Consider the following 288,358-nt stretch of genomic DNA (forward strand, 5'->3'; position numbering starts at 1 on the left):
ATAAAGGGGGATTTTCACATTTTATATAAAGAATCGATGTTTCTCTCAACGCATAAGATGTTAAATTAAATCTCTTAAATGAATTAATCTGTTCACACAGCTACTCGCCAAATGTGAAAAGCGGCAGGCTTGTAGCAAAAAAATGTCGCACACGCGATAAGATAAATCTCGATATATATTCTAGAAACCTTGAAGAGAAATATACTGCCTCACTTGATATTAGAGGCACTGACATGAAGTAAACATTAGGGGAGGGGCTGTAAGGTTCTAGTCATCCCGTAAATACGGGACACAAGTGCATACGTAAAATGGAGGAAGGTGCATTGCATTGTTTTTTCAGAAATTATTAGGGGAGCTCAGTCTCCTTTCATATTTTATTGGAGGGGGGCTCAAATGACCTCAGCCACGACCTCCTATATAACCTGAATGCATGGCCCCCACATCCTGGAGCAGGGCCCCTAGGCTGGAATCTTTTGCGGGCCCCCCGACCACACTTTCACGGGACCCTTTATGATGAATTTATAGCGTGAAAAACAAAAAAATTCTGAAAATCGTCCCGGGCCCCAGGGCTGGAGCCTTGTCAGCCCACCCCTTGTGGGGGCCATGCCTGAATGTTATATAGAAGGTCGTGCTCAGTCCTAGGTTCCGGCAATTATTTCAAAATGCTTCAACTCGCTTTTCATTAAAGCTGCATTAAGTAATGGTTTCTTGGAGTTAAGTTACCATTTAGAGAACATACCTTATTCGTCGTTGTATTGAATAGTAGCTTTAGGTACTACACCGTCTTTGTCCCAGAGTACGTGCATGACAGGTTTGGAGTGTCTGTAGACTGTTTGGAGAGATGTACTGCCAACCAGCTTGTCGTTAGGTGGGAGTGTCAGCTTGTTCACTAGACATGCCAAAAGTCATGTTGTATGTCTGTAAAGATTTTAGAGTCGCATACCTGCGTATAAGTATTTGTAGCCAGTTCCTGGGTGCAGCAGGTTGTGCTTTAGTTCGAGAGTTCCCCATGGCGATAAGTCCGTCCTGCGTCTTCGGTATATGTACGCAGGCGGCGAGCGGAGGCCTGTACCCCGATGGGCCCAGTACTGGATCCGTCGTCGGTAGAGTAATCTGCGTCTCCACATTCTTGTGATGTACAACTGCTATGTTCGGCATTAGTGTTCCTATACTTATAGGAATTATCGGAACATGTCCCACGATGGACTTCTTTCAAGCGGCTTTGCTTTTCATCGAAGTATACGATGTCATCACCGTACTGATGCCTCGGCTCATGCATTTTTTCGTCTAGCGAAGATTCTTTTCATGACTCTTCTGCCTCGGCTAATGAAAATTTTTTAGTTCAGGGGTTCTCAAACCTTTTCCACCCGTGGCACCCCTTGCCCCTATTCAATGCTTATCCGTGAGCTCCGTCGGCTCCCTAGAACTGTTTAACAAAGAATATTTCTGAATAACGTTTGTCAGGGTCATCGTTCTGCGGCGCCCCTAACAAAGATTGAAGGCGCACCAGGACGGACAATTTGAGAACCCGTTTTAGTTGATATATGGATTCTAAGCCTTTTTAAAACACGTTAACTGGTGAGGTTTTTACCCACCAGTAGAGAAAAAATGTTCACTTGTGGGCAGTGACTTATCGTTTTTCTGTCAATCATTATTACTTCCACTATATTGTTGGATGCCCTTTATTCAAAGTGACCCATTAGTTTTAATTTCTTATAAAATGGCCTGTAATGTGACTATATTTGAGAAAAAATACGGGGAATTGGGATAATTAAAATGACATCACTGATTTTTTTCGTCAAACATGTTGCCAAATGTCTCTTATAACCTTTGGCAAGAAATAGTTATACAGCAATTCTGCTAAAATGCATTTCATGGGGAAAAAGGAAACTTGGCAAACGTGTGTATTCATTGTAACTCAATTTATAAATTATGCAAATTACCTTTATTTCTGATTTCAGTAAAAATTAGAAATTAAAACAAGCTTCTTTGAAAAAACGGGACATTTTTATAAGAAAAAGTCGAGAAGGGGAAAGTACGGAAATGTTTCGTATAGTAGTCATGTCATGAAGTCGGAGCATCAAACATGTAATACAATTTTTTTTAATGTTAATGTCTATTAATATATAAATAGAACAATAGACAAACATTCCCTGGATATCAGCTCTATTCGTAGGAATTTCTGGGGAAAATGTCATTGAAACAATGACAAAAAATTTGTCATTATATCCAAGGTGGTGGCTTTTCATTAACATTATAAGTAAGGTTCATTAACATTCTCCATGGAAATCAATCCGGACCGCCAATTTTTGACGTTACAGTCAAGGTGTCATTACAACCGCAGTCATTATAATCGAGTTTGATTTCAAGTTTCAAATACATACAGTTTTACTAATGTGCCTCACAATCTTTATTTTTGTGAATTTTATCACTTGATTCCATTATTTTTGTTCATTTATGTTACTTGAACAAAAATTAGAAAAGTTACCAAGGTTACAAATTGCAATATGACAGAAATGTATCTCGCAATATCACTAGAGCCACAACCAGGGTAGGTCTTAGACTTAGTGGCGCCCGGTGCAAAAACAGTAGTCAGCGCCCCCCTCCCTCAGGCGAAAATCCAGAGTGATGTGTCTGAGGAGGCAATTTTTGCTAGTTATTACTGTCCCGTAAAATACGGGACAGATTCATTCTACCATCAGACTTTTAGTGTAGTGATCGTCCACATCCCCCCACACACCTCTTGGTTGGCTGTTAAGGCACGAAGAAGTCGGAAAAACCTTCTAGAATGGGGTTACTGCTATTTAACTTGTAAACAAGCAAAAAACCCCAACTTGTGCGATTTAATTAAGAGATTTAAAAACCTTAAAAAAGCAAAACGTCACACATTTATGCAGGATACTCATCGGATCTATCTTCTTCATACTTATTTTAATTGAGTTTCATGAGTTTCATGGTAAAATTCATGTAGTGCACGCATCACGTACGGGATAAGATGATAATAAAAGTGGTTAAATTAAAGTGATATTTCCGTATGATTTCTTTCATATTTATAAAACTCATGAACTTCATTTGAAATCATCCTTTTCAGACCCAGTACTAAAAAACAGAGGGGGCAGGCAAACACCAGCTAAAGCACCAGGCCCTGCAACTTGCGCAAGCCCGTAACTATTTTGAGGCAACTTGGGCAGCGGAACGAGCCGAATGGGGGGGGATGCTTTTAACTCCCTTTTCTGAGCATAACCATTTCAAGAGGACTCCAAGAAAAGACTGCGCTCGAGAAAGCACGCTAAGGCACTGGTGAAGGGGCGGGGCCGTTTTAAGAGCATCATGGGCCCCCCGGGCCGAGTGGTTTTTCTTGCGGCCCTACCTAGTAAATTCTAGAAAATTTTAACTAGATATCATTTCCGTGAGGCCCCTCTACTCTTGAGGCTCCCGGGTAGGCCCATGCGTTAAGGCGGCACTGGGAAGGGGGTTTTTTTTTCTCTCTGTAGATTTTTTTTAACCTCAGGGACTTCGGCTTTAATTTCAATAATATACAATTCTTGAAGTTTGGGCTGAACATCCCTGAGGTTAAAAAAAGAATATCTAAAGTGAAAAGAAGCAACCCGCTCGTTTGTGCATACAAGGTCTAAAAGAGATACATAATCCCCGGTAAAAGTGATAAATGTTGCGAAATTTATCAAACTTACCGAGACGATTGGTGATTATGCATTACCTATTCAACGCATTTATCGTAAGATACATTTAATTCTGTATTTCATGAGTTTAAAAAACCTCATTTCAAATATACGATACATATACATATCAGAAATATATCGATAAGATACATATCAGAAATATATCGATAAGATACATATCAGAAACATATCGATAAGATACATATCAGAAATATATCGATAAGATACATATCAGAAATGCATCGATAAGATACATATCAGAAATATATCGATAAGATACATATCAGAAATTTCTTATACGAAATGGATTTGCCGCTGCTCCCCCCTTCTTGTTTTGGATATGTAAGGTACACTACTTTATTTCCATATTTCCATGGAGATCCCAATTAACCTACCTATTCTACAGCGTATAGTCCGTAGATTATACGTTTAAAAAAAATTAGGTTGAAATAAAAACAAAACGTCGGAATTTCTTATTGTGGATCGAAGTTGCATGAGAAGAGTCTTTGAAGTGGCTTTAGTGCGGATAAATTACTGCGTCTTATCTACGGCTTTATTTTTTTTTCCGAGAGAGGTTTTATTAGTTATAATTACGCTAAAAATGTATTAACAAAACATATATTTCTTTTTAATATTTATAGATTGGATAGATGTCCGTACAAAAATTGACATTTTGTCTACAAATCAACATCCCCCACCTCCTCCTCGAGAGCGATTTTATACGTCGACTTACCTACAAAATGACTTTCTTCAAGATGATTGAAATTCTTACTAATCTTATAGAAAATTGATATGACAAAAATTAAAATCGAAAATTTCAACTAGGATCACCAGATTTTCATTTCGATCGAATTTATATTGAGGTTTTCGGCCCTTCTTGAAAGTCGGTTGGAAAAAAAATCAAATTGAATTTCCAACATACGTTCCTCATCAGTTTCTCTGAAAAAGATGTCTCCTAGACTCTGTCAAGGACTCCTAGACAGAGATGCTGTATAGGAGCCTAATAGGAGCCTTCACCGGGTATTTGGAACAAGATCCATGAAACTCCGAAAAGATGTTCAGTTGTGTATATGTACGGTTTGTTTAAATTTTCCACACAAACACATACGTTGCATTCAGGGGCGGCTCGAGACAAAATCTCTACCCGAGTGGGACCTATATTTGGGCCCCCTGACCTCCCCAATTAAAAAAAAAAAACTTTTGTTTTAATTGCTTCGTTTTTTGATGCGTTCAAAAGAAGAGCGATATTTTATGTCATAACTAGGCTGACCATATTTCCCCGAGAGAAATACGGGACATCAAGATTCCAAATATGAGGAAATACGGGACGTCGCCAAAAATGACGCCAAAACCAAACAAAGTTGCCAAATATTGTTGAAATTACAGAAAAATCAAAATGGCGGGAAATGAAGCATTACTGCAAATTGAAGTGGATTAAAATGAATTCCACGAAGAAAAACGTTCACCAAGACTAGGGTGACCATACGTCCCGTATTTCCCGGGACAGTCCCGGTATTTTCTGTTTTTTGGCCGTCCCGACTTTTTGGCAAAAGTGTCCCGGTTTTCCCCGTATTTTACACGAAGCCAACTTGAATTTTTATTCTTTATTGAAGTCAAAGATTGACATTATTTTTCAACTCATAAATTATTTTACGATAATTACAACTATATATGAGAATATTAATCTCCCACATTTGATTGAACGTTTGTCTTTCGTGGAATACATTGTAATCCACTGCAATTTGCGTCATTTCCCGCCATTGGGATTTTTCCGTAATTTCAACAATATTTGGCAACTTTGTTTGGTTTTGGCGTTGTTTTTGGCGATAATTAGCAATGTAAATTGCTATTATCGTATTTTCCCGTATTTGGAAACGCGATGTCCCGTATTTCTCTCGAAGAAATATGGTCAGCCTAACCAAGACGAATGTGGGAGATTAATATTCTCTTTAATAGTTGTAATTATCATAAAATAATTTATGAGTTGAAAAATAATGTCAATCTTTGACTTCAATAAAGAGTAAATATTCAAGTAGTATTCGTGTAAAATACGGGAAAAACCGGGACACTTTTGCCGAAAAGTTGGGACGACCAAAAAAATAGAAAATACTGGGACTGTCCCGGGAAATACGGGACATATCATGTCGAATTTCTTTTGGCCTTTTACCTTGGATTTGACGCTCCTCCTAGAGCGGACAGAGATCATTTCCCCTAACTTTTTTTCACCCTGTCTACCTCAGACTTGGCGCCCCTTCTACAGCGGGCACAAATAATTTTTCCAAATTTATTTTTTTTCCCTTTCACTTCGGATTTGACGCCCTTCTAGAGCGCACCCAGTGCCACCGAGCTGCCCCTAGTTGAACTAATTGAACTAATAAAAAAGTCTGGTGAGTCGGGAGACTGGCCAGTGATCGGGAGTGCCAAAGTGCATGGGTTTTCTCGTGTGAGCACATTTTTGTTTCTCCTCGTGTGGCAGGTAGGAACGAGGCCCAAGTGCAGATCCCTATTTAAAATGGTCAGCTAATCATAAGTTTTAATTCAGTCGTTTTTTTAATTTTTTTTTCCGAAATACTACTGTATTGGCGATTCGATTCTGCGTTTTTAATAAAAGTAATCCAAGTCGGGAAAAAAGAGGCATGAAAGGCCTCTGGCTCAAAATCTTTCCCACATCAGAAGACACCTTCAATTCGATCCTGCAATACTCCCACAACACAGGAAAACACTTTTGCTCTCGTTAGTAGAAAAATTGGGTGACCGAGGGTGATTCATTCCATTATTTTTATTTTTTACTGCACAACAAAAGAGAAAGAAATTGCGTCTCTCTCCTCCCCCCCCCCCCAAAATCCCCTGCAGGGGTAGACGAAAAGAGCTCGAGAGAGAGAGTATTTTTATCTGGCCAAAATCACTGCGTATATAGGTGCACTCATGGAGGAAAGAATAACAGGTGACATCAGGAACGAAAATTGAAGCCGTTGTGGCAACCCTATGGGCTGACGAGTAAGCCCAAACAAACCGCTCTTTTCCCTATACTTAACATGTGTTTTGCCGGATCGAATTCTTTTAAAATATTAATAACTAAATAAATTTAAGCACCATGACCATTTAATGCGTCTTCAGGTAATCTACATGATCTAATAAAGGGGAAAAATAAAATCTTATCCTTATAAAAGGGGTTGTTATATTTTTAATTTATTTTTGAAAAAGGGGAAGATCACTTTTCACTTTCGACTCGTCATAAGTTTTTAGTTCAGTGCTTCAATTTATTTTAAGAATTTGATGCATCACATTAATGTCTATGGGAATATGATTAATTAAAATAATATGAAGCTACAATAAAATGCAATTTCATAATTTTTTTCTTTTAACTGTTTATCTTGCCTTTTTGTTTCGTTCGTTCATCATTATGATGGATCGGGACATTTCGAAAGTGTTTCAGGCCCGTGGGCGCTCGTCTTAAGCTTTATATGAGGAATTTTGATTTCTGAATCAGTTCTGAGGTGCTCGAGCACCTTCTGACAGGGCCGTAGCTAGGATTTTTGCCACCCGGGCAAACATGATTCAGCCGTCCGGGCAAACAGCATTTTGCCGCCCCCGTGCCTCAAAGTACTGGAAGTGCTCGAACGTCGTCCGCCACTGTGTATTTATGGTTTTGCTGCCTGTAGGCTGTACAAATTTCGCCACCCTTCTTCCGTTCCACTCTCATATTCTTGAATACGTATTACTGAAATACGTATATGCCGCCCATCCGAACTTTCCGCTGTGTAGATGTATTGAGAAAAAGAATATTAAAAATAAAAAAAATTTTTTACGAGCCGCGATAAGTCATCTCTCTGGCCTATAGTATTTAGAAAAATAATCTGGGCTGTTTTTTTTCTCTTCTTTTTGTACCAATTACTTTGCTTTTAAACTGGTATGTGTACGAAAATTTGACAAAAAAGTTTCGAATTGAATTTGAAATCTAAAATTGTGCCTGTGTTCGAGTTTTTGCCTGGAATGGAGTAATATTTCTACAATATTTTAATATAAATAGCTGAAAGGCATTATATATGCTAATGTTTTGCATATATAATGTTTTTCACAAAAAAAGTCAGATTTTTTCAAACACCGTTTGTTCAAGTGTCTTTAAGCATTGTCTTTCTCTCAGCACTGAGGTGTTACATACTTTGGCATAATTTATTTAAAATTAAAATGCCGAGAAGAAATTTTGTTGCACGAGATATGGGTAAATTTTGGTTATTTTTGTAAAAGGTTCCATGTTGTTGAAGTTAATATTCGAAAACAAATAACAACTAAAATTGTAAAAGCTCTCGTTCAATTGTATAAATATATCCAAAGAATTTGAGGGGAAAAAATCGAGTTCCTAAAGTGAATAGTAAATTTTTAAATGATTTTTAAAAACGGGGATGTTTCTCATAGGAAAGCATGGGAAGCCACGGTTTGTTTGGGCTTACTTGGTCCCTTTAATAGAGCATACTGGCTCATCACTGGCTTCATCTGGCAACCCAGATTCCCCACGCTTTCTCAACGGAGGCGCTGGTCGCGTCACCTCCTGTTATTCTTTCCTCTATGAGGTGCACTGCCCATCGATTATTTTCTTTTCGAAAAATAACCGTGATATTATATACACTCAAACCTTTTTTTCTTTTAATTTCTCATCTCGGTCATTTTTCATGTATATTTTATAGTTTATAAATATAAATACATATCTTAAAGATATTTTTCTAGTAATGTATATTTAACGCGTTTCGGCGCCCGGTGCAATTGCACCGGTCGCACTGCCCTAACACCGCCCCTGCCAGTGATGGTAACTCGTGGGAAATTTCCCATATTCGTGGGGAAAATTGGCCAAAATTTGCCCATGTGGGAAATCAGGGCCGTCTTAAGAGTTATAGGCAGACTGGAATCCGGGCAAACACAACGTAGTATTGCGGACGCTGTTGGAGTCGCCAGAAGTGTTGTTGCAAGGCTGTGGAATCGATTCCAAGAAACAGGAAATGTTAGACGTCGACCAAGGCAAGGTCGGCCACGCGCCACTACAGCAACTGATGACCGGTATATATGGTTAACAGCCCGTCGAAACAGAACAGAGAATGCTACGCAGCTGCAAAGACGGTTGCTCTTGGCAACAGGACGAAGGGTGTCCAGCCAAACAGTACGTAATCGGCTTCATGAGGGAGGGCTCTATGCACGTAGGCCAATGGTCTGCATTCCGTTGACCCCACGCCACCGTGGGGCCCGAAGAAGATGGGCTGCTGAATATCGAGATTGGGAGCAACATGATTGGAGCCAAGTGCTGTTTACAGACGAGTCCCGATTCAGTCTGGAGTGTGACACCCGACGTATTCTGGTATGGAGGGACAGGGGCACTCGAAATAACCCCGCATTCGTTCGTGAAAGGTCACAATACAGACGAGCTGGTTGGATGGTATGGGGTGGAATCAGCATAGGCGGACGTACGGACCTGCATATCATTCGGAATGGCACTTTGACGGCCCGAAGGTATGCAGACGAGATACTGCAACCTCATGTCATCCCTTACGCTGGAGCCATTGGAGATTCCTTTGTTTTCCAGGATAATAATGCCCGACCGCATAGAGCTCGTCTGGTGGAGAACATGCTTGAAGCTGAAACAATACAGCGTATGGAATGGCCAGCGTGCTCTCCTGACCTCAATCCAATCGAGCATGTTTGGGACATGCTCAGACGACGCATTGCTGCGCGACCAAGGCCGCCTGTTACTGTCCGATACTTGCAGATTGCACTTCTTGAGGAGTGGAACAGTATTCCCTAAAGTCTGATCGATAACCTCATCGTATCCATGGCAAACAGGTGTGCAGCAGTCTTAGCTGTTCGAGGAGACCACACGCCCTATTAAAACTCATGCATCATGTCTAAACAGTACTTTTTTTTATCGTTTACATGTAACCAAATTGTTGCCCTAAATCATCTTTTCATGTTTTTTTCCATATTTTCAAAGAATTAAAGCTTAATTCCAAATTTTTTTACGTCTTTTTTCTGTATTGCGCATTGATACGCGTGTACTATCCATTGTATGCCAATACGTGGCTGTCTCGCACGGTTTCCTTCACTTTTTTTGCTTGCTCCCCTAATCGTTTTGAGCAGTGTACTTATCTATCGTAAAATACTTGATTACGTATTTTCCCCGCTAAGTGGCAGCACATTTTTCAGAATGCGTGGGGAAAATTAAGTCAAAAGGGGCCATTCAAGTATTACGTGAACATATTTTCAGCCATTTTTTACCCCCCCCCCCCTTGTCAGCAAAAGTCAGCAAAACACTGACCCCCCTCCCCCCCCGTCAGCAGCTTAGAATATTTCATATCTTCAAGAAGGGGTGGTTGATGACGTAAGCAACCTTCAAACCCCCCTTCCCCCCCCCCCTGTCATCAAAAGTCAGCAACTCCGAAACCCCCTTCCTCCCTTTATAAGTGAAAGCAAGCGAATTACGTTTGTCAAATTAATGAAAATGCAATTCACTCTCAATATTGTTTTTGATTATGATCCAAAATATTGATGCATTTCTAAAATAATGAAAAAAATGAGTGCAATAATTTACATTCTTTCTGAACAATTTTTCCCCCTTCAACATTTATGTTCATTAATTGAAAAGTTTGTGAGTTGGGGCAGAGCTGCCCTTAGGGGTGCACGACAGGTGCAGTCGCACCGGTCCCCGCACTCATGGTAATTGAAAAAGAAAATATGTTAATTAATTTGTTGATGGAATTGTTTTGTTCATCTCAATTCTAAAATTATTTCTTCCATTAATTTTGGAATTACATATATTTTTTCCAATTAGTTCTGGAATTATTTCTCTCAGTGTGTTCAGAAATTTTCATCAATATTCCGGAACTATTTTTTTCACTTATTCTGAAATCATTTCTTCCAATCACAGTTCTGGAATTATTTTCATTAATTTTAGAATTACTTATTTCTTTCAATTAGTGCCGAAATTATTTTTTATTAATTCTGAATTTTTTCAATTCTGGAACTATTTTTTTCATTTACTCTGGAATTAATTCTTCCAATTCGTTCTGGACAGAGCCGGACATGGGCAGGTGCGAAGAGTGCGGGCGCACCGGGCCACTAAATTTTAGGGCCGCAAAACGGGGTAAAAAATACTTTGATTACGTTTCGACTTAAACGTTTTTAAAAAAGCAAATAGCTTAAAATTCTGTCCAAGAACTCTAAAATTCAGACATTGAGCCCTATGGCCTAAGGTTTCCACAGAACCCCCTCCTCGCCAAGCTAACAGAAGGATGCAGATAGATTTAGTACCTCGGATGCCGGACCAGAGAGAGACGCTAAATTCTTTTAAAATTATTCAAAATTACACAAGGGAGGCATTATTCATGATTGCTACACTGAAAGCAGGGGCGTAGCCAGAAATTTCGTTCGGGGGGGGGGACCAAAGTGACAGAACAATGGATTTGGCCATCTTTTTCCCTTTTTTCGGTCATTTTCTCACATTTCGGGGGGGGGGGACCAGACCCCCAAGTCCCCCCCCCCCTGGCTACGCCCTTGACTGAAAGACTATCTAGTTGTGGCCCTGGGTAGATAATCGGTTCTCTAGCCTGACAGTCACAACCTTTAAGTGCCTGGGGCACACTTTAAAATTATTTTGCAGGGCAGTGAGCGCTATTTTTCAAATTTATTGTCGAATGGCTTTCCCAAATGTTTTTATGACCATGAGATAGTTTAATATTCATTATTGGGTGCAAATGTAAGCCAGGTGTGCACCATGGTTACTGGAGAGTTGCGAAATTTTATTTTAGAGGGCAGCAAAGCTGTTTTTGCACCAGGCCACAAAATACTTAAGCCCACCCCTGGTTCTGGAATTATTTTGTTCATTAATTTTGGAGTTATTTCTTCCTATTAGTTCCAAAATTTACTAATTCTGAATTTTCATCAGGTGCTGATATTATATATTTTCCATATTTTTAATTCATATCTATCTCACACACACACACAAGTAAATTTTCATTAGTTTTTAATTTTTTTTTCATTGGTTTCTAAATTTCATCAATTTTGGAATTATTTCTGGAATATATTCCAAAACTGTTTAGACGTAACTGCAATGGCCCTGCAATTATTTTCGCACCACCAGGCCTATTATGGGTAAAGATAGCCCTGAGTTGGGGAGAATGGTTGCCCCCACAAGGGTGAGACTGACAGGGCTCCAGCTCTGGGACAAAGGCTGATTCTCATCATTTTTTTTCCATGCTCTAAATTCATTATAGAAGGGCCCGTGAAAAGTCTGGCCCGGGGGCCTGCCAAATATCACAGCCTGGGAGGCCCTGCTCTAGGATGTGGGATCTATGTCGGGGAGTGACCCATATAAAAAATTTTGCACCGGGCGGTGAAATTTTTAATCCCAGTCAAGAGCAGAAGGAACCCCTTTCTTAAAAACCGATAGAAATCTTGTTTTTCCACTTTCCATTTTTATTTGTGAAAAAAGCCAATTCCTAATCCCAACGAGAAATGTTCTGTTAAGTCCTTTTTCATGATCAAACAGAACATTAGCTATTTTCCCACTGTGCTTCTTCCTGCCCAACTTCCATCTGTGCATGGCTGTCCTTTTGGTGCTCTTATTTGTGGGAACTTGCGTGCACACAGGGCCAGATCTAGACATTTTTCAAGTGTAAGCGAATGATATTTTGGTGCACTTCCCACCTCAATGATAATAAAAACGTAGGAAATTGTTGATGTACAAATATATTCTGTAAAATGTATCTTAACAATTACCTTTTCCTTCAATATCCCTAGGTTCCCTAAGAAAATTAAAGGCAGATGGCAAAACTATATAACTATTGATGAATATCGCAAACAAAGTTCTAATTTTATATAAATGTGAGCAATTTTTATTAAATATGCACCACTAACAAGGAAGATCTCCTGTCATCCGCTGAATTTAATAGAAATTAATAAGGTGTGAATGTATATCAAAAATTTTATTTTGATAATTGAAACAAACAAGTCGAAAAACTTCTTGTTTCTATTGTTACTACAACATTCATGTTATAAAAATACTTTTTTGACCTTCAGTTTGACAATATATATATCTCCCATATTATTGCATCTGTACCCGTTTCGTTGAGAATGTTTTTAATGGACCAGACTAGTCCATTCAATCGTTCTCGACTTATATAGTTGATCTTAAATAAGTCTTTATTAATTTTAAATTTGAAAAACTATGTTTGCCACTGGCATTGGAAGAGAGCAGTATTCTTACGCTTACGAAAATGTTCAGAAATAAATCCACATAGCCATTTTTTTGTGATGAAAGATAAGGCTTTGTCTAGAGAGGTACTGGAGGTCAATATATATACCGTATATACTCGTATATAAGCAGAGTTTTTTTGTGGAAAACTCCGTTTCTCAAGTGGGGGGGGGGGGGGTCGGCTTATACTCGGGTCAGTTTTTGATGAGAAAATACCTTCAATTCGTCGATTGCACAGCATCAACAAGCCTCTCAAAAACTATTTGAGGAATTTGTGGATCGAATGGTTGAGTTCAGATGATAAAGAGACTACAAAAAGTGATGCCTTGACGAAACCTGATATTGGCCTAGTGCGCCAATGGGTACATGAGGCGTGGAATTCTGTTTCCGCCGATCCTTCAAAAAAGTGTTACATCAGCAATGCGATGGACGGAACTGAAGATGATATCCTCTTTGAAAGTGACAATGGCAGCCTAGATGAGGATAAAAACGAAGATGCCGCACCTCCTCTGATGACCTGATGGATTGCGATTGGAGACTCAGAAGAAAGGGATTAAAAGTTTGAATCATTTTCTATTGCAAATTTTGGCAAGCTATTTATTTTGCATGAAAATATCAGATTTTTTTTTTCTCTAAAATGCACGGAGATATTTTGGGGTCGGCTTATACACGGGTTTTCAATTTATTGCGGTTTTGGTGGTCCTGAAGTGTGGGGGTCGGCTTATACACGAGTATATACGGTAGTTACAAATATTCTGAGTTCGTTGAAAGGAATCATTTCCATCAATACCACGTTCCTCTTCTTCACTCAACACAATTTCAAGATTACAACATGCTTCCGTCAAATCCTCTTTATACATATTGGCAGATTATCTATTTGATTTGGAAATTTGCAGCGGTTTTCCATAAACTGGAACCTTTCTTTCGGTGATGTGATTGTTTTATCAAGCACAACATAAAAAAAATTACTTTGAAAGATCTTTTCCCACCCCCAATAGGTTCATCCTCACTTTCATAAGAGAAATGCTCTTTTTTATTTTCCTTGGGTGTACTTCTTTGTCTGCAAGCACTGTTGTCTGTAATAACATCATTGACTCCATCATCAGACCTCATGTTTTCAAGAAACCCTTGGACAATTTTAATGATATTCATTGAACTTTGTAGATCATAGATGACTTTCTGTAACATTTTACTAACAGTGTTTATTTTGACTGAACACCAAAGGAACTTTAAACTCTGCAGTTATCGAAAAATTTCAAGCAATGCTTTTGCCAAGAGAGTCTTATTATCTTGGGAGGCTTCATACACAGCATCATAAATTTGTTCAGGATAATGAGGCTTGACTGTCTTTCCACAACTACATATCTACCTCTTTACTGTCAGAAATCTACAGAAGAATTTCTCATATATATACAGGGTGATAACTATAGACCACCCAATTACACACGTGATTCTTTGTAAAAAACTAATATGAAAAAGTGTTTTCTGTTTCAGGATCCGACGAATATTTAATGAGTCATGCTTTAAATTTGTGATGTGTCATTTTTCTAACGGTCAGTTATGCGCCAAATACCCAACGAAAGTAAATTGTTCCACCAGCAGAGGGTTGTCACTTCTTGAAAATGAACTGAAATATTCAATCCCATTAGAAGCCAAGTTCAGCCTTCTTTCATGATTGGCGCTTTTCTCTCAATATAGTGTGATAGTATAACCTTGTTGTTACGTGTTAGTTTCATCCATTATATTGGCAAATTTATCACCAGATTTGTAAAGTGTTAGCCAAATGAGATCTACTTGAAAATCTTTTTAACCAAATCAATACCTTTTTGCCAAAATATTGTAATTTGTTCTTTCACTATCAAATCAAATTTTCTGAGGGAATGTGCATACAGTGCGTTGTTTACACTACGCAATCCTTTTCATATGCTGTCGTTTTAATCAGATTACATGTTGATTAATGAAACGACAATATTTGAGTTATTTTAAAACTTCATTGAAGCAGTCATGTGTAAAAAACTTGAACGAAGATTGCAAAAATGGTAGCTTGACAAAGGCGACTTGTAAAAACAGTAAAATAACATTTAAGGCATTTTATGAATTGGCATACTCGAAATACTTTGAAATTTTTTCCAGCCTGCATGATTTGCACAGAACTTGGTAATTTTTTTCAGATGGTTTATTCTGGGGCATATTTATTGAATTGGATTATGTATTTTGTGGTGCAAGGACCAATTAGGTCAAACTGCACCAAAACAAATGGCCAATTAAAAATAATTGCTTGTCATGTCAGGAAAGGAGGCATGTTTATAAGGGGGCAGTTGCTCCGGGCCCCTTAACACAGACAGTCATCAAGATGTTGCCGCCCTAGGCACTACTAATTTTGCCGTCCCTTTGCTCTTATATGTGTGTATTTTGTTTAATTTTTTTTCCGAAAAATCATGCTTACACACACCCCCCCCCCTCTCAATTTTCGAAATGAAAGCCATGTCTTCACTGTCTGTTGTTCCAAATATGGTTTTGAGTAGGGGCCTGTTTCATACACACATTCATAACATTAATGAGATGCCGTAAAAATTGTTAGACATCATAGTGACAATTTGTAACTGATCGATTTCATTCATTATGCTTGTTGTGTTACTCAAGTTAATTGTGTTGCAGAATTACAATCGAAAGCTGTGATGCAACATGTAAATCTTCCAAAACTTCTGAATCAGAACTGGAAACAAAAATCTCATCTTAAAATTATTGGAGATACTTTATTCATTTAAGGGGCTTCATGACCCCTCAAGTCGATTTTTAAACATGACTTTAAAAAATATTTCATTCAATTGTAAAAATCAAATGCCAAAAATTTCGTGTGAATAGGGTGAGTTTTTTTTTTCAAAATAAAATTAAAAATTAATGAATTAGTTTAAACGTAAACAAGAAAAAATGCTTTGAACGCGATTTTCACGAATTGCAGTTTTTGAGCTCATCCATTTAAGATATGAAAAATCCTACTACACCAAAAATTCTGAAATTGTGTAAAAATATTTATACGGCATGATGATGATGAACCTCGAACTTTGATGTCTGATCATTCAGTTAGAATTTTATAAAGTTTGAAAAATCTGAGAATTCAGTATTTGTTTTAAAACATACTTGGGTTAATTTCTAAAGCTGAGGTTCATTTTACACATACGTGGCGAGTAACACATTTGAGCAAAATTTCAGATTTTTTAGGGCGGCAGTATTTTTTTTTAATCTTATGGATGAATTCAAAAAAACTGCAATCTTGGAAAATCGTAAAAATTAACCGCATAAAAATTTGGAAAGTGCACACACATACAACACAAGAGGAAAAAAACTGGTTTACTTTTTGATTTCTTAGGGTTGTATCATTGTTCAGTTTTAAAAAACGCCAAGTTAAACGTTTGGTGTTAGTTCGGTGAATTGGGTAGGATTTTGAAGTGACGTCATCAATTTTTAAAGCGTTGCAACTCATTAATTATGGGTCAAATCAAAAAATTGAAAACACTTATCCATATCAGTTTTTCACAAGGAATCACGTGTGTAATTATTGGGCGGTCGATAGTTACCACCCTGTATATGATTATAGATTTTTCTCAGTCTCATTCTTTTGTCAATAGTGTATTTAGAGTAAGTTTTTAGCCGATCTACCCATTTTTCTTTCTCTGATCCTTTCAGTCATTGTTTTTCCCCCCAGTACTTTCCTTAAAAAAAACCCTGTCTAGGCGCCATATAGATGATATGCAAGATATACATATCTTTGTAACAGCCTATAAACAGTGGACCCATGTGGACACACGGGACACTACTATAGGGGGGAATACTATATCAAATACAACGCCACAACAGGCAAATTGCCCAACGAGGTGGCTGACTTAAAAACATCATGTATCCCCGAGCCCTACCTACTACTGCTACACCACACATGCACCCCGCCCACAACCCCCCGCGGAACCCCCAACGAATCGGTACATGCGGGAATGTGCGTGTACGTGTAGTGAAACCTGACGTGAAGTTTTTTTGTTTCTCTGTAATGCTTGTTATGTGTAGTGCTGCCATCTGCCACCAGTTTTTCAAACTATGAGTGAAGTGTTATGATTGAATGATATTTCGTTGTAGGACTGTTGCTCTCTGTGGCGAGACTTTTTAACGGGGAGATCGGCTCGCATTTGCGCCTTGAAGTTGGGAACCACAGAAAACCAACTTCAGCCGACCACCACTGTGGGGTTCGAACCCGGATCCTCGCATCGCGAGTCCGTCACTATAACCACTCGACCACCACAGCATCAAGAGTATAGAGAAAAAATAATTGTAGAAAAGTTTATAAAAACATGTTTCATCTGTAAAACTCAAACTGTATTGGATTAATGACTGTGGAGAAAACTAATTTTCAATTTATTTTTATCCAGCTAGGAACACTATTTTTTTATTTTAATAACTATACAACCCCTCTCAAAATAAATGACATATCCGAGTACTAAGTGTTATTTGAATACATTTTGTAATTTCAAGTATGCCTCTAAGATCAACAGTTCACCAGTAAAATGTTATACTTCCCGTCACCTATGCACCCTGTATATGAAAAGTAGTTGTACATAATTTGTATAACTACTAATTATATTCATAAGTTGATATATAATTTGTAGTTGTAAAAATTATATATCAATTTACAATTACAAAAATGATTCAGGTGATGGTGACCATGATTAAAATAAAACAAAAGAAATATTGGTATGAAATATAGAACAAAAGATTTACAGTATCACAGTTCATGAAAATTAAAATCAAAATGAAAGTTCACAGATCCAAAATGTATCTTTAAAAAAATATAATTTATACAGAAAACAGAGTACCAAATGCAATATTTGGAAAATTTTTTATTTTCAAGTTTTTTTTTGAAACAATCCTTATGTATTGGAAGTCAAGATATACAGAGTTCTCTCAAGGAACATTCTTAAACCAATTCTAATGCACTTATCAATGAATGATTTTTTTGATGCGACAGAATATCCAGTTTTTATATGTATATGACTGTGTATATAACAAATTTTACACATTCTGCAGTGTAAAAACAAATAATAAATACTCTGCTAGATGCAATGGATCATTTAGATGTGGAAATTCAGTTCCTTAGGGTTTTAGATGACCATAATGTGTATGCTACAATATGGCAAATATATATTTGGCAAATACTAATAGCCTACTTTTAAGGACAATATTACAATATTGAAAGTTTTAAAAGTAGGCAAAGAGGTTGATTTAAAGGAAGTTCTCAAGTAATATGAAACACATGTATCTTTTTTTTTTATATAAAATTACATGCATATATATACTATTCAAACTTTAAATGGTTTCACAAAAAATGATAAAACTTTATTTTATTGCAACATTCTCCCTATGTAAAGATTATTTAAGATAAGAGTATTACTTAGATTTAACACTTTCTAGTGCTGAATTTTATACTTCATAATAAGCTTCTGATATTTTATGTGGTAGATGAATAACTTTTCAATATTGCATATAACCTGTGTTTTTCCAGGGGTACAGGTATTTCCAAAATTATGTTCATTGTTTGAACAAACATATTAATGAATTTAAAAAGAAAAGTTGAGAACAATAAGAAAAAAATTTCTGTTCACTGCTATAGTTTAGAATTAAGATTTTCATGTTTTAATTCTTCTATAACATTTCTGGTTTTAAAATCTAAAGAGATTTGTATATTGTGTTCAAATCCATAAGACATATTTTTAAATTTCTGCTACTTCTCAGCTTCCAGGTAAGAAAAAAAAATTTCAGACCTGAACTTTTTTCTTACTAAGTTATGAAACACCTGAAGAATATGCAGGCTTATAAAAAAAATGCTATCAATGAATATATAGACATAACTCGCATGTGTCTTCCAATAACTATTTCCTGAACTTTTAGTCTTAGAAGACTTACTTTCACTTACAAAAATTGGCTTCTAAGATGAGTGGCATTTAAACCTTTCAAGTTGGAAAAAAAACAATTTCTGTAAAAGTAACAATTTTTTTACAGTCTTCGGAAACTAAACTGAACCATGTTGAATAAAAAATTCCATAACCTTAAGAACAAAATTGAAAGTGTTATGAAAGGTTGAATTTTAAGCATATTCATTATCAGGAAACACATGCATCAAGCTTTAGGGGAAGAGGCATTTAAAAACTAATAACCAATATAATTTTCTTGATTAATATGCCTATATAGCAATTAATGGTTCTTTGGGTGCTGACTGAAGTGACCAATACTCTCTGAATAAGGTGCCATTTATTAACAAAAAAAAAGATTTATTGTGTTAAATTATTTTAAACATTTAAATTAGCTATAACTTGGTCAACTTTGGTTGTAGAGCAACATAGTGACGTTAACATTTTGGGCAATTCGGCCATCATGAATGACTTGGAAAAAAAACTTAGATTTTCACTCATTCATGAACGACCAAATAACCTGAAATCGAAAACATCTTATCAGTGCATAAGGAATTCTTTTACGAATTATAACTCATAAGGCCCCGGGGATTGGGTAAAAAAAATTACAGTTTGAAACTTTTTCAGAAATAATATTTTTGACCCAAATGGCTTTTATGGTGATGGGTGAAAACACATTTTTTTGTTTCTAATTGGAAGTTTCCTCTAAGGCTGCGCAGATACTGGGACGAAGAGGTACAAGAATTGTGACAAGGAAGAAAAAAAATCGCATAGAAGTGGAGGAAGAAATTTCCGCACAGTCAGGAGGAGGATAGAGGAAATGGCCAGAGAGGTTCTGAAGGGTAAGGGTGTGATGATCCCTCCGCAGAAAGCCTTATTTTTTTAAAAAAAAAGAACAATCAGCATATAGATGTTACAGGCAAAAACGAACTTGCTTGTTCAAGTCACACATCTAGTAGAGTTGCCTCTTTCTCTCGCTCCAAGTATGTGCAGTGTATAACAAAACAACTGTTTTCGTCACTAAATCTCTATTCTACATTCTCTTACCTCTTGGTCACCTCACTATGTGCACAGCCTAAGACTAATGGTTTAGGAATTAGCTATTGGACAAAAAGAGTGTGTGCTCACCCTATATAATCTTATTTATTAATGTTATTGTGTATGTGAAGAAATCCAGACAATGTATTAAAAAAATTCAATACTACATAAATATACAGTATTTCTGGTTAAAATGTATAATTTTGTAAAATCTAAATGGGTTGATGTTTTAATTGCAATATGAACACAAAAGGTTTTTTTTTCTATAGTGAAGGAAAAATGAAAAGAACTTATTATCCTGTAATACATTGAATATTCTTTTCAATCTAAAATAGCTACAATTAGTATTGAACTAACTCAACATTATGTGTAAAATGCATATTAAAAAAAATGTATTATTAAAAAAAATTCTACAAGCATCTTAAAACTAAATTAGAAATCAATGGCAGTACTACAAATGTTTTCATGATAAAATAACATTTTGTGAGCTTGTTTAACAAATGGTTTTGCTTTATTTGTATTTTTTAGTTTCTAAGAGTGAAAATATTGTGATAAATTGATTATAATTCATAAATTATTAAAAAGATGCAAGAAAACATATGTGTTTTACAATAAATAAGCTAAGATATAATAAGGTCTAGTAATTTTTTTTGAATACTTACTAATCAGTATATTACTGATAATTAATATTGTCTGATTTTAATGTAACTTGATAACTAAGTAGCTCTCAGTGCTCTGATTAATAAAAATTATCACATACTGCACAAATAATGAATTAACATTGGAATGTGGTATACCAAAGATGAAATGTGGAGTTGAGCATGATGGGCACAAGCTGGTATTTATAGATATTAATCAACTATGTATGCATATATGTATGGAATGTATGTTCAACAAGCTTATGCATATTTGATGTCCTAATCATGACATTTTTCCATGAGGCATATTTTCTACAATATTTGAGAGATGGCAATATATCTTTGGTTCAGTGAAATTAAAAAACAAGGATGACAAAAATATGTCACCAAATGACTAGTCAAAAAATTCAATACAACGACGTCAAGTTTTAACCTAACAGCGTCCATTGTCAATTTGAAAAATGAAGAAAAAAAAATTAAATTCAAGAGTCCAGCTCTTGAACTTAACAATCAGTTTAAAACTGAAAGCCAACTGGGTTGTCTCATGGACTAGATCCTCTCAATATAACATGTAATTATACACAAATTACAACATTTCCACAGTGTGTCATGATTCAACATGCAAAAACTATGATACAGTTAAAGATATCAAATAAATTAAATACAGAAAATGTACAAACAGGAAATATGACTATATACAAACACAATGTGGCAAACATTTCATGCTTGTGCATGGACATCAGTAAAAAGTCTCTGAATATTGCAACATTGAAATAAAAATTTATGTTATAACATTCAATTCTGAATCATATGAAGTCAAATTGCTTCAAATTAAATAACAGCTTCTTTTATAAAACATACCTATCTTTCAAGTTATATAATTATTTTATTTACATTTTTTAGTGAATCACAATGCGCTTATAAAACTTACCTTAGCCTAACTTGGGTTACACCACAAATTTTTTGATAGTCTGAATATCACATACAATATCCTGATAGACTCTGTATGAGAGATCACATATTTACTATTCAGACTTGAAGTCAATTGAGATATTAAGGCATAGAACCACGAAGAGCCTCTTGTTTCAGGACTGAATTCAAGATATTCTACGTAACAGATAAAGTTGAATACTTCGAATTACATTTTTTCTCATGTTATGTTATTACTTCTCGAATGAAAAAGTTTATATAAACTTCGTATTTTCCCTTTGTAAGAAAATAAGTAGCCACCGTAATGTTCTGTGGAATGAGATGAAATGTGACTGATGCCAAGTGTTGTTTCACTGAAATTATTACTAGAAGGAACAAATTCAAAAGAATGATTGCTTTGACTGGAAAGTTCAGGAAGAACAATATTATCATCAAGGCAAGAGGTATTAAAGGAACAGCAGAGACTCCCATCCTATAAGAACAATTTTTCGTTAGTAATTTTCATGATTTTACACATAAATTGTTCAAGTGATCATTAAAAAGACACAATGTATGTTGATACTTCAAGAGCCATGTCAGTCCCATACAGTAAAATGTAATAAAATAGTTTTCTAGTATTGTCTGAGGCTTTCATGATCAACGTTCAATGAGTTATAAACAGTTTCTGGGCTGTCAAGTCATGGTCTAAGGCAGTAGTGTACAAACTTTTCAGTCCACAGGCCAGATATGGGGTATTTATGTCACTTATAGGCCAGAAACTTGTATGTATAGTGTGACCATATATGACATGTATTTCACGAGACTTTTCCAAACATTCTAATTTTGAACACTCCAATATTTTTTTTAATTTTGCCGTTTTCTCTTTTATTTTCAATGAGGCTTACTTGAACTTTTGAAATCAAGAATTAAGATCTTTTTTCTTCACGACTAGGTCATAATTATAAAAAAATCATAATTAATTTTAATCATATGATATTCATCTCGCATATTTGTCAAATATATACGTTTTATATATTTGGTGAATTACACCTATTTTTACCCATTGCATCTTGTGGAAGCTCACTACTTCATGCCATTTTTCAGCAATTTTAGTAGTTGGGATGGTTGGCAACTTCATTTGCCTTTGACAATTTTTTTGGCAGTAATTAGCAACTTGGCTTACATTTGACAAATTTTTGGCGATAATTTGTATATAAGTATATATGGATCCCTATTTTTAAAATATGGTCAGCTTAGGAATTTATTGTGTTTGTGAATTGATACTTTTCTATTTGAACATTTTTGGCGAACTGGATGGAGCTCCTCAATAGGCTGCATCTGACTAACAGGCCATAGTTTGTCCATCACTAGTCTAAGAAATTTTGTTCCTGAAGTTTTGCCCACATCTGTGGCAGGCATCTTCTGAGGTTAAACACACGCAGATTTCTGCGACAAGCAAGAAACACAGCGTTTCTGGCTTGTCACAGAAACCTACGTGTGTTAACCTCAGAAGATGCCTGCCACGGATGTGGGTGAAACATCAGAAAGGAGATGTCTTACAATATGGCTTAACAGCCTGAAAGCATTTGTAACTCAAAATAGTTTTGAAACAGTTCTACATTCAACTTTCTTTTGCATAATAACCTTAGTAAGAAAGTTTTTCTTTCATGTTTATTGATTTTTTTATCCTATATATCTGAAAAAGTGAAAACATTGATTTAATTTTGGCTTTTAATGGTGCAAGGCCATGTTAGAGGGATTTTCTGCAGTGAGAAGCTAAAACTTATTCAGCAAAAACTGTTCAGTGCTCTGTGTTAATAAAAAGAAAAACCCGGAATGCTCATGAAACTAAATAATTGTATGTGCGAAAGACAATTCAAGGTGAAGTTTTTATTTGAATACAGTCATCCCTCCATATTCATGGGGGTTATGTTCCAGAGGTGACAGTGAACATGGAAAATTCGAGAGTAACCCAAACCCTAAAATTTTGCTCTTTAGGCATCTCATTTTTACAGTATCTGCTTTGTGTGGAAGAAGGGGGGGGGGTGTCCAGTGGTTTAAGGCAATGCCTTCTAGAAGGAATGTAATGTTCATTAGCCATTTCTTCTAAATTCCAGTTCGTTTGTTAGAGTATAGTAACAAGGCTTTCTTTATCAATATTACGTGAAAAACGTACTGCAATACATAACTGATATTTTTACTACACCCACAGAAAAGCAGCACTTTCTATATAAGAGAAATATGGATACAGGACTATATAGCAGTAGTTGAAGCTGCATAGCAATAGCTGATCAAATTTTAAGAACTATAAATGTATCATAACATTTGAGAAAAAGTCTTGATATATTTGATTATACTCATTGATGTATATATGTCAATATTTTGAATTTCCTCTCAAGTTCTTCACTTTTAGAAACAATTAAACAACATACTTGTATAAATATTTTCAGAAGCAAAAGAAAAACCTTCAGGGATAATTTTGAAATGTTTATTTAATGCATTCAACATATATTTTGTTGATACGAGAATTATTACCTCAACAGTGTTTCCCAAAAAAACTGGCAAAGAGACCATGAATACGAAAACCGTGAATATGAAATTTGCAAATACATAGGGCCGGCTACACTTTTTTATATACTTTGAATACAAGAAAAAAAAGGAATTTTTACCACTACAATATTTGTTTTTAAAAATGTAATATGTGACACTTGTGATGATGCAGTATATACATTAGTTTAAAATTCAGCAAAAAAATAAAAAACTTAAAAATATTAATGAACACTATCTTATTACTTTTGAATAATTTTCAACCGAATTGTAGTTTATACATTTTAAGTAACTCCTGAACATTAGTTAGATGGTAGAGAAGCAGCTTAAGATGAAAACTTTTCCTGTGACTATGAAAATGAAATCCAAAAGCTTAGGTGAAAGCTTACATTTTTCAATACTGATGTGGTCAACACTATATATCTGAAGTTGAATATTATTGTAAGTCTTAAAAACCCATTTAAGGTGATGCTGTTATAAAAAATTCACTTGTTCACTCGCCTAGCAATTTCAATGATTTCGACCAATGAGTGAAAATTGATTTTGTGCCTCTAAATAAAAGCAGCTAACTTCTTTTAATGAACCTGTGCAACTAAACATGACATTTGTTAGCACAGATTTGAAACAACACTGATTCTAATAAGGAACAGATTACAGCCATATTATTGATGAGAAAAATAATCTGAAGTTTAAAACAAAATACTTTCTGCATATTAATCCACAAAATTACCAAGTGCTAAGAACCTAAAAAGACTGGTTCCAATTTGAAAACAAAAATTTAACAAGCAGTAAAGCAGCTCAAAATATAAAAGTAGGATATTATACTTGAAAAAAGTTTGTGCAAACACTTGCTTTTTTTTTTTTTTACTTTCCCTATTATGTAGGCATACGAAAAAGGTGCAATTTATGTGAAAAGGCAGTAACAAAATTTCATTACCAATGAATACTATAACCAGTATTGCTCACAGAGTGTTGGCAGTATGGGACCTGTAATAGGATTATGTTTGTCAGTAGAGCAAATCAAATGCCATAGAATTAGTTACCAGAAGCTCAGAATGCCTTCTTATAGAAATACAGTTAACATATTAATTTATTAACACAAAAAGTCTGCATAAAACAATTGAATGGTAAATATCAAACATGCATGGTTATTAACATCAGAGAAAAGTTAGTATACAATTCTTATGAGATGTTTAAACAATATTTAGAAAGAGGTTGCATGTAAAACAAACATTGATATCAATATTTCAGCATGCAATTGACAAAGTATAGGAATATATGAGTACTCATACAAATTGAAAGAGTTATCAAATTATTTATATTGCATTATTTCGGAGTAAGAAAGCCTGATTTTAGTTAAGAAAACAGCCTTTTATATAAAAATGAAAAATCAAGCAAAATAAGCCATTTAATTCACTCTTATGCAATTATAGAATGATTTGTATATAATTTATAATTAAAATACTACCTGTGATATGTCATTAGAATTTAAGCTTGACCAAATATTTAAAATAAAATGTAGACCAACTTTATAAAACAAATTAGTGTGTAATCGAATATATTCTCTCTCAGACATGCACACATTTTTATTTACACAATTTTCTTTCAAGGAATTAATTCAATTTTAATTATTGCAAAACTTGTCATAAATTTTAGTCTTTAATTTATTTAATATGTGAATAACTTTTTATGTTGCTTTATACACACATGTTTAGTGTGTGACTTAACATGTCAGTCAGTGTGTTTGAGTCACTGGTAACCAGGGGCGTAGCCAGACATTTCTTTTGGGGGGGGGGCCAAAGTGATAGAACAATAGATTTGGCCACCTTTTTTTCGCTCATTTTCTCACATTTCGGGGGGGACCAGACCCCCCCCCCAAGTCCCCCCTTGCTACGCCCTTGCTGGTAACAATAATACAAAAAACACTAAGTATCAATTTTTTGCAATGCATGCTGTGTATGGGAAGTTGAAAAAAAGTGTTCAGCATTACAAAAATGAAATTAAACAATTAATTTCCTCTGTATATCATGAATTGGTAATGGATCAGTCCAAAATAAATAAATATTTTTTTTAATATCTCAGTGAATAAAATTATGAACTGTTTCCCAGATTGAAAAAAATTAGGACAACATTGTTTTGATTAAATATTTCACGCACACAGCTGTATGTTTTTATCCAATTTAAAATTTGACAAATCTCAAAAGGGTTTGACCATTCAAAAAAAATCTACGAGAAAGTTTTCATTCACAAATTCATCTGTGACAATTTTTATAGATGCCAGATACGAAGCAAATGCAGAGAGGTACAATACTCCCCACCCCCCAATGTAACACCTGTCAGTATACTGACACTACTCCGACCTATGTAGCACCTATTCTGGAGGATATATTCCATTGAAACTTGGTATATACACATTATGGTCCATGGGAAAGTAAGAAATTCAGTAAAAAAGTGCCACTTTTTCACCTGGTGGGTGAAAATTGAATTTATTTCATTTCATAAATTTTCTATGATCTGATTAAGACACCCTAAAAATTTGTCTTTATTTAGATAAGCAATTTTTGAGAAAAGCTACTCTGAGTATGGGAACTTTAATTATAATCACCCTGTATCATGATATATACACATAGGGGTCACAAATTTTTCTTCTGAAGAGGGGGTTAAATTATTTTCCCTGTAAAATAAGTCTCAACTCTGGGGTTAGAGCCCTCCCTTTTGCATATGTCAATGGATATATAACAACCTGTTTTCATAAATTTGATAAAATAACAAGGGACATAACAGACACGATATATCTGATTCAAAAACATTGAGGCTCCAATACAAATGTGCAGAAATGGAGGATGGATTTTCGTTGCAAATCCATTTTGAAAAATATATATACGAAAATAAACAACACTTCTCTTAACTGCTGTTTTTAGCTTAAATGGACAGTTGTACAAATTAAATTTTAGTTCTGAAAGTTTTAAAAAATTAAGCAAGTTATGATTGATATGACAGTTAATAAAACAGAAAAGGCATGTCAGATGAATAGACCCGAAAAGCTCATTATTAACGGCAAGATCCTTCAGATGTGTTTTGATATAAAACTTGTGCATGAAATTCAATAAAAAGATATCGAAAAGACTAAGAATTAAGGTGTGTGTGTTTATTTTTTTTAGACACAAAATATTTGATAAATGAAATCATGAGAAGTTTTATTCAAATCTTACTTGACATTTGCATGAAGAACAGGGATCTTGAACCAATGGAAATTTTTCTCCAGTTTGATATAAGTGACCAGCATAAGAACAGCCTTTAGGATCAATAGTACCATTATAAATGATACTGCATGGGTCATTTTTACACCTTGGACAACAGTCACCAGGATGTCGATGTGGTGACTCGCATGCTATTGGAGGACACTCCATTTCCCAGCAGTCAATTTCTCCATACTGAAAAAAGTTAAGTACTCAAGATAAAAAAAAACAGTGAACTACACTATCCGAAAAAACTATGCTTCAGTAAGGTCAAGGACTATATTCAGTACATCAGGAGCCTCATTTGAAACCAAGAAGAAAATTAATCAAAGTGATGTCCACAAGATGGGGCTATACCAGCATTGACAAACTAAGTGTATTCAAATTTTAATGGCTGAAAATTTTTGTTCTATGAAAAATCTTTTTTGTTATGAAGGACTGTGGGGTGGATGTAATTGAGACACTTTTTTTGATTTGAAAAGCAATACGAAGCTGAACAAGCCGAGTTTTACCGATTATCTTAGTGAATTCATCCTTCATTAAATAGACAGTTACAGGTTGCCAATTCATGTATTTATTGATTTTCATCATTCTATTTTTTTTTCTAATGGTATCATAAGTTTTTGGCTCAAAATGGAGTTTCTATTCATCCTTCAACATAACTATTTTGATAGAACCTGAAAACTGAGCTATAAAAATAAATATGAAAAACCACTTTCTATTCTTTCTATGAAGTAAAAATCTGCAGTGTAATACTCCATAACAGGGACGCCGGAAGATATTTGCTCGTGTTGCTTGAGCAATACCAATCACTTGAATGGTATTGCTGAGCAACACCAAATTCATCCAATAGATAATTTCTAATTTAAAGTGTCCTTCCAAATATGACTAAAAATTTTTAAAATTCTAAATATGGATCATAATTTATTTGGCATTTGTTTTACCCCCTGAAAAACATACTAACAAAAGTAAAAACCTGCTACTTTTGACTAGTATACTAGCCCGCAAAAAAACAATAGTTTCTCAATGAAAATCTTGCCTACCATTTCTATTCAAAAACTGCCACACAGTGTCTACTTATCTCCCTCTTTATCCCTAGTTCAAAGCCGCTCTTATGCAGCTTTGCCCTAGCACGTTTTTACGAGCAGGGATAACATCCCCACTTTGTGTTGTAGTTTTGTATCTTCTTTCCATTTCCTGAAACCACCCCCTTACCCCAATGTATCTCTGCGGTTATTCAAATTCTTTTTGAAGTAGAGCGCTTTCATTAGTTCAAACTAAAGCCAGAAAACACCTGACGTTGCCCTTCCAGTCATGGCAATAGCAATTAAGCGGCAGCCCCACTGCTTTGGAATGGCCATTGTCCAACATATAGTAATTCAAAACACAGATTGGGCTGTACACGAAAGGACCAGATTGGGGGAAAGAGGTGTCAACTCTCTTTGTAGAAAATATGAGAAAAAAAAACGAAATTGTTGTACTCTGAACACACATGCCCTCGCTGTTATAACTCACCATCATTTAGAACCCTAGAAATGTTGCCGTAAAAGACTCCTCCAAAACTAAACAATAAAAAGAAAGACAGGATAGATCTTGATCCAGGCCAGTCTTCCAAAGACCTTTTTATTCCATCAGCCTCTGAATTCGGTGGTGACCATATGGCGGGGAAAAACCAAAACAAAAAAAACAACTATAATTCAGAAATTACTTGTTAAACCCATGTTCGATAAATTTTAGCCTTCCTGATAATCCCCTCCCCCGAATTTTCTCTGTCCAATGACAAGCAGTTTTGAGATAAGGCGAACATAGTTTCACTTGCCTTTGCTTAAAATATGTGTTTTTCATGACCATACGATATATACATATTCACCGCCAGTGTTTATAATTGGTAATTGGCTACTATGGGAAGTTCTCACGCTGAGCAGAAAAGAAAAGAAAATGTTTTCTCAAAGAAATCGTATATCAATTCTTGATGAAGAGTAGATTTTATACTTCAGTGAAATTAATAACTAAAATTTTATTTTTGTTTAAAAAAAAAAATTTGCTTTTGTTAAAAATCTTGTTTTTGTTTTCTCTGAAATTAAGAACTAAAAAATAAAATTACGAAAAAAATTTTGTTTTCCATGAAAATTGGTACAGGGTGATTATTTTTCAATAGACAATTTTGAGCATCTTTAAAATTGGAACCATTTCTTTACGATGAACGCTTGATAAGATAAGGGCCAAGATAGGACTAAAAAGACACCCTGTACCAGCTGTAATTAACAAGAACAATTCATTGAAACTGTTTTCCAAATTTCTGTTTTCCAAATGTTATAAAACAGTAACTTTTTTTAGTTTAGTTTCTGAATTTATTAAAAAAAAGCAGCCACAAATAAAGGTTAATAGCAGCCGAAAAAAAATTGAATAATAAGTAAAAGAGTATAAAAATTATTAATAAAATTAATACCCATAATTAATGTAATTGATTGAAGAAAAAATAGAGAATAGAAAACATTATTCAAGGAGGTACAGGAAGAAAAGTCATATTGCACTTGGGGGTGCGTGATGGAAAAAAAGGGTAAAGGCCACTGCTCTTCAGCGATATATTTTCTTGGTCCACAGAGAACAAAAGGCTTAGATTTGCCGTACCAGTGGTTTGCAAATTGTGTTACGTGTCACCATGGCATTCTATCCATTCAGTAATTTAAAAAATTGTAGGATTTATTAAAACATTTCTTACGATAAACTGTACAACAGATTTCTTAAACCTTCTCACATCTGTGGACCGGTGAAAAATTTTGCAAATCGAAAGAAAATCAAAGAAATAAAATAAATTCACAGACCTTGGTGATGGCTAATGCAGAAATAAAACCCAGTATTGACAAATCTAGAATCAAGGAACTATAGAATGTTTGATTAGTACGGCATCCGGCTTTGTTGAAAAAGAAGTTTATATGCACTGACTGGGTGGCCAAAAAAAGAAAATGTCACAGTGTATCACAGGCTGGTGCAAGTCGCGGAGGAAGTATTATAGATTATTTTTTTCTGTTAGGCTGGACTGAGGCTGAATACAAATGGCACCGTGAACCAAAAATGTTTGGAAATAACTGGGCTACACTATATGTACAGTAGTACATAATGTTGTGTGTACAACCAGAGCCGCTCTTAGGGGGTGTGCGACAGGTGTGATTGCACCAGGACCCACGATTTAGGTGATTCCACACTTACTGTAATAAAATTGAAAAATATGTTTACAGAGTACATGCATCAAATATATATATGCACTCTATCCCGCTTATAACGTTTTCGAAAAACCGTCAAGAAAACGCTATAAAAGTGATATCCTATTGAGAATTAGTTAGGATCCAGAACACGAAAAGAAATCGTACTAAGAGGGAAAACTTTCTAAGTGGGATCGTTATAAGCGGGATCGACTGCATATCTTTTTTGGTAGTAAACAAGGTATCCAAGCTTCTACTGATTTGATTCTATAATTTTCATCAATTCTGGAATTATTTCTCTCATTAATTCTGAATTTTTATCAATTATAGGAGTTTTCCTCATTAATTCTGAATTTTCATGAATTTTGGGAGTTTTTCATCAATTCTGAGATTTTTCCCTTTCATTGATTCTAAATTTCAATCGATTCCGGTCCCCCCCCCCATTAATTTTGAATTTAAAATCCTGTGATTTTTCCTTTTGTTAATTCGAAATTTTCATCAATTCAAAATTTTAATTAATTTTTGCGTTGTTACAAATTTAAACGTTTTCATATTTTTTTCAGTATTCCTGAATACATATTCTGTGGTAACGCATGAATCTGAATGATCGATTTCCACATACCCCCAAAATACATAAAATCGGGGCTAAAGAACCCCCTGAAATAATTTTCGCACCAACCTTTGCGTCTGATAAAGGCAGCCCTGTGTATAGATAGCAGTGCGTTTATTAACCTTTTTCCCATATCTGTCAGTTCACTTGATCTCCTCCCCCCCTCCTGGTTAATAAGTAGTTTTGTGGGCTTATGAAGCATTACTCAAACTTTCCCCCCATGGTTCCCCTTGACTCCCTTAGAATAGTTTAAAAAAGACCACTTCAAAGTCAATGGGCACACATAAATAAAAAACTGGTCGCAAAGCCTCAGAAAGCTGTGACACATACTTTGAGAACTAGCAGGGCCGCAACTAAAAGTTTACTGCCCCCACAACTTCGAAATTCGATAATTTCATAACGGTGTTCTTTGTTACCTCACCTAAAACTGACGCCGCTTAAATTTTGCAGCCAGGGGCAGTTGTCCTCTGTCCCCTTTATTTCTGGCCCTGGCTTCAGTGCCATCCTTACACATGGCCCAAACGGGCACGGCTCGGGGACCTCAATTGCATAAGAGGGTCTCATTATAATTAGACCTGGCACAAAGATTTCCAAGACGAGTGTAAACTGTAAATCGGCACAAGTTCAGCCCCATACAAGAAACCTCTTTGAAAATGTCTCGTGCTTCTCTTGAGAGGCCTTAGGTACCTCAAAATCATAGCCATACGCAGAATTTTCTCAAGGGGGAGTTTCAATTTTTCTTCCTGGAGGGGGGGGGGGGGTAATGTTTTTTCCTGCAAAATAACACTATAATCTCGGTCTGAGAGGGGGGGGGGTTAGAATCCCAAACCTCCGCCTTTGTGTACGCCAATGCTCAAAATACATTCTGGTACTATTAAAATTGGTTTTCACCCTCATAGATAGCCAAGTACGTAACAATGATAGATTAGCAATTCAAAATGTATTTATTTCACAGTATACTAAAATGACCCACAATATTAGTCTGTGGTGGTTTTCAATTTAAATTTTAAATTTTGGAGGACATGGGCAAATCCAATGAACATACAATTTATTTGATCGGATAGGAAAAAAGTTCTAAAATGCATACTGCAATTATTCGATGTCAGATTACCTATTTCACCATGATGATTTAAATTTTGAAAGAATTGACGATTAAATGGCCATTACCTCCTCCTGAATAGATCATGGCCTACCACTGTGTCTCAACGAAGGTGCAGGTGATCGATGAAGACCAGGGCCATGCTGGAAAAAATGGCCCATACCATAACCAACCTTAGGGGTGTGTGACAGGTGCAGTCACAATAAAAATACAATCTATCTCCGCCAAACATTGCATACAAAGAATCCAATCTGAACTTACAATACATGCACAAAATATAGTCCGCAATTAGATACCTGGCCAATTTGTTGCCCCATTATATTCTACAGATTCTTCCAATGTTGATTCAGTGGCCAGAGAGTAAATTCATATCCCAACCGGTCCTGCACAACCACCTGGAGTATTACGGGACATTCTACTTGAAAGCAGAACGTATGGTCTCTGGTTAATTATTATATTCTATCTGGGAAAAAAATGTGTTATTATTTTGCAAAGCAAGCACACTTCGAGCAACACCAATCATTTTTGACTTCTGGCGTCCCTGCTCCATAACAAACATAAAACATTAGCCTTTTAGCTATAGTTTAGGCTAAGATTTTAGTCTAACTTCTACACAACAATCTTGATAATTTCGTTTTGTATTTCTTCTTGCTTTTTACTTGACAATTAATTATGATATAAGAAATATGAAATATTTTGAATGCATCAATGTCATTGTTTCCCATCTGGAAACTAAAATATTTTGGTTATTTAACAAATTTCAGTACAATTTTAAAATAGCTATTTGAAGAATTTGAAAGTTGTCAGCAATATAAATTACCAAACATTCACAAATTTGGCACTGGTAAATCCACTGTTCCCCATTATGAAAGATCAGTTCAGATTCTTGATGATGACATACAGAAGAATGATCACAATGTGGACAGCATTCATTGTTTGTGTTTGGATTTGAGCACTGGCACTCTGTAGGCTGACAAATAACAACACCAGCTATACAATGGCACTTTGTACATAGATCTGAGGACCAAATATCACCATGTTGATATTCTTCCCCATAATATAAACAACCTAAAACAGTCACATGAAAAAATTACTTATTTTACCATGTTGTTTGGCAAATAACAAAAATTAAAAAATTAAAATGAAACTTACTTGAAGAACAACTGCTATTATCTGCACATCTACATTGATAGGAACCATCTTCATTAATGCAAACAGCTGATGCATGGCAAGTATGACTACCACTAATGCATTCATCAATATCTACAAGGGAAAAAAAGAAATTTTGAGCATTGTTCAAGGAAACGAAGCTCAAACTACATAGTTCTATCGATCAAAAGTTTGAGCATTTTTATAATGTCAATATAGACCGGCCGACTTTTATGTATCATGCCCTTTGGAGGTGACTTTAAAGTATTATGTCATGCATCTCAGACATGTTTTTAAAATTTATAGCTATAGATTCATTAGACATTTTTTTTATAATCACACAGTTTTTCATAATCAGAGAATTTTTTTTTTTTATGAAAGCAAGATGTATATGAACAATTTATTTGTTGAACATTAAAAATTCAAAGTTGTATGTGTGTGAATATATGAATATTAAAAATTATATTTTAATTAAAAAATTAATGTAGCAAAATTTATAAACAAATTTACTTTATTTTTATATAAATAATTTCATTTTTTGCTTTTTTAGATGTGATAAGCTCCTGCATCGCTTAAATTCCTATCTCTTTTTTTTTTTGTCCAGAGCAAATTTAAAATTTAACTATTCTAACTTTAATTATTCTTTGTACTGGCTGAAACGTGTTTGGAAGTCTTTCAATGAGGCAAAAAAAAAACAAAAAAAACAACATGGGTTTTTTGCAAGTCTTTTAATCTTTTAACTGGTTTTCTTCGGACCTATTATATTACCTTTTAATTCAAAGTGAGAACTTTTTTCACATTTGTCTTCATATATCCCAATAGCCATCTTACATTAGACATTATGTGCATTTTACATTAAACTGAAGAGCCAAAAAAACTGGTACAGGCATGCGTATGCAAATAAAGAGATATAGAACCAATCAGAGTACGGCGCTGCGGTCGGCAATGCCTATATAACACAACAAGTGTCTGGCATAGTTGTTAGATCGGTTACTGCTGCTACAATGGCAGGTTATCAAGATTTAAGTGAGTTTGAATGTGGTGTTATAGTTGGTGCACGAGAAATGGGACATAACATCTCCGAGGTAGCGATGAAATTTGGATTTTCACGTAAGACCATTTCACGAGTGTACCGTGAATATCGGGAATCCGGTAAAAGATCACGCAAGAACGGGACCAACAACGACTGACGAGAATCATTAAACGTGACAGACGTGCAACCCTTTCGCAAATTGCTGCAGATTTCAATGCTGGGCCATCAACAAGTGTCAGCGAGCGAACGATTTAAAGAAACATCATCGATATGGGCTTTTGGAGCCGAAGGCCCACTCGTGTACCCTTGATGACTGCACGACACAAAGCTTTACGCCTCGCCTGGGCCCGACAACACCGACATTGGACTGTTGAGGACTGGAAATACATTGCCTGGTCTGACGAGTCTCTGTTCCAATTGCTTCGAGCTGATGGACGTGTACGGGTATGGAGACAACCTCATGAATCCATAGACCCTACATGTTAACAGGGGACTGTTCAAGCTGGTGGAGGCTCTGTGATGGTATGGGGCGTGTGCAGTTGGCATGATATGGGACCCCTGATACGTCTAGATATGACTGACAGGTGACAGGTACGTAAGCATCCTGCCTGATCACCTGCACCCATTCATGTCCATTGTGCATTCCGACTTACTTGAACAATTTCAGCAGGACAATGCGACACCCCACACGTCCAGAATTGCCACAAAGTGGCTCCAGAAACACTCTTCTGACTATAGACACTTCCGCTGGCCACCTAAATCCCCAGACACGAACATTATTGAACATATCTGGGATGCCTTGCAACGTGCTGTTCAGAAGAGATCTCCACCCCCTCTTACTCCTACGGATTTATGGACAGCCCTGCAGGATTCATGGTTTCAATTACCTCCAGCACTACTTCAGACATTAGTTGAGTCCATGCCACGTCATGTTGCGGCACTTCTGCGGGCTCGCGGGGGCCCTACACTATATTAGGCAGGTGAACCAGTTTTTTTGGCTCTTCAGTGTATATACAAAGTGAAAAAATCTGTAGCACTCCATAACAGACATGAAACATTAGCTAAAGTTTCTACTTCAAAAGTTCATGAACATCTTAAAATTCCAGAAAATAATGGTGTGATAAAAATAGGACACAAAATATTTTGTCAGTACAGAATGAAAATTTTTAGGATAGAATCATACAGGGAGGGGGAATTATAAAGTTTCTGCAGATATCACTGAAGTGGAAAAGTATAAAATATAAGCTTTTCTAACTCAATTTTCTGTCACCTCTTCTTGAATATTTTTTTGTTATAAGCCCATTCACAATGTCTTTTTTGTATTTCGATATTATGGTGTGCAAAGGGAAAAAAAAGTGCAAGAAATTTACTGCAGAAATAACAAAATGATTGTGCATATTCTTTTTGAGGTTCATGGTTCAAAAATAAGCAGTCACCAATGATTATGTATTACAGTAAAACCCTTCTTTTGCAGACAGAGTCTGGGACAAAAAAAATTGTCCATAAAAGAGCAATGACCATTACCACAAATGAGGGTATTATTATTAAAGAAATTCCAACAAAGCATAATTATTATTTGGTCATAAAAGAGAAGTGAACGCATCTGAAGAGTGACTGTTAAAAGGGGTTTCACTGTATATTCACCAATGTTTATTTATAGATAAGATATTTCAGAAGTTTGCACATAGGTGAACATAATTGCAAAAGCATAAAAAAATAAATGTCACCTGACACGTTTAAACCAGTAATTGTATGCGCTTGTGCACTTTCTCAATACCCAAAACTTGTCACTACTTCTTGCTTTCACCCTTCAAAGAGCAAATAATTTTGATTTTTTAAAGATGTTGGGTGAAGCACATATACACCCAAAATATTGAAGTTGAAAAACTTGTGTATCCCAGAATTTTCTGGAACAAAAAGCACCAAGAAGGGCAATATGAAATGTAAATTAGTATAACTTTTATGAATTTCTAAATGAAAATATAAAATTCTTCTTAAATAGCACACATCAGGAGACAATGAAAAACATGATATAGGCTAATATATAGAAAACGTTATCTAGGATCTTATGTTCAGGGGCACCCTTGTAAGAGGCAGAGCAGAAAATTTGCTATCACCTGAGGCAAATGTTTATTTCAATACCCCAATTTTGAATTAACAAAAGGTGACTTTGACACCCGGAACATCAAACAATTATGCCCTTGCCTAGTTCTGGTCCAGCAATAGTCTCTTCCACAAGACATGTTTGATTCCTAGTATCAATTTTAATATTTTCATACTTATAGCTCAGCCATCTTTTCTTATAACTGTTGCACCCTCTAGAAGGGGAAGGGAGGCTCTTTTAATGCTTAAGTTTTAACAGTAATTCTAATTAATGCCATAAAAAATCTAAATGTAATGAGGCCAAAATGCCGGAACATATGTGCTCAAGCAACACCAATCACTCCATGATATTGCTGAGCAACACCATTCAAATTCAACCAATAGATAATTTCTATTTTCAAGTGCCCTTCTAAATATGACTAAATTTTTTTTATATTCTATATATGCATCCTAATTTATTTGGAATTAGTTTTGCCCCTGAAGACGTACTAACAAAAAAACCTGCAAAAAACTGCTACTTTAGGCTGGTATAATGGCCTGCAAAAAGACGAGAAAATCTTAATACAGATCTTGCTCACTATATTTCTATTCAAAAACACACACAGCCAGTGTCTACTCTTCTCTCCCAGAAGGTTTTTCTCAGCAGGGATGACACTCCATTTTCCATTGTGGTTATGTGTAACTTCTTTCAATTTCCTGAAACCCCCCTTCCCCTAACATGTCGCTGCAATGGGTTGCTCAAATTCTTTTTAACCCTTTCAGGGACGCCGGAACATATCTGCTCGGGTTGCTAAAGCAATACCAATCACCATTTGAACATAGCTCAAATATATATATATATTGCACTGAAAGCGATTATTTTTTTTAAATTAAAGTTTTTGAAGACATATCCGTGGGACCCTTTCCTTGTAAGGAGTTGCATTGCTGTAGCTCTTTTTGTTTGCAAATCATTTCAGGTCCAAGGGACTTACCCATACACCCTATATGTCCATTAAGCATGAGAATAAAATGAGCATCATAGAATCTCAATACCACAACGGTAGTCATAGCAATAGACTGGAGACAGTACATTTCATCGTTGATTTCAGATGGATCTCAATCCTTTGAGTGGCATTAACAAGATATCTCGCCTCCTTATTTTAGCATTGGTAAGCCCAAATATTTTGTAAAGTTAAGTGGGACACTTTTCCCTATACCAATGGTTCACAAACTTTTGTCAACCACGACTTCCTTGCCTGATTCATGATTCGTCAGCGGCTCTTCAGGATAGATAAATAGATATTTTCCTGTATAAAAGAACTTCAAAGCATAAATAGGTGCACAAATAAATATCTCAAGCTTGCTACGACACCCCACATAAAGGTTGCCGATGTCCCTAGAAACAGCGACGTACACTTTGAAAACACTAATCTATACCCATTACTTTTTCATTACTTTATATACTCATTTACTGCTGAAAATCATAATGAAGCTTATTGCTATTATGCCGTGTAAAGGGTTAAAAGCAGGGTTTAAGCTATGGTTGCATTTTTTCAAAATGCGAAAGTAGTAGTAGCCACTTTTGCAAAAATGCATATGCATACAGGAGGTACGAAACGAGTAGACATCCAACCATCAATCATTACATTAGCATTGTAGCATTTTCAAACCACCATTTTCGCTTTTTTGTGAAAGGAATTTTTTTATCCAGCTTAAACACTGGTTAAAAGGCATCAATCGTCTCATTGATGTAGTTAAAAAGTACAAAAAAAGTGGCTGAGAAAATAAAACTTGTAAATTAAAGCAAAAAAAATAAAATAAATGCAATAATGGCATAGCTTTGTTATCTGAAGTTTAGAAAATAGAGCTGCTGATAGCATGCAATTAGTGTGCGGCTAAAATTCCCTGGCTGTTTCCTTGAATAGATACACAGTATACCTACCACATGAGGGGGGAAAAAATCGTTTCTGCTGTACAGCAATACGGATTCCTATGCTGAACTCAGGGCCATAACTAGATGCTTGGCCACCTGGGGCAAGCGCACATTTTGACGCCTCCTTGTAATGTTGAAGGTGAGGTTTCAGAATGAAATTTGCGCCCCCTCTGGGTCTAGCACGCGGGGCACGAAACCCGTCTGCTCCCCCTAGTTGTGGCCCTGACTAGACTTCCTATGGTGTGTAATTTTTTTTTTCCCCGCTCAATGTCTGTCGGATGACCAGCTGCATGTAGAGAATCGAACCATTCCTCGCCGTTCGTGTACTATTGTACGTTGAACTATTTATGTCAGATAGTAGTAATCACAAATTTGCTATATTGGAATAATGAAACACTCCTATGTGAGCAAAAAAAAAAAAAATGCTTAAGATTTGTTTTTTTCAAAGTTCAAAGGATTTCGTAATGACACATTGTGTGATGAATACTAGACTTCTACCACACGTAAGTTTGCTTTTATCTGAATATTTTTTTTTCTTTCTTTTGTGTAATTAACTGTAGAAAAACCATCCACTGTCGTTTAAACTGGGAATGTTGCCAATAACTGTCAAGTTCAGTCTTAAATTCCGTAAAATTATTGTGCAGATTTTGATGCCCGATATCCGTATGGTCAAGTTCGGCATTTGACCCCACAAGGGTAGGGCCGACATGGGAACACCTCTTTGGCCTGGGACAATTACCATAAATTTTTTGGGGTTTTTTTCAAGCTGTAAATTCACTACAGAAGAGCCCGTGAAAAGTTTTGCGTGGGGGGGGGGGGGAGCAGATGCAGATTAAAGTCAGTTGAGGCCCCAGACGCAAAAGAAAATACTGGACCCCTTAAATTAGAAAAAAGTAACATTTGGGTTGTACATGGACCTTCAGTGCTGAATTTTTGCCAGTTTTTGTGTTAATCTATTGAATTGTGTATTTAACATTTTCTGTATGGATATTTCACAGCATTCTTGTATATTTTGAAATAATGGATGATGATTTCTCAGAGGCGCAGCCAGAAATTTCGTTCGGGGGATCACTTTCATTTCGGGGGGGGAACCAGTTATAGAACAATAGATTTGGCCATCTTTTCCCTTTTTTCGGTCATTTTCTCATATTTCGGGAGGAGACCAGACCCTCAAGCCCCCCCCCCACTACGATCTTGCGATTCCTACCCCCAGATATATAAAATCGGGCAAATATTTTTCATGTCCGAAACTATTGAGACCCACCAGGCCCCTTAGGTAAGCGGTCATTCAAGAATTACGTCAGCATCGATGGGGGGTGAGGTTCCCGATTTGCTGACTTTTGATGACAACAGGGGAGGGGGTTCCTGCTTTGCTGACTTTTGATGATAACAGGGGAGGGGGTTTTGGATGATGCTTACGTCACCTACCACCCTTTATGAAACTATGAAATATTATTTGCATCTTACTCGGTCCGTCAAAAACAAAAAACCTTTGGATAGATTGTGGGCGCCTGAACTAACATTCTTCCTAATGATAAATTCCTTACAGAGCCTCTTCAGAGATCTCTAAATGTTTCACGGATCCTTAAAGTGCTCAGGAAATGTGTCCGGACTGCTTAAGTGCTCTGGAACTGTGCAAATGATCTGTAATTATGCCATGGATCGCTTAAGTAATCTGGGAATGTTCCGCGGGTAACTTGAGTGATGTAGAACCGCACTGAGGGGCCGCTTATGTGCTCTAAAACTGTGCCAAATATCACTCAAGGGATCTCTAAATGTGCCACGGATCGTTTAAATGTTCTGGAACTGTATCACAGGCTTACTTCAGTGATTCGAAAATGTTCCATGGGCCACGTAAATGCTCTGGAATTGTGCCACGGGTTATCTAAACGATCTGTAAATGTGCCGCTTAGTTCATTTTCACAAAATTGGGTTTGAGGGTAAGCCACATCAAATAACCTTGAGGTCCACATTTGGTCCGGGGTTTACCATATATGGCTTAAAGGGTGGGTCGCAATCAATTTCTGAAAGAGCAATTTTGAGTTCTTACCCTTCAGATAGCATTGAAATTAACAGAAATCGATTATAATAACACATATAAAGGTATTTTCTTTCAAAATTTTAATTTTTTAAAATGTTTTTTTACATTAAAAAAATATTTTTTTCATCTGGGGGCGCACCAGCCCCTATGGCCCTCCCTCCTGCGTACGTTTCTGATCCCAACAATACGCGTTAAGAGGTAGAGGGCGGTGCTGACGAAATTTTGCTGACAAGGGGGGGGGGAGGGGGTCAGAGTTTTGCTGACTTTCGCTGACAGGGGGGGGGGTCAAAAATGGCTAAAAATTTGCTGACGTAATCCTTGAACGGCCCAAAGGGCGGAAGTGCCGTCAAAAAGAATGGGCCAACCCAGGCACGGCTCGGGGGATCCAAGAGAAGAGAAGCCTCACAAAAATTAGATCTGGTTGAAACTTTCGATAATTTGCTTAATAGGGCCTCAGAAAAATCACTTGGCCTAGAGGCCCGTCAAAGATCCTAGTGCAGGCAGCGTTGGAGGATGTGTGGGGCCTCTTATACACTTATATGTCAGGGACTCTCAAACTTTTTGCATCCGCGGCACCCCAGAGCAGTTTAACAATCTCTTTGGAAAACCTTTGCAGGATGCCGCGGCACACAGTTCGAGAACTCCTGCATTATGTATTCGCATCACTTTCTGTTTTCAATGTAAGCTTCCCCAATATTGTGCAACACTATACTCAAATGACCCACAACATTACTGTGTGGTGATGGTTGTCAATTTAAATTATCGGAGAACTTGAAACACGAATTCAACTAAATTATCAACAATCCAATCCAAAATTATTGATTAAAAACTATGAAATACATACCACAGAACTATTCGATTTCAGAATACGCATTAGCATGGTTTTAAAGAATTTATGACCAAAACCATCATTGATTGATGATTAAACCCATTTTCCACCACTTTATCAGTTTATAATAGAATTTCACAGTTTTATGTGAATATTATGGAGGGGACTCAGCGCATCGGTCCCAGAGACATTTTGAATTCATTACCTTCAAAAAGCCTTTTAAATTAACAGAAATTGAAAAATATAGCACACATAAAAAGGTATTTTCTTCCAATATTTTAATTTATTCAAAAAATAATTTTTGATTGTCTCTTGGGCAGGACCGGCTTTAGAGCATCATGGGCCCCAGGGCTAAGCGATTTTTCTGAGATCCCCCTCGGCAAATTTTCGAAAATTTTAACTGGTTCTCATTTTTGTGAGACCCGCATTCTCTTGAGGCCCCCGGCCCATGCATTAAGATGGCACTGGTCTTGGGGCAGACATGGGACCCCTATACCCCCTCCTGCATAGGTTTGTTATATTTTACTGCAGTAAAAATCGTACCACTACTACAAAAGTAGATTGAAGAACGGGTCATCGCTAAAATCAAATAGATTTGAAAAAACGGGACACTACTCGAAAAACGGGACGCATTGTCAGGAAAAATATATGTAAATATTATTGCCTGTACAGAGATATGACTTGCATACTTTGAGCAACACCAATCATTTGTGACTTCCGGCATCCCTGAACCCTTTGAAGGGCGGTGGGAACCCCTTTATCACACCTTTTTCAAAAATTCATAACTTCCAAAAAAATAGGAATTTTTTGCTACAAATCGAATTAAAATGTAATTTATAATTCCAGAAGTTATCAGAAGATGCTTTAGTTGTCCACAATCTTTTATTCATATTACAAATGGTAGTTTTTTTCAACAAATATTTTTGCTGACACTAAAAAAAAAGTGATTGCAAATATTTACCAAATTTTGCCTCACCAACTGGGTGAAATGATACAAATTCAATGTATAGTATCATGAATTTTGTCTTCGCAAGTAATTTTTGAATCCACAAGTTTTTCAGAACGTATTAGCTGAAGAAAAAGGGTGGGATACATGTAGTCCTACTGCGCGTCTACAGCATAACTCCTACAGAGGGCAGCACCAATTTCCTCACCCTTGGGAAATCTTTGGAATGCGTGTTTTGTAACATGATACTGTTGCGTCTGGCAATTTAATTTATTTGTGTCTTTTCTGTACAGAGAATGGTCCCTTTATAAAGTAGAAGAAAATTCAAAATGCCTCGAAAAGGACTTACAGCTGCTGAAGCTCTTGCTTTGATTGAAGAAATACCATAGGATCCAGAATCCTCAATTGAACTTGATGATGAAGTGCAAGAACGGGAAGAATTTCGCGTATCAGGGATGAAGAATTGACTATCATAGACGAACCTATTGTTGATGAAACTTTGACTCCAGGACCATCAACAATAGATATAATAACTTGGAGTAAAACCCCACGACACAACACTGTTCCAGAATTCAGAAAGGACTGGGACAAGTGATGAGATTTTGGACCTGGAAGAACAATCTCCTATTGCAATTTTTTTGTGTTTGTTTTCATCAGCCCTGATGGAGCATATCGTTTTCCAAACAAATCTTTATGCAACCCAGGAAGGGAAGAGGTTTGATCCAGTTTCTAAAGACGAGTTTCTATGCTTTTTAGCCATAAATTTAGCTATGGGCATAAAAAACCTCTCGTCCATATTCCTCTGCGGAACCTCTAACGAATTGGTACATGTTGGAATGTGGGTGTATATGTATAGTGAACCTTCCGTGAAGTTTATTTCTGTGTAATGCTTATGTGCAGTGCTGCCATCTGCAATCAATTTTTTAAACTAAGTTTTTTCCCCTCAACTCATAGGGGAAAACTCAGTTTAAAAAATTGATTGCAGATGGCAGCACCGTGGCCCTCACAAGGGGTGGGCTGACAAGGCTCCAGCCCTGGGGCTGAGATGATTTTCACAATTTTTTTGCTTTTCCGCGCTACAAATTCATCATAAAGGGGCCCGTGAAAGATCCCAGCCTAGGGGCCCTGCTCCAGAATGTGGGAGCCATGGGCAGCACTACACAGAACAAGCATTACAGAACTGTTAGCTGTGATATATGGACTTGAACATTTAATTATTACACCTTTGGACGACCAGTAGTTGTTCAAACCGATCACAAGCGCCCCTTCTAGGGTTGAGTAAAAAGCAATATGATACAATCTCTCCCAGACTTCAGTGCATACTTTTGAGATTGAACAAATATGATGTTGAACTTATGTTCATACCTGGTAAAGAGCTAAAGATTGCAGATGCCTTGTCAAGAGCTCAAATGATAAATTTGAAGAGGATTACGAGCAAGAAACAGCTGTTTCGATCAATCTCCTTGAACGTACTACACCCAATAAGTGGCACGAATATGCTTCAATGACAGTAAGTGATGCAGAGCTGCAGGATGTGCTTCATCATGTTCAAAAGGGATGGCCAGAAAAGAACAGAACCAGAGCAGCAGCTCAGCCTCACCAGCACTGTAGAGATGAGCTATATTATTCTAAAGAAGGAATAATATGCAGAGGCTTGTTGTGCCACAAGTTGCAAGACCAGAAGTTTTGGAAAAACTGCATGTCTCTCATCAAGGTATAGTTGCATGCAAATTGAAAGCTAGAGAATATTTCTACTGGCCGAAAATAAATGACAATGTGGGAAACTACATCAATAGATGTAAAATCTGTCAGCAAAATCAGAGGGCAAATTCTAAAGAAGTTCTGTTCAAACAAATTCTGCCTGGAAGACCATGGGAAAAAGTGGCATGTGACATTTTCTACTTGAGAGGTCAACAGTACCCTTTGATGATCAATTATTTCTCAAAATACATAGAAGTTAAAACATGAAGAGTACTAATGCAAAGGCAGTAATAGAGGCGATGAAAAGCATCTTTACAAGGCATGGAATACCAGAAGAATTGGTGAGTGCTGGAGGGCCACCATTTAACGCAGAAAGTCTTTGAAAATTTTTCAGAGTGGAACATGACACAGTATTTACTTCACCTCACTTTCCCAGAAGCAACGGCGAAGTTGAGAGAGCTGTACAAACTTTGCAGAAGTCTCTCACAAAAGCTCTACAAGAAGGTAAAGATCTACATATGGTCTTACTGGATTATAGGATACAACCTACACAGGATCTTCCTTCTCCAGCTGAACTGCTGATGGGCAGACGATTAAGATCCTTTTTGACAACTCATCCTCATCAACTCAAGCCAAAGTTTTTTACAGCTGAAGCCAGTAAAATCTTGAAAACTAGACAAGCATATCAGAAGGAAAGATTTGACAAACATGCAACTCATCATCCTGAACTCAAACAAGGCTCAAGGGTTTGGTTCAAGAAAAGACCAAGTGAACCATGGCAACAAGGTGTCATAACCAAGACAGGACCGAAACCTCTTTTCTACATGGAGGGAAAAGACGAAGGTACATATCAAAGAAATAGACACCTATAAAAGACAGAACATCTAATGAGAAGATCGCCAGAACCAGAACAGTTGAAGATCTTTATCCTTTAACAGCTGTTAAAAAGATAATATCAACTTCAGATCCAATTTTAAAAGCTGATCAGATCCTGAGAAAGTCTCAGCTAGGACTATAGTTAAACCTATTCGCTACAGACAATCAAACTGACAATTCATACATTATCATGCAATAATCATAATAGAATTTAGAACTTTAATGTTTCTAAAAAAAATATAAAAAAAGGGCATGTAATATATATAATACCTAATACCATTAATAGATGGCAGCACCGTCCTGCCTTGTAGATTGTGACACTAATAATAAAGAACTTCAGTCATACTCTGGATGTCATGCTAACTAGCTGTAGTTTTCTACGACTCCTGCAATCTATGTCCATCGCGATAGTTAGTGGACCAAACAGTAAATAGCCAAGCAGCAATATATATCATATATATGCCTATGCCATCTGTATGTCATTTAAAGAATTTCATCTTGAAAGAAAAAATTGTAATCATCCAAGGATGATTGAGCACATGACTACGCTGATCATCCTTGGATGATGGGAGCATGCTGAGGGTAGTCACATTTTTAACAATTCTGACCCAAGTCCAGAAATGAAATCTAAAAATTCCAAACCGTTGAAAAAAAAATGAACTAAGTCTAAGCACTACGACTTTTCGGCTTCGGCCAGATTGTGAAGTTACAAAATTTTTAACACAGGAATCTATGACAGCAATTCATGTAAAACCTTTTCCTCAAAATGAGGATTAAGTTACTTATACCGCTCTGACTTTAACCCACTCATATGTCTAATCAATACATATGATTACAAAAAAAAAAGGCTACTGAAGTAAGGGGAAAAACCACCTACCTTGACAAAATGCCCCAAAATTGTCATCAGGATATGTTTCATAGCCTGGCCTGCATCTACAATAGTACCAACCAGGCATGTTGACACACTCGGAACTTGGATGGCAGATATGAAGACCTAAAGCACATTCATCTACATCTAAATCAAATCACAAACAACATATTAGTAGATTTTTAAAAGAATTTTCAACAAAAAACATCCTAAAAATTCAATAGAAATATACTTTTGGGCATTTTATTGTAAATGTTTCTTGAAACAAACATCTTCATAAAAAAACACTATAGATAATTTTAAAATGAAAGTACCAGCATATTGACTTGGTGAATATATGAATTCTTTTCAATACAAATATCCTCTTAATTTTCATAAAAATTACATCTTCAACATTTATCAACATCTATAGTATAACCAGGGGCGTAGCCAGAAATTTCGTTCGGGGGGGGACCACTTTCATTTCGGGGGGGGGGGGGGACCAAAGTGACAGAACAATGGATTTGGCCATCTTTTTCCCTTTTTTCGGTCATTTTCTCACATTTCGGGGGGGGGGGACGACCAGACCCCCCAAGTTCCCCCCCCCCCCTGGCTACGCCCTTGAGTATAACTAAGTACATTGTTAGTTTTATATTAGTAAATATATATTATACTTTTTCAACCAACTGCGTAAAAAAATCTCTAATTTCCAATAAATAAGTCACTTGAATGTATAAGCCACACTAAAATAAAATTTTCATAGAAACTATACAACTTTTAATGCATTGCAGCTACATATATATGTGTTGCAAGTAATTTTCATTAAAGAGCTAAAGAAAAAAAATGTGATATCAAAATGAAATTAAATAAGTAATGAAATAAATAGTAAATTGAACATGAAACTTTTAAAGTTTTCTTTGAGAATTTTATAACATATTGTGACACAAGATATTATTCCGAAATAAAAACTTGATTTTTTTTAACTTGATTAAAAAGAAATGCTCATAAGAATTGATTAAAATCTCTTGAAGTCAGAAAAAAATGTAATTGAGAAAGCCAGCAGCTTTGAATTAACCACAATAGCTAAAAATTGACTTTAAGCTGTGAGATACAGATTTAACAAGGTACATTTTGTCAAACCAAAATGCAATCAAAGTATATTGACATAAGATACCTATTTCACAACTTGGTCCAGAGTAACCATGTCGACATGAACAAATGTTCGGAGCTATACATTTACCTCCATTAATGCAGGATATTGAGCACATAGCTGAAAATAAGAAAAAGAAAAATGCATATTCTTCTGCTCTCAAAATGTGATTATATATCATCTTATTGATAGAAGAAAACAAGAATAACACATATAAATTTTGACTTTAAGATGATTTGAAATTTTGATAAAACATTGATATGTTGATAAAAATTGTTTTTTCGGGTTCGAAGACCGTCGTCCGTTTGAGTTTGTTCTCAACGTTTCCCCAACACTAGTGGTTGGCATCATCAGGAGAATAGATAAACTGGATCAAAGTCAAGTGTTACCGTTACCGTGACCAGTGGTATGAAGCACCGGCTTTCTTGTCACTGATATGTTGTCGTAATTATAGAGAATAAATTTACAAGATTAAAAACAAAAATTTAGTTGGAACGTTTGCCAACCAGACATGAAAATATATCATTTATATAAAAAAAATAAATTGACACTAGTGAAAACAAAAATTGCTTCTCTAATTTTATTTTCACCCGTACAAAACTGTTGTTACTCTGCATAGTATGAAATGTAAATTTAACCCTGTTTACATGTTCAAAAAGACACGAAACATTGTATATATTGAAAGTTATACAACAAACTTGATTTTAAATAAGAATGTACACCCCCCTTTCTTTCCTGCACAAACATTGAATGTTTTTATTTCATTTTCAAATTACGTTTAAATTTGAACTGAATAAGGTACAATAGGGTAAGTGGAACCACTGATGTCATAAGTGCAAATTCAATATAGTATTTACGCTGGAGATATCAATGAAACTTCATGAAAATATGGCAAGCAAGATAGTCAAATCATGTTTTTTTTAGGGCTAATGTTTGACACTTATTTCCCACATTGTCCCCTTTTCAAGATTTTCTTTTTAGTTGGCAATGGGTTCCACTTGCCTCAATGAGTAGGGCAAGTAGAATCCATAGCTAATTCTACTTCTTTTAAATCATTCACAAAATGTTGATCATTCATTTCTTGACAACAAATTTAATCATTAACAAAATGAATCATTTATTTTTTATTCATTCATTTATTCATGAATGATTCATTAAAAAATATTTTAATTTTTATAATGTGATCATCACATATTTCCAAGAGATCTATATGATCTATCCAGGGAATTTATTAGTGATAGTAGACATCCATGCCCGAACCGGGATTTGAACCCAGACCTGCATTGTCAGAGGCTAGTTCCCTAACCACTCAACTGTCAGGAGGCAGTTGAGAGTTGTTGGGAACAATTCCCAATTCCTTGAACAATAGGAATTGGGAGCACATGAATAGTTCATTAATTGATAAAATGTGAACATAAGGGAAAAAATTCCTCTGAACCATAAAAATACGAAACATTTTATTATTTTTGTATTAATCAACTAACCTAAAAATTTATAAAACTAACAACCCCCCCAACCTGTAAACTTTATAAAACATAACCCCCCCCCCATAAATACTAACCAACATTATATGAATCAAATATAAGGTGACTATACGTCCCATATTTCCCAGGCCAGTCCTGTTTTTTTTGTTTTTCTGGCTGTCCCGACTTTTCGGCAAATGTGCCCCGGTTTTTCCTATTTCTTACACGAAGCTTACTTGAATTTTTATTCTTTATTGAAGTCAAAGACTAAATTATTTTTCAACTCATAAATTATATTGTGATAATTAAAACTATAATCAAGATTATTAATCTCTTGCATGTCTTGGTGACATTTAATTTCATGGAATTCATTTTAATCTACTGCAATTTACAGTAATGCTTCATTTCCCACCATTGTGATTTTTTCATAATTTCAGCAACATTTGGCAACTTTGTTTACTTTTGGCATCATTTTTAGCAATAATTAGCAATGTCTCGTATTTGGTATTTGGAATCTTAATTTCCCAATCCGTATTTCTTTCAAGAAAATATGGTCAGCCTAAAAAAATATAAGGGAAATGTGAATTTATATCTGTCAAATTTGTGCAGGCATGGATCCAGAGAGGGCAACCATCTCTCCCAAGAGCCAAATAATATGAGAAAAATTGGTCTGATCTATAAAATACGGGATGATCCAAAAAACCAACACAATAAATTGTGCCTCCCAGCACACTGCCCTGGATCCACATTTAAATGTGTGAAGTGATAAAAATGTGGATAAGAATTGATGAACTTAAAATATTTTTAAACTTTTATAAAATGATCATCACCAAGGGCGTAGCCAGGGGGGGGACTTGGGGGTCTGGGTCCCCCCCCCCCCCCGAAATGTGAGAAAATGACCGAAAAAAGGGAAAAAGATGGCCAAATCCATTGTTCTGTCACTTTGGTCCCCCCCCCCTGAACGAAATTTCTGGCTACGCCCCTGATCATCACGTATTTCCAATTTCCAAGAGCTCTTTACGATCTGTCCAGGGAATTTGTTAGTGATAGCAGACATCCATGCCCGAACCGGGATTTGAACCCAGACCTGCAGTCAGAGGCTAGTTCCCTAACCACACAACTGCCAGGCAGTGGTTGAGTTGTTGGGAACAATAATTCCCAATTCCTTGAACAATAGGAATTGGGAGCTCAGCAGATGAGTGTGCTGTGAATAGGGTTCTTTATTCCATTGTGTGCTTTCAACTTGCTGAATACTTATGCAACATACAACCACACAGATGGTGTTGACAAAGGAATAATTTCGGCAGAATTATATGAGACTTTATGCCGGTAGGATTGGAATTTGGTTTTATTGCCACAAAGACCAATTGGGTCAAAATGCGGCAAAACAAATGACCATATAAAAATAAGAAAAAACTTGTTCGGACTTTATGCCAGTGCTCATGTATTAGCCTACACGCTTCAACCACGATTATGTGGTTTTTCAAACCATGGGTAGTAAATAAACTGTAGATACAGCAACCCTTATGTAATTAATTTCTTAAGATTTAAAACCACAGAAAAAGATAACATACGTTCACAAGTAAAACCATCGCCAGTGTAACCATCGAAACATTTACATGTGTAACTACCAGCTGTATTTGTACATTCTGCGTTAGAATGACAACCATGTTCACCTGTACTACATTCATCATGCTCTGAAAAATATTGAAATACGAGTTACATAAATATGGCAATAAAGTGACAAAACAAAAAATTACGTAACTCACAAATCAATATCAGGCCATGTCTTATTGATTGAAAATATCTCAGAGGACTGGAAATATGTAGATAAAATATGCCTAAACACAACTAACTTGAATTTTTGGCAATGAAGAAATGCCATTGCTGTTAGCAGGGCCGCCCTTACCAGTCATGGGGCATGGTGCAAAGATAATTGTAGTAGAACCCCTTAATACACAGGCCGACGCATCTGCCATTTTGGTCCTCTGTAACGTGCTGCTTAATGTTATCTTACCGTAGGATCCTTAGGACGTCTTCCTTTATTTAATGTTATTGGAGTGTTTTTGAATCATTTTTGTCAATTTTTTTCAAAATTACTCCAAAAATTCCATGATTTTTGGCTCTAGAATGTTAAAATTTGGATAAAAAAAATGATTTCCAGAGTTATAAAGACCAATGCAAGAATCGTGAACTGCATTAGAGTGCCAAGTTCCTCACAGGAAAACGGAGCTTCCCTATGCGAAGTGTGTGTGTGTATATATATATATAAAAATGAAATTTTATTATTTTTCGAATTGATTTTTTTTACAATCATATTTATGACACATATTTGTGATGTCATTAAATTTTAGAATTAAATGATATTAATGAAAGTAAAAAAATCATTGGAAAATAGCAGACGATATTTAGCACCATAATTTTGTGTTGTGTGTAGCATAAGAGTTAGTGATTTTAAAACGTGCAATATCATTTTCTGTTTTTCTATTCAGTTTGATTTTGGAGAAATGATGCGTAAGTAGGATTTTTAACTACAGTAAAACCTCGTTAAGTTGTCACCCTAATAAGTCGTCACTCCGGTTAAGTCGTCATTTTTCTTCAGGCCCTTCCAGCTCTCATAGACAACGTTATTAAACCCTCGTTTACTCGTCGCTAATTTTGGTTAACTCCTCACTATGAAAAATTTGGAGAAAGAGTAACAGACTATTATTATGGCTCCCATTAAAAAAAGAGCGTGTTAACAGCATTCCCATATGCTTAAAGTCACCATAAAATTTATATACCCAAACGGAACAGTTTAAGTAACGAAAGTTACGCTAGGGAGTTTATTTGCAGACTAAGGTTTTTACAACATTAGGGACTGTTCGAGCTAGTTCTCATTCCTACATGGGATCTACTAGAGAAACTGCGAGACACCCAGGCTTTGTCGCAAGAAACAACGTAAGCACTTCGGGCATCTCCTGCAAAACCAAAATTTATTGATACGTCAAAGATTACATATAGTGCAAGGCAATCAAAAATTATGTAAATCGAAAAATCAAATTAATCAAGTTAAAGTCAAAGTGCAACGGGCACGGATAATAAATAATCATAGAAAGCATGGGCTCTACTAATTTAGGGCTTGAAATTTAAACAAAATATCTTTGTTGAAAAAATTTGACATTCTTTCCCAAGTTGGTGTCTTCTGTTTGCTTTTCCCTGCCCAGGGCCCCTCCACCAAGTCAAAAGTGTTCGAGATTACTTTGTTGTTGTATCATGAACTACTGATGAAGAATTAAAACAAACATTAAATTTGATGTATATGTAAAATTAATGCGCTAGAGTTCTATTATGAAGAAAAGCTATTTATTCAAACAGTTGCTCTGTTAGTCTAAATTAAAAATTACTAGTATAAATCAAAGTGTACAGTACATTTAACCACAATAATTTAAGTAATAAGAGATAAAAAAGGAGGTAAAAAATTGTTATTTTTTATTCCTTCGCAATCTATAAATTTTATTAATATTGTTATTTTGATTCAAACTTTAATAAATGTCATATTACTTTAAATTTATATGATTTTCGCAACATTGCCCATTCAAACTGACGACACTCCGCTTAAGCCGTCATAATTTTTCGATAACTTTAGGTGACGACTTATCAAGGTTTTACTGTAGTTGAATCTTGAATTAATTATAAGTTACCCCTGAAACATTTCTGATTCCTAGTTTGGCAAGTTATCACTACTTAGTAATGATCTAACGCTGTTTCAGAGAAAGATTTGTAAGATATTTTATTATGTGTTTAAAGCAAATGACATGTTTAAATCGTAAATAGTTTATAAATTTTGAGATTTTTAATTAACAAAACAAGTCAAAATCGAATTAATTGAACGACAGCCCCGCAATCTTGCTTAATCACACAAGTGAGCTTTTTTTGATTTGGCAACTTATCGCTTGTACATTGAGCGTATTCTATGGGATTAAAAATAAATGTAATAGTAATAAATTTCTTCAATTTATTTTTTCATTTCTGTCCCTATTATTTTTTTTACAATAAGCAACAAAATTATGTGTTTGTTGGTAATCATTAATTAGTGTTACAGTACTAGGCAAATTTAAAGGACCAATTATCAAGATATTTTAAGGGCTGTGTAGCCAAATTAAATACAGTGCAGCCTTAATACGAGATGATTTTCAGGTCATTGTTATCAATCAATCTCCCAAACATAGTCCAGGAAAATAAATTAAAAGACACCCCTGTCAATGTTAGATAGGTATTACACCACAACTTTATTTTCAAGTTCTTTTTCACATATTTTTATAAATGTACAAAATGTTTCAAAGCTCATTCATTCTATTCTTAATCTTCACTTTGAGACAATGCTATAATTTGGGAAGGGTTAAAGTTTATGGTTTTTTTTTGTGTGGTGGTAATAGAGCAAAGGTGCTTGTATCACTTGTTAGATTACAGGTAAATATATGTTGTTTTGTGTGTATTTAATTTATTTATGTTAGTGTTCAATTAGAATTCAAATGTTTTATTCTAAAACAGCTTCAGACAATTTCTTATCACTTTTACTCAAAATAATAATTTGAAAATAACTTAAAACTTCTATTGGTGTCCATTGTTCAGAGGTAAGTTACCGAAATTCTTATTCCAAAGAACTGGGGCAGAGATATTTTTTGCATTTAAAAGAGACTTATCTTAAAAGGAGGTTTGGCTGTATTTCAGTTAATAAAGAGCTGTACAATAGGAATCAATTAGATATATTTGTCATAAAATTTACCATATAGTCTACTGTATATTTATTCGTACATATTAAGCGATATGAACTTTTTTGTTTGACATTATTTTAAATCAAGATTAAAAAAAACTCATTTTTTTATTCATTTTTTCAAATCAGGTACATTTTAAAGAAAGCCTATTTGAGCTCAAAAGGCAAAAATGACTGGAAGAAGTTGAAGCAAACTACTGTGCCCCATAGTTCCAGGTTCCCAATCCTCCAAAACCTCTCTCCTCAACAGAAAAAGAATATAGGTCTTGCAAAAGTTCTAAGCAGACAGAAAGACAGGACCACTGACAGCCCAGAGAGGCCATCTTGGGATGATTCACGCTCTTTCCCAAAGGAAAAAGTCCTGAGCAATGATTTTGTATGTAATGTGTTCAAATTGAGATTTGTCTAACTAATTTTTCTTCAACTAAATGAAATATGAATATAGAAGGGGTAAAAAAGACTACATTGCAAAATTTACTCTGGTTACGAGTTGGACACGGTGTTTAGAGTTTTTTTAGACGCTCTTGTGTTGCATATGATTGAAACACCCATGATCATTGTGGAATCATTCTGCATTCCTTCACCAAATAATTGGTGCGCTGAAGCAATTCTGTAGTAACACTTATGGAAGCTCAACACTGTGTCATGTATAGAATACTCTTGCGTTGCACATAATCCAAAACTCAACGAACACACTGGATTCTTTGATGTGAATAATTTTAATTTTTTTTCCAGATGAATTCCTGTTGGGTCACACAGTCTGGAGCAAAGAACTACATATCATTTATATTCATGTCAGTAACTTGTCAGCAATAAAATTCGAAATTTCCTGATCTGTTATTAAAGATTTTTCTGTAATTCAAAATTTACTGGTTAAATCCTCTAAAGTAGGGTGGTATTTCATTATATAGTGTAGAAACGTGTGTGGTGTTATGAATATGAAATTTGTAAAGTCTTGCTTTCATAAGTGATGTACATTAATTATGTGTGTGCATATTTTTTTTATTGAATAAATTTATTCACTCATTGTGCTCATCAATTGAAATTATTGAATCTGTGGGTGATATTCAGCATTTAAAGAAAATTCAAATGAAATGATAATCAAACATTCTTCTAAGATTTTTATGAATTTTGTAATAAACTTTATACAATATTCAGAGTCAGTAGTGTTTATTTATGAAATCCTTTTCTTCTGGGTGTTTAATGTTTCTGAATTTATTTCCTCTTTATGTAATCTTAATTGTCATTTCTATAAATAAGTTCCTTTTTTACCATGCCGACTTTAAAATTAAAAATCGGGGAATTAATTTCACCCCCCCCCCTTTTTAACCTTAAATATTTCCGCCAAAAAAATTTCAGTTAAAAAGTGAATATGAATATTATTGTTGTTGAATTAGTGTGTAATTGAATTTTACATCGCAATCGCGCACGAACTGTAATGAATTCCACTCGTGGCTATTAATAATTTCATGTATTTTATTTCTCACAGAAAATTTGATCACTGAAATTTATAATTTTTTCCCTTAAATCTAATTTTTCATACACATTTGTTTCCCCCCCCCCATTTTCAGCACGGGGGAATTCTGTTAGGTTGCCATGCCTAGCCTCCGCTCCGACGCGATCCTTTTTTTAAATCTGCTTGGCAGTCATTTCCGAAGTGATGATTAAGTGCAGCTATCCTGTAGGACCTCAGCGAGGACCAAAATGGCTGACGGTTCCGCTCGTATATGAAGCCGTATTAAATTGTAGGACCAGGGACATCTTGACAGTTCCGAGGGGGAGGGGACATACCGAAATTCATACATTGTTAAAAAATACAGTACACTCTCTGTAACTTAACACCCCAAAAGTATCGATAAACATGTCAACTTATAGGATGTCGAGTTAGCAGGGTTTCACTCTACATTTTTGTCTGATCGTTTTTGTGTACATAATTATATACATTCTAACAATTGTATTAAATAAAATGCTAATTTTAATTCGGGTTGTTTCGAAATAGAATCAAAACGTATAAAAAAATTTAACTCATGAAAAATAATTAAATACATTTGTTTTTTTTTCTTTCCGAAGAGAAGCCAAAAATTCTTCTACACTATTCAGTTTATACCGCGATTTTTCGGCTTTTTCCTGACTGTGTAGGAAGTGACGTATCACATTTAGAGTTTTTAGTGCATCATGGAGAGATGCAGATACTTCTTCATTGAACTTTGATTCCATTTCTTTGAAACATGAAGCACTTGTTTTGGTTGATTGATTCTAGAATATTTTTGTCTGCTAAAAGTCCTGAAGTTACAAGTTCAAAGTCAATACTCACAAATTCATCGTCAATACAATCACCCATAGCGCTATTTAAACTTTCTCCACACTTAATCTGGGAGGAACAATCGTTTTCCAAAGACTCAGCACAAAAACCAACATGATGGAAGCAGTTCCAAATCATGGCACTCGTGCCCGAGTTCCATGCAAAATCAATCATTTTAACTGCATCTAAAACAGCAATTTTTGCATCCATTCTAAAACAGCAATTTTGCGTCCATCTACAAATTTTTTGTCTGTAATTTTCTGTAAAAAGTTCATACTTAGGATAATTCCTAATTTCCTTGATTGAGATTTTTTGTGAAATCTTTTGCTTTCTCTTGAATTATTGATCCTGAAAATGTGATTGAGTGAGATCGAGGGATTTGAACCACAAAAGAGTTGCTTCCTCTGCGTTGCTGAATTCTGATTTCTTGTGTTTTCTGCTTGGTTCTTAAGATTCAAATGCTGAAAAAAATTTCCCTCATTTTTAACAAATGTTGAAATGGTGTTCCGTGCAACTCCATATTCTTCGGCGAGTTCACTCTGAGTTTTTCCAGATTCTAGTTTTTTGAAATCAAAATTTTTGATTTTGAAGTTCAATTTTGAAGTTCGTGTGGAGCCATTTCATTCACAGCTGTCGATACTCACAATGATAACGAAATGACATACTCAGCGTTTAACCAGGATTTAGCTCTTTTTCTTTTACTCGTTTTCCAAGAAATCATAAAACCGAGTTCTGCCAAAAACATTCTCCGCAACAGACAATAACAAAATTCACAATAGATAAGATTTTTATCTCTATTGGATGTTGAAATTGTCAAAATCCAATAAGGATCACACCACACTTTAGGGATCATCCACACTTCTTTTAACAATGAAAAGAATGAAAGACCTGTCCTGGAAACGCCACTAAAATGATAGGCCGGCCAAGAGGCTTCAAACATTCATTCTTCACATGCAAACCCCCCCCCCCTCACCCACAGCGCAAAAAAGGGACCCATCATATAGAACAAAGGATTATCAAAGCACCCATGGAAAACGTCAAAAACTCCTTAGAATGGTAACACACGGGCAATTGTAAAAACCAGTCTTAGGAAAGGGACAAAAATCGCAATGGAGTTAAGCCAAACATGTGTCGAATTAGAGAGTTCCCCTTCATTTGAAATTAGTATTGGGCCAACCAAGGGAATAATAGATGTTGAGTTATCTGGATAGTCTACTGTATATAGGAATGCTGAAAAATATCTTAAACAAAAAAATATAAACAATCAATTTCAATATAGTGTGTAATTATTACACAACACAAAAATTAATGAAAATTTTGAAATAAAATTCAGAATGAAAAAAATTTAAACTAATTAAAAAACATTCAAAACGATTAAAAAACATTCAAAACTATTAAAAAACATTCAAAACTATTAAAAAACATTCAAAACTATTAAAAAACATTCAAAACTATTAAAAAACATTCAAAACTACTAAAAAACATTCAAAACTATTAAAAATTAAGACCTAATGAAAGAAGTAATCTAAAAACTAATGAAAATTAGGATTTATGAATTTAAAAAAATAAATAAAAAGATTGAAAAAAATATACCAGCACATACAAAAATTCAGTATGGATGAAAGAAATAATTTTAAAATAATGAAAGAAAAAAATTGAAGAATTGATAAATTATTTCTTTTATTAATCCTGATTTTAGGAATTGATGAAAGCATTCAAAAATTCGCCCCCCCCCTTGTTTGATTTGGGGGGCTCTGGGTCCCTTTGTTCTACAACAAACAAAAAAGCATTTGAAAAGAGAAAGAAGGCTTTCATGGCCAGAGTTCATATTAAATTTCATACCTTTTGGGCTGTTATGCCATGTTCTAGGCTTCTTTAGAGCAGACGTTTTGTCCACTATTGTGGTGGATATCTTCAGTGTTGTTTTTGACAAGCGAGGAGACGAAACCGTCTCATTGGATGACAGTTGCCCACTGATGCTTTTGCTGGAGATGCAGAAGGATCCAACTCCTTGTTGTGACGTTGAGCTTATGACATGTCAATGTTGATGGGACGTAGCAGCTTCTGTTTGGATCCGGTCCTAAAAGGAGGTCATTTCATTTCTTTGCTTGTCAAAAACTGCACTGAAGATGTCCACTGCAGTAGTGGATGAAACGTCTACTTTAAAAAAAGCCTAGAACACTGCTTAACAGCCTAAAAAGGCATGAAATTTATTGACTCTGGGTGATGGAGTCCCCTTCGCGAGATAAATAAATTCTCTCTCTATAAATTGTATTTTTTATTTGAAGCTCTCAGACATCTTGTTTTATTCACTAAAAAAAATTTAATTGATATATTTTTCAGGCAGTGCAACTGTTTGGTACAGTTGAACCTGTCACACATCCCTAAGGCGGCTGTGGCTGTTTAGTATCGCAAAGAATTAAAGTTGATCGTCCTTATGAAAATTGGTCACTGTTATTGGGTGCTACAGAAGCTGAATAGCTGAGATTTTTGATGAAGTGATCGAAACCCAAACAATGCACTCATCATTAATATTATAATGAAAGAAATAGCATTGGGTTTAGAGCACTTGTTGTTATCATTGGGAAAAATAGTACTTGTTCACAAAATATCTAAATGTACATAGTAATGAGGAGAGGTTTAACCAGGGAATACTTTACTATATACAGTGAACACTCAATTTCACACTAGTAAAGAACGGTTCAGCAAAAATTATCATTAAATTGAGGATGCTCAAAAAATAACTGCACGTTTACTCCAAATGTGCATGTGATATTATTAGCATATTATACCGCATTCAAAGTCCTTGAGTAAATCTGCTTTAAACATGTTGATCATTATAATCATTGGCATAAGCAAAGTGGGGGTTCTAAAACTCCTCCTTGAGCCATGATTCTAGTGTTATTTTGGAGGAGAAAATGTAAACCCTTTCCCCCATAGAAGAAAAAATAATTTTAACCCTCCCCTCCCCAGAAAATCCTGCATACGTCTATAATCACAATGATAACTTTGCTAACACAGAGGAGATAAAAACTGATTGGTAAATGAGACATACATTGAAGGGTGAAAGTATAGATTTTTAGTGTCAAAATTTTCAAGTGTAACATTTCTTGATTTTCCTGTTCATTGTTACGTAAAGTCAAGTGAGATAGGCACATATTTGTTGAACCATGACAACTGATGATTCTCGACACAATTTCAAGCTAAAATTCATTAGGCTAATCTACCCCACTTCTAGCCATTTAAAAGCAACCAGGGAGAGTGTTGGCCCATTTTATTCACATATTCTGATTCTCCTTGACATGATGATCAAGAGGACATGACACTTCGCCTGAAAATATTATGTATTAGTTTCCACTCAATGTTATTCTAATATATCAGTTTTGCCCACTATAGTTTTCTTTTATGCTGTTTTAGCAACCGTGATTTCCTTGTCATTTATAGTGATTGAGCATCTGAATAAGGCTTCAAATTGTTCAAACACCAACAGGAAATTTTACTTCATTGCTAACTGACAAGTTATCCTATCATCACTGGGTGTCATTTTTCTTGAATATCTATCTATGGCATTAGTTTTTCTGTGTATAAGAGAATTACGGACAGCTGTTTGTAAAATACATGCAGAGACAGATTAAAGTTGGTTAAGCCACGGGCATAGAAGAAAATATTGAACGCCTTGAGTTAGAAAAAAATGTAAAGTTGGGGTTTTGCAGGGCCCCTTCAGAAGTTGGAGCCTGGTGCGCCCCGCGTTAAATCTGCCTCTGAATACATGTGTTTGATTATTTCAATTATTCATCTTTCAGATTTACTTCCACTTTTATGATAGAGAATTTTTCTCATCTTGGTTTTGGATCATGTTCCATCTCTAATCATTTGCAATTCTGTGTTAAGCAGATAAGCATGTTCTGTTTTGCAGTTAGCATGGCAACTCCTCCTTGTAGCATGATTTTTTGATAACAAATATAGTATATTTTGAATTCGATATGGGCTATATCTAATATTCATATAATTAAATATGCTTCATATACAAAGATCATATATGCAGTATATACAATAGTGCATTTTACCTGCACAGTTATATGCATCCACTCTTTTGTAACCTGGTAAGCATTCACATACATAATCACCAGGAAGGTTAACACAATTTGTATTGAAACGACAATGATGTCCTTCAAAACCACCCTCAGAAAGACATTCATTAATATCTGAAAAAAAATATTGTTCACATTAGTTTTAATAGTTAATATTAGGAATACAAAACATGCAATGAAAGAGTTTGATGATAGTTACCCTCACAATGCCTTCCATCACCTGTATAGCCTCTGTTACATTGACAGGCATATTGTGTTCTCAGATTGAGACATGTAGCATTGTAATGGCAATTATTTCCTAGCCCACAATAATCATTTCCTGTAAAATGCCATTAATGTGAAAATCGAACAATGAAAAATTTATGCAGAAACATTAAACCCATTGCTCATGTAAAAATTCATCTACCTGGACAAAAGCGGCAACATTCACCAGGAACATTAAATTGTTCCTCTTTATGACAGGTCAAAGGCGGACAAGATACTTCAGGGTCAATGCGACGGCAGTGCATACTTCCATTCTAGAAGAAAAAAAAAAAAAGAGAAAAAATATTTTTAGTTTTAAAAAAAATTAGTTCGTCTCCTTATCAATAACATGATACAAATCAGATATAAAAATTTCATGATTCCATAAAAGGTACTAGGGATAAACGATATGCAGTGAAACCTCCTATAACAACTACAGAAGAATTATCACATTTTAGTAGAACAGAATATATCACATTAGATTAACATTAAGGTTAATCTCTGAACAGGGATTTCCAAAACAAAGCCACTTTTTGACATGGAAATAAAAGAAAAATAATGTATATTTTCAGTGTGCATGCAAAATATTGCATGTCAAACTTCTAATTTTTTATGTCACTAAAAGCTTTATCCCATGTTATTAAAACACTTTTAATGTTCTGTAAAAATCTCACGTTTCTGACCAATAGAACACCAGCTATAGTATTATTATGAATTGTCCTATGCATTGAAGTCAGTCAGCTATTACTGCTTCTTTTTCCTTTCTCCTGAAAAGTGCAGTGTTTTACATACGACATATTTTCAGGCACACTGACAATATCATAAGAAAAATGTCTCACAATCCTTTAAGGAATTTTTTCCCCTTGAACTCTACAGATATAAGAATAAGTGCAATTTCTTACCCTAAGTCAGTAGTTTTACACATGCAGTCAGCATACGCTCAGGTTGATAAGAGATGTCTGCTATGGGGTGCATTGGTTGAGTTTCAATAGAACAAAACGAATTAAAGTGAAAATATGGTGAGCAATAGCCTGGAGGTTCTTGGTTGCTGTTTGGACCAGGAAGTAGGGGAGGGGGTCATTGGGTAAGCACTAATTAAAAACACTGCTCTAGGTAAAAAACCAACAGCTGCGTGTTTTCTCAGAGGGGAAGTTCAGTCACATATCTACTAGCTTTATCTACTGCCACTGTGCAGTCATCATGATGGGCACATGATCACATTACAAAGACCTAGTTTTGATCCATGCAGATGGCACAGTGGAAGTCAGGAGAAATTTTCTTCCCAAGTTTGAGCCGCTGTGGTGGTCGAGTGGTTATAGTGCCGGACTCGTGATGCGAGGATCCGGGTTCGAACCCCACAGTGGTGGTCGGCTGAAGTTGGTTTTCTGTGGTTCCCAACTTCAAGGCGCAAATGCGAGCCGATCTCCCCGTTAAAAAGTCTCGCCACAGAGAGCAACAGTCCTACAACGGTAAATCATTCAACCATAACACTTCACTCATAGTTAGTAAAACTGGGGGCAGATGACAGCACTACACATAACAAGCGTTACACAGAAACAAACTTTACGTCAGGTTGCACTACACGTACAGGCACATTCCCGCATGTACCGATTCGTTGGGGGGTTCCGCGGGGGGGGGGGGTGCATGTGTGGTGTAGCAGTAGTAGGTAGGGGCTCGGGGATCCATGATGTTCTTAAGTCAGCCACCTCGTTGGGCAATTTGCCTGTTGTGGCATTGTATTTGTATTTGAGGCACAAATGCAAACCAATCTTCTCTCCCAACAAATCCTACCACAGCAAAGAGCTTAATAGATATTACATCATTTGAAATACATACATAAAAATATTTGTAGAAATACACACATCATATAGTCTCTATGGTGATAGACCAGGGTTGTGTATCATTGGCAGATACATTTCATCTACTCACTCGAAGTTAAGAATTCAATAATGACATTGCATGAAAATTAGCTGAAACCTACTGACGCAGACGTAAGCAGGTAAACAAGATTTTAAATAGATAAGTTCTTAGCAGAAAAAGTATTGGAATCAGTAAACACGTAGAAGTGACATCCTTCTGAGGTGTTTTCCTCACCTTCAAGTCTAGAACAGAAGCAGTGAAAAGTGGCAATAAGAAATTGACAGCATATTCTTAGAATGAAATTTGTGTCCACCCAGTTTTTAAACAAATTTCCATTTAAAAATAAAAATTTTTTCATTTATGCAAAATAAATTACAACATAAAATATTACAACATAAAAATAAAAACACATTACACAAATAAGTATTAAAAAAAATGCTTCTTTCAATTAATTATAGTATAGATACATAATGCATGCAATCAAAAACTTATTAAAAGTATTGAACTGTTTAACTTCCCAATAACATATCATTCCCCCCCCCATACCAGAAGCACGAATGTGCAAATTTCCAAAACATGGGAAATGCCGTTTGAATGTTTACTCTACGAGTGTCATTTCCCTAAAATGCTTTGCAACATGCATTTTAATAGGGGTCAAACATTCATGTTTCTGGCAAAACTTAGGTAGCAAAATAAAAGATCCAATCAGCTGATAAACGAAAAAGTGAAAATTTGAACATTCATGCTTCTGGCATGAGGGGATGATATGTTCTTTTTAGTAGCCATTGTTAGGAGGTTTTGCTGTGTTTTATAATTATATTAGTGGAGTAATATTTGTGATACTATATGCTCATAAATACTTGAACTCTAACAGCATGCAGCATAGAATTAACTTTGTGGTGTGACTCAATATAATGGTTCACTTATTACACATAAGCTTCTTTATAAGTGGTCAATTAGTACGTTCAAATATCCTTTCTGAATTAATTTAATATAATAAACCCTTTTCTTATAAAATGATGAAATTATTTTGATCTTTGGTACTTGGCAAAAATACAAAATGCTGAATAGGGAATAATGTAAAGAGAATGAAGCTGAGGAAAGGGATGAATATGCCTGTGAATTTTTATGAAAATAATTCAGGAGATGTAGGATCTTAGTATTTAAACAGTCATTTGGCTACAGCAGCATATGCAACCGTGATGCCCACGCCGGCATATGACAATGCTGATTTTCCTCTATATTATGTGGATAATTAAATTTTGGAGCAGCTCTAATTCATCATAGAGCTGCTGCTACCTCCCAAGGCATCCTTCTATATTATTTGCTCACCTCACCAGTCAATTGTTGAGTTGAATAATCATATTTCAAGAAATATATTTCTTGCATTCATTTTGAACTTGAACAACACATGCTGGCATTGTTTGCAATTGAGAATTCAATATTTCTATTTTGAATACTTAATTACTTCAATTATTTATTTTTTTTAAAACAGCAAAGAACATGATAAACTCAGTTTTAATGTTTTCATAAAAAAATTCAATCAAAAAATATATTTCATTAGCTTTTAACTTCCAAAAAAAGGAAAAATGTGCACACATCTGCATAAAAAAGGACACAGTGGATAGCATACTGAGAAATTAACTGGCCAGATGACGGATTAAAAATTAAAAAAAATTAAATACAGTCAGACCTGATAAGAAAGTGCAAGTCACAAAAAATTTCGGATACACATAAAATTCAATACATACAAACCAACTATAAAAAATTGCTAATGATAGATAAAAAGGTGAAATTCATTTTAAAACTCATGTAGGCCTATTTGTTCTCAAAATCAGCACATATTTAAACTACAAAATACAAACTAAAAACTTAGTTAATTAAAATATTTACAAATTAGGCCAAATTATTCATGCATTACAGGGTGTTGAATTGAAGTGGAGACAAACTCAGAGAGGTGACATGAGGCATCAAGAGGAACAAAAATTGCCATAGAACGTGGCATCGCAAACCACGTTTAGTCTGTGCAAATCGCAAAAATACTTACAAAGGGTGTGACTTTGAGTAGGATAAAAAGACATTTATTATAGAAATTTTAAAAATTATTAGCATTTATAAATAGAAAAAAAACATTTATTTCACAGCATGATTACAATACAGCCTGTGCAGCACAGTTCAAATGTCCGAAAGTAGACAAAGAGAAATGATCATTTGATCATTTTTTTGTTGCACCACTGTCATTTTCTGCACACAAGGGCTAATTAGACCGGGACCTACAATTTATTGCCGATTCCGAATGGCAAGCTTGTTTTTTTTATACTCGTCGAGAGGTTGGTGTGTGCTAACCCCTCGATGGGGGACTCCCTGTGGTAGCAATTTTTTCTGTGGTCATGTCGCCATTTTTGTTATACCCGTGTCAGGAATATTTTCTGACAAGGACTAAATGGGCATCGAACTCGTGACACCTCTAAACATCCTTTGATACTTTAGGCAAGTATCTTATCGACCTGGGCTACCGCGCCCACAAAGATAAATTATTACAGTTGTTTGAAGTTGTAGCTGTGAAGGCCATTGCACATCTGACAGCTATGGAGTAATGATTGTCGGACAAGCTCAACAGAGGTGCAAGCGCTCCTCATCCATTTTGGAGCAGAAATTTTGAAAATGGATGGGAGTAATTTTTCTGTGAAATGCCAAACATTTTGCCAAAAAGCATTGGCAAATTATCCTGGATGGACACATTTTTTACTGTTCAAACAGACTTTAACACTGAACTCTCTTTTTCACTGTCTGCATTACCATGTGCTAAAGAGAAAAAAGCCTTCACCAAAACTGGTGAAATGTTAAACTTTGGGCTGCTTTCAAGGTTACGAAGTTTGAATATGTCTGCCCAATACCTATCTATTCTGTGAACCGATTTCACTCCTTGTAATTCTTTGCATTGTAGTGCAAAGCTTTTTCCACCCCTTCAACTCCATTTCACAACCCTCTTAGAATGGTGCCCAATATGGCCACTCAGTCCGCCCCTGCGTTGGTGGGGGAAGGGCATGCTCTTAACAATAGTCAAAGGAAGAAATTTGTACTAGGAGCATAACACCATTCATCACCCATAATTGATAGTTCTGTTGCTGATACAATGTTAAACAACATCCCAGCAATACGTGAAGGAGTAATGTACAAACGATCCCAGCAATGCACGAGAGGGAGTGCGAAAAATAAGAAGAAGGTGCAAACATTTCATTCTCTCCAACATGTTTTGGAAAGGTAGGACATTTATATATAATAGGCATCTCACAAAAGGTATGTAAAATGAGCATGCTCCTAATACAAATTCCTTCCTTTGACTATTGCTAAGAGCATGCCCCTCTCCCACCAATGCAGGGGCGGACCGCGCGGCCATATTGGGCGCCGCACAAGGAGGGTTGCCAAATGGAGTTAAAAGGGTGAAAAAAGCTTTGTCAACCAAAAAAAAAAAACGTGGTCAGTAGTGGATGGGTAAAATTTTTTTCCTCGAGTCGGCCCTGTTCACCAAATCCGGATTTTCGCGATGTAAAATTGTCGCGATCGGCAACCGCCGACGATAACCACATGACCGCATAGTGGCTAAACGACAGAACTATGGATACTTTAGCTGAAGTTTTTACAGATCTCGTTTTTTCCCAACGATCTCCGAAAAATTTCGGTAATTTAAACGAGTACATCAATTACCTTTTCGATTCTTCGGAAAGGCGCGTGTTCAATCTTGTGGAAAATAAAGCGAATTTACAGCGTAGATACGATGTCTTTGAACGCAGATTGGTAGCGGCGAAATTATCGTTATTTTCAGTATATAACCCCGCAAAAGAAAAAAACTCTCTCTGAAATCGGAAAAATCGGTACATTCATTCAGGGACGTTGATAGGCCGCAGGTTATACCAATAACGGTCCTGTACCGTTATTGGTACTACTTCAAAGTAGTACAACTACTTTCCAAGGTCACGAGATAACGCGATTGTGGTAGATGGTGGGAAGAGAAAAAAATTGAAGTTTCCCCCTCCGTATCTTTTTCCTTGTCTCAGAAAGAACCATCCCGTGAACAAAATTTTACGCTCCTTTTTCCTAAATTCCGGGTATTTGACGCACTACAGTGCATTAGCTCTACCTCCGCGAACCACAAACAAGAATTGGCACAAATGCGCAGGGATTCGACGCCTTGGCGCACGATGTAGCAACAGAACCGTTTCGGCGCAATTGGTGCAGCTCTTGCACCCCTGGCTCAAAGATACCCGGTGTGCTGGTGATGTCTGCTGATTTTCACTGACTAAACATGGTTTGCGATACCATGTTCTATGGCAATTTTTGTTCCTCTTGATGCTTAATACCACCCCTCTGAATATGTCCCCACTTTAAGGCAACACTTTACATATCAGGAATATAAGTTTAGTACTTAACCTTCCCTTTGGCAATTACGAGATATCTCGCCTAACTTGATGCTTTGTATTTCAACAATATATGTAACGTCAGAGATGCCACTGTACTCTAATTTACCTGGGTCCATGGGTATACAAAAAATCTGGGTCCCTTTTGAGTGAAAATATGTCCCTCTTGAAAAAAATATCTTGCAAAAAAAGTATGCCCCCTTCCTCGATAATTCACTGGTATCTCTATGAATTCTTTTTCCAGCATGCCCCAGGTCTTTGATCACCTGCCTATATCCCTTCCTTGAGATAGAATTGTGGGCCATGTTCTGGGTAGGAGAAGGTATCTGTGAATCAATTCATTTCTAAAAACATGTTCTATCCAAAGGTTCATTTACTGTTATTGTCTAGTAGTAGGAAAAGCTTGCAAAGAAGCCCATTAACACTGAGAATTTAACATGGAATGTAGCACATATAACAAATATAAACTAAATATACAGTTGATCCCGCTTATAACGTTCTCATTTAGAACATTTTTCCACTTAGTACAACTGATTTTCATGGTCCCAACTCTAAGTAATTCTTATTAAGATTTCCCGTGTGAAGTTTTTTCCTGCTTATGTTTTTTTATGACAGTTTTTTGAAAAACGTTATAAGCAGGACCCACTGTAATTAAAAGTTAAAGGCACACATTTATATATTTACTCATAAATCAATCTATAAATTCCCTTCTGATTGATTTTTCATTTCTTTAAAAAAATCTTAGTTCTTTCAATAATATCTTCTGATATAAATTTAAAGCAAATGAGATTCTCTCAGACATTTATCTTCCGATTCCCTATTCATACGAGCAAGAATTTGATATAAATCCTTGCGAAGTGATTTCCTGGTAGAATGATTTTATTTTCTCTCCCTGATGGTCTACTTTCTAATCTGATGTCGCCATTTAACTGCCACATATTTTCACACATGAATATTGGAGCTATGTCAGATTTATATTGGTGGAACTTGACAGTGCGCTTGTGTGTGCCCAGCATTTAGCATGTTTTGTGTTCAGTAGGTGGTGCCATCTATCTAGAGGCAACTAAATACTTTCTCAATTGGGGCAAACACACATTTTGGTAACAAGAGTAATGTAAAAGAACTTATAAAGGGTGATTTCTCTGTCTCCTTTAGTATAGAGCCTGGGGGGGGGGGGGGAAACTAGACCTGCCTGCTCTCTCCCCCCAGTTGCAGCCCTACATCTATCCTCCAAATTGGTAATGCATGGATTTGAAATTTAATGCAGACATATTTGTGTTGTAGGTTTGTGTGATTGTCGTGGCAACCAGAGCTTTTTTCAAAGGAATAGCTGACTCGAAATTGGAAAACCTTAGAAAATAGTGTTTTTAGCTGATTGCCACTGCGCTATCGCGGGTTCCACACCCCGATCTCCACCAAAGGCAAAATCAGTGTATGGGGGCCTATGCCCTCTCCCCCCCCCAAAAAATTTAAAATTAAAAATATTTTTGTAGAAAATTAAAATATTGGAAAAAATACAGTATTATACTGTTTTTGAGCATTAGTGATCCACAATTTCTGTGGAAGAAATCCTTCTGCCCCTCCAAAAGCAGATTCTGCATACACCAGTGATTTCTACGATGAGATGCAGTGACTACCACATAGCAGCTAGATGATAAAACTGGATATTCAAGGTAGAGTGTTTACAGATAAGTTTTTTTCCTGAACGATCTCGGAAAATGTTTTACACTTTGAACAGGCATTTCAAATCTTTCACGATTTTTCAAAAACTGCATTCCCAATCTTGTAAGAACAAGACAAATTTACGTCGTACAGACCGCTGTCTTTGAATGCTGGCAGATAGCCGCGAAAGTACCGTAATTTCAGATATGTAACTTAAGGGGAGAAAATTCAAAGGGGAGTAAAAAACTTTGAAATTCTCTTTGTAAATTCTGTACACGGCCCCTCATTAAAAGAAACTAAATATCTTCAACAACCAGCATGTATATCAATACAGTACAGTATATACAAAGTATTAAAACTTTTTCAAAGTCGCGCAATCATGATAGACCATGAAAAGAAGAAAGGTTTTTTCTCTCTACTTTTTTTGAACTAGGAATGAATTTCAAACTAGGAAGGAACGCATCCTGGAGGAAGCGTGAATCAAATTTTTATGTGTCTTTTTTTTTTAAATTTTGGGTATTTGATATTATAGCCACTATAGCGCGTCAATGGCATCTCTGAATGTGATATCTCGCCTCCTTTAAAGCCTCAAATTTAAGTATTTAAGGAAGTGAGTCCTGAGACCCAGAGACTTTTTTTGTAGCTTGAACATTCAGCACAGGTAATACTCTATATGAATTTATATTATGTGTGGTTTTTTTTAATCATAAACACTGGTGATTTTTTCCGAACTTAGTTACTAAACAATAAATTATATGCGATCTATCAAATTGAATTCTGACATGGGTTTTGGTATTCAGAAGATGTCGATTTTAAAAGTAGTACAAATTTTAAATATATTTCATCAATTGTGACTTGCACTTGAAAAATTAAGTTTAGCCAATGATAAAAACAAACAAACCATATTCAGGGATACCGAAGCTGTTGATTATCAAAATTGTATGACAATAGTACAAACCTTGCATTCACAGGTAACGCATTGTATTGGACTGACACTTTCTCCATGATCATAGGATATATTTTCTAAGAGACATTTCTCTGAAAAATTGACCATAAATTGGGAAATGAGTTCACTCAGTTTCATAGGTCTCCCAAAATACTTACAGTTCCTAAAAGCATTATAATAAATATTAAAAATTTCCAATGACAAATTTTTTATCAAAGATATTCAAGACATAAATCCCACAAATCATAATTTCAAAATGACGTTACTCAAATTTAGACTGGTGTTCTACAAATACTGCATGCCATAGGCGGAGATAGACTTGGAAGTCTGGGGGGGGGCAAGGTCATTATTGCTGGGGGGGGGGCACGATGTCAATTCATGTACACACATATACATTAGATCTGCCCACTCCACTTTTGACGCTGGGGGGCAATGCCTCCTCATGCCCCCAGTATCTCCGCCCATGCTACATGCAATAGGGCGCATTAGTGGTGATGTCACGATCGACAGCGCCAATTCCAAACAAACATGAGCTGGGCGACATTATAAAGGAAAACGCCATAGGACATAGATGAGCCACTGTTTAAATTATTTTTCTAAAAAAAATATGATCAAATAAGACTTGTGAGCTCTTGAAATGGAAACTTAAAACTCTTGTCAACATGCAGTGTTAAAAATATAATGATAGTTTCTCTCTAATTCGCTATGAAAGCTTTTTATTTCTCGCATGCTATCCGTTCACATGCATTTGGCTTAATTGTCTGAATATATTTATTTCATTAAATTTGAATCTTTAATGAAAGGAAATTATTTGAAAATAATTAACTCTTTTTGATTGATTATATCTTTTATTAAATCTGAAATTTGTCCCGATAATTCTGAAATTAATTTTTCAATTAACTTTAAATTTTCATCAATTATGAATTTATTTGTTTCAAAAACTCTTAATTTTTCCATAATTTATTACTTTTAGCAATTCTGAAATCACTATTGACAATTTCAAAATTATTTCTCAATAATTCTGATTTCTATCAGTAGTTTTGCAATTATTGCTTTTAGTAATTCTATATATGACTATTTTTTTCATTAATACTAAAATTATTTTTTTTAATAGTTCTAAAAATGATTTATTCCATTAAGGCATTTTTTATATATTCAGTAATTATATATATTTTTAGATGCAGAGTTTGACCTCTCGAAATACGTAGAATATATAGAATCATAGGGTCCCTCCGACAGCCTCCTTTAATGTTTCAAATACATTAATATTGATTCTGGAAAGCATCTCAGTTCTAACTACAGCAGTACAGATTTCAGCGTTCAGAGCTTTTTTTAAAACTATTATTTTTCTTGTTATCGGAATTTAATCTTTGTTCTATGTAAAGTAGCTAATTTCTAAAAATGGTCAGCGGACCTCTGCAAAAAGCTCAGAGGGCCACGGGTTGAAGACCCCTGGCCATGGACCCCCAAGGGTGGGGCTGACAGGGCTCTAGCCCTGGGACATTTCTCATCATTTTTTGGTTTTTCACGCTATAAATTAACCATAGAAGGGCCCATAAAAAGTGTGACAGAGGGCCCTGGCCCAAGCGAAGCTGCGATTAGTTTTCACTTTAGTATCTACAGTCGAATCCCATTTTAACGAATACTGTTATAGCGAAAAAAAAATCTCGTTTTAACGAACACTTTTCTAATCCCCAGATAAGTTAACATAAGAACAATGTATAAACCTGGTATTGCTTTATAACGAAATCTGGTTATAGTGAAGTGATTTTTTCGGTCTCTTGGAGTTTGTTTTAATGGGATTCGACTATATTTTTTGTTATCGGGTTTCTTCTCAAACATGGCTCGGAAAAATGTGATAAAGTTTCATAATTTATATACTTGATTCCTCCAAAGAACCTGAACTGATAGAAGAAAAAATGCAGTTGATTCCAATCATGTTAGATCCAGTCAAGATGAAGTCAAGTCAACTCGTGTTGACATTTTTTGTTCTCGAGCGCTATAATTTTAATTAATTCATATACTTTTTGCTGTTGTTTTTGTGCTTTCAGATTTGGTTTTTTTTTAGTTTGGAAGTAAATTGTGACATACTTCGAACTAATATGGTCTTTTTTATTTCACGAACATATGATACTGGGAGTAAATTGTTCTGTTTTTAGTTAAGCCTAGCTTGCAATTGCAGCGTAAAGTGGTGTTTAATATACATATACTGGAATAGTTAGTGGTCATTACCATATATTCAAACACACACCTGTGTTTTTAAACTCAACAACATTTAATTCTTTAAGAAGGGTGATTCAATAATGCGTCAATGAAATGACGAAGCTGTATGATAAAGTCTATATCATAGGAAATGAACGTTTTCAGTCGGAGGTTGCTATCACTGTGCCACTGCCTAGTAACCATGAAACTGCTAATATTTCAGAGATTATTGAGAGAAACTTTCAGAAGTTTGAGGAACGTTTTAGTAGATTAGAGGGCATTTGCCCAGATCATTCTCGGAATGCAGTCAGAGATAGCTAACTTGTCAAATGCTATGCATTCAAACGTGAACTTATCTGGAGCAAACAATTGTGAATCACTGCCAGAGCCTGTCGCTATTGCTTCATATGCCCAAATATTGACTGATACTTTGAATGGAAAGGAAAATTTGACAAATAACAACACGTTTTGGGCAGGCTACTTTCGCTCGAAAGTGGATGAAAATAATCAAGTACCACCTAACTGTTTTCAGCGATCCAATGTTGCAACTGGGACTGATTGGCGTAATGAATTCAGAGTGGGAATTTCCATGACATCGCAGATGCGAGAAGTGCCGACGGTTCGAAGACATCGGTTGCTGGTGAACAGATCTGCTCCAAAGACATCTATCTCGGACGTACGTCGCATACTGCAGAACACGCAACTCGAGTACGACTGTGTTAAGCTGAATACAAGGAACTCAAACAACTATGCATCTTTTGTACTAACCACTGTCGATAGTACTTGGGATTCATTGGGTGATCCATTCCACTGGCCATCTGATATACACATCAGAGAGTTTTTCAGTATTCCCAGATATCTTCTGGAGGATCTGGCTGGAGATTGTACTATAACAGAAGCATCAGCTGGTCAGAGGGACACCTCTAATCAACAATGACTGTATGGACAAGAGTCATCGTCAATTTCTTAAAAAAATGAACACGCATCCAATTTTAAATCAAGAGTTACAGGTGTATCCATAAACCCCAGAAATATTGTGAACAAAATTGACGATTTGCATTGCTGCATTCAGTCATACGAGGTCAACATTCTGTGTATAGCAGACACTTGGTTACATCAGTCAGTCTTGTCTTCCTTGATATGTCTACCAGGTTACAATATTTTCCGATACGACAGAGAAATTACTGCGGGAGAAGGTGTATGCATTATTATTAGAAGCAGCCTGAAACCTAAGCTGGTGAACGTACATAATGAAAATTAAGATGTTGAGGTAATATCAGTGGATATAAAAAGCAGAAATAGGAAGTGCAGGCTTATTACGGCATACGTTCCACCAAATAAAGCATGCAATTTAGATCATTGGTCTGAGTTTTGGAGAGAACTAAGGCATTACTGCTTCGGATGCTTTCTGGTGATTTTGGTCGGGGACTTCAACATGCAGGGAATTGATTGGATAAATGGGAGATTCTCGTCTGAATTGGAGTCACAGTTCATGTCAATATCAGCAGAACTAGACCTAGTTCAGTTGGTCGATTTTCCCATGAAAGGGGAAAACTTCTTAGATCTTCTGTTTGCTACCGATCCTTTGGTGGTCTATGATGTATATGCACTTCCACCCTTTTGCAACAGCCATAATCAACCGCACTTGCTGATACACTTCTCATTGCATATCACAACAGGATTAGATTGCCAATCAACACTAAACTATTACAGTGCAGACTATCCACGATTATCAACTATTGTAAAAGATCTGCAGAACCATGTACTAGCTGGAACTATTTCAGCTGCGGATGCTTTGCCAGCTCTATTTCTGCGGTCTTGTGAACATGTTCCCCGTCAAATGAGATTTACAAAAAAAAGACAAGGTTTTACGAATGCTAAATAATAGGAAATTGCATGCTTGGCGCCAATATAGATCAATACCTAGTCAAACCACTAAAGAACAATACAAGGTCATGGCTAGGAACTATGCAAATTATGTCCAAGAGAAAGTTTATATCTCTTTAATCTCTGTAAAAATCAAGATCAGAACTTCTTCCACAGATACCCGCAGCAGACTTCGTGAAACCCGGGACATACCAACGCTATCTGTGAATGGTACCACGATAATGGTAGATTATGAGAAAGCTAACGTTTTTTGTGGACATATTTTCTTGTTCATATAATTTCAGTTCCAGTTACAACCATCGTTATCATGGCCTTATGGATGATCATCCCTTCTTTCGTAGCATGTTCAACATTCAGACAATAAAGGCTATTATTGCTTCTCTTCCTGGTTGATCATCTCCGGGTCCTGATGGAATACCCAGTTGTTTCTGAAATAGTCTTTCAGACCCAATATCTTCTCTGCTTAGCTGCATCTTCACATCTTTCTATGACTACAGATCTATTCCCTGCTCTTGAAAAACAGCAGTTATTAGTCCAATTTATAAGAATAAAGGCTCCAGGCCAGATCGAAATAATTATCGCCCGGTATCATTAACAGATATATCCTGCAAAATTTTCAAGAGATGCATCGTCAATCAGTACTTCCATTTGCTGACGAGATGGGCTTAATCCCCTCAGTTCAGTTTGGCTTCATTCCTAGCCACTCCTTACCAGTGCAGCAGTTGATTTGTCATGATATATGGGAGAGTGCTATAGACTCTGGACAAGAGATTGATGTAATTTACGTCGATTTCCAAAAGGCATTTAATAAAGTAGACAGATTACTACTACTGAGGAAGCTAGCTTGCATGGAGGTTCCAGATGAAGTTGTGAGGATAATTCAAGAACTGCTGTCAGACAGAGTTCATCAGGTTCGCGTAGCCAGCCTCATGTCTAGAGAATGTTAGGTGCCAAGCGGAGTCGTCCAGGGATCAGTGTTAGGCCTGATCTTATCTATTTTGTACACTTACGATATTACTCAGGCTGTGTCACCAATCTCTCTACTGCAATTCACTAATTATGTGAAGTTATTCTCTCCAGTGGAAAACACTAGAGGCCTAAGAATTGCATGCCAACAACTTTTCCAGTGAAGTTGTCAGTATAAGCTATCTATTTCATCAAAAAGTGGATCAATGCATTTAGGTACACGCACCGATCCTGAATATTATCAACTAGGTAATGAAACGTTACAGCAATTGGATACATGCATGGATTTAGGTATTGCAATGAGCCGCATTCTGGATTTCACTGATCATTATTATGGCATAGTTGGCAAAGCTAATAGAATTTCATATATGTTATGTACGGCATACCGTAAGCGTGATTTGCATACGTTGTCATATGCTTTCTGTGTGTACGTTCGCCCGACTCTGGAGTTCTGGTCACAAGTATGGAGTTCGTACAAAATGAAGGACATAAAGCTCCTCCAAAAGCCACAGAGGTCATTTAACTAAACGAATACTAGACACATTAGTGGTCTATCTTATTGCCAGAGACTTCAATTTCTGGGTTTACACTCGCTGGAATGGCGTTGAATTGCTGCAGATCTGAAGATATGCTACAAACTAGTCCACCAAATTGCTTATCTACCATCAAGAGAACCTTTCTTTGAAATCATGGTCAGGCGAGTTAACCGACATAGGCATCGCTTCCAAATAAGAATACCAACGGCCAGAAGAGATTGCTTTTTCCACGGATATAGATGCTGTGTGGTGAGAATATGGAACAGTCTTCTATCAGAACTTGTATGTGCCTCCTACGCAAGATTTGCTTCCGCTATTGAGGATTTCAACCTGACTCTGTATGCGAAGTGCTTCCCGTTCTATTTTTTTTCCTTCCAGTATAAGTGCATTTCATGCCTTCTGAGGTTATTGTAAATAAATAAAATCCATTCACACTATATGATAGAGATAAAATTATCTCTGGCATTGTGAAAGTGTTTACAATCAGGCACAAAACACCATTTTTCATAGAGGGAAAAAAATTACCTGAAAACAATTTGTTCGATTCAATGATTGAAAGTGGATTCAAGTGATTCATGGATTTAATGCAGGAATCAAATGCATATCTACTAGGATAAATACGACTAAACAGATAGCATGCGAGAAATAAAAAGCATTCATAGCTAATTAGAGGAAAATTATTCATATATTTTTAACACTGCATGTTGACAAGAGTTTGAAGTTTCCATTTCAAGAGCTCACAAGTCTTATTTGATTATATTTTTTTTAGAAAAACAATTTAACAGACTCACCTACATCCTATGGCATTTTCCTTTATAATTTCGCCCAGCTACTGGTTTTTTTGGAATCAGCGCTGTCGGTCGTGACGTCACACTAATGCGCCCCATAATGATCATCAAAATCAGAATTGAAATTTAACATGTGCTCATTTCAAAATAATTTGTGACATTTTCATGATAAAAAATATTAACGCAAAATAAAGAGGAAACCAACAATAAAGTCAAATAACAAGGGAAAGCCCTGAATTCCCTACACGATTTGACACACTGTTTCATATTTAGAGGATAACCACACTATCATGCTCAACATAAATCCCAATTTCGTTAATTATCAGATTTTTATTTCTAGTTGCTCTGCCGAATAAAATTAATATCCAAGAATATGTGGTCAGAATGAAGTTGAATGCCTGCATGTGTAAATCAAAAGCAATTGTTTGATTGATTGTTTGCAAAGTTAAACTATTTGATAGGTCTATTCAAATCATCTTAAAATTCGTGCTCCAAATAAACCTAAGCCATCACAATGCAGTCTGAGTTGATTGATTACAGCTGTGTAATTGTGTGGGTCATAGTGATGGACTTGCATCGTGAGGACCCGAGTTCGAACCCCACTGGTGGCACAGTTGGTGGTTGACTGAGGTTGGTTTTCTATGTTACCCAACTTTGGTACTAAATGTGAACAGATCTCCCTGTTAAAAAATCTCGGCACAGAGAGCATCAAGCCCACAACGGTACAAATATTCAATCATTGCACTTCACTCATAGTTTGAAAAATAAATGACAGCACTAAAAATTTATGCACAACACTAGATATACAATCAATACAAGTACACATGCACACCTTCGGCACAACTCATTTGGTAGTAAGAGATAGACAGCTTTTTTCTCAGCCCAAGATATCAAGAAACAGATATTTTCTGGATATTATGCTGAGGTGAACTCAGAAAGAAAAGTCCTGGTGGAGACAAGATGGCTTTTCTTTCCAAGTTCACCTCAGCATGATATCCAGAAAATATTTGTTTCCTTCATTGAATAGTAAATTTCCCATAGCAATAGACCAGGGTTGTGCTTGGTATAAAAACGAGTATTGTTATATTGAGGTTTCACTGTATTTTTGAAAGTATGAATATATAAGCCTTCATAGGAATATAAGCCAGGGACTTCACTTTTTACAAAACTCTTTCTTCATTAAATTAAAATTTATGGATCTTTTGTAAGCAACATGAAGCAATAGTCAATTTGTCTGACCACAGCATCTGATTTAGTGAGTCAAATTTTCTTGCCTAAACAACTGGGAGTCAGAATTTGATAATCAACCATGATTTCAGATTGGTCCGATAGTGTAGTTATGTATAGGCCTATATCCTTTAAAGATGACACTCACTGTGTCAAAATGCATTGGGACTTTGCGGCTTTTCTGCATTATTTGGCTTTATCCCTTTGCAATCTAGAGGTTTTTGGCACTTCATTGGTACAGTTCATACTTCATAATGCCTCTGCAGCCATGAGAAAGACCATGGATGTTTGTTCCTTTGCAGATTTTGTATAGCCTTATAAGTTTTGCTAAGAAGCCAAATTCACACTGGGCCTTACTATTATCATAAGGGGTCATAGTAACACTGAAGTATCAATGTTTACAGATGCGGTCCTACGTATGTAAAGTCCGCCTCAACATAGGACTACTAGAGATTGTTTGTTTCTTTTTTATTAATATCAGGCAACAGATCTTCACTCCTCCAAAAATGTTTTGAAAAGATAAAAGAGGTATGTGATATTTTGGTGTTAATGAATATCTCTGTGGTTCTGAAACCATATAATGATTGCCTGTTCTAGAACAAGACCATCTCTATAAATACAAACTAGTGATTGTTTGATAGTGATAGAAAAAGTAAAGCTTCTCACAATGGGAAAATTAAACATTAACGTCAATGATTCAATCAATTTTGTTATACCATGGTTCATTGGGGTTAATCAGACTAGTATCCAGTCTAAAACAATTTCTGAATAGCTATGCCAAAGCTGCATTAAGAGAAAGCGTAATCAGTTCTATAGAGAAACTGATATCCAAGACTGGCATCAGTGCCCTCTCTGCTAAGGTGAGACTACTCCTACTGCTGGCCTGTGATTGGTTTGCTAATGTTGGGTGGGAAACAGTCTTTTTCCTACCACGGTGCTACTTTGTTTACTCGTGTGGGCGCTAGGTTAGGTCGGTTGCTCATGGTTTTTTAATGCTAATTGTTTATCTCTATAATTATCGAAAAGGTCCTTTTTAGGATTCTGCTTCAGAAAAAAGGTTTTTTTTCTGCACAGTTGGTGTTATATTAATTAGATATATATATCTCTAACTGAAATTTTATTGCAGGTATGATGTTTGCAAAATAAACATGAAAACAGGAATCCATACATACAGTTTTCTGAAAGATAAGGGCAATTTTCGACGTACCTGTTATTTCCTATATTTTATATTATTTTCAATAAAAACTTGAATATACTATCTTAGGATTATACGAGGATATTGATGGAAAGTTGGGGCAAAAATATATTTGTCCCCAATAGCTAGTACATCTGTGTGTTTTTCGGTTTTTTATGGCGATTTCATAATTTTTAATCCAAGACGGCGATTATGAAATGCAATTCAGCACAATTCTGTTACCACACAATTGGAATCGGAATACTGGTTAGTTCACTTATTTACATTTTCAACGTGATGCATAGAATAATTGATAATTTTTAATCATGATGTTTGAATAATTGATAGATTTTTCTTTTTTTATTTCATCATAAACGTCATTTGAAAAGCTTTCTTTGGTGATGAGTTAATTCTAAATACACCATTTTCATTTTTCATATTGTTCTAAAACAGGATATTTTTATTTTAAGCTAAAAACCTGATTTCATTATTATTATGCTAATATGAGAAGTTTTAATAGAACTGTCTAATGTATTTCACAAATTATGACAATTTTTCTGAATGTATGGTATGTTCCATCCATCCTATAATAAGGTCTTTTGGCCAAGTAACTGGAGATCTAGTCAACTGAAAGAAAATGACCAAGAACTCAAGGAAAAGGGGTTTTTATTTACATAAAATTTTTTCCACTATAGGCAGGCCATTGTAATAGTAGCTTCATCTGTTCATGGATTATAGCAGCTACTACTGCTTGAATAGGGCATTGCGAATCAACTACAGAATTTGTTATAAACAAGGGAGGGGTGCACCTTCTGACCTACATAGTTCATAGGGGATGATAATAACTTATGGGGGAAAAATAAACGATTCCATCTTAGCTGCAAAATGTACAAAAAAAACTTTCATAAAGAAAAAATTGATAACAAACCGAAATTCTGATAACTATGTAAACAAATTTTCTCCTATGTGATGACATTGGCTCTGTTTCATACTTTGTGAAAGTGATATCAATACCAAAATGATAACAGTATCTACATTTCTAATAAGCAACATTTTCACTGTATAGGCTATACACATTTGCATTGGGATAAAATGAAACACAGCTAACCTCAGGTTTTTACAACATCGCCAACATAATATCAATAAGTACAGATCCCCATAGAAAATTATGCCAATGAGCCTCCACAGCACCTAAACAGTTGTTGTTAAACTATCAGATGTTGAGTTATTTGGATGAGTGAGGGTGTGCACACACAATAACCAGGGTCAGGACACCCTCAAAAATACCAGTCAAGACGCGATTCTCTGAATTTTTTGTTTTCTGCCACCAAGAGACAGCCGGTACTATTGTTACAAGAATGAGCATGTGGTGCAGTGATAGAAATCTCAGCTACCACTGCGAGAGAAGCGTAAAAATCTACAAGCAGGGGTGTTGGAAGTAAAAATGATTAGTATTAAATGTAGTTCTAAGATGATTTAGTGCGACATAGCATACAAACTAAATTCTGGATAGTTCCTGAGACCCTCACAGTCAGTAGGAGTAAAACGATTTCAGCTTGGTAACACACTCAGTCTTAGAGTGCAGCTTCTTGAACTTTTGAGAAAACTGTTCAATCATATTGATTTCTCCAACAGGTCTAACCAAAAGAAAAAGCAATAGCTGTACATGGACTGAAAAACTTCTCTGGTTATTTTGATTTTGCATTAATGAGGTTTGACTGTATTAATATTTAGCCCATTAAATTCCTTACATAGGCTTAAGGGATCTTGTACCTTTCAACATGGTGAAAAACTATGCTTAGTAGAAAAATATCATTACAAATACTAATTAACCACCGATTTATTTTTTTACACATATTTTTGATTATATATACTATCTTATGTCAGTATAAAGTTTTATATATTTTAAATACTTAATTTTTTTGCAAATTTTCAAAAAATGCATTAAAAACAGCTTGCACACATGATAGCATGACAACAATGTAATTTTTACGCTTTTGTCAATTGCATAAAAATTAATTAAAATAATGAAAACTATTCAGTTCACGAAATGAAGCAAAAGATTGAGATTTCATTGAGGGCTCAATGTTATTTAAAATTCTATTTCAAATTTTAAGTTTTTTGATATTAAAAAAAAATTAATCACCAGAATACTGCTAAAACATTATATGCACATTTTTAGTGACACAGATGATGTGAAACTTGTATTGTAATTATTGCCATGTTATTTGTAACATGGATGTTAAAGAATGGACATAAGAATGGAAGTAAAATAGATGAAAGTAAAAAATAAAATTGCAACCACCTCTTTCAAATGCTTCAAGATGTTTGTGTCTAACAGCTTATTTTATTTTTTCAAAACAGTTCCAGACTTCTTGACCACCCATAATTTAATGAAAATTCAGATATGAAAAAATAAAAATCCACAAATTCAATTAAAAAGTTAAGTAGCAACTGCCCAACAGAAAACATCCATGTCATATAACATGGCAAGAAATGCTATATAGACTTGACATTCTCTATATCACTACAAGTACACATGTAGCAATTTTGTAGCAAGTAAAAAAACTCTTTCAAACATGTTTCAAATACTGTAAGCCGTTCGTCGCTATCTTTAATAGCTGTTTTTAAAATATTTTTTCAAAACAGGTCCAGACTTCTAGACAGCCGTGTATTTTTCCCATTTACAAATATATGAGATATATATCTTGTCCTTAAAGGATCAAACAGGCATTGCCTCATTTTCACTATTTTATATTGATATTTGCATGGAAGAAAAATATCACAACATGAAAACTTTAAAAAAAGGGAATAAAATTTATATATCAGCTTAAAAACGGTAAATAAGTTGAAAAGGTTGGCAACCATTAGCCACAACTAAGGGGGGGAGCAGGTGGTTCTGGTGTCCTGGGTGCAAGACAAAAATGGGGTGCAAATTTAAAACTTTATCCTCCCCTTCAGCATTACGAGGGGATCCCTAAATGAGTACTTGATCTGGCTGGCCAAGTATCTAGTTGCAGGCCTGTTGGTATAGATAGCCAATAGACTGAATTTTCATCAATAAAAATATTATGTTCCTAAGAAAAAATACCATGGACCATAGGAAAATGATCAATGATGAAATTAAAGAACAAGGAAAAACTTCGTCATTGCGTGCATGAGAATATTTTTTACTCAAAACTAATTGCTTCCTCTTCACTTGCATAAATACTCACTCAAACATACAGGACAACATTCTCCTGGCACTTGAACAGGATTTTTGCACTGAGTAGGTGAGCAAGTAACTGGTCTGCACTTTACTTGGCCATGCTGTTAATTAAAAAACATTGCATCAGAAAATCTTTTTTGAGAGAGATAGATTTTTACATATTGAAACAAAATATCTTTTTAAAAACTAATTTGAATTCTTAATCAAATCATGTGTGTGAAAAAACTAGGCAGATCCAGTTTTGACAAAAAAAACTGCCCATCACAAATTACATATCTCTAAAGAAATTAAGTTTTGCATGTGTTTTTTTATAAAACTCATTTTTGTTAATTAAAATAGGGATTGTAATCATCTTACATAAAATTAGCATTTTTATTTTTTAGAAATACTGAACTTCTTAACGATAACCTCTCAATCATGGCCATATTTCCACAGTTCATAAGTGGCCATTGTTGGAGGGCTTTACTGTATATTATTGCTATAGAGCAGATCGATCTCTTATGCAATAACTCCAACAACTTTGGCCATAAATCTTTTATGACAATACAGGAATCAATAACAAGAGAAGTGGAAATGTATGTTGGAACAGTATAGATTATGTCATTCATACCAAAGAAGCACACACAAACACAGTTCATCAGTGCATAAAAATAAACAATAAAGGTTTTGAATAGAGATTAAAGAAAACTAGAATTGCCTGAAAAACAATAAAAAATACTTGAAATGTTATCTTAAAGACAAGCAAAAAAAAAAGACGCTATATAAATGGGAATTTCCTGAACTTGAAGAAACTATTTCATTGTTTTGATAGTGTTTTTTAAAATCAAACACAAGCAAATCAATTCCACAAGCATAACATGATAGACATGGCTTCACCTTGTTCTATGTTTCGCAAAGTATTGTCAGATCTTTGCTATATGATTTTTTTTTTTAATTGGCAGAGATATTTTATTACTGTTCTCCCATTTTCCACCTCCTTTCAACTGCTTTTCCAATGATTGTATGTGAGCCACAAGTGAACAATGCAACTGTCTAAAATTATGAAGAAAACCATTGCTTACGCCTCTTTTCTAGCAGCCCACAAAGGTGAAAATGCTTTACATCCACTCAAAGGAGTGGAATATTTGGTTACAGTAATTAAACATTATAGGACTGGAGCTGTATCTAGTCCCTTTTAAACCAAAATTACTGTACTACAATAAATACTTGCATTCCTGGGGGGGGGGGAGGGTGCAGCACCATAGCATGCCTTCTCTAGACACTTTTTCTTAGGCCTTTTGAAAGAGTTATGTAAAATAACAGTATATTTATTTTGTGGGTCTCAATTCGGCCCTGGGGCAGTGCTTCAGTTGCCCCAGCATAGGGGCCTGGGGGGGGGGGGGAGAGGGAGAAATTAAAAAGTTCTCAAAATCTCAGATTATCTGGATCCTCAAACTTAAAGATAAACCTCTTTTCCTCCCAAAAAAACTAATAAATTAATTCAATGAATCCATAGCAACTGAATACAATGGAATAAGTACAAGAATGTTAAAAATAATTTGATTCATCAATGTCAAATTCGTCAAAAGCTATTTCTATGATGAATTGAAATATCCCCTTGTTCACTTAATCGAAAAAGGAAAGACAAACGAGCAGCGCAGTCTTAACGCATGAGCCCACCCGGGCCTCAAGAGAAGAGGGGCCTCACAAAACTGAAATCAGGTTGAATTTTTTTAGAATTTACAAGGTAGGGCCTCAGAAAAACCACTAGGCCCGGGGGCTTACGATGCTCTTAAGACAGCACTGCAAACGAGGCTTTTTGAATAACAATCTTTTCGGTCATATGTATGTGGGACATACAAACCATATCCAAGGTAACCAACATGGAAAACTTCCTCAGCAGGCCATGCAGGAAACAAATCTAGATTAAAGAAATATAGAAATGAACTGATTTCTTTTTTCCATGATGGGTGCTGGATATTTTGATTTTTGTAAGTCTAAAGTATCGATCTGTCTGCTTTTTCTGAAAAATGCCTCAATTAAATCTGCACAATTTCTACAGTGTAATTTTGTGAATGCTTATGGATCATTATGAATACTAAATAACCATAAAATATATGAATTGATGCAGTTTAATATCAAAACATTCATAGAGATGTATAAATTTTTATTTACATACCTGCTAAAATATAATTTTTTTTTTAAATTAATGTTGTTGCATGTATATCCGACTCAAAAATAGATTCAGTTTATTATTTTCTGAATAAATTTTCTCAGCTTTATATCTCTAAGCAAACTAAAAATTCAAAAAATTATGAATTCCATTCAGTTTTTTAAATTATTCACGTGGTAAAAAACAGGCCATTTTATAAGAAATTCAAGCCATTCAGCAATTCATGTGCCACTTTAAAGAAAGGGAATCCAGGAGTGTCGCGGAAGTCAATGATTGACAAAAAACATTACAAGTGAAAATTTCTCTTTACTGGTGGGCAAAACACCCCACTGAATTTATGCACTTCCACAGTGAAATAGTCACTTTTAACATTGATTTCTATCAGAAACCTTCACCTGACCCTCAAGGCAATGCTGAAGATGGTTATGACGTTTATGCAAAATGCCTCATAACATGACAAGATTTTGACAGATTTATACCTTTGGATTATTTATAAATCTCTAAAAAACTAATTGAATTTTTGAATGATAGAAACTATTAATTTAAAGCACAGAATTTGCTAACTATATAAAATTACAGAAGCAGCTATATTGAAAATTTAAAAGATTCAACTTCTGTCAAAAAGAAATCCCAAGGTTTGGATAGCATTTGAAATTTTTGGACACTGACAAAAATAAAGGACTTCAGGTTTGAAACTGACCAGTCAAAAAAAAAATTTATTGTGATGCTCATTAATGACAATGCACTTGGTTTGTAATAAATTTTAACTCACGGGTGAATGTTGCTCAGTGAAATTAAAAATTGTTTAACCCTAGATTCATAAACAAAAATGGGAGATACACTATTCAAAAACATTCGTCTCTCAGACGAACATATTATATTGATGATTTTTGTTTTATAGAATACAAGGAGCAATAAAACACACTTTAAATCTGAAAAGTTGTTTATTAATCATTAATTTTCTGAAATGAAAATGACATAATAGTTATTCTGAGCAATCGACACATAATAAACCGCGGTGATCGATACACATGAATTTTTTACATTGGGTACAACAGAACCTTGTCATTCGACATTTTTTTTATAATCGCAGAAGGCCCAATTTTTTTTTCTGAGATATACAGGGTTGTGTTTGATCAGCGGAAGAAGTTTCACGAAGAACTTCTGCAATTTTCCCCCATTCTACAATCGCAACACTATTCATAAACATTTGTCTGTGGGATGACCTACTCACTAACTCCATTAGCATAAGTGCACTGACATGTGACAGGCGCAATACTAATTATTGAATGATCTAGGAAGGTACTTTTAGAAGTTCATCTTTCTATCTCTTTCACTTTAAAAGTTACAAGGGTTTACATATTTTGTGCGGTCTGTGAGACGAATGTTTATGAATCTAGGGTTAATGTAATTAATACTCAGCAAATGACAATTTACTTAGTCTGCAACTCATACCCTAAATAAAATTTATTGAAAACTAATATCTTATATATAAATGTGAAAGTATGTGTGTTTGTTCTTTATACAAATCTAATTTTAGACTGATTGCCGCCAAATTTTGATTTTGCATATATACCAAACAGGACTGGGATTGAAACATAGGCTACTTTAAAAGTTTGTCAGAGCTGGGCAAATGGGCGAAAAACTGTCGGGCAACAATGGTTCCTGGGTCCCAACAATCACTTTTGGAATGTTTACTTCGGTTCCCTAACAATTTGTTTCAGACATACATGTGCCTTTACAATGGTTTGTCACTTCTTTGATGCTGCCAGTATTATGTATAACAGTTTATTATAATGGTTTGTCACTTTTTCAATTCTCCCAGCTATCAAAGAAACCCGGGAAGCGCCAGGTATTGTGGCTATATATAGTATCCAATAAAATTAAAAATTTTCTTAAATGGTTATCCTCAAAACTATAAATCACAAGAAAAAAAGAAATTCAATAAAGATAGAAATTAAATATAAATAGAAATTAAATATAGATAGAAATGGTCCATTAAGCTAGAAAATAATTTTGGTAAAATACACCACAGAAACAATCTGAAAAGATGTAATCAGAAACAGACATTTGTACAACGTGCTTTGTATGTGGCTGATATTTTGAAGTCTTTTTTTTCCTCAGAAACACAAATTCTATTGCTGAAGCAATAATACCATGTTACCAATAGGTAGCACTGTGATGGTCCACAATGGTAAATGTAACTTATTCTCACAATAAAATTTTCATAATTAAAAATAAAAGCTATTGTTTTTGTGAAAACTCCATGGTCTCCATGCTTTTTAAATTATTTAACTTTTACTTTTGGATCACTTGGTAGATGTAAATGCCAAACAAACATCTATCAAATCTGTCCAAACTGGTTACCAAGAAAGAGGATCCCCCCTTCCTACCAATTCTTTGATCAGCATGCAGAAGAAAGGGGATGTGACAAACATTACATAACTGGCAAGAAATATGGGACACCAAAAGTACAGGGAGTAAAATTCACAAAATTCTACCCGAAGACAGTATACACCACATGCTATGGTCAAAAAACATCAGCATCATCTTCACATAACATCAACCATTCCCGGCCTACCTAGCAATTAATCTTGAATCTTATGCTTCAAAATAGTAGTCTCTGCCTCTGCAAAAAAGTAGTAAACAATTTTCTTTTCATCTCAGAGTGCTCCAAGACCACAGAGTTCCCCTTCAAATTACTAGACCCGAACAAGCTGACACTCTGGAAACTGGATCATTAGAAGTTCCATGAATGCAAATCACATAATCACTCTTAAAACATCTTGAAATATGTAAAACTGAATTCAGATGCCTAATTAACTGGAATGACGATTCTAACAACTTGGAATATCCTGCTTCAGAACATAGGCTGAGAATTCCCAGCCAGAATCTAATGATCACAAGACTCGGGAGCAGAGAAAGATCTCGCCAGGCAGGCCTTCCTCCCTCAGAGATACTGTTGAAGTTTTATATTTTACTAGTTTACAGAATGGCAATGCTGCTTTATTGTTTATCTTCTATATATACAACAGTATTTAGCCTACTTTCCATATGAGTGGCAGCGCTCAGTCTTGTCTCTGCAGTCAGTAGTATCAGACCACCTCCGAAGATACCTACCACAGCTACGAGCAGAATGTCAGAAAGAAATAGAAGACCACAGTCTAACAGCCTGGTCAGTTTTTATTCTCAATTAGACACCAGTAGGGGAAAGCCTACGGCAATTCATAATACCCTGTGCATAGGTGCCGGAACCGAAGGGCTGAAGCCATTTGAGCCTCCACCAATAAAGTTTGTAAGAAGCTTCATGGGCAGAGTTACGGAGGGGGGGGGGCCCAGCATCAATGGTGGAGTCGACTTATCTAATGCATCAGTAAATATGAATTGACATCATGCCCCCAGACTTTCAAGTCTATCTCCGCTTATGAGAAGGCTGAGCCCCACCTCCACAATAATTTCTGAAAAAAATGCAATGCACCCCAACTCTCCTGCGTATTCCCTTGAGTCCTGTATACATAGAACCACCAGCAACTTTCAGCCCTCCCAATGCTTTTTTTTTCATGTCAATGCTGCTGACCCTGTGTATATTCTATAGATTTCATGCTCTACTTATCACACATTTCTATAAACACAAAAGAATCAATGATTTTGAGTTTTTTAAACTGGGACAATTAAATGACAGCAATGAATGAATTCTGAAATTATTCATTAGAAAAAGTAAATGAGCTTACAACACAAGAACAGATGTTACAGCCATTTTTCCATGTAGAACCATCTGGATGCATAGATTTATTTACAATGCAGCTTATCTGGCACTCGCATTCACTCAACCTTGAAATTTGTTGCTCTGCCAGAAAAAGCTGAAAAATTTATCAGACTACTTGAAAAAAAAGTGAAAAAAAATTTAAATTTCCAAGAAAATATTTTAATCAAATATGATTTAGTGAAAATTATTTACCCTTTCTGTTAATTCTTTAATGTGATTTTCTAGGTGCAATACAGAAACTTGAATTTGTTTGAACTGACCACAAGTAGGACAACCTAAAAAGAAATTCCAAGCACATAAAATTTTACAAAAATTTACAGAACTTCTTACAAGAACTTGAAGAAAATAAAATTAGAAAATATTGGTAATATCTGAAACCAGATGAACTGAACAGGACAGACCTATGAGAGACTTACCTCTCACATATATTTCTTACCAAAATCCACTGAGCTTCTCCTTTTGGGAGCATATGAAACAATTGATGTGAGAGACGCATTTAAACTACATGGATCCAGAGGTGGCTTAAGCAAAGGCACAAGGGGTGCGGTGCACCTGGATGGCAGGTTGTAAGGGGCGGCAGCTTGGGCTTTCAATGTGCACAAAATTTTAAAAAAGTTTTAACATTCACATGGCATTGCGCTTTTGAGCCATATTTTGACAACAGAGGTGTTGAGCAAACTTGAGAAAAAAGACAGCACCTCGGACCGTAATACCAGAAACAAGAATGTGCTCTATCATAAGGGACATAGTGTGCATTTTGGTGTTAACAAATAGCAGTTGATCCAGAACAGTCAAGCAAACCCAAAGTAAACAATTCAGCTTCTCACTTGTCCAAATCCTGGAGCACAAGAAACGTCTATAAAGTAAATTTATTAATAAAAATCTCATTACATGTAATTTTTATAAGATAAGTGTAAGTAATGATGGCTCATCAGTAAGTTTTCTTTTGTGACATAATCAAGAATGGCAAAATGATTCCGCACAGAAAAAAAAGACAACTCTGCTTTGAGAAAAAAAAACCTTTTTCTTTAAAAGTGGGACGTATGGTCATACTGATTTTTCTTGGTAAACAATGGTGCGCTTGAAGAAATACAATTTCTTCTAAAAATAAAATATATTTATCCCAAGGTCCCCTAGACTAGTCCTGCCAGCCTCCCACCATGGTTGTCTTTAGGGATATCACATGAGGCTTTGCAGCCAAGTGGCGGGTAAAAAAAAAAAGCTTGAGCCGCTCTTGCAGAGATCTTTTTCTTCTTTTCATGAGAATTGTTGCTGCAACATGGGAGGAGATATGGAGGGGGGTGCCACCCCCAGTGTCAATGGCAGAGCTGACTAATGTATATGCACATATATGAATTGACATCATTGTGCCCTCCCCCCAGACTTTCAAGTCTATCTCCACATATGTGCTGCTGAGAAGATCAACACCACGGCAAAAAAGACTATGGAAGGATGTGGCAGTCCTTCATTTGCCTGCGTAAGTCAAGAAACACCTTGGATACATAAACTTATCAACTTATCAAACTTATCAAAATAAACTTTGAGCAAATAATTTGAGTTATTCTCAGATACAAATTGAACTATGAAACTCATAAATTAGTCAAATTTTAAATAGTTGAAAAGGTTTTTGCAGCCATCATTTGATGAAAATTGTCTGTTCGGGTTCAACAAACATCATCTGCTTGAGTTAGTTCTCAAGTTTCTTCAACACTAGTGGTTGGTGTCTTCAGGAGAATTGATAAAACTGGAGCAAAAAGTCATGTTTGCTGTAGTTTTAGGTTATATTTATGCCCTTGAGTAGGTTAGCCTGCACTATTTTTTTCAAATTGGTCAATTGATCTTCCTGATTCTCCAGTGTCCTCGAGCATCCCGGCGCTCACCAAATTCATACTAGCATCCGAAAACGACTATTGTAACATATCCATAGACCACCAGCCTAAAGATCTGGTTCATTTTCATTTATTCATAATTTTTTTTAATTAAAGGTTTCATTCTGTTAGAAAATATAAATGTTTACCTTATTTGGTTCCGTTTGCGGTCGGATGCAATGATTGCAAATGAGCGATCGCGGCAGATTCATTTCGATTGTTGTCTATCACGATTATAGTTTTAATGTTTACATTTGATAGTACAATAAAACTTCAATTAACTGTCACCATCTGGACCAGGGTTGTGACGAATATCTGAATAGGGTTAACAGAAATCTCTTAAAACATATATGTACAGTAGTGATTTCACTGCAGGCTTGGGACAAAAATAGAAATAAAATTCTTTAAAAGTGAATAATACATACATATTGTATTAAATTTTACAAAACGATCAATATAAACTTCAATATAAGAGTAGTGATGAGTACAGAAATGTATTGCAATACTATAAACCTACATTAGTCAGTGTCATCTTAGGGCATGGCCCGGGGACCTCTAGAGATGAGGGGCCTCACAAAAATAAGAGATCTGGTTGAAATTTTCAAGAATTTGTCAGGTAGGGCCTCAGAAAAACCACTGGGCCCGGAGGCCCACGATGCTCTTAAGACAGCCCTGGTTACAGTATTTAAAATAATCTGTCATCTCCTCCTGTCTTTGAGGCTCGAGCTTTCTGCATGAACAATTTAAACAATTTTACAGAACAATAAAATCAAAGATTAGGCCTTACTTTTTTAGATCTAAATATAAGTGGCGAAATCAAAACAGCTTAAAAATACAGAACAGTAGCACTATCATAACGTTATGACAAAAAGTTAATCAGGGCGCTATGAACATTCATTTGAACACACAGGCTACTCTGTCACGACTGAGTAGCAGTACAGTAGCATACATACAGTACAGTCACTTCCAGCTCTATACAGTAAGGTGTAAAAGTAATATGTGGACAATTTTAAAGATGTCTGGTTGTTTGTTGATACTCATGCATTTTTCTTAGATGACAAATAAGAGAAACTGGCAGTTGAACGAGTGTAACTAGGGGGGCGGGCAACTTCCCCGGGTGGCAAAATTTAAGGGGCAGCAGTTTTAGGTGAGAACAAAGAACACCATAACAAAATTAATAAATTAAAGTTGTGGAGACGGAAAAATAATGTTTGCCCTCGGGCAGCAAAGATCCCAGTTACGGCCCTGTGAAGGACATTTGCTCCTCACTTGGGGGCCACGTTCTTGGAGCTTCACACATTTAGACAGGTGGCTTTGTTAAGATGAGATTCATCTGAATAAGTCAGATCTGGGAGGTTTACGATAGGCCCAGGTTTTTAACTCCCAGACCTCGTAGATGGGAATACGGATTGTTAATAATAATAGTATGGACGGGAATTACCCACATCTGACTTGGATGGCTTTTCAACTGAAACTAAATCACAGGGCAAATTAAAATGTGTACTAATAAATGTCAGGAGCTTGGGTAAAAAGAAAGAATTTTTAGAAACTATGATAGCTGTGAAGGCTTGGATCTTATAGCCATTACAGAATCTTGGCCAAACGATGGGGATGAATCTTTCTTACACATCTAAGGATACACTACTTTAAGAAATAGATCTGATAGGAAAGGGGGTGGAGCAGGGCTCCCGGTTAGACTTTTCAGGGATCCCTTCTGTAGTTTATAGTGTGAAAAAACAAAAAATGAGAACTGTCCCAGACCATCAGCCCCCCCCCCTTTGTGGGGGCATGGGGTGGAGTCTTGATATATATGTGAAATCCTGTTTGAAGGCTAAAGAGTGTAATGTGCAGAAAAGTGATATTGAAACTAAATGGGTTAAGCTCAGGGCTGGATTAACCATTAAGCAAAATAAACACATTCTTAGGGCTGGCTCAAGAGAGAAGGGACACCACAAAAAGTTGCCAAAAAATGTTTTTATTTTTTATGTACAATTTTTTTCCAGTCAGTTTTTGTAATGAGATTTCATGCAATTTCTATAAAGCTAGATTGAGCCATTTTAATAGAATTATGGAAGGTCCTTTGACAAACTAATTTTTCTTGCCTACCAATTTCCATACTAACTCTCAAAAATTGTAAAAAGATCTACGATCTACTTGTCATGAGGTCCTCGTGAAGATTTAAGAGTAAGTGAAGTTCTACAGAATAAGGATGTGAACTTAAAAACGTGTATGCAAGATTGTTAAATAAAATAAAACATGAAGACATCAGTATAAAATGTTTTAATCATTTCTAAAACTTCTTACAAAGCATGTTCAATGTGGCGTCCACAATTTTCTAAAAGCAAGTTAAATCACATTACTGCATTCTCAACAGTAGCTCTTAGTATACGAGGAGGAATGTTACGGACATGTCGGTGTATCACATTTTTCAATTCCGCCAAATTGTTTATGTTATCACCATAAGCAGTGGCTTTAAAGTAACCTCATAGCCAGAAATCACAGGGGTTGAGGTTTGGTGACCGGGGTGGTCAAGAAATAGGGAAGTGTCAGCTTATAAGCCGGCCATCCATGAAATGGTGCTGAAGTAACTGTGACATATGTACCAGTGTGAGGTGTAGCCCTGTCCTGCATATCATGGTGTCTAAAATTCCACGTTGCTGAAGTTCAGGTATCATGAAACGGCATCACATTGCCGTAAGCCATGTAGCTATTGCGATTTTGCATAACCCCAGTTTTGTTTTAGAAACTATTAAAAACATTTTAAACTGATGTTTTCATGTCTTATTTAGTTTAACAATATTGCATACAGTACCATTCCTCGCTGGTGGTGAGTTTTTGAACTATTTTTTTTACAGAAAATTGAATCCCATGACTTCCTGTAAACTATTACCAAATTTGATAACATTTTGTCCAGAAGTTTCCTTTTATGGCCATTTCGAAGTGGAACTTTAATTATAAAGACCCTGTATTTTGAAAAAAGTTTAAAAATTTAAGGTCTGTCTTTTTGGGAAATGTGAAAGAAAAATTCCAAAACTTTGAAAGATGTCCCAAAAATGAACAAAAATGATCCAAGAGATATTATCAGTGATTTGCAAGTTGAAAGTCTCTCTCTGCTCCCCTTTTTTTCTTTCTGTCTGTGCTTAAAAATATTCAAATCATAATTCTGCTTTAGATTAGTAATTTCTGAAACATAAAATTTCATTTGTTTCAGTCGAGGACAAGTTTTCTTCCAGTGATCGCGTCATTTTTTCTGTAACTTTTCTTCGAGTAAGGTTGATAATAAAATACTGGTTCCTTGTTTTTTGAGAACTTTTTTGAGAGAACGGTTAATGGAAGTTTTTGAAGACCGGTTGGAATCAGTCGAGGTGATAAGTCAGTGGGAATAATTTAGTACAAAACTGTCCAGTTTTGCACTACATCATACCCTTTCTTTGAAAAAAGCATGTTTGTACATCATGCTTCCTATGATTCACGGATAGCATGTGTAACCTTTATCTTGAAAAGAATAGAGCATTCACAGTATAAAAGTGGATGAGGTGACCTATCATTGTTTACGGATAAAAGATGAGTGTTGAAGAAAGCATTAAGGGATAGTAAAAAGGAGAAGTTGAATTTAGGTTGGCAGATAACATTAGCTCTGACCAAAAATCATTTTTAGGTATGTCAGTAATGGATGCAAGGGGACAGTTGGACCCTCTCGATAGGAGGGTCTAGGGTAGAGAGCAATGCAGGCATGTGTAGTGCTTTCAATGACTTTCACGTCGGTTTTTAATAGAGAAAATGATATTCAATGTACGGGTGTTGCGTGGGGTGATAAAATCCTCAACAATATTCAAGTCAAAGATGTGAAGGTCCTAAATCTTCTAAAAAAATGTGCAAGCAAAGCACCAGGAGATATCTATCCCAGGGTTGTCAGGGAATGTGCTAATGAATTATTGGGGCCAGTCGTACAGATTTACAAGAGTAATGTTGCTGAGAGTATCGTCCCAAGAGATTGGAAGCTTGCTAATGTTGTTCCGATATTTAAAAAGGGTAGTAAAGAGGCTATGTCCAATTATCGTCCGGTGAATTTGACGAGCAACCTCTCAAAAAATTTGAAAATTATCAAAAGACAATTGGTGAAGTGGATAGATGAGAATAATGTATTGTTGGATAATCAGCATGGGTTCAGGAAAGGGAAGTCATGTATAACTAACCTCTTTTGTTTCTACGATCATGTGACGCAGGCTTTGGGAAATGGCAAAACCGTTGACGAGTTTACCTTGATTTCCAGAAGGCATTCGATCAGGTCCAACATGGTAAACTTTTGAGGTGTTCACACGAGATTGGGATTGGGGGCAACTTGCTGAATTGAATAGAATCGTAGTTAGGAGATAGGAAGATACAACGAGTTATGGCGAAAAGGAAATTTTTTAGTTGGACAAGCATCACAAGTGGAGTTCCTCAAAAAAGTGTTCTTGACCCCATATTTTTTTCCCTTTTTATCGATAAACTTGATCAGGGTATTGATGGCATTGCCAGCAAATTCACAGATGACATGAAGCTAATGGGGGTAGTCTGGGATCAAAGTGATAGGGAACTGCTCCAGACCAACTCAAACAGGATTGGAGCATGACGTTTAGTGTTAATCATTTGATAATTTTTTTTTATCACACCACGGTCATTTTCTGCACACAAGGGCTAATTACCCCCCGGGACCCACAATTTATTGCAGATTCCGAACAGCAGGCTTTTTTTTATACTCATCAACAGGTTGGTGTGCTAACCCCTCGATGGGGGACTCCCTGCGGTAGCAATTTTTTCTATAGTCATGTCGCCGTTTCTGTTGTACCCCTGTGTCAGGAAAGTTTTCTGACAAGGACAAACCAGGTATCAAACTCGTGACACCTCTAAACATCCTTTGGGACTGACAAGTGCATGGTTGCTCATTTTTGGTTTGAACAACCCACGTTTCTCTTGCGAATTGAATGGTGTCACTATCTTGGATACAACTAGGGTCACCAATTTGGGAATTCTCATTGACGAGCAGCTTAGGTTCTCTGAACATTGTTCAGTGGTAGTCAAAAAAGCATATAGAATGCTTGGTTTCATTTTCAAAAGTCTGTTCTTCTAATCATTCTTCCACTTTTCTGAGGCTTAGTTCTTCCTGGACTGGAGTATGCTGCAAGGTTCTGGAGACCATACCTACAGAGGGACATAGACTTGGTTGAAGGAGTGCAGAGAAGAGCCACATGTGACCTTATTGGCACATGGGGTTTGAGTTAGGAAGAAAGACTTCATTTTTTGAACATGTTTAATTGGATGAACGCAGGTTTCGAGGAGATATGATGGAAGTGTTCAAAATTTTCAATGGGATGGACCATGAATTATTAGTACACCGTCAATCTACTGCTTTTACAAGGGGACACCAGTATCAATTGGTAAGGGACATTTCTAGGTTATGGTGTAGCAGGGAATTTTTCTGTAATATGGTTGTTAATAAATGGAATAGCTAACCTCCAGAAGTAGTAAATTATAACACAATTGGCACGTTTAAAAAAGAAATATGGTAACATGTTGGGGTAAATCGAGAAGCTATTCATACTTAGAATAAGACAAACATAAATATTCTTTATAGGCATTGTATAATATTTTATGTATATATATTGTTTGTAATTGCATTTTTAATTGGGTTGTTGCATTTTTGAAATATATGAAACCTATATTTGTTATGGGCATCTTTTTCTTGGCCACCTCGTTGGGCATTTTGCCTGTTGTGTTGTATTTGTATGAAAGAGGGGGTACAACTGCTCAGTGCAGAAAAGTTTAAGGGGGCAACAGTTTTAGATGGAAACAAAAAACCAAGATATGAAATTATTGAATTTTATAGTGGGGGCGAAAAAATTATGTTTGCCCTGAGCAGCAAAATTCCTAGTTATGACCCTGGTATCAATAAACTATTATAAAACTTTTGTTTTCCATCTCTCTGCCTATTTTATGGGGAAAATATCCAATGACACAAGCATTGAATGAAAAATTCATTAAGTTGATTCAAGATTTATTTCTCTAAATTAGCCATTTAAAATAAATGAAATAGTGTTCAAATATTTTTTTTTTACTTGTAATCAATGAACTGTTGAAAAGCTATGGCAAATACAGAGAACTGTAATAATATTTTGTAGAAGATTTATTTATATTTTTTTACCTGTGTCTAACTGTGGACACTGAAGAATGTAGCCATGAGAATGACCAACAATTTTTACATCCTGTAAGTAACCCTAGATGGACATAAAATAATAATTCTGAAAAGGCAGGAAAGAGAAGGAAACTAAGAAACATGTAATTTATAAAAATATTATATATTTATATATTTTGGTTTGTGAACAGGAAACAAATGTAAAACAATAAAACTCTAAATACAACACATTCAGTTTAAAATTATATCGAACTATACTCAATGTTTTTCCAGTGTGTACAATTTTAAACTGAAAGTACTACACAATTGAGATTCTTACAGATATGCAGAATGAATAACTTTCAGAATAGAATGAGTTTGATATCAACATTATACTTATATTAAATAAAACTGTATTCTTATCACAATAGCTAGAAGTTCAGCTGCATATAAAATGAATTTTTTTCTAAAAATGAATTCTTAAAACACTACCTTTACAGCTTTAATGCAGATTGATGTAAAAATAATTGATTGAAAACACCAAGAATATTTAAAATCACTGTTTTTGTACATACACCGGCAGAAATGAAATTGCAACACCATGAAGGAATGACAAGAATGATGCATGTAAAAATGATTGTTTATCAAATTAAAAAATAATAAACCAATGTGCCAGCTCAAGAAATGTAATGACACCATGAAGTTTAGTTACTCACAGCGAGTTTTTTCACAGCTCAAGTAGTTTAATTACTCACATTCACTTAAATATGAGCCATTCTTCCCTACCAAAAAAATCTAGCCACAGTGAGTTAGACTTTACAGCATTTAAATTCCAATCACAAGAATATTTATTCATTGCCAGTTTTATGTATAGTAGATAGAAGGCAGCACCCAAAACACATACATGCATAAAACTTAATTTTGGAATCAACTGTTCATTTATTTAATTAGAATAAGACACTTTCTTCTGAGGTAAAATGGCCATAAATTGACTGTGGTGATAGACCAGGGCTATGCATGGTTCGTGAAGTGGTTCTCAAGCTAAGACTGCCATCAATAGATGGTATCCCCGTGAAGTCCCCCTGATTACAAAAAATGTGATTCATAGTCATTCAGGGCCAGATTAACCATTAAGCATCATCCATTAGGACATCAGCAGAAAAGGGACCCCACAAAAAATGACAAAAGCAGAGAAACTAAGTTAATTGCGAACAACTCATGTTAATGCTCAGTTTTTATATCAAGATTTCACTGAATTTCTATAAAGTAAACCCAGAGCCATCTCAACAGCATCAAGGCCCCTTGATGCTGTTTTCTGAGGGCCCCCCATCTAGTTGAATACTTGCCTACAAAGTTGCAAGCTTACATTCACCAAATTTTAACCATATAAAATTGTTATGAGACTTCACCGGCACTTGCAACTCCCAAGCCGTGGCATCCTAGGACACAAGCAAAATGATTTTTCTGAACTCTTCCCCCATTTAAAAATACCTGCTTACCAACTTACATAGTTATTCTCGAAAATTGTAAACAGATCTAATAATTGTCATAAGGCCCCTGGTCATGCATCAAGGTCAAAAGCAAAGGGGACGGGGCACCAAAGCTTTGAGTGCTTAGGAACTTTGTATGGGTTAATATCGAGCCCCGAAGTCATTACTTTGATCATGTAGATGAAGTTAAACTTGACATAACATGTGTCAACCCATTTGGTTGGTTAAAGTTGATTTGCTGCTGTTACCAACCTCAAGTCCAAATACGAGTAGATTTTCCCTTTAAAAAAGTCTTGCCATCGCAAACATCAAACCCACAACACAAGTATATATTCATATACACACCATGATAATTCAAATGATTTATGACAGCACCTGCAGAACACATGAAAAATGCACAGTGCTCTGTGCCAGATTTCCCTATAGGCTAGACAGGATGCAGCTTAGGGTCCCAAGGTCTACAGAGGTCTTCAAAAATCTTAAACTGTTATTTTTTGGAAAAATTGTACAAAGACCAAATCTTAATACATTGAAGTAGGAAGCTTAGAATTTTTTTACTTCACATTACGATGTTTAAAATGCTTTAGATACGTATGTATTTTTAGGTCCATAAATTACCATATATATTTGACACGAAAAACAGACAATTTGTCATAGACAAAAAGACAGCTGGTGTTGAAAATATAACAGACCCCATTACCTTCAATAGTCTAGGGGCCCCCCCATCAAACATAAATCCAGCCCTGACAGTGCTACGCACAATCAATGGTGTACGTACACCAACACAATTCTGACACGTCACATGACAATTCTGACACATGTCACATGTCAATTCTGCAAGGCTGGCAAAGTGGGCTCAGCCCCACAGCATTTTCACTACAAATGATTTGTTTAGCAAAGTTTGTCTATTTTTGCCAAAATTCGTCAGCAAACAAATTCCACTAACATTTATCATTGGAAAAACTTTACTTTCTCAGTTTTAGCTGTTTCTTTTATTTTTATTGGACCTTAATATAAAGGCCTGTATACATTAGTATACTGATCTTGCAATGCATGACCCCCTGTAGCAGTTCTAATCCGTTCATGGGTACACAAACTTCTTTTATGTTCCTTTTCTTCCCTGTGTTCGTTGAAAAAAAATCAATTCCAGGTGGGTCCAGCTCAAACAGTTAAAGAATACTTCACAACACTGTACAAATTACTGAACTAATTGTGAATGCTGTCATTGCATGATCCACAATAAGGTATACACTAGGGTGGGTCACCATTCTATGTAATTTTTTTTTAAATTTCTATCTAGCACAGCATGAAAAGGGTGCCAAATTATGTCTTTAGCTCACATATGAATTCTTTTAAGAATGGGTTATCCTCTTCTGCCTCCAGATTGACTTTAAAGAATACATATTTTGAAAAAAAAAACTTTTTGATGAGTTGTTACAGTAAGGTTTTTTTAAAAAAAAAAACTAATGTGTAAAATTATTAATACAACAAATACAAATTGCATGAGTAACATTTATTTATTGCAAGAAAAATTTTACAAAAATGGCATTTATATTATCATATTTCAAAATAGCACAAAAATACTCATCCTTCTTACTATTGAATTTCGGCACAGTGTTTTGAGACTGATTTTTTATATGAAGCTTATTTCTCAGATTTTTTGCACAATGTGGCTGAAGTTTCTGTAACAGTATTGATAGCCTTTTCAACAGTTTGTGTGTGACATGGCAGGCATAGTAAAAGCAGTTCTCCTGATTTTTGGATGACAAACTGTTCGATACAAGATTCATTGAAAGACTGGTTATTTGTGGAGATGAAGATTACAAGGAAGAAAATTTATCATTGCCCCCCACGGGGACTCGAACCCCGGTCTCTTGCTTGCCGGATGAGTGCTCTACCATCTAAGCTATGGAAGCAGATAGAATATTTCAACCTTGCAGTGTGTATATATGTTGAAAGGCACCGTACATGGACGGCGTCAACAATCAACTAATAGCTCGTGAATGACATAGGCCAACCAGATATGGCTCTTCATCTCCACAAATAACCAGTCTTTCCATGAATCTTGTATTGACAAGTGGAGAGGACATTTCTATATGCATGTGGCCATCTGATTGGCCTATGTCATTCACAAGCTATTAGTTGATTGTTGACGCTGTCCATGTACGGTGCCTTTCAATATATATACACGCTCCAAGGTTGAAATATTCTATCTGCTTCCATAGCTTAGATGGTAGAGCACTCGTCCGGCAAGTGAGAGACCGGGGTTCGTGTCCCCATGGGGGCAGTGATGAATTTTCTTCCTTGTAATCTTCATCTCCACAAATAACCAGTCTTTCAATGAATCTTGTATTGACAAGTGGAGAGGACATTTCCATATGCAAACTATTAGATGTCTTCGTCAGGTATGGATTTCAATACTAGTGGATCAGATATATTCTACTTCTGCCAGTCAATGAGCTCAATGTAAGATAAATCAAATTTAACAATAGGAAGTTGAAACAGTCGGAGTATATTTTTCTGAATGCTGTGGGCTGCTAGTTCATGGATGTGTGGTTCAGAGTCGGTCAGCATTGTGATCAATTAATTTTCAGGGTATGCGAAGTAAGTGTTTCTTTGAAATAAATTACGGGATATATTTTCCCTTTCAGTTCTGCGGGCAAATACCTAGTTGCAGCAATGAGCTTGAACAGGTGCTGTGTTCCATCTTTACAGGAAGGGTGAGTTTTGATAGAAAACCAAGTTGGAGCGTAAACTTGACACAACATACGCTGCTAGAATTATTAAATTTTCAGAAGGAGATTCCATCCAAATGTACAAACGCAGAATTTTATTAGCACGAGTTAGCCATTGGGCACGAGACATTTTGCCTGGCATTTTGTTTGCTAAATCCTTAGGCCTTTTGAAACTGCTGAGACTTATTCTGTACAAATATGTTTAGTCTGTGCTAACACCTTGAATAGAAAACTTGGGTAACTGTTGAAATAACTTGAAACGAAACGAAACACTTTTTTTATCACATATTTCTATATCTTTGCAGATTCTCCCTGAAAATGTTTTGGATCCCGATTTGCTGCCGTCAATATGTAGAAACAAGTGTCGGAAGGGGAATTCATTCATATGCAGTAAACAGATAATCCACAGCAATGGCTTATCTAACCTTTTTTCAAGCAGACGTATGACACCTCCATATTTACCAACGTTCACATTAGTTCCACGTTACACCCAACTGCAACTAAAGACTCCATAAATATTGCTGATTCCAAGGAGAAATCTAAGATTGCTTGTTCTATGCATTCAGATATGCCAGAAGCTGGTGCTTCGATGCTGGTTCCATTATCAATGGAATATTTGCTTTTCAAGAATGCTCTGTCTATACATTTTTCCATCCTTTTCTGATATACGTAATTAAAGTTTTATCCTTCCGTGTGTCCGTCAAAGAATAAAGCAGTTATTTGTAGGACTGGTCGCTCGTTGGTCGATTAGGAAGATTTTCACTGACAGGTATTTTTTTTGTATTTGGGGCGAATGCACTCTTCGATGTTTCTTACACTTGCAGGATGAAATAAATGTCGAACAATAATTTGCGGCAAATCTCTTCTAATTGCTTCTTCGGTATTTTATGGTGCGATTTTAAAAGATTTTTGTATTTCATACATGATACGCCTTATACATCATTTTCAATCGTTTACTTTGGACAGAAAGAATGGAGAAGCTCTTGACCATATTTCTTTAATTTTTGCCACGACAATGTCCTCTAGTTCTTTATACATATGTGTGTGTGGGCTCTTTATTATTTTCATTGTCCCGTTTTATCTTATGACGGTTCCACTCATAGAACTTCATAACATCTTAGTAGGTAGGCCTAGGTAACATATTGCATTTAATGATACTTTAATCACAAAGTTACGGACATTTCCACTTTGAACGAGTACGATCCATGATGAAAATGACACAAATGAGTGCAACACAACCTCGCCTTATTTCCACCAGAGTTATACTCTTGCGATTTCTACAGACGCAAGGTGTAGCAGAGTTGGCAACGGAGTTTGCAAAGTAATACGGAGTACTTCATACTTAATTATTTTAATTAATAGTAACCTGAAACAAAAAAAAACCAAATGTAACAGGATGCTTAGCACATACGCAATACACAACTCAGTCTCCGCAAGTACAGATCTCGACTAATGACGAACGAACTGACTTGGCGGTACTACATATTTCGGTCGCCGAGTCACCGCCAAAGTTGGCGAGATATCGTAATTCAACAGGAAAACATGGGCGTCGCATGCGCACGCGTAGAGTCTTCCTAGAGTTCCCCCCCCCATCACCTACGTGACGAATTGTCTATGTTTGTAGAAAGTTGTCTTTAGCAAAACAACCTTATCTTTTTAATAAAAATTAATAGAGTGAAAATCATTTCAGGCTTTTTGTATAGGCATCATAATCTTCATCAGCATCACTCAGAGGGATAAGCCACAATGACTCAACTTAAGGCTAACAAAGACAGAGATTATGTGACTTTTTCTGATCCTCGGACATGGCGACTATGGGTTTGTTTGATGACACATTCTGCCTGATGCGCTGGGGATGAACATAGGAAATGTATTTATATTTGTAGGGAATATATTCCCTAGGTTGGATGGGTAAAGTCACATGATCTCCAGCTTCATTGGCCTTGTGTTGAGTCGACTGTGGATAAGCACAGGATGATCATAGAAATTAATGTAAAAAGTGATTATTTCACAGAGGAAATATGAAAGTTGTCAGCCACATCAGTTATTGAATTGCCAGTTTTAAGAAAGGTATAAATCCAAATATCTAGTTTTTGAGGAATTGAAACAAAAACAGTACGAGTGGTACACATTAACTTTTTAAACCATGTTTTTTTTCAAGGTCCTATATCTGTCTCTAGGGACTGATTTTTGTTTTTTTCCTTACTCATCATGTGTAGATCAGAGCTTGAAGATACTTTAGAGTAAAAAATGTAATTATGCCATTTTTGGTCTTTGTCTTAAAACTGACGATTCAATTTTAAATATTTAATCAAATTATTTGTTTTCAAAACATTGAATTTACTTAGGGATAAGAAATTGAGAAAAATAAATATAAAATATGCTGGAGAGCTATTTTTAAATTGAATATCTGTGTGCATTAACATTGATTTCAAATTTTATTTATATTTTATCAGGTCTGAAAATAAAAATTTATGTTTGAAAAATTTAAAACATTTTTTACTCTAAAACAGAGATTGGTAGGAGATAGAGATCGATCCTACTCTTGTACTTTAAAAAAGCCTTTCCAATATCTAGCATCAATCATGAAGGAAAAAAATCTATTCAAACATTTTATAGATCGAATTTGCTTACTAAATGAGTGTCCAAGGAAATCACTATTAGTTACCTTGAATATAGTTTGTATGTGACTCAAACCTTTCGTTGTAGGAGGAAAATATCATGTGATCCAGAAAGCCTCATATAATGATAATCACCTATATATAACGATACTACTCACTGGTCCCAATGCACTTTCCAGTGTTAATCTATAATTATATGCTTCTCCAGTCCCTTGAGTATCATTACACAGAGCTCACTGTATTATATATACAAGCTAAACACAATTTTTTTGCATAGGAAAAGAGAATGTTATAATGTATACAAGTACAGAAAAGCTAAGGAAGTACAGAAAAGCGAAATAAGTACAGAAAAGCTAAGGAATGTTTTTAAAAAATTAACAGATTTATATAGTATTATTATACTGTATATATATTTAAAATAGCTCAATCTCACAAATATTAATTTATTAGATTTTAATTAACATGATATTAGAATATTAATTAGGTAAGATACATCTAATTAAATTAGATGTATACAAACTATTTTTATACTTATTAGTTAGCATATACAAGCAGCACAGGTAACAGGGTGTATGGCATTTTACTGGCGAACTATTGATCCTAGGGGCATACTTTCAATTAGAAAAAGTATTTAAATAATGTGTAGTACTAAGATATGTCATTCATGTTGCAAAAAGGTTAAATAGTTATTAAAATAAAAAAAATTAACTTTTTATCCAATCCCTGCATGCCTAAAAAACCGAATTAGAAAGTTGTTGCCCTTTCCCCCCTGATGCCAACAAAATAAAAAAAATTTCATCATCAAACCATGATTTTACTTGAGATTGAAAATCAAGGTCTAAGTCAATCTAAGAAAATGTTTCAAGGGAAAGAGGTGAAAATACGCAGATTTAGTAAAGTAAATGCATGAGGATTTTTTCCTTCTTAGAAATAAGGAGTTTTGAATTAGAGGTGTTTAACTGTACACATTAAGACAGGGTTAGAAAAATCTAAAAAATTATGAGCCAGCCTAATTTCTTAAAAGCCATGCTTTTTTAAAGAAAAATGTTCGACAATAATGTTCTTGCTTTTCCAGGACTTGATAGTAGTAACTTCTATGTTGGTAGATATGCTGACATAGGTTCCATAGACCACTCAAAAAATTTTAGGTGTAAATAACCTTTTTTTGGTGATCTGGCACCTATGATTTGTCAAGCTCTTCAGCAAGTTCTCTATACAATAAATTTCTATGTTCCAAAATTTTACCGGAATGCTCACATTTTTTTAAAATTTGCATTATAAACTATACATTATAAACTGTTACATGGAGACTCAAGTCTATTTTAATTTTTGCGTCATTCATGTATCACAAAATTTAAATATAAACTTATGCTGTTGAAATGACTACATATACAAAGATCTTGATTTCTGCCAGAAATAGTAATAATTTTCATATTCAAAACAGATTTTTAATGGAAATGTCACCCTGAGTTCTTGAGGGTTTAATTTCATTTGTTGGCATATAGTCCTGGCATATAAATAGTTTCAAATTTGGTGAAAAAAGAAACAATTATTAGAACTTTGACTAGAAACTTACTTTAAAAAGAAAATGTCTGGAATTCCTTTGGCCAAGCCAAAGGGAGAGATTTTTTGATGAAAATTCTTTATCTAAATCATAAACCATGCGTTTGTAAATTTGAATACAATCCACAAATAAATACACTGTGTTGCCACTGATAGTAACAGCAATTTGATGCCAGCTGTTGTCTGCTAAATGATAGGGGAATGTTTCAACGCAAGAATTGTTTTTATGCCAGTAATGAAGTCTAACTTCATCTTTTCTTCCACTGCTTTGCAATTCCAAATACCTGAAAAAACAAAATCAAATTTTCAGTTCTCCTATGGAGGAAAAAAACCCATCAAATGATCTTGTTATGACCCTAATGTACTTTCAGACAGAGATCAGATGATACGAGGGTCATTAAGAGAATAGCACATAACATATACACAGGGAAAATTAATGTTTTTCAGCATACCTTGGCTCATGACGATAACTAGGCTGGGGCAACTGAGTATTTTCCCAGGGCCTTAAGCTGAATGGGATCCCCACAAAATATGTACACTTATTTTGCATAATAACCCTTTCAAGGGGACTTCAAAGAAAAAGTCTGCTCTGGGGCTTTAAGAGGACATGCTACAGTCCTGCTTTGGTTGACACTGACCATGATTATTCAATTTTTTTCTCGTGTTCTTTTGTCATTGCTATGCCAAGTCTGGTTTGAGTAACAAGAGTTTACAATGACAAACAGCAATTCAGAATCCCACTAATTGCAAACTATGCTCTGTCACAAGTTTCCTCAAATGTAAGCACCCAGCGGATATTCACAAAGAAATTCTTTTATGAGAATCGAATCGACAAAATGTAACAATGTGGTGCTGTGAATTCTCTAGAAACAGATATCCACGAATCCAAGCAATAACCATCAGCAATGGTGCCATACACTTTCATCAAAAACCAAGAAACTCAAAATCTTCATTTCAGTATAAAAAAAAATTCTAGAAAGTTGTTTTCTGAGAAAGAGAAGTCTTTCTAATTGATGCCATACCTCCAAGCATAATAATTAATGCTGATGCCCAGCCAGCAATGCCTTCAACAGGCTATTCAAAACAAACAGAAGGGAATGTTAACACACAAGAGATGTCCATCTGCTCAGGCTCACATATAGCAAATGTCACCAATACATTTCTCAAAAAGATTCAAGTGGCAGGTTTTGATCATCCCCCATACAGTCCAAACCTTCTGTCCTGTGACTTTCATTTGTTTCTTAATACCTTATTCTTAACATACAGGCTTTTGGCAACAAATTTGGACAATGCGCAGTTTGACTAGCAAAGACAAATATCAAAAATTGGTATTATTGTTAATACATAGGAAGTGAACGAAAATAGAATTTTTCGAGAAGAGCAGGTTTTTCATTCTCTTCCCTTTTTCCCATCTTGCATGTAATACTATATTTTTTACTCATCAAACCGCAGCGAGCGAGAAAAGAAAATGCTGAGATAAAAAAGAATGGTTTTCATTTATAGGGTTACCAATGAAAAGTCTCGAAAGCTTTACCTGGCCTCTTCTGCAAGATATTGAAGCGTAAAGGCTGCTACACACTACTCTGATGTGATGTAGGACCATTTCATGTCAGTATTGTGCAGCGGTCTTAAGTCTAAATACTGAAACAGTTGGTTTGTGCTAGCTGAAATTGGACATGACTTTTGATTTTGATTATATTGTGTGAATACGGGTCTAATGAACATTTGATGCGCTTGGAAATTTCATGACCTTGTACTTGGAAATCTCACAATCAAAGCGCGAATTTGATGTCAGTGATTGAGACCAAATTTATTGGAATCAAGCAGGGATGATGGAAGTCAAAAATGTTTGGTATTGTTCGAGTAATGAACACATGTTCACTTGGATATGTATGAAGACCATACGTCCCACGTTTAACAGAAATGTCCTGTTTTTGGTAAATCACCTGAACTGAGGGTGAATGAGCTATATTTGAATGATGATTGGTGTTGCTTTAACAACAAATACAACGCCACAACAGGCAAATTGCCCAACGAGGTGGCTGACTTGAGAACATCATGGATCCCCGAGCCATTTTTTGGAGGCCCTACCTACTACTGCTACACCACACATGCACCCCGCCCGCGGAACCCCCAACGAATCGGTACATGCGGGAATGTGCGTGTACGTGTAGTGAAACCTGACGTGAAGTTTTTTGTTTCTCTGTAATGCTTGTTATGTGTAGTGCTGCCATCTGCCCCCAGTTTTTCTAACTATGAGTGAAGTGTTATGATTGAATGATTTATCGTTGTAGGACTGCTGCTCTCTGTGGCGAGACTTTTTAACGGGGAGATCGGCTCACATTTGCGCCTTGAAGTTGGGAACCACAGAAAACCAACTTCAGCCGACCACCATGGTGGGGTTCGAACCCGGATACTCGCATCGCGAGTCCGTCACTATAACCACTCGACCACCACAGCGGCAACAACATGACCACATATGTTCCAGCGTCTATGGGATCAAGAGGTTTTAGAAGTTTTATATGAACCCATGAAATACTCCGCTTGAGCTTAATTTAAGGGAATTTTGGTTTTTTCTGAGTAAATCTTAAGGGGTGATCAGAACTATGTTGCAAAATACCATAGGTGCTTGAGCATCCATTGTGCTGTGGCAGCTTAAGCAAGGGTGCATCCAGGCGGCAGCCTAAGCTTTTTTTTATAGATACATATTTTTAAAAATTTGGGGTAATGAAAATTAAGAGACACCAAGCGCTGTCACTCTTTTGAGCCATTCCTTGAGGAACAGACAGGGCCTGAAGCCGCAATACCAGAAACAAGAATGAACTTACACGGGGCGAGAAAGTCTGCATTTTGGCTCGACCATGGCGCCCCCCCCCCACATCCTGCAGCAGGGTCCCCTAGGGTGAGATTTTTAACATGTTCCCAAGTCAGATTTTTCATGGGGCTCTTTATAGTGGGCAAAAATGATGAGAATCATCCTGAGCTGGAACCCTATCAGCCCCATCCAGTAATTTTTCAGGAGCAGTCAACTAAAGGCAAAGAAAGAATTTAAAGTTCTCACTTGTCCAGGGTCTGAAGCACCAGAAACCTTCACACACTCCCCTAATTTCCTCCTTGAGAAGCTTGGAGTAAGTATTTTGGTAGGGTCGCAGCGTGCCTTCTTGGGACCCCTTGAAAAGATTGTGAAATAAGTTTTTTTGTGAGGAGGTCCATTTGTCTGGAGGCCACAGTTGCCCCAGCATAGTTACAAGCCTGTGTTTTGATGCTAATAAGGTTAAACTGCATTAAAAAAAATTTAGAATTAGAAAAATCAATCCTAAAAAGGAAGGAAAATATGAAGGTTCACCAACAAGAGCAGGATGTGAAAAAATTATGTGGCATAATTAAGAACAGAAAAATAATTATGGACCAAAAAACAAGACTGTTTCTTTAAAAGTGGGATGCATGATCAAATACATTTTTGGTTAAACATTGGTGTACGGCGTCTGACAGGGGAAAAAACGAGAAAAAAAAAAATCTGGTTTATACCAGAGTCCCCCTTTGCTAAAGCCCCTTCAGCCTCCCACCACAGACATTTTATGGGAGGCACATGAGCTAGAGCCCATAGGCAGAGATAGACTTGGAAGTCTGGGTCATTATTGCTGGGGGGCACGATGTCAATTTATATATACAATTATACATTAGATCAGTCGACTCCACCTTTGATGCTGGGGGGGGGGGGACAATGCCACACGCCCCCCATATCTCCGCCCATGCTAGAGCCACCCCTGCACTCCACCCATGTTTGAACGCCACTGTTGGGATTGTTGTGTTTGGCCCAGGGCACTGAATCAAATGGGGGGGGGGACGACAAAATTATAGAAATCTTTATTTATTCTGAATTTTCATTAACCCTGAAGAACTCATTAACATTTGATTGTTTTATTCCTTAATTTTGGCTTCAATTTTTTCATAAATTTTGAATTTTTATAAATTTAAAACTACTTGTTCTGGAGTCATTTCTTAACTCAATTTCCACATTTATCATACATCTTTATTTGTGTTTTTAGTGAAATTTTTTATCTAGATATTCTTCACAAATACGCTACCTGGTGACGTGTAATTTCATTATATCACCACTGAACAGAACTCCTGAAAACATCAGGCTGACATCCATGTTTGTGCGAAGTGTGACGTCAATATTATCACTACAGCCAATAGTAGTTCTATAGTTTTTTAAATGATTAGACGTGTCTTAATTGAAAACTGATTTTTACACTCAGTTGTTGATGAAGGACAATGAACTAGCTGAAATGAGATATAAACCTTTTTATTTCAAACATTTTAAATATCACATGAAAGGGGTTGAACATGCATCATAGCACTTAGAAATCTCAAATTTTTTGTAACAGTGCAAAACTCAGAGGCGGAGATAGAGTTGAAAGTCTGGGGAGGGGGTTGTGCCATGATGTTAATTTATATATACAGATATAGATTATCTCAGTGAGCTCCCCTTTTGACACTGGGGACACACACACAATGCACCTTCATGCCCCCTATATCTCCACTCTTGGTACAACTTCAATCCCCTTCCCTCATTGGAAATCAGATAGTTTGAGTTCTGTTCGGTCCAGGTTTTTGAGTTGTGAAATGATGCAAGTCAAAATATGATTTTGACATCACCACTCAGATCAAAATAATAGGTGCCCTTGTGTTAAATATAGGACCATGAAATTATTGAAAGTTCTCAATATTTTTGAAATTAATGAAAATCCGAATTCATGAAAAAGACAATTATATACAAAGTTACTTTTCTCCTTAATTTTCAATTATTTTATTAACTATTATAGAATTATATTGTTACTACAAACATTTGTAGTAACAATATAATTCTATAATATTCTTCTATATTGCTAATTACATTAACTAGTCAAGTGTACAATTAATTTCTTTTCCTAAAGATTAAAACTTTTTACGAATACATTTAAACTGACTTCATGTTCTTAACTGTTTTTTAAAACCATCAATAAAAAAAATAATTGAAACAATTACTAATTAGTCTTCAAAAATTGAAATAATTAGATTAAAAATTAGTGCGATGGCACATGCATAGTTAAATTAATTTATTCATTGATTTTGGAAAATTGATGTGAAGAATTATAAATCCAATATTTATTGTTTTCAATCATTCAAAATTTTCAATAGTTTTAAAGTTATTTCTTAAAATTAATTTCATATTTTTATTAATTTGTTTCGTTCATTAATTTTTTGTGGCCACAGTATTTTACAGATCGTGCTTACAACGATAGAACCTTCACAACAACCAAACTATGTTTTCTTCAAACTATGTTTTCTTCAAACCACACAATCCGAGCTCCATAGATATACCCACCCCCACCAACTGGTTTTTTTGAGACAGGATTGTCATTTCAGTTTCATTTTTTGTGATGTGGATTTGAAAATTTGCTTCCCTTGCTAAAGAAGTTTTACTTACAAAATTTCTTATACCACAATGGGAAAAAAATACAAATAAAAGTAGTCTCAAAAGATTATAGAATAAAATACACTAATTTCTAACATACATATGAGAATTGATAACTGATTATTTTTCCATTACTTTGAATGACATCAAACAAGTACTTTCATTCAAACAACTAAACTTTATCAGAGCTATGGGTTCAAATTGTATATTTCGTTTTTATAGCACATTTCAAGGCATTCGGAGTTGAACCATCACCCATTGAAGTATATGCTATGATCATTATGTTCTAGACACAGAACAGATCCCGGGAGGAAGCAGGGTGGAGGGGAGAAATGGTATTATCCCTCCAAAGGCGTACAAAGAATTTTCTTGGACTGGGGGGTTAAAAAATTCTCTGCTGAAGAAGGGGCCTTACCCTTTTTTTTTTGCAAAATAACACTATGATTTCAGCTTAGGGGGGGGGGGGAATTGGAATCTGAAACTCTCCCCCTGCATACACCAATGTATTCCTTCCCAGAGCAGAATAAATATGGGAAAAATTAGTCTGTCTTGTGAAATAAAGGGCAATATAATGAACCTACACAATAAGTTGCCCATCCTGACAAATCAACTTATATCGATGCCCGTTATACTCTTCACATTTTTATTGAATTTTGAATGAGATCAGCACTCGTCAGTGCAGTAGAATAGTTCAAATAGTTTTTTTATAGCATTGGGCATATAGCATGGCAATTTATGATGCAAAAAAATGCCAATTCTGGGTCACCCCTTAAAATTTCACCCAAAAGGAACGAGACTATTTTCCAGTGTAATCCTGTCTCTCAAGGAATGCCAAAAATGTCTATCGAATGTGAAGGCAGCCCATAACATTACAGAATGCAATGTCTTTGAACTTATGTCTGTTGAAATATGAGAGAACGTGGCTATTTTTTTCAAATGATGCTAATACTTTGTATATTATCTGGACCATCTTAGTTCCATTTCTTTTCATGTTACTGATATCAGCACTAATCTATATCTCCATAAGCTATGTTGTTTTGAGTACACTCTAACTCTCCACATCTATGTGGTGCTGGGTATTTCATATTTACTAGATATTTACACATAAACCATAAAAACTTAATTCTACGAATCAACATTACCCGGGTAGTGTTATAATAGAAGCCATACTTTTTATCAACCTATCATTATGTGAAGTTGTGCACCAAGGTCTTCCTCAATACGCTTCTGAATGGTAAAGTAACAGGCTAAAACATAATAACTTAGTTTTTGCACAGATTTCAAGCCTTCAAAAATTTTCAAATATGCTTGCCTTGCAATTTCAAAATTTTATTAATCTCATCCACAGAAAGCTGCACCACTTTTACCATTTTCTACCACCTCATTCCCAGGGCTTGATTTCCACATGGGCATTTGCCCAGGGCCACAAATTTATATAATAGTGTATATTTTACTAAAATTTTTATAAATTTCATTTGGTAAAATTTTCCCTAAATCATATCATACTATGTATTCTCAGTAGTAGCATACCTTATTAATTATCAATTTTAATATTATAACAATCAGTAATAGATTTCACACAGCATGTACAATGCACCTAGTGCAATATTAACGCCACGACAAAAATATGTTTCAATGTATATCAGTCTTTTGTTCAATTACTCACACACACAATTTCACATCTTTTTGACTATAAAATGATTTATGAAACAATGACAAGAAAGTTTCGTGAAGATTCTGTACATTTACAATGCAAAACCACCTTTACACCACCATTGTGTGTTAAATTAGCATATATTCACTAGTTTTCATAAAATTTTGAGAAAATATTTTAACAGATTAAAAATTATATTCAACATTTGTATAATGACATTTATCACTGAACAGAAACTTGAAGTTATATTGGAAGGTGGTTGTTGAAGGTATTAATGTACCATCATTATTATTATAACGAGTCGCGGAATGGCAACAGTATGGCATTTGAATGTCGTTTCGGTTGTTATGGCAACATATGTCTAGGCCGGATGTTTATTATTAAAGTGTCAGTTATGTTCTCGTTCGTAATCGATGTAGTCGCATCACTAAACATGGGGGCAGCAGTGTTGTAACTCCATCTCAGAGCAAGGAAGAAGCCGAATTGCCGCAGCATGAACGAAGTAGCACAGCGTGAAACCATCAGCCGACTGGCCTACTACTACTCGAGCTGAAATGAAGAAAAAAATACATGCCGGGCATCAAGGCATAAATGCATGTCTCAGACGAGCGAGAGAAGTTGTCTTCTGGCCGAACATGTCAGGAGATATTCGGCAGTATGTCGAGTCATATGGCACATGCACTGCCTTCGCTCCAGCCCAGTCAACTCCAACGATGATAGCTCATGATATTCCTCCGGGCCCATGGCTTAAACTGGGTGCTGATATTTTTCAGATGAAAGAGCGAAATTATTTGGTCCTGGTGGATTACTTCAGCAAGTTCATAGAAGTAGACTTCTTCCAAAATACTCTAGCACAGTAATCCACAAATTGAAGCATCATTTTGCTCGGCACGGAATTCCTTGCACGCTCATCACAGACGGTGGTCCGCAATTCAAGAACAAACAGTTCCTAGATTTTGCCAATGGCTGGGGCTTCCGTCATCTCATGTCGATCCCAAGGAACAGCCGCTCCAATGGACAGGCGGAATCTGCTGTTAAAATTGTGAAATCTATCTTCAAAAAGTGTGCTTGCTCAGGAGAGGTCCCATACCTGGGCTTATTAGCTCAACGTAACACGCCAGATGATCAACTGAGGTGCAGTCCAGTGCAAAGGATCTTTGGAAGACCTACACGGACGAGCCTGCCAACCAGTAGCCAGCGTCTACAATTCACTCTACCGCAGGTTCCTGAAGTCCATGCAAAGTTGCTAGAAAGGCAAAATGAGATGGCTCAGCGACATAATAGAGCATCACAAGACCTTGCGCCATTGCATCCTGGAGCTTCAGTGTGGCACCGGAACCCTTTACACCAGAGACTGATTTGGGAAGAAGCCTGCGTAACAAAACAGGTCAGTCCTAAGGGCTCTGCAGAGCACCGGTTGAGAACTGCTGGCCTAAAGGGATCTTGATCCCATTCACCTCAGATCATTTCAGTATGACACAGGGGTCAGGTAAATAACTCACCCTAGAAGTGTTTCACAACAAAATCTGAAAACCACGTCAAAACAATTTTTGGCATACCCTGAATACCTATTGCTGCAAATAGTGATATAAAAGTGATTATAATTGGTTGAACAACTTATCAAATGTGACAGGACACATGTCAAAATGTGTGGAAATGGCTTTTTTTCAGCCATCCTATCCTTGCCACCAAATATGAAATAGTCGAATCCTGTTTCAACACAAATACCGTGTTATAGCGAGAATCTCATTTTAACAAACATTTTTCTAATCCCCCAGATAAGTTTACATAGGAACAATGCCAAAACCTGGAATTCTTTAATAACAAAATTTTGTTATAAAGAAGTGATTTCTCCGGTCTCTTGGAGTTTGTTATAATGGGATTCGACTGTATATACAGATATAAAGGCCACAAAAAGCAAAATACCCAACGAAGTGGTTAAAAAAAAAATGCTCATAAAAAATATGAATGTCAAAGATAACTAAAATATAGCAACCCAAAATAAGAACAATTATCACGAGAAAACAAATGCACACTAAAATAAAATGTGTTTTATTAAACTATAAGATACATTAATTCAACATATTATAATACAAAATAAACCCTGTTCTTATTCTACAAACACTTGAAGATCTGGACAGTACGTCTGTTCTTGTTGTTTGTTCTGTCACCATCTTCCACATCTTTTATTATCTTCAGTTGCCAGATACACTAAAATCGAGGTTTACCGTATCAGACTAAATTAAAAATCTTTTCCCTGAATTTTTGGGATGAAACTGGTCTATCATACAGTTTATATTTATTTTTCTGATTTTTTCATTTTCAATAAACAAGGCAACGCCACTGTCTTTCTTCATTTCTCATTGAACTTCTGAGACAATTTTTTTATTGGCTTTGATTTGGCACAGTAACTGTAACAGCTAAAAACAAACAGTGCTGTATACACATTTGGGAAACTTGAACCTGTTAAACATTTGTTAAGTGCTTCACCTTTTCTCAGGAGGAAGATCTACCTGAAAGGCACTGTGATGAAAATAAAGTGAAAAGGTCTTTCGGAAATTGCACGGAAAGTTCTTTAGAGCATGAGAAAGGGTTTATCCTTCCAAGGACTTTGTGAAGAACTGTGGGTGTGGTTGCAAAACTTTGTATAGATCTATACTTATAACACTCTTCATTCCTTTAAGACAATTCTTCAATTGTGCTATAAAGGTTAGTCTATCAATCATTAGATACAATATCATGACTTCGAAAAAGTTTCACGCGAATCCGAACAAGTCTCGTCTTCTTAGAAGTGTGAAGAAAAATGTCTGATCCAAATATAGTTTTATTCTCTTTTTGTTCCAGTTTTCTTATTCTTTTGTACCACGACTAACCAGTGAGAGATTATTCATTTCACGCTTACTTTAGATACTATGATTGTCCGTCAAAATTTTCTCCAATATCCTTCATCTTCTCATCGTACTTATGTTAGGGTATTTCCCAGAAATTACAATTAAAGCTTTGAAAAAATTGAACTAGTTTTGAAATGAGGCTAATCCTTTTACAACCAATTAGCCTACTTAGAGTCCCCCTGCAGCTCTGCATGCTGGGGCAATGCTGCTGGCTCTGATGCACATAAAGTCATGATCTCATAAAATTAAACTATTGATATATTTAGGGGAAATAAAGAATGAAATATTTTCTTGCCTGTCATTTCCATTTGAAAAAGAAAAAAGAGCTCCAGTGTTCTTCTCATCTTGCTTCAAAGTGGCAAGAAATGTTAGTTCATTACTATCTGAAAGAACTTCAGAAATTTTCTCATACATATCCATTGGCATTTGCAAATGTCTTACATCTCCTGCAATTTAAAAGAATTTATGAAGCCTAATAAGGACAAGAAAAAAATTAACATGAAGTTAAAACATGGATGTTACCAGAAGTAAATGCAGAAAAAAGAGAAAGCATACTATAGACTGCCTGAGCATCACACGGAATGTCCACCATCTTTCATTAAAGTATGAAACACAGTATAAGTCTGTTATAACGACAGCTTATATAATGTAAAATACTGTCATTACAATGGACTTACAAATGAAATAGAATTTTTTTCCTCTGAATGATAATAAATTAATGCCCCACTCTCAATGGATCCAAGATGATTTTGTCAATACTATTGTAGTTCTGGCAATGAATACACACATTGTGTTCCAAAAGTAAAATATTTACTCTTTCAAGTCAATTGAGACTATTCAGTGCAAATAATTACATCAAACTTAATCAGAAAGAAATGCTTTCACATCCTTACTCTGAGGGAAAGGGGGTCTTTCTTTGACCCCTTTACACGCACAAAAGGGACAGATTCTCCCTCTCTCTCTAGGGTTGCCAAAGCAACTTCCTTTCAAAAGTTGAGTGGTAGAGCATCTTTTTTTTGACATTTCATTGTGATTCAGCTTAGATCATAATTTATTGTGACCCCCTCTTTTTAAGCAGTCCCCACATCCAGAAGCAAGACCTTTTCTACTCATTACGAGTGAATTTATAAAACACAAAAATTCTATGAATAAGGTTGGGATCAGTGTTGCCAACAGTCAAAAAATTTTCCAACTAAATTCTTCATTTAAAACTAGAAACTGGGCTTAAACCACCAGATTTAATTTTAGTTGTTATTCACACCCAGGATATTCCCATATTTTTATGTAATTTAATAATTTAGTACACAAGAAATATTTTTTTTTGAGAAAGGCTAGCAAAACTAGATGGGTATTTTTTCCAATTAAATGACTAAAAAAAGAAAAGATCTAGTTGGAAAATAACTAAGTTGGCAACACTGGTAGGGATAATCCCTGTACTCTGGGGGCTAGTCATCTTTAACCCTATATAATACAGTGTATATTTAAATAGACAGTGAAACCTCGATATGATACTCTCTGGACCACAAAAATATTGAAGAGGGATTATTGTTACATCAAGAGGCAGCAGTTTAATATTAGACTAAAGGGATTTACAAACATGACATGAAAAATATCATTTTAGACGAATTTATCATTGCATCGAACATTGTTGTAACAGGGTTTTACTGTACATGGTTAAAAAAAACCTGTTATACAAATTTCTTTTCTCCATTTTTTTTTGTATTTTAGAAAGTACATCTTTTGGTATCATTTCACTACAAAAAGTTCTAAAAATATATTTTTTTATCTAGAAAGAGTCGATTCCTTAGTGTAATTTTTTGAAAGCTGATGAACTTTTACATGTTCAATGATTTATTAAAATCGCAGGGATTGATTTTATAAATAAATTGAGGGGATTGGAAATAAAATTCAAGGTAAAACTACTCAACTTTGCTAAGCAAGATTTTATTTGCAGAGAATGGCGTCCTCTCCCTTGTAAATACAAGATATATGGAAAACTGGCTTAGTGAAGCGATATTGTTTTACTTTCCTGAAAAATCAGTAAAGTAATCCCTTTGCTAAGCCAGTTTTCCATATATCTCATAAGATTTTATTTGTTAATAGATAATATTAAAATCGAGGCAAACTGTATATTTTACTCTTAACTATTTTAGCTATTTTTGTAAGTGTACTATAACATATATGTGTATAACTTCTATTGATCTAATCTGAAATTTCTAAACATCACCAATGTACACTGTCTTTATTACTTATTTTGCTGATTGGATGTAATATAGTGAAACCTATATGAAATGAAATGTCAAGTGACTGAAATAATATTCCATTTTAGACAAATTTCCATTTTATAAAAGTGCAAATCAAAGCACTAATCCAGACTATATTTTGATTCCATTTAAGACAGGTTTCCATCTCATACAGTGTCCGTCTTAAGGTTTGGACACACGTATCCACACTGGGCTAGGACCCTAGCTCAGTCGTCAGTTTGCCATGACTCTGATTGCCTCCTTTGAAACCACACTTTTCCATGTCGTTGCTGTATGCTGGCTGCTAACTTAACAGAGCTGTGTCCGCTGCATCAAGATTTTAAAGCAGCCTATTAAGTGTAATGCAGGCCACATTTGGCCCACAGGACATGGGTTGAGCATTTATGGCTTAACATGTTACGTGATTTGATTTAAGTACCAACTTTAAAATATCTCCTATAAGATAATAAATATCTTAATCCTTAAATATCTCATTTAAGATTTAAAAAAAAATTGAACCATTTTTTATCACGTGTGTTTAAACCAAAACAATGATTCATTTATGGAGCATTGGAAATTAAACACAATTGGTTTTCCATGTTTGAATTATTATTTTAACAAAACTCTTCCTATCAATATTTTGTTGTACGCTATGGAACGTAGTTTTAAACTTATCGTTTGCCACGAAGTTGTGAAAATGCTTTTCCACGTTTTCTTTATATACATAAAAAATGTGTAGGACACCCCCCTTCTATTTGCAAAATTTCGTATTTTGTAGGGAAGGGGAATCGGTATACGAATAAGAGTGCTAAGAAATATTCATACAAAAAAATTAAATACACAAATGTTAATTAACACAAAAATTGATGGAGGTAATTTTAAACTTTTTTTTGAATGTCAGAAACATTAAAAAAATAATGAAAACTTTAGAATCGATGGATTAAAAATAATTGAAAGAAATATATTGAAAGAAATATTTCCAGTACCAATGAAAATTCATAATTAATAAAAGAAATAATTCTGGATTCGATGAAAATTTCAAATTAATGGAAGAAATATTTCCACTTATTGAAAATTCAGAATTAATGAAAATTGAGAAGCAAAATAAATGAGATTTCATAAAAGATACATAATGCATATCTGCTCTCTCTCTCTCTGAAGACAGTACTGCTACTACTTCACCAAACACCAACTCTGGCCATATCGCTATATTGCAATTTACTGCCATTAATGAGATGGGCTGGAAAAGAAGGTGCTGTCTATCAGTGGTCGCCTGAGACAGCACTGTAAAAAATAAACTAAATGGCTCAGAGACTTATTGCGGTGACAGTGCTTGGCCCCGATGCAGAGATATGTGAATGGTTGCACTGATTAGTATGGTGCAATTCATTTACCGAGTGATGACCTACACTCGGCACACACATCTTTCGGGCAAGGTGCCGATATGCGTGTCCAGACCTTTAGACAGGCTTCACTGTATGAGAGTTCCAGCCTATACTAATAAACTGAAACTACTTTAGCTAATTAAATTGCTGTGTTGGTGCATCAATTAAAAATATGCTAACAGCGGATTTACATCCATTATATTGGAAATTTTTTTTCAATACATTTTTATGGGAAGTGAACCATAGGTTGATCTAGGGTTGATCCCTCTATGCGGATCTCAGTACATGGTATGTCACAGGCTGCAGGCCTCATTTGCAGATCATATGCTATACATCTCGCTCTACTCTCTATGTCAAGAGATTTTTCCCGCTGCACCATCATGCTTTTTGAATATCTATGGCTAGCCTTGACTTCTTAGAAGATGAGTCATCATAATCATTTGCTTTGACTACATTTCTGAACCAGCTTGAAGGATTAAATTGTCATAGGCCTCACACAGAGGCGAATGTAGGAGAGAGCACTGGTGTGATCATGTAAAGGCGGTGCTCCATATTCTTGTGATCATTTGCAGGTGGTTAAATAAAAAATTATCCTTCCTTAATCTCCTGGGTTTTAGTCAAGGGCAGCTTCTGAAGAGGGCAAAAAAGACACAGACCTCCTGGAAAACTTCAAGTCATTAATTTATTTATTTCAATGGGATCGATACCAACTTGATGAAAGGAATTTTTTTCACATGAATTAATAAAATTAAAGAAATATTTTCAAAAGCGCTAATTAAAAAAAAAAAGGGGAGCTGTTGTTTTTTCTTTAACACTTTGTTAGCCGAGTGGATAACACATGGGTATTTATTTTGATGAGTATTTATTATTACGTTGGACTTAGATAGATTACATATATATATATATGTATAGGAAGAATTTATAAAGTGGAAAGAGCAGAACATTTAGACATCTTGTCTACTTAATGTCCGAGGTGGAACTCACTAGTTCCCCTTACACAACACTAGGTGGCGTTGTATGTTCTTATCCCTTTAGTTCTTTTTGTCATTTCTTATAAGGACACCACATTCTTCCCTGCTAATTTAAAGATCCAACCGGACAGGAGCTTTCCTGGTTTGTTGGGAACGTCGCAAAGGAACGGAAGTACTGGACATCGCTGGTGCCTTAGCTGGTGTTGGTAGATCGCTGCTGATCTCTGCCTGAGTTTTCTGTTCTGGAGCAATCTGTACCTCAGAGTTAGAAGCGACAGGAGTTGATGAAAGTTTGCCTGAAACTCTAGGTACCACCAAGGTTGGCTGAACTTGATTGCCAGCTGCTCTCATCTGGTCGATGTGACGTCGGAAGAGAGTTCCATTTACATCTACAGTGTAGTGTAGAACTCAGTCTTTGTTGAGAACAGTTCCGAACTTCCATTTGTTACTGGCGGATCTGTACGTAGGATCGAGCAATTGCTTTCATTTTAACAATGCCCAGATGGCCTTGATGGAGTTCATCAAGAATTTGATTTCTAAATTTCTTCGGAATAAAAACTCTTTGGCCATGCATTATACATCCGTCCTGCAAGGTGTACTCTGCTTCCTTCCCTCCCAAAGGTTCACAGAATTTCAATTTCCTCAGCAATGGACCCAACTCATCATTTTGTGTCTCTTTTGCTAAATGTTGAGCTTTCACTGGTAGTGTTTAGATTTGATTCAACTGGAAGAGTTCTATGTCATCCTTGACAACTAAGTCTTCCAGCCTAAAAGGTAATCTTAAGAAACAAGTCAGAAATGTTTGAAAAATTCAAAGCATTTCAAACATTTGTAGAAAGGCAAACTGGCAAAGTAATCAGTTTTGCACTCTGTGATAATGGTACTGAATATGTGAACTCTAAAATGGAAGAGTACTTAGCTTCAAAGGGTATTTTACATCAGAAATCAATCCCTTATACACCTGAACAGATGGGTGTTGCAGAACGTACCAACAGAACCCTAGTTGAAAGAGCACGATCAATGTTGGTGGATGCCCACCTCGATCCTATTTATTGGGCTGAAGCAATTCAAACAGCAAATCACTGTAAAAACATCTCTCCTACTATAGCAGTTTCAGACATGATTCTATATGAAAGTTTTATGGTGAGAAACCAAATTTAGAGTACTTGAGAGTGTTTGGATGTCGAGCATTTGCTCATATCCCAAAACAAAAATGTTCAAAATAGGAAGACAAGGCAGAAGAAATAATGTTTGTTGGCTATTTCCATGAAAGAAAGGGATATAGATTGATTGATCCTGTAACTAAGAAAATAACTAATGCACGGGATGTCCATTTTTTGGAAAATGAAATTTATCATAAAGTGATAGGTGAGAAACCTCAGTTCCATGATAATTCTTTATTCAGTGGGAGAATGGTTAGGGAAACCAGTTCTTTAGATAGTGAGGATAACAGAACTGATCCTGTAGATAGCGAGATGAAACAATTAAAGTATGTAGTAGTTAGCGAGAACGTTTTCAAAAGACACTGAAAATGACCATATTGAAAGTGCACACACTGATCATGACAGTAGCACTTCAATGGATAGTGTAAATAATGCTCCACCTGTATTGATTCGCCCACATAGAGAAATAAGACTCCCAAATTGTTACCAAGAATATAATACTGATGGTATGCCAGATTTGAATCGTGCTTGCATAGGCAAAGCATTAGCAACAGATTGTTTCCCAAATGAGCCAAAAACCATTGATGAGGCTCTAAATGGCACTGATGCAGATCACTGGAAACATTCAATATCTGAAACCATTGCAGGTCACATTAAAAATTATACTTGGAAAATTGTTGATTGGCCTAAAGATAAAAATATCGTAGATTGCAAATGAATCTTCAAAATCAAGTACAATGCTAATGGTGAGATAGAAAGATATAAAACTCATCCAGTAGCTAAGGGCTTCTCTCAAGTTGAAGGGATAGACTATAATGAAACATTTTCACCAGTTGTACGTTATGTGACATTAAGAGTTTTGCTAGCATATGCAGCTATATATGATTGGGAAATCGATCAAATGGATGCTGTTATGGCTTTTGTGCAAGGAACCTTAAATGAGGAAATCATGAAAATTCCAGAGGGTTTAAGTGAATACTATCTGGAAAATTTGAAAGGAAAAGCACTTAAACTTAATAAAGCTTTAGATGGTTTAAAGCAAAGTGGTAGGCTTTGGTATCAATTGCTAGAAAAAGGTTTAGTTGAGATGGGATTTAGGCAAAGTTCTTTTGATAGTTGTGCATACATTAAAACTGAGGAAATTAACAAAGTAGTAATTGTTACCATATATGTAGATGACTTATTTTTAGTAATTGTGTAGAAATTACAAATTGGGCTAAAACACAACTAAAGCGCTATGAAATGAAAGATTTAGGAAGGGCTAGTTATTGCTTAGGTATTAAAATTGAAAGAGATAGGAAAATAAGGTCCATTAGCCTGAATCAAACTCATTATGTGGAGAGTATGCTACACAAATATAACATGCATGAGTCACATCCTGTGACAACACCATTAGACCCGAGCAAAGTGATGTCAAAAATTCAATCACCTTCTAATGATGCAGAAAAGGAGCAGAAGATGTCTACTGTCCCATACCAAGCAGTTGTTGGAAGCCTGCTTTATGCAGCGCAAACAACAAGGCCAGACATCAGTCATGCTGTAAATCTTGTGTGCCAGTTTTGCAACAATCCTGGGAAACCACACTGGACTGGTGTAAAAAGAATTATGCGATACCTTCGAGGATCTGCAAACACGACCTTAACATACTCCAAGGATTATGCTGTGGAAGTGATTGGCTTCTGTGATGCCAATTTTGGAGATGACGTGAGTGATCGTCGGTCAACTACTGGATATGCTTTCGTTATCGCCGGAAAAGCAGTGTCATGGTGCAGTAAACGTCAGCCAACCATTGCGACCAGTACAACAGAAGCAGAGTACATGGCTCTGTCTGCCGCAACTAAAGAAGCTATATGGATTAACAAGATAGTAAAAGAACTTGCTGTCTTCTGTGAAACCAGTTCCACTCTACTGTGATAATAATGGGGCCATAAATTTGACAAAAAATAGTGTATACCATGGAAGAACAAAGCATATAGATATTCATCATTTTGTGCGTGAAGCTGTGAACCTTGGCCATATCATTGTCAGAAATATAGACACTTCGAATACGATAGACTATTTGACAAAAACTGTCCACAGATCAAAACATGAAATGTGCGCTCAAGTAATGGGCTTGAAATGAACCAACTGTGTTATTTTCATGATTGCATTTGTTTTTCTGAGAAGATTCTTTTTTCATTATTGTGTCCAATGATGTGTTATTTCACTGTTGTGTGTATTTTTTGATTTTATTTAATCAAGCGATTTTGATTTCTGTGGTTATTACAATTATTTTGATTGTTTATGGTTTATTTATTCGAAACTTAAGTGGGAGTATTGAAAATGTTAAGTTCCGAATTTATCCACTAGATGTCGCCACCAGGCAGTTATGTACACCCGTATATCTTTAATTTGTATTCTCTTAATAAATATTCAGGCTCCTACTACCATAGAGGTATGTTGTGTGTTTATTAGCTCTCTCCTCCTTAATGAGTCCTCCCTTTAATTGTCTAGATTTCAATTTACAGTTCCAGTCTCAAAGAAGTTGGAAATCACTGGCCTATATGATACTGACTAAGCATTGCTTTTGGAATAAGTCATGTTTAATTTAAAATGACATCACACTTCTTCATTAAGTAAAACCAAAAAATATCAAATTCTGTTACAGAATTAGCAGTTTCGACGACAGCTCAGTGGCAATTTCAGAAACATTGCCAGTGGGCCTTGGCCGCAAATATAAAATATTCTCCAATATACCAGTCATTTCAAGTGTTTATTGTATTTGAAAAGGAAACTGATTTTACAATTAAATAATCAGCTACGCTGTAACTTTTCACTATTTAATTACTGACAATATTTTAAACAGACTCGTTCCCAGAATGTTATTGGCACCTCTCATTGCCACCTTCACACAACATAATAACTACGTTTTCTGGTGTTGCCAGATACATAACAATTCTCCCATACTAAATTAAGAGATGATTAATAATACAATAGAAAATTATACACAAAAATTAACATTTAGTAATGAACAGTCACAAGTTCAATCTTTGAACTGGTTTTCTGATGTGTGTTGAGTGTCTCAGTTGAGTAGTCTGAGCTGAAGGAAAAACATTTATTGATGATCGAGAAGTTGCACCTGAAGTTTGCTCTGTTTCAGTAGAGACATCTACCCTAAATGAAGTCTTGTATTAACAAACTGCAGGAATCTCTCGTTGACTTACATGATCACTAAAAGTGACTGATTTCTTCCGAGGGAAGTGTCTTGTAGGAATAGGAGATTCTCAATAGGAGTTGGAGAAGACTGTCGGTCGACTTTACACCGTCGAAGCTGTTCAAAATCTCTCTTGATGTGTATCTGTAATGTGATGATATATGTGTCATCGATTTCAACTAGATAATGAACATGACCCAATCGTTGAATAGTTCCATACTTCCATAGGCTTGAATATGTGTAATTCCTTGACTGTACTCTATCTCCTTCTTTGAAAAATTTGCCGAAAACTGGCTGTGTTGCTTTGTTCTTGTATGTCTCTTGAGTTGTAGGTTTGAGGAGATCTAGCTTCGTTCTAAGATTCTCTCTCAACAATAATCCTGCTGGTGTCTTTCCACGTGGAAGAAGTGCAGTTCTGCACCGAAAGAGTAGCTTACATAATTTCTCGTGGGGTGTTCCTCGTTCAAATTCTATGCATTTCAGTTTTGTCTTCAGAGTTAGACAAAAACGTTCTGCTTGTCCATTTGTTGAGGGATGATCAGGAGCTATCATTCTTTGTTGAATACCATTTCGTTTGCAGAAGTCTATGAATTCTCGTGATTTGAAAACTGAAGCATTGTCACTAACGGAAATTTCTGGCAGTCCATGCTGACTGAATATTTCGCATAGGAAATGAATTGTAATAGCAGAATCTGGAGCTTTCTTCATGTAGCAGATTTCTGGCCATTTAGACTTCGCATCAATGACAAGAAGAAATGTCATATGAAGGGTCCCTGCATAGTCCATGTGAACACACTGCCAATTTCTTGTTGGACTTTCCCAATTGTGCAAATACATAACAAAGTGAAACTCCGTTAGTTGGTAATCAATACTTGACAACTTATGGGGAAAAATAGAGATGTCCCGTTTTCATTTTGAAGAAATATGGTCACGAAATCCATTTGCATTCTTCCTCAAAATCAGTTGTTTTCTGTCTGCAGGCCATATAGGCCTATACTATTCAGGGTGTTCTGTTAATGAACCAACAAACTCAGTGTTGTTAGTGGACATCAAAAGCATAGGCGTAAACTTCTATATGGCCCATGGGCCCGAGCCCCCCCAACATTTTTGAAGACGCGGCTCAGCCCCCCCAAAAATTCGTATGAATATGGCTTATTCATTTTCCAATGATGAAAAATTTTTTTTAACCAAAAGTTGTCCTAATTATGAATTAGTTAATTGAAACAATCTGCTCAAAATTTTAGTTCTTTTAAAAAATCTGGATGGTCTTTGGCTTTCTTGTTCCATGACAATACGTTTATCTCATTTCTTCCCTGCCGTTCAATTCCCAATTGCACCCTCCATCGGTTCCAATCCTTACTGCCAGAAGGCACGGCTGAGAGGAAGATTCTTTGAAGTGTTGAGGGGGCTCTTTCTTCTTTGCCTGTGGCAAAAACTGAGTGTCTCTTCTTTTGTTCACTGCGACCGGAGGACGGCCATGGTGCCGACATGAAAATAAGCCCAAAGATGCATGGTGGGGGGAGGGGGGAGGTTGAAAATTGGGAAGCAATGATATTGAAACCGAAATAAATTACACTTTATAAAGAATAGGTGCCAGAACCTAGAGGCTGAGGCCATTTGAGCCCCCCGCCGCAATAAATTTTGTAAGGGGACTGAGCCTCCCCAGTAATTACTGAAAAAAACCATTGTGCAATGCATTCTCCCTCTCCTTCGTACACGCTTGAGTCCCGTATATGCGGGAGGACCAATAACTTTTAGGCCCCGCCCCCCAATGTTTTTTTGAAAAATATTGGGGAAAAAAGCACATTCTAAATGCCCATTCATAACAGATCTTGAGGACCGATGCCGAAACATTTTTCAAGCCCCTTTACAACAAAATTTGACTGGGGGTGGGGGTAGAACATAGAATCTAATAAACAAGTGAATATAATATTGATATAATATTGATTTTAAAAAGGAAATGAAAAATAAATGATAATTTTTCAAAGGTCCAAGACCAATCCCTCGACCGGGATTTATTGGCCCATTCGTTAAGTCACCACTACATTTTAACAATTAATACAAAATATTATCTTTATAACTATGGGATTCCTGAACTATTTACGTTCGCAGCACTCATGGAAATTTTAAATGTTGCCCAACACCTCAGCCAACGTCTTCCTAAAGAGTGTAGTCAACACCATAACCCTTGTTTTGTGGAACAGATTTGCACCCTCCACTAATATAATTTGACTGGCTCTTCGTTTTCGTAAGAATGCTCATTTAGGAAAGAAAATTAGAATTTTTTTTTGAATTTTTGAGTAGGAAAACTGAACATCCTAATCTAAATTGTGCATGTGTATCAATAAAAATTGTACAAACTGTATAATTTTTATTGATGAGGTGACTGAAAAGGCAGTGACAGCAACGCCAATGCGGTATGTGATATCCCCGTCCCCCCAACGTTTTCTCCCCATCTGGTTGGGAATTTCGAAGATGAGAAACGAAACTAAAACTAATTCAATAAAAAGTTATCAATTAGGTCATTGCAAAGATGGCCTACTACACATTATCGGTGAGGGGGGGGGGGAGGGAGATAGCCTACAAGTTGGCTACAAGACTCATTCATTCATAAGAAAAATATCGCTCACAAATTGAAAAGAATTTCTTCAATTTAAAAAGTAAAAATTAATCTTCAATCACCTAAGGAAGCAGGTTGGCCACCCCTTTATAAATAGTGAAATGCATGCACAATATCGGTATGTAAGTGCCGCAAAATGTATGTATTTAAAATTCAATAAATCATAAATAGTCAGTCCTCGGTATAACGTCACTCGGGGACCAAATAAAAATGACCGGAAGCTGCGATAACTTGATAACGAGTAATCCCATTTCACTAATTTTGTTGGCAAGGACTATAAAAGAGATGTTATAGGCATCCCCTATCCTGCATCAGGGCCTCAGGCTGGGGCCTTTGGTGGATATAGTGAATTTTTCGTGTGAAAAACAAAAAATGAAATGGGGGGGGGGAGGAATCGTCCCCCCACACTGGAGCCCCGTTAGTCCAATACCTTCTAAAGCATCTTGCTCTAGAAGGTGTTGGTTAGTCCCACCGTTGAGCGGGGGGGGGGGGGCATGTTTATAGTGCAATGTCTGATGATAATAGTTATGACTTTACAACGAGATCTTTGGTCGAGAGATCTTTTCAAGCCTCTCTCTCGGTCATCTGTTTATAAGATTTCAAATTGAAAATTAATTCAACAAAGAAAAAATTATAGGTTTTCTTTCCATGTTTAGGGAGAAAATTCTTTTTCTATGAACACAGGACCATAGCGTGCCTTTTCAGGGCCCCCAGGGCACACTTTTTCTGGGGGCCCTTGGAAAGGATTATTATTATGCAAAATAAATGTACATTATTTTGTGGCTCCCAATTAGACATGTGGCCCTGGTGCAATGCCCCGGTTGCCCCAGCCTAGTTAGGGGGCCTGTATGACCATATAGTAGTTATCCCAGACAACCAGCTTTCGCGGGTAGATAGGACAAGGCAAATCGCTTTGGGACAAGATCAAAGAAAAGCGTTGGGTCGCAATCAGGATTAACCATTGAGGACAACAAAGCACGTACTTCTGACACGGGCATCAGAAAAGAGCAATCACTAATTTATTTTTTCTTAGCTGAGGATTGTTTACTGTCTCTGTAGATCGGCTGGCGACAGAAGTAGAAAATGCCATCAGTGAACCCTCTTGAATGCACTTCTGTACTATGCCTGTGACAGATACCCATTATGAGTTTTAAAAAAAAAAGAAAAAAAAAGGAGAAAACTGTTCAACAGTTCACTTGTTAACTTGGGAACTGGTTGACGGGTCTATATCGCTTCCTGTACGATCTCCTTCCTCATTGTTTGTACACCCCTCTGGAGGTAGCAATGTATTATATGATAGCAATAATGAGATGGATGTTGTAGTTTTCCTGTCAGTGGCACTTTGACTATTTTTGTTCCACTGTAGAAATTTAGTAGCCTTTCTAGAATACAACTGCCCTGAAGCGAGGCGGAGCATACACAAACACACACATATATATAGGCGAATTCCGAACAAAGACGCACACGAATGGGCAGCCAGATGTATTGGAAATTTTTCCCTGAGGAAGCGTGAGAAATTTCCCGAAATTTTCAGTCATGGATACCGCCATCTCACTGAATCATGTGTTTATAGGTGTTTAAGTAACACACATCTATGTGTCCCTCCTTCAGGAACCTAGCACAGGGTTACATTTTTATGTTGTCCAGATGTACTAACCATGAGAAAAAAACGAAGAATAAAAGACATCCGAAATGTTCACAAAAGATGAATTCGGCTGGTCAAATCACCATTTGACCAGCAGAACTATAGTAGTTACAAAAGGTAATTGCCGACAAATGGTTGCGCACGAAGACGTGAGAAATTTTTCTGTACAGAGTTGACAATACCGAAAACAGGATTGTCATATTAACTATAGCATATAAGAAGAGGAAGAAACATCCAGTTGTTTTTTAATACAAGTGTCATCGTTGAGTGTTCATGTTACAAATTTTCAAGTCAACGCTGATCGATCGTTGCATCCTTACTCATCCTTCATGATGAAGGAATCATCATCAAAGCCCAATTTGCAGCAGAGCAACAATAATCTTGGTAAGTACAACCTCATTAGCAGTTTCTCTAATTTTTTGGGAATTTTGCGATTGCATAAAATGTTTATACAGATATTCTTGAGGCCAAAAGCTTTTACGACAAACATTGTTTGGAACAAGATTGCTAAAGAAATGGAAAGTACAGTAGAACCTCGATTATCCGAAGGTGGATTATCCGGAGTTCAGAAATTACAAAACTACGAAAGGTGAAAGAAAACCGACCATGAAATTATTGATCAGACAACTAGAGATTTTGGTAATAATATTCGGTGATAGTGATTAGAAGAATGGGAACAGAGATTGTTATTGAAGTTATGATCAGTTAGATCAGAGTATCCTATAATGGGCAATATCGCCCCTTGGGGGCATGGAAAGGTCCGGGGGGGGGGGGATTGAGAAAAAAACAAATTCTGAAGAGGAGGACGATGAAACAAAAAGTTTGGAAAACTGCGAGTTGGATTATTCAAATTTGTTTTGCTTAAATAGTGGTCTCTAATAACAAGGAACAAAATAAGTCGAAAATAATTTGTGTAAAAAAAACATCTTATGACACCCAAATTTTTTGGTTTTTCTGCAAGTCAGGACCTTTGACTTGAAGTGCCCCTAAAAAAAAGTGGACAATTATAACCCTGCATAAATAGGGTCAAAGATGCTTAGTTTATTAGCGAATAGAGTAAATACTGTGCTGCTTAAATTAAATGGGCCACTTCATGCAGAAATTAGGACCGGTTCAGAAACTATATAATTGTATAAATAGGTTCTTGTGTGTATTTTTTGCGTAAATTTAAATGTGAGTATTTGACATGAACAACATGAGGATACAAGAAATATTTATTTTAAATCAACGAAATGTATAAATATGCGTTTCATTCGAACTGTTTGCTATTGCTGCTATGTTTGGTTATTCCTGGTGATTTAAACCGTGGTTTTCGATAGGCTGTAGTCAGCATTACATGATTGAAAATTTTTATATCGTTAGATTATTAAGTTATTTTTGTTAAAATTAATTTTTAGGATAAAATATGAATGGCATATCTATCACGTGGGTGTTTATGGTCAAAACTGATACCAATTGATTTATTGAAAATGATTGCAAATAAGATAATGCTTGACCAAAAATAATTACCGGTCCTGCAGGTCCTTCAACGTTGAAATTTTTTACATACATCAGCAGTATATGAGCAAAAAACACTATACGTTGAATATAAGTGTTATACAAATACTAAAATTTCGGTTAATAAGCACTCGCTCAGACGTATGTTATATGTAAACAAAGATTTTCCCCCTTCTGATTTATGAATTAAAAAAAAAGTATTTATACTTTTACTGATATCAGTATGACTTCAGTATTATACTAATACTGAAGTGTGTGTTTGTTAAGAAAAATAAGCGAGCTGTTATGCCAATGGGTTTTTAAACGTTTGCTATCTGCGGCGCACCTTAATATTAATAGCAACTGATCACCTACGTTGGCCAAATAAAATCGAAACCAATGTTTTTATACCCTCTATAGTTCTCCATAAAACGTATTGAAAATTATTTTTTTTCCAGAAACCGATGTAAATTGGCGCTGTTAGCATATTTTTAACTGAAACAATACATCATCACAGCAATTTAATTAATTATATTGGATTTAACTAGCTAAAATAATTAATTAAGGGTAAAATATAGTCTGCCTTAATTTTAATGTTATCTATAAACAGATAGAATTTTGCTCAGCAAAGTTGAATAGTTTCGTCCTTGAATTTTATTTCCATTTCCCTCAATTTGGTGCTATAATATAAATCTCTGAGCACGTAAAATTGGGACAGCTCTCAAATATGACACCAATAAGGAATCAGCTTTTTCTAGATAGATAAAAATTATTGTACTTATATAGCTGTACCTTGTACTGAAATGACACTAAAGGATGTACTTTCTGAAATACCAAAAAACCTGTTTGTGTTTTTTGACCATTTACCATGTCTATTCAAAAATCAACGGGACTATATAGGGTTAATGCGCAAAAAAGTTGCTCTTCCTTCACATTTTTTTAATTGATGCAATAAAATTATTGCATCATTGATTTCATAATGAGATTATCACCATATCAGATATTATCTACACCGAACTTTTGTCATTAATTACGCAATAATAATTTTCTCATTATTAATACGTGAAAGAGCTCAGTATGGTGTTGCATTTTTCCTCTCTTTAAACACTGTACTCACTCAGACATTTTAATATTTTTGTTTTGTTTGTTTATATTGAATTTTTTGCAAATCAAATACGGTACTCCTGTACTATATTGAAATGCACATTATTGAACACAAATGAAACGAAATTAAGTATTTCTGCTCGAAGAAATGCCGACCAACAAAAAACCAAAATATCAAATCGTAATATTTTCAGTGATTTTGTCCTCTTCCCCCCCCCCACCTCTAAAGAGAAAAGGAAATGAACATGAAGTAAAATCATTTGTCAAACATTTTATAGGATAGCGGCTCTGGCTGCATAAGCCTATATGACCATGGTTTTTGAATTTTTCATCGAGTATAAATTTCAATACTGTTTTAAAACATTGAATGATTCCTGTTTTGATGTCATTTGAATATAGCCGATCTTGACAAATCAAAAACTATGTAGGAAACAGCCATATTCCTGAAGAGCCAAGCATGGTTTTTGCTGAAGAAAAACTGTCCAAAATGATGTTTTTTAGATATTTTCAGGACTTACGGAGACCCACCCCCCCCCCCCTACCATGTTGAAAGCCACACTGTTATCGTCATCCTATGATTCCACTCTAGCAATCACATGCATGCAGAGAATGTTTGGTGCAGATACCGATTTTCTAGTCGCCATGGTGACCTGGAGCCCGAGATTTGTCAAGCCCTGATATATAGGGACAGGGTTCGTACCCTCCTTGAATATCCTTGGAGAAAAAGTTCATTTTCAAGTCTTTAAAAGTCCTTGAAAAAAATTATAATCATTTTCAAAGTGTTCCTGCCGATGTGACCACGGAATGGAGGTGGCTTCAACAATATCTGTTGCAAGTTCCGAAATGAACTGACTGCTAACGGAGGTTGATTGTTGACCGTAGATGCACGCAAAAACAGTTCTTTAAAACAGAACTGATTTTTTTCAAAAGAGCTGAACTCGATGCTTTATTGACTTTTTTCTTGAATATAGAAATCGAACAACACAGACGAATTTTTTGTTTAAGTTTATAAATAACGCATTTTTGTATTTCAAATCTGGAAAGGAACATCATAAGAGTGCTTGAGGTTTATGAAACAGCAATGTTATGTCAATCTTAGTGCTGTATTTCGAGTAATTTTTTTTTGTAATATAATTTTTTCTTGATTTCAATTTCATGAAATATGGTTTTGAATTACAATAATTTTTAGTTTTCTTAGGGAAATTTTTACGAAAGAGTAAGGTAGAGATAACGTTTCAATTATACAATTTTTGCATTTATACGACGCTTTGACCCGACTGTTCGGCGACGTGCTTAAAACCTCGTTTATACGACGCGACGAATAAACGAGGTTTCATTGTATGGGGCTTGAGTCCCCCCCCCCCCAACATTTTCAATAACTTTACGCCCTTGATCAAGAGTAACAAAAATTACAATGGAACATGGTGTTGCAAACCATGCTGACAGGGTGAAAATCGCGAAAAACACATGCAGGCTCTGAGTCCAGAGGAGACGAAAGGTGGATGCCAGTTGATAGCTGAATGCATTCGATCACCATATCTGACGTAAGCAGCATCGCATAACGTATGTGCTGGGGTGGGATCATGCCATACGGACGACTTAAATTAGCGCAATTGCGGTAGTAAGCAAGAGTAGCAGTTATCTGTTTCAATGAGTATCGTGATGGCTGACTTCCGCAGCTCGTGATCCTACCCCCAATGCATGCGTTTTGCTACGCTGCTTACGTCAGATATGGTGAGAGAACCCACAAACTCATTCAGTGATCAACTGACATCCACCTTTCAACACTCAATCTTGCAAGACCGAATGTGATAACTTGGCCAATTTGGAGGAGGCCATGATGTCCTTCTGGGATTACGAGCACCTGCTCTAAATACTCTCTACCTGCCTCCCATCCAGGGTCCGCTTCTCTATCAAGTTCAGGCCCAGTGGCGTAGCCAGGTTTTGTTCAGTGGGGGAGAAAATTTGAAAGGCTTCCATTTTTTGTTCCTGCTTTAGACGCAAACTTAATATTATGCATTAGTAAAAAGAACTTGAAATTTTTCAATTAAAAAAAAAATTAAATTAATTTTCAGCTTTTACTTGATGTTATTTTTCAAATTAAATTACTTTACAATTAATTTTTTAATTAATTTGAAAAATGTTAATTATATTTTATGTACTTATACGAATACAAAAACATTTCTCTGTAGAATTTCTAGCAAATCAGTGCTTGCCGGAAAGTTCTTATATTATGTGTGCCCATAATGTATCTATGATGTCATGGTTATGAGTGGTTTGTAAACCACCCACCCATAAGTTTAAAGAAAGATTTTCCACTTTTTGATCTGAAATTATTTTATTATTCTTAATAATGCCAACTAACTTAATCCTCAACACAGCAGCTATTGGTGAGACATCATCACTTACACTTATCCTTTAAAGATTATGTATAACAAGGTTGATTTCCAATAAGAAATTTATTTAGAGTAAAATTTATTTCGAAGGTCTTTTTCGGTGGTGCTCCAGGGACCGGACAAATGTACAGCTAAATTTTTCTTTTGAATTCATTTGAATGTCCTAGAAAAAACTAGGTGAGGGAACCAAACTGTGTACATTTGCCCTTGTGATATAGTACAAGGGACTCTTGGGTCATGTGACCCATTGCGGCCGCACAGAACGCCCGCTCAAGAGGGGTGTTACATTCCAGGTGAATGGGTGAAACGTTTAATTTACATTTAAAATAATCGAAGAAAATTATAAAGGAAGAGGCACCAAATGCGAGATGAAAGGGCAATAAATTTTTTTTTTTGTCAGGAATTGCTGGGATAAGTTGTGAAGGAGGGGCATGGCCATAGGCGGGGATAGACTTGGAAGTCTGGGGGGCACGGTCATTATTGCTGGGGGGCACGATGATGTCAATTCATATACATTTATACATTAGATCAGTCGACTCCACCTTTGACGTCCCCCCCCCCCCGTATCTCTGCCCATGGGCATGGCCCCCACAGAAGTGAAGCTGACAGAGCCAAAGACTATCCTCATCATTTTTCACATTATAAATTATCTGTAAAAGGGGCTTCAATGAAATATCTGGCTTGGGGCCCCCATAAGATTACAACCCAGGGGGGACCCTGATGCAGGAAGGCATGGGGAGGAAATAGGCATGAACTGGAAAAAATAAGTGCCGCATGGGTAGAAATTGTCTCGAGCGGCCCCTGGTAGATTACATTCTTGTTTCTGGTATCACAGTCCCAGGCCCTGTCTATTCCCTCAAGTTTCCCAACATGTCCATTGTCGAGGTATGGCTCAGGAGTGTGATGTCATGTGAATTTTTACTGGGTGAAATTTTTAGAAATTTCAGAGTCTAAGTCTACACTGCCGTCCCTTGCAACCTGCCACCCTCTTGCACCCTCACTTAAGCCACCCCTGTTTACGGGTACTTATGTATAACTCCCAGTACATGTTGGTAAATATAGTATAACAATATTGGTAATTGATGTTAATATTGGTAAATATACTATTTACCATCATCCTAGTTAACACCACTTAAATTTACTGGCTATTTTACTCAAGCTTCAGTCTAGGGCAGGCTGACTGTATTTGCTCAAGAAAAATTCGGAATATTGGGATTCCCCCCAAATGTGTGAAAACACTACTTATCACAGATTGCTGTCAAAAAATTCCCAGAATACAAAAACCCAAGTAGCCTCTAAAGCAGGGCAGGTGCTATTATAACCTCAGCCTAACTTGCTCCAGGATAATATGAAAAAAATCGAAAAAGTGCTCTGGAGAAAGAAAACCACAAGATCCATTTTGAGAATACCATTGTTCATTGCCAACAGCTAATGTTGTGTACTAAAGTGGAGGGTGAGGTGTTACCTTTTCCATTCAGAAATAAAGGAAATAGTATGCAAACAAACACACAATGCTGATTCCTATGGCAAATCACCTCTGGCAAAAGAGCAATGAACAAAGGAAAAAAAGGGAAACTTTCTGACAGTAAAGAGGACATTCAGTGGTTTGTATTGGACTCTCATGGCTTGGAGAAAGTTGATAAAAAAAATCTTTGTTCGAAACCAACTGCCCAGTACCTCCAATAACCACCACAAGCATGCTGGAAGTACTGCAGAGCTTACACAGCCAGCATCAAAGTAGCCCATTCTTCATGGAACAGCCCCTTGACAGGACTATCAAATCCTTCAGAAATGCCAATGAAAGTAACAGAAGCCAGTTCTTAGCAAAAAAAATCTCGACATGCTCCAGGCGAAGACCACAACGCAATAAAACTGACCAAATGGAAGGAACAATCAAGCAAAGGAAGATGGATCGGTATTTGCTTTTTTTTTTCTTTTCTACAGTTCTGTTTCAGTTGGGAAAAATTGTGCTGGCCGGTTTTTTGTCAGTGTAGTGGCGCCAATTGTGAAAATTGAGAAAAGTGACATTACCAAGGGTATGCCGCGCAGGCATCCTCCTTTCTGTTTTTGAATCCCTAAATGAGAATAAAATTTCAAGTTGGCTTCCTTGCAAATACGTGAAAAAACGGGACATGTTTGCAAAAAAAAAGTCTGAATAACTCCGAATAACCAGGATTACGAGAAAATACGGGAATGTCCCGGGAAATACAGGACGTATGGTCACATCGGTGCAGGATGGATTCGATCAATGATATAATACGATTGAATGATTCATAATTATTTTTAAAAATTTCGTTAAATGTGAAGAAAGTTGTAAATAACAATACAATAATGTTATAATTTATATGTTTTTATCCTGTTATGTGTGTTTTGTCACACTTATTTTCGTTTAATCTAATTTTTATGATAAAATGTGTAGTGCATCCATTAGGCGTTTGAGAGAAACTGATGAGTGGTTGAATTTAAATGACATTTTCTATATTTATCATACATACTATATTTATCTTACCAACTTTAACCTGGAATTATGTATGAATCATGCATAATTCCATGATCACCATTAAGAGAAACTGATAAACGTAGGAAAATTTATTAAACTTACCAAGATGATTGATAATTATGCATAATTACCGATTTATCACATCTATATCGCACGCCCCTACTACCGAGCACGTTTATAAAAGTTAAATGCAAGCAGTGATGGTAACTTCGTCTATAATTATATAGACATATAATAATATATTATAACAATAATAATATATTTTTTATTAGCGAAATTTCCCTCAATAATTTCCCTTTTGACTAAATTTTACCCACGCATTCCGGAAAATGCACTGCCAGCTACCAAGAAAAATGCGTAGTTAAGTATTTTACAATAGAAAAGTATTGCACTGCATTCATTTTTTTTTATTTTTTCCAAAAATTCTTTTGTTTGATAAATTCTCAAAATTTCCCACTTGTACAAATTTTGACCAATTTTTCCCATGAATGTGGGAAATTTCCCACGAGTTACCATCACTGAATGCAAGCAAATAAAATGAAACTTAGAGAGACTAGAAAAAAGGCTAAGTTGATAGCGCCATCTTATAGATAAATTCTGTACGAAAATTCATTCCTCGTGATAAGCAGCAACATTATGACCATATGACCCGTATTTAACGAGATTTTTCAAGTATTTTAGGCTGGTTCAAGCCCAACCTTTATGGAAACATTTTTTCAACAAGCTTACTTGAATTTTTATCATTTATCTTAATGAAGGATGAAGCTTGTCGTAATACAACAAGCCTGAACATATTTCATCGAGAAAAAAAATCGGAAATAGGTAATATACGGGACATAGCCTAAAAGTTCCCATTTCGGATGGCCGAGCACATTTCCTCTGAAAGTACTGGAATTTAGATTCCAAATAATCAACCCTCGGTTTACGAACAGAATGATTCAGTGACTCGGTTTATGAACTAATCTCGATTTACGAACACGCAAAAGGTCTAAACTAAATCCTAAAGGAAGACTCATTTGAATCTGAGAAAAGAAAACAATTTTTTCCCCACAGAATTTCGTTGAAGTATGAATATTCCATCGGAATGAAATCCCCGCCACCAAATACGGCTCCTCTAGTTCAGCGGGTTCAGCCCATGGATTTGCAGATCATTTCGAACTTTAAGGAAGCTTTGAAGAAAAGAACTTTTTCGAAGATAGTTTGTAATAATATCTGACATTGGCCGGGATTACACTATAAACGTTTGATAAAAGATCTTTTATAAAACTTGAAAAAAACACGCAATAAGCCTATTGGTTGCATTCGTTCAAATGTAAACGATACGATAATTGATTGCATTCAGGGCCGGATTAACCATTAAGCAAAATAAGCATGTGCTTAGGGAATCAAGAGAAAAGAAGCACCACAAAACGTTATCGAAAGCAGAAAAACTAATATTATATTACAAACTAGAGATCACGCTAATGCCGAGTTTTTGGAATGAGATTTCGTGCAATTTCCGTAAAGTTAGCTTGTCTTTTTTACAGCATTATAGGGCCCTTTGACTGAATTTTCTGAGCCCCCTCCACCTGCTAAAAATACGTCTACCAATTTGCATACTAACTGCCGCAAATTGTAAACAGATCTGTCACGGGATTTGTGTCCGGGTGAGACCCACGCATTAAGAGTAAGCCAAGTTCAACAGAATAAGGACGTGAACTTAGAAATGCGCAAATTTTTATGGTGTCATTAGCGGATCAACTGCATACGGCGACTTCTCAGCCACCTCGTTGGGCATTTTGCCTGTTGTGGCCTGATATTTGTGTAGTTTCTCAGAGGGTGTTATTTTAGTTTAGGCCATGGTATTATATTTTAGCTAAAATAATTTTTGAATGAAGTAGCCAAAAATAGACTATAGTATGTCCCAATATACTCTTTTCGAGGAATTAACAAAATAATGAGATAGATTATCGTTTTCTCTTCACACTGTAAAATCACTCAAAGGGACATGCGAGAGTATGGTTCTGAGGTACAATATCACAACTCGAAAATTGTATCAGAAAAAACCAGTACCAGTAACTGTGGTTCACCAAAAATAAGGTACCTGTGTGTGATATCGGCCATGCTAAGAGATTCAGTAGTTGCTTTTGAAGCCGCTTTGTGAAATAGCCTAACAAGCAGTCGATGGGAGAAAATATCTGTAGCGATACTATTGTATAGCAACCAATAATCCAGCAGATGGCGTTAGTCATCCATGATTGTCGCTGTGAATGCAGCGAGTGTATACTTATATATATATATATATATATATGTGTGTGTACTACGAACAGAGAGAGTCGAGTCCGGATGTGTTTGTACTCGACTGCGATGTAAGTAGTAAAGTTTAACCCATAGTAATTTTAATAGTAATAAATTTATATAATAAAGTATTTTAAATCAACATGTACAATATAGTGAATCCTTACACTATATTTATGGTGACCCTTGTTTGAAAACGCACGAAGAAAATATTCTTCATGGAGTGTTCCATACTTGGTCTTCCATTGCTAACCGGAACGAAACCTGATACCTCCATCCAAACAGATGTAAAGAAAAAAAAAAGACGCAAGGGACGAGCCACCCACTAAAAGAAGAATTTTTCCTGACCTATCTCCTCTCTCATGGAACAGCTCCTTCTGCAGAAAAGAAGAAAAATCATGGAAGCTACAGCTGTAAAGATCCCGGCCTATATAACAGTAATGATCCCATTCTTTGGTTTCATATGGTGGAGGCGAGTTTCAAACTGGGTGTGCCGAAGGAAATTACCAATTCTTCAACCAAATATAATTATGTTGTTTCCGCTCTGCCTCCAGAAATTACAGGACTCGTTCGCGATGTCATTCTGAATCCAAACGACGAAGATCGGAACAGCTGTCGTACGGTCCGCCACTTGGCGATTATTTGGCGCCACATATGTCTGATGGCCCGACGAAGAGTCGCCAAGGCCGTCAGACACTACGGACGTCGAAAAAAAAACAAAAAAAAACAGCGTGCAAAACATAATAGAAACCACCAAGCATAAAAATAGAAAAAAATTACACCTGGCCCATTTTTTTAATAATAAAAAGATCGGGGTATAAGGAATTCCGGGCATAAATATTCTATGTATTAAAACTAAAACCCGGACCCTTTTTTTAATAGACGGATCCGGGCATGAAAAATTCTGTAGGTTCATTTTAAATAATAAACCGATAAAACAAAAGGCATGGCAATGGATGAATAACTAATAAATACAACGAAATAATAAAACGGTATGATACAACCTGAGCAGTAGATAATAATCCAAATGATGTAAGCTACAGAAGGGAGGGATAATAATCAAAGAGAGAGACAGTGATGGTAACCTCTTCCAGCAAAATTTCCCTCAAAAATTTCCCTTTTGACTAAATTTCTCCCACGCATTCCGAAAAACGTGCTGCCATCTAGCGGGAAAAGTACGTAATCAAGTATTTTACAATAGAAAAGTGTTGCACTGTATTTATTTCTATTTTTTTCAAAGAATTCTTTTGTTCGATTAACTGGCAAAATTTCCCACAAATGCTACGAAATTTCCCACTTGGGCAAATTTGGTAAATTTTCCCACGAATATGAGAAATTTCCCATGAGTTACCATCACTGGAGAGAGAGAGAGACGCGCTGGAAATGGAACAACGGCTGTTTAGAATTTTTGAAAAAACGCGGTGACAAAAGAAAAATCCTGTTTGGTGAAGCCAGCGCCATCTAGTATCGCCCAACGAAACCGGAAAAGTGTTAAAAAAAATACGGCATCATAATACGGCATCAAATACTACATCTTGTACCAAAAAAGATTGCACAGACTGTGGAACCCTGAGGCTGAAACTGCTTTTCACGATACAAAACAAGCATTGGCTCAAGCCACTTTGCTACAGTATCCAAAGCCAGGTGCACAGTTGTATCACAGTTGACGCCTCTGATAACGCTGTTGGTGGCACATTAATGCAATATACTGACCACGCATGGGTACCAATAGCATTTCGTTCTCAAAAATGATCAGAAACCCAAAAGAAATGGTCAACCTATGATAGAGAATTATTTGCAATTTATACTACCATAAGAAAATTTCGTTACATTTTAGACGGCAGAAATTTTTCAATTTTTACAGATCAAAAGCCATTAGTTTTTGCTTTTAAACAAAAACCAGAAAAATGCTCTCCAAGACAATTTCGCCAACTTGATTTTATATCTCAGTTTTCACCTGATATAAGATATAAAAAGTGAACCGACAATGTTGTAGCTGATGCATTAAGTCGCATTGAGGTAGATTCAGTTTCATCAGCACCAGATTTAGATTTTAGAGAATTTGCTAAAATTCAATCAACTGATCCTGAAATCCAAAATTACCTAAAAGGAAACACTTCTCTAAAATTAAAACTGATACCATTTCCTCTAGCTGATAGAAATATTTATTGCGACATGTCAACAAGTATAGCTAGACCATTCGTACCTGAATCTCAACGCGAAACAATTTTTAGGCATTTTCATAACCTTTCCCATCCAGGAGCTTCAGCCACATGTAAACTGATATCTGCCCGATATGTATGGCCCCCATATGCAGAAATCTGTTAAGCTATTAGTGCAACAGTGTACACAATGCCAAAGGTCCAAAATCCAAAGCCACACAAGAGCACAACTAGGAACCTTTGCAACTCCAGATACACGTTTCTCACACCTGCATATCGATATCATAGGACAAGGAATCATGTCACAAGGAATGCAATATTGTCTCACCATCATAGACAGATACAGTCGATGGCCTGAAGTTGTCCCAATTCCCAACATCAACGCCGAAACAGTGTGCAAAGCACTACTTACGGGTTGGATTAGCAGATTTGGTTGTCCTATCACTACTGACCAAGGACGGCAATTTGAGTCAAATCTATTCAAGGAACTCGATCATTTTCTTGGCACAAATCGAATTCGCTCTACAGCTTTTCACCCACGATCCAATGGACTGATTGAGAGATTCCACCGTCATTTAAAATCGGTAATCAAAGCTCACGAGAATCGAAACTGGACTGATACACTACCCATAGTGCTATTAGGTATCAGAACAGCAATAAAACCAGACATCGGAGCTAGTGCATCAGAACTTGTGTACGGTACTTCATTACGACTACCAGCTGATATTCTCACAGACTCTTCAAAGCCATTAGCAACATATTCTCCGAATTTCGTGACGGAACTCAAAGAAAAGATGCGTAGATTAAAGCCTGTGCCTACATCAGCACATGATCAAACAGCGATGTATGTCCATCCATCTCTGAAAGAATGCACACACGTATTCTTGCGAGTAGATACTGTGCGTCCACCGCTATCGCAGCCTTACACGGGACCACATAAAGTGATCACCAGAGATGACAAGACAGTGACTATCGAACTTCCGAACCGAACAGTCAAAGTGTCAATTGATCGCGTAAAACCTGCATTTGTGGAAAAGAAAAATTCAGACACAACAACAAAACATTCTGAACCTGCAACACCATCAGTACAGTCTGAACTTGCAATAGTAGAACAGTCTGAACAATCAGTTGCAAAAAGTACAACTCGATATGGACGAAAAGTTCATTTTCCTAAAAGATATGTTGCTACATTTGCAGTAATCAATGGCAACTATATATACTCATTCTATGTGTATAAATTTTTTTATTATGGATACAAAATTTTTTGTTCTATTCTGATTTTTTTTATATATATAATTCTTGGTATATAAATATATTTTTAGCTTCACATGTACACACATAATGCAAATCATCTTTAGTAACCAATTCAAAGAAAAATACTGTATTTTATGTTACTCTCATAAGTAGTATGGGCCCCGGTCCACCGCCGGAAGTGACGTCACACTTCCGGTGGTGAGATATAGTACGAGGTGTCTTATCGCACTTCCGGTGTCTTATCTCTTTTCCGGTGTTAAGTGGCAGCTGTTGTTAATTAAATGACTTCCGGTGTCTTATCGCTACTGGCTGTTGCTGCCTTATCGCTATTGACCTCCAATGTCTTATCGCTATCGACTTCCGATGTTTATTAATTGACATATGTTTTCTATTAAGATACTTCCGGTGGTGAGATATAGTACGAGGTGTCTTATCGCACTTCCGGTGTTTATTAGGTGACCTCCGTTGTTTATCTCTACAGAATGCCGACTTCCGGTGTTTATTAAGTGACATCTGTTGTTCATTAAACGACTTCCTGTGTTTATTAAGTGACATCTGTTGCTCATTAAACGACTTCCGGTGTCTTATCTCAATTCCGGTGTTTATTAAGTGACATCTGTTGTTCATTAAACGACTTCCGGTGTCTTATCTCTACTGTTTTCTATTAAGAGACTTCCTGTGTCTTATCGCCATTATTTTTTACTTCTGTGTTGACTTATTTCTATTGGTAATTAGGGACTACGGATCATTGAGGACTACGGACGCTGTAAATATTTTTGACAAGCTTCTAGACGTATCGAGTGACTATATTTTGAAAAAACGGGACATTTCACTCCAGAGCGTTTCCACCATCTAAGAGGGGGCTTTTGTCCTAATTTCCGGTTTTTGCCAGAATTCTCACCTTGTCTCGGCACTTCCCGTCTCTTTCCTTCCCCCAATGATATGTGTTTTGACGACGTTATGTTACGACTTTAAAGCATGTCTTTACGCCCCTGTTATCACTGTTATTCGCTGATGTATTTATGTTCTCTTACTTATCCCTCTAGCTGACAGTGTTCAACCACATAGAAGGCATCCGTGCAAAGAAAGGATCCGAAAATTTTAGCAGTTCCTTTTATTCCAATTTGATTGTATTATGATTTCAAACGTATCCTAAAACAATGTATTTAGAAAAAAGAAAAATATCTAGTTAAGAATCTCAAATTTATTTACAAATCAAACTTCTATTTATATCAGACTTGTCTCAGTAAATAGTTTGCATTATGTTGTTTGTCAGTCGTTATAACTATTTTTTCCAACTTGCTTCTCACCATACAATTTTTTTCTAATTCGCTGTCGATCTACTGTATTGCCGTTAACGCTGAATCGTTTTAAAATAAGAAACATTGTAGAAAAATTGAGAATTAAAAACGATTTAAAACAAATTTTAAAAAAGTAAAATAAAAATGACGTTTTATATAAAAAAATTAATCGAAATAAGTCTTCAAAACAATAAAAATAAGATATAATTACAGAAATAAATAATTTTGAACGACTAAAAATAATAATCTAATATAAATAAAATAACAAAAGTAATGAAAAAATGAAACATGAAATAGTAACGATGAAAAAAAAATAAAGGAGTGAAAAAACTAACAATGAAAATAAAATGATTACACAAACATAATAAAAATCAAATAGATAAAATAATTACGATGAGTAAATTAAATAAAGAATTAAAAAATAACAAAAGAACGAATAAAACTAATGTTAAAATTTGAATAATTAAAAAATTAAATGAAATAAAATAAAATGATAATACAAATAAAATAACAAAGACAAAAATCCAATAGATAAGATAAAGACATGAAAAAAAAAAATTGAATAAATAAATGCAAAAACTATCAATAAAATTAACATAGCGGTAGTAAGAATAACAATGAAATTAAAATATTAAATGATTAATAAAATGAAGCAAAAACAAATGAAAATAAAAAATAATAATACTATGAAATAAATAAAATACAAACATAAATAGCTGTATTAACAACTGAAAAAATAAAACAGATCAAAATAATTAACTATGAGATGGTTGTTTGAATATATATTCTTACTAAATTTAAATGTATTCGAATGTGTTTCTCACCAAGCACCCTCGCTGCATACAACGATTTCAATATAACATTACTGAATTCTTCAGCGGAAACTTCATAGAGATTTTCATCACCACACTATAAACATTCAATTTTTCCTGATTTGAAGAAAGATTTTGCTGATTATATTCAAATACAAATACAACGCCACAACAGGCAAAATGCCCAAAGAGGTGGCTGAGAAAAAGATGCCCATAAAAATATTCTTGCAGCATTATTCCTTAGATATCACTGTTCCATACCATACATATGCACAAACATCTAAAGTGCACGCAGTCAACTGCTACCATTCACTGAAACGAACATTTTCTTAAAAGACGAGAGGAGAGGTTTCGGTTACTGATGACAATGATAAAGGCTAAAAAAAAATAAACTGCGGTTTCTGTTATGATGTGTGTCAACTAAAGAGTGGACATCCTTCATGACATTGGTGCGAGAAAGAATAAAAGTTACAATGTTCTCAGAAGCAAGTGTGTGTAACCAATAAAATAATTATACTCTAAGAAAAGGGATAAAAAAACATTAAAAGTGATAAAAACGATTGAAAAAAAATTCAATATGAAAGTCAACTACCAATATGAGTCTCTTTTTTTACTATTTCTAAATCGCATGTCATATCATAACTTAGAATGACTATATTATTAACTGAGCATTATTTCTCTCTAAATTATTTAGTAGGAATCTTTCATTCATTATTCCTTTCGTAAAAGTTCTCAGTGAATGCTTTCCCAAAACATTTTTTGGTTTTCAATCTTTGATTCGGTTATACTCGATTTTTTTTTCTTGATGAAGGACTGAATTCTCAGTGGTTATCCTCTCATTCAGTTTACTATCTTTTACTAATTTTGACACATTCCACTTCAAATCAAATTGAATTTGTTCTTTTTATACATGCAGAAAAAGGTGAATTTATGAGAAACATGTTTACCATCTAGAGGCACCGAAGATTAAGCAAATTACGTTATAATTAAGGAAATAAATAAAATAAACAAAATATTAAAAAAAACGCACAACATTAGCAAGACAGAATTATTAATGTCAAATAAAAAATATAAAATAGACAAAGAAAAACACATACAAACACAACATAAATAAGACAAAATTCTTATCTTATGATGAAAAGTGCAAAAGAAACAAGGCTTTAAACATTGAAACAAGACAGATTTTACATTTACTTTCACACAAAATTACAAGATTTAACGAAATGAAATGATTTTTTATACATAAATTATTCTTCTTAGATTATTTTCATTTTTTCATATATTCAACGGAATGGGTTAAATCTCGTTTTTCTAGTTTTTCATAGATTTCACAGCGATGTTCAAGGCCTCACCTAACCGTTATGCTTTAAAACGAATCAATTAATTGGTTTGTTCTCCGACTACCAAACAAGAGCAGCAATACTAAAGTTAAAAATTTCCATATTTATCTAATATTGTAAAATACACTTTGTTAGAGTTTTTTCAAATCCGGAGTAACTACGTCGATTGCATGTATTCTTTTCAAACAAATCAAGACGAATCTTCCGTATTAATTCTCTTCTCATACGGTGGTTATGAATTCATTTTTCTCTCATCTTTGAAATTACATAGGTTTCGATGTGATTCGCATATGATGGTTAGCTATGTATTTGTTCTCATACATTTCTGCATTTGTTTTGTCCATAGCTTTGATATTGCAATCATTTGCATCCATACTGCAATTTTCAACTTCTCTATTCCCGCGAAATCAAAGGGATTTTACTAAGATCATCGATTCATCCAACGTCTTTTAACTCATACTCTGGCTTGTTTTTTTCTCTACTCCATAATATATTTTCCACTTTTATATTTAAACCCAAATTAACTTCCATTTTCTAAACTAAATTTTTCTAATGGATTTGGATTCATACAATTTTCGAATGATGTTCAATATGATGAGATTTAATTCAGCTCTTTCACGTGAAATTCTTTCAATGCATTAATTTATTTCCATACATTTTACCTGATTTTTCAAATTACCAATTTTTTTGATAAAAACACACTTATGTATAACTTTTCTGTATCATCTTTACCAATTAAAACAGAAAACCTTGATCGTTTTGAGTTACTAAAATACGGATTCGATTATTTTACTCTTTGTAGGCCTATACAAACTCAAACTTATATTTGGATCTCATCATTCGCTATGTTTCAAAGAATTATTTTTAGATAAAACTTGCATTTTCGATAAAAACAAATTTGCGTCAAGGTTTCTTTCTGCAATTTCTCTAATGTTTATTATCTCTGTATGGTTTTTTATTGTAAGCAAACAAATACACACACATACACATTACACAAATACGGGCCAATAACACACGAAAAGGAATTCAGAAGAAAAAGAAAAAAAGACATACACATATAACGAATATACACCATGTGGCCTCAAGGGACAGAATTTGAGAGTTTTTTGTCATGAATTTTATGAGTCTCAGCTATCAGCTAAATGACATCGAGACTTGATAACTCCCATCTCGAACATCATATCAATTACGAAACACCCATATCATTAAATACACAGTGATTCTCACCCATATGACCATTAATGCTGGGGATTATACTTTGATTACGACAAATTTTATCACTTTAAATTCACTTGAAACGTATATGCACCTGGTAAAAAATTTAATTCCCTCCTTCCCCCGTACAAGACTATTGAAAAAGACGATTAAGTCAGCAACATTTGTGCGTCATTCTTAACTTCAAGAATTTTGAAGTCCTATATTACGACACGATCTTAACCATTCGATGGGTTTATCATCCAAGATTGTCGTTTAGGACAGATACAAATAAGGTGAAAAAAAGGCGTATCATCAATATAGTGGAAGAGAAATCATTAACTACACAAGTATTACAGTGGGTTTATTCAGTAAAATAGTTAGTATGCTTTAAAAAAAAGGAATAAAAGAAAACATTAAAAAATTATAAAGAAACGCTAAAATTGGCAAAATCATTGAAAATGATCAAAAATACACTGAAAATTGAAAATTATAGAAAAACATTAAAAGTTAAAAATATGATGAAAAATTTCAATGTCTTGGACAAAAAGTGTGTTTGCCTTATCCTTGCAAAGGATTACGAACAAAAATTATTGTGTTAAAAATTATTTTTGTTCGTAATCCTTTGCAAGGATAAGGCAAGCACACTTTTTGTCCAAGACATTGAAATTTTTCATCATATTTTTAACTTTTAATGTTTTTCTATAATTTTCAATTTTCAGTGTATTTTTGATCATTTTCAATGATTTTGCCAATTTTAGCGTTTCTTTATAATTTTTTAATGTTTTCTTTTATTCCTTTTTTTTAAAGCATACTAACTATTTTACTGAATAAACCCACTGTAATACTTGTGTAGTTAATGATTTCTCTTCCACTATATTGATGATACGCCTTTTTTTCACCTTATTTGTATCTGTCCTAAACGACAATCTTGGATGATAAACCCATCGAATGGTTAAGATCGTGTCGTAATATAGGACTTCAAAATTCTTGAAGTTAAGAATGACGCACAAATGTTGCTGACTTAATCGTCTTTTTCAATAGTCTTGTACGGGGGAAGGAGGGAATTAAATTTTTTACCAGGTGCATATACGTTTCAAGTGAATTTAAAGTGATAAAATTTGTCGTAATCAAAGTATAATCCCCAGCATTAATGGTCATATGGGTGAGAATCACTGTGTATTTAATGATATGGGTGTTTCGTAATTGATATGATGTTCGAGATGGGAGTTATCAAGTCTCGATGTCATTTAGCTGATAGCTGAGACTCATAAAATTCATGACAAAAAACTCTCAAATTCTGTCCCTTGAGGCCACATGGTGTATATTCGTTATATGTGTATGTCTTTTTTTCTTTTTCTTCTGAATTCCTTTTCGTGTGTTATTGGCCCGTATTTGTGTAATGTGTATGTGTGTGTATTTGTTTGCTTACAATAAAAAACCATACAGAGATAATAAACATTAGAGAAATTGCAGAAAGAAACCTTGACGCAAATTTGTTTTTATCGAAAATGCAAGTTTTATCTAAAAATAATTCTTTGAAACATAGCGAATGATGAGATCCAAATATAAGTTTGAGTTTGTATAGGCCTACAAAGAGTAAAATAATCGAATCCGTATTTTAGTAACTCAAAACGATCAAGGTTTTCTGTTTTAATTGGTAAAGATGATACAGAAAAGTTATACATAAGTGTGTTTTTATCAAAAAAATTGGTAATTTGAAAAATCAGGTAAAATGTATGGAAATAAATTAATGCATTGAAAGAATGTCACGTGAAAGAGCTGAATTAAATCTCATCATATTGAACATCATTCGAAAATTGTATGAATCCAAATCCATTAGAAAAATTTAGTTTAGAAAATGGAAGTTAATTTGGGTTTAAATATAAAAGTGGAAAATATATTATGGAGTAGAGAAAAAAACAAGCCAGAGTATGAGTTAAAAGACGTTGGATGAATCGATGATCTTAGTAAAATCCCTTTGATTTCGCGGGAATAGAGAAGTTGAAAATTGCAGTATGGATGCAAATGATTGCAATATCAAAGCTATGGACAAAACAAATGCAGAAATGTATGAGAACAAATACATAGCTAACCATCATATGCGAATCACATCGAAACCTATGTAATTTCAAAGATGAGAGAAAAATGAATTCATAACCACCGTATGAGAAGAGAATTAATACGGAAGATTCGTCTTGATTTGTTTGAAAAGAATACATGCAATCGACGTAGTTACTCCGGATTTGAAAAAACTCTAACAAAGTGTATTTTACAATATTAGATAAATATGGAAATTTTTAACTTTAGTATTGCTGCTCTTGTTTGGTAGTCGGAGAACAAACCAATTAATTGATTCGTTTTAAAGCATAACGGTTAGGTGAGGCCTTGAACATCGCTGTGAAATCTATGAAAAACTAGAAAAACGAGATTTAACCCATTCCGTTGAATATATGAAAAAATGAAAATAATCTAAGAAGAATAATTTATGTATAAAAAATCATTTCATTTCGTTAAATCTTGTAATTTTGTGTGAAAGTAAATGTAAAATCTGTCTTGTTTCAATGTTTAAAGCCTTGTTTCTTTTGCACTTTTCATCATAAGATAAGAATTTTGTCTTATTTATGTTGTGTTTGTATGTGTTTTTCTTTGTCTATTTTATATTTTTTATTTGACATTAATAATTCTGTCTTGCTAATGTTGTGCGTTTTTTTTAATATTTTGTTTATTTTATTTATTTCCTTAATTATAACGTAATTTGCTTAATCTTCGGTGCCTCTAGATGGTAAACATGTTTCTCATAAATTCACCTTTTTCTGCATGTATAAAAAGAACAAATTCAATTTGATTTGAAGTGGAATGTGTCAAAATTAGTAAAAGATAGTAAACTGAATGAGAGGATAACCACTGAGAATTCAGTCCTTCATCAAGAAAAAAAAATCGAGTATAACCGAATCAAAGATTGAAAACCAAAAAATGTTTTGGGAAAGCATTCACTGAGAACTTTTACGAAAGGAATAATGAATGAAAGATTCCTACTAAATAATTTAGAGAGAAATAATGCTCAGTTAATAATATAGTCATTCTAAGTTATGATATGACATGCGATTTAGAAATAGTAAAAAAAGAGACTCATATTGGTAGTTGACTTTCATATTGAATTTTTTTTCAATCGTTTTTATCACTTTTAATGTTTTTTTATCCCTTTTCTTAGAGTATAATTATTTTATTGGTTACACACACTTGCTTCTGAGAACATTGTAACTTTTATTCTTTCTCGCACCAATGTCATGAAGGATGTCCACTCTTTAGTTGACACACATCATAACAGAAACCGCAGTTTATTTTTTTTTAGCCTTTATCATTGTCATCAGTAACCGAAACCTCTCCTCTCGTCTTTTAAGAAAATGTTCGTTTCAGTGAATGGTAGCAGTTGACTGCGTGCACTTTAGATGTTTGTGCATATGTATGGTATGGAACAGTGATATCTAAGGAATAATGCTGCAAGAATATTTTTATGGGCATCTTTTTCTCAGCCACCTCTTTGGGCATTTTGCCTGTTGTGGCGTTGTATTTGTATTTGAATATAATCAGCAAAATCTTTCTTCAAATCAGGAAAAATTGAATGTTTATAGTGTGGTGATGAAAATCTCTATGAAGTTTCCGCTGAAGAATTCAGTAATGTTATATTGAAATCGTTGTATGCAGCGAGGGTGCTTGGTGAGAAACACATTCGAATACATTTAAATTTAGTAAGAATATATATTCAAACAACCATCTCATAGTTAATTATTTTGATCTGTTTTATTTTTTCAGTTGTTAATACAGCTATTTATGTTTGTATTTTATTTATTTCATAGTATTATTATTTTTTATTTTCATTTGTTTTTGCTTCATTTTATTAATCATTTAATATTTTAATTTCATTGTTATTCTTACTACCGCTATGTTAATTTTATTGATAGTTTTTGCATTTATTTATTCAATTTTTTTTTTTCATGTCTTTATCTTATCTATTGGATTTTTGTCTTTGTTATTTTATTTGTATTATCATTTTATTTTATTTCATTTAATTTTTTAATTATTCAAATTTTAACATTAGTTTTATTCGTTCTTTTGTTATTTTTTAATTCTTTATTTAATTTACTCATCGTAATTATTTTATCTATTTGATTTTTATTATGTTTGTGTAATCATTTTATTTTCATTGTTAGTTTTTTCACTCCTTTATTTTTTTTTCATCGTTACTATTTCATGTTTCATTTTTTCATTACTTTTGTTATTTTATTTATATTAGATTATTATTTTTAGTCGTTCAAAATTATTTATTTCTGTAATTATATCTTATTTTTATTGTTTTGAAGACTTATTTCGATTAATTTTTTTATATAAAACGTCATTTTTATTTTACTTTTTTAAAATTTGTTTTAAATCGTTTTTAATTCTCAATTTTTCTACAATGTTTCTTATTTTAAAACGATTCAGCGTTAACGGCAATACAGTAGATCGACAGCGAATTAGAAAAAAATTGTATGGTGAGAAGCAAGTTGGAAAAAATAGTTATAACGACTGACAAACAACATAATGCAAACTATTTACTGAGACAAGTCTGATATAAATAGAAGTTTGATTTGTAAATAAATTTGAGATTCTTAACTAGATATTTTTCTTTTTTCTAAATACATTGTTTTAGGATACGTTTGAAATCATAATACAATCAAATTGGAATAAAAGGAACTGCTAAAATTTTCGGATCCTTTCTTTGCACGGATGCCTTCTATGTGGTTGAACACTGTCAGCTAGAGGGATAAGTAAGAGAACATAAATACATCAGCGAATAACAGTGATAACAGGGGCGTAAAGACATGCTTTAAAGTCGTAACATAACGTCGTCAAAACACATATCATTGGGGGAAGGAAAGAGACGGGAAGTGCCGAGACAAGGTGAGAATTCTGGCAAAAACCGGAAATTAGGACAAAAGCCCCCTCTTAGATGGTGGAAACGCTCTGGAGTGAAATGTCCCGTTTTTTCAAAATATAGTCACTCGATACGTCTAGAAGCTTGTCAAAAATATTTACAGCGTCCGTAGTCCTCAATGATCCGTAGTCCCTAATTACCAATAGAAATAAGTCAACACAGAAGTAAAAAATAATGGCGATAAGACACAGGAAGTCTCTTAATAGAAAACAGTAGAGATAAGACACCGGAAGTCGTTTAATGAACAACAGATGTCACTTAATAAACACCGGAATTGAGATAAGACACCGGAAGTCGTTTAATGAGCAACAGATGTCACTTAATAAACACAGGAAGTCGTTTAATGAACAACAGATGTCACTTAATAAACACCGGAAGTCGGCATTCTGTAGAGATAAACAACGGAGGTCACCTAATAAACACCGGAAGTGCGATAAGACACCTCGTACTATATCTCACCACCGGAAGTATCTTAATAGAAAACATATGTCAATTAATAAACATCGGAAGTCGATAGCGATAAGACATTGGAGGTCAATAGCGATAAGGCAGCAACAGCCAGTAGCGATAAGACACCGGAAGTCATTTAATTAACAACAGCTGCCACTTAACACCGGAAAAGAGATAAGACACCGGAAGTGCGATAAGACACCTCGTACTATATCTCACCACCGGAAGTGTGACGTCACTTCCGGCGGTGGACCGGGGCCCATACTACTCTCATATATGTATATATTTCGCAGAAATTTCATGTATCGTTGGCCCTACTCACTGGGGGGGGGGAGATACTCTGTAGCGATACTATTGTATAGCAACCAATAATCCAGCTGATGGCGTTAGTCATCCATGATTGTCGCTGTGAATGCAGCGAGTGTATACTTATATATATATGTGTGTACTACGAACAGAGAGAGTCGAGACTTCTAAATGTCCGGATGTGTTTGTACTCAACTGCGATGTAAATAGTAAAGTTTGACCCATAGTAATTTTAATAGTAATAAATTTATATAATAAAGTATTTTAAATCAACATGTACAATATAGTGAATCCTTACACTATATATCTTTACATGTTTTTAAAAGATTTTTAAAAAAAAACTAGTCTGTCTTTTTTGAAAATAAGAAAGAAAAACTTGTAAAAGATGCTCAAAAAAAAAATCCAAGAGATATTATCAAGGACTTTGCAGGTAGAAAAAAAGGAGAGGAGAGACTTTCAATGTCCGATGTTTTCAAATATTTCAAATCATTATTTTGCCTGGAAGATTAGTTACTTCTGAAACAAAAATTCATTTAATGTGTTTTTTTTCATTTATAGATTCAATATATAGAGTAAAATATACTTTTAGGGACTGGGGGTGGGGGCACCAAAACCATTCAAGTGCTTAGGGCCTTCAAACGTTTTAATCCAGCTCTGAATGATGTTTCCAGAAGTAACTTAGTTCTATCATCCTGCATTGCATAGTTTTTATTTACAAAGCTTGGCAGCAAGTGTCACCTAGAATAATCAATTTGACTTGGAGTATATTTTGTGGCCAGATAGCGTTGCAAGCAGAGATTTTGAGGGTTTTGACACTGAGATTATACAGACAATACATATTTACGAAACTAGATTTTGCACTGGCATCATTTTCATTCATCTCTTTCGAATTATGGAATTTTTTTCAGTGTTAGTTTAATGATTGGGCGGAAATACGGGGGGGGGGGCAATGTCCTCAGCGTCGAAGGTAAAGCCGACTCATCCAATGTATTTTCACGCCTCCCCCAGCAATCATCGTGTCCCCCCAGACTTTCGTCTATCTCCACCTATGTTTTAATGATCCATTGGTTATGCACAGGATCTGTTGTGAAGTTCAAACTAGAAATCTTTGGAAAAGGATTAATTAATTTTACATTGATTCCTTTGGGAAAAATTATTTCGGTTTGTGAACAATTTGGTTTACGAGCGGACATGAGGAATGAATCAAGTTCATAAACCGAGGGTTGAATGTACGAGATATTGCTTCCGAAAAATAGCAAATGGTGGGAAATTAAGTACCATTACAAATCGCAAAAAGTTAAAATGGATTCTACGAAGAGAAAAGATTTCCTTACAAATATGTAAGACTAGCTGTTACTCGTGTGAATTTGGTAATCCGAAAATTATTCTTTGAGACCCCTTTAGGGAGTGAATTTTGAGAAATCCCTTCTTAGTAAGTCTTTGCATCATAAAATGAAGATACTGATCAAATTTCAAAATTATAGTTTCAACGGTTTTCACTCGGCATGATTTCTCCTCCCCCTTAAGGGTCGAATTTTGAAAAATCCCTTCTTAGTAAGTCTGTCATAAAATGAAACTAACGACCAATTTTCATAAATATTTCTCCAGCGGTTTCGGCTTGGCATGATTTTTCTGTATAACCTTTGAACCCCCTGAGGAATTGAATTTCGAAAAACCCTTTCTTAGTGGGTCTTTACTTCATAAAATAAAACTACTGACCGAATTTCATATTCATAACTCCAGTGGTTTTGGCTCAGCGATGATGAAGTCAGTCAGGACATGTCATTATATATATAGATGAATATTCATTTAAAGGACAAGAAATCACCATGGATAACGGAATCATTAATGAAATAAACAGAAGGATCAGGATTGAATGGAGCACTTTTGGCAAAAACTGTAATTCTGAAGAGTCACATACCATTATGTCTGAAAAGAAAAGTTTTTAACCAGTGTGGGCTACCAGCACTGACTTATGGAGCTGAAACATGGATACTCACAAGCAAGATGATACAAAGGCTACAGACAACGCAAAGGAGCATGGAAAGATGCATGTTAGGCATCACAAGAAGAGACAGAAAACGAATCACTTGGATAAGGAACCACACAAAGGTGCGTGATATCATGGAAAGAATCAAACATTTGAAATGGAAATCGGCTGGACATATTGCAAGAAGACAGGACAACAGATGGACCACAAGTATTCTAAAGTGGTACCTCCGTGGTGTTAAACGTTCGAGGTGGCGTCCCCATGCAAGATGGATTGACGAGATCAGGAAAGTGACAGGAGTCAACTGGATGGCTAAAGCATCAGACAGAGCAGAATGGAAAAATTTAGAGGAGACCTTCATCCAGCAGTGGATTGAAAATGGTTGTTGATGACGATTCATTTAAACAGCCATAATTATATCATAATATAATTTATAAGTTAAGAAAATAATTTTAGTCCTTGATATAAGTGAAAAATGAAAATTAAAGTAAGTTTTGTTGAATATACGAGACATTTCCTAAGAAAAGTCGGGATCAAAGCTGCAATAAGAGTTACTTTAGGTCAGCTTTGAACGGGATGATCAAAATTATAGGAAAATGTGGGCCCACGTGGTCACTAATTGCATTGTATCAGAGTCCGTATCTCCCGTTAGATGGTCATTCTCAGAAGAATACAAAAGCAGGGGCCGTTCAAGTATTACGTAAGTAAATTTTTAACCATTTTTGACCTCCCCCCTTGTCAGCAAAATTTCGTCATCAGCTCTGCCCCTCTGAATCCTAACTCATATTTTCATAAAGGGTGGTTGCTGACGTAAACATTATCCAAACCCCCCCTTGTCATCAAAAGTCAGCAAATCGGAAACCCCCCTCCCCCACATCGATGATGACGTAATACTTGAATGACCCCGTAGCATCTGGTCAAAAGTGATCAACGGTACAATACCTATAACGTTTCCTGTATAATGTGTGTGGGGCAATAAATATCCGAACTGACAACTGAATCGGGTAGTAGCAGTACAGGGTAGGCGAGAAGTCTTGGCTAAATTTTAAAAATTAATACAAAAATCAACCACTTGACATAGAAAGGTGCGGTTTGAACTAAAATACTTATCACTTATCTCATGAATTAGAGTTTTTCTCTCAGATTAAAAAAAATGTTAAAAATTTAACTCACAGATGAGAGATGACGCTGTTTTACGAAAAAAATCAACATTATGGCCACCGCGGTCTCCAGATTTAACCGTTTGCGGTCCTATGTCGAGGTGCACTCGACAAACGAATCAACGACGATTCGAACTCAAAAAAAATTGAAGTGAGGCCGTGTCATAGAGACAACCGCATTTCTGACGTGAATACGTTTTTTGTGCCTTGAATCGCGTGGTGGGTGCTGATATAATTGCTTCGTCGATTATGATATAATTGCAAGCTAACAAACGGTACTAATGTCGTCCATTTTCATTGTGAACGGCTCGAGATATAGCGGAAAACAATTTGTTACGAATCGGGGCAGCGGGCCAGATGCCCAGACAGGAACAGACATTAAAACCGGAGAGATATCATTGAATGCACCTTTGCAGTGTGTATCTGAGGTACCTTTGCAGTGTGCATCTGAGGTACCATTGCTTTTGATGTGCGTTGCGTACTTCCTGAGATATGAGCGGAGCGTTTAAAGAATTTCATCACGCATTTTTTTGGGAATGCCCGCAGTATCCTCAGATGATTTAAAAGACGTATTCACATGAAAACCATACTTCACAGTTATAGCGACTCTTAGGATTAAAGGAAGGCCCCGGTGAATTTGACTTCTCAGTAAAACTTAAAAGTTATTCAAAAAACGTAAGGAAAAAGAAAACATTCATGAGCCTTTATTGCGGGAGAGGGCGCTACAAAGTGCGAACTGTACCAACGAAGTACCGAAAAAACCTTTAGACCACCAAGCCCCACATAATTTTTTCTTGTGAAGATGTGTGAAAGACAAAGTTTGTCACACGTATAACCAACATCGAGAAACTGAAGAAAAGAATCAGAAATGATCAAGACTCTTCCGCAATCGATGTTAGCACATAACACGGGTTGAAATTGAATATCGTTCGGAAGAAACCCAAGATAGAGGTGTACTGATTTTGGAATTTAGTAATTTAGTTTCATGCAACGCGAATCGCGTAAAAAACATCAACTTTTAACTTCGTGTCAAATTTTGTGTGTTAGTAGAGTTTTTTTTGTGGTACACCGTCATCTGCGAGTGAAATTTTGAACTATTTTTTTTTATTCATGAATAAAACAAACTCTGGGCCATGATAACGAACCGCTTCTGCGAATGAATAGATATGATATCAGTATGACGATAGTGCAAACCACAGATTTTACATTTTGGAACATGCAAGGGAGCTTTGTTCTATTGAAACAAAAACTGTCTGAAAGTCCGATTTTATGAGAGATGCCTCCATAAAATAGAAATTCTGCCGAAACGGTTCTTGATATAGCTATATTTTTAAGATATAGCTCTATGGCGTCATATAACTATTCGATTGACATTTGTCGCAAATTGGTCATTTCATCGTTCACTAGGGGAAATCAGTCGTGAACCCAGTTTACTAACAGCCAATTCCGGGAATGGTATTTCTTTTATGCCTCCTCACCAAGAGGTTAGTGTACCAACCATTGGGACTTTTTGTGGAAGCCATATGCTTTGCAGTGGTCTAGGTGAGGTCAAAACATTTAAAATTGCCGCATAATACAACAAACAAAATAACCTAACAAGTTGTTTGCTTTCGAATTTGGAAGACAGATGGCATCACTTCTTAAAAAACATAACAGGCATTTTTCAGAAACAAACTAGACGTTAGGTACACAGCACATTGCACGTGCTGTGCCGCAATTTATACCCCGATTCATTAGAAGTTTCTCAGAGGAATGTTTACGAGGTGCATGTATGTATGGTTTAGTAGAAGTGGTGGTATAGGTGCGATCTCTCTTACTCAAGTAGTATCTCTAATCGATAGACCTTGTCCGAAGACAAGGACTTGGCTGATTTTTAATTCACGAAACCTCAATAAGGCTTTTGGTATATTAGGCGATTGGATGCGTTATCAATCTGGGCTATACAGTGCCATTACTGGCGTCACGAAATATTTAATGACATTCAATTTGTCGAACTGAATAATAATTCGGAAACTAGGTATAAAAAGCTTTGACTAACCTTTCAATAAAATTGCTGGTGAAAAACGATGAATGCCTTCCACTATAGAAAGACCAAGGTAAGTGTTATTGTAAATCCTTAGCCCATCAATCAAGTCAAACTGATATTTCGTATCTAGTTGCATACCTGACGCTAGAATAAAAATATAAATTATGATCATACCATAACACAAAATGAATAAAAAGTGATAAAAAAATTATCGCAATTTCTCGAAAGAACACCGCATTATCATGAGCACTTCACTTGCCAAGTATTGCCTATATCTGAAACTGGTAAGAAAGGTCACGTCGCATCTGTAAAAAGATGTCCTGATAGAATCCCAAAATCGGTCAGTTTGGTAGCGTGTTTCTTCTTGCAAAATTACTTTTCATTTCACCTTGAAATTGCGTGTTGAAATTCGAGGGGATATCTTAAGGCCGCTACACACTACTCTGACGTGACGTGGGACCACGTCACGTCATTTAAAACTAATATTTCTTCTCAATGGTTCTAAACCACCCCCCCCCTTAGAGCCAAGATTATAGTGTTTATTTTGCAGGAAAAAAGTAAAAGTAAACAGGAAAAAATCTGAAATCCCCCCCCCCCCCTCGAGAAAATTCTGCGTACGCCTATGAACATCACTACTGCAGCTCGTCTGGCGCTACCTATCATTTGTGGCAAGAACTTTGTTCCCCACCCTATACAAGTTTTGAATACGTAAATGCCATGGCTTTCTTTCAGACATTATGGTAATTACAAGGGCTAAGATTTTTGTGACCTAAGAACCGACAGAATATGCTCCACAAAAAATGCATTTATGTCCTAAAAAAACTAGAAATATGTCATGAAAACCTAAAAATATTCTTTTATAAATAGGCTGACCATATTTCCTCGGCAATTGCAGTAAATCTCCAATCATTGTCAAAAATGATGACAAAGGCGCACACACACAAATGAAATTGCCAATAGTTGCTAATTTCACCGAGAAACAGCCAATCATTGCCAAAAACGATGTCAGTGGTAAGTAAAATCGCCAAATGCGTTAAATTAAGCTAGGGAAGTGTGAGAGAGCTCGGAGGGGGGGGGGGAATCAGTCTTCATTGCTATGAATGCTCCACAATATAATATGCCTTAAATTCTGAAGGTCATAAAAAATGCCCTTAAATTACTGAAAATCATGAAAACATGTTCGAATATGCAAAATGCATAAAAAATATGCATTTTGCATATTCGAAGTCATGGAAATCTTAGCCCTAGTAATTACGATGAGATACTGCAAAAGAGATATAGACGTAAAATAAAGCAGTAGTCATCGTCACTGTACTACTGTTATCATTGCGAGAATATTTCACCCACCCAAAATTTAAAATATGTTTTCCCTGCTTAAATGCTGACACAAAGAAAAAACGCCCTTGAAGGGTTATATCCTGGAGCAGAGTAATTTCGCTGTCTTCCCCAGTAATGAGTAAGAGAACTGGAAATAAAGAAAAGGAAAAAAATCTAAAATATCTCTTCAGTTCAAATTTTTTTCTTCTCACCTAACGACACACTTGCTGGATACATCGCTAAAAGCTAAATTTGAATGTCTACACTTCAATTGACCACCAACAATTACTTAAAAAAAAATTACAACTGCTCCAATAAATTTCCCCTAAAAATAAAGCTGTCGCGATATTTTAACAAGCGTAACCAAACTCCCACATAAAAAATTTATATGCTTATTAAACAATCTTTGTGAAGAGAGATATATTTTTTAAAATGCATCAAAACCTTAAAAAAATTCATTTAAACGAAAAAATCGATTCTCTTCCCTTTCGATTGATTTTGATTTCAATTAACAAAATTGATCCCAAGTCCTCGTTTTTACGTTAAGAGAATCTGACTGAATCAAATCAAAAGTAGTTTTTGAAATACGCGATTATTTTACGCAAAAATGAAATGTGGAATGGTTGCGCAGAAGGTCAAGTTAATAAACCATCTAAGCCTCTAAGGTAGTGTTTCCTACCCAGCGGCCCACTTTAGAAAATATATATTTTTTTCTCTCGTGGCTCGCCTGTCTTACCCATTGTCTCCCACCCTCATCTAGGAGTAGACCTTGCTACGTATTGAATTTATCGAGTACCATAATCCGGGGCTACTTCGCACCTGCAGGGGTCACGTCGCACCAATCATGAAAAAAGTGTACGTTACCTAGCGGATATTCTAATGAATATTTCCAAGCAGTTTAGATTCTGCCAGACAGGGGACATTATCGGTCAACTCATGTACAGTATTTGAGTTACGAATGCATCCGCTATTTCGGATACCGTTAGCTAAACATGTTTGTGCTGCTCGATTTCAGCTAGAACTTTTGTCAAGAAAAAGTTATATTTTCAGTTACAAAATGGTAAATGCATCACCAACTCTAATACATGAGTTGACAGATAAAATCTTGTAGAGCAGAATCGAAACTGTTTGGAAATATTCATCACAATAGCCACTAAGTAACGGTGAATCTTTTTTCAGGACTTATGCAAAGTTACCCCTGTAGGTGCAAAGTAGCCCCAGATTACGATAAGTTTATAGTGAATTTCTTTTTCATAAATAAGATTGGTCTTCTGATCACTTGGTGAGAGTTTTAAGTGAGCTTGTCTTATTTTAGTCGCACTTATCATGCGACTAATTTCCAGCTAGAAGCAGTGATAAACAAAAACTTGAACCATTTAAAAATGAACTAGGGAATATTTGTGTGTGTGATAAAAATTGGTACTGTAATATTTAAAATGAAAGATATTTCGTAAATAATATAAAAAACTGAAAATAGTTAATTTTTTTATTTCAAGTTTTTTTTAAAATGAAATGATTTTAAAAATGAAGTATTTCTATAAACGACTTTTATTTACAACAAATTAAATGCAGAAAGAACTACTTTTAAATAAGTAGTTATCAAATTAAATGAAATAAACTATGTGTGTTTAACCCTTTCAGACCCGAGCGTTCATTTTTTTTTGAATTTTCAAGATGTTTTGCATTTTTGATACTCAAAAAATACAGAGAAATTATAATTAAAAATCCCGTAATCATCCGAATACAGCCAAAGTTTCAGGATATCTTAATAAGACCACGGGGGAAGAGATTTATACAATAAAAAAGTGTTCAATTTTTGACCACCAGGTAAATAAGGGGAGCTTTTTTATTGAATTTTCCTTTTGAATTCCTTTCCTCCCATGGTCCATACAGCGTATATATTAAGTTTCGATGGAATACCTCCATCAGAACTGGCGCTTCATAGGTCTGTAGTTTCAGTATACAGTACATTAAAAACATGAATGTCAGCAAATATTTTTGTTCAACTTTTCAATTGTTTTCGTGAATAAATAATTCACTTCGTCCCAATTTTTTTAGCCAAGATGATGCAGGGTACATTCATTTTTACATAGTTTTTTTTCGAATTTTATTGCTAAATTTTATGGAATAAATCACACTTATCCGGAGGTACTTTCTCCTGGAAGCCATCTGAAAACTCTCAACTCTAAGTGCTGCCCTCTGAGAGGAAAGCTTCCCAAGTTCATATATTCACCATATTTTTAACTCAAGACTTAACTTAAGCCCTAACTTAAAGGATTATGTAAGCCCTGAGGTTAAAAGAAAAAAAAATTCTACAGTGAAAAAGCAACCACCAAATTTATGCATGCAGGGTCTGAAAGGGTTAATAAATGAACTAAAAAAAGATAATTTTTAAAATGCAGTAAACTGTTCTATTTCCAAAAGAAAAGTAAATAAAACTATTTCTCTGGAGTTGAACGAATGATCGTTTATAGAAACATGCATTAATACAAATTTTTAATAACAAAATATTACCAGTAAGGAAGTTTCTTTGGATGATAATGAGTACTATATATATACAAGGTGATTATAAAAAAACTATCCCGACACATGGGCCCCTAACTATCATACCATTCACAGAAACTGAATGAAATTTTGGCATAAGGTATTTTGATGTATGCGCTCAAGAATGATATGGAAAACAACAGTGTCACTAACAGTTACGGTTACAGTGAGAAAATTTCGAAAATATCAAATGGCAACACCAAGTTTTTTGTATCTGAATGTGATCTCCATTGTGAAAAACACTAAATAGCGTTCGAACGGCAACTTTAGCATGAAAATCACCGGCGGTAGATAAGCTAAAAGTGAGGACAACCAATAAGGACAGAGAAGCAGCATAAAATAAAGCATTTTATTGTGTTTCACAAATTTCCCACATGACCTTGTGGAGGACTAATCAGGCTAGGATCGAAGAAACGGTGTGACGAATGAAACGAACATTAATGCTCTGGTGCACGGCAAAGTCATTTTTACTTTTTCCTTGCCTAGCTCCGGGGATTTTCGTGCTACAGGTGCCATTCCAACGCTATTTAGTGTTTTTCAGTATGGAGATCGCATTCAGATACAAAAAACTTGGTGTTGCCATTTGATATTTTCGAAATTTTCTCACTGTAACCGTAACTGTTAGAGTGACACTGTTGTTTTCCATATCATTCTTGAGCGCATACCTCAAAATACCTTATGCCAAAATTTCATTCAGTTTCTGTGAATGGTATGATAGTTAGGGGCCCATAACAAGACTCTGGCTCTGTAGAAGCTTAAGAATAAATAGTTTTTGTTCATATTCACTATAGCTGGTGCTGGTTTGGCACACTGGTCCTTGGGGGGGGGGGAATTCACTCTCTCTTCCTTTGATCACTCGCGCTAAATTTCGGATGAGAATGGTGTATGCCAAAATTCACACTCAACCCATGACCAAGTACAGTAATTTTTTCCTCTTGTTCTGTAATTTTGTTATCAATATTATTTGTCGTTAACGAGTTTCATCCAGCAGGATCGTAAATACAATTTTTATGAGGAGGGGCAAACATGATTTTGCCACCCTCGCCACTTAAATCCTGACGATTTTGTAACTATTTTTGTTCCCTAATATTTGTCACCTCCAAAGTTTGGCGCCCGGGGAGAAAGGGAATAAGAAAATGCAGAAACGTTAAAAAAAATAAACAAGAAAATAAAATAAGGAAGTGAATGTATTTGATGAGACGAGAAAATGGAAACATTTTAAAACTACACAAGTAAAATCAAATAAAATAAAAACATCTAAAAAAAACGGGGGTATTTATTAAAAAGAGGCGTATGAAACTAAAATCACGTAAGCAACGCAACAATAAATTAAAATAAAATAAAGGGTTAAAAGCATAGCATCGAACATGTGGACAGAGATCATGATTTTTTTTAACTCTGCCTTGAACTGATGAACTGTAGTCTTCCTCACAATCTCACCAGGCGACGAGTTCCATAGACGAGTTTGTACGAATGAAAAGTGACGATACCTTATATTATTTCGGCAGAATGGAATTCTGATGGTAAATTCGTGAGCTTTCGTTGAGTTGATGTAAGTACGTATAAGAGGATCGACTGATATGAATGTTAGTCCTCCCTGTATTTTGTAGAGCAATATTAGATCAAGAAAGAGTCGGCACCAGTCCAATTAGTGTTGATCCACGTGTTCGCCTCTATAAAATTTCTCGCGTAGACTCTGGTAGGCTTTTAGTGAACCTTTTTTGTGGTGGTTCAAGCATTCAATATCTCCTACCGGTAGGGAGAACATACAGGAGCAGCATATTCTAGAATAGCCCTTACAAAAGTGTTAAATGCCTGAAAAGTGTGAAGTTGCTACATTTACGATACGTACGAAAAATCAGATACGATAGTTTCTTGGCACGCATTGCGATTTAACCATAAAGGCTTGAAAATTCAGAAATGTATTGAAGGGCGTCACGGAGGTCACGGTGTTCACCGACTGATCGAAGGTAGACGTTACCGATAGAATACTGGCAGCTTCGATTGCTGTGTTCAAAGTTTGATAACAAAAGAGGGACGGTGGTTTTTTTCTCTTGTTTTAGTAGTAGTATTATGCGTACAGTAATAGAAAAAAAATTTCTCTTCATTGTTTTTATATTATTCTAGATTTCAGGGGGAAACAAAATCGCACAAAAAATATTCTTGAAAACAGGTGACAATTTCTAGAAAGGTTAGTGATTTTCTCTGTAGCAGTTATAATGTGGATCAGAGAAATTTCTAACTGCTTAAAGGGGTAAATACAATATAGTGGAAGTAAATGATAGGAACACGCAGGCGCAAGTGAAAGGTACAATTTTTTTATAAACCCGGCCAAATACTTCGTGCGAATAAGACTTTTCATGTATAACATTCCTTTTTCAAAAATAAAATTTCAATCAAATAACATTTTTAAGGTTAAATATAAACTTGGTAACAGGAGCGATGAATTTTGTTTGACAGAAAAATAAAGAGATTTGAAAAAAGGAGTATAAATAACATTAATTCAATTTTTTACTTCTTTTAAAGTTTTTCGAAAATCTAATTATATTGATTACTTCATTAGATAACTTTTACTTTTTAACACTTTGCGGTGCAGAGGTTTTTTCGGCATTTCGTTGGTACAATTCATACCAAGGCCCTTGGATGTTTGTCTCTGCAGTTTTTGAGCTCTGCCACGAGTTCTGTTCTATCAAAAGGGGCTATTTTAACGAAAAAGTATTGTTGTTTCCCGATGCTACCTACGTCAAGTATACCTCGACATTGGACCAAATTTTGACGTGAATACGTTCTTTGGGCCTATCTTTGCGTGGTAGGTACTGACAATGAAATTAGTATCATAGGATTTGTCCCTGAAATAAATAGCTAACAAACGATACCGAAGTTTCTATCTAAAGTTCTATTTGCGTTGCGAATTTCCGGAGATATAGTGTAAAACAATTTCGTTACCAGTGCGAGCCACGTGTCTGGTGTTCAGACAGGAAGATGTATGAAAATCCGTAGGGTATCATCGGATTCGTCTTGGGAATATCTAACAGATTACATCATTGCCTTTTATTTGCGTCGTGGACCTCCTGAGATGTAGCGAAAACAATTTCGTTATGAAAGCGGGCCGCGAGCCTGTCAGACCAGATAATGCCCGGGCTCTGTTCCTTCCGTGATATTAGTACTCTACATGAGTGGGTTGGGGAGGACCGGACTGGGGAGTGTATGTATGCTTGTATGTTGCATGCTTTTTATGCTCTGGTTTCAGCTATCAGACTTCCAGCCAGAAGAGACAGCAGTGGAGTGGCGTGGGGCCTCGGTGGGGGTGGATCTTGCGAGTCGGGGATACCCGCTGGGCCCGGATACTGGGAGAGTTTTTCCAGCATGGCCCAGCTGCAAGGTGAACTGCTTATATACCGCAAGGGACAGAGCGGGGGGCAATGTTTGGTGTTGGTGGACTGAGGAGTGGCCGGCCAGGGCGCCCGTCAGAGAATCTCACCAGCGAGTCTTCCCCTTCCTAGTGATGCTCAGACCGGAAGAGGTATCAAAACCAGAGTAGCGTCATTGGATTTGTCTCAAAAATGCCTATCGGATGACACCATTAGCTTCTGTTTGCGTTGCGAACCTCACGAAATGTAGCGTAAAATAATTTCATTACGAAAGCGGGCCGCGAGCCTGGTGCCCAGATCGGAAGAAATATTAAAACCAGTGTGCCATTCTTGGGTTTGCGTTAACGAAATCTACCAAAGCCTCCTAGATACTTTTAGGCGGCTTTGGATCTACCCACAGACATCAACACTGATATATATTCTAAAAACTTCCCGAGGTATGAGCGTTCAAAATTATTTCGTTTCGGAACATTTTGCGAATGCACCTGGTATCGTCAGATGATTTAATAGACGTCAAAAAGTAACATTGATGGTAGCAACTTAAGAAATAATTATACAGTACCACTTTAAACAGGAATAAACTGGAATTTGTGTTTGAACATTATTTAAATTGACGGTACTAAAGCTAATGTAAAGGGAGAAAATTTTTCTTGACAGGACTTTAACCCTCTATGGTTCCATGTATATTCAAATATACATGGTCAAAAAGAAAACCCATTATATTAATTTTTCTCAACTTTTTTAGCGTTTTAGGAAGTACAGTATGCCACAACTTTTAATCGAACGATGGCGGTATCTTGGGTTCTATTTATTGTAAAAAAAAAAAGAAAGGAAAGAAGAAAGAAAAAGAAAAAAAAATGTTTAAATATGAAGCTCATAACTTTACTGAAATGGGCAATTATTGTTTTAAGTATACGGTGATACGATATGTCATTCATTCAGTTTTTCAAACATTTTTTTTAAGTATTCGAGTAAACAACCAAACAACGAAATTTTGAAATTTTTCACTATTTCAGAAATTCGTTTCATTCCTTAGACAACATTCATGAATTGAAATAAATAGGGTTGATGCTGGAAGTTGTCAGAAATTTAATCAAATTTCTTTGTGTGAACATTTGAATTTTCAAAAACCTCCATTAATGTTTTGCTTCCGAAGCAAAAGGGCTGTTTTGAGAAAAAAATGGTTTATCTTGTTATTGGGAAATTTCTCCTCGTGAAATCGCAGCTTAACATGCAAATGATCTTACCTATATATATAAAGCAATAGCGTATACACATGTTTTTGGTTAAAAATCTTGGAACCTGTGAGATGGCTCCAAAACTGGAGAATTTATCAAAAGAACGAATAGTGTCATTATACCAGGCCGGATATTCAATGGCTCAGATTTCCAGTATGCTGAATATCAGTAAGTCGACGGTGCATTTATGGATTTGTCGGTAAGCATATACACTCCTTTAAAAAATGGTTTAAACTTATTTGAATATGTGATACGTTGAAGCGAAAACCAAAATTTAACAGCAGTAATGTGTGTGTTTTTCTTAATCTCTTAGGCCGGTATTACTATAAAAGTTTTGTAAAAGTGCTTTGATAAAACTTGAAAAATACAACCAATAAACTGATCAGTTGGACAAGCTTGAATGTAACCCATCAGCTTATTCGTTGTATTTTTCAAGTTTAATACAAGCACTTTCATAAAACTTGTATAGTGTAATACCGGCCTTAGACATGGAGATACTGGTTCTTTAGAGAGACGGGGTGTTGCCGGCCGATTACATGCATCGAGTCATCAAGAAACTCATGCTGTGGTCGCTACAGTTGCTGTTGAGTCAAGACGTCAAATACAAAGAGAGCTTAATCTGCCGGTGTGTTTTTTACCAGTGTTAAAAACTATTTACCAGATACTCCGTGGTTATACCAGAATATTTCGTACCCAAACATAATTCTAGATTTTCAAAAGAAGAAACTGCTATTTTAATATATATACAATATAGGAGTATTATACTTAATGTGTGTGTCATAAATGCTTTCCAATTTTAAATATTTGCCATAATCTAGCATTGGCTATACAATCTCCATTTTTCTAACCAATCACTAAAATGTTTAAAAAAATTAAAAAATAATGCAGACGAAGTATTACCGTTTTCATTTAATCCGGGCAATATTTATATATATTTTTTTAATTTAAAAAATAACCGTAATTGTAAAATAAAAATATAAAGTATTTTAAAATAGTAAAATTAAAACTGATTTACAAGTTAAAAGAAATACGAATTCCAAAAATGGTATTTAAATATTTGAAGAATCATTATCTACAATAAACCCTTGTGACGACAAACGCCATTTCAAATACAAAACATTAGCTATAATAGTCTATTTTTGCTTTAGAAGTGGTTGTTGATTGAAAAGAATTTCTGAATGAAATTAAACGAGTTGTCTAGGCTATATTTTACTTCTCTTACAGGTGTGTATCCAAAACGTAAGGAATACTTTGAGGGAGGCATCTATCCATAGCTACGTTGCTGCCCGTAAGCCCGCGTTATCAACTAATGAAATACAGTAAAGGCTTTTGTTTTCTCAGTCACATCCAATGGACTGCAGCAGAATGGAAATCAGTTCTTTTTACTGACGAAAGCTGCATCCAGTCTTTCTGTAGTAAGAAACAGAGTATATAGACCAAGAAATTTACATTGTCGGTCTCAATACGTCCAAAGTTGTGGACGTAGTGGCAGAAAATCTATCTGTATGGTCTTGTGTTTCTGCTCACAACATTGGCCCTCTGAGTCTTATTTCAGAACGACTGAATGCATATTCATAGTGATATTCTAGCGCACAGTATGATTCCCGAAGTATTGGATAACCATTTTCCAGATGGCTTTTTCCACTTCCAGCAGGTAACATATTCATAGAAATGTCGCCAAGATAAATCATAAATGTGATAATTTTATCTTATATTATTTATATCTTATATTATTATTATTTTTTTTTTTCTGCTAAAGTTGTTTTTTTCATGTTTGAAATCTTTTTCAGGATAAGTAATCCATAAAAGTGGTTTGGTTGGATAGAGGAAAATGGTATCCAAGTGCTGAATTGGCCCAGTAATGCTGCAGATTTCTACCCCATTGAAAATTATGGGCTTTATGAAAGCAAAGATTTCACTGGTGTAAGGACAGCTGCAGAATTATGGAGAGCTGCTGAAGAATCTTGGGATTCTTTAAGAACAGATCCAGACCTTGCGATCCGCCTCATTCATTCGATGCCGAGACGGATACAAGTTATCAAAAACAACGGTCACTACACCTCGTACTAAACAACAGTCTGTTTTCATTGATAGATAAATAAATCTTCCCGTCTAGATAGGGTTTCCTATAAATTTTTATTTGCATAGTATTTATTTTGATCAAATTTCTAAAACAATTAGTATTTACCGAATATTTTCTTATTTAGAGGGGAAAAAAACCTCGAATCTCAATTTTTGTTACTTCTGAGGAATGGTAAATATAATAATGTGCAAAGAATTTTCACAAATTAATACCATACAGTTAGATTGATGTTAATATTTATGGAGATGGTAATCAATAAATAACGGTTCTCGCAATAGTGTAAATCTTAATGTGCGCGAAGTTTAGGGTAGTGGCTATTGGTGGAGTCGTCCCTGCTAAAACCACGGCATTTCGTTTCACCCGTATTTTTTTTTTAGCATTATTAAAAATTGGGAATTGCGAAATGAAACAAAATTATAATATAAAATAGTGCAATGTTCAACGGAAAATTCTTATATTTTTTTTCTAAATTGATAAAATCGTCGTCACAAACAATTGCTTTGTGACACATCGTTTAAAATAATTATGGTATAAATATTCGTTTAATCACGAATATGAAGTCACCAAAATGAAGAGTAATAAAAAAGTTTTTTTTTCACCTCCATAAAATAAAAACTATTTTTTAACAGCACTAAATCCAAACATTCGCGTAGCATATGAAGTATTTATCGTTCGAAACTTGTTAGATGTGTTTTTCCCCCTGCAATCAACCTTCAAATTCAGTTTCTCAATGTCCCCAAACACATTTTCACTCATATCTCTTTTTTATACTCACAGCTATGAAATTTTATTTTTAAGGTAAATGCAATGCGATAAATCAGATAAGATGGAAAAAAAATAAGGGTTTACATTGAAGATTTTGAAGTTTGAACAATAATAAATATGTAAATAACCCTTCATCGAGACGAATTGCACATGATCGGGTAGAAAATCACAAACCATAGTTTTTGGTGAAAACCGCTTCATTCTACAACTTTTAGAACCCAAGATATCGTTATCGTTCGGTTAAAAGTTGTACGTACTTACTGTACTTCTTTTAGTATCATTTCAGTACGAAATACGGCTATATAAGTATAATACTTTTTTTTTTATCTAGGAAGAGTTGATTTCTTGTCGATGTCATTTCTTAAGAGCTGCTTAAATTTTTCCGTGTTCTGAGTTTTATCAAATCGCACCAAGTTCAGGGGATTGAAAATAAAATTCAAGGTTAAAAACTATTAAACTTTGCAAGCAAGATTTTATCTGTTTATAGATAACATTTAAATCAAGGCAAACTGTATATTTTACGTTTAATTAACTATTTAAAAATTCACCCTAATTAAATTGCTGTGTTTCTATTAAAATTATGCTAATATAGCACCAATTTTCATCCGTTTTTATAAAAATAATTTCGATACCTTTTTATGGGGGTGAACCAGATAGTTATAGAGAGAATATCAGTAGTAAGGAAAGGGTAAAATAAGACATATTTTTGACTTGACAAACTTCAAGAGCAAGAAACTTTCGTTCGTATAAATGATATAGAATTTATCATACGCATAAGAAACGAAGTTGAACGACACGCGACAAATACTCAAGTTGAAAACTCAACACCTCTTCCTTAAAACAATGCCCATAAATTTATTAGCTCATAGGAAGGGAAGTTACCTGGCACTCAATCTGCCACCGGAAAACGGATATTGGGGGAAAAGTGGCGATCCATTTTTATTCTCACGCTATTTATCAAAAAGAAGGAAATCTGGTTCGGGTTAAATTCAACTCACGAAAAGAAAAAAAAACCAACTGGAATATCCGAGATGCGTAAATGCTACAGTGCACGAATAGTGAAACTGCATCAACTCCTGGTCCCACGGTAAACTTTACGGTTTTTGTTTCAATTATAAAAGAACTGAAAAAATAGTTTCCTTATACGTTCACCATTGCAATCCATAAGCTTTGTGATTCGGCAAAATGCATTTTTAGAAGCAGCTGGTGAGCGCAATGAAATAAAAGTTTATGAATTAATTCAGGAAAAACTGCGTGTAAAGTATGTACAGAGTGCAAATAAAAGTCCTTATTTATTTGTCAAATTTTAAACTGGTGTCCATAGAAATGATTAGAAATTATACTTCCAATTAGAAAAGTATTCAAATCACGTTAATTTCAGAAATTTTTTTAAGTGGCTCCATTTTAACCCTTTTACCGGCATAGCAGAAATCAATAACAACCCCCCCCCAATCGTAAAATGCTATATCTTTTTTATGAAGGTTTTCTTTCGATTTCCAGAAATTGCAAAGTAAGAGAAAAAAGTGTTTTATTGAGAAATCAGCTTTACATAATATCTGGGATTATCATCTAAAATACAGTAAAAGTCAATAGAAAATAGCCGAAAAAATAGTAAATTTATTCTTTTATACTGTTCCATTTGCCTTCAAATCATATCTAGAAACTTAAACCAGCAGTCAGCCGTTCATTAATGAATCAAAATGAAAATGTTTCATTGTTTTATTTAGTCTCCCAATCTTCGAGATATCACTTGTTGAAACTTAAACATGTTGCAGAGGGAGGTATTTCAGAGGCAAGAAAATTTAAATATTTTTTCATACACATTTCGTTCATAACTTACTTCATTTGCGTTTGACGAGTGGGATGCATAAAATCTTTAATTTGAACTCTAAACTGTATTTATTTCAAGGCCTAGGATGACTTGGATCTTAAATATATTTAACTTTAACTCCCGAACTCAGAAATTTTTCCGCTGAAAATTTTGAAAATCATTTTTATCATTTTGTCAGCGATTATTTATTTCACTTAAAAAAACTTTTTTTGTTTCACTCATTAAAAATGCGCGTCTGAAAGTATCTAAATATAAGTTGGTGGTGAGAGTATGGAAACAAATTTTCTATTTTAATACAATATGTCACTTTTCAAGAGGCGTCATATGTATCTCAACGGATTCATACACCTATTTGAATACCGTAAACCAGTATTTCCCAAAGTGGGCGATGGAACGGTAAAAGCGGGCGATGCGAGAAAAAAAATCTGAAGGGGGCGATGGAACGAAAAGTTTGGGGAACTATGCCGTAAACGTAAAATGGGGTTAACTTTAGTACAAATAAAAAGTGCCACAACAGGCAAATTGCCCAACGAGGTGGCTGAAAAAAAAAATGCCCATAAAAATATGGATGTCAAATATAACCAATACAGCAACCCAATATAAAAGCATATATCAACAAAAAAAAATAAATTTATATATACACATATATATATATACAGGGTGATTATAAAAAACTATCCCGACATATGGGCCCCTAACTATCATACCATTCACAGAAACTGAATGAAATTTTGGCATAAGGTATTTTGAGGTATGCGCTCAAGAATGATATGGAAAACAACAGTGTCACTAACAGTTACGGTTACAGTGAGAAAATTTCGAAAATATCAAATGGCAACACCAAGTTTTTTGTATCTGAATGCGATCTCCATACTGAAAAACACTAAATAGCGTTGGAATGGCACCTGTAGCACGAAAATCCCCGGAGCTAGGCAAGGAAAAAGTAAAAATGACTTTGCCGTGCACCAGAGCATTAATGTTCGTTTCATTCGTCACACCGTTTCTTCGATCCTAGCCTGATTAGTCCTCCACAAGGTCATGTGGGAAATTTGTGAAACACAATAAAATGCTTTATTTTATGCTGCTTCTCTGTCCTTATTGGTTGTCCTCACTTTTAGCTTATCTACCGCCGGTGATTTTCATGCTAAAGTTGCCGTTCGAACGCTATTTAGTGTTTTTCACAATGGAGATCACATTCAGATACAAAAAACTTGGTGTTGCCATTTGATATTTTCGAAATTTTCTCACTGTAACCGTAACTGTTAGTGACACTGTTGTTTTCCATATCATTCTTGAGCGCATACATCAAAATACCTTATGCCAAAATTTCATTCAGTTTCTGTGAATGGTATGATAGTTAGGGGCCCATATTTCGGGATAGTTTTTTTTATAATCACCCCGTATATATATATTATGCCTATAAAAATATTATAATTGTCTTCTCTAAGTATGGATAGCTTCCCGATTTATCCCACTATGTCTATCGTACTTCTTTTTAAACGTCCCAATTGTTTTAGCTTACCTCTGGGTTGTGAATTCTATTCCATTTATTAACAATCCTACTAGAGAAAAACCCCCTGCGACACCACAACCTGGAATTATCCTTTACTAAAAACGATGCTGGTGTCCCCTTGTCGAAGCAGTTGATTGAAAGTATATTAATAACTCATGGTCAACCCAGCGTTTCTCAACCTGTGGTCCATAAGCGGTCCGCAGGCAGACTTGATTATTCAAGTCTAACTGAATGAAAAATTATCCAATTTGTTGTAATTTATATACTAATATACATATGGGTTCAAATAAAAATTGTACCTTCATACTTAGGTTCACCATACCTCATCAAGGAAAATGCGGAAAATTGCGATCCTAAATACGGGATATCACTGATTGTAGCCAAAAAAGAGATTAATTTATGACAAATTTGTGGTAATTACTGCAAAAATAAATGAAGGGTGGGGAAATAAAGGATGGCTAAAAATCGCAGCAAACAAAAATGTATTTGACTGAAAAACATTCAAATGAATAGATGACAATATTTCATTGAGAATAAAAGCAGAATTGAAATCTTAAATACGGTAAAATACGGGACGTCACGCCAGTTATCAGAAACGTTGCCATAACTAGGCAAAATTCCTAATTGTAGATAAAATCACTGAAAAATTAAGGAAAAAATGTTGAACCTGACAAATACGTAAGATGAATATTTATATAGCCATAATTATATCATAATTATTAAAACGTTGTTTATTCTCACGATTTTAGAAACATTGCAAATTTAAATAAGCATCGTTGAAAAAACTGAACGAACGTATAAAAAAATTCGAAACTGAAAATACAGGAATGTCCCGTAATACGGGACAAGTGGTCCGTTGAATTATTTCAGATATTTTACAGGTCCTTCCGGTTTAGAAAGGTTGAGAAACGCTGGTCTATCTTATCATGGGCGAAGATACGGGGGGGGGCATTGCCGCCCCCCCCCAGCGTCAAAGGCGGAGTCGACTGATCTAATGTATATATGAATTGACATCATCGTGCCCCCCCAGACTTCCAAGTTTAATCTCCGCCTATGAATCTTATCCATCCCATTAGAAATTTTAAACATTTCGATCATATCCCGCCCGACACTTGCGTTTCTCCAATGTACACTCAAGAAATCAAGTATATCTTCATAGCTTGAGCCTTGTGTGCCAAAAAAAGAGGATACATACTCTAGAAAAAACATACTCTAGTCCACGACGAACTAAGCCTCGGAAAAGCGGAAGAATGACTTTAGACCGTTTTAAGAATGAAACCGAAAATTCTATTCGCTTTTATGACCACCGCTGAACAATGTTCACAGAACCTGAGCTGCTCGCCAATGAGAATTCCCAAATCGGTGACCCTAATTGCATCCGGGATAGTACCATTCAACTTGTAAATGAATCGTGGGCTATTCGAACCAAAATGAGCGGCCATGCACTAAAGGTCATGTTCCATTCATTAGCACATGCTGCATATTCGTCTGGAGCATCTCCCTATTGCTTGGATTCCCGACTAACCCCATTAGCTTCACGTCATCTGCAAATTCGCTAACAATCCCATCGATAACCAGTTCGAGTTTATCGATAAAAAGCGAAAAAGTATGGGCCCTATTTAACCAAGGGAATCCACTTTTGACACCTGTTCAATCAGAAAATTCCCGTTCACCATAACCCGTTGTAACCTATCTTTCAACCACGATTCTGTCCAATTCAACAGGTTGTCTCCAATCTCAATCCCATGTAAAAAAAACGTTTCAAGTGTGTAAAATTTTGGACCCGATCAAATGCCTTCTGGAAATCAAGATAAACTACGTCGACATTTTTACCATTTCCCTTCGCCTTAGTCACGTGTTCATAGAAGTAAAGGTTGGTTGGATACACATAACTTCCCCTTCCTGAATGGTTTTTCGACAATAAAACTCCCACTAACCTCTCTCTCAAAAGATCAAAGTTGGCTATTCGAGAACAAGGGACCATTGTTCTGTTATCAGCATTACCCGAAGTTAGGGAAAACTATAAAACACGATTATCACTAGAAGAATACTCGTCCCCCACCGAAACATGTTCAAGATCCTCGGAACTAGTGAGAACTAAATTCAAAATATAAGGTGTCCCTAGTGGCTTCCGGTACAAAAAATTATCGAGCACCAACTTAAGAAAGCTCTTCTCATATTGATCTCTAGTTGAAAGTTTTCCCAATCGATACCCGGGTAATGGAAATTCCCTAATATGATATCCTTCTTATGCTTACATATGTAGAAATTTTCCTCATGAAGCTCTGAGATGTAGTTCGGATCCTTATTCGGTGGACTGTAACAAACTCCTACCATAACCTTATGGAACTTTTTGTTTTCAAGCTCATGTCCCTACTCTTACATTCTCGAGCCTGTAAACATGATTTCACGCAAATCAATACTCTACACCTACTTTTCTGCCAGATTTTTTTTCGAAAAAAGTATCGTATCATGAGATGTGTAAGAATGATTTATTCCCCATCGTTTGCCCAAGATTCCGTAATGGCTACAAGGTCTAGGCCCTCCGCAGCTATCATAGTTCCCAAAAAATCTTTATTACCCAAGCTCCTGGCGTTTATTAACACACATTTTAATTTGCCCTGTGATTTAGTGCCAATGGAGAAGCATTCAAGTCAGTGATGGGTAGTTCCCCGTCAGTACTGTTATAATTACCATTAACTTACCCACATTCCCACCTACCTGGTTTGGGAGTAAAAAACCTGACTTATATAAGCCTATCGTAAACTTCCCAGCTACCCTTGCCTGTTCAGGTGAATCCCATCGTGACCCTAAGAGAGGAGCAAATGTCCTAATTACAAAATTGTATTTACTAACACAAACAATTAGGCCCAAAGAAAAATAACAAAAATCACTGAAAATACCCGGGAAAAAATTCAACTTTTTATTAACACACGCCCAAAACACCTACAAGTATATCAAAGCGGGAAAATCACCAAAATGGCCGCAAACAAATAACCAGATATTCCCCTCCTTAGGAGCACGTGGGAAAAAAAAATTGATTATCAACAAAGAAACAACGAAAAAAAACCTGGCGAAAGTAAAATGAAGCGAGAGCGGGAAAAAAAATTGAATTGATCGAAAATACGAAATGAAAATTAAAAAAACAGTAATATAAAAAACACTTAACCCGCAAATCCAGAGATAGCTGTCCTAAAAATCAGGTGGCGAATTGCCGGTCCGCAAGAATTGCACAATTTCGAATATGAAATCCGTACAGTGATTGTTAACATGATTTCTGGGGGGGGGGGAAATATAGCTACAGTACAACTCATAGCTCGTTTACCATGCCCGATTATTTAATGTTATTTATCAAATAAATAGGGAGGGGCACATTATTCTTTTGTACTAAAGTTACCCCGCATTACGGGAGTAAAGGCGGCAGAAAAAAGGCTTATCCTAAAGTCATTTCTTATCACCTCAATACTAGTCAGTAAAAATTCTACAATGAAAAAAAAAAACGTCACTTTTTAGTTTTTAAAAAAAAATAAATTTTTTTTAGTTTTTACCTCTTTTTGTTCTGTTAAAGTTTAAGAACTAGAAATTTTATTTTTTATACAGCCTTCAAGAATTATGTAAAGAAATGACATTTTTTTTAATCAGGTTCAAGTTTTAAGTTACTTTTTCTTGAAATACAGGTGATGGGAAGTTGTAGAAGACTAAAAATTCTTCACTTATTTACAACGTTTCATTGAAACACAAAAATAGGTGAAAATTGCACAAATAATAAAGATTAAATCTATTTCTTCATGTTGACAACAAACAAATCTTTAATTTTTTTGGGTACAGAATTTCTTTTATCAAATTAGCAGCAGGGTATCAAAGTCTGTCTTCGTTGTTTGGTCACTTCCATTATTTTCTACCTGTTGCACACAATTAAATTTGTATTCAAAGGTAAGAACAAATGAAAAAGGCCAGAACAACCGAAAAGAAATTGAAAAAAAAATAAAAAATAATTTTAATTGTTGGAATTAAAAATTTGGACAGCTATGTTCTAATCCAACCCCGTCAAATGTAATATATAGTAAATGGTGACGCGTACGTATTAAACACAGTAAATGTGTAGATTTGTAAAAATATGTAGTAAATGTAACCGTATTTTTTATTATGATCAATTTACTGTTTGGATTTACGTCAAATGTGAAGACATTTTTGACGTAAACTTTGTTACGTAAAAAATTACCTAATTAATTCAACATGCAGATATAATTCTAAAATAAATTAATCATTATAAAATTGTAAATTGAATAATTACTTTGTTTTCACTTAACTGATCAAAGTTTTGAGAGGTTTCACAAAGTTATAATAATCACTATATAGAAGAAACAAGGTGCCAACAGAATATATTTAAGCACCTTAGTAGTGCATTCTACTAATTGTTATTAATAACTCTAAATCAAGAATGTCACTAAATCACAAAAACTCAGTCTGCCGCATAATCTCAAATGCGAAAATAATGCTTGTTCTAAGTAACCCCAGTTTACGGTACTTTTTCTTACCGAGTATGTTTTGTATGATCAACGGTTTAAAAGTTAAAGGGTGCATATGGACTTGAGTAGTCTGCACCTTGCATATGAGAAATCATACAACAAATTTCAACTGATGACGCATTATTGAAAATATGTCTTTTAATTCACCATGAAATAGAAAACTTGAAAAAGAGATCATGGAATCAAGAGAATGTCTTACTTCGTCTCCAGGTTTTTTAAAAAAATCTTCATTTGATTATATATACACCCCCTCCCAAGAAAAATGAAACAAACAAGAAACATTTTTGAAAATATTTGAGACTAAGTATTGCAGAAAATACATGAACTAAAAAAGTATTCAATAACTAAGATAGAAAAAGATTCATAAAAAAATTAATTCACATGATTGGAATCGTTATAATTAAAAAAAAAAATTCTAAAAAGCAAATATCAAGTGGAGTTTTTCTATTCGAACTGCCAGTTTTATTCGAAGTTAAGATTCCAAACAATTTAATGGCATTTTAATATACTGTATTTTAATCTTTTCCGCGGCACAGTAGAAATCAACGAATCCTCTATGAAATGCCATATCTTTTGAAGTAGGCTTTCTTAGTGAATTCAGTAGGTGCAGAGTGAAAAGTATGGGAAAAAGTGATTCATTGATGAATCAACTTTACAAAATATATCGGCTTGTGAATTTTGAAATGAGAGCCTTTTAAGGAGGCGAGATATCTCGTCAATGCCGCCTAAAGGGTTAAGAATTTAAGATACCAAAAAATAATTAAATTTAGTAATTCGTATTCGTTGCCCTTCAGGAGATTGATTTTCACAGGAGCCAAAATAAAATACTGACAAAGTCAAAACCATACCAAAGTAACCATACAGAATCTGCTTTAAATATGGTTTAACAACGTCATTGGCTTATTAATAAAAAAATTCAAACCGGAAAATCTCTCTTAATCTTTTATTCTAAAAAATACGTCCCTTCTTAGTGCGGGTGCATTTTCTGCAGTATTTCCATTATTTTACGTTGAAAAATTAGTACACAAAAGGACAACTAAATATTAGATTTTTAGTTCAATTGGCTCTAAAACGGAGCTGCATGAAACGTGTATACTTGGATATAGCCCAAGTATCACGCTTCAGTGATGCACTCATAATGAGTGATGTCCACCCGCAGCTGCTGGACATTCGGCTCCCTGTGTGCGTGAACGCTTTCCACCCTTTTATGGTAACGGACTTTCGGACCGAGAGCTTTCGGAGCATAGGCAAAAAGACAGGTATTTGGTACTGTGATCTGTTATATTTTCTAAAATCTAGAAAAATGTCATGAGTCATAAGATAAATGCTTATAAATAAGGTAAAATAAAATTAGAAAATGAAGTTTTTAGCAATGAATTTTTTTCGTAAAGATAAATAGTATATTCAACGGGAATGTTGTTGATTTCTGAAATTGATTTGTTCATTTTGTCTTTAACTGTTCGTATCGTGCAGCACAATAGACCAATTAGACCATAGTTTCTCAAACTTTTTGTTCCATCTTCTTAAAAATTTTTGTTCTCTCGCCCACCAACTCAAGCCAACCCGTAGGATCCTATACTTAATCCATAGCTTCTACCGCTCCCCTAGACCATTCCATCACCCCCAGGAGACAATATCTCGCACTTTGGGAAACAGTGAATTATACCATATCTTGTATGTTTCAGTCTATTTCCAGCGCCGAGAAAAGAACATTGAAACGAACAAAGAATATGCATAACAGGGATTCAAACCTGTTGAAACGAGCTCGCTAACCATTTAGCTGTCAGGCAGCGTTCAAGTTGATGATTATGACGGCCATCTGCAGGGCCTTATCACGGTTGTTCGAAAAATTTACCTACAGTAATTATAGTAAAGTATCTAATAAAAACCTATAGTGAAGTATCTAATCATGTTTCGTTTGTACCATCAATACAGTAGAGGTTTCCAACCTGTGTTCAGAGGAGATTGAAGGCTTCATAGTAAGTAGGGCTTAGAGTGCAGGGGCGGATCTAGAAGTCACTGTTGGGAGGGGCGATTTTAAAAATCGCAAAAAATTAAAAATATTAGTCTCAGCATGAGGTAACCAATATGGACCACATTTTCCACAACACTCCCATTTTTGTTCTCCATCCAGACTATTTTGAAAAATATCCCGGTTTTATCCGTTTATAGCGAAGTTTTCTTGAATTTGTTGTTGCAACATTATCTTATATAGAAGTTCCGAGAATTTCATGAATTATCGCTTTTCGCTTGGGGGGTGAGAGGCTTAAGAAATTAATTTCAAAAAAGGCAATAAACCGCATTTTGTCGAAATCTATTGCAATTGAGTCAAATTTTTTTTGAAAAATATAAATTGTACAATGCAGAATTTAGTACTGAGAGTATGGTCACACCTGGTCACTTTCCAGAATTCGGGAGATCTGTTCCAAATGACCTCGAACATATCTAATGGTAAGTAGTCCAAGTTGTTTGTATTGAAATGCTGAATTTATCTTCAATTCTTTTTTAAAGGTGGTTCTACATCACGGGTGCTCGAGTCTCTTGTTCCCAAAGTTTGCACTCGTCTTTTTTCTGTAGCACCAGTTGCTAACACAGCTTTGCACCATACAAGATTTAGGAATCGTGACGCGAGTGTGTTTGATGTACGAGCATCAGATGGAACTTCTCGAACCATCACGGAATCGTTGCTTGTTGCCATCCCATCCATATTACGCGGGAGTAATTCTCTTGAATACAGGCCCGAACACTGATAGTGTGGAACCAGCTTTAAGAAACACACATGAAATGGAGATATGAATTATTTTGACAGCAATGAAAAAAAATGATTCAATTATAATAAACAGAAAGATTTGATTGTGTCGAAACTAGAAGTAATAAGGGGTAAATCTTGGTTGAAATATAGGAAAAATCTGATGACCAATATTCAATTTAACTAATTGAGCAGAATAGCGTTCAAAGCATCAGATATCTAATTTATAAAATATTATTTAACACATTTTGGATTGCATCAAAAGAAATAATTTGACGTCTCTTCAATTGACCTCAGCTTTCTCGACTTGTGCAGACACTCACACGCTCTTCTTGGAAATCTTTCTTTGGCACTCCGTTGTGTACAGCCGTTGCCTTGGAAATTGATCACGTGTTGCCGGTGGTTGACACAAACGAGGAGGTGAAAAAAGGAACGAATAAAAAGCCGAACTTGTGTGCGAAAGCAAAGCACATACAGTATTTAATGCTCACTCGATGTTCGCTCGAGTATTAAGCAGAAAGAAGCAACAAAGAAACAACTAACGAGTAACAGATTTGAAGTGAATGGCCTATTACGTTTTAAGGTTCTTGCGTCATAATCTGCTTAAAGGATGCTGGTGTCAGGGCGGTAACTAGGGGGGAGCAGACGGGTCTCGTGCCCCTGGCGCTAGACCAGAGGGGGAGCAAATTTCATTCTGAAACCTCTTTCAACATTACAAGGGGGCGTCAAAATGCGCGCTTGCCCCGGGTGACCAAGCATCTAATTGCGGCCCTGGCTGGTGTATTGCTCAGACAGCACATTCTGGACAAATAAAAGTTTATCCACTGAATGGAGAAAAAAATGAGGCGCCATATTCGGGAAAGCAACTACTAGAAATATACTGAAATTCCACTTGGAAAGGCGGCTATCTTATTTCCTTTACCTTACTTTCCTGGTATTGGTAGTTAATACGCTTTCTAGTTACTATATGTGCTCATCTAATATAAACTACATGCGTAAATTTAAGTGCAGAATATTGGTTTCTGCTCAGCATTTAGTTGAGACTTGTTTAAAAAATATACTGGATAGATTCACCGATGAATCTGAAAACTATTCGTGGTTGTTTTATTTGAGAAAAATACAGATGTGCAGAAAAAAAAAAAATTTCATAATAATTTGATTTTTTTACTTAATTTTGAATGTATTTTCGAAAATTGGGGGGGGGGGGGAGGGAGGCGAACACTCGAGAGAGAGAGAAATCAAACTTATCTCACAATTAAATAATTAAAGATCAAAGTTAATTTGATAAGAGTATAAATCATTTTTCAGAAATTTCAACTTCCTCCCCTCTTTGTACAAAACCAGTAAAAGATACTACGTATAAAAGATACTTACTAATTTTACTAGGCAGGGATTACACTATAAAAGTTTGATAAAAGATCTTTTACAAGAGTTGAACAAAACCACCAATAAGCCTGTTCATTGAATTCGAGCGAATGTAACCAATGCCGTTATTGGTTGCATTTGTCAAGTTTTATAAAAGCTTTCCAAAAACTTTTATAATACTTGAAAATGAAACCAATAAGATCATCAGTTGCATTTGCTCGAATGTAACCAATATGTTTACTGGTTGGATTTTTCAAGTTTTATAAAAGAGCTTTTAAACTTTCATAGTGTAAGGCCAGAATTACACTATAAAAGTTTGATAAAAGCTCTTTTATAAAACTTGAAAAAACAACCAATAATCCTATTGATTACATTCTCTCGAATGTAACCGATGCGCTTATTGGTTGCATTTTTGAAGTTTTATGAAAGAACTTTTCTAAAACTCCTAGTGTAAATACCGGCCTAATCCCAGTCATAATACCAAATACTTATTTATGACAGCGCACCAAACCAAGATACAGAATTATTGTATTTGCCGGAGCATTTGACGCACCCATTTTTTTTAAACATTGTTACCTGTGTATAAGACGCAACTGTTTTCAGACTCCGCAATTTTCAGAAGAAAAAGTGTCTAAGCCGAGATTGCGCTATAAAAGTTTTGTAAACGTGTTTTTATAAAACTTGAAAAATACAACGAATAAACAGATAGATTACATTCGAGCAAATGCAACCGATCAGCTTATTGGTTGTATTTTCACCCACCAACGGGTACACAGGTGGGTTTGCAATATATATATATTTATACGCCATAAGCAAATAACTTTTTTCATCTCTCTTTAAAGTGCCAACGTGCTGAATAAAAACTACATTGTAGGTTTGAGGTTAAAAAGATTGTACTTGGCATACTATTTTTCACTAAAATAGAGAAATTGCTCCTTATCTAGTCGGACGAATACAACAACCATAGGTAACTCAAAAATTTCCGATTTTAAGGTAAATATAAAACATGAGCATCTTAGTACGTGCTTTGATACGCTAATACCATATGCAATTCCTAACGCCTCCAGAAGCGAAGTAATTTTTGTGATGCTTTAATCAAGATTTTAATGTTGAATTTTTTTTCTTAAAACATCTGAAATTAAGTTACTTGGTTGTGGTGAGCTCCCCACGATCTCTCATTCTCTGGTTTTTAAAAGATGAGTCTTAAAACAACCCCATTCTAATACACATTTTTTTTTTTTGATTGAAAAATAAACTCAAACTTTTTTAAGCCGGGATTACTCTATAAAAGTTTGATAAAAGATCTTTCATAAAACTAAAAAAATTCAACCAATAAGCGCATCGGTTATATTCGAGCGAATGCAATCGGCGATCTTATTAGTTGAATTTTTCAAGTTCTATCAAAGAGCTTTTACAAAACTTTTATAGTTTAATTCCAGCCTTAAAAAAGAAAAATGTTTTTACAATTTTTGAATTTTATAAATCCCGGAGAACAAAATTTTTATCTGTAAATAAAAATAAAAATTATATGTTGCTCTTTGTAGTAAATTTATATCACGTGGGGAAAATGAAATTTGGGACGAAAAAAAGGATATTAATTAAAAGTTTACTTGAGAACTGCAATTAATGTAAGTTTTTCTTTCAAATCGAACGCGGCCCAGGCTCTATAGACTTTAGTCAACCACGGGTTGGAGATACTTCAATACATATACATGAATAGAATATACACAGTGAAGGGCGATTTTCAAGAAATTCGCATAAATTCTGTCCCCAGCAGTTTACATTAAATATATTTGACACAGAACTTTTTGTTTTGTCATTTCCTATTTATATTCCAGTTCACTGAAAAGTCACCACTCTGTTTTAAATTTTTTCATCAGTAGATTTTTAAAATTTGCTTGAACAAATTTTCATTTGTTAAGAAAATGTTCTTCTCCTGGCTGTCTCTCCAGCCCTTTTTTCAAACTTCAAAATAATTTTTTATCATAAAAACAAAAAAATATATTTTTAGGACCAGTATACTCTTATATATTTAATCTTTTTTATAATTTTAAACATTTTTTATCAATAGTTTATAGCCAAATGAAAATTTTTTCCAGCTTTTTTATCCATTCGTGACATTTGGAAAAAATTGGTTCGAGTCCTACAACAGCAGTTGCCACCTATCAAATTTTGTGTTGATAAGGTTAAGAAGAATTTAGCCATTACTGAACCACCTTTTAAATTAATTGGAATTGTAAATTAATACAAAAAAAATAAAGTTTATTCACGAAAAAAAGAGGCTAGTGTTTTTATTAAATGTGTCCTCCTGGCTATTTTTTTGTGAGAAATATATAATTAAAAATTATTTTCACTTTTTACCACGTGCTTCGGTTTAGAGACATTACTTCTGAATAGCACGTTTTCAACATGTTTAGTTTTCTTTATTAGTGTTGCAAAACATGTAAAAATGTCTTTCTCCTAGCATAATTTAACCAGAAGGAAGGTTTGATCGAAAGTAAAGGGGGTGAGAATCCCAAATTTCTTGGTTGCAACATCGAGTTACAGTAATGTATCGGTTATTATGCATACTTACCAATCGTCTTGGTAAGTTAAATAAATTTATCATCTTTACCGGCGAATATGCATAATATCCAGGGGTTGTTGGTAAATTCGATAAATACTTGAAATTTATCACCTTTATCTGAAATTATGCATAATACCCAATTGTAATTGGCAAATTTGATAAACATGAAAAAATTCCAAATGAGTCTAGTATAATGACAATACATGTATGAATTATCATGTATATAAAAAAAAAATAGTACGATTTATCATGTTTACCAGCAACGCGACGCTTGGGTACTATGCATAACCCAGGGTCGTAAATAGGGGGGAAAGGGGCACCTACCCGGGTGGCAAAAATACTAGTTACGGCTCTGCACAATCACCGGTAAAAGTGCTGAAATTTAGAGAAATTTATCAAACTTACCAAAATGCTTGGTAAGTATGCGTAACTGATTACAATGTATAATAACCGCATTTATCACATTTACCGTAACATATATACTTCGCATAAATATTGAACACGGTACACAAAAATGCAAACACAATTAATGGAAGCTGGGTAAGTTTACTTCAAAGAAAAAAGAAATAACCGGTTTATGCATAGCTTTACACCAGTGTTCCCAAAGTGGGCGATAGAAGCTATGAGGCTAGTATAGGACTCTACGGGCATGGACGGAGATACGGGGGCGTGGAGGTGCATTGTCCCCCCACGTCAAAGGTGGAGTCGATTGATCTTATATGAATTGACATCATCGTGCGCTCCCAGCAGTAATGACCGTGCCCCCCTTCCCAGACTTACAAGTCTATCTCCGCCTATGTCCATGGGTTGGAGAAGAGATGAGGAAAAATAAAAATTGAAGGTGGCGGCGAGATGGGACAAATTGATTGTTCCATTAGTTGTTTCCAATTTTTTGATATTCGAAATTTTACGTGTAGCAAAAAATGACTAAAATTGCGTGTAGCTAAAATGGCATTTTTACGGAGTATATAGTACTTAAGAAAAATATTAGCCAAATATAAATTTCTGCGAGTATCATTAATCGTTTTTTCTATGTGTCTGGTAAACGAATAAAAATTCCAAATGATCCTTTTCCCTAGTTTAAACTTTAACAGCAACATGTCTCACAAAAACCAGTACGGCAGTTAAATTTATCTGTAGTTAAAATAGAAAGACGTGCTTGATAACCTCGAGAAGACTTCGTTTTTGTCCAGCTGCTTCTATGTATACATAGATTGTGCCTTGAAACGTTGTATACAAACATGAATATGAATGTCGTCGATTTATAATAGTATCATTTAGGTAATAAGGTAACGAAATGGAAATAATACCGATTTTATCTGCTGCTCCTGCGATGACAATACACTTACGTAGTTGATAAATGTATGCTGAACTGTTGTTTCATCGTTAACCCTTTCCAGCACGTTAAAAAAAATTTTAAATTAAATACGTCAAAAATTTTAAATTTTTACTCTTTCAAGTAAAGTATTTAATTATTCGGGAAATGATTTTTACTACTATAAAATTTGGTGTAGAAGCAGAAAATTTGAGAAATTCTTACAACTCCCGTTACTCGAGATAAGAACTGATTAGTAATCGGTAAAGCCGTTTAGCGTTTCACTGCATTTATACAAAATTTTTACGAACAGAGGAAATTGTTCTTGTCATAACAATCAAGGGTACTTTGAGAAACATTCGGTGTAATCAAGCTCGGATTTCAGCAGGCCATTTTATATTATTATACCTATAATCGTTCCATTTAGCGAATAAAAATGTGTAAATGAATGCGCGCGAAAAAAATTATCAAATGCCCTTAAGCGAATAAATTTTATTTAAAAGAAAATTTCTCTAAAACCGAAATTTTACGGAAAAATTTAGAAAGTTAAAGAAAAATTAGAAAATTTCTCTAAATTTCTTAGCAAACCGTTTGATCTAAGAGCTTCACTTCCAATTAGAAAAAGTATTCAGATAAGTTGTAAACTTCAGATATGTCATTCATATTGGAAGGGGTTATACAGTTATTAAAATAAAAGAAAATAACTTTATTTGGTCATCCTGTCCTAAAAACCCAGTTGTTGGGCTCCAAGGCCGTAGCGAGAGGGGAGACCAGGGTATGGCCCCCTAAGGGTGGGCTGACAAGGTTCTAGCCTGGGGTCCGGGACAACTCATATTTTTTTGCTTTTTCAAGCTATAAATTAACTACAGAAGGGCCCGCAAAAGATCCCAGCCTAGGGGTCCTGCTCTCGGATGTGGGAGCCATGGACCGGGGGTCTGGTCCCCCACTCCGCCGAAATTTTTTTAATACAGTGTTCTTCACTTATTTCTGAGAGATTCGTCCGATCTCTATAGGGAATTTGTTAGTGTTAGTAAACATCCATGCTCGAACCCAGACTTGCACTGTAAAGAGGCTAGCTTCCTAACCACTTGACTGCCAGGCGGCAATGTTAGAAAATGACTGTTTTTCAGAGAATAACAAAAAATGGTTAAAAATCTATTGTTTCTTTGCTCTGATCCCTCCCCGAAATACTAGTCGCTCCCCTTGGAAATAAATTTCTGTCTACGGCCTTCTGCTGCCGTCTTCCTTGAAGCCAAAAACAAAAAAAAAGAAGTTCCCCGTTTCTCAATGCACAACAAATCGCTGAGAAGGAAACGAACAGCATAATGAACTTGTTCGTTAGTTTGTGGTTCTTTCCTTCATTTTCAGCAATTTTCGAATTCAAATATCTAAGCCAATATTACTTTTAGAAACGTGGAATTTTTTTTGCCTCAGAGGAGACAGGGAAAGAACTTTCTAATTGGGGGTTTTTAGGACAGGGTGTCCGCTTAAAAAGTTTTTTTTTCAAACTTTCATTAATTACACAACTTGCAATACGAATGACGTATCTGAGGTCTACACATTATTTGGATACTTTTCTAATTGAGTACAAGTCTCTAAGATCAACGGTTTGCCAATAATTTGCAGCCAGCGAAGGGACTTAAGTGTTCAACCTGTATACTAGTAGTTTTAACCTTTTTTTTTTCAGTCCATGGTCCCTTTTATACCATATTTTTTTCTCCCCCTCCCCCATTCCGGAGCGAGATCCGTTTTACTTATCGAATTTACTTAAATATAAACTAAATTTATTATGAACAAAATTTTCATAAATAAGATCAATCTCTGGCACCCTGGGCTCGGCACGGATCCAGAAAGTGGGCGATCATTCCTCCAAAGAGCAGAATCTCATGAGAAAAATAGGTCTGCGTAAAATACGGGACAATCCAATGAATCTACACAATAAATCGACCCTCCCCCCCGACTCATTATTTGGGTCCGCTGCCAACCTTGGGCAGTGAGCTCCTTTTTGTGGGTGTTTTATGCATAGCCGTCTCAATATCATGGGTTTCCGGACAAAGCGATGTTCCGGAGCCCCATACTAAGCTGAAAGTAACGGCAAACATATTTACATTTGACAGCTCTGCTCGATTCTTAAAAATAGTTATATTTTCCACCCCATTTCACTTGATTTATTTCTTCACAGCTCTCCGTGGCCCCCTTCACCGCTTGTCATGGCTCCCGTTTCAGCTGATTTCTGCCCTCCATACAATATCCCAGAACCACAAGGGGACCATATCGCCATAGGTTGACTACCGCTGTGCTAGCATAATTATGTGATAATTATATATACTTCGACAGACTGCTCCTACGCGGTAGTAGTAAGTGGTACTCGGGCTATTACTAAAGCTCGGTTTCTTTCTGGAAAGACCTCGTTTTCACGTAATTTAAAAGAAATTGTTGAAATATATGGAATGAAAATTGCTCCGTAATATTATGAAGATAGAAAAATTATTTATGCATACGTACTTTAGAAATTAATTTCGTTGAGAGAAGCGAGTCTATAATCTCTACAAAAAGCAGACGAAAACTCAGATTTCACTATGTCTATACAATTTATTTGAAATTCACGAACAGAAGACATCCGTGTTCACAAAAAAAGAGGCTTACTAACTAGCTTTTCTTCTTTACTTCTGCAAACAATAACTATTCAGCTGCGTATAAACAGTTTGTTAGCTACGTTAACCCAGACCAAATATGCAACGTTGTCGTAACCGCGCGTTTAACAATTTTTTTTTTGGAGCTACGAAATTTTTTAATCAAAAGCTTTCTATTTAAGTCTGATGAAATCTAGTAGAAAGTATGAAGTCACGGAAGCAAAATTTGGGCAAAACAAAGTTCTCTTCAAAAGCTATCTATCCTACAACTATTACAGTATTCTGAAAAACGGAGTTCAAAACAAAGAAAGAACAGAAAAATATAAAAAAAAAAAACCATTCTTCAGAAAAATTGTTGGACACCATTTTTTGTGTGGCGATTTCTTTATACATTACTATGCATAATTGGTTTCATGTGTCGACCAGTGGTTCCCAGCCTTTTTTCGCCACCTAAGCATCTTGAAAGATTTTCATGCCTCCTTTGAAAGACGTGTTAGAGGGATGTGGAGCCCATGCATCCTCCTCCCAAGATGATAGAAAATTGAAAAAAAATTTGTAAAAATGTTAAATTATTGAAAAAAAATTCTTTAATTGCAGTTTCAATCAATTTCCGTGATTTAGAAAAGCTTCCTTTTGAAGGATAGAAACAATTTTTTTTTCGGAGAGATTCTGTTCCCCTTCAAATTAGCATATGGTCTTTCCGTACTCCCAAAAAAAAGTAGGTCCTGCTTATATCTGTCCCCTTTCCGTGACATATAGTTCTTATTACAGTAGTCTCGATAATCCGAGGTGGATGGGACCGAGGCCACCTTGGATTATCGAAAAACTCGAATTGTCCGAAAAACAAAAAATGCTTTAAATGTTGGTTTTACTTAAAAAAACCAAGCAAAAGCAACACTAGCATACTCACTGTATTTTTATTCTTGAATAAGGTAGATGAAAGGACGCGGTAGAGGAGCCCAGGCTTAAAGTACCAGAGGATGTTTAGAAGTTTCGCGAGTTCCATACCCGGGGTTCGTCCTTATCAGAAACTTTCCTGACACAAGGGTACTACAGAAACGGCGACATTACCACAGAAAATTATTACTACCACAGAGAGTCCCACACTGAAGAGATTAGCACACCAACCTCAGTGAGTATAAAAAAGGCTGCCGTTCGGAATCGGAAATAAATTGTAGGTCCCCGTCTAATTAGTCCTCGTGTGCAGAAAATGACCATGGCGCGACAAAAGTGATCAGATGATATAGATGCCGTATGATGTTTCAAAAGTGAAGAATGTGAAAATGGCGTGAAGATGAGAGAGTGATTGAGAAAGAGATGGGGTTGGGATTGATGGTGAACGACGATGGGACAGTGCCGTCTTAAGGCATGGGCCCACCCGGGCACGGCCCGGTGGCCTCAAGACAGAAGGGGCCTCACAAAAATGAGATCTGGTTAAAATTTCCTAGAATTAGCCTGGTAGGGCCTCAGAAAGATCACTTGGCCCGGGGGCCCATGATGCTCTTAAGACGGCCCTGCGATGAGACACTGATAGCTTTCAACCGCCTTTCCAATGATTTTACGTAAGCAATTCGAGAACAATGCCATTGTCCACCATTACGCAGAAAATGGTCAAACTTCTAATTCTCGGTGACTCCCCGAAAGTTAAAATGATCTAAGTCCATTCAAGAGAGTAACATTTTATTACACCAGTTATAATTATACGGGCTGCCTAGTCCCTTTCAGACTGAAAATTACTGTACAATACGTACGTACTATGTAGTATTCCTGGACAAAAAATAAAGTAATTGAGTTCTTGGAGGAAAAAAAAGGAAAAATGGTCTTAAGAAATTCGGAAATTTTCCTCGGATTATCCGGAAACCCGAAAGACTACAGTCAAACCTCGTTGGGGGGGGGGGGGGGTCACTCTTGGGGGGAGCAAAAATATGATCCCATAAGGGGAATGACCCACTAAATGAAGCAAGCCATGACCTCGCTACTTCTCAACTGCCTAATTCCTTCATTGATGCATTCGAGCACAGAAAATTATCTTTTCTCAATTCATACGAGGGCAATCTTAATACTGATTCGTTTAAGTTAATTTACGGGGTGATTATAAAAAAACTACATATGGGCCCCTAACTATCATACCATTCACAGAAACTGAATGAAATTTTGGCATAAGGTATTTTGAGGTATGCGCTCAAGAATGATAGGGAAAACAACAGTGTCACTAACAGTTACGGTTACAGTGAGAAAATTTCGAAAATATCAAATGGCAACACCAAGTTTTTTGTATTAGAATGCGATCTCCATACTGAAAAACACTAAATAGCGTTGGAATGGCACCTGTAGCACGAAAATCCCCGGAGCTAGGCAAGGAAAAAGTAAAAAGGACTTTGCCGTGCACCAGAGCAATAATGTTCGTTTCATTCGTCACACCGTTTCTTCGGCTGAGATCCCAGCCTGATTAGTCCTCCACAAGGTCATGTGCAAAATTTGTGAAACACAATAAAATGCTTTATTTTGTGCTGCTTCTCTGTCCTTATTGGTTGTCCTCACTTTTAGCCTATCTACCGCCGGTGATTTTCATGCTACAGTTGCCGTTCGAACGCTATCAAATGGCAACACGCTAACGTGTTGCCATTTGATATTTTCGAAATTTTCTCACTGTAACCGTAACTGTTAGTGACACTGTTGTTTTCCATATCATTCTTGAGCGCATACATCAAAATACCTTATGCCAAAATTTCATTCAGTTTCTGTGAATGGTATGATAGTTAGGGGCCCATATGTCGGGATAGTTTTTTTATAATCACCCTGTATATTACTTATCAATTAACTCTATATAAAACCGTGAAATATTAGAAAGCCAAAGTTTTTGACACTAAAAGATTTGTTTTCAGGCTAAAAAGATTGCTTTGATTAAAATAGTAAACCATCAGCATTCATTCAAAAAAATAAAAATTAAATTTATTACAAAAACAAAAGGAAAAAAAATTCGTTATACTGCGCTCATTTTTCAGAGAGTGCATAAATACTTTTAATTTATTTTTAAATGATAAAAACATTATAGGTCACAACATCTACCGAAATATTGTCGATAAACGATGAATTCAAAATTGTGCATTTAATGGAAATTTTGAATAGAATTTTGAAATTTATGAAAAAAGCGCAAGTGAAAATTTCGTCCTGATGGGTCGAATCGGCCTTATTTGGTCTTTCGAAAGTCTCTTCGAAATCTTTCTGTAGAAAACCTTGCGCAATATAAGTATTTTGATAACACAATAAGGAAAAATTCTTTACTTTAATTCTGAATTTTTTTTCTCAATGAAAAAAAAACTTCGAATTTTACTTGAAAACAATGCGTTAGCTGATGAAGAGAACCTTTCACCAAGATTAGATAAAAATTGGGAATCTTTGTTGTGGGCCCCTCTCAGCCAAGCTCCAATATCCCCAGCTAGGCTACCTAGGCTTTTCTTTATTAGAGCCATGCTCTGTCGACTGACGGGAAACCATTACCAAGCGACTGTTGAACATATTGTTAAGAAGCATTTCCGATTGCGATGAAAATGTTTCAAGGGGTTCTTACCAAAAAGTGACCCCTTAAGGTGGGGTTTGAAGACATCAGAATTTTTAGTAACATAATAGCACCATAGAGGTTGATTCGGTTTGTCAAAAAGTGACCCAGTAAGTGGAGTGACGCGTTATCCGGGTGACCCGCTAACGATGTTTGACTATTTATTTGGTCTGGTCTAAAGCAGGTGCTTTTAACCTTGGAGACAGTGTGCGGGGTCAAAAAACAAATTCCATGAAGCCCAATGGCCAAGTAATACTGCAGTATTTCGATTCACGCAGTGGCGTCTCAATGATTGGACCCGATGGGGCCCAGAACTCCTTCAAAAATAGAAAGCCCTACATTATTGGAAAATTTTACTTATTCTGAAATATTTGATGGGATGAATTTTCATAAAATCCTAACTGCTCCCATTAAAAATCAAATTGTCGTCCCCCCCCCCCCCCCGTTGGGAATCAAATACAAATACAACGCCACAACAGGCAAAATGCCCAACGAGGTGGATGATAATCACAGGTATAGACGAAACAATTTAGTGACTAATTTACGTTTAAAACCAAGATATATTAGATATAAACATAATACATTATCATTACTTCAAGCTGGTGGAAATAAGCGTTGAAGCAAGCAGAAATGAACTGAAAAGATGGGTGCCAGGAATGCTCACCTGCAGAAGCAGATAGTTAAAACGGCGACAAAAAAGAATCTCATAAAAGTGAGTATCAGCTGTACGGTCTGCTTAGAGGCAACTCTTGGGGCGTAACCCCAACAGACAATAATTACATTTTCACCTTATAAAAGGGTGGCATGGGTCAGGCACCAAACTGTTACTGCACCATATGGATTCCTCATACTCTGCTCACTGCAGCTGAATAGCTGAATGAATAGGTTTACGTGATCGCAGATTTTTAATATGAACGACTATGTGAACAGCATCACAGATGTTTTCTAGGTTAAATGAGGAATTGTACGCAGGAAAATAAATATAATACTCGTGAATATGGTGGGTAAAAGAAACTTGAATTTCTGTGACCGCAATCTAGTTGTGTAGAAAAGTTGACTTCCCATGCCAATAAGAACTTTGCAAAATTTCATCAAAATCGGTGATATCTCCCGTCTCTTATCGCGGTAGAAAATTCTAAAATTTGCTCTAAAACCAGATTTACTTGAAAATTTGTTACGTAAAACTAAATTGTTTGGATAAAATACCAATAGTGTGGACCTATGGTGACAGTAAGAAATGCATAAAATTTTAATTTTGGTTAATAACTTCTGCCCTCATCATCGTGATCGGAACTCTAACAATTTGCTATAAAATGTGACTCCTAAAAATTTACTATAGTGATCATTTCAAACATTTAATATGAACGCATTCTCCTAATTTAGTATAGTTTCGTTATGAATCAATCGTTATCATTAGGGCTTGGATTTTTATGACCTAAAGATGAAACGTCACACACATTGCTGATCGGTTAAACCTGAAATTCAGGTTTTATCATCATTGATCGGTTTTGCTTATTAGTTCTGAATAATTGCACAAGCTCTTACCTTTGGAAATTAGCATTTTTTCTGTATACTCTAATGAACTAAGCCACAAACAAACTGTTAGCAGAGAAAGGTAAGAACTTGAGCTACGAAAAACTCTTGGATTAAATAAACTAATTTTAAAGCTCAACTGTTGGAATTTTATCATCATACAGCGATTACAACTGTTTTTCGTCAAGAAAATGTTTTTCCTATGTATTTGTCACATGATTATAGGTTTTACAATTTGATTTCTCCAGCGTCACACGAAACACTAAAAAGCCTATACGTTAGGATTGAATGTAATGTTTTCGCGAAGTGGTGGCTGAAAACTTGAAAAAACTCGACTACAGCCGATCCCGCCTATAACATTTTTCCTGCTTAGTACTACTTATTTTCGCAAATCTCAAAACTCTAACGGCCGTATTCACCGACAGAGTTTAACTGCAAACGCATGTTAAAGAATTAGAGTTCTACACGGATTGGTTAAAATCTCGAATTTTACCAATCCGTTTCGATCTCTAATCCTTTAACCTGCGATTGCAGTTAAACTGTCGGTGAATACGGCCCTAAGAAATTATCATTAAGATTTCCCTTTCAAAAGCGTTTTCCCGCTTACTTTTTTTTCCCATAACGGTTTTTAGAAAAATGTTATAAGCGGGATCCACTGTAACCAATTTAATCGATCACTATTTAATAATACAGTATCAAACACTACTGGTGGTATTTGATTAGCAGAAAATTTTGTTTTGCGTTGATAATTAGTCGAGATTTATGAAAATAAATTACATATTAGGAAAAAGTGCCACCCGAGTTAATACCATTTACGCATAGATCAGATTTTCAAGTTATTTTTCCACTTTGCGGAAGAAAAAGGTCACACGTTTTAAAGAGTGTTACGTGAAATATGAGATTTTTCAAACTTTTCACTTCAAAATTATTCCCGTGCTACTTGCGTGGTTAGATCATATTTGTTTTATTTAACTGCTAGTTATATTACAAGTGATTCTCTTTCTACTTAAATAGCAATTTAAGAGCAAAATTTAAATTGAATTAAACGAAAATACGCAGGCAAAATTAATGAGCTCGTTAAGAAGATTGATATAGTGTCAAGGTTTTTTTTATAAATTTTCCGCACAAAACTATATAACACAATGTGAACAGATGAAATGCCAAGAATATCAGCTTTACTGGAGATATACTCGTATATTGTATTACTTGAGCTCTACTAGAATAAGGGAAAAAATGGATGCTTTCCAAAATATCAGTTACTGGCATTTAGCCTAGATAGCCTAGTCACAGCAGAAGCGTAAAAAAAGGAAATTGTAAAAAAATAAACAGAATAAAAAGTCTTCAATTATAAGTCAAGTTACCATATTACATGGTACATTATACTTTACGTAAAATTGAATCTTTTTTCTGACATAGACGTCACACTAAAAGAAAACAGTTATTAACAAAATAGTACCATTTAAACATGTTTAATCTTGGAGAATTGAAAAGTTGTCTCAAAGAATATTTAGAAACTTAATAAAAGATTACAAACTACATTATTTCGATGCTTTATAGCGCAGTGTTACTCAACCTGTGATCCGCGACGATGGCATAAGTGGTCCTCAGGCAGACTTGATAAAACTAGTTACCTGTTGTAGTTGATACTGGTAGAGCCCGGAAGTTCAGGCATAATGCCATAAACGCCTTTTTCTGCCTATTTTCAAACTTTTTGATGCAGTGTGTGTTCTCACAACTTTAGTAAATATTAAGAATTCAAATAAGTATCGTTGAAAAAAAAAGGACGTGTATAAAAAAAACAGAACAAAAATTACAGGAATGTCCCGTAATACGGGACTCAAGTGGTCCGCCAAATTGCTTCAGACATTTTACTGGTCCTTGTTTTCAGTAAGGTTGTGAAAAACTGCTTTAGTGAGTTTCCAGAAGAAAAAAAATGGTGTAGGCCGTGTCATAGACACGGCTGCAAATTTTGACGTAAATGCGTGTTTTGTGCCTTGAATCGAATGGTGGGCTATGTCATAATTAAATTGGTATCATCAGATTTGTCTTTGGACGATACTAATGTCCTTTATTTATGTTGCGAACTTCGAGATATAGCATAAAACAAATCCATTACAAAACTGGGCCGCAAGCCTGGTGCTTAAACCGGAAATATTAAAATGGAAATATTAAAATGGAAATATTAAAATGGAAATATTAAAATGGAAATATTAAAATGGAAATATTAAAATGGAAATATTAAAATGGAAATATTAAAATGGAAATATTAAAATGGAAATATTAAAATGGAAATATTAAAATGGAAATATTAAAATGGAAATATTATTAAAACGGAAATATTATTAAAACGGAAATATTATTAAAATAGAAATAATATCATTGGATGTCGTCTCAGAAGTGCTTACCAGACGACATTATTGGTTTTTATTTGCGTTGCGAACCTGTCGAGATATGGCGTAAAACAATTCCGCTACGATAGCGGGCCGCATGCCTAGTGTCCATACCAGAAAAGGTATTAAAACCAGAAGGGTATCATTGGAGATTCGCCATAACTAGATATACCCGCAGACATTCAAAGTAACGATATACTGAATACTTCTTGAGATATGAGCGTTTAAATTATTTTGTTACATAACTTTTTTGCAAATGTACCCAGTATCGTCAAATGATTTAAAAGACGCATTCACGTCAGAAAATAGTTATATAAACATTTTAGTATGTGGCAGGCATGGTCCCCACATCCTGGAGCAGGGCCCCTAGGATGGAACCTTTGGCGGGCCCCCAGACCAGACTTTTCACGGACCCCTTTGTAGTGAATTTATAGCGTGAAAAAACAAAAAAAAATGATGAAAATCGACCCTCTCAGCCTCCCCCTTGCGGGGGCCATGGTGGCAGGTCTATGCCATGGTTTCATTTATGTATAATTACTTAGTCTCGCTCTTTATTGTTAAAAAGCCAGCGCCATAAACCAGGGAGAATCCCAAATCTTTTACGTCCGCGGTTCTTGTGAAGTTCACACACACCCCTTCCTGATATCGAGGCATGTCGGCGGCACCCTAAATTGCCGTCACATTTAGTTGGGAACAGTGTTATCAGAAAAAATAACTTCAAAAAGGGTAATGCCTCTCTCCTCTCCAAAACTTTGAGGAGAGTAGTTTTGTGGAAAGAGGGTATCATTTTTTAAGAAAAACAAAAATAAGTCCATTAAAAAATTACCTAAAATTTGAAGGATTATTCTCATTCTTCAAATTTGGAGTAAAATTGAATTTTGCATCATTTATCTAGATGCGTATTGGCAAACAGTTGTTGGAAATAACAGCCTATTACATCGTTCAATGGAATATTACTCCCAAAATATCTTACGGCACCTTCAGTGAAAACTTTTAGTTGAATCGAATTGTTAGTAGTAAAATACCAGTGAAATAAAATTAAAATCAGAATAGAAATCTAATAGAAATCAGAAATAGAAAATTAAAAATGAACAAAATTTTCACCGGTTTGGGGAGGAGCCCCGTTTGACTCAGGGCACCGTTGGCCTATCCGTTATAAAACGCCACAGCTTACACGTGAATCTTGGTACTACTTAGTTGAAAAACGTTTGTAATAGCGCAAATTGAGCATATTCAGAGATCAATTTTTTTTAAGATAAAACGGAGAATCTCTTGAAAGTGAGTAAAACCGGAACAAGTGGTTTTTTTATCACTAAATATCTAAGGATCAGTTCATTACTGGATTAAAACAATTGACAGACTATCAAAAAGGGAAAATCTAGCTGCTGCTGCTTCAATAGTAAAAAACTCCTGGTACTACGTAGAAAACGACGTTCATTTACGAACTATAGTTGGGCTTCTTGTAAAACTTCAACCAGAAGGAGAAGTACGTTTTACAGGTACTTCTTGCTATTTTAACGATAAAGATTTTGAAATCAAAAGACATCAATATTTCACCTCACGCATAACAATCAATAAAGCTTAACTATAAAGTTTCTTTTTTTAATTCAACTTATTCCAAGATACATCTAAAATAAATGTCGCATTCAATGCGCAATTTTTAACGCAAGAAATTCCGTAAACGGTTAAATGACAACTTTCAACATTAATGACGACGTTGAGAAATTTTGTAGAATACTATTCTGCATCTGCAATGAAATTTAATATTCTTAAAATAAGATTTATTTAGAACTATTTTTTTTAACGTTTTCTTTCAAGGTCCGTTTTCTGTCATCTGTCCAAGGAAATTTTTAGACTTTTATGCAAGTGGCTATTTTGTTAGAATATCATTACGATAAAAAAACAATATGAATATAATTTTCCGTACCACAAACATACGTTATGCATATAAAACATTCTCATTTGTAAAGCTAGCGTACGATATTAGACAAAAAGATATGACAAGTTTTCTAATTGCGTAAAAAAAATAGCGAATTCATTTATCGCATAAATTTTATCAAATTAAAAAAGAAAATACGAATATAATCCTCGAATTATTATTAAAATGCCTGTTTCGACACCACAAACACCTTGAAAAAAAAATCAGGCAGACAATTTTAATGTTTTGCAGCCAACTCTCACGGCGAAAGTATTCGCGTGACAATGCTTTTTATGATGACAGACCCCCCCCGTGTATAGTTAATCCCATCCTATTCTCCTCCCTTTAGTTAGCAAGTTGGTCGATAACCTTATTGGGGGTGGGACAGAAAAAGTGTTGAATATTCTATTACACGAAAAATATCAGTGCGAAAAAAAAGAGAACAGCGAAAAAAAATTGTTAATGGCGTGACTCACATAACATGGCACTGATTACATGATGAGAAAACCACACGTTAAATCTTTTGGTTTCGTTCTTTCATTTAGTAAAATGGACAGCACGCAAGAAAAAAGTCTACCGACCAATTGCCATTGCAAGCATACAAGTATACGAGAAACTGAACATTTTTCAGTGAAAACTAAATTTTTCTGTGATGAAATTGAAAATTACTATATATTTTTTACGTATATTGTTATAAAGGTTTGATTTATCGTTCCACGATTCTTTTACGCATTCAAAGAGTGCAAATGAATCTGTGAAAGTCTACTTCGGAAGGAAGGAAATACATCTGCTGCCTGACAGTTGAATGGTTAGGGAACTAGCCTCTGTCTGGGCAGAGCCGGAACTAGGATTTTTTGTTTTGCTGCCCACCACGTTAAAATTCAATAATTTTACAACGATGTTTTGTGTTCCCACGTAAAATTTGCCACCCGGGGCAGTTGAACCCCTAGTTCCAGCCCTGGGTCTTGGTTTGAATCCCGGTTCAGGCATGGATGTCTACTAAAAAATTTCTCGGACAGATCATACAGGAATACGTAAGGATCACATTAAAAAAAATACACGTATATGTCCTAGCTTAGAATTTCATATTTTGAACCCCTTTACGATCACGGACGTAATATTGAATTCAAACGTCAGTGGAAAAAATTCAAACAAATTCTGTGTTTTCTTTCCTCTCTTCACCATCGTAAAGCTTTAGGGTGGATTCACATCTACAGACACGGTAAACATTCTTTAACATAAAAATGTGTCTGCGCAGCCACGATACGATAGATATGAATGCGTTCATTGGTTTTATGTTAAAGAATGTGTCTTGTGTGATACGACACAGTGAGTTTCTTTAGATGTGAATCCACCCTTATAGTAATCCTATCAACTGAAGTTGCTTTTTCTTTCCATCCTTCCTATACTCCAGGTAATGATTTTTTCCTATACATATAATGTAGCTTTCTACAATACGGATGCAAGAGCGAAAGAGAACACCTTGGGTAAAGATCAGGCGGCATTCTACAAAAAATCTCTTTTCCATGTTATCTATTACACTTTGACTTTCCCCTTCTCTTTTCTAACGTGCGGTTAGGTTAGGGCGAGGCTACCAGATTTATCGCCAATTCGTCAAATAAAGATAATCTAAATTTGTTGCCAAAAGCTTGCACGTGAACTGGTTAAGGTTAGCATAATGACCACTTGGCTGTTAGACTTGTTTGTATTAGAAAACTATAAAATTCGAATTTATTGCGATAAATCGAGTAATTTTCATTTAATAGGGAAGAGTAGAGCTATTTAAATTTCTAAACGAATTGGAAAGTTATACGGGATAAAATAACAATAGTGAACAGCAACCTCTCATTGCGACGATTACGTAAACTTTCCTTCCAGAAACAGTAATCAGAACAAATTTTCATATTTCGACGGTTAGTGCCTATGTACAGGGTAAATTCAAAATGATACAAAAAAATGCCTGTGACTGCCGTAATTACTTAAACTTTCACATTATATTACTATGTGTGAAATATAAAGTCTCCAAGTTCCATTTGGCAACATTAAAAATAGCTGTCATCAAAAATATTCACTAGAACTGTTCTTCAAAATGAAGCATAAGCGAAATACAAAGCTCACGATGAGCTAGAATATGGAGAAATTTCAACATCTTGACTTTTTTTCCTAATTTGGAAGTAGGTAAGTCGTGGGAGTGAAATTTTTTTTACACGTACTCCAATTTAGTGAAAAAAAAAAAAAAATCACAAGGCATTGAAGTTTTTGCATATTCAAGTACGCCGTTAGCTTTTTATTTTACTCATGCTTTCAATTTTGAACAGCACTTTTACTGAACATTTAGAAGATAGTTCTCAGAAAGAGTAAAAAAGCCTTTTTTAATGTTTTCGAATGATACATGGAGAGAACTTTTTTCCATCACGTTGATATGTGAGGAAATTAATGATAGTCACGGGCATGTTGTCTTTTTCTTGTACCATCCTTTTTATATATAAATTACCCTATATTTTTTTTATACATCTTGCAAAGATCCCGCATTCATCAAAACTAACGTAAAAAGGATTTCGTGCACAACCTCCAACGACGATCACAATCGCGCTAAAGATTACGAAAGAGGATGCTTGTAGCGGATATACAGTACTAATTTCAGACAGAAGTTGCCGAGATAGAACTCGATCGTTCAGTTAAAACAAGAATGCCGATGCATCCGTTGCAATAACGCGGGTATGTGAAATGCGTGCAAGTTGCGCAACGACATGCGATGTCCAGGATACAAATGAAAAGAGCCACTAGGGGATTGCGAGAGGCAGTTCGCGCAAAGTCAAAGGAGTCGCGAGCGCCTTCTAAGAAGCGTCTGGGTGTCTGGTTTGAATGCCCGGCTCTTGGTCTGACTGGAGCCTGCGCCGTGGGCAAAGAGTCGCCGGCAAACACAATCACACTTTTTCAGTCTTTTTTTTTACAATTGTAGATTTTGAACTACATTATGACAATTTGTACTATATCGTACTTTATCACGAAAAAAATGTTCATAAAACTGTAATCATAACGTATTTGAGAATCGTGTGATAACGCTTTCATTTCCTCTATAATTGATTTTTTTTTCCAAATAGTCACTAGATCAGTGGTTCTCAACCTTTTTTTAAGCGATGTCCCCCGTCAGGGCCATAAGTAAAACTTTCGTCAGGAGGGGGCATCCCCTTCCCATGAAACTTCATAGTTCTACGACAGTTTTTTTTTTCTATGCAAAAAACTTTTTTGCTTTTGTATCCTTAAAGTTTACAATTTAGGGGTTTTGCCCAACCCGCCAGTTGTGTGTCTGCCTCATTTTTTGTAATTATTGTTATTCAAGAAGTGAAGTCCTATTCACGTTGAGGGAGCCAAAAAAGTTATTTTAATCAAAGCAGCGATTTTTAACCAGGAGTAGTTGGAGAGATTTCAGGGGGTCCGTGAGCTTGGATGAGATAACTCATTGTTATATACTGAATATTATTTTGCAAAGGGATCCGTGGCCTACACACATTTCTTTTTATTAGCACAGGGAAGGGGGAGGGGTCCATGGACTTCATCTTACTGTCACAAATTGTTCCTGGAAAACACAAAACGTTAAGAACCCCCTCGTTAAACCCCTTCCAAAGAAAAATAAAAGGTGGTCAAAAAATTGTTTAAAAGTATAAATTTGAACTCATAAAAAATGGTAGGAGTTTTTTTTAGGCTGTTCACCGCCCAGGCTCTATCGACAATTGCAAATTTTATTCATTGCCCCGATTAATTGGTGGGCGTTGTCGGGTGATTATCCATGTAGACAAACATACATTATTCACATGACAATAAAACACATTCTAAAAAAAAACAGACAAACAACTATGCTTGTGGAAGCCCGCGGCTGATTTCTTTTTGTGAGTGGAAGGCCGTTATACACACGAGTAATAGAAAAATATGAGGGAAAAATGCAAAGCGAATCACTCATGGCCCGATTTGGCTAATGTTAGGGGCCGGTACCAGGCCGCGGCTCTATAAGAGAAATATTGATTTAGAGTCTTCTTTTTCTTAATTATCAATTTAACCTTTTAACGGGAAATGTTGCATCGGTTTCATTAATCAGATTTTTTTTTTCTTAAAGTTGCGAGATTCCACGCTCAATTTCAAAACAAAAATTTCCATCATTTCAACACAGGTTATATAAAACAAAATTGAATTAATAGCATATTTTTAAGAAAGAATAAAATAGAATAAAATTTAATTTTTTTTGTTTTTAATTTTAATGTTGATTCCATGGACATGGGCATGTCCAGCAGAAAATATACAGGGAAAATATTTTCGTGAATTTTTTGATTCATATGTCTAAACTGGATGATCAGGAGGAAGAAAAAAATTATAAAAATCAATCTAAATCTGGATTCGGCAGGTAAAAAGTTAATGCAAGATTGAGATTCTTTGAGACAATAAAATGTATCAAACCGCATACACACGCATGTCAGACCGTTATCAAAACACGATATGACCATTCTTCTAAGCCTTAAAAAAATTTCCTTTTTAATCGAATGTATACAATTTAAACTTTTGGGTAAAAATGATATAAGTTTATTTCAAATCAAAAATCTTCTCGGGCTTTAATCACTAATTCACGCATACATATTAGTTCTATATGCCGATTGTTTTTTACTTGATGTGGTCGAATCGAAGTCGTATGAAGTTACGTTGGCAAGTGCATCGAATTAATTACACAAAATAAAGAGAAAAAAAGAGCAATTATTACTGTGTATATCAATTCCAATATTCTTCTCTATAGATATAATTTTCATTTCAGAATACACTTACATTCAAAAGAAAGAATAGTATGGGAAATATATCAGATACTGTAAAATGTTTCGTAGAGTTTGAAAACATTTGGCCACAACTATCGGAATGGCTGTTGGTTTGTATCTAAAAACACATATTCTAAAGTTTTCGTGAAATTAAAGTAACGCCCTTCGACTTACGTCAGTAGCAGGCAGCGAATGTGCCACTGACGTGTATTATTAGAAAAAAAAGTTGTGCATTTTTTTTTGGTTTTATATTCGTGGCTCGATGGTAGCAGGTGTGGTTTATACAGCTTATCCAGCTGTTTCCTACTAACGATGCTTTGTCGATTTGAAATGGACTTGCTGCATCATACGCGCCAAAGGAGCACCTTTTATGAGAGAGACCGAGAAAAACAGTTCGCGTCATTCGTGCGCGTATATACAGGGTGCATAGCAAACAGGGGTATAATATTTTACAGGTGAACCGCTGATCCTAGAGGTACACTTCTAATTAAAAAAAAGTTTCCAAATAACGTGTAGTACTCAGATATGTCATTCATGTTTCAAGGGGCTGTATAGTTAATAAAATAAAAAAATACCTTTTTAAACAGTCCCCGTGTGCCACAAAACCCAATTATATAGTTGATGCCCTGTCTCTTCTGATGAAAAAAAACTTCCATGTTTCTAACAGCAATATTCACTTAGATATTCGAATTCGAGAAAAGGAGTAAATTTAAAAAAAAGTGCTAAATGGGGGTAAAACTGTTTTTTCGCATTTAAAGCCATTTTTTCCCCAACTTTCCTCCGTTTTTCAAATATCTCGGTGAATATTGCACTTAAAAGCATGAAATTTTTTTGTTGGCACATCAGGAGACAGGACAAAAACTGAGTTTTGAGGCACACGGGGACTGTATAAAAAGGTATTTCTTTTATTTTAATAACTATACAACCCCCTGAAAGACGAATGACATATTTGAGTACTCACGTTATTTGGAAACTTTTTCTAATTAGAAGTATACCTCTAGGATCAACGGTTCGCCAGTAAAATGTCATACACCGTTTACTATGAACCCTATATACAGGGTGATTCAAGAAAGATGGGAAAAACTTTGTATTGGTGTGTACTATCACCTCTTAAACAATTGTCAGAGAATGCATGGTCTAACATGAAACGCAAACGCGCCGCTCTGCAAACGTTAAAACGGCATTCCTGTTGAAATTTATTTTATTTTATTGTTGAAATTTATCGGGAGAAAAAGAACACCATGCACGCAAATGTAACCCGGGAAAGAAACGGTATGCAAATCTGCGTCATCGTGAATAGAAGGCACGGCTCAGTATTACTAAAATGCGCCATTATCCCGTGCGTAACAACTGTTAGAACAGTTGCACGCTGGAATAATTTCACAGGGCTGGCGTCCGTGCCTTTTATTCACTGTGACGCAAATTTGCATACGGTTTCTTCTTCGCCAGGTTACATTTTCATGCATATATAGTATTTTTTTTCTCCCGATACATTCCAACAGGAATGCCGTTTTAACGTTTGCGGAGCGGCCGTTTCGAAACGCGCTGGCGTGTTTGCATTTCATATTAGACCATGCAATCTTTGATGACAATTGTTTGTATTGGTGCATTACCTCTTACACACATTTTTTCCCACCTTTTCTGAATCACCCTGTATATGTATATACATATATTTTTTTTCCTGTTTTATGCTCTTCATAGTAAAGTAAAAGCCCACGTTAAAACCATGTGAATCATTAATTCATTAGTGCCATGCTAAGTTTATTGTGCAGTTTCAGACCCGTAAGTTCGGCGACTTGAGAATTCCGAGAAATTAAGAAAAAATTCTAATTGAAGTCCGTAAAATTCCACATTTTTTTGCCGTCTTTGTTGTATAGCTGAGTTATGTACGTATAAGCAATAATATATACGATCGTGTTTTTACACATTGAAGTCGCGCCGTTTCGTCGAAAAATTCTTCTATGGGAAATAATGAAAATATGAGTTTCGGTAAAAAATTCGTCATTTATAGAAACACTTCATTTCTCTTTAAAAAGTTTAAAAATGTCTTGGGGGGGGGATACAATGTGGTTGTCAACGGCAGAAAAAAAGATTATTTTAAACAGGGCTGGAGCTGGGGAGGGGGGGGGGCAACTGCCCCGGGCGGCAATTTTAGGTTGGAAAAAAGAACACCATTGTAAAATTATCGAATTTTGAAGTTGTGGGTGCAGCAAAAGTCCTAGTTATGGCCCTGTCGTCAGGGCTGGACACACATTTCCGCACCTGGCCAGGACCGCAGCTCGGTTGTTTGTTGGTCGTGACTCGGCTCGTCCCCTCGACACCACAGTTTTCCGTGTGTTGCCATACGCTGGTTGTTAGCTCAACCGATCTTTGTTGGCTATGTCGTCTGCTTCAAGATATTAACGCAGCTTGTTCGGTGTGACCAAAATGTTCAGCAAATTTAGCAATAGCGAATTGGCTATGACTAGTGTAAATCATAACTCTAAATAATCTATCTATATAATAGAGTGAGTGACAGTAGGAGTGACCATAGGCGTGAATAAGTGAGTGACCGTATGAGTGACCAAGTGAGTGGGTGAGTGACTGTATAGGTGAATCACCATATGAGTGACAAAGTGAAGGGGTGAGTGATTGTATGAGTGACTGTATCAGTGAACGAGTGGACTGACTGAGTTACAGAATGTGACCGTGTGAGAGACCAGGTGAATGTGGTCACTCATACGGTCACTAACTTGATCATGAAAATGGTTACTCAATTGGTCACTTACCTGATCACTGATAAGTTCAGTAACTTGATAAATCATATGGTCAGGCACTTGGTCACTCATACGATCATTCACTCACTTGATCATTTTACCCTATATTCACTGAAACATTCTGTCCCCCACCTACTCACTTGGATACCCATACAGTCACTCACGTGATCATTCACTCACCCTTTTAGTTACTTACTCATTTACTCGGTCACCTGACCACTCATACAGTCAATCATTCATATAATCAATCGAGCACTCACTAATAGGGTCACTCCCACAATTAGTCACTTCATCAATCACTCGGTCACTCATACAGTTAGGGCGAGTGAAATGAATTTTAAACTAATGTGAGAAACCATTTCCAAAACTAATGAAAAATTCAGAAGTGATGGAATAAAAATAATTGAAAGAAATAATTCCAGTACCAATATGAAAATTCAAAATTAATAAAAAAATAATTTCGGAATTGATGAAAATTCAGAATTAATGAAAGTAATCCAGAATTATTACTTATTAGTTGCTCTCTCCCCACCAAGGCAGCACCATCAAAATATAATTTATACTAATTGCTGACGGCGTTTTATTGTTAGGAACCATCGAGTCGATTCCGACTCCTCGTGACTATAGATCATGGCTGTCCAAGCTCTGATCTGTCACTCACAACATGTCTTAGTTGTGCTAGCTAACATTCCTGTGCTCTGCAACACCACCTCTATCCATTTGGTGCTCGGTCTGCCTCCTCCTCTTTCCTTCCATTCTTCCAAACATTATTTTTTCTAGTGAGCCTTCTGTACGCATTATACGACCAAAGTAAGATAGTTTCTATTTAGTGACTGTTGCTTCTAGAGAATAGTCAGCCTTGATTTCTTCGATAACCGATTTATTAGTTCTTTTAGCTGTCCGTAGAATTATAAGAATCCTCCTGCATTACTTAGTATTGCCCAATTCATCTACCGAGTGATGATCTACACTCGGCAGACACGTGTCGGGCACGGTGCGGATGTGTGTCCAGACCTTTAAGTCATTGTGAAAGCCTCCTGCATTAAGGTACGAACATAGTGCACGCTGGTTTCAGATTCTGCAAATTCATGTCGTTATGGATTGGTTATAAATTTGAATTTCAGGTTTTCTAACCAATCCGTATCGGCCCGGACTCGCAAAATCGGAAACCAGTGTGCACTAGGTTCACACCCTTAGATAGTGACTTACTTGAACGATTTCACAATGGACTTCAGTCTGTCAGTACTTCTATATAGCCCGGGTGTTGCAGTGGTAAGATGCTCGTCTACCACTTCGATGGTTGCCGTAAGGTCCCAGGTTCAATCCGGGGGGGGGGGGAAGAATATAGACAAGATATTTTCCCTAACGTGCTTGAGGAGACCACCACCCTTAATTTTCAACTCAACTCGTTAATGGCAGTAAATTTCAATATAGTTATGTGGCTGGAGATGGTGTTTGGTGAAGTAGTTACTTCTTAAATTTACTGAACTTAATGTTTGAGTTCTAATAGAGATTTTGCATGAGAACATGATAAACCGATAGTGAAAAATGAAAAGTTTTTCTACTACAAATTTCAAGATCAAATATTGTTTTACTCTCACTAGAACATTCGTGCTGAAAGTATTAAATTTTGCTGCATTCAAGCATCGATAATGAAGTTGCCCATTTTAAGGAAATTTTAATAGGACAAGAATATGAAACAGAATTACTATCATGTTAAATTTATCTTCTCAGAAATATGCTTATATTTTTTCTTGCAGTGTGTCCATAAACACCGCAGCATTTGCGTTGAGCTAATAAATCATAATATATGGGGGGAAAAGCTGCGCTTGAAGAAATATATTTATTTCTCGTCATTCAATATGTAAAAATTTATAATAAGGGATGGAATTCCCTTGAATGAAAGTTTCAATTTGTATTCTAGTATTTGGTGATACGAAAGACCATAATAGAATAATTACAATTGGGATGATGTCAAAACTACGGTGTTGACAAGTCGACACTGTTCTTGGTGAAAGTGTTAAAGTTAATCACCTGAATACGGGTATTCAGGTAACGAGCACTGTTTCAGAAAGTTTGCTTTGAAGAGAGAGTCGTAAATGAATTCAATTACGGAAACTCCGGTTTTAGCTAGTTGGAGAGGGTGATGGTCGGTCGGCGAGGATATCCTCGTGGTACAGATAATGAACTTTTGCATAGCGTGGATGATGATCCTATAGTTTGGAACGAGTTCAAAAAAATTTTCCCATCTTTTTCCACTGGGAGGTAATGAAATTAATATTGATCCAGAGAGGTCTGTCTGTCTGACAGTATACCCTTGAAGCTACATTAGTTCGAGCTAAAATTACCAATGCACAGACTGCTCTATTTTCTGGTTAAATACGAAAGTGCAAAATACGTGACTTGTTTAGGGAAACGTACATGTTCGCCCATGTGAGAATTTATATATATTGATATTTTTATATTTCAGATTTTCGCAATTTATTTCTTCGCTGCAACATAGTCTGCATAAAATAATTTTTATAACTAGAAACTTGCTGAATACTTCGTTTTTTCTCATTTGAAAGCCACAGAAACTCTTCGAAAACTTATCAAGCCAAAGGGTGTGAACATAGTGCGTGCGTATTTCTGATTCTGGGAATCAGTGTCGTCTCCGATTGGTTAAAAATCCGAATTTCCAACTTTTATCTTGAAATTCGGGTTTTTAACTAATCGGAGACGACGCGGGTTTTCGTAATCGGAAATACGGACGCACTATGTTTACACACAAACGCAGGATTCCTCATTTTTTAAAGATGTATTCTGATAAAACTCATGTCAGAATGACAAACTTATGCAATGCGTCAAAGGCTGAATATATAATTGAAAATCTCTCTTGTATATCGAACATTCACCGAGTTGCACAAACTTGACAATAACTGAGATTATATTTTGCGAGTAACGCAGCGTAATAAATTTATTAAAGCACTTCAGTGAATAAAACACATTCAACAATCTAAACCTTGGTTTTTATACCTTGGAGTACAAAATCAGGAACTCCTACAATTAATTTTGGGAAAACCATAGAATTTAAGATAAATAAGAACTAATTAATCAAATTAAATTTCAATTGAGAATACATAGAAAAAAATTGCAATTATTTTACTCAATTGCATGATATTTTCTATTGATTATAATTCGTACTACTGTTTTGCTCAATGGAATACCTCAATTTATCATACATGATAGTATAAGTACTGCCAACAGGTGGTACCGTTTTGCTAAAATATGAGAATTGCAATTTTTTTCCCAACTTACTCTTCTTATGAAGATTAATGTTGATTCAAGACTAGTGGATGTCTGATTCAAGGATGAGAGATAACAGGAAAACAGTTATAAAATCAGTTTTTATTTCTATGACTTTAAAAACTATTCTGTATCGACATATTTTTCAACGAATATTTACATCGGTTGTTTGGTGTCTTTGATGAGTGAACTAGAAAGAAGCTCGAACACGTAATAGGTTATACAGGGCGATTCCATAATTCCCATTGCCGCATTTTAGTGGAGAATCGTTGATTCTTGAGGCATAACTTCCTATTAAAAAAGTATCCAAATAACGTGTAAAACTCATACGTCATTCATGCTGCAAAAGGTTGTATAGTTATTAAAATAAGAAAAATTAACTTTATTAGATTGACTCCGTGTCATCACAAATCCTATGGGAAAATTGTAGTGACTTTTCTGAGGAAAAAAAATCCACGTTTCAAAGTGTATCATTCACAGAGATATTAGAATTGAAAAATCGGAGAAAAGTTGGGAAGAACAACAAATTAACAGAAAACGCTTCTTTCCCTCGTTTATGCTGTTCTTTCTCATTTTTTCTCAGATTTTTGAATTCAAATATCTCAGCGAATACTTCACTTGCAACGAAACGGTCTCAAGCTAAACTCATAGAATTCGACGAAAATTTTACAGGCTTTAGTAGATGGCTCAAAATATGTACTGTGAAAAAAGTAGCTGCGGAATTGCAACAGAAAAGCTGTAAAAAATGAATACAAATCAACATTTTTAACGCCAAATGCAACCCTACTTGGTGAGGATTCAGAGAAAAGTAGCAAATTCTTAAATGAACTGTCCATGTTTGCTCCGAATGAGTTCAAATCTGTTGTGAAGTTAATTTTGGGTATTTTGCATTCAAAAGTGTTTGAAATTGAGTTTGAATACATATTTTTAATCTAATCGTGCATTTCCTACACTTATTTTATATAAGTGAAACAAATTAGCGAGTTGCAATAAGTTTTTGTTGTTTTGTTTAATGCTGAAAAGTCTTTCGAATGAAATTGCATTGTTGTATACCTCGATGTTTTTGAATCTATTTTTTTAAACCAGCTGTGGTTTTCAAATAGAAAATAGCACCACATATTAATGTGTTCAACGTGGTGTGGATGCTGTACCACGAATTCTCTGTTCAAGAGAATGGAGCTGACAGATTTTACAGGTGGTGAAATAAATTTAAAAAATAAAATAATGGAATTTTTGAAAAAACCTGAATCTATTTGCGAATTGATTAGTGATGAAGTAGAAGACACTCTGGATTTCGAGTCATCCGTTGACGAAAATGAATTTGAGAATTCTGATTCTCAAATGGATGAAAATGATAAAATGTATGTAGGTGAAGAGTTAAATGAGGAAGTCCAGAGTATATCCCATTTGAAACTAAAAGAGCAGCCGTGGAATACTGGCGTTGCAGTAAAAAAATGAAACATCGCACACTAAAATCTGTTCAAAGCAAGTATAGATTTGTAAAAAGTTTGTCTCAAATGTATTTGTGGGAAAATCAAGTCAACAAATTTGGTGATAAGCAGCATAAACTATACAAAATTCAAAAATGTTTTTCAGCAGTTTCAGGATGCGAGGTGCGTGACTCGGATTTGAAAAGCTGGGCTTGTAATAAAGCTCTGTCCCTAAAAATGCCATTCAAAGCTTTCTGGAAATGGCTCCAATTTTAAACAAATGTAGAATTGTTAGCAGAAAAATTACTAAAATGATAGCTCAAAAGAAGATTTATGAAGAGGATCATATTGTAAATGCTTCAAAAGCATATGTAAATGATGTATTTTTTTTAAAGAATTCGCAGTTGAAGGATAACTATAGATGTTTACTACTGATCAATCGGGTTTTAGTAAAAGAAATTCATTCGGGGAGAACGCTTGATTTTTTGGGTTCAAAACAGATTCAAAGTGCTGCACACCTATCCATGCTACGACCCATTCATATACTGTAATGCCAACAATAAGCAAAGATAGAATGCTGCTATCGCCTTTATTTATTGTGTATTCTGAACCTAAAGGACAATTCGGAACCCAAGTTCGGCGGATGTTTCAAGCTGAAAATATTTATACCGTTGCTTCGAAATCGGGGATCAAAAGAACTGCGCGAATATTTATCTGTGTATTTTAAAAAAACACCCGATAAAACCGTACTTTCATTGAATTCTTGGTCACCCTTCAAAAACAATGATGACTGATAGTGTTACGCCACCGGGTAAAATCGTTCATGTGTTTGTGATGCCACCTAAAACCATTCATCTACTGTAATACAACCGCTTGATAGGTACGGTTTTCGGGTGTGGAAAAATTTCGTTCGAAAATTTCCAGATTTAGTTATGATTGAAGAAATACAAATCGATTTTTTTCATCGAGACAATATTTTTAAAGTACAATACATTGCACACCACCAGTTTTGTTCACTACGCTACGTCAACTTGTGGAAATATTCATGGCATGCATGCTCATACACAGAAGCGAATCCTGGGTATTTCGAGAATCCTGTTGATTTCACATTTATTGCAAACAAAACTGTGCATCCAAAATATTCGCTCCCTGTAGCTGGTGTAAAATATGTTTCTGCATTTCTTCAATGAGCCTCGTATTTGTAACTTTCAATTTATAAAGAAATTAACCCTTTCACTCAACCCGAATCAATTGTAATCAATAACGGGCAGTATACACCGACAGAGTTTAAACTACAACCGCAGGTGAAAACTGAAAATTGACCGTGTCGATATCTAATCCTTTGACTTGCGATCGCAGTTTAAACTGTGTCGGTGAATACGGCCGTATATCTGTTGTAAACTATGCAAGATAGTGCTGAGGCATCTAATCTGCATTTTCTAGTTTTCGAGTGATACTCTTTTAAAAGAAGCTATTTTTAAAATATTAACGCCTCTAAATGCAGCATAAAGCACGTTTTGATAGTATAAACGCATTAGCTGTTTTCGCTAATTTTCAAGAATGCAGTGTCGCCAATTGATGCTAACTGTACGGGTTTGGCATACCAGACCCAATTTTCAACATTAATTTACTCCTCTCCTAATGCAATTCCGCAGCTACATTTTTTCACAGTACACATTTTGAGCCATCTATTAATTCTTGTAAAATTTTCGTCGAATTCCATGAGTTTAGCTTGGGAGCGTTTCCTTGTTAAGAACAGATTTTTTTTGTTGGCCTCAGGAGAGACAGGGCAACCACTTTCTAATTGGATTTTTGAGGACAGGGTATCCGTGTAAAAAGTCAATTTTTTTCATTTCAATAACTACACAACCCCTTGCAACATGAATGACGTATCTGAGTTGTATACGTTATTTGGATATTTTTTCTAATTGGAAGTATGCCTATAATTAACGGTTCGGCAGTAAAATGCGGCAAGGAGGATTATGGAATCACCCTGTATATTCCAATCGGGAGAGGTGGTCCTGGGATATTCTGGAGGCGGGGTGGGCACGGGTGATAAATGAAAAAGGAGTCATTGCATGTGGCTAAAGGGAAACCAGCGTGCACTATGCTCGTACCCTAAGGGTACAAACATAGTGGCGGCGGGTTATTGGTTTCTGAATCAATCCGTAATCGTGCCGACTTGCAGATTCGGAAACCAGCTGCCACTATATTCCTACCCTAAACTGTAGATCCTGGCCTTAGCGGAAGATAAGACCGTAATGTAAGTAACAGTGCGTGTACGATTATTAGAATGTTAGTGTAATAAAATAATCATTTAGCGCAGTTAAACGTTTGTTGGGATTTTCAGTTGACTACTCGCCCAATCAGTTATATCCATGGGAGGGAGGGAGGGGGGGGGGAAGAATAGCATGACTATCATTACAATACAAGATTCATCGAAAGACTGGTTATTTGTGGAGATGAAGATTACAAGGAAGAAAATTCATCACTGCCCCACGGGGAACGAACCCCGGTCTCTCGCTTGCCGGACGAGTGCTCTACCATCTAAGCTATGGAAGCAGATAGAATATTTCAACCTTGGAGCGTATATATATATGTTGAAAGGCATACATGGACGGCGTCAACAATCAACTAACAGCTCGTGAATGACGTAGGCCAACCAGATGACCACATGCATAATTATGTATGCATTGTTATGACTATCATATACGTTTTTATTTCAGCTTTAAATTCGATTATCAACCAATTCAAAGAGAATTCACAAGATTAAGTATTCCAATCGACAACGAGCGATATTTATATGGATTTTTAGTACGTTATAAATTTGATAAAACTGAAATTTATCATGCTTGACATATCCATATATCTCGAGAACAAAATCTTTATATAAATTTCATCGTTAACGTATCAATGTTTAGCAAAATAACTTGTCTAAAAACAAACACAAAAACATCCAAATAAGAATGAGAATTTTTGAAAAGCTTACCTTTTATATTGAAAAAAACATCTATTATTAGTCCGCAGAAGACGAAGACCATCGCCATTCTGCATTCAGAAAAGTCGAAAAATTATTTTTTGGGACAGGAGTCCAGATCGCTCATGAAGGACTACGTAACCCGATATGTTCTGCGAAAGCAGTTCCAAAGAATTTTTCTTTGTGAACATGATCGAGACGCGCTATTTCATCATTTCCCATTGAAAATGTTTCGCATTCCTCTCGCAGAAATTATCACCAACAAAACACGCACGATCTTTCCGATATCCAAGCACGCGAGCAAAAAAAAAAACTACTAACACGTGCTCTGTAGCTTCCGAAACGTCTAGTTAATAATAAGATAAATATCCGTGAAGTTCACATCTCTCAAATTTTACGAACGCACATGACAATCGCATGCTAAGTGTCCTAAAAAAAGTATTGAATAATAATTGCAGCTAATTTAAACGTGATCTCTTGTTTTTGCACCGATTGGACGCGCGGTGTCTACAAACAAGTTTAATTTTGGAGATGCTCGCTCTGTTTGTGGTACGCACCGGGCGTCCGCGTGCTGTCTGGTAGTATGTCGGTCGTAGCAGCAGCGTGATGCATCACCCTTTATTCTTGGATGGGGGCGTTTGTGTGGACAAAACTCACTCACTCACGAGAGCAGTTGTCGCGTATCCAAAGAAATTTGCGCGCGAGCGCTCTCTCTGTCACTATCTCATATAAAATAATAACCGGCACACACACACAGCAAAGCTTTTACCGACTAGCGCGCCGCCTCAATACCGGCCGAGTCGACTATAGCGGCAGAGGGTGCGGTGGGAATCGATTGTAAAAGCTCTTCCATCTTAGCAGAGAATTTCCAGACGAAAAAAAAAAACCGTTTATATATATTTTTACACACAATACTCCAAAAATGAAGTATATTCAAAATCGTAGTTAATTATTTTTAACTAAAGAAGCGAATTAAACAACTTTTTCTCGTATCAGAAGCTCGATTTCCATCAAAATTATTAAAGTAGTTAAAAAATTATTAAAGCAATTAACTCTATCTACCACATTATGAAAAAATGAAATAATTAATAATTCTGAAGTAAATGTTTAGATATAGGTTATTTTAGTTCTAATTAAAGCCTAAAAACAAAAAAAAAACTTATCGAGTACGCAACGAATTAATTAATCTGGTACTTTAATTAATCTGATACTAAACTATTATCAGTGCTATACGCTTACAATAAAAATTAAAAATGCCAATTGAAATATGTTGATTAATACAGTTTCACATGACTATTTATTCATTTTACCACAAATAAAACCATAATTTGTTTCATACATTTGTTAGGGAACACTTTGTGGGGTGTAGAAAACAAACGTGTAATGCGGTAAACACTTTTACAGATCTAACTGAATTTTACATATTAATTATAATTTTTGCAGCGAACAAATACCAAAGGTGATGCTAATGACGTGGATTTTGAAAATATGTCAAGACCAGCATAAATTTGGTGCATTACGATGATGCTCTGTCTCTCGATACAACGATAATCCATATGCTAATTTGTTTTAGGATTTTTCTCTTTGTCCGCAGAGTATCGTTGTATCAAAATCTCACTTACTAGTTCTACAAATAAAGAAAAATGCCGTTCAAATGATGATAAAATTGAAGCGCATATTTCAGAAAACCCATAAGCGCAGAATTTCAAATTTTGAGATATTCGAGAAAAACGTTCTAACTAAACTAAAAGCAGGTATATTTTTTACAAGCGAAACTCCTGAATGTGAAAGGTGGTTCTATGCATAAAATGGAAACGTGATATATTCATTAAGGTTTAGGGAAGGGGGTAAAAAAAATTCCAGCTTCTGCAAATACGAAGTTTCCGCAATAAAATAAATTTACAACACTGTTTTATCATTTTTATAATATTAATAAGTTCATTTAGAATTAAAAATCAAAGCTGACTTTTTAATAACATTAAATTTTATTTTGGTCAGTTACAGATATTTTGTAGAAATAAAATAATTATATGTAATATCATATCTACTATTCTGCATATATAGTCTATATAGTCAGAATCTTCTTTTATTTCAACTTTAGATGTCGGCCAACTCAAAATCATGTAGTAGAATTCAGTTAGTCTGTGGTATAACCGATGCTTAAACATGTATATTCAGCGAGCTTCTGCAGATCATCCATGTTTTTCTCTTGTTGATTGGGATTTTCCCAGCAGGATAGGCTTTCGTAGTTAGTGGTTCAGGTGGGTGATTGGTCTTTCTCAAAGAAAATGTTGGCATGCTCAAGACATTAATGAACGTCTTGGCTTTCCCTTTTCCAGGTAAACCATGACTGAATATATACAAATACAAATACAAGGCCACAACAGGCAAAATGTGCAGCGAGGTGGATGAGAAAAAGATGCCCATAACAAATAAGAAAAAGTCTGTAACAAATAGGTGTTCGTACGTAGATATTTAATGTGATTCTTTCTCCTTTCGAATGCCCCTTCCTGACGTTTCATCAGAGTTAACAGTTTTTTGTACGAGAATGGCCATCAATTTTCGAAGACATGTATGTATCTTGTATGCTTTTGCTTTCCATTGAGTAGAAATTATTAGAAATTTCACACTCAAAACTTCTTTGGTGACATGTTTTAAACACTTGGCAGAACATTTGCGATTATTTTGTCAGGGAGACTTTTCTAAGTGATTTTCTTACCTTTATAAGTAACATATTCTTGACCTAAACTTACGATTTGCATATTACAGTAAAACCTGTATATAATGATACTGTAGGGACCTATTAAAATACTGTTATAGACAGGTTATCGTTGTAGACAGTTTGGGCATTTACGCTATTTCCTATTAAATAGGAATTCCGCTGGGACCAAAGAAAATATCGTTATGAGCAGGTTTAGTGTAATAGACTATCGTTATACTCGCGTTTCACTGTATATTACGTTTGTACGTGCCTGAATTAATGACACCTTTTCTCATTTTCTTCGAAGTTTCCACTTTTGATTGCGATTAAACAGACACTTTTTTCAAACTTTGAAAACAGAGAACGTAAAATAATCACTGGAACCCTCAAAACATACTTCCGAAACACAGAATAATCAGAGAAACGACCTGTTTGATCTTTTTAGATCTGATGAAACACGTCAATGACGTCATGCTGTCAACCGTTTCAATTTTTTAGCGCAGAAATCCCCTCAAGTGATGTCACTTGTGGGGTTTCTGCACTAAAAGAATATTTCAGGACGCAAAACGGCGGTATAAAAAACGTTTTTTTCGGTGAGTTTCTGCACCAAACGAAGCGTCAATCAATCAACTACAAGAAACAAGTATTAACTCAATTTCGAATTTTTTGTCAGTTATAGGGTTTCTGAAATAAGCGCTTTAATTGCAGTTGACCATTGTTTATATGCAATCTACACCTCACCATATACTGACGGTACTTGTAAGTACGACACAGGGGTACAACAAAAAATGGCGACTTGACCGCAGCAAAAAATGCTACCGCAGGGAGTCCCCCATCGAGGGGTTAGCGCACCAACCTCACGATGAGTACGAAAAACAAACCTGCCGTTCGGAATCGGCAATAAATTGTAGGTCCCGGTCTAATTAGCTCTCGTGTGCAGAAAATGACCGTGGTGCGACAAAAACGATCAAACGATTGTAAGTACGAGTGACAAATTTACTTGGTATTTTATAAACATAGGTATTATTTTATAAAAATGTTGACGCAAACCAAAATTTGAATCAATAATGAGAGTAGGGGAAATATCATATCACTTACAATATTTTCTTAGTAATACATCTCTGTAAAATTGCAGCAATAACTGCTTACAATGGTGACCATGAAATTAAATCTTCATCAAGAGATCTTGATCATATTCAGTAGTTGTCCTACACTTGCCCTATCATCTGGAACAACCAATAACGTAAGTAAGACGTAAGGAATGCTACAGGGTTAAAAAAGTAGCACTTTTAAGTTACCGTCAGTACTGAAAGAGTTAATGAACCTTAATGTCATTTTTATCAACTTAAGAGTTGTTTGTAGAGGCTTTCTCCCTGTGAAAACAAGAAAAAACAAATTTTTTCTATAAAATAATCATAAAGTTTTGTTTTGATGAAGAATATCTTATGTTTCATGTCTATTGAGCACCACGAGCGTAAATCTGATGGAGACAAAAAGTGTTGAGTAAAAATCATGTTATGATTTCGAAACAAATTAACGTGTCATATGAGTAATAAATAATTCAAAAAGAGCAGGTATGAGTGAGTGTAACAAGATGAAGCCGCACACAATACAATCACGTGATGAACGGCGAGAGGTGAAGAGTTTGAGTATTAGAAATCTTCTGCACGTAGAATTAAATTATCTAGTATTAAAATCAAGCTCTTGAACGCGAAGTCGTACAATGTTGAATTTAGTTATTGTCTCGTCGAGATCTTACTACATTACATCTTAAATTATGTCGTATATTGTATCTCTCAGGATGTAGAATTTTTGGTACCGTTAGCATTGTCTTGCCGAAAATCTGCTTCAATATTAAAAATAGTAAATATACTATCAAAGTGATAACTGATTCGGATAAAAATAGGTTCAAGAAACAAAAACGTCTGTGGCCGCGACTCAGTGTATATAACAGGTTTTTTTTTTTTCAAATTGTGAAAATGAAATTTACTCGAGAATCGACTTACGAAAAAAAATAATTATTGACGAAGAAAGAAACACGTATACTGTCAACTATTTTCAGTATTGGAAATTATAAATTTTCGTTTTTGTGAAAAATTAACCATTTGCAAAAATTAGACTGTTAAAATACATACATGCGTGTGAAATTGACATCGTATTATTGTTTCATAATTTGGACAAAATTCATGGGAAAAACCAAGTGTATATAGTATTCCAAGTGTACCATATATTTTTTTTCAAATTATCGAAACGACGTTGTAAGAAATATGAAAATAATAATGTTGGACTCACATAAAAATATAATGTATTAAAGTATATGTGATAAAATACCAAACTAAGCTGTATTTTGGCATGGTAGAAATGTAAAAAAATAATCAGAAAATTTTCTTTTTAATTGAAGTTTTCCCCATTCGTATTAAAATGTTTATGTATATTCTTCTACTTTTTTTTTTTAGAATACCGTCGAACTTAAATTGGTTAATTCGAAGTCCAAAGTCAATAAAGAAAAGTTGAAATTAATCTATCCTTGAAGTGAAAATGACTACATATTGCAACTTAATAATCAACATTCCCATACGATAATAATTATCAGTTATTAACATTTTACCATCAGTTACTAAAGTGTTTCCCAAATTTTAATAATTTATAATTATAATAATTGATTTTAACTGCTACCTTATTTCACTGTTCTAGAATCAACATCACTGCAGAATTTCTTGGTCACGTTCAAAACCTGATTTACGGAAACAGTTTATGATCATCTGTTATAAAACTGTTCAACAAAAATTTTGCTCATCTTTCTTATACTATCAATATACTTTCATTAACTGAACTTTCCGATACTTTCAGTATTCTTAATGACAACAGAAAGATTCAGATTTTGAATGCTACACCTTGATCTATAGGTGGAAAAGGGGCGCGGTAGCCCGGTCGATAAGATGGTCGCCTAAAGTACCAAAGGATGTTTAGAGGTGTCGCGAGTTCGATACCCAGTTCGTCCTTGTCAGAAAACTTTCCTGACACAGGGGTACAACAAAAAACGGCGACTTGACCGCAGCAAAAATTGCTACCGCAGGGAGTCCCCCATCGAGAGGTTAGCTCACCAACCTCTCCATGAGTATGAAAAACCAGCCTGCCGTTCGGAATCGGCAATAAATAGAGGTCCCCGCGCGGTCTAATTGGCCGTCGTGTGCAGCAAATGACCGTGGTGCGACAAAAATGATCAAATAGGTGGAAAAGCATAATCGGTATTAAGTGGTACACAGTCTCGATGTGTGTGTGCACTCCAGCTAAGCAATGTTATAAAATGGGCATTAAATTATCAAAAAAAGAGTAGAGGAAAAAATAATTTTCGAACTTTTAGTCGTGTTCAAAAATATATAGCTTAACAACTTGATTGAGAATAGCAAAGTCTAGTTTCTTGCAGAATTTTTCCAAACTAAATTTCCTCATACAAAAATCATGATTTATTTCCCTTTGTCTTTGAATTATCCAAAAAATTCGAAAAAAGTTCGAATTAAACAAGAAATTTCACAACATTAAATTAGATAGAAAACTCAAAGAGAGTTCATAAAAGTTTGAATTAGCCAAGTTCTATTCTATATGTTTTTTTTTGGTATATCTTGATCAATGCACGTAATAATAATATATTACGAAGTAAAATAAAAATCTATCACTTTAAAAGAAAAAAAGGGGCGTATATTTAATGTAGGATTTTCTACCTTCAAAGACTATGATAAAAGACATGCTTGCGAAAAATAGGAGTGAAAAGTTTCTGGCTTTCTATATAGGATAATGATTCAATTATTAGAAAATGAGTGAGTGCAAAACATGAGAATGTGTTGCAGCAGCGGTTCTTAACCGGTGCTCTGCGAGTCAAAAAGGTCGAGTACCGTATGCTTTTCTCATAAGAATGTGATTAGTCCATTGCGACAATCAATAGGCGATTTCCACTGTTTTTCCGCCTTTGGACGAGCGAAAACCATGAAATAGCATCAATTTCTTTTATGAGGAAATATGGAAGGGAGGTTTAGTAATTCGGAAGTTCCGTACTTTTATATACAGGGTGATTATAAAAAAACTATCCCGACATATGGGCCCCTAACTATCATACCATTCACAGAAACTGAATGAAATTTTGGCATAAGGTATTTTGAGGTATGCGCTCAAGAATGATATGGAAAACAACAGTGTCACTCTAACAGTTACGGTTACAGTGAGAAAATTTCGAAAATATCAAATGGCAACACCAAGTTTTTTGTATTGGAATGTGATCTCCATTGTGAAAAACCCTAAATAGCGTTCGAACGGCAACTGTAGCATGAAAATCACCGGCGGTAGATAGGCTAAAAGTGAGGACAACCAATAAGGACAGAGAAGCAGTATAAAATAAAGCATTTTATTGTGTTTCACAAATTTTGCACATGACCTTGTGGAGGACTAATCAGGCTGGGATCTCAGCCGAAGAAACGGTGCGACGAATGAAACGAACATTAATACTCTGGTGCACGGCAAAGTCCTTTTTACTTTTTCCTTGCCTAGCTCCGGGGATTTTCGTGCTACAGGTGCCATTCCAACGCTATTTAGTGTTTTTCAGTATGGAGATCGCATTCAGATACAAAAAACTTGGTGTTGCCATTTGATATTTTCGAAATTTTCTCACTGTAACCGTAACTGTTAGAGTGACACTGTTGCTTTCCATATCATTCTTGAGCGCATACCTCAAAATACCTTATGTCAAAATTTCATTTAGTTTCTGTGAATGGTATGATAGTTAGGGGCCCATATGTCGGGATAGTTTTTTTATAATCACCCCGTATATATAAGATGTCATGCGTGCCTATATTTCTCATCGTCCATAATGGAGATAATCGGTTACTTGATTTCTGTATTAATCAACCTTCACTGTTTCTTTTTTTTCTTCTGACATGGGTGTCTTACCAAAAAAAAAAAGGTCCCCATTAATACCCATCGGCTACTCAAGTGCTCTTACCAATCTCTTTCTCTTCGAACAAAAATCCAAACTGCAATACAATTTTATTGGCTTTCGTTACATTGATGATCTCATCATCTTCGCTACGTTTCACCCGCACTTAACACTGTTTTTTTCCAACTTAGCTCCGTTTTTTGAATTCGAATATCTTTGAATATTGCACTTATAAACGTGGAATGTTTTTGTTGGCATCAAAAGGGACAGGGCAACGCCTTTCTAATTGGGTTTTTTAGCATACGAGAATTGTATATAAAAAGTTAATTCCTTCATTTTCTTATGTGTACGACCCATAAAATAAATTTTCAGATTTTTTAAGTAACTGCGCGTCATTTGAAAACTTTTTGTAATTGAAAATATGTTTGTAAAGTGAACAGTTACAGAGATATCCGCTGCGCAAACAATTTGGGACAGCCGGTACAAAAGCCGTTAGAAAGGAATTAGTAATAAATTCAGTTTATGCTCTGACTGATATCTGTCTTCGATATCAATGAAATCAGTTCCTAGTATTTACTTACGATTAACAACCACCGTATTCACCTACTTAGCAGCTACCGAATGAAAATTTTGTATATAATTTATTGTTAGATATACTTCATATCACAGTATTTACCAAATTACTCATTCAAATTCTTACGTGATAGGTTATAAGTCCTTCGCTTGCACATTTGAATGCTCTATAAATGGTGAGGATGGAGGAAAAAGAACGTGACACAAATGACACTTTACTATAATAAATATGACGAGACAAAAAATAATCTGACAACTCCTCAACGCTCTGAATCATCAATGTTTGCTAACGTAGAGCAAGCCATAAACGATATTTCAAGAGAAGTGATAACAAAATAGCTGTGAGATTATACATACGAACTCTTTTTTTTTTTTCTACCTTACATTTCGTATTTGTACCAGGAATTTTGATGCGGTTTTCTATGCGCATAAAAAATATACGTCATCACTACTTTCTTCATTTGACTGCGCAAAAAGTTCATGTTCCATCTATGTGCACTTCGTTTCATTATTCTCGTTTTCTGACAGTGTCTCAAAATGGTGAAAACAATAATAAATTTTGATCTGCCTATGTCATTTTTTATGAAAAAGTCATTTTTTTGTCAAATTTTAAGCAAAATTCATGTAATACAGTCGAATCATATTTTAACGAATACCGTTATAGCAAAAAAATCTCGTTTTAACGAACGCTTCTGTATTCCCCCAGATAAGTTTACATAGGAACAATGTGGAAAACCTGGAATTCTTTTATAACGAAATTTCGTTATAACGAGCTAGTATATGTGAGTTTACATTCGACACCAGAGCCGTCGGAAGTGTTTTAGACACATGGGTACTCAGCTTGAACTTCGTATAGAAGATTTTGGTTTCCGAAATTAATCTGGAGGGTGCTGGGCCCCGTGCTACAAAATACTGTGAATGTTCGAGTTCCTACAGCAATCCTGGTTCTGATGCCACTGTTAAACATTCATAACGGTAAAATACTGTATTACGAATGTTTCATAATCAAAGAAAGGTACTAAAAAACGATGTTTGGCATCGACTTAGGATGTGAATACTGTGATACTGAAACTTCAAAAAGTACATATATGAGTTGTATCATTGGACTTGAATTAATTAGGATTTGTATTAATTGATAATACAAATCCAAATACAAATAACACTGATTTAGTTGTTCCTGTGGATGCAAATCCAGGTACAACTGACATTTATCGGAACTTTTAACTTTTTTAGATATTTAAGCATTTAAAGTATGACTGTTTTCATTATACTGTACGGTTACGGCCTGCATGATAGCCCAAACTTGGGTATCATTGAGTTTATATTGATGAGATGTCTCCGTAGATATTACTGAATTTTATCGACATTGAATATTTTTTGAGATATATTGTATAATATATATATAAAGTTTTATATTTTATAATAAAGTGAAATGGAAATATATAGCAAGAAAATTAAAAGAAAATTACTTGCACGAAAATATAATGTCGATAATATAAAGGTGGAGAAGAAAAACACCCACGAGACAATAAAATACACCAACTTCAAGAGCTCATTTCGAAACCAGAAATGGCTTTTCGAGTATTTCAATGCCAATCTCTGAATAGGGTTGCTACCTACACGTGCTAAAACAATGGTTTCCAAACTTTTTACGTTGTGGAGCACTTTTTAGAAGAAATCTTTATCACGGAGCACTAATTTCGACAACACTGATACGTTGGTGCCGTCTTTATACGTTACGGTAAATGTGATGAATCTGGTGATTATGCATAATCGCCAATTTATCACATACCGTAACATATACAAGGTGTTCCTCGAAAAGCGAAAAAATTCTGTGGTCCGTTTAATAGTTGGAGTTCTATATGGAATATTACCAGCTTGAATTCAGTCGTGATATATATTTTTTTAAATAATAATTGGGAGAAATATAAAACTAAAAGTTCTTTTACACGATGATTGAAATTTTCGAATTTCACCACTTTTCACTAATTGCTAAAATGACCAGTTATGTAAAAATTTAAGAATTACCACTCACTACTTGTCATTATTTTCGAATGAAAAGGGGCAACAAACGAAAGTTCCAACTGCTGACATTTCGACAAAAATTTCGGTTGAAAAATTTTTATTAATTTATATTTCAGTTTATATGTATAAAACTTATTTAATTTTCATATTTCTCTCAAATATCATTAAAGATGAAACTATCACAATTGAGTTTCAGCAGGAGATTTGCTATATTTGACTTCAACTCTCAAATGGGCCTGAGAGTAAATCGCCGCGTACATGTGCGAGGGTCACTAAAAAGTTTTAGCGGCTCTCTGAGACAGCATAAAAACTATTAAGTTGATTTATATTTACATGCATTGAAAAGAACACTGAAAACATTCATGCCTAAGCCCTTATTTTTTCAATGCATTTCTTTTGCTTTGGGAAAAAAAAATTACCATTAAAGAGTTTAAAACATTGTTCTAATTTTCGTGGGGTTTCTTGAAACATTTGAACGTAACGTGAATAAATTATTGTCAAGTAACAGAGCCACGGAAACCAATAAGTTTAGAAGAGTTGATCAACTTTGCCCAAGAATATTAAAAAGACACACCAACGAATAAGGCAAATACACGAAAATAAAAAGTCCTAATGCATTTCAACACCAATGGGTGCCGTCTTCAGAGGAAAATTTAACCACTAGTCACGCTGACCGAGTTTCCCACTTGGGTTGAATACCAAATCTTTACGCTCGGTTGCTCAGCGGAAGAAGTACGTCTGTTCACTTCAAACGTCGTGGTCAGAATGAAGCTGTGAGCCTGCGTGAGATACTAATGCAGCGTCCTGATTGGACACTTGCGGAATAGTGCTATCCGATTGGTCTATTCGAATTTTCTTATAATTCCCGCTCGAAATTAATTTAAGCCATGGTGTTGCGATCGGGGGTGTAGATCTATTATCGTTAACTAGTGTATTCAGTCGTTCGTATGCGTGCCTGGGCAGCAACTACTTTCGTTCTTGTTTGAGGGGCAGGAGTGCCACTTTTGTTCTTGTTTGAGGGGCAGGAGTGCCACTTTCGTTCTAGCTTGCGGAGTTGGTAGACACTATCCAACCCTTAGAAGTGATGGGCTTGCAGTTCAGTTCACTCCGCCCCATAACTACTTTCGGAGTTCGTATCATCATCTATTCGGATTCTCTGTCTCTCCTCCACCACTCCTCTTTTTAGTTACCGAGAAGCACTTCAGATCGATTGACATTTTTATTCGGATTCTGATCCTTCACTTATGAGAAATTTTGTTCCCATGTCCCGTTTTTGTGTTATGGATATCCTTCGCTTTACGCGATATCACTTTACGAGGTTTTTCATGACGCGATTATTTTGCATACCAATTAATAACGTAAAAATCTTGCTATAGACTATGGTTCCCGTGATCTTTCTGATATGTACATTTCGCGATAGATAGAGCGGGAGTATTGTGGTCCTTCTGCTATATACATCTCACGATAGATAGAGTGTGCTTCTCCTGGTCCTTCTGCTATGTACATCTCACGATAGATAAAGTATAGTTCCTATGGTCCTATTCGCCCTGTGTTCCATTCAATCGTACGGAGGCTTTAAAAAACATTCTTACATTTAATCACCGATCTCTTCGTGGAGCACGAAGAAATCCTTGGGGACACAGTTGGGGAACCTCAGTGCTAAAATACACATCTAGCTGCACAAGGCTAAAAGATTATACAAAGATGAATACTCATTGTCCTCAAGTTAGGACATTGGGCTTTAACGATTTAATATGGTGTGGCATCAACACAATAATTAATACAGTATTTAAAATAATTCAGAATGTTTTATATGCAGAATGTAATGTATATCTTCGCAGGTTTTTTATCCATGATATAGCAACAGATTTGTCCAAATGGTAGAAGCATAAAATCGAATCTCAGTTCAAAAGAAATAGCTTACATCTGATTTTTCATTACATTTATTAAATTTGATATTTAGAGTGTCAGTTCAGATTATAATTGAAAAAAGTGAAGTTGATCTTCCTACTTCAGTTTAAACCCAACAATCCGTATAAACTACCTTCGGATAAATCCGAAGTGTAGAGCATTTATTTATTTGTGGGCTAAAGCAAATAAGTTTGCAAAGACAGCGATTGCGTTTGTTTGTTGTATGAAAGTATATAACAATAGTAAACGGAAGTTTAATTTCATTAAATTCATGGATAGAGCAGCTGTGTAGGTATAATGTCCAAAAAAATGAATAGGTTTACAACTGTTCAGAAAGAAAACGCTTTCAACTTTTACAAATACGATGCTATACAATCGGGTTTTTTTACCGATCTAGTTGAGGACAAAATAGAGCACAAACACTTTCACAACTCAATCAGTGTGTTATGAGTTTACAGAAAGCCCCCCTCGTGGTGAATACCCGGAAATTTCATACAGATGGTCGTACAACGTATCAAAATCACAATACCGTGTCATTTTTCTAACGGCTGTTGCTTTTTTTTTCCCCACGAAACAAAGAGCAGCAGCCGGTATTTGACTTATTATGATACACCACATTCGTTGGTATTAGTAATAAACGGAAAATTACTTTTATTTAAAAAAAAGTCAATGCTTCGCTTTTATAATTTTTCTATTCAACTCCTTGAATTCAAGCTCTTGACAGCCTACCACGCGACTTTATCCGACATCCTATTAGAAATATAATGTTCGCTTAAAATAGAAATTAATTAATTTCCATAAGCTTTAATGGATGTATGTAAATGATATCGGATCATTTTAGAAAGTGAAAATTAAACTTGCAAGATATTCACACGAAATAAAATAATTTATAATCTCGTTAGGATAATAAAATACTTAGGGTGACTAATTCTCCCGTATTCTATCAGTTTTTGAACCATTACGGTTTGTTTAAAAATATACAGGGCGCTTATCACACAGGGAGTATCGCATTTTACTGGCGAACCGTTGTTCCTAGAGGCATATTTTCGATTAGAAAAAGTATGCAATTAACGTGAAGTACTCACATATGTCATTCATGTTGCAAGGGGTTATATAGTTATTAAAATATAAAAATTAACTTTTTAAACAGTCCCCGTGTGCACCAAAACCCAATTAAAAAATTGGGAGTCTCCCGATGCCAATGTCAACGAAAAAAAATGCACGTTTCTAAGTGCAATATTCACTGAGATATTCAAATTCGAAAAACAAGAAAGTTGGGAAAAAAACAGCATTAAATGTGAGTAAAACGGTTTATCCGCATTCAATGCTGTTTTTTTCCCAACTTCCTCTGCTTTCGAATTCAAATATCTCAGTGAATATTGCACTTAGAAACGTGGAATTTTTTTAGGTGGCATCAGGAGAGGAAAGGCAGCAACTTTATAACTGGGTTTTTGGGCACACGGGGACTGTATAAAAAGTTAGTTTTTATATTTTAATAACTATTCAACCCCTCACAATATGAATGACATATCTGTTAGATAAAAGTTTTCTAATTGAAAGTAAAATGCCATACGCCCTGTTTGCTATGCATCCTATACAATTCTTAATTTTATTAAAATTATGCTAAATATTTTAGCGGGACGGCCGAACTTATTGATACTCAATATTTTATCTTAAGGGGGTCTCCTACCTTTTAACATGGTGAAAACTATGCTCTAGTGCAGTGGTTTTCCAAAGTATGGGTTACGACCCCTTGGGGGTCGTGAGAGATTTTCTCCAAAATAAAAATGTCCAAATAAGAAATTCATTTTTATTTTAAAAATAACATTTTTTAAAAACTAAAAAATGCCTTTACTCAGCTGAACTAATTACCATGTATCATACATTGCAATTTTATTAAATTCTACTTGCACAATAATCAATATATCAAGTTAATACTTTTACAGGGAGACTCAAACAGAATCACCCGATTTCAAAATTGTATATTCATAAAAAATTAAAAGCACCAAATGATAAGTAATGTATGTGAATATAAGGGGGAATATTCATCTATGTTTTATGAATAATTTTTGTTAATGGTCGATTTCAAGTGTAGAATCACTTTGAAATTTGATGATTCTTTCTTAATCACCCTGTATACGCAAACCAAGGAGAGACCATGCACTTCGCTACACTTCCATCTTGCATAAGGACCACTAAGCACGTCAAAAAACAAAATAAATGTTTATATAATATAAAAAGAAATTAAATGTCGTCAAAAGTCAATATTGCTTAATTAACACCGAAACAAGCGTTCCGAAAAGTGCTTTCCGTGCAGCACATTTACTGGCAAAAAATCGGAATGTCCAGGAAAAACCAGCCTATGTCGGGGGTCACGCGTCAGAAAGTTTGGGAACCACTGCTCTAGTACAAATATCATTGAAAATATAACTTATATATATATGAACATTGATTTATTTCAAATTTTTTGCACACACATTTAACTATATACTGTCCTACGCAGTACAGAGATTTCCATATCTCTAATACTTAATTTTTTGCAAATGAAAAAAAATTGCATCATTAACACATTGCACACATTATATAATAGCATGACATCAATGAAACTGAATAAAAATTGATTCAAATTAAAGGAATCTGTTCAGTTCATAAAATGATGAAAAATATTGCGATTTAATTAACTCAATCTTATTTAAAACTGAATTAAAACTAAAAGAACCAAATATTTCTTTTTATAACCCAAGTATTTATGAATAGATCTCAAACTTTCTCATAATTTTATGAAGTGAACGGTTTCTGTTTATTTTGAATCAATTTTTATCATGTACGCAAGGTGTTAATAATGCATTTGTTTTGAAAATTTGCAAAAAAATAAGTACAAGAGAAATGTAAAAATTCTATTCGCATGAAATAGCATATGCAATAAAAATAATGTGTATTACCTTTGAAATAAATCAATGTTTAAATAATACTTTTAATCATGTTTCTAACAAGAGCATAGTTTTTCATCATATTGACCCTTCAATGGATACTTGCATATTTCAAGTAAGAACTACCCTATCAGAGTTGATGCAGGATTCATGTCCCAAAAATTTTAAGTCCCGCTAAAATTTGTCGAGACTCAATATTCCGTATTTTCATGTTCAAAAGTCGATCACCCTATGTGACTTAAGCCAACGTAATACTACTTGTATGATAAACAATGTCACGTCGTTTATGATGCTTGTCGATGGGTGGACCTTGTACACTCATTGTAGTATACAGGGTGCATAGGTAACAGAGCGTATGGAATTTTACGGGCGAACCGTTGATCCTAGAGGCATACTTCCAATTAGAACCAATTTTTATCATTAGAAAAAGTATCCAAATAACGTGTAGTACTCAGATATGTCATTCATGTTTCATGAAATTGTATAGTTATTGAAATTAAAAATATATATATATTATATACAGAGCGGATACTATATATTGACCGCCTAATAATTATACGAGTGAAAAACTATTATGGAAAAGCGTTTTCAGTTTTTTTATTTGACCAATAATGACGAAAAAAGTTATAACACTTTAAAAATTGATTATATCACTTCATAATCCTACCAAATTCACCGAACGTACAGCAAACGTATAACTTGGCGTTTTTGAAGGTGATAGTAATTTTACTCCCCTAAGAGAAATCGGGAAAGCAAAGAGTTTTTTTCTTTGTGCACTTTTCAAATTTTTATACCAAAAACTGAAATTTGTTTTGCTTTGATCAAGTTGCACAACGTCTGTATTCATTTGATTTGTCTCGTTTAAAGGAATAAAGTATCGCTAACAATTTTTAGATGAGATTTTTTTTTTCCAGTTCCAATTTAGAAATTTTCGTGGATTTACATGTTGCAACAACAAATTTTGATTGTAATTCTGCAACACAATTAACTTGGTTAACACAACTAACTTGGTTATCACTTGGTTAATTAACTTGGTTATCACTTGGTTAATTAACTTGGTTATCACTTGGTTAATTAACTTGGTTATCACTTGGTTAATTAACTTGGTTATCACTTGGTTAATTAACTTGGTTATCACTTGGTTAATTAACTTGGTTATCACTTGGTTAATTAACTTGGTTATCACTTGGTTAATTAACTTGGTTAACACAATTAACTTTGTTAACACAATTAACTTTGTTAACACAATTAACTTTGTTTAACACAATAAGCTTGTTGAATGAAATCTATCACGGTTACAAATTGTCTTAATGAAGTCAAACAAATATAGTTTAAAATTTTCACGGCATCTCATTTATGTTATGAGTGTGTGTATGAAACAATAATTAAAACCATATTTAGAAGAGCAAACGGTAAAGAGATGGCTTCATTTTGAAAATTGAAAGCTAAGGAAAGGGAGGGCGTGATCTGTGTCGGGAAAAAAATTAAGAAACGAAACATAAGACCATCTAAAAGGGGCGGTAAAATTAATAGTGCCTTAACACTACCCTGTGCGGCGATCACAGTTCGTTTCTGCTAAGAGGGGCACGGGGGGGGGGCAACCACCCTCTTATAAATACGCCTCCGAATGAAACTTTATCTGTAATAATCACCTAATAAAGTTCTGCTCGAATCATGCAGGCTGGAATAAATTTCGAACTAGTAAACATTTTTCTTCTAAAAAGGTGAAGTGTAAATTTATTAATATTTCAGCGTGATAAAAATCAATTGCAGTCACAAAGAAATGAAAAATCTTCATTGCCACATGTAGAATTTATTATGAAAAATGTGACTCGATGAATAATCGAAAGAAAAAATCCGAAACCTCTAATTATTTTGACTATGCCAATTCATAAAATAATAAGTGTGATTAAAAGTTTCTGATTCAATCATTGTTATTATTTTACTGTTTTCCTTTCGTGTGTGTGTGTCAAGCTACCATTTTCACATTCTTAATTGAAGCTTTTTACGCATAACAGTTTCGATGAAATTTTAAAATAACTCAAAAAATATTGCCCTGTTTTATTGACTAACATGAGATCTAATTCGAAAGACAAAAAAAGTCGAAGGGTAAAAAGAAAAAATCGCGCAGTAAAAGCTATGCACTGCATGCATTTTTCCTCAAGAGATTTCATTTGACAGTGGAGGAAAGCAAATAACCGCATTTTGGCAAAAAAGTGTTGATTTGGTTTAACAATTTTTCAAATAAATCTCATTTGGCTAACAATTTACAAATCTAGTAATAAATTTGTATATAGCGGGCGAAGCTAACACAACAACAAGGTTATAACATCACACTTCTGGGGAGAAAACGCCCGTCAATCATGAAAGAAAAAGGTCGAATTCGGCTTTAACAGGATTTAGTAATATTTCAGTTCATTTTCAAAAAGTTGCAACCCTCTGCATGTAGAACAAATTTACATTTGTTGGGTGTATGGCGTGTAACTGACTGTTACAAAACTGACACGTAGCAAAAATTCATAACGTTATAACTCCCTAAATGTTCGTCCGATCCTATATAAAACGAAATACACTTTTCTATATTCGTTTTTCACAAGGAATCACGTATATAATTATTGGATGGTCGATAGTATCCATCATGTATATTATGTATGAAATGCATAAAAAGGTAATAGAGTTGCTTTTGGTGATATTGAAACGTTGATATAGTTATTATCGAAAGGCAATTAAAAAAAAATATTTCTGTGATCATTTTATATTGCTACTCGCACACACACATGATTTCACCATTAACCATTTTTGTTTCCTACAACAGGACTATCCCGTAAATCTCTAATTTTTTTTATTTTAAAAATCTAAGGGGAAAAAGGTTATATTTAAAAAAACTCCAGAGTGGGAAAAGCGTTTATGTGTCGTCAAAATTTAAATAACTATGTGATAATGTAGATATTTACGATATATAAATATATATTAGATATTATGAAAAGACGAAAAAATGAGAAGTAATTGAAAAATTGAAAAAATTAGGAAAAATATGGATCAATGAGGAGGTCGTTCTCAAGGGCGAACCCCCCACATTGCTCCAAACTGCAAAAATGTTTCTAATGATGGTAAGCCTAATAGACATAAAATTACCATCAGTTCCCCCGACATTTTTGCGATAAACAAGCTTTGGAAGTCAAAAGGCAAAAATGAGAATACACAATTATAACCAAAAAAATATGAAAAACAAATGAGTAGCAAAATATAAAAATATATATACACAAAGTGTGTAAAAATTGAAAAATGAGAAAATTGAGGATGAAAAACAAGAGTTGGACATTTTAAAACATGCCGCGCCTGAATTAACTATTAGGAAAACGTGGGTGAAATTTTGAAACCCAAAAAAGAACTTTTGTATATATATGTATACAACACATAACCACCCGAGTATACTCGGCATAAACTGTGAAGCCGTTTGAAAAAGTTGAACTTTAAAAAAAAATTTCGCCTCAGTTCATATTCCTAGTAATCTTAAATTTTCTAAAAGTACATATATCTTGTACATATTCTAAAAGTATACACGAGATTATGAGTTTCGAAAAGTTTGGGCTATTTTCTGTTTTGTTTTTGTGTTCAGACATGGACGTTTCTCCAAGAAATTGCTTATCGATCCATATTCACTGGAAATGTTAGACTTCCGCTTTTAGCCAAATTAGAGGGCATGCCTCAATCACCTTTTAATGGCTCGTAAATCGTGTACCGCACCTATTTCTTTGTCTGCAAACTTTTTATTTTGATGACGAGACGGCGAAAATATTCATATGAGCATTATAGCATATGATTCACCAAATGAAAACGAATAATCAATATATTATGGTTAGCGCATTGGAAAAGGTCTAAGGAACAAATTATCAAGAAAAATATATCATCGTACACCACATACAATCTGTTAACAAAACTATCGTATCGATGTGCAATTCAGCTGTTCCCTATACAGGGTGATTCAAATTGTTTGCTCATACGACTATTTCTGCAACCGTTGACTTTATAATTATACTTCCAGTTACAAAAAGTTTTTAAATGACATGCGGTTTCTTAAAATGTCATCTTTTTTGAAGGGCGGTATAAATAAAGATATAAAAGTATAATTTTTTTGCAGTCCCCTTGTATACCAATTAGTGAAATGAATGCAAAGTTATTTTCAAAAAAAAATCATAATTTAAAATGCAATATTTAATATTATCGAGATATTAAAGATGAAAAACTACTATGTTTTGGTGACTTATCGCTGTGTTGGCAAGCTTTTATTGGCTTGCAAATTTTTATTTTTAGGGACTGTGCACAAACGGAATGATCTCAACTATTGGTTATTTTATTAATATAATTTTATTGCGTATTTGAAAGATGAATGCATTTCATCGCTTACTGTTTCAGATACTTTTCATCCCTCCGGACATAATTATAATAAAACAAGTATTCAACGTTTTGAGAACCAAGAAGTGAAATGAGAAAAAAAAAAACTCAACATGTTGTAAATGTCTGTTCGGCAGATAGAATGAAATTGCACGAAACGTTAGTGGTTCAAACTTCAAACCACTGACAAGTGCGGATCCAGAGGGGCGGAGCGATGGGGGTGACCTCTCCTCCCAAGAACTAGATAATATGGGAAAATTTGTCTGTTCCGTAAAATAAGAGTAATCCTACGAATCTACACAATAAATCGCCCCTTCCAATACATTGCGTTGGAATCGCGCCTGGCCACTCGTCGTATAAGAAATGCAAATGGAAAAAAATGGTTTCGTTCTCAAACAACTTGACTAGAAAGACTTTATTATTGAAATTATTGAAAAGAGGAACTATTTTACTTTTTTAGTCATAATGACAATTATATTTTTTACAGAATTTGAAAAATTGCACTTTGAATTCAGTTTAAGTTTTCGCAATTCGCGAACAATACTTTCAGTCACTAGCGATTAATGCTGAAAAATCCAAAGTCAAATATCTCCATAAATATTGCATTTAAAAATACGGAGTTTTTTGTAAATGACTTTTCGGAGCATGATCTACATTTCATTAATTCGAAGTTTTAGCACAAGAGCAACTGTATGTATCGTATATGGGGGGGATTCAAAACTCAACGTACAAACTTTTAGGGGAAGTAGAAAACACAAATGCAAAACAGAATTACGTAGGAATGTATGACCGGAAACCCCAACCTGATCAGCTATAGGATAAAGGAAGATGAAGAAATGACAAGCCAATAATGGGTGAAAAAACTCTTTATTTAGCGATACGACAGTGTGTGTACGCGTTAAGTTTCACAAGTGTTCAAAGTTCTTACCATCCACAGTTATGCACAAAAAAAAATTGTGATATATTTCTATGTGACTGTTTTGTGTTTTCTACCTCTCCTAAAAGTTTGTACGTTGACTTTTGAGTCACCCTGTATATTATCGTGTTCTTGAAACCAACCTATCGATTGAGCGAAAATTGTCAACCTAATTAAAAAAATCTATATCATAGGCCGATTTCATATCGAGTGAAATAACGAACCTGAAATGAAATGCAAACTAATATCATCCGTTGAATTCCGTTCGAAAAAAAATCGGCCCATTCATCGATTTTAATTTCAAGTTGACTGAATCTGAATATGGATTGCATGATTCTTTTATTATATTATAATATACAGCTCGTTTCAATGTTTTAGTTCTAAAAAATTTACACCTTTTTAATATGTAATTCTAACTAAATCTTTTTGTTCATTTAAAATTTTCAATTCTTATTCTAATACAGTGGTATTTGTATATTATTGATATTTTTAAACCGACTTATTTTGAGGTATTCAGTTACATACTACAAAATATTTTCCGACAAAAATTGTACAAGATTTCTGACAAAAAGAAAGTTACTAGAAGCAGACGAGTTGTCTGTATTTGCGAATTTCATGAGCCCAGAAGAAATAATTTTTTCTGTGAACCGTCAGACAATGAAGGATGAGTAAAGAGTTTTTATATTTATTCTTGTTTTTGGGGGAAAAGTCATCATTCAAAGCGAGACCTCTGTTTTTCAGACAAAAATCCTTCTCCAAATGTGTCCGGAAGAACATTCGTATGTTTTTGCATGTCTTTTTCTTTCGTACCAGTCTGGTATTGGATCTATTGGCGCCGACCGTCTGCTCTCTTAAGATGTGTTTCTTCACCAGACGGAACAAATGTTTGAAAAAAATATCGCCGGTTCTGGACTACAATAGTAGAATTAAGTCAATTCGCTTTGATCTTCGTTAGGGGTTGGGTAATTTGTTGAGGTCAGATGGGATTGAACTAATTCTAACCAAGACTAACGGTTAAAGAATCAACTATTGGATAACAATAAGAGTAGACATCCCGTGTATATGTATGCATTTATTTACACATTTTCTTTGTAAAGGATTTTTTCCATGCATAGAAACTAGAATTATTCCCACGTCAGTTGATTTTTATTATAGTAATTTTTTAATCAAGTCCACTAAACCTTTGGAACCGTGACTTTCTGAATGATTCTTAACAACTAAAACTCATTATGTGCTAGTCATCCTCACAAGCTTCACTCTACCTCAACATTTCTCCCGTATCTAATTTTGTAAAAATACAAATACAAAGGCCACAACAGACAAAATGCCCAACGAGGTTTCTGAAAAAAGATAAAAAGATGCCCATAAAAAATTCGGATGTCGAATACATATCTAAACTATATCAAAAATAGAACAAACCTATAAGAGCAATGAAAAACCATTCCGGTAAGGAGTTCAACGTCTCAATATGTTTAGCATTAAGGACTAAACATATGGGTTCTTCCTTTATAACCTATCTAAAACAAGGCGAAGTAAACAGAATGCAACGAGTATTCTTATTTTAGTGGAGGGGGGGGGGAAGAATCGGTTGCCCATTGTTCTTCATAAAGCAGTTATATAAAATGGTAAGATAATCTGATTTTAAAAGGAATTAAAATAATTATACAAAGATATGTAACAATGATAGAAATCAGTAACATTACACTCACCGATACTTGACTTCAGTACCTGATACTTGACTTCAGTACCTGATACTTGACTTCAGTACCTGATACTTGACTTTCTCAGACCTGAGAAAATTCAGGCGAAACTGCAAATCTTATACAGTAGGATTTGTTTGCATTTGAAAAATACAAGATATGAAATATTTTCACCTTGTTTCATCCAAAATAGTCTCCCCACCCCCGAATCCATCTATAGCTGAAACCAATTTAAAAGATTTTTAAAACAGCCATTGAATTGTATGTATTCCTTTCAATGAATCGCATTTGAAATTGCTATAGATTCCATTTGGATATCCTAGATGGTGTCGTGACGGTTTAAAAAGTAAATACAATCCTGTGAGTAGAGAATTCAAAATTAAAGTTGGTCACTAATAAGTGAGATGAAAACACGCTCTTTTTAAGGAGTCTACTGTCATTTAACCCTTTAAGCGGCATTGACGAGATATTTCGCCTCCATAAAAGCTACTGACAAGCCCAGATGTTTTAAAAAGTTGATTTCTCAATGGAAAACTTTTCTCTAAACCCATTAGTTTGCACTTGCTGAAAATCAGACGAAAGCCTACTTCATCAAAAAAGATATGACATTTTAAAGGGGTGTTTCGTGGTTTCTAATTGCCGCTTAAAGGGTTAACGTGGCGAAAAAAGAAAAACTGTACTCTGATGAAATATCATAAAAAATATTATTTATCCATCGATTTATTTCAAATTTGGTGTACAAGTTTTTGATTGTTTATCCATCCTATGCCAATAGAATGTTTTACGTTATGTTCATTAATTTTTCTTTTTTGCAAGTTAAACAAAAAACATTATTAACACCTTGCGCACCTGATAAACTAGCATGACATCAATGTAATTGAGAAAATAAATTATTCAAAATAAAGGGAACTGTTCATAAAATGACAAAAAATATTTGAGATTCATTTTATAAATACTTGGGTTAAAAAATAATTTATTTTAGTTCTAGCGCATTAACTGTGGAATGTTTCGGAAAAATGCATAACAAATTGTCTTTTTTCCGTGTTTGATTTAGTTTATTATATCAATGTGAAAAATATAAACGAACTCAATTTTGCCTTCAAGGTGAAAATAAAAACCAATTTTTTCGTCAAAAAAAGGAAAAAATCATCTAATCTCAGACAAATTTTTTTTATCAGTTGCCCGAACCCAGTTCGAGCGACACAGGTAAGGGGTTAAAATTCAAAATTTTATTTCAAATTAGATTGAGTCAATGAGAGAGAAATCTCAATCTTTTTCATAATTTTATGAATTGAACAGTTTTTTTTTATTTTGAATCAATTTTCATTCAATTACATTGATGTCATGCTATTTCATCATACGTGGAAAGTGCTAATAATGCATGTTCTTGAAAATTTGCAAAGTATTCGAAATATGCAAAACTTAATAGTGGCATAAGATAGCATGTAATAAATGGATAAATAATATTTTTAATGATATTTCTACTGCAACATAGTTTTCGCAATGTGAAATAGTAGGAGAGCCCTTAAGCAATCACAAAGAACCATAAGCGTTGGACTAAAAACGAGATCCTGGACATACCGTGTAGTCTAACAAATATTTATTGAAAAATTTATAGCTTGAAATTCTCAATTGAACGCCACCATCTAAACCGAAACGATATGGTACGAAATGGACACTACAAAGGTAGAAAAAACAGAATCACATAGTCAGTACAAATTACAGTCAGCGCTCGATTTTACGAATCTCCAATTTATGAACACGTTTCTTTTTTACGAACTGGTCTTCTGTCCCGAACAGCATGCCGTAGAGCTAATGTTAAATCCGCTCTATTTTACACTCTCATTTCTATCAACTCTCTATTTTACGAACTCTCATTTCTATCTACTCTCTATTTTACGAACTTCGTTTTTCTTCTCCTATTTTTTTTTCTGTTATTTTATTCTTCCAGCCGCCTCTGGGTTCGTTGTAATCAAATGTAAACTTCAATTCGGACGGTCTACGTGTGTTAAAAGAAAATAGGGGAAGAGAAGGGAGGTAGAGAGAGTTCACCTATTTGGCATCACTAACACAGCGTTTTGCGAACTCGTGCCAGGAAGAAGGGTTTCTATTGTTGGTGGGGGTGACCATGAATTGAAGATCCGTTGACAACGTAATTCACTCTGTGCATTTTGATTGGATAAACTGGTGATTTGAGGAATGGTATGATATACTAGGTTATTGATAGGTCATTTCTAAGTCGAAAGTCGATCGAACTCTTATTTCAGCCAACTGCTGTTCGTCTACTTTACTTTTCGCAATGTCAACAAAATGGGAAAGATTGTGATTGACAGTGGATGAAAAAATATATTTCAAAAGAAATTAATGCGCGCGAGCTGTCTTACAAAGTCAGAAATACCAAAAATTAAACGAGATTCAAAAAAATTACATTGAGTCTCCTAATCAAAGATCAGCAGAAGATCGTTTCTACGGCGTGATTTCAACTTCGCGTTCCGCCGTACTGAAAATATTTCAGAGAAGCAAGATTGCCGTGAAATATTGTTCTACATCTCAATTCTGTGGAATCTTATGTTTTCCAAAATGTTGCGAGGAAACAAACAAAAATAAGTGGTTTTCATGGAAATGATCAATAAAGGTGAATAACTAATTCATTTTTATTTCCCGCATTTTTTCATCGTTTCTCCCATTTACGAACTAATTATCAAGTCCGCGTACGGGTTCGTAAAAACGAGCTTCGACTGTATGTTGCGAGGAGTATGTATATATTTATTGGAGTTATGTATTTTACCTAAAGAGAGACAAAAGAATGTGATGTATCAGCGAAGCACTCAACGTATCCATTCTCATGAAATGAAGGGGAATCACTCTTATTACACATATATATAAAGTACATCCATATATATGAATATTGAAAAAGTGTGTTCGTCTACAAGTACTTTCAAAATCAATAACATTTCCGTGAGTGATTTCGGAGCTGATCTTCCGAAACGTTCACGTGCGTAGAAACAGCAATTATGGCATCGAAGTCTCACGTGAGCTTCGTGTAATACTAGACCTACATTTATACGAACAGGAGATAAAAACAACCCATGGCGACAAATCGGTACGAAGACACAAAACGATATCTTTTGTCAGATTTCATTAGGTAAAGATTAAGGGAATGGAAAAAAAATCTGCACAAAACAATTATCTCACTCATTGCTTCTAATGTTCATAATTTGCATATGCAGAATGTCCCAAAAATGACAACAAAATTTGGAACAGATAAAAAGTAGGTGAGCGATATGAATGTAGTTTGCTGGGCGTGCTTATAAGGAAAAAAAGTCGTGTGTTCATGTTATATTCGTTAGTGTGCTCACCTGGATTGCAAGAAGACCGGGGTTCGATGCCTGCGGTACCGCGTGCTCCGTATGAAGACGACCCGAAAACAGCTCCGGAAGCATAGTCGGAGATACGGAGGGAGGGGGAATGGGGGTATATTGTCACCCCTCCTTCCTCCAGAGTCAGAGGTGGAATCGACTGATATAATGTATTTGTGTATATATATGAATTGACATCATCATCCTCGTGCCCCCCCCCCCAGACTTTCAAATCTATCTCCACCTATGTCCGGAAGAAAAAGAAAAGTTAAATCAGTAACCGCTAGTACCTGCTCTGATAGGGGGTTACCTAGGGCCGTCTCAACAGCATAATGTACATCCGGGCAAATGAAAATGGCGTGACCTTTTCTATCTATCTGGCAATACCAACCTACCAATTTAAATGCTTTTCAAATCATAGCTCCAGATCTCATTACCATTGAGTCCCCATGCACCTAGGGACCCGGTTGGGCTCATACGTTAAGACGTCCCTGGGGTAACCTCTTCCATTCAGAAATATACAAAATGGGTAAGAAGCGAAGCTCAATGCTCGATACCTTAATAAATACCCCCCCCCCCTTCACCACTGAAAAACCGCCGTCATCTGTGGAAGTATATCACTGCCAAACATGTGGAAGGCCGTGCACATAGTGCGGAGACCAAGAGGTACGGGAGGAGTTATTCCATACTATACATGGGATTTTAACATGGGTTACGCTCATTGGTTAAAATCAGAATTACGTCACTAAAAAGCGAAGCAAGATATGGTTTTTGTTTGTGGCCTTGATAGCGCCATCTAGGATGGTCCCATAGACATTGAAAAATTACCAGCAGTTACAATAATATACATAATTGGTAAAAACGAGGATTTTTTTTTTCCTTCTCGTAACATGTTATTTTTAAAAAAAATTGCTCAATAGTATAAATAAAATTAGAATATTATCATTAGTTTTTACTAATGCAATTAGCTTTTTCTTGAAGTTGAAATTCTTGTCTAGGACGTAAGATTCATCACGTTTTATGAATGATAAATGTAATAAATCCAGTTATTATACATAATCGCCGACCATTTGGTAAGTTCGATAAATTATACCACTTTTACCAGCGATTATACAAAATACCCAAGCGTCGTTGGTATAAATTTGATAAATCGTACTAAATTCATCACATTTGCCGGTTATTATGCATAATCACTATTTTGTATCGGTAATTATGATAAATCGATCTTATTGCTGTGTTAAAATTTATTATTTGGATGACCGTACTTGTGAGCCAGAATCTGAACCTGATGTAACGAACTCTGATTTAACTAATTTTTTTCGTACATCCCCAATGTTTTCGTATATCTCCTACAATTGACTCCTACTTGACAAATTCCGAAATCGGAGCTTGATATAACGAACTCATATTCAACAAATTTTACTATCCCCGAAAAAAAGGACTTCCATTTAGCAAATTCTTAGATTCAACGAAATTTTATGAGTTCTTGGGCATATAATCAGACACCAATTAACAAATGGATTTTAACGGATCCTGAAATTGTGCCACGAAGTTCCAATTCATTGCATCACGAAGTTCTATGTAATGAATTTTTAGAAGATCCTGTGCGAAAATGTTATCGTAGCTCCTATATAAAGATCTTCCTCGATTTTATCTGATTCATCTAATCTAATCGGAGAAATTCTTATCGGGGTAAGTCAACCATATTAGACACATTTGGGAATTTTTTTCATATTCATAAAATTCATCAATTACATCACTAAACCAGACATGCACCTCGTCTATATTCCTCTGCAGAACTTCTAACGAATTAGAACATGTTGTAATGCGCGTGTATGTATAGTGAACCTTCCGTGAAGTTTGTTTCCGTGTAATGCTTGTTATGTGTAGTGCTGCCACCTGCAATCACTCAACTCATAGTGAGTGAAGTGTAATGAATGAATAATTGCAACGTTGTAGGCCTGTTACACTCTGCGGCGAGACTTTTTAACGGGGAGATCGGCTCGCATTCGCGCCTCGAAGTTGGGAACCGCAGAAAACCAACTTCAGCCAACCACCACTGCGGCGACGGTGGGATTTGAACCCAAATCCTCGCGATGCCAGACCGTCACTAAGACCACTTGACCACCACAGCGGCCATCAATTGCACCAGGGTATTATGCGTAATCACCGGTAAAAAATAGATGAATTTGCATTGTTTTGTTCTATACCGCACATGCTCAAGAAGCGAGGCGAAAGAGAGAGAGAGAGGTCACTCAACGAGGAGTGCGATTTGAAGAAACCTGTTTGTTATCACCTCGATCTGCTGATTGGTTCGCGTTTCACCCTTTTTTTTCCTTTCCCTCTTCTGCGGAGGGATCATCATCATCATCATCATCATCATCACACCCTTATATATTTTAGAACCCCTTCGATTATTTTCTCTATCCTTCTCCTCTTTTACTACGTGTGGATATCTCTTCCTCCACTCCTAGTCGCAACTTTCGTAACACGTACCCCCCTTCGCTCCACTATGAGCGCAGCCCAAGCACCATTCGCAAGGGTGCGTACGCTGCTTGGTCTTCATTTCCAAAAGTTTTAGAATCTAGTAACTCTTGTCGAGGCATTGTTACGAATATCAGCGAATTTTGTAACGAGGGATTGAGAACTGCAGGTATATTGAAAATGTTGAAATTAAGGTCCCTCAATCTAGCAGCATCAATCGGCAAAATGTGTAACGATTTTGTTTAGCCTGTTTAAAATTTACTGCTCCCTTCATAAAAATGCAACAAAAAAAAATTTCTATTACGAGCCGTTTTTTATTTGTTTTGTTCTTGCACACAATTCACCTTTACGTTTGTGTAGTTTTTTGAAACTCTCTGTACCTAAGATAAATCAAATTAAAAATCACATCAATTATTTATCACGTTGCAAAAACATTTTTTATGTGCAGGGGTCAATTTATTTTCGATATAACTCAATTTCTTTTCGATATAACTCAATTTCTTTCACTCGTGAAGCTTCCGAGTTCATGTTTTATAAATTTTGATTCATTGTTGAAGAAAAGAAAATTTCTCTTGCAAGTGATCTGTTTTTTTTCAATAAAAACAATTTTTGTAATCAATTTCGAGAAAAGATAAATATTTGCTGGATTCTGACGATTATCGGACCTTATCACTGTTAGTGGTGTGAAATAGAAGAGAGAAATGATCAAAATAGAATGGCAGTGGAACAATGGAACGGAATGACATTTTGTAGATCGATACAACATGATTTACAACCAACTCTCATTATAATAGTTGGAATAAAATGGGGGAGGGAAAGGGGGGGGGGAAATAGAAGAGCCATCTTGGAAAGAAACTACTGTAATAGAATAAGTTTTTTTTACGAAATTAACTTTCCTAAAATTTTGCGTATAAACCAAACAGGGTCTAGATTGAACGATAGGCTACTTTAAAAGTTTGTTAGTGACATTTGCAAAGCAAATGTCCGAAACGGGCGAAAAACTGTCAGGCAACAATGGTTTCTCTTCTTAACAATCACTTTCGGAATGTTTACTTTGGTTACCGTGGTTCCTTAGCAATGCGTTACAGACATGTATATGCCTTTATAATGGTTTACGACGTATTAAACCCCCTTCCACGAATTGAACAGAAAATTATTTCTGTCATCATTATTGTAATATCTAGCAGCTTTTGTAAGTAAATTTTTCCTTTTCCTCTCTTCGTTTTTCATACTTTTTCTATTTATTATTTGATGCAATGAAATAGTATAACATCTTGTATGATGCTTTTATATCTTCACAAGGATAGGCAACAATATTTTTTGTTGTTTCGGAGAAATGAAATGATAAGCTGATAACAAATAGAAGTACGATTTCGGTCACTGGTTCAAAAAAAAAAACAACAACAACAAAACACCAATGTTCCGGAAACGACCTTCAGCAGCTTATGTCTGTTATTTGTCATAAAGATCGCGCCATACCGTAAGACACTTCAGACAAACACTGGGTAATTTCCAAGACTTTTCTTACATTAGTACGGCAGTTTTCCGTCTAGACAGCAAAAAGAAGAAGAAAAAAAACACCACATATACTTTGGCTATACGCCTGCCCGGGGGCCCGAGGTGAATGGTACCTGCTGTAGTACACTACAGCCGTAAAATCAATCTTTGAAAAGTTTTGACTGGTTTCTCTTTTTTGACGTTTGAAATGGGTTACGCTCTAACTTTTCCCGTGATACGTTCAGAGCAAGGAAACGCATGCATTCGAATCTGCTCTACTCACTCACCCTTCCTTGTTTCTCTTAAGTTGCTAATCTTGGGGCACAAGTTTTATCACTTTTTTAACAAAGTTAAACGCGGGAAAACTCCGCAGCAACAGCATGTTTACTCAAGCAAGGTTGAGTTGGTAACCAAACACAGTGTCTGTTCCCGATTTTAGAAAGAAAGAGTTTGACGTCTTTTTTTTATTTATCATTTTTTGTGCTTATATTTCATTTTTTTACATCTGCGCAGTGCTTTTTCTTTTCTTTTTTTCACACCACTTTAAATTTTGTAGTTAAAAATTGTAAAAAAGATCTATCATCCTAATTCGAAGGAAAGTTAAAGCATTGGTGAATGCAAATAGACTGATTCTTTCTTCAAAATTGGATGAGAGTATCTTAATCAACTCATTGCAATTAAAACATTTTTTCTATACTCAAATAATATTTTATTATATAGAAGAAACTGTTTTATTCATATCAGATTATTTTATTTAACCCACCCCAGAAATATTAACACATATTTAAATTTTATAAAATATTTTGTTCGGATTATAGAACATTTCTCTGAGAGAGGTAAATGAGATGATTTGCAGTTTGTTTAATGAAAATTACATCTGTTTTCATAAACTATGATCGAATTAGATTCAAACGTTAAATATTGATTCTATCTCACCGATCTAGAAATTTTGGAAAATTTGATTTCCGAATTTACGAAGGACGATATCAGCTATATGATTGTGTAAAGCAATCGTAGAAAACAAAAACACTAACAATATTGATTTGAGTGGTATCGATATAGCTTAGTATTTTTAATTTGCACTTTTTGAACTACAATTTTTAGAATATTTAAATGAATACTATCTGTAACATATTAAATTTATGATGAACTAGCAAAAATGCCAGGAAATTTTTTTCTAATTACTTGGAGCATTAAGAAAAAGTTACATACTTTAGAAATGATGAAGTGGTAATTAAATACATTGAGAAATGCCATGTTTATAAACCACGGTAACTAAAGTGAAGATTTCAAATGTCAGTTTTAAAGCCGGGGAAACCATTGTTACCGGACTTTTTTTTGACCGTTTCGGACTTTTTCCTGACTCAGGAAAACTTTTGAAGTTGCCTATTGTTCATACCGAGTAGTGTTTAGTATATACATACAAAAATTGGCAGAGATCAGTCCAAAATTGGTGATTTCTATTGGGAACATACGCACGGACAGACGGGAAATCAATTTTCTATGCGTGTATATAAATAAATGATATCAGCGTTGAAAAAAATCGCCCAGTTTAAATTAAGTTCAACCAAATGGCTACCATTCAAAATAATTATTTGAAAAACACTTCTTTATTTTATGAATTAAAATAACAGAGAGAAAAAAACCGATACATGTGTGTGTAATGCCTGAAATGCATTACATAATTATTCTTCGACGGAAATTAACGTTTCTAAAAAAGTTAACGGTTATTAAAGCATTAATAAGTACAAATAATAATGAATGCATGTAATGAGATTGATTTATAAATTGAATATTAACACTAGATGTGTATTTGGATTTTCCACTGATGGTACGCAAATTTTTAAGTAATATAATGAATTCTTTCCCTCTCCACATTTTTTTTTAATAGTTCAGAATCAGTGCATGGTTTGGCATTTATTGTTTCAGTAATTTCCTACTCTTTTCTGATTTACTGTAGAAACCGTAATTCTCTTATGTAGAAGCAGGAATACGGTACAGCAAGTTGTTTGCGTTCCTTTTTTTATAGCTTCGACAGATTTACTTGAGTGTGCCCGAGTGGCATGGTGGTAAGATGTTCGTCTACCGTCGTGAAGATTGATGTCAGGGTCCCGGGTTCGGACCCAAGGGAGGATATAGATAATATTTTTTCCCTAACGAACTCGAGGCGACCGCCGATAGACAGTGCCTTCACTTCCAACCCATCTCACTAATGGCAGTAAATTGCAATATAGCGATATGGCCAGAGTTGGTGTTTGGTGACGTAGATTTACTTGAGTCAAACTGCTCTTTCTAATGACATAGCAGGCATATCCCTGCTATGACGTTAGAAAGAAAAATTATATTAAATAATTTTATGGAAGATTCATATTGTTTCAACAGTTTCCTTCGTTCAGCTTGGCGCAACTTCATCGCACAGCTAAAATGCAATAAAATAGTTTCAACTGATTTTAGAACTGAGCAATTCGAATGCGGTATGCTTCTGAATAGGGTTACCGGACCGGAATTTTTTACGATTTGCAGTTACCAAAATCCCGAGAAAAATTGTCGGAAAAATTACTGTGGTGACACAATAATCCAATGGAATATAAAACATTTTCAGAAAAAAAAAGTGAAATATTTGTTGAAAATGTAATTGATCTTTTCTAGCTTGGGAAAGAAATGGATGAAAGAAAAAGGAGGGGGAGAGGTTATTTTTTTTCAGTACCTGCCAACTATAAATTTTAATATTTTAATGTCAAAAGAGCTTGAAGCAAAATAGCAAAGGAATGAAAGTCGCTTTTTCCTCTTTCATGGGACAAATTTCACTGGTCAACAATTTTTGACTTTTTTTTATAACATGAGCGAAATAAATTTTTTAGACTAACTTTGGGGTGCTGAATTCAAATATGAATGTAAAAAATCTCCAAACCCCTACAATTTTTTCTGTATGCATGATGGTTATTTTTCGAAAGTTTTACTATGAAAAAGTTTCACATCTAGAAAGTGGAGATAATTGGTATATTCTTAATAACAAATTAGAATATATTTATTACGATAGTTATTTTATCATATCTATACAGTTATGTATGAAATTAAAAAAAATTGTTTTCTTCATACCCATACTGCACATATAGTACCCATAGAGTACACATGTTCACACAAAAAACAAAATTTATACGCATTTTTCTAGTATTTTATAAAAATAATTAATTTCTTTCTCTTATGTATTCTTATGTATCATGTTGTCTTCTTTCTACAAAAACAACAGTAATTACTCATCATTGAAGGGTCCCACCTGCCTCCTCCATAGTTAGAATGTCTTGATGGAACCTTTATCCTTGTTCATCACTGACTGTTCCCAGGTTATCAAGGGAAAAAAATCAAAATGAATTTCTGAAGTTATTCAATATCCAAGATTTTCTGTAGGAACAGAGCAGGTCTTGAACAAGCTATTGTAATTTCCCTCTTAGCGGTTCCCTATAAACCCCTTCACTGCAGATGTGAATCATTGCTATGCAGCGAGTTCTACGTGAAAACAAAATCACTTGATAGTTTCCTTATTTGAGGGCCTACACACACACAAGTACATCTTCTTTTAGTTTTGTCTCATTTAATTTCGGAAAATTTTTCTTCAGGTGTGACAAACCTGGTCCAGATTTGTTCATAGCCTTCATAATGTTTTCCATCAGCCCCAGGGCCAGGGGCGTACGTAGAATCAACTTAAAAGGATCACAAAACTGCAGATTCACGAGGACTTTCTTCCAGATAAATTTTTAGTTATTAACCTTCAAAAAACAAATTGATTAAAATAGCTGATAAAGCCATTTTATTAATCTTTCGATATTTAATTCGAAGACGCAGGAATGATCAAAGAGTGATGGTATTTTTTAATTAAAGAGGAGTCAACATTGTTATGAAATTGGGAAAATAATTTCTTTCACAGTTGAAGCTAGAAAATCTCAAACATTTGTAAAGAGAAAATAGGGAGGGTGCTGTATGTCTTTGAAGGAATATATTTTGGTGAAAGCCACACTTTTTTTTTTAACGAGGTTAGTCAATGGTCTTAAATGATCACACAAATAATATACTGTTAAATTTATTTATGAAGACGGAAAAGACACGTCAACGCCTTTGAGGAAGAGTTAAGTCGTATAAGAGTGAATATGATAGAAGATGGAAATTGGGGACCAAAGATTCTAAAACGAAATCTGGAGAAATTCTCGAATGCTTATTTTGTGCTAGCATGTGTAGGAATCATTAATTTTTCATCAATAGTGGTTTCAGAGTGATGTGTAAAGGTGGACACACTCGAGCGATCCAACCGGTCGAATGGCTCCGCGTTGATCCAAAACTCATTGTGTGTGGGAAAATTCAAATGGATTGGTGTGGATAGGCAAATTACCGGTTTGATTTTCGTTGAATCTAAAATACGTGATGCCGAGCCATCTGGCTAAGATTCGGCTTTAAAATCGCCCACCCCACAAGTGATCCAACAGGCCGAATGGCCCCTCACCATAGGTGGAGATAGACATGAAAATCTGGGGATGGGGCACGATGCACGATGATGATTGCTGGGAGGGCCCGCATGATGATGAGGATGTCTATTCATATGCAGGGTGTTCTGTTAATGGACCGACAAACTCAGAGGGTTGTTAGTAGACATCAAGAGGAACAAAAATTGCAATGAAACATGGTGTCGCAAACCACGTTGAGAGCGTGAAAATCGCGAAAAACGCATGCAGGTTTTGACGTCATGCTGGAACAAAGCCGCTTGAAAGCGTGTTAATGAAGCTTTGTGCTGGAACGACAAAAAGTACAATGATAACTACAAAAATATTTATTTGATTAATTATTACAAGAGTTGTTGGAAGTGGTGGCCGCTGACGTCATTGCACAGTCTACAACGACGTAAAAACGATTCGCGGACGTGCTTCAAGATGCCAGGTATGATTTTGTTGTCTGCCGCAGCGACGACAATCCGCGCTATGAGATCCTCCGGTGTGTCCTCAGGTGTCGCATAAACAAGTGATTTAAGGTGACCAAGTGGGAAAAAGTCACACGGATTGAGATCCGGCGAACGTGGAGGCCAAGCAACCCGTCCCGCGCGTCCAATCCACCTCCTTGGCTATATAACATCGAGGTGATTACGCAAATTACCGGAATAGTGCTAATTTACGTGGTCCGCAGCGTGTGATCCTACCACAGCGCATGTTTCGCGACGTTTCTTACGTCAGATATGGTGAGCGAACCCACGAATGCATTCAGCAATCAACTGATATCCACCTTTCGTCTCCTCTGGACTTGGAGCCTGCATGCATTTTTCGCAATTTTCACCCTTTCAACGTGGTTTGCGGCATCATGTTCCATTGTAATTTTTGTTCCTCTTGATACTTACTAACAACCCTCTGAGTTTGTCGATTCACTAACAGAACACCCTATATACGCATATACATCAGATCAGTCGGCTCCACCTTTGACGCGGGGGGGGGGGGAAGGGCCATGCCCCTCATCGATCCAACTCAAATAAATTGGTGTGGATCGGCAGTCCCGGTTGGACTTTCACTAGTCCAAAAACCACCGAGCCATACCGTGTGTGGGAAATCCCCTCGCCTAATACAGTACGAAAACCTACGTCTCGCCGTGGGTGATATTTTCCGATCCAAAATCTTTTCAGTATGAGTTTTAAAGCCTGAGTAGCGCAGTGGTAAGGTGCTGCCGAACCTGAGGGTTCAGAGCGCTTGGGCCCTCCCTCTCCTCCAATGAACTTTGTAAGAGGGGTCACCCTCCCCCCTAAGAATTCATAGATTTACAGTGAATTTGTATTATGCAATGCATGTTCCTATGAACGTCCATGTGGACGATTCTGAACCTCGTCCAGCAACTATGCCCAAAGATGAACAACTGAACAGAAACACATTGAAGAGAAAGTCTTATCTCTCTCTCTCTCTCTTTCTCTGTCTCTCACTTAATTATTATTTTAAGAGTGTCTACCATACTAAATATAGGTTTGGCAGCCTGCATGACATCATAAATAAGAAAAGGATTATTTAAAAGTTGGAGAGAATTTGGATAGAAAAATGGAATAGAATTTCTTTAGTTTTTGTAAAGCGTTCGCGTGCCTTTCCTGATACCATGGCGTGCCATGTATCAGTCATTTATGGTATTGACATGGTATTGTCATTTAAAAATCAGAAATAAATCATACACACAAATACAAATAAAAATATCATACGTCAGAATGTTGTTTAGCCTTACGCACGTATTTGCATTTATCTCACTTCTAATTGGTTATAATTAACAAGACCTACTACTAGATCAAAAAGACCTTTTTTGGAGATATCATGTTCTGACCAAACGCCACAGATATTACAATAATATAATATTAATAATAATAATACATTATTAATTTTTATAAAATTTGGCATTCGTGTCGCGTAATTGAAGTTGTGTGGCGCATAAATGTAATATTTTACTTTAAAATGAATAAAGAGTAATCGAAGCCGAAGGGGGGGGGGGTCGTATAAACGGGGTTTCACTATAAATAAGTGATTTCGCGAATTCCTACGAATTCTCGGGAAATAATATTTCCCGTTGCCGATTCCCGATGACTTCAAAATGTCGGGAATTTGGAAACCCTACTTCTGAATTTGAATCGTGTATTAAACTCGCTGTAATTAACGTGTATCCACAGAGATAGCAGAGAAAGTGAAGATTTTCTTTAAAAAAATACAGTTGAAGTAGTAAAAAGCAATAAAAAACGATATATTTTGATGTAATTCTAAAATAAACTTTTGAAAGAAACGTGAGAAGTTCTGGAAGACACAGTTGAGTAGATGGGTAGAAGCCAAATACGGTTTTCGGTTCCGTTGTATAAAATTTTCTTAAAGCCTACAGGCAACGACTGTTCGTAGTTCTGTAGTTTTTTCTTACCCTTAGGCGGAAAAGTTTCTTGTAGGAATAAATGGAGTGAACACAAGTTTACGTTTCTTTTTTGCACCCGATGAACTCGTCTCGCCACTTGATTTAAGCAGCCGTTTAGACAAGGGTGTTGCGCCTGCCAACAGAAGCAGAAACAGTCTTGAAAATATTTCACTTCCAAGTTTCCCGTTAACAACTATTGTTTCTTTTTTTATTATTAAGAATCGGAAAAACTTTGAAGTGAATAGTGTTGGGCATATTAGTGAATAAAAATCATAAATGAACTCAGTGAAAATATTATAAGTAAAATTTTGTCAACTGCTAAGTACAGTTTAAAAAAATTATGCAGCAGCTGTTCACGTTCTTATTTTCCGATGCTTTTCCATTGCACTGTAAAGATCACGCGATATGATACAGTCGACGCTCGATTTTATGAACACGCTCTTTTTTTTGCGAACTGTTCTTCTGTCCAGAATAGCATGCCATAGAGCAGTGTTTCTCAACGTTTTTGAACCGAAGGACCAGTAAAATTCTTGAAACAACTCGACGGACCACTTATGTCCCGTATTACTGGACATGTCTGTATTTTTGTTGGTTCCAATTTTTTTATACATTTGTCCCGTTTTCTCAACGATGCTTATTTGAATTTTATTTATATATATGACTTTTGATGACAAGGGTGGGAGTTTGGATAATGCTTACGTCATCAACCGCCCTTTATGAAAATATGAAATATTCTTAATGGCATCTTACTCGGTGTGCCAAAAACAAGAAAAATCTTTCACTAGTTTGTGGGCACTTGAAGTTACATTCCCCCCTATTGATAAGTGCCCTGCAGAGCCACTTTAGTGATCTCTAAATGTTTCGCGGATCCAAGTGATCTGGAAATGTGTCCGGGCCGCTTAAGCGCTCTGGAACTGTGCCACGCATCACTCAAGTGTCCGCAATTATATGCCGCGGATCACACACACGCGGATAAACATTGAATGAGGAGCCGCGGGTGGAAAAAGTTTGAGATCCTCATAGACTAGAGCAGTGGTTCTCAACTGGGGACCATATGGCCTCAGGGTGGCCCTAGGATATTCCAGGGGGGCCACGGATGAAAATCTCGCAAAAAGGGAGCCACGGCCACTGATACCGGGGCCACGAAGAAGCTTGCAAACAAAATGCATAGAATACCTTTTCCGCAATTTTTCCCCTATTCAAGTAACATTAACATGAGGAAGGAAATAAAAAAAGTGGTTCATGTAATCTTGGTGGTTTTACGACTTGGGGGGGGGGTGACAGTAGGCCCTGACACAAACTATAGAAGAGGTTTAAGCAAAATGGAGTAACTGTAAAGACAGAAAATTGTGTGTGTTCAGACTTTTCATTCAAAGAGGGCTGCCATAAAGAAAGCAGACAAAGATTTGTTGATCATTCATTGACATTCTTTTGAGTGCTGGTAGTAAATGTAATCCAAGAAATAGATGGGTGAAAAATGAAAGCTTGTGTAAAAAAACCCCATCGTTTTCATGCAATTACAGGCGGATAGCCATCTAGTTTAGCGCAAAGTTATCTTCAGCTGGCACTGAGTGGTCTGATGGGGAATATATTTATAAAAATTGAATAAAGAATGATTGCTCTGGGGGGTATTTTTTTATGAATTTTGAGAGGGAGCTGTTTCAGCTATTTCTGCTGAAAAGAAATAAAGTCGAATTTAGTTATAATGAACTCCAAGAGACCAAATCATACATGAGGAAAAATACCCGCGAAATTTAATTTTTTTAAACTACATTGCTGTATAACTTAAGAAACTATAATTGCATAAAATCACTGTTATTTCAATCGCAAGTGTTCATATGCGATTCCGTTCAATTTAACAGGAAAAACGTAATTTTAAACATATTTAAGACGGTCTTAACGTCATTTGGTTTGCTGATTGGTTTCTATATGCAATCCAAGCAGATAATGTATTGACTTCTGCCCTACTACTTAAGCCCGCTGCTGTCCTTGTCCTACTACTGGCCTGCAACATCCCAAATAATTTTAATGCAATTTTCCTATTCTGCAAGAACAATGTTGTGGATATTGGAAAAAAAAATTCTAAAAGAGAAGGCGTATATATGATCACATTTAAAGCAATTTAAATCCGTTTATTTGAGACTCACTGAGTCTTCTGATTTCTCAGAAAAGTGCAATATATTCTCACGTGTCTTCACTTTGAAATGTCCATAACAGGCTCAATGCGCCTCTTTCTATCTGTCAACCTAAAATTTATGGTTTTTAGTGTTAATAATATGCATGCAAAACCAATTCAGTGACGCGTTTTCGCAATCTGCAAAAACTGCGTGGATTTGATAGTTGGAAATGATGTCTAAATGCCAAAGATTTGGAGTTCGAGTCAAAATGAAAATGTCAAATAATTGAAATTGTGCTTCATATAAATTAAATATTTTAATATTGAAAGCTATATATATAGAGATTAATCGTGACCGTAGTCAAACGTCTCATAAATGTGAAATTTTGTCATAAAACTGAGAGTGAGGTGCGAATCCTCTTGCTCGCAAGTGGAATTTCGAAGCATTTACGCACAACCGAGCCCCCTTGGCCATTTTTCTTTTTTTCTCCCCACCCTTTCTTCCTTTTGTTTCCTTCCTAAATTTGTAAAAATAAAAAGGACTGTTTTCAGATCGAATTGCCGAAGTTCAATTACGTTAGTGCAAAAATGTCAGATTTTTTTTGGGGGGAATAAACCCCATTATAATGAACTCCAAGAGACCGGAGAAATCACTTCGTAATAACGAAATTTCGTTACAAAGGAATGCCAGATTTTTATATTGTTCCTATGTAAACTTATCCGGGGGATTAGAAAAGTTTTCGTTAAAACGATATTTTTTCCGTTATAACGGTATTCGTTAAAACGAGAATCGACTGTATTTTGTCTCAAACTATTTTTTTACATGTATATGCAGACTGCATGAGTAACAGGGCATATGGCACTTGACTGGCGAGCCGTTAGTCTTAGAGACACTTCCAACTAGAAAAAGTGTCCAAATCACGTGTCCAGCTCAGATATGTCATTCATGTTGTAAGGGGTTGTATAGTTATAAAATAAAAAAAACCAACTTTTTATACCGTCCCCGTGTGCCAAAGAACCCAATTAAAAAGTTGTTGCTGTCTTTCCCGATGCCAACTAAAATAATTTCACGTTTCCAAGTGCAATATTCACCGAGTTATTCGAAAAATTGAGGAAATTTGAGAAAAAACAGCGTTAAATGAAGGTAAAATGGTTTCCCCGCATTTTTGATGCTGTTTTTTTCCCCCAACTTTCTTCGAATATCTCATTGAATATTGCACTTACAAAAGGTTGAATGTTTTTGTTGGAGACAAGGAAACAACTTTCCAATTGGGTTTTGGGGCACAGGGTGTCCGTATAAAAAGTTAACATTTTTATTTTGATAATTATGCAATCCCTGGCAACATGAATCTAATATCTAAGATACTACTCATTATTCGGGTACTTTTTCCAACAGGAAGTATGCCTCTAGAATCAATGATTCGCCAGTAAAATGCCATATGCCCCGTTACCTATGTGCCCTGTATATTAAATATAGTGCGGACTGTTATGTGAAATATTGTGTTGTGTGTAAGCCAACTCGCACGTTGCTTCGTTCGCCTGCGAGAGAGCGGCCACATTATGAACCAAAAAGCCACTTGAAGGTAGCTTGTCATCCAATGAAATATCAGATTTTCACCGTATCGAAATTGAATTCAACAAACTGATAATTTTCTTATTTGAAAATCTGATTATTTATATTTTCCGATGGGCTTGAAATCCTGATAATGAATCATTATATGTTCACATGAACAGTTTTGTCACTGCGTACACGATTTCTCTGTAGTAGTAGAAAATTAGTATGTTCGCAAGGGGGGCCACGGGAATGAGAAATGGTTGAAAGGGGGGCCATGGACAAAAAAAGGTTGAGAACCACTGGACTAGAGTATTCGTCATATCGATATGGTTTGAGATTTGGTGATAAAACAATGATCCGTCACATATTGTACCCTTTCCTTACAGCTTCCGCTGTAGATTCTAATGGCCTGTGTTTAAAATTAACATAAAAATTCAATTCAGATAGTTCCCATGTAAAAATATAATTCCGGGGTTTTTGTTCTAAAATTCCCATTTTGCTCATAGGCGGAGATAGACTTGAATATCTTGGGGGGCACGGTCATTATTGCTGGGGGGGGGGGCATAATGATGATGATGATGTCAATTCATATATACACATATACATTAGATCAGACGGCTCCATCTTTAACGCTGGGGCAAGGAGCAATGCCCCCCACGCCCCTCTCCCGTATCTCCGCCCATGATTTTGCTGTATAAAAATGCATAAAAATATTGAAAATCATAAAACATTTTATTCGATTGGGGACCACGTCCGATTGTTAGACTAATCAATTGACTTACTATAAATCACATAATCACTAAGAATACTAAATCACTCAAGTGGCCCGCTCCAGGTTAGTAAATGAGCGGACCACGTTTTCAAAATCAGTTAAGTTGTCTACACTCTCAAAAGGTTGAGTACCTTTGCCGTAGATTACAGGTAGGAAATTTCGATACCTAGAATGTATATGACCACAGGGATGGGCTTAAGTATTTTGCGGCCCGGTGCAAAAAAAAAAAAAAAAAAAATTGCGGCCCCCTCTGAACAGGGCTTTTTCAATACCCCAGGGGTCCATGGGTACTCTTGTGCCCGCCAGGTGCACCAAGTGCCCGAGAGTGACTGTAAGACTACTTTGTGGTCATAAAAAATGCCATTCGGCAATAAATTTGGACGAAAGTGTTCGCTTCCCAGTGAAAAAATTGCGAGTGATCCCCCAGGCACTTGAAGGTTTAGGGCTCCCAGGGCTAGAAACTGATTATCCACCCAGGCCCTCACACACACAACCTTAGAGAAGTTCTCTTTCTCTATCTTGGACTGAATTTTAAGCTATTGCTTTGTTAAGAAGTTGAAGTCAAAATGTAATTAAAACATTTTTATTCCCTTTTGCGACCCCAAAAATTTAGCGTCCCGGTGCGGCCGCACTCTTCGCGCCTGCCTAAGTCCGGCCCTGTATGACCATCGTGGACAGGTTAGTTTTACCCTACTGTTGATAGACTAGGGTTCTCTTGATTGATACAGTGGGGTGAGGCTTCAGCTTGGTGCTGCCGTTTTGCAGCACTAAAGCCCTGCGGTCGAAGGCTATAGCTTTGTAGAACGACGGACGGGTTGGCACCACCCCTCGAATATGGCTCCGCTGACTCTTAATTCGGGAATTATTTCCGTCTCGCCCATTCAGATCTGTACTGAGTAGGATGGCGCCGTCCGATTTACGAAGTTACCTGAATACCCTTCGGGGTGGGCAGGGGTGTGTTCATGCATACCAAGAAGATATCGAAAGTACCTTCAAGTACCACTCGACTACAATCTTTTACCAAATTTTGAAGATGAAAAATTGTCGGCTCGAAATTTACTATTTTCTCATTAAAAGGGAAAAGAATAACATATCGTAGAACAGCCATCTTATGCTGTTACTCTCGAGCACCATGGTACTCCTCGAAGCACCAAAAGCGCTCAATCTTGTGTCTGATTTCGTGCTCGCGAGTACGATTTGATTAACGTTCCAACTAAACATCCCGTTAAAAATTTTATTCAAGGATTTCAGACATTCGCAGGGCCGCAACTAGATACTTTTCACCTGGGGCAAGCCGGAATTTTGGTGCTCCTTGCATGCAGAAAAAGCAGTTAAAGGGCATTCCTTTTGGAATTCGATGCCCCTTCTGTGCATCCGGGGCACCAGACTCGTCTGTTTCCCCCTAGTTGCGGCCCTTTAGCAAAGATTACGAATTTAAGTGTTTCATTGAAAATGCGGGACATTTCTATCAATGAGTTGGGACACCCAAAAGCGAAAATACCCACGGAGTTACAAATACATAGTGTTATTCTTCCATGGGAAATAGCTCTTAAAATACGGATCGTATGGTCACTCCGACTAAAATATTGAAAATTTGACAATGTTAAACTCGCCATAATTCTTCTACAAAAATGCAGGACATTGGTAACATTTTTGGCTAAAATTGGTTAACATGAGAAAAACTGCCAACTATGGGTAAAATTACTGACAATTTTCCAATGCCAGGGAAATATAAAAATATGGCTTATAACAGCGTATCGAAATATATTTCACCGAAAAAAAACGTAATATATGAACATGACAAAATGTGTCAGATAAATATTTATATTTTTTTAGTTTAATTAGTGTATTGTACTTTGTAAATGCTGAAAATAATCCTCATCCATGATTTTAGACAAGATTACAAACTCAAATAAGCTTGGCCAGAAATACGGGAAAAACGGGACGTTTTAATGAAAAAATCGGGACAACCAAAATTACGATAAAAAAAGGTCATTTTATATTTTTAAGACAACCGTAAACATTTTTTATGGGCATTGTATAATATTTTATCATGTATATATAGTTTTTAGTGTTTATGATTGCATTTTTAATTGGGTTGCGGTATTTTAAAAATATAATGTATGACATCCATATTTGTCATGGGCATCTTTTTCTCAGCCACCACGTTGGGCATTTTGCATTGTATTTGTATATGATCACCCACGTACGACCACTTTTTGTTCAAGCTTGAATCAAATTCCCACAATCATGGCCCCCACATAAGGGAGGCTGACAGGGCTCTAGCCCTGGGGCCCGGGACGATTATCATCATTGTTTTGCTTTTCCACGCTATAAATTAACTACAGAAGGGGCCCGTTAAAAGTTTGACCGAGGAGCCCGCAAAAGATCCCAGCCTAGGGGCCCCGCTACAGGATGTGGGGGCCATGCCCACAATGATGGCTGAACTATTTCTGGCTTCCCATGCCTCCTATCCCACCGCAGAGACCCTAGGTTGGGTTCTTTGGCAGGCCCCTAGACCAGACTTCATGGCGCTCTATAGTGAGTTTATAGCGTGAAAAAATTAATAAGAATCTATTGGGGCCCTTGGGGAGGAGCCCTGACAGTCCTACCCTTGGGGGGGGGGGGGGTTTCCTCCCTACGTTTTTGTTTTCGATATTTCACGAATTGTCCCATTTCGGTCCTCTAAAATATGGTTAGCGGAGTGCGATGATAAGTACACATGTACAGTAGTGTGTGTTTGTTCTTTAAGTTGATGTTTGTGATGATTATAACTAATGTGATCATACGTTCCGTATTTTCCGGGATGGTCCCGGTTTTTTTCTGTTTTTTTGGCTGTCCCGACTTTTATGCATAAATGACCCGGTTCCTCACGTATTTTCAACGAAGCAATCTTGATTTTTCGTTATTCAAATCAATGATTAAAATTATCTTTCCAACTTAGAAATTGCTTCACGATAATTACAACTAGAAACAAGAATGAGGATTTTCGGATCACGCGATATTTCCCTCTTTCTTGACTAATGAAATAAACAAATCTAAATTATGAAAACAGAAATGAATCTTTTATTTTTAATGGGAGGGAGCTAGATATTTAGAATTTTTTTTTTTTACTTAAAGTTATCGCGCAACGCAAGAAGGTTGCATTTCCGGTTCAAATAGTTATTTTATGTATTCCAATATTGCACCACAGATGACAAGAATGAATTAACACATTTTTTGTTTTAAAACATTTATTTTAACATTCCGAGATCACATCGCTCACAAATTATTTCACTCAAACTTGGTTATAAATATTAGATTTTTCGTTAAAATTCTTTTAGCAACAGAGTTTCTAGAAAAAGTTTCGGTCTCACCAATTACATTTCATCGGACCACCGTCACAAGAGTCATACGATTCAATTGAAAAGTACGTCCCAACCATCACTCGATGATGTCACCGCGGCATCGGAGAGCGGGTGGCCAACGGCATCTCCGACGAACTTCCGTACCAGTAGAATCGATGTACTCCAATTCGATCAGTAATGTAGCAGCCATATAAAGAAATCTGACGACCACCATCAGCACATGATGTCGGTAGAGGCGATCGGCAACCAGGCGGAGTCGTGCCTCTTGAGAAGATATAAATAAAAAGTTGAAATCAATGTTATTGCATGGATATCCACCTCAAAAGTGAGTCTGGCTCATTATTTTATATTTAATTTTCTGGGCTTTGTATCTCTAAACGAACTCAATATTTCGAAAATAAAAAATTCAATTCAATTTTTAAAATTATTGATGTGGCGGAAAACCCCACTAAATTTCCGCATTTCTACGCTAAAATCGGCAATTTTAACATTGATCTCTATAGGGATCGTCTAGTGTTTGTCCCTCAGAGTGATGCTGATGATGACTATGACGTCTATTCGAAAAGCTTCATATTCATCTCACATACTCTGACTATATTTGTCGAGAAAAATACGGGATATAGGTCTTCGAAATATGGGAAAATACAGGACATAAATGATGCCAAAAGTAAGCAAAGTTATTAACTCGTGCTAAAGTCACTTAAAAGTCACCAACCGTGGCAAATGATGCGCTATTTCAAGTTTCAGTGAATTAAAATAAAAAACATGGTGAATATGTGCGATGAATATTCTTATTTGTATTCGTAATTATCGCAATGTAATTTCTGAGTTGGGAAGATAATTTTAATCGTTGCTTATTGAAAGAATAAAATGAAGAATAGAAGGTCAAGTTGGCTTCATTGAAAATACGTAAAAAACCAGGACATTCAGGAAAACAGAAAAAATCGGGACTGTCCCGGGAAATGCAGGACATATGGTCACATTGATCTGACACATTTGTCATTTCTCGGGATTAGTGCATGGAGGAAAAAATACAAGGAGGTGACATCAGGAACGAAAATTGAAGCCGTTGTGGCAACCCTATGGGGTGACAAGTAAGCCCAAACAAACCGCTCTTTTCCCTATACTTAACACGTGTTTTGCTTAGGCTGACCATATTTCCTCGAGAGAAATACGGGACATTGAGATTCCAAATACGGGACATCGCCAATTATCGCCAAAAATTGTGCCAAAACCGAGCAAAGTTGCCAATATTGTTAAAATTACTATAAAATCACAATGGCGGGAAATGAAACGTTACTGCAAATTGCAGTGGATTAAAATGAATTTCACGAAAAAAACGTTCACCAAGACAAATGTGGGAGATAAATATTCTCATTTATAGTTGTAATTATCATAATATAGTTTATTAGTTTAAAAATAATTTCAATCTTTGACTTCAATAAAGAATGAAAATTCAAGTAGGCGTCGTGTAAAATACGGGAAAAACCGGGACAGTTTTGCGAAAAAGTCGGAACGACCAAAAATACAGAAAATATTGGGACTGTCCCGGGAAACACGGGACGTATGGTCACCCTAGTTTTGCCAGATCGAATTCTTTTAAAATATTTATAACTAAATAAATTTAAGTACCATGACTGTTTAATGCGTCCTCAGATTCATAAAATTCTATTATTATTTATATATAAAAAGGGGTTGTTATACTGTATTTTTAATTAATTTTTGAAAGGGGAAGATCATTTTTCACTCTCAACTCGTCTCATAAGTTTTTAGTTCAATGCCTTCAATTTATTTTGAAAATTCGATCTATTCCATTAATGTCTATGGGAATATGATTAATTAAAATAATATGAAGCTCCAATAAAATGCAATTTTCATAATTTTTTCTTTTAACTGTTTATTTTGCCTTTTTGTTTCGTTCATTATTATGATAGATCCGGGGCATTTTGAAAGTGTTTCAGGCCCATGGGCGCTCGTCTTAAGCTTTACATGAGGAATTTTGATTTCTGAATCAATTCTGAGGTGCTCAAGCACCTTCTGACCGGGCCGTAGCTAGCCACCACTTTTGCCACCCGGGACAAACATGATTCAGCCACACGGGGCAAACAGCATTTTGCCGTTCCCGTGCCTCAAAGTACTGGAAATGCTCGAACGTCCTCCGTGTGTTGGTGGTTTTGCTGCCTGTAGGCTGTACAAATTTTGCCACCCTTCTTCCGTTGCACTCTGATATTCTTGAACACGCTTTACTGAAATATACGCCGTCCATCCGAACCTTCCGCTATGTGGATATAGTATTGAGGGAAAAAAAAAATTAAAAATAAAAACTTTTTTTACGAGCAACGATGAGTCATCTCTCTGGCCTATAGTATTTAGGAAAATAATCACTTGGGCTGTTTTTTTCTTCCTCTTCATTTTGTACCGATTACTTTGCTTTTAAAGTGGTATATGTACGAAAATTTTACAAAAAACCACAGTTTCGAATTGAATAATTTAAATTCGAAACTGTCACATTTAAAATTGTCTGTATTCGAGTTTTTGTTCTACCTGTACTGTAGTTCTACAATATTTTTTCTGCCTGTATTTCTACAATATTTTAATATAAACAGCTGAAAGACATATATATGCTAATATTTTGCATTTGTGTGTCTTTAAACATTGTCTCTCTCTCAGCACTGAGGTGTTACATGCTTTGGCAGAATTTTTTTAGAATTAAAATGCTGAAAAGAAATTTCGTGGCACAAGATATGGGTAAATTTTGGTTATTTTTACAAAAGTTTATATGTTGTTGAAGTTATTATTCGAAAACAAATAACAACTAAAATTGTAAAAGCTCTCGTTCAATTGTATAAATATATCCACAGAATTTGAGGGGAAAAAATCGAGATCCTAAAGTGAACAGTAAATTTTTAAATGTTTTTTAAAAACGGTGATGTTTCTCATAGGAAAGCATGGGAAGCCACGGTTTGTTTGGGTTTACTTGTTCCCTTTAATAGAGCGATCAATGGCTTCATCTGGCAACCCTGATTCCCCCATGCTTTCTCAACGGACGCGCTGGTCACGTCACCTCCTGTTGTTCTTTCCTTCATGGGATTAGTGACTTTTCTGGGACTTAAAGCATGAGTTACATCGAGCTTATATTAAAAAAATAATGCTCAAATTAATATAAGCTCGATGATGAGATAACGACTTTGTTTACTTTTGGTGATAATTGGCAGTGTTCCGTATCCCCCCCCCCCCCGAACAATTTCCCGTATTTTTCTCGAGCAATTATGGTCAGCCTGATTATGACGTCGAAGTGGTTAACCAGCCTTCAATGATGAAGTAGACATGTGAACAGATTAAAGTCAGATTTATTAGTGTTTTCTTTTTTGGTGTTTGTCTATTTTGGTGCTTATTTTGTACTTTATGAATCCTCAACTGTTTTTCCATCTACTTTAGAAGGTATACACACAATTTGTTGTACATATTTATGATCATTTTTACTCTTCCTACTACTTGTAACACTGGAAGACAAGACTGCGTATGAGTGAAATTTTTTTTCTTCTTCCAATAGTAAACAAATTATTGTTATTCAAATTATCTTTTAAGGTTCCTCAACAATTAATCTTCTTCTGAACAAACTTCTAATAGAAACTTATTATACTTATAAAGTTGAATATTTCATTAAGTTTTTCGTTTTGTGATATATGGTGTTCCATGATATATCACCGTTTTGGTATTTTTTCATGTTTTGAACCAGAAATGATGAAAATTTTCTGGTTTCTATATTCTCAACGATGATGTTTGTTTCAATCAAGTTGATTGTCGTATGTACTGCTTAGCTAAACGTCTTTAAAAATTTCAAGTACAGAAATGTGATAAGGTTGAAATTAGATGGGGGGGGGGGGAAGAAGAGACCTTTCCGCGATTTCAAGGAGATTTCTTAATTTAGTGACAGTCAGATTTGGTTTCTATTTTTTCATGTTAATCTTTTTATTGAAGCTGTTTCAACAAATATTACATATTACAACATCATGTTAATTCAAGTTCAATTATTATACAAAAAAATTAAACAATTCAGAACAAATTTTTCTTTTTCTGAATAAACCAAGTCTATTTTCCTTTAAAAATCTTCTTTTTGATGTTGGTGATCACAATTTGATGAGGTTATCTTGTTTTGATAACCATCCACCATCAAGTCTAAAATTTATTACTTGATGGTTATACTTGGTCACATCCCCTTTGCAATATTTCTTAGAGACCCGGTTATTTCATTCAAATAATTTTGAGAGTTTTTTATTTGGCTTAATTTATTAATTAAGTCAAAATAAATCTTGCTAATTTCAAAGCTTGCAGTTATAAAATAATACATAAATGTTTTTGTATTTAATGTTTTCGGTAGTTCATTTGATCATTTTTGTCGCACCACAGTCATTTTCTGCACACTGGGCTAATTAGACCGGGACCTACAATTTTTCTCCAATTCAGAACGGCAGGCTTGTCTTTTATACTCATCGAGAGGTTGGTGCCGCCTTTTTTTTTTTTGTACCCCTGTCAGGAAAGTTTTCTCACAAGGACAAACCGGGTATCGAACTCGCGGCACCTCTAAACATCCTTTGGTACTTTAGGCAAGTATCTTATTGACCTGGGCTATCGCGCCCTTTCAGTAGTTATAATTTTATGTCAGCAGTTTCAGTTTTCACTGTTTACTATTTTTTTTGTTTGCCAAGAAGTTAATTTTTTCATTGCTAAAGAAAATGAAATAATTTGCACATTAAAATAAATATCATGTAGTTTCAGCAAAAGAGAAATGAAACGTGACAGAATTAATATATATTTTGTTTAATCTGTGGACATGGAAAAATGTAGAGAAAATCTGATAGTAAACAACTGATGAACATCACCAGGAATGTGACCAAGGATAACCTTTAAATGAATAACGAAAGTTTTGATTATATGACTAATTTCTTTTATTGAATTTTTCAGTTTTGCTGTAGGTCTATTGTTGGGGGATGTATAGTGTAAGAAATAAGCAATATGAATGCTTCTAGTCCATCTTCGCTTGGTCTTGGTGCCTTTTCATTTTCTCGTACATCTTCAACTGGTTCACTTGACCTGTTAACATCCTCATCTGCACAAAACACAGGTAAAAGATTCGCTACATACGAATTAAACTAATTTATTGTGTCTCACAATTCCTTGTATATTTTTTCCATATGAATTGAAATACACAGTAACCCATACATATTAATTGAATGTTTTTTTATGTTATATTATGTCAAAAGCTGTATGGAAGAAATACAAAACACTATGCTTTTACTGCTATTGTTATATCGAGTGTGTACCTTTTTTAGATAAGAGAGAAAACCCTGTGAACTTTTTGTGTGAGTAAATAAAAATAATTTGGTGTGTTCTTCCCTCAAAAGCTTTTTCCTATACTTGTCTTTGTCTAAAGGGCTGTATATAGTTTTGTAGATTGGGAATTTAAAACTGTGACTATTACTTTATCGAATTAAAAATATCACATATAATATGTATAAGAAAATATCCGTAGACTGTGTTTTGCATTATATAGTTCACTAACATTTTATTTTGCATTATATAGTTCATTATACTTAATAGCCTATTTCTTTTCAATATGAATTTTCGGTTGCAGATTGATTTCTCATTTTATATGTACTATGTCATATATGTTTCATTCCCTGTCTGTCTCTGATTTATGCATGGTGCTAGAATCTAAAAGCTCAGTTTAAGTGGAGAGAATTCAATTTTAGGGGAACTGAAGTGTTTTAAACTTGTGGGTGCTCCCCACAAGGGCTGAGATGATGGGCTCAAGATTATTCTTATTGTTTTTTTTTTGCATCGGAAGCCGAATTGACCCAGGTCCATCTCAGTATATTTTTTCAGATGTATCTCCACTTCTATTTCTAAACTTTTTTGAACCATTTCATGTAAGATGAAAGATTCAGCTAATAGGCTCTTTTTTTCCCCTTTCTTTTTCATCTGCATTTTCTATGTTTTCAGGGCACACATTCTTTCAGTGCAAGACGCAAGACTGTTAGCATCAGGCCCATAACTAGGCTGGGGCAACCGGGCCCTGAGCCAAATGAGGGGGGGGGGGCACAAAAATTTAAACTTATTGTGCATAATAATAACTCTTCAAGAAGGCCCCCAAGGAAAAGTGTCCCGTGGCGGTATACTATGGCATCAAAGTGAACAATCTGGATATTCTATGAGCTTATATTTTCTATCTGCATATATCAGACACAGAAATGAGTTGAAAAAATTACAAATGGATGGGAACACCAATGAACTTTACTTGAACTGGTGTTGGTTGTGGACATAGTGTAATATAAAAAAGATCTTCAGTATCCCATCTTCCTGTAAATTCACTTTTATTCAATTTTGAAATCTGTGGTTCCCACCTTCGAGGTGCAAATATGAGCCAATCTCAGTATCCCATACAGGCCTACAAACAGTACAAATATTCAATCATTACACTTCACTTCTGAAATCAGACAAAACACTAGATACACACTCAGACTGTTAGGTACACGCACTTACACTTCTGGCACAACTCACTAGGTAGTAAATTGCCCATGGCGGTACACCCGAGTTGTGATCAGTGTGAAAGAAGGAAGAAAGTCGGTTTTTGTATTTTTCAGCTAATTTTGTTTTTATTATTATTGTTTTTGGTTGCGGGGAGGGGATCAGAAATAAATATTCTTCTTGAAAATAAGTGTGGCAATTTTTCTAGAAGGTTTAGTGATTTCCTCTGCGACAGGTATCACAGGGAAATTTTAAAAACCGCTTAAAGGGTTAATGAGAGGTTCTACTGAATTTTTTTTAGAATTAAGACAATTTTTTGGCTGGGAAAAGGCTTGGCATCAAAGCAGCCATCAAAAATACTTTGAGTTCCTTCAGTATATAATGCTAAACTTCTATGGCAGCACAGGTATCTTGATGGGAGATATTTATTGCATCTAATGTTGCCTGTTTTCATTAATAAAAGCCACACCACTGCTGTAAAAATGATGTGTAATTGAGTCAAGTAAAGTTTTTTTATACTACATGTTATTTACATACCCACCCTGTCTCAGATTAAAATCTGCAAATTAAAATGTGACTCATTTGAAAAACACCAGCCAATCAGAGAGAGAGAGAGTGTGCAAAATTATACACAGGCCAACATAAAAAAGCTAGTTATTCAGAAAATCTTTGGATACATACAAAACTTGATCATATATTATATGTAGGTCTGAAAAAACCTTTCACTAGCACAATTTATTTCATTGCTCAACGTTGGAAATGTCACAGTCCAAATCACTAAACCCTTTTCAAAATTCCATTTTTTTCATCATAAAGAAGGCTTCCAATTTTCAGCAAGTGCAAGGTAAGAGGATAGGACAGAATGTTCGGTTGAGCGAAAAACAAGCTTTTTATATAAAATACCTGTGCACATTGCTGAAATAAGAGGTTTTTACCCATTTCCATGCAGACACAGAATAATCCTTAAATTTGTAAGATCCCATTATAACCAAACATGGAATAATTGACTTGTATGTAGAAACCTGTTTCGCTGTTGATGCATGATAATACTTATGAAAAGATAACAAACTTAGTGGGAGGATGCAAAGGGGTTAAAGAGGCAAAGATATCCCATCAATGTTGAAATGAAATGCACCAAGGTTTGACATATTTTGTTATAGAGACATCTTATCAATATTAGTGAGAGGGTTAATTTAAAAAAAAAATTTAAAAATTTAATTTTTGATATTGTAGTTGCCACTTAATGTTTTTAATTTTTTTTTTCCCTTAGATGATGAAGATAGTGATCAAAAATCAACCTTGAGTTATAAGGAGAGAAGAAGAGAAGCTCATACTCAAGCTGAGCAAAAAAGAAGAGATGCAATTAAAGTATAGTGATAAATGTTAATACATAAGGCCTGTGTGTGAAGGGGTTAAATCTATTCAGTTTAACCCTTTAACGATCAGGGACGAGATATCTCATCCCAATGCAAATGGAAGAAATACATTCCAGCTCAGTGTTTTCTTTACCTCTTTTCTCATCATTCTGAAGCTTCAGTTTAACCAGATGAACAACAGCAGTTTCTTTTCTCACCTTATTCTTCCTATACTCTTGTTAGTGATTTTTCTCCACACATAAATGTGCTTTCTACTATAAATATCAGAGAGAAACAGTGGATCGCACATGGGAAGGGGGGGGGGGGAAATGAAGGATGTGTTTGATGATGAAAGAAAAATGTACTGCCATCTACTAAGCCTACTTATCTTTTGCCCTCTTCCAGTTTCAACATGCTAACAAGGGAACTAATATTAATAAAGAGACCAAAAAAAGAACCAATGCTCTAAAAGCATCTAGCAAGCAATTTTTATCTTGCTATTTAGTTTTAGCAATGGTTCTTTATTTTGTTAATATCAGGCAAAGGATTGCAATTTTCTACAAATTAATGATGGTTATGGAGGCATTCAAGTATCATGTGAGCACCTTAGGGGTTGAATAATCATTATGTAAGTGGTAGGATATGAAATTAGAAAATAATCAATGATTTCTCTGAAAGTATGTATGAATGTAAATTAGAATGCCTTATCCTTCTCGAACTTGCAATTGGGTAGAAAGGCCCCAGAACATCCCTTGACCTTAGGGCTTCGTGATGCTAAGTTTTACAGGTATTGCTTATAGCAAGGTCAAGGTTAGCCGGGGGGGGGGGGGGCAAGAAAGTTATATGTGGGGATGGCAAATTTAGGTGATGAGGGTGTTTTGAAGTTTTCCCTTGTGGGGAGCGGCACAGGGTGAATCTCTTCCAGAGAAGTTCTAGGTTACTAGCTTTCAGAAAAACATTTTAAATTGACAGAAATTGATTAAAACAATATATATATAGTTTTCTTCAGTATTTTTTTCCCAATATTACTTTTTATATTTTGGGGCCATTCGAGTATGTCGGCAGATTTTTAGTCATTTTTGACCCCCCCCCCCCCCCATCAGCAAAATCTCATCAGCTTGCCCCCCCCCCCGACCTCTTAACTCATGTTGGGATATTGGGGAACAGAGGCATATGCGGGGGAGGGGGGCACGATCCTCCTGTGCCAAACCCCTCATCCAGATGATCAGAAATTTATTCCTGATGCAAAATATTTTTGTAAAAAAATTAAAATTCCATAAGAAAACACCTTTATATGTTATTATAATCAATTTCTGTTGATTTCAATGCTATTTCAAGGCTAATAAATCAAAAATACTCTTTTAATAAATTCATTTCCCCCCACGTAAGCTTTTTGTGCTCCCTCCAAAGGTCTATTCTGTGTGTGCCCCTGATTGGGATTGCCCTCCAATAATATACATAGTGAGTCTGACCACCGCCATCTGACACTGCAGTAGTGAACTTTGCTATGAATGCACCGGATCATTTTTCACATGATTTATAGACTGATCACAATATTTTTAGCTTGTGATTTAAGTGTATTAATTAATGTTTTGAGCATTAATTAATGGGGTGGTATACATCGCTGTTGCTAGTTGGTGCAAACTACTGATCATTGGGCTTTCATCATGATTTTCCTGAATTCCAGAGATTAATCAATCAATGGCAAAATCGTTTGCTTAAAAACAACCATTTGAATAATTTGGAGCAGTGTTTGCCAATATGCATCTAGATGTGTGATTCACTCATCAAAATTCAATCTTACCCCTCCAAATATCATAGAGGAGTGAAAATATTCTTTTAAATTTGAAGTACTTGTATTTCTTTAATATAGTATTACTGTTTTTCACAAAAAAATACCCCTCATTTTACAAAATTACCCTTTAAAATTTTGGGGAGGAATGAAATTGCCCTTCAAAAATTTTCTTTCGGATAACGCTGATTTGGAGTATAGTAATTCCTTTAGCTATCAATGCGATTAATAAAATTATTTTGATATGTCTGGTCTTGACTAACCGGCGATTACCAATTTTTTTTCTCAGCACAAGGTGGGCACACAACATGCATGGCTTCAGAGGAATAGTAAATAAATAAACCAAACTTTTTAATATCTCCCCTATCCACAAATAAGTGGTGACCACAGCTTTCCAATCATACAAGAAAATTATTTTCAGTAGTAGTAGTTTTCTTTCTTGTCTCGTAAATTATTGCAGCTTGCTTTCCTGTATATATGAGACAGAACCATAGATGGGGGGGGGGGGGGGGCAATCCGCCATTCACAAAAAATTGTATCATTGGTATTAGGGGCAGGACGAATGTAGACCCTCAATCACCATGCACATCCTCTGTGAACCACCTTTCCCCAGTTCAAAGAGTATGTGTCTGGTTATGTACGAGAGTCCAGCAAATCACTCAAGGACAGTGCATGATATGCGTGGAGTTGACACAAAACAGCTTAGTTGACACCCCTCCCCTCCTTAAATAAGACAGGATGGGGGTCTACAGAGGTCTTAGAAAGGAGTGGGTGGTGAGTTTTTTAATTTCTAAATTTATTTTTATAAATCAGTAAAATTTATTGATATTTTTAATTGGGTTGCTGTATTTTTGAAATATATGACATCCATATTTGCTATGGGCATCTTTTTCTCAGCCACCTCGTTGGGCATTTTGCCTGTTGTGGCGTTGTATTTGTATTAGAGCAGTGGTACACAAACCGGGGGTCGTGTCAATGAACTAAAGGGGTCGCGAGAGATTCTCCAAAATAAAAACTTCCAAATAAGAAATTCATTTTTATTTAAAAATATGTCAGAACTAAAGCATGGCTTTATTCAGCTGAGCTAATTAGCATGTATCATACAATGTGATTTTATCAAATTCTACTTGTACAATAATCAATATATTGGATCCATCATGCCAGAATCACAAATGTGCAATGTGTTTGTGAAAAAAAAAAGAACGTGGGAGAATCACCCGATTTCAAAATTGTATATTTCTTAAAAATTAAAAACACAATAGAAGGATAAGTAATATGTGAATATACTGGGGGAAATGTGTCTACTAATATTTTATTATGAACAATTTTTTTTAATGGTTGATTGCAAGTGTAGAATCATTTTGAAATCAGATGATTCTTTCTTAATCACCTTGTATATGAAAATCAAGGACAATACAGCTCACTACACTTCCATTTTGTATATGGGACACTAAGTACACAAAGAACAAAGTAAATATTTATGATATTTAAAAAAACTAAATATTTTTGGAAGTCAATATCGGCTAATTAAAATTGGAACAAACGTTCCGAAAAGGGCTTTCAGGATAGCACGTTTACTGGTAATAAAATCAAAATATCCTGTAAACCGGGACATATGGTCAGCCTATGTAGCGGCCGCTGATAAATATTCCAGTCAAAGGGGGTCGCGCTTCAAAAAGTTTGAGCACCACTGTGCTAGAGGACTTTCATGGTTGATGGCATAAGCATCATTCAAACTCTTCCCTCTCACATCACCAAAAGTCAGCAAATCTGACCCCCGCCCCAATGCTGACATAATACTTGAAATACTTGAATGGCCCCTTTTTGAGAAGGCAGAAGCCCCCCCATGCTCTTGCCCATTCTTGTTGGGGTCAGCAGAGTCTCCTAGATAAGGACCAGTACCAGTCTAGGAGGCATTGGGTCAGCTTGCTTAATTTTGCTGAGAAAGGGAGAGTTAGTGCTTTGCTTATTTTTGCTGACAGGGGAGTAAAAAAATGGCCAAAATTCTGCTTAAGTAATACTTGAATGGCCCCTGTACAGAATAAACATTTATACCAAAAAGAAAAGTACTTAAATTGATTTCATCTAAGTTTTATCATTCACGTTAAGTTCTCAAAGAAGTATTTTGGCTTGTATATATATATATATGCAGTTCACAATAGTAATCCTGGAAGGTATATAGTCCATAAGATGAACATTTCATGCACCAATGAATTTGATAAAATAGTTTTTTAATTTTTTAACACTCGGCATCAGATTTCTTTTGGCACTGATCATTAATATATCTTAGGTGGGTGATATCTGAGTTTCACTTTGTCTGACTAGAATGTATTTCATCTTATTGTTGCAAAATATTGCTTTCTGTAAAAAATGATTTTTTTTTTGTATTTTGAAAATGAAAGAAGAGAGTTCAAAATCAATGTTTTTCCCTACTCTTTATTTGATTCAAATTATGAAAGAAAAATTTTACTGCCTAAGTATATAAACATGAAATAAGATATATATTAACCAAGAAGAAAAAAAACTCATCTATTATATAGGGCAGTGTTTCCCAAAGTGGGCAATATCGCCCCCGGGGGGCGATGGGACTATTCAAGGGGGCGATACTAGCTACAGACACGATTGGGGGGGGGGCTACGAATGAGCATAAGGGGGCGATGGGAGGACGAGAGGAAAAAATAAGTTTTCGAAAACTGGGATCCTTTTCCGAAGAAAGCCTTCGTAAATATCCGTGCCTATGGGCGAAAAAAAAACTAATATTTGCACACAGTAGTTGTACTTGTTTCATCTGCTGTAATTGATCAATAAAGCCTTCTGTCGCAGATTTCAACACCATCTGGGAATGACTGATTTTGCTAATGACTATTCATTATTGGAGCTATCGTCCCCCAAAAAAATGCAGCTGATATCTGTGTTCTGGTTTCAGGGCCCGAGACGATTCTCGTTATTATTATTTTTTCACCTTATAAATTCAATACAGATTGTGGCCCACCAAAGAGCCTAGCTTCGGGACCCTGCAGCAAGGTGGAGGGCATGATTTTAGCATCCCTGTTCATTCACCTACGGCTATTGCTTTTTTGCTTTCTGGTTTTTTTTAAATAAAAGAACCGCTTGGGAACAGACACAAACATCAATGGTCAACAGCTCATCACGACACCACTAGGAACCCAGATGCTCACTTTGAGGAACTGCCGTAATAGAAAATTTTTGTAATGTATTCGTTCAAGTTCCTGAATTACTTAAACCCAAAGATAACGTGTGTGGAAGTACCAAATTATGAATTACAGATGAGCAGTCTTGAATTTTCGTGCAAAAAAAGTCACATACCTAAAGTGTTTGTTACACAACAGATGGCAGGGCCGTCTGCACCATGGGCCCCCGGGCCAAGTGGTTTTTCTGAGGCCCTACCACGTAAATTATAGAAAATTTCAACCAAATCTCACTTTTGTGAGGCCCGGGTAGGCCCATGCATTAAGACGGCACTGAAGGATGGACCTCCATTTCATGGTTCAAACATGCATATCAGCTTCAGCCACCTCGTTGGACAATTTGCCTCTTGGGGCCTTTGTGTTTCTATTTGTAATTTTGATGGTGTCCGAAAAGAAATGAATGTTATGCGGAAGAGATGTTTGTTGAATCCACGCCATAAGTACAATAATGTATTTTTTTTCATCAAAATTTTGATGTTACTAAATCCTCTTATATTGACAGATTTTCATGACTTATGTAAAACACTTGGGCAGTACTATCTATCAGAGGTGCCGACATGAAAAAAATATTGGAGGGGGCAGGGCGTCCGAAGTGTTTCGAACCTGTGGGTGCCCGTCTTGAGATACATGTAGGAAATTTCGATTTTTGAATCAATTCTGTGGGTGCTCAGACCCATTCTACAAACTTCTGTGGGTGCTCGAAGCACAGCACCCCTGGCTCAGACGCCACTGGGAGGGGGAAAGGCATGAAGTTGCTTGTCGTCCTGTATACACGAGACAAGCGTGTACGCAGGACAGAGAGAACGTGCATTGCATTTTATTTTTAGAAATTAATTGCGGGGGGGGCCTCAGTACCCCTTAAAATTTTTATTGAGGGAGGGGGGGGGGCGCAAAGGGCCTCAGCTCCTAGGTTTCGGTGCCTATACTATCTATTAATGCTTATTAAGAGCACTATCTGTAACCGCACTGATTATGACAATAAGGATAAAAGGGAAATTTTGGTACTATCTCTGCAAACAAGCATCGTTTCTCGTTCGAATATTGCGAAGAATATGGGGGGGAGGGGGGTATACACTCTCCTTCAGCATCGGATGATAGAAATTTCTTCTCTCAATGGTGTCGGTTTAGTAGAAAATTTATTAAAATTTATCTTTTTGACTTGAATTTTGTTTTTACAGTGACTTATGTAGTGTTTTTCCTTGAAAGAAAACTATGCATTGTCATACGACCTTTCAAGAGTGATTTTACTCAATTCAAAATCTACTCATTCTTAAGCATCGTAGTATATTAATAGTGTGATGAAATTACCTTTTTAGCAATGTAGAACGCAAAACACCATCAATATTCGTTAAAAATACACGGAAATAAACACCAATGAATTTCCAGGTGTTTTTAGTGAACATCGTTGGTTTTTTGTGCTCTATATTGATAGTATTACTTAGGGATATATAATTATATTATCAGTCATATCCCTCTGAAAGTATTTTTTATTGTGTTTTTACGTTTAATTAGCGTGGTTTCATCCGAATTTTTTTTCTTTTAATATGTTTGAGCTGAAAGGGTTGAATTTCATTGCAATCTAACGAGCTTTCAGATATATTCATAAAACAATGGTAAATATTTAGAATGATTGTCATTCAGAATTATATGTAGAAGAAACCAAAGAGGGAGAGAGTCAATTGTAGTCCCCCGATGCTTGTCAGTTTTAATCAAGAAAGAAGTGAGAGACACCTGCGCTTGAAATAATGTAAAATTACATTTTTTTAAAATATGGACCGATATAATATCGCAGTAACTCTGGCGATTTGAAAAATAAATGGCAGCTAGCCGGAGTCCGACTTAGACACGAAGAGGTCCTGGGCAAGGCAGGAATTAGGGCCTCTGTGACTTGAGTCCAAATATTTTGTTTACCCAGCGAATATAATGCAGATAAAATGTTTTGTATAGGAAATTATCTAAATAAAATATCAGATTTCTCTTTTTTATTCATTCATTATCTTCCTTGGTGAGAAACTTCATTTTCTCCTAAGGAACCGTTCACACCCGAAATAACATGACAGAAAAAATAAGGTAATATAACAAAAAATACTCGCGTTCGAGTTTGTTTCAGAAGTTACTTGTTTAACAAACCAAAAACACCAACTAATGTCTCACGAGCTCCCAAGATCGGTAATTTCAAAAAATTATAAATTTTTAAATTTTTCAAATTTATTTTAATGATTAAATTTTGAAACGGGCGTGGTAGCCCAAGTCGATAAGATACTCGCCTAAAGTACCAAAGGATGTTTAGAGGTGTTGCGAGTTCGATACCCGGTTCGTCCTTGTCAGAAATACTTCCCTGACACAGGGGGACAACAAAAAATGGCGACTTGACCACAGCAAAAAATTACTACCGCAGGGAGTCCTTCATCGAGGGGTTAGAGCACCAACCTCTCGATGAGTATAAAAAATAAGCCTGCCGTTCGGAATCGGCGATAAATTGTAGGTCCCGGTCTAATTAGCCCTCGTGTGCAGAAAATGACCATGGTGTGACAAAAATGATCAAATTTTAAAACTTCAAAGGGGAAAAGTCAAAGCAGTAGATTGCCAGGTAAATTTGGTTGCCGACCCATGCTTTAGAGAGTGTGAACACGATTGCGTATTTAGTGCGTTACAACAACACTAATTCTAATTGGATAGCCATGTGCGCATATTTCTAAGATAGTCACTATAAAATCAAAACCACCGAGTAGTTTGCATCAATTCCATATTAAATAAATATATGTATAATTTCTAATTAAGCCGTGTTGCAAGTGGCTTTGTTCGAACTTGAATAATAAGGATTGGCTGAATTTTATCATTAATGAAGTTTTATGCATTCACTGGAACTTATCATCTAAACCTTATTTTCGTGTTCCATGTCAAAGTAGAACACTCAACTCCAACGTGTGTTGGTGCGAATAATTTTGTATAAAATAAAATTTCTGGATACGCGATTTCATAGGAGTACGTAACACATGTTAAATGTAGTTTAAATTGTTTCAGGAATGTGTAAGATGCAGTTGACAATGGGGAGAGGGAGATTAAAATAATATATCTTTTTTTTATGTAACCTCTCTGATCATCACTTATTCCCAAGAGATCCTTACAATCATGAAATAAATAATCTGTACTGAATGAAAAAAATAACTTTCTTTTCAATCTCCAACAATATCAATTATCACATTTACAAGAAAACTTGGCAGAAATAGCATTAAAAGATGGTGTGACGTTCAAATTTGAAGATGGCTATTAATTTTTCTTTCCGTAAAAGCAAATGCCGTGCCTGGAATTTATGGGGATATACAGAGGAATCTCACGTAACGGACACTCCCTGTTTTTAGCGGACACCTCCAGTTATCAAACACTTTTTGAATTATGCCAACGGGACTCCGGACTCCCATTGAGACTGATTAATTTACTATCCATTAACGGACACTCCTTGTTAGCGGCGGAAATTTTCGTCCCGTGAGTAAGTACCGTCTTCACGCATGGGCTCCTGAAAAAAAGAAGGGGCTCAGAAAAACGAGAAGTAGTTGAATTTTTTGAGAAGTTCCCAGGTAGGGCCTCAGAAAAATCACTTGACGGGGGGGGGGGGTCCATGATGCTCTTAAGGCGTCCCTACCATGAGTCTCCGTTATTGAGAGGTTCTAATGTAGCTGAACATTTTTCATGTGCGAGATGTTTCAATGCACTCACAAATCTTTCGATGCACTCACAAATCTTTCGACAAAAATCAAAATCACCTACAGATATTCAATTGTGAGGATTTGAGAACACTGCATAGTAAAACCAAGCGACAATCATCACTTAGAAAACATCTATTAATAATAAAATTATTTTTATTAAAAGTAAGTAACAATTGTAGTTTTGCGCATTAATGGATATTTTTTGTGTGATGTGAATATTACTTTGACCACAATAAATGCAACTAAATGCATATGTTTTGTGTTATATGCATATGTTTATAATTTTATAATTCACAAATTTAATTTTTTTTTGTTTTGCAATGAAGTTTACTGTAATTTTCTTAATTGTAATTATTTTAGAATTTCTAACCCTTTTTATACTAGAAATGTTTCAGGAAAACATTTATGCGAAAAAATTGAAAATTTGCCACTGCATCTTTCAACTTTTTAATATGTGGGTTTTTAACATCTCTTCCAGGGGGGCGATGGGCTGAATAAGTTTGGGAAACACTGATATAGGGTGTGTAGGAAAGTGCTTTCAACCTGCAATTGCTGTTAAATGGAGCGAGAGCTACAGTGCATGGTAGCCGAGGTCGATATGATACCCGCCTAAAGTATCAAAGGATGTTTAGAGGTGTCACGAGTTTGACACCCAATTCGCCCTTGTCAGAAACTTTCCTGACACGGGTACAACAGAAACGATGACATGACCACAGAAAAAGATAGCTACCGCAAGGAGTCCCACACGAAAGAGTTAGCGCACCAACCTCTTATTAATATAGGCTGGCGTTCAGAATCAGCAATAAATTGTAGGTCCCTGTCTAATTAGCCCTCATGTGCAGAAAATGTCAGTGGTGCGACAAAAATGATCAAATGAGTGAGAGCTACAGTGCACTGTAGCTCTCACTCGGCCGCGAGAGCGGCCGCTGTGGTGGTCGAGTGGTTATAGTGCCGGACTCGTGATGCGAGGATCCGGGTTCGAACCCCACAGTGGTGTTCGGCTGAAGTTGGTTTTCTGTGGTTCCCAACTTCAAGGCGCAAATGCGAGCCGATCTCCCCGTTAAAAAGTCTCGCCACAGAGAGCAACAGTCCTACAACGGTAAATCATTCAACCATAACACTTCACTCATAGTTAGTAAAACTGGGGGCAGATGACAGCACTACACATAACAAGCATTACACAGAAACAAACTTTACGTCAGGTTGCACTACACGTACACGCACATTCCCGCATGTACCGATTCGTTGGGGGGGTTCCGCGGGGGGGGGGGTGTAGCAGTAGTAGGTAGGGCTCGGGGATCCATGATGTTCTTAAGTCAGCCACCTCGTTGGGCAATTTGCCTGTTGTGGCGTTGTATTTGTATTTGTATTTGTATTGTACAGCTATGTTACTTAGATAAGTAAAGTGACTGTTGTGGCCCGTGCCTCAAGTGCAGTGCAGGGACATGTTCTCAATAAAGTTGCAAATAGTGTCTAGAAAGGGCTAAAATAGTTTCACTACTGGGGCTCCAATTCATTAGTTCACATAAAAATTAAACTGAACAATAAAAATTCATCAAAGTTCATCACATTTTAAATTATTTCTTCATATTTCTGAAGGTAGGTTTTTTGATGCCAACTTGAAAATTTATGAATGATGATTGTATGCGTGATTCTGTTGAATCTAAATTTGAAACTTTTCCAAAACATGTCTGATTTTCAGGTGGGCTTCAGTTAATTCCAGAGAAGCAATTTCCTCTGGAAGAAATAACTGCAAAAAGAAAATTCCTCTCTTCAAGATTTTTCATTGATGCTCACAAATTTGACATCAAAACCATTGATTGAATTTGATGTCATTTATGGCATCAAAACCTTTATGATCTTTCTGAAACTAATATAATGCTGCGTTAATTTAAAGGTGTTAAATGAAAAATTGATAAATTTATCATAAATTAGACTTTAAACAAAAAGTTACTGATTTTTTCCTCCTTTGCATAATAAAGAAGGTAAACAAATCAAAATAAATTGTAGGCTTCAGCAGCTAATTCTGTGTGTTCTAAAGTATAAATAGACATGGATTAAACTAATTTTCATTGCATGTTTGTAATAATGAATATAGATGTATCCAATATTTCTCACTGTCCTGTGTGACTTTGGCACAATCTCTCTTTCTATGATGACTTTTCTGTCAGACTCAGCCATGTGCGTGCATAATGAATGTTGAATTAATGAAAGCACTCTGTAATGAGGTTATTTACTAGTGTATCCATTGGAAAGAAGGTGAACTCTCTGCATTCACAATTCTCATGGTTTTAAATAAACTTGCTTTTATCATACAAGTTAGAATGAGTTTCAAAACTGAACATTTATGGCATTATGATTCATTAAATATAAATAATCTTTGCAAAAATCAACATTTTTGGTTCTCTGAGAGAATTCAATTTTTAGTTTGTGGTGTGAGACCCTCAGTTCTGTTCATTAATGCATTTAATTCAGATTTATCTTGTTTCATGTTCTCACAGGAAAAAAATTTAAAATAAAATTTCAGAAAGGATATGAAGATCTCCAACACCTGGTTCCAACTTGCCAACAGCAGGATAGCATCAGTAGTTATAAATTGAGTAAAGCTACAATTCTTCAAAGATGTAAGGGTTTCAGTATGATTTTTTTTTTCTTTCATTTGTAGGTAGTTTGAAAACTTTGATTCTTTACAATTTACTCTTGTAAGAGTACAATTTACAGTTTTCTTGCATGAAAATTTCATTTGTTATGCTTGTATTTAAAAGTAATTTTATCATTAGTTGGGGTGAAATTTTTCATCAATATCTGATCTATCGTAATTTGAAATTACTGTTAATTGTTGTTGTTATTCTCAATGTTCTTTTATTTTTTTAGTTTTGCACTTAGATCACAGAACATGCTTATAAATATATTGAATTTTTTATTGAATGTTTGTAATACATGAAGAGTTTGGGCCTCATTTTCTTTTTTTTTATTATTATTTGAATAAAAATTTGTGTTCCCAGCATTTTTGAACCATAGCAATTCTAGCATATAGGGCTAAGCTAAATGTAGCAAAATAACAAAAAAAAAAAAAAAAAAGCAGTCAAGCTTCACTTTTATACAACTAATTTTCATTAAAAAAAATATATATATAGTTAGCATTGAAATTAATTCAACACACACATTCCAAGTTAATCTTCCATGTGTTCTATATGTGTGGTGCCACTAAGGAAAAGTAAATACTTAATTTTTTAAAAACTTTGGTATGATATAGGAAATCTGAAAGTTGTGGTTGATGACTTCTCGTATGCTGACTTTTAAAAACAAATCATAATCCTAATTACATTCACAATAAAGAAGATATAAAAAATACAAAATAGGTTAAAGATGTCCCAGCTTGGATTTTAAAAGCAGCGTAAAAACTATTGGATTCAACAATTTCTTGTCTCTGGGAATTGCAGTCGATTGTTTTAGAGAGGGAACACGTCTATTTGCATTATGCTCAACTTTGGTAGTGCACTTAAATATTGTGAAAAACTTATGAATATAAAAATGAAAAAAAATACGTATAATATCACTTATAAATTTTATGTGCACTTTATATTTTATTATTATGATGTTTTTGCAAGTATATTAGTATTCAAGTGTTAAATGCATGGAAGAGTTTTAAGTGATGTTTCATAAGTTATTACTAGGGCTCGGATTTCTATGTCTTTGCATATTTTTTATTTTTTTGCATATTTTGCTATTTTTACGTGACGGCATATTTTGCATATTTCACAATTTTCAATAAAAATTAAATTTTTCCTTGCTATTCTAATTCCACTTCGGACTGGTTTTTGCGGTTCCCGCCTCTGATGAGAGCTCTAGGGCTAGGATTTTTATGCATTAAAAATGAAGCGTCATTGCTGATTGGTAAAAAATCTTGAAATTCAGGTTTTTCAACCAATTAGCAATGACGTTGAATTGCTAGAACATAAAAATACTAGCCCTTCAACGACACTGGTGTGTGGCTGTAAATAAATTAATCATCTGAATTGGAATGATGGTAACTCATATGAAAAATTAGTAAATATGGGAGGAATTTTTTAGCATTTACGAGAAATTTTGAGTTTATCAAATAAAAAGAACTATTTATTTATTTTTAATTTTGTGTTTTTCTAAAGCTAAATACAGTACTCAGCTAGGTATTTTTACCTATAGATGCCAGCACATTAATTCTGAATTAGTAGAGAAAAACTTGCTCAAAAGGGAAGTTCTTGAGGGAAAATTTGGCTCACACACACAATGGGATTAGTTAGTAAAACTAAGAATTTTTGTCTGTACAAATAAGTAATGGTTCAAATAGTTTAGACACCATCAACACTTCTCATTGTCATATTATACATAGTTTTTTAAGAGCACAAATGCATATTTTCTACATTTTTTTAGAAGTTTTTAGAGCATAAAAATCCTAGCCCTAGTTATTACATATGGAGAAACAACATAGTTTTTCATAAATTGCTGTAGATTAGTTAGTTGTAAGGGAATGTACATTAAGTGATATAATTATCACAATTGATTAAGAATAATAGTATATCTAAATATTTTATATTTATGTATATTATAAAAAAAAGTATGATTGAAGATAATAAAATTATTATCTTCTGAATTTTTAGTTTTTTTTTATGGTATATAATAATTGTGATATTGCATAAACCAGGGCTAGACAAATCACAAAAAAAATCTAGGTGCCAGAAAACATTTTATGTGCCAAATATAATTTTACCCAAAGAAAAGATCCAAAAATAGTGCTTTTTTTTTTACTTTTTTCAGGGCATTGAGATTCTCTTTCATGTTGGCAGATATGCTGCTATAAATCCCAAAAATTTTATGTTGCTTTCAGCCTGCAATTTAGTAACTACATTAAGAAAATTTTAGGCACCAATTTCTTAGTTGCCATGGCGACTTGGTGCCTGACATTTGTCCGGCCCTGGCATAATCGTTAATAATCTTTAAACTTTCTTTTTTCTTTATATACATTAGCTATTGACTACATACAGTTTTTGCTCCAGCAGAAGAAGAAACAAGAAGATGAATTGAACAGTCTAAGAAAAGAAGTTATTGCATTGCAAATAATGAAAGCGTATGTATATATTTTCCTCCCTTCTCAGTAAATTAAATTACAAAACTATAAACGTTTAGAAATTACATGCCTTATTCTACATGTGTATTTGTGATTATTTTAATTGTTTGGTACAGTAATACCCCAAATTATGTCCCCTTGACTTACGTCAACCCACATTTCCATCATCTTGGTTTATAAAAATGAATTTTTTCAAAACATTTTAAACAAAGCTTTTCACATTGTGTTATTTTCCCAAGAGAGTTGTATCCAAAAAGATGAGTAGATAAGAAACAATTTAAAAAATCTGAAATTTTACTGCTCTTCTGAAGGGAGGGTACATTAACATTGGAAAAGTTTGCCTCGGCATTGTCAATTTTGGAACAAATTACTGACCTGAGTTGGATATCACTGTATTGAGCTTCTTTTCATATTTTTCATCAAAAAGAGTTGCTTGGTGTATTAAATTTTGATTGAGTTAAATTTTTGGTTCCTTGAACCAAACCAAAATCTGTCACTTATACAGTGGCATCGGAGCCGGGAGTGCTCGAGCACCAACAGAATTGATTCCGAAATAAAAATCTCCTTATATATTAATCTATTCATCTATAATAATTTATAGATTTCTGATTTTTTTCTGCTGCAAGTATCGAATACGAAAAAAGTTGCCCGTTTCCTTCCTATGCGTCTCGAATCTTGCTGGAACTAATGTATCCAGTGGTTATTTGTATGGCCTCGGGCACCTATGATGAGCATTTTTGTGGAGCACACATCCTCTTTTTTTTCAATTCTATCTTCCCAGTCTTCTTTCCTTTGCCTCAGGGTAAAAGTGTGTGTCACAATAAATTAAATTCTGCATATATGGAGCGATCCAGACATAATATTTCAGTTGACTAAATGAACGCCTGAAGACAAAACCTAACTAGGATTTTTGTTGCCCAGGCAAACATGATTTTGCTGCCACACAACTTTTAAAATTCAATAATTTTATAACAGTATTCTTTGTTTCCATCTAAGGCAGTTGCCCCACCCCCTCTAGTTTTAGCTCTGCCTGAAGAGAATGCAAGAATTTTTTAAGGAACATTTTTTTTTGTAAAACAAAAAGACCTACTTTAGGCTAGTATCTCTCCTAGACCATTTCTGCTGTACCAACCTTTTCCTGAAAAAAAAATTTCATACTGATCACTTGGGGAAATACCACTTTACACCAGTGCTGTCTCTACACGTGGAATTTTTACCGCCCGGGGCAAAAATGATTTCCCCCCCCCCACAACTTTAAAATTCAATAATTTTTAATAATTTTATAACAGGGTTCTTTGTTTCTACCTAAATCTGCCGCCTAAGTTTTCAACACCCTTTAGTTTCGACCTTGCTTGAAGAGAATACAATTTTTTAAGAAAAATTCCAGGCTCGGCTCGGGGGCTTCAAGCATGGACCCACATTCCAGAGACCCCCCCCCCCCAGGCAAGACTTTTGACAAGCCCCCGTACAGTTGATTTATAGCATGAAAAACAAAAAATGACAATTGTCCCAGGCCCAGAGCCCTGTCAGCCCCCACCCTTGCGGGGGGACATGGCCTTAAGAGAAGAGGAAGTTTTACAAAATTAAGATATCTGGAAATTTTCGAGAGTAAGCATATAAATTTACCAGGTAGGACTTCAGCAAAATAGTACTGTTATGACAGACCTTGCTTTAGACAAATAGTAATTACAAAAATTCAAAAAGATATAATTATAGAAAGGTTTATTGATATATCGAGTGTTGTTGTAGCGAGGTACCCCTAAACTACTGAAAGAGTACAACTACACACATTGCGCCACAAAATTTTTACTTTTTTTAATAGCTGGTGTTAAATTATAAGAGAAAATTAAATGACTTATTATGGGAAATAAAAATTAATTTATTAAGTACTGGAGCTGAAGAGTAAATAGAGTGTTGTGTGACGTATTGCATTAAATATTGGAACTTTTGTACATTCCATTTTTTTAAGTTTTAGGGAATGTATAGATAGATGATGAGATATATATATTGTAACAGCATTTAAACAGGGATGGCTCTTTGGATATGCCACCAGTGTGGCGCAGGGCACTGCTAAAGGGAGCAGTACTAGATCAGAAATAAAGAGAAATAATAATTGTAGAAAAGTTTAGAAAAAAGTGTTTCGTCTGTGAAAAGCTCAAACTATTTTATATTAATGACTCTCGGAGAAAGCTAATGTTTGATGCATTTTATCTAGCTAGGAACCCAGTTGCGAATTTTCGGGTTTGCTTCACTGATGCGGCTTATATGCCAAAGTAATGTGTAACCCAGGAGAGGCTTGTGCAAGGGGTGAGATGCAGGTCGTAAGGATGGCAGCCTTGGCTTTTGTTTATTCACATGAATTTTTAAAATTTTTGAATATAATACAAATTCACAAGACACCATGCACTGTCACTCTTTTAAGCCATACCTTGACAATGAAGATGTTGAAAAAACTTGAGGGAACAAACAAGGCCTGGAGCCAGTGACAACAAGGAAAGAAAATGCTATTAGTGGACACATATTGTATGCTCTGTGTCTACTGGCAAATGAGTAAAAAAAACGATTTCACTAAATAGGGGAACCCATCTTCGTGTTAATGGTGGTGGAATGGGTGGAACTTTGATTGCCTTTTTTTAGAGGGGGGGGGGGTGCTATGATATCTCTTTTCATTCTACTGTACTTTTTTTCTTGACCCTTTGAAGTCTTCTCCCCTCATCTTTTGTGTATACACAGATGTTTTTCTGGGTAGGGAGGGAGGCTGAGAACTTCAAGACTTTCAGCCATAAACATCAATGTATAAACACATCAATGTGATTGTCACTCATTCAGGCAACATCAGCACAGTGGAACATTTTTATGGTGTCCAGACAGACATCTGGAAGAGGAAGAAACGTCCGCATACAGTCATTTTTTATCCAAACCATCCTTGAGTGTTCCAAAAAAAAAAAGAAAAAAATTCAGTCAATGTAAATCATCTCATCCATTACTTGCTCAGGATGAGAAATTGGATGGAATGTGAAACCAAAGGCATTCAGCGATTCTATAGCAAATTTGTTTTCAGATTCTTTTCGCCTGCTATATGCACCAATTTTTCAGAAGAGGCTTCTTCCTGAAATCTTTGAAAAACAGAGCGTAGGCTCAAATTCTTATTTTAATCGTAACAATAAATTTTCAGTTGAACATCTGAAAAAGGGTTAAGTGTTTCTCTTTCTTTGGTTTTTATTCCTTCTCTTTTCTCTATCTCTCACTTCATCTAGTAACGATATCTCAAATGTTTGGTAACATGAAAAGCACTTCATGCATAAAAACATTTAGAAATCAAAATTTAAAGGCTCAAGTCTTAGATTGCAGCACCAGTGGTTTGTTCTCTGATAAAGCAGCACCTTCTAGAGATAGAAGGCCTCTGCAATCTGCTTGTGACGTCATTAAGTAGAGTCCATTTTCCCTCAGAATATTCAGGGAAAAAAGATTCCTTACTCGTGTTAGTATCATCGTTGTGAGGAAAAGAAATGATTGGGTTCAGAATTGGCGATTTCTATGTCCCACATCCAATCACTATGTGGTATTTGTGAGCCAATGGGGAAGATTCTATGCCAAAATAAGAAAAAATGAAATAGGATGCTGTGTTTCAAAATGTGGCAAACTTGTTAGGTAGTCTGAGTGACGTTTTAAGCTGGGTTTTCCTAGGAAAAGGTTTTCTACGGTGTGTGCAGCATGATTGGTTAAAAACCTGAAATTCAAGTTTTTTAACCAATCAATGTTTTCACGCTGCACACGGTGCAGGTAACCTGCTCCTAGGAAAACCCGTCTTTATGGCAAACAGTGCAGGGGCCTTCTATCTCTAGGAGGTGCTGGATAAAGCCATGTGTTTGCCTACTAGTAAGTGAACTATATCTGAATGTCTCTAGGTTTAGGCTGATTACAGCTAGTGTTGTTAATATTCGACCACTTATACCAGGGCGAACAAAACTGACACTGTTGTTCCTAATGATAAAAACAGGATTGCAACCAGGAAAAACGGGGAAGGGTCTAATGCACTAAGCTCTGGATCAACAAGGGTGGCATGTTTACTCTTTATTCATTGAAAATTACATGGGGAGTGCCATAATGGATACTTGACCTGGACGACAAACTCAGTTTTTTGTTTCTAGTCGCTACCCTAGATAAAAATATTGTTCATATTTCTGATAAAAGAAGTAACATCATAATGTATCGATTTGAATATTCAAATATTAAAATTACAGTCTTTGGTTTTATTATTCAGATGGGGCTGGTGCCCGTTTGCTGGACCATATTTGTCAAATTAATGAAAATGCAATTCACTTTCCTGGTTTTTATTTAATTTTCGTACACTGTACCGAGAAAGTATCTGCATGAAAATAATTATTGAAAACATTTGTATGAATTTTAAGATTCACAATTTTTAAATATTTTATACGTTTGTGTTGTAATAAAAAACCAACTGACCAGGGCCGAAACTAGAACCTTTGTCAGCCAGGTCAAGCACTCATTTCGACGCCCCTGTGTAATGTAGAAGGTGCAGTTTGAGGGAGAATTCAGAGTCTTTTCTGGCCCAGCACCCAGGGCATCAGATCTGCCTGCTCCCTTTTAATTGTAGCCTTCATTCTGAGAATGAATTATTGGAAATTGTTATTTGAAAATGTAATTTTTGATCATTATGTATCGTGTTTGAGCCAACCTGTCAACGCAATGCTGAAATAACAAAAAAATAAGTGTAATAAAGTGAGTTCTTTCTAAAAAATTTTTCCTACACCATTCTAATTTTCTACTCCTTCACACACACTGCATAAACAATTTTCACCGAATATTGCTAAGGCCAGGGCTGGATCTAGAATCCTGCAAATTACCTGGCCAGAGAAGGCACCAACTGAAGAAGGCCAAATTTTTAGGGTGCCAATTGAAGGGAAGGTGTGATTTTTATAACCAAAATATTATTGGCTTACACTTGAAAAATGTCCAGAACTGGTCCCAGCCAATTCAATACGACTGCCAAAGTATGTTTGTTCACAGCTCCAAGAGTTCATAAGTCCCGACTATATCAATTTTTTGGAGGGGGTCACAAACATTTTTTTGTAGGACCACAAAAATCCCAAGCTCTGACAATACAATATGTTCAAACTTTGTAATCCGGCCCTGGCACTAAGAACTTTGGTTTAGGTATTCTGCTGTTAATGAGGTGTTAGTTATTTTTTAGTAATTATTCAACCCCAAATAAAACTCAACTCCAAAAGGAAAAAAAATATGATGGCTCATCAACAAAATCTTTAATGCAGATGAAGTTATCTGGTATAATTAAGAATGGTGAAATAATTCTATACCAAAAAAATGTGACAGTATCTTTACAGTGGGACATATGGTCAAGCTATTTTTTTGGGGGAACTATGGTGCATGAATTTGGATGTATTATTAATGTTTTTTACAAATACGTTTTTAGTTTTTGATATCCCCACATACACCTATGTGAGCACCCATGGGTTGAAAATACTTCAGACTCCCCTAAACTTATACACCCTCTCTTTTATATGGTTTCTCTCAGTTATAAGACTATTTTTAGCAGTTCTGGTCAAAGATATAAGAGAATAATGAAATTTTGTTTGTTTAGACATCAATGTTTAGAAGTGCCATTCAGTTATAAGTCACGTGAAAATTTGATTTTTTTTTCTTTAATAAAAGTGAGTTTCTATTTAAGAAAAAGTGATCAATGAAAAAGCTTATATAACATCTTTTTTTTATTTTTACTAAAAAGCATATCTTGTCTCCTACCCAGCCTCTCTTTTCTAATGAGTCATACCTCTCCATGGTTGTGACAGATTTCAACTGAACAACTTGTTCTAATTGGTGAGAGGGATATATGGTAATCGTTAGTGAGTGTTTGAAAATTGGTGTGATTTTTCCTCAATTTCAGTAATTAGCAAAGGCTGTATAGTGATACCTCAGCTAACAAAAACAATTTGTTCTGGAATCACATTCATTAGCCGAAACATGAGTTCTGATAGATTTGTATGGTAAATCGTTTAATTCATTTTAGATAATGTTGAAAATTTAAAGAAAAGTTTTTAAAATTTCAAGGAGCATTTTAAAAAGACTGAAGCCTAAGCTGCTCCAAAATGAGATAAATGAGAATTTACATTATAAGATGAGATGCTGAGATCTTTTTATATTACACCATGTCCAACACAACCTAGTTGAGTTCATATGTGTTCCCATCCATTTGTGATTTGGTCAGCTCACTTCTGTGTCTGATACATGCACATGGAAAATATAAGCTCTTAGAATGTCCAGATTTCAGTTTAATGCTGAGTCTTGCGCTGAAAGAACGAATGCTCTCAAAACATAGCCTCTTTTTTTAAATACATTTTCTATTAGCTGAATCTTTCATTTTACATGAATTGATTCAAAAATTTTCAGAAAGAGTAGTGAAGATATGTCTGGAAAAAGATTCCAAGGTGGACATAAGTTAATCGGGTTCGAGTGACAGTAATTCTGATGATGATTGGGGGGGGGGGGATGCAAAAGTTCAGTTGAAGATGTGGCTGTTTTATGTTAGCATGTGCATCCATATCAACGAAAATCTTTGTTAGCCAAATCTGTATTCATTAGCAGAGGTGGGGAAAATAACGAAAGAAATCTGTGTTAGCCAAAAAAATTTTAAACTAGGGCTTTTGTTAGCTGAGGTATCACTATTTTAGAATAGACAACAACAAAAACAGTCTTCAAGTGCACCTTACTTTGAACAAATATGAATGTAAGAATGCAAAATGAATGTTAGAGAATGACAGAGAAATTTTCATTGTATTTCCTTTCACAGTCAGTCTATTATAAATGTGTAGACTTGAAATTGTAATTTGATTGTTATATACAATCTTTCTAGGAACTATGAAACAATTGTGAAAGTTCATCAAAGTCAGCCAGGACAGAATCCAAGTAAAGTGAGTGATGAAATAAAGTTCCAGGTGGTAAGTTGTTAGTGGTATAGAATCTATGTGCTATACATACACTGAAAGTCCTATATAACAATATCCTCTGTAATGATAATCACCTACATATAATGATATTACTCTCTGTTCCTGATGCACTTCTCATGGTGTTAATATATTGCATCTATAATGACAAATCCTTTTTTCAATATGTTTCTCCAATCCCTTGAGTATAGTTATATTATATAGGAGTTTCACTAAATTATTTCATTTTATAATTTTTTTTTGTTCTATGCAATCAATTCTAATTGTTTACAAGAAATTTATTTTTTTAAATTACTACACATAGATTTGAGTACTGTAATACCTTTATTATTGGTCGTTGATAAATGATTTATGAGATTTTTCCCTTTATTTACTGGATTTTAAGTTTTATGCAGGACTGTTTCATCAAATCATTTATAAGCTGAACAAAATATTAACCTCTCTGCTAATTATAAGAAGTACAGATGACTGAATACCAAGTGAAGATAATTGGAAAGAAAAGTCTCATTCCTCTGTGGTGAATCGAACCACCAACTACACACTTTCCAAGTGCATGCTCTAACATTAAGCTACAGAGGACAGACATTTTCTTTCCTAAGGGCACTGTGTTCCTTTTTGGGCTGAACGGGTCTGCGCAATAGATAGCTTTTTAGCTCAGCAACAGCTCATAATGAAATTAGCCTCCAGATGTTTACATAGAATGAACCGATGAACCTCTCCACTAATTATATGAAGTACAGGTGACACACACACAGTAGATACCAAGCGAAGATAACTGGAAAGAAAAGTCACATTCCTAAGGAGGCCAATTTCATTATGAGCTGTTGCTGAGTTAGGAGGCAGCAGTTATTGCACAGTCTCATTCAGCCCAAAAAAGGGGCAGTGTTCTTAGGAAAGAAAATGTCTGTCCTCTGTAGCTTAATGGTAGAGCAAGTGCCTGGAAAGTGCAAAGTTGGTGGTTTGAGAGTAATGTGACTTTTCTTTCCAATTATCTTTGCTTGGTATCCAGTCATCTGTACTTCATATTTATAAGTTGATTTGTCACTTATTGGCAATATTAACATCTTTTCATGCACTACTGTTACTGTTTTAACTATAAATGAACATTCTAAGGGGCTTGAAAACTTCCTTACACACTTTTATATTGTGGTCTTCATACAACTTGGCACTGTCTTGCATGAATCCTTGTGTGTGTGTGTAGTATCTATCTTAACTTGAAGCAGATGTCAGAAAAACTTTTTTTTCCCTCAATTATTATAAGATCACACCAGACACATTCTTTTCATGTTTTTAAAGTTCTCTCTAAACTAAATGCTTTAAGCTAATGCTCTAAAGCTAAATGTCCTAAGCCACTAAAAGCTAAAAGCTTTAGTGTTCTTTCTGATTATGCATGTACCTTAATTACACATAAATGAGCTATATCCACAAAAATGACCAGGTAAAAAGTTCCCAGAACTTCTTTTCCCAGACTTTTCAGTACTTGTGTTTATAAGTGACATTCATCTGTGTTTTTGTTCTTACAAATTTTCAAGCAGTGACCAAAGCTCTTTTAGAACTCGTGTTATGAGGATTTCTGGCATATGTTAGTTATAAATGGCTTTTATTAGTTAGTTAGTTATAAATATAGCTTTTAAAATGGAAGTATTGAAACTATTTTGAATTGTTTAAAATTCTGATTGACATTCTGTCTGCGAAGTTTCAAATTATATGTGTACTGTAGAGCTTGCTCTTTTATATAACTGAATTCTATTTTTATTTATTAAAATTTGTTTTAGTTTCAGGCCATTTGTGATTCATTGTTTCAGTCTTTCAATTCATCTATTTCTGTGGCAAATTTTGGGGAGCTGTCTGCTTGTGTTTTCACTTGGCTAGAAGAGTACTGTAAGCCTCAGTCCTTGCAAGAAATGGTTTTGTCATTGTTGTGTCAATTGAATTCTCAAGTGACATAGATATTCCATACTATAACCAACATCTGAAAAGCTAATGTATGTGATGCGTCTTATCTTTTACTGAAAATAAGCAGCTTGATGCATTTCTCTTAAGTTAGAATGTGTTAATCTAATGTTGAATCTAATTCTTAAATTTTTTTATTTTTCAAGATTACAATTTTTTAAAACTTTTTTATTTATGTCTTGAAATATATGGCATGGTGTTTCACAATTAATATATATGTTCAAAAAAAAATATCACATAGAATTTTTTTTTATTCTTACACAAAATATGTTAAAATCTAAGCCCAGAGTCACAGAAAAATTTTAAGTATATGCTGAAATCCAAGGAACGATTTCCATAAGACAGTTATAAAACCTATCACAAAATTCATTAAGCTCAAGTTCAAAAATCCCTTCGAGAAAAATATTTAGATCTGTTCATCAGTTTATGGTAACAGAAAAAAGTTCAAAATTGAAACTTTTGTGCCTGTCAATAATAAAACTCATTTGTATAGGAGAAATAATGATATATCATAAAGGATGGAGACAGCCCATTTTTTCAAGATGCATGCTGTATAATGATTATGCCAACATGCTACTTTTCTTTTAATATTAATAATTTATGGAAAAAATTTCATAAAATAAGTATTTGAAATAAAAAATAAGACTAAAAAAAAAACACACAGAACAATTTATAAAAAGAGTGGATAGTTTTTTTAATCAACCTTAAAGGAGTAAAATTGCATATTCCTTTTCAAATGTGTGTTTTATTGCAATTTTTATATGATCATATATATATATATTTGTTGTAATTTATATATTTTATTGTTTGTACTTTATATTTGTTGTTACTATCCTATAAAATGACCATTGTTTAATTGTTTATGTATATTGGATGCTATTTGATTGAGCTGTCCTAAAAAGTTATGATATTAGAATATTATTTTCAACTGATGATCAGTTTGTTCCTTAATATTTCCTCCTGGTTTTCATCTGATTCTTGCTTGTTTTCTTTTCTTTTGACTTTGTTCAATTTTTTAAAACTTATAATAGAGTATAATATATATATATATATATATATATTTAGTTGAAAGTGTCACCTTAATGATTTGGAAAGCTGTTGGCTTTGTAGAATCATCAAGTTTAGTGCCTCAGTCTTTACAGAAAGTTCTGTTTATGTCAGTTGAATTTTGGAATGATATCGATTTCTAGTTTTACATATTTTAATGAAGCACATGTACATTGAATTATCTGCTGAAAATAAAATTAAATTTTATATGTTACTTTTTCATAGGTTATGGAAAATATTATTCATATACAAACACTTTTGAGACTGATTTTTTCTTTTTTGCTCCTGTACATTTATACTCAAAGTGAAATGTGTAAAGAAGCTAAGCTTTTTTATATGAAGAATGACATCTCACAATATCTGGGAAGTATACATACTTGTGTTTATACTTGTACAATCATTTAATATTTCGAAGGGTGAATACAGGCAACTGCACGCGACTGGTTTACCACTTTAATTCGCTGCCATTGAATGACCGGCCATTGGCTTCAGCCGGCTGAGGTGAAGCAACTTCACCAATAGTGCTTTGTCCAGTACAATGGAAATCTTATGTTGACGCCAGGAACGGTAAAATTCAAAAATGAGCTGTTAACCGTACACCGTGTGTTTCTCCTGAGCTAAACCCCGGGAAAAAAATTTACAATTATATGCATTTTTTGGCCAAGAAAATTTTTTTAAATCCAGATTCAAAAAAAAAAAAATTTATTCTATTCAAAGCAGATTGAAAATAGTAGTAAAAAATTTTTTGTGCTTAGTTTTTTTGTCAGTGAAGCATCCAATCAGCTTACTAACTTGCAATTTTATACCATAACACCCTCTATAACAATATTTTTTTTTAGCTTTGCTGTTTCTTTCAATCTTTTTTTCAAACTTTTCTTCGATGAGTGTCTGTGAAAAACCAGTTTTGTTCTGTTTTCTTTTCCTTCATGCTTGTGGTGTGTTATCAGATTTTTTTCACCATATGCAACCCTCCATTTCTCCCGGCTACTTCCACAGGTTAGCATTAGTTAGCTCTTTGAACAACCTTCTTTTGGGTATTACTGACAACATATACCTTTTGGGTATTGTCTGTCCCTTATGCATAAAGCTTCCTCATCATTTGAGAATAGCAGCACAATCTAATTGTTCGCTACTGTAGTTGTATGTGGGTTTTCCACCACCACCTTGTCGCTTTTTTTAAGACTTCCACAGACTGTCTAGACTCTAGACATTCCTTTTGTCTCTTTTCTTTCCCCAGGCACCCTAATCCTAAAATTCAACACCACCTCTCTGCTGTGTTACAATAATGAAATCTAGTGCTTCTACTATATGGCACGAAATCACTGAGTTATAATTTTTCTCACAGGGTAGGTTTTCACAAAAACTCACATGTTCAGTTAAGGGGATCACAGAACTAAGAAGTTCCACCATCAGTAGGATTCCTTCCTTGGTCACTATATGCTGTATGTGAAGTTGCGCTTAAAAGAAAAAAAATACTTTAGCATCTCTTGTTCATAGTGATACATATTGAACTAAAAAACGAAAATATTTTTTTATTTCAGATGAACATTACACAATCAGGTGGTCGAATCATTAGAATTTTTATCTTTAACATTTTACTAATTTTTTTGAAATGCATGTTTCCGCTTGTCAAAATAGCTTAAATACTGATCAGTTATGAATCAAGGTCATACATCAACAATATAAAAGTTTCTTTATCAGTATTCTCAAATAAAATAGATATTCGAATATGATACATATTTTCTTGAATTTTAGTTACTCAAATTTCTGTTCAAATCATTTTAATTATCGTTATCACCACTGGCTTATGTAATGGGAAGAGGGGGGGGTGCTCCCTTGAGCCGCCATTTTGAAAAATGAAAGAAGTAAAAGACGAGCCACCACCAACCCCTCCACAAAATTTTTAATAATTAATATTGGACTTTTGTCCAATATTAATAGTGCTTAATAGCACTAATTAGTAATAATTAGTCCAATATTAATAGCTTAAAAGTGCATTTCTGATGATACCAACTATGTAAAACTGAAAAAAATACCTGCAGCTCCATAATTGTGGCATGGTGAAATGATTATACCTCTACAACGATATTTATCTTGGGCCAGCAGGATATTATGATTAAATAATCGACATTTGGGTGTACCCAAAATTCCATCAGCATCACTATCACGTTCTCGTTGTGATTGGCTCTGTCATTTTTCTTCTTTTTTCCGTCCTCTTGCTCTACTCTTTTGTTGCCGGTTCATTTTGAATTTGACACTTGTCTACAACAGCGAGTAACTCCCACTATAAGGAGTTTTTTCAATATTTTCTTTCTTCTTTGTTTTTGCTACTGATGAAGGAACTTCATATAGTTCCGAAACGATACGCGTTTCGGAACTATATGATGAGTGTCGATATGAGTGTCTATATGATGATTATAGCCGTGTTCGTTTTGGAATTTTGGGTACACCCAAATGTCGATTATTTAATCGTATTATCAAACCCAAAAGGTAATCCATTTCCAGCAGGATATTGTTGTATTGAGGTTTCACCATAGTTGCATCTGAATATATTTCTATACAGCGAAACCCCACTATAATGCATCTCAAAAAACTTCACAATTGGTTGATAATATCCAATCTAATAAAATATTAATTAGCAAACATTATTGTGTATCTGCTGCAAAAAGATGCACTTATACATATTGTAATCACCAGATGTTGGCGACCTAGAAAATGACCATAAAAAATGGCCTAAAAACTTTAAAAGATACCCTAAAAATTAAAAAAAAATTGCTTTAAAAGCTAAAAAAATAAATGTGGTTGAAATACCAAAACAAATTTCTTTAGAAACTTATTATGTTCTGAAGTGAAAGGGAAATTTGTTTTTATAGTATTGAAAATCACACTTATACATAAATTTATTTTCAACATAATATATTTCACCAAAAACTGCCAATGAATTTTTTCAAATAAAAATTTATAATCTATGAATTTAAGAAATTTAAAAGGCAAGATAAAGTTAAGTTTTATACCAAGAAAAAATTCAATGCAACAGATGTTATTGGAGATATTAAAAAAATAAAAAAAAATCTGATTTAAACTTAATTCCACTTCAGTTGCAAAATTTTTATACATTCCAGTCAAGGCATCAGAAAATTTTCCAAGACCACTGTTCTTTTTTATCGTTTTGTCTAATTTCATTGTAGCACATTGGCCTAGTACACCTGAAAAGATTCACTGACTTTATTGATAACATCAATAAGCTCCACGCCTTTCTGTGAGGGCTGAATGGTGGACACTGCTGTTCACTATTTCCGGGCACGGTAGCCCGGTCGATAAGATGCTCGCC

General features: G+C 35.4%; 2 protein-coding genes across 10 annotated transcripts; one reads left to right on the top strand and one right to left on the bottom strand.

Annotated features, from left to right (window-relative positions):
* Positions 1-17,781: 17,781 nt before the first annotated feature.
* On the bottom strand, positions 17,782-209,965 carry LOC149080216 (protein kinase C-binding protein NELL2-like). 9 transcript variants are annotated; one of them, XM_089239273.1, is made up of 20 exons: positions 209,248-209,965; positions 154,782-154,913; positions 113,119-113,269; positions 102,831-103,101; positions 94,439-94,511; positions 86,579-86,661; positions 86,352-86,480; positions 80,476-80,569; positions 68,493-68,572; positions 59,758-59,869; positions 59,551-59,670; positions 59,328-59,465; positions 49,777-49,899; positions 46,764-46,859; positions 45,620-45,757; positions 33,305-33,415; positions 32,973-33,220; positions 27,214-27,435; positions 24,939-24,988; positions 17,782-21,947 (listed from the first exon to the last, which is right to left on the bottom strand). In XM_089239273.1, the coding sequence occupies exons 1-20, from the start codon at positions 209,303-209,305 to the stop codon at positions 21,701-21,703; spliced, it is 2,676 nt and encodes an 891-aa protein (XP_089095399.1). In that variant the 5' UTR covers positions 209,306-209,965; the 3' UTR covers positions 17,782-21,700. The 9 variants fall into 9 exon arrangements, with proteins under 9 accessions (XP_089095399.1, XP_089095402.1, XP_089095403.1 ...); XM_089239276.1 differs by lacking the exon at positions 24,939-24,988; XM_089239277.1 differs by lacking the exon at positions 154,782-154,913 and having other exon boundaries at positions 209,248-209,951.
* Positions 209,966-256,632: 46,667 nt separating this feature from the next.
* On the top strand, positions 256,633-285,241 carry bigmax (helix-loop-helix-leucine zipper transcription factor bigmax). The gene is made up of 7 exons (XM_089239283.1): positions 256,633-256,787; positions 258,312-258,471; positions 261,145-261,242; positions 272,465-272,561; positions 274,945-275,044; positions 281,937-282,021; positions 283,803-285,241. The coding sequence occupies exons 2-7, from the start codon at positions 258,363-258,365 to the stop codon at positions 283,974-283,976; spliced, it is 663 nt and encodes a 220-aa protein (XP_089095409.1). The 5' UTR covers positions 256,633-256,787; positions 258,312-258,362; the 3' UTR covers positions 283,977-285,241.
* Positions 285,242-288,358: the final 3,117 nt, after the last annotated feature.

Source organism: Pholcus phalangioides, unplaced genomic scaffold, assembly GCF_987345545.1.
Source record: "Pholcus phalangioides strain wild (caught in Gottingen) unplaced genomic scaffold, Ppha-v1.0 ptg000011l_1, whole genome shotgun sequence".
Taxonomy (NCBI): domain Eukaryota; kingdom Metazoa; phylum Arthropoda; class Arachnida; order Araneae; family Pholcidae; genus Pholcus; species Pholcus phalangioides.

What these genes read in the sequence shown, in the direction of transcription:
- LOC149080216 (XM_089239273.1), bottom strand. Translation starts at nt 209,305, where the DNA reads ATGGCGATGGTCTTCGTCTTCTGCGGACTAATAATAGATGTTTTTTTC. An exon ending in GCCAAATTTGTGAATGTTTG is followed by an intron (nt 27,436 to 32,972) that starts GTAATTTATATT and finishes AACTTTTTTCAG; the next exon opens with TATGGAGAAATTGACTGCTG. An exon ending in GTTCTTCATGCAAATGTCAA is followed by an intron (nt 24,989 to 27,213) that starts GTAAGATTTGAA and finishes ATCCTATTACAG; the next exon opens with GTCCCATACTGCCAACACTC.
- bigmax (XM_089239283.1), top strand. Translation starts at nt 258,363, where the DNA reads ATGAATGCTTCTAGTCCATCTTCGCTTGGTCTTGGTGCCTTTTCATTT. An exon ending in GCATTGCAAATAATGAAAGC is followed by an intron (nt 275,045 to 281,936) that starts GTATGTATATAT and finishes CAATCTTTCTAG; the next exon opens with GAACTATGAAACAATTGTGA. An exon ending in ATGAAATAAAGTTCCAGGTG is followed by an intron (nt 282,022 to 283,802) that starts GTAAGTTGTTAG and finishes AATTTGTTTTAG; the next exon opens with TTTCAGGCCATTTGTGATTC.